The 227687-nt window shown below is 39.9% G+C and overlaps 8 protein-coding genes across 21 annotated transcripts; 4 read left to right on the forward strand and 4 right to left on the reverse strand.

The window, feature by feature from the left end:
• The first annotated feature begins 16398 nt into the window (after nucleotides 1–16398).
• Nucleotides 16399–51302, forward strand: cacnb2a (calcium channel, voltage-dependent, beta 2a). Of its 2 annotated transcripts, none has more exons than XM_030756246.1 (13): nucleotides 16399–16698; nucleotides 27264–27383; nucleotides 34441–34563; nucleotides 34689–34825; nucleotides 34942–35018; nucleotides 35294–35427; nucleotides 38954–39034; nucleotides 39146–39204; nucleotides 41540–41649; nucleotides 44040–44191; nucleotides 46051–46146; nucleotides 46639–46821; nucleotides 47963–51302. In XM_030756246.1, the coding sequence occupies exons 1-13, from the start codon at nucleotides 16666–16668 to the stop codon at nucleotides 48689–48691; spliced, it is 2034 nt and encodes a 677-aa protein (XP_030612106.1). In that variant the 5' UTR covers nucleotides 16399–16665; the 3' UTR covers nucleotides 48692–51302. The 2 variants fall into 2 exon arrangements, with proteins under 2 accessions (XP_030612106.1, XP_030612105.1); XM_030756245.1 differs by lacking the exon at nucleotides 16399–16698 and adding an exon at nucleotides 24052–24581.
• A 1731-nt stretch (nucleotides 51303–53033) lies between these two features.
• nsun6 (NOP2/Sun RNA methyltransferase 6) lies at nucleotides 53034–64410 on the reverse strand. 10 transcript variants are annotated; one of them, XM_030756892.1, is made up of 12 exons: nucleotides 63129–63147; nucleotides 61451–61567; nucleotides 60887–61042; nucleotides 60675–60772; nucleotides 60276–60382; nucleotides 59921–60074; nucleotides 59737–59818; nucleotides 58344–58463; nucleotides 56103–56247; nucleotides 55879–56024; nucleotides 53470–53595; nucleotides 53034–53396 (listed from the first exon to the last, which is right to left on the reverse strand). In XM_030756892.1, the coding sequence occupies exons 2-12, from the start codon at nucleotides 61523–61525 to the stop codon at nucleotides 53217–53219; spliced, it is 1389 nt and encodes a 462-aa protein (XP_030612752.1). In that variant the 5' UTR covers nucleotides 61526–61567; nucleotides 63129–63147; the 3' UTR covers nucleotides 53034–53216. The 10 variants fall into 10 exon arrangements, with proteins under 10 accessions (XP_030612752.1, XP_030612755.1, XP_030612754.1 ...); XM_030756895.1 differs by lacking the exon at nucleotides 63129–63147 and adding an exon at nucleotides 61851–61897 and having other exon boundaries at nucleotides 60675–60766; XM_030756894.1 differs by lacking the exon at nucleotides 63129–63147 and adding an exon at nucleotides 61851–61897 and having other exon boundaries at nucleotides 60675–60769.
• Nucleotides 64411–64861: 451 nt separating this feature from the next.
• On the forward strand, nucleotides 64862–71471 carry arl8 (ADP-ribosylation factor-like 8). The gene is made up of 6 exons (XM_030756087.1): nucleotides 64862–65293; nucleotides 67360–67420; nucleotides 67508–67655; nucleotides 69050–69133; nucleotides 69296–69447; nucleotides 71106–71471. The coding sequence occupies exons 1-6, from the start codon at nucleotides 65248–65250 to the stop codon at nucleotides 71152–71154; spliced, it is 540 nt and encodes a 179-aa protein (XP_030611947.1). The 5' UTR covers nucleotides 64862–65247; the 3' UTR covers nucleotides 71155–71471.
• Nucleotides 71472–72793: 1322 nt separating this feature from the next.
• On the reverse strand, nucleotides 72794–78942 carry maf1b (MAF1 homolog, negative regulator of RNA polymerase III b). Of its 2 annotated transcripts, XM_030756084.1 has the most exons (8): nucleotides 78381–78942; nucleotides 77930–78018; nucleotides 75361–75492; nucleotides 75111–75273; nucleotides 74869–74990; nucleotides 74670–74789; nucleotides 74034–74126; nucleotides 72794–73811 (listed from the first exon to the last, which is right to left on the reverse strand). In XM_030756084.1, the coding sequence occupies exons 2-8, from the start codon at nucleotides 78010–78012 to the stop codon at nucleotides 73787–73789; spliced, it is 738 nt and encodes a 245-aa protein (XP_030611944.1). In that variant the 5' UTR covers nucleotides 78013–78018; nucleotides 78381–78942; the 3' UTR covers nucleotides 72794–73786. The 2 variants fall into 2 exon arrangements, with proteins under 2 accessions (XP_030611944.1, XP_030611945.1); XM_030756085.1 differs by lacking the exon at nucleotides 74034–74126 and having other exon boundaries at nucleotides 72794–73446; nucleotides 74709–74789.
• Nucleotides 78943–82998: 4056 nt separating this feature from the next.
• zfand1 (zinc finger, AN1-type domain 1) lies at nucleotides 82999–88007 on the reverse strand. Of its 2 annotated transcripts, none has more exons than XM_030756543.1 (8): nucleotides 87788–88007; nucleotides 86468–86510; nucleotides 85122–85161; nucleotides 84881–85008; nucleotides 84624–84715; nucleotides 84333–84451; nucleotides 84061–84195; nucleotides 82999–83257 (listed from the first exon to the last, which is right to left on the reverse strand). In XM_030756543.1, the coding sequence occupies exons 1-8, from the start codon at nucleotides 87840–87842 to the stop codon at nucleotides 83081–83083; spliced, it is 789 nt and encodes a 262-aa protein (XP_030612403.1). In that variant the 5' UTR covers nucleotides 87843–88007; the 3' UTR covers nucleotides 82999–83080. The 2 variants fall into 2 exon arrangements, with proteins under 2 accessions (XP_030612403.1, XP_030612402.1); XM_030756542.1 differs by having other exon boundaries at nucleotides 84061–84216; nucleotides 87788–88002.
• Nucleotides 88008–89034: 1027 nt separating this feature from the next.
• chmp4c (charged multivesicular body protein 4C) lies at nucleotides 89035–93857 on the forward strand. The gene is made up of 5 exons (XM_030756822.1): nucleotides 89035–89536; nucleotides 90352–90529; nucleotides 90900–91008; nucleotides 91105–91231; nucleotides 93338–93857. The coding sequence occupies exons 1-5, from the start codon at nucleotides 89341–89343 to the stop codon at nucleotides 93397–93399; spliced, it is 672 nt and encodes a 223-aa protein (XP_030612682.1). The 5' UTR covers nucleotides 89035–89340; the 3' UTR covers nucleotides 93400–93857.
• Nucleotides 93858–94031: 174 nt separating this feature from the next.
• gimap4 (GTPase IMAP family member 4) lies at nucleotides 94032–100624 on the forward strand. Of its 2 annotated transcripts, XM_030756989.1 has the most exons (3): nucleotides 94032–94171; nucleotides 95881–96648; nucleotides 97937–100624. In XM_030756989.1, exons 1-3 carry the CDS (start codon nucleotides 94141–94143, stop codon nucleotides 97939–97941), a joined length of 804 nt encoding a protein of 267 aa, XP_030612849.1. In that variant the 5' UTR covers nucleotides 94032–94140; the 3' UTR covers nucleotides 97942–100624. The 2 variants fall into 2 exon arrangements, with proteins under 2 accessions (XP_030612849.1, XP_030612848.1); XM_030756988.1 differs by lacking the exon at nucleotides 97937–100624 and having other exon boundaries at nucleotides 95881–96656.
• Nucleotides 100625–107900: 7276 nt separating this feature from the next.
• Nucleotides 107901–217894, reverse strand: plxdc2b (plexin domain containing 2b). Its single transcript, XM_030756794.1, is given in 15 exon segments — nucleotides 107901–108126; nucleotides 108129–108150; nucleotides 109563–109729; nucleotides 115560–115598; nucleotides 121393–121546; nucleotides 121677–121737; nucleotides 128707–128788; nucleotides 128946–129041; nucleotides 137224–137323; nucleotides 138965–139083; nucleotides 144602–144724; nucleotides 150995–151064; nucleotides 154801–154947; nucleotides 172335–172558; nucleotides 217463–217894. Coding segments are annotated over 15 exon segments (1593 nt in total). The 5' UTR covers nucleotides 217557–217894; the 3' UTR covers nucleotides 107901–108031.
• Between the last annotated feature and the right edge of the window lie 9793 nt (nucleotides 217895–227687).

The raw sequence follows: 227687 nt of genomic DNA on the forward strand, positions 1-227687 counted from the left end.
CACGAAAGTGTTTACTGAGGTAACAGAGAAAGTGAGCCACGGGCTATGTTTTCTTTTTCTTTATTCTTCTTTCCTTTTCTACCCACACACGTCTATACAGTCTGAAGGTTTTTGAGTCGCCCCCTGCTGGACATAAATAGCATGGTACATCCATCTTTTACACTGTGTGTGCATAAAAACTACCAATTTTTAGGGCTTCAGCTTTAACAGGGATGTCAGTAGCCCTCAGCTCATATCCATCATCTGCCAGAAGAAGTTGGATAATGTAACATGGAAGGTAGGCACTTGGAAAACTAGACATGCCTTCCAAGAATAACTTGGCCTGTTTCAAAAGAGTGCTGGTTTTGGGCCAAAGGCTGCAAGATCATTTGATGGATTATGTGAAAGTGTCTGGGGAAGGAGGCAAAGTATATGCTTGCAGAGTGGGGACATATTGCATTAAAAAATTGCAGGATATGTCTATATACCACAAATGGGCTGTTAAAAGTACCTTTGTCTGACAGTATAGTCAAGAGAAAAAAGTGACCACATGTCATATGACAGCGAGGCTGCTTTGCAAAGGTATGCGTGCAGGTGTAATTTGAAATTTTGGCCCTTTGTTGTGGCTTGGACACAAAATATAGACAGTGGACACTGACCTAATTATTATTGACAGCTCTGTGAGGCTAAACAGCTGGGCTCTGAGCTACCTGCTAACTTTAGCGTGCTACCAAGTTCACAGAAACATTGCTATTAAGGTGGTGTTTCTCATGCTTAATGTCTTAAGTGAGCATATTAAAACCATCATGTTATCATTTGCTTTTAGCACAAAACAGAAATTGTAAATCAGGCTGATGTGATTGTCATATGTTATTGTCATAAGACATACAGATGTTTGGACATAAACAACAAATTAAATGGTGATGAAAATGAATGATAATTCATCCTTCTGGGACATGAATGTCTGTTGTTCATTGAATAGTCGTTGAGACATTTAAATAAAAACAGAAACATGGACCTCATGGTGGGAGAAGAGGAAACGTCAGGAATCATAAAATTCAGTATCCGTGCTTTTAACATTTCGTCCTGGCTTATTTCAGACTTGTAGATAGGTAGTAAATAAGTGAAAACTTTAGCCTGTTAGGTGCACTAAAGAAACCACACAGAGAATGAGAGAATGCTGGAATATTCTTAGACAACTATAACCTTTTCCCAGAAACAATTGTGTTTCTGTGTGCTTGTGGTGAGTGAGCTGAGCTCCCATGATAAAAGGGTGACCTGGAATTCCCAATTTTCCAGGCATCGGGATGGACGCCCAGAGAAGAGAGCCAAGCCAGCGCAGAGTAAACTGGAGCAGGGTTTCCTTGGCAGCAGTCATGCGTTCTTGTGCTTATCCAAAAAATATGGAAATGTCCGGAAACTGAGCAGCTAATTGGCCACAGAGGCTCTGAGGAATGTCTTGGATTTAGGTGGATTTTTACTGTGTTTACATAATCTATCACGTCACTGCTAGACTGGAAAGTGTGATCTATACAGTATCAGTGGAAGCCTATGTAGAGTGTAGCTCCAGCCCAGAGACACTGATGTCAGTGACACAGTGTACATTGACCCCGTTACGGCTGGCAGTCTGAATTTTAAAACTCTCAGTGGTCTGGAAACAGTGAAGTCATGGGTGGGACATGCATCTCACATCCTAGAAAAAATATACGGCACTCATATGAGGACAATTAATGAGGAATGTCTACAATAAATCATTATCACCATCACAACCTGGTTCAAAAGTGAGAGGGAGGCCAACTATAGTCTTTAAATGATGCCAAATGTTTAATTAGCAAAATGAATAAGCAATACAATAGTGTGGATCAGTCAGCAGGTCAGTACATTTGCAGTATCAATGGTGAATCAGTGAGCATGTGTGAATTTGAAACCTTAAAGTACAAACAAGAAGCTCTGTCAGTCAGCCAGCCAGGGGAAGATGAAGAGCAGGTTCTGCAGGGCTGCTTTATATCCTCCTGTGCTCAGCCCACTCAGGTGTGTTGGATCAGTAAACTGGAGCTGCATTCACACACAACAAAACAAAAACATTAATAAAACATTTTTTTAATGGCATTACACCTATGGCAGCTCATTCCCTGTGTGCACTGCATTTTTAATATGATGGGGTTTGTATACACATCCCTGTCAGTGAAACACATTGATCAGACCAGAAACCAGCAAAGTGTAGCTGCACACCGTTTATAGGTTTGCATGTGCCCCTGGTCAGCTCCGCACATCAGTTTCCTGGAAGAAAAGAAAGCCAGAGCCAACAAGGAAAGGACAACAAAGCATACATGCAGCATGAGACCATCAAACTGCAGAGTGGGTTTGTTTGTCAGCTTGCCTTACTCAAGGCATTGTGATGTGTTAAGAACTTGAGACAAATACTGCATAACTATAAGATCTGTGGTTCTGTCTTGTGAAAAAAGCCACATAAAAAGCTGTGGGGAAAATGCTTAGGCTGTCACCAAAGTCACAATTTATCCTGAGGAAAGCATGAAGACAAATTTCATAGCAATCCCTCCAGTAAGTGCTGAGCATAGAGTGCATATAAAATGTAACATAATATCTCTAGGAAAGAGATCTCATTATTTAAAAAAGGGGGACATTTTACAGGGACAGAGATATAAGATATGGTTTCTGAGAGTCAGAGAAACACTGCTGATTTTGGTTGGTTAATGCTGTCTAACCAACTGAGGTAATAATCAAAAACAAATATACATATATTCTATGTTAAAATCTTTCCCACCAGTACAACATTTGGGTATTTCAATAAAACTGAGGAACTGCAGTATGTCTTTGTTACTGGAGTGTCATTCTTTATCACCTAAATTATACCCGAAGTATTTCTAAAACATCAGGGAAAATAAAGTCTGCCATTCTGCTAATGCCACAGGCATTAGCAGAATGGCACAGGTATATTTTGACTGTGGCTTTGCATCCTGCTGCATGAGATCTGTATGGAGTCTTTTTGGTTAATTTTGCCTTATCCCTCTCTAATATGTCCCAATGGCTGCTTTCAGTGGAAAGCAGCTGCTTTGAGGGCTGAAGCGCAGTCATCAATTTTTTGCAAGACTTGCCATTTCTAGGACACATTTAAGAAGAAATATATCTAATATCTGCTGTAGGCAGAGCTCTGGTAGTTATTTGATTTAAAACACAAGGTTTGGTTTAGGACTCTTTTTAGTTCACTTTGCTATCATACATGCCTTTCTTCCACTAACAGTCCACAGATATTATGAAATCTGCACATCGTGCTGACATAAGAGTGCTAGCAGAGTCGTTTGCTCAGCTCACACCCATTAAATTGGCACCTCTGATAGAAAGGGCACCCAGACCAAACTGAGCATCACTTAAAACAGGAGCAGATGTTCTTTGAGGCCAATTAACAGCAGAGAGATGCAGACAACCTTGTGCACCAGAGGAGGGCTGCTGGCCCATATGGATACTAGAGACAGTTAATTAGATTGGCAGATGTTAAAAATGGACCAGGAGCTGAGTAAAGCAGGAGTTTTCTCTATATGTTTGTAATTTTGTGGTTGGCATTGATTATTTTAATGAGCTGGTCTCACCGGTAGCCAAGATTTTCCACAGTAAAGTAACTAGATAGTACAAATGAAAAAAGATGGCTTCAAATATCATGCAAAGGGTTCGTCTATACAGGTGTTAGAATTAGTCAATTAATTGTTCTGTCAATCAAAGGAAAATTAACTGACATTGTCGTTTGCCAAAGATCCTTCGGCTCCAGCTTCTCAGCAGTTTTTCCTAGCCATAAATAATAGTAGCAGAGAAATAAAGCAAAGGAAAAATGTCTAGAAACCTCTGAAAGCATCTTCCATCAAACTATAACTGAACACATGGCACATCTCAGATATATTTTGAAGAGTTTTAAGAAAAGACTTGCAAAACACTCTTTCCTTATAAAAGCTGCAAGCTGTTTTGGCACCTTTTAAATTCCTTTTCAAACACTAGTTGTTCTGCTTGTTTATGTGCGGTCTGTAGCCTTTTCTGCCACTGCTGATCCAGAGATCCGCCACTGCTCTGTGGCTCAGTTTCACCTTAATGCAGCCACTCAAATCAGCATTTATAGCCTCAGAACTCTTCACTGATCTTTTATTAGTCCGGATCAACTTAAACAAACAGACTGTAAGAAGTGTGGAGAGGAGATGTTGGTGAGCTCTTGCAGAGGAAACTGCAACAAAAGTGAGTTAAGCTGCAAAAGTCAACATAACATTTAGAGGTTTGATCAGAGAGAAGATCAACCGCTGACTGAAAAAAGATCATATAGAGAGGCACAGAGCATTTTCTTAGTGCCTGTGCTATTTATCTCTTAGCAAAGTGGTACCATGACAACAGGTACCAGCTGGGTGAAAAGATGTACCCCAGAGAGGGAGGGAGAGATGGAGGATGCTAGGGAGCGAGGAAAGAGTGTAGAGGAAGGAAAATGACTTTAAGTAGGTGGAAGAAAGGAAGAGAGCAGAGATAAAACAAAAAAGAAAGGAAGATAATAAGTGAAGAGGCACCTACAGCAGATGAAGATGAGGTCAATCACTTTAAGTTTTGCTCTGATGCTCCATCTTATTTACTGTCTGATATCTGTACATGTCAGTGACCTGCCAGTGAGGGCTCTCCTCCAGAGACTCAGTATGTTCATCCTAATACTTCTATAAGCTCACCCTGGGGAGCTGGCCACAAAGATCTGATTGGGCGCATGCTGTGGCTCAGCAGGGCGGGGTTAAACCTGCTGGGATGTTTCATATTCATACTCAGCTCGAATACATAATCAGTCCATCAGGTCACTGCGTGCTGTCAGGAGGAAGAGATTCTTGAGTTTTGCCGGATATTTCGGGACTTTTCTGGTCTTGTAACGGAGCTTGAAAAAAAACTTGAAAACTCTGTGCGTAGTGTTCTCTGATCCCCTGACAGATGCTGGATTCAGTCAGACCAAGCGCTTTGGGCTCACAGGTTCGCAGGGCACATGATGACCAATAGCTGTGCGCAACATGCCCCGGGCCATCACCCCTGATCCAGCATAGACCTCCCCATGCAACAGGGTGCGGTGCTAAAATCTGCTGAGGAGGGGGCTCCTCTTGCTACGTTTTTGGCCTTCCTCTCGTTGCCATGATCAAACAAACCAAGAATAAAAATGTCTCGTGGGTAAGTGAGGTGTGTTCCTGTAGAGTGTGCTCAGCTTCTCTTTAAGTGCTCTGCCGTGTGTTTTTTACTGTGTATTTTGTGGCAAATGCAGAACACCTGAAAGCTATGTAAAATTTTGCATGACTATTGATAAGATTTTCTGGTTTAACAGATTATGTAGAGACTATTACAGTGTGTTTTCATTGATTTTTGATGCTCCTGTACTCAGTGGCTATTCCAAAGAGAGGCTTAGAGATTTAAGTATTATATAACTACAAGCTACTACATACCTACTTTATGAAATCTGGTTATCAGTCTGCCAACTCTGCCTCTGCCAGAAAATATCCCAGATGTTGATGGGTTGAAACAGTAGTTGAAAGCAATTCAAGCTGAAATCTCCATGAATAGTGCATTCTTCTTGTTTTTAATTTAAAAAAAGAAAAAGAGGAGGTAAACTGGTACCTTTTGTTAAGATGTCACAGGGTTTTTTGCTTTTTTTTTTTAACGTGTGTGAGTTTGATATCTGATTCTTTGCCAGTGCAGACGGATCAGGGCAGATTAGAGTGAGAGTGGCTTTGCGAGGATGAAATCAGCTACTTGGGGAAAAGGGGGGTGGGGCAGGGAGGAGGGAGTAGAGGATGGAGTTATGTTTACTACCAAATCCACTTTCTGTCTGTGTGTGGACATTTTTCTCTTTCTCATTCTGCAGACATACGACCTGCCAGACTCTCAGCTCAGCCTCTTTTTTATGCATTTTATGATCTCTCTTGCTGCTGAAGTTATTGTAAGTCAGGTGCAAGTGACACCATAATGGTGTGAGGAGCCTGGGGCTTATTTCTTCTCCTTATACACCATATGTTGTACTCTCCTAAATAAGGCTTCATGTTTTACTCTGTGACTATTTTGCTTTTCTAGCCATTATATCGTACATGTGCACATGTGCATGAATCGAGATGTGCTTATGTGTTTTCCTCCGGAGGGAAACACTGTTCTACTTTCCCTCAACCAACCCATATGGCGAATATGTCATGCTGCTGCTTTCTGCAGCCCTTCTTCACACTGAGTGAACCTGACTTCTTCTGCACAGACAAAGACAGTTGAGTACCTTTTTAAAGCACTTTAACAAAGAATGTTGCAAATGAAAAGTGCTTATCTTTTGATGACCATGTATGTATTTAGTATGTTTCATGGAAGTCAGGCTGCTAGAATTGAATCATTCCTGCATTTAAGTGCATAGTTTAATCTGATAGTGGTAGAAAAGATGAAGGTCAAGGCCAGGCCTTCATATACATATGAGATGGAATTGCATCCATTTCTTTTCAGACCATGATTGTTTTATGTCGGGATAAATTTTTACCCAATGCTGACATCAGATGAAAAGTCAGCAATCTGAGATCATGACAAGAACTTGAAGCTAAGAGATGTTTTCTATAGTTTTTTTTTTCAAAATTACAACATTAACATTCTTGCCCAAATGCTGGATCAACAGACAGAACAGTGCACATTTACCATTTAACTGTCAATAAACCAAGCTTACTTACAGACAGGTTTAGTTTGCTATTTTTTACTCAAAAATTCTTGACCTCCCTTATGCATGTGCAGCACCTCTGCAGTGCGCTGATCACAAGTTTCTCCTTGTCTATCCAATAAGCCTAATGACTTTGAGGTCCACATTCATAATCACAGGGGTGGGCAGTGTCAGGCGGATTAGGACTCCAGATGGTGCTGTTACTGCCTGACTGTCTGTCTGGCAACGAATGTACAGCTGCAGGAGGTCACATGTTTTTACTATGGCGGTCAGCTCTGCCTCTGCAGCCCAGACACGCAGCATCACACACTCCACAGTGGCGCTAAGGCTGACTGTCACCTCTAACGGCCGATACAGTGTTTCTGGGGTTTTAAGGTATGCATGTGTGTGCAGTTGGTGTGTTTCAGTCTGCCTTTTACAGCACTGCAAAATTAAGTGGACCATGCAACAGTTGTCACACTATCAAATTAAAGCTTAATGCACGGCCTCCTAAAGAAAAACGCTTCAGAGCTAACCATGAAACCACACTATATTGTGCGTGTCTGTCCACTCATGCCCATGTCACTGTGTGGGTGTGATCTGCCTCAGAGAGACTCTCCAGCCAGCTTCATTCCACATGAGACATGACACTTGCTGTTGGAAGAGCTCTCGAGTGTATACATCTCATTTCCTCTCCTCTAGATATCACCTCAGCGGTGACACCGGTTGTATTTAAGAGCAACTTCCCAGGAAGCACAGCAGTCAGTGTTATCCTTTTTGACTGAAGCAGAGAGGTTGGCTTTTTTTTTCATGCCAGGCGTCATCTGCTTGCACCCCTGGGTCATGGTACTCTGAACAAAAACCAGGGGATTTGCATAATTCATTACAGTCGCTGTGGAGCGGAGAGGCGACACAGGTGTCCCGGGCATTGTGGGAGAACGAGCATGTCTAAGAAGCCAAAGGTAAAAAAAAAAAAAAGAAAAATTACACACAACCTGTTCTTGTTTCTGTGTAATCAGCAGCTTACTTCTCTCTCCAGAGCTTGTACTATTAGTTGTAGCAGTGGATTGTTTCTCAAAGCTTTCTTTTTTTTTCTTTTTGTATTGCTAGTGCTGTTTGTAGAGTGTTTGCTTGCATCCAGGTTTGTTTGTGATGACCTCGAGAGTCTCCTATACTGTATATCCCATCTGTGAGGTCTGCTAACATGGGCCTATACTGCCAGAATTGCATATAATATACATTAAATGCAGCTTAGTCTTTAATCATGGATTGTTGCGGGACAGTGTCTTGTATAAAGCCAACGATGCTCAGAAAGCTTTGCTGCAGGTGAAAGACAAGCTGCAGGGTCATCTTTCTCTTCATATGTGCAGATAACTCAAGCAGGACCAATGAAAGAGTCATGCAGCTAAATATTTTGTGGCAGATGCAGACATAGTGCAGGATCATTTACTCTGTTATTTTACACAGCATACAGCAGTGTCTCCAAACCTTTTGACTTGTGATTCCTCTTAATTTCCCATCTGCTTGTAACAGATTTCTTTTTTGTTTTGCTTGTTTTAGTTCAAGAGTTTTTAGAAACAGTAAAGGAAGGTGTGCTACGCTGTTGGATTACATGATTTCTTTTTTCTTTTATCTGTTTATATCATTGTAAAATGACTAAGTGAATGTCTCTGAGAAACTTTAGTTTAAACAAAACTAAATGAAAATGGTCACCACATAGCCGATACCACATTTGTTATAAAGGTGATGTACTTAAGCATGCATGAGTGGGAAATCACTCATAAAAACATTGCAAGAAGCAAAAACAATAGAGGGAAGTCTGTCAAATTAAACAGCAAAATGTTTTATTTTCTGCTCTGGTAATCATCTATGGACCTTATTGATTTATAGTAGGGTAGTGACTCATGTAGTCTTCCCCTTTTCCACATTGACTCAAGCTACCAGATCTTCACAGCTTCTAACCATGTTTCATGTCATTTCTTCTACTCTAAATCCTGGATTGGTTGAAAGGCCAAAGCAGATTTAAATCTCCTTACCGAGAGAAGCAATCATTACAAAGTGAGTCAGGGGATCAAGGGGACACGAGCAATAACCCCTGTGGGTGTTATTGTGTGGAAGGTGGATTGTCATCTCCCTATAGTAAGGATGCACACATTGGATGACAAAGGGGATGATCGCCTCACATGAAACTACTCATAGAGTTTGACTGTGCTCAAGGCAGAGGTATCTCAGCAATGCGTGCACATAAAGGAAGAAAATATGCACAAATAGATGAGACTACACTGTACACTTGTGCTGTGTGAGAGAAAACTGAATTCATCATGGTGTGCTCAAACACATGGGTCTGAAGGGGGAACTCTTTGTATACTCTTGAATTTTCCCTCAGCTCTGTGGAGCTTTTTAGTGTCTTTGAGCTCTTTTTGATTCATAGTGTGAGATCGTGCTTTTTCCAGTTGTTCAGAGGGGAGGAAACTGCCAGAAACTAACGACAGACAGTGTTAATGACTAGAGATTTTTCTTCCAACTAATTTACTAGTCATTTAAAAAAGGCAAGTCAGCTAGTCTCAAAGGCAGAAAACGTTCAGAAAACATTCACCAGTGATCGCACTCTAATGGATAAAATTAACCACTGGCCAAACAAATATTTTGTGTGTATTTTAGGAACTATATGAAACCATTAATCACATTCCACATTAATCAAATAACATTTTAATTGTTGCTGCACATAGTGGCGTGTATAAACTTGCAAAAACAGATTTGTTTGCAGAGTTTAGTTAACCTTAGCAGTGCTGGCAGCAGTAGCCTTGGTTTCTTCCAGGCTAATGTCCACACCCCGGTGCAGAATGTGGTTACACCTTCATTTGCTTGGTTTTGCCAGACAACATTAATTTACTTTCCCTCTCACATGTTTACAACTTCCCCACACAGAGAGAAGGACTGGGGGACGCAGCCATCTGTCAGGGGTGCAGCACTGGTTAGTGGCAGGTGGCATTGTAACACCTTTTGAACAGTAACTGCCATTGTTCGTCAATAAAATAAGAATTCCACATTTACCCAACTTGCATTTCCAGTGCCAACTAGCAAGGCCAGCAATGTTTAAACATCTAATTGTGCACATTCCTATTCATGACTAGCTGATGTGCTGAGATAAAAGACATTTAATCTTAAAGCGCTTTATTAAACACATTGTGTAGACCGAAAAACAGCTTCAAATGAATGATTGTTTTCCTTCATCTCTGGTGAATATATACAAATATCTAACAACTCTATGCCAGGGTTGTCCCTACTTTTTGTTTCAAGTGTGTCTCCATATGGCCAAACACTTAAGGTTATTAAAAAAATGAATATAAGTCAGTGCAGTGTCTTAAGTGAGCTTGTATATGAACTGAATTACCAGCTATCATGCCATACATTTAACTGATTAAAAACGACTGTTCCCAGGCTCTGTGCCAGAACCATTTGGAGTGATGCAAGTGTTTCTCTCCCTTTGTCCATCTGGTGCCATCAGTGGATCATACAACTACTACATTCAATACTTGCAAAGGCATGTTTGCATACACAGTGTGAGTGCATCACCCTCTGCTTGTGTTTTCCTGACCTATGCGTGACTCTATTGGTCACAACGCTACCAATTTGATGGCTGAAGAGTTTTTCCTGTGACTCCATGTGGAACAACCGATGTGTTGATGTGTTCAGCGAGCGTGAAGTGAGTCAGTTTAGCACCACACACTGCACTGCAGCTGCCAAACGCCGTACATTGTTGTGGAGTACAGTTATACATGCCAGCGCTTCAGACTTCATCAAGTGTTTGCTTCCTTTAGATGATCACAAACTCTGAGCTCATGATCTTCATTCCCTTTGGAGTGCTTGACAAGCTTCCTTTGTCTCCACAGACTAAACACATCTTGGGAAGGGTAAGCTTGAGTCAACTTTTCAGTCGAGGCACCGGGATTTCTTTGCTTCAGATGTAAATTTCCTGTTCTATTTTCCGATTGACAGGATTATTTTATTTTAAGAGCAGATGAAAAGTGTATTCTCATTCATGGTGTGGGCACAGGTTCAGTATTATTCTTAGGTTTGGTACACATGCTAGTGGGATGCCCTCTGGTGATGTGGGGGAAGCAGCAGTCAAACTCTCAAGATGCTCCGAGAGGCAACAGGAAGCAGAACAGCTGTGGCTTCTAGCTCTCTTTCTCCTCCATCTCTTTCTTACTCCATGATTTCTCCCTGTATGTCTGTCTCGTTTCCCCTCCTTTTCTTTTTCTCACCATCTGTAATTAGAGATGGTCCCGGGGCTCAAGTGGCCCTGCATGTACTGTAGCTAGGTAACCTCAGTCAGATGTTGGCTGCCCGCCCTGGGGGTTTCATTAGTTGTGAATCATTGTCACACCAGGCCCAGGATGGATTCTCTAGCCTGATCTGGAAAATTAGCATCAAGATACAATTCCACTTTTTAACTATGTTTGCTCATTTTGTTCTGGTGTAAACAGTAAGTTTTGTTATAAAACTGATTCAGTGCTTTACATTTTCTCAAAAACCTGTCTTTCATTTTATTAAAATAAGCAAATCTATGTCATAATAGAATACATTTGTAAACATGTTCAGCCACCTTCATATCAAATGTTATTCTAGAAGATTTATCTTGTATCCCTACAATAAATGTAAAGCTACAGCCAGTACAAATGATCTATGCTCGATTTATGTCCAAAGATAACAAAATTCACCAACCAGCATTTCTGTAGTTTAGTAATTAATGTGAAGTTGCAACGTGGTATATGGTACTTTAATAAACACATCCCTGTGATTGTTTTGGTCACTAGCAGATTACCATGGTTGCCCATAGTTTGCATGGAAAATGTCAGCTTGTCTGCAAACACTTGCCAACTGCTCTCCGAGCAGGAGAAAAACTATGAAAAGTGTGATACAAACAAAAGACAACTTGCAGCTTTTGAAATGTGTTGGCTGTAGAGGTGAACTACAACAAACTATGGGCAACCACAGCAGTCTGCAAGCAACCAAAGGAGGCTTTGAGAGTAATTTCACATAGCAACAGCTAGCAACCACTCTCCAACGTCTCTAGCAACCGGAGGTTGCCAGATGGTCGCAACCAGTCTCTAGGCCTGCGTAACTGAAGCTTAAGCTAACCCTCCTCTGATTGTTTTGATTTCTGTCTAATACAATAGCTAAAAAATAAGTTTATAACTTATTACGAATTTATGGCTTTAAGTGAATATACCTGATCAAAGATAGACAAAGAGCATATAGTGGGAGTTTTAACTATAGGGACATTACTGTAGGTCCACAAATGTAAGGAATTTGGATCCAAAACTCTATAAAGCTTTAAAATTCAAACATTTGACTACCTTTGAATTTATGTGATAACAGTTGATTGTTTCAAGAAGTTTTGATCCCAAACAGTTACAGGATCATCTGAACACATTAAATATGTTCTTGTGAAAGTAGGGTAAGATAATCTGTTTAAATTAAATGGTAGAACGGTAGATTTATACAGGGTTTTTTTTTCTTTTTTTCTTTTTTTTTTTGTAGACAAAATCAAAGATTCATTTAGCAGCTCTTGAAAGCCTCTTGGAGACTTTCATTTGTATAATGGCATTCTTGGCAAGGCAGTCCCCCTTTGGAGGGGCCTGTCTGACATTTCCTCAGTGATCTAATTGTAGTGTATTTTAGCCCATTAGTGGTCTATTTAAGTTTGCTAAACATCATTTGTATGCCTTGTTATGATAGCACTTTTGACAGAAAACAAAACACTGTTCATGTTGTTAGTGATTGTCTTCATCTCTGGCGATATGGCTCAGTCAAAATTAATCAATTATCATCAGTATCTGCTATTGCTTTGTCTCCTGTTTATGATGTCTTCAGTGTTATGATGTCGTATTGATATAAGGCGGATTAACTCATGATCCCAAGTGCTTCATCACTCGCAAATGCGTGCAGCAGTGCTGAGAGTTTTTGTTTTGGGTTGTTTACTTTCATGGAGAGTGGTGGCCAATGTGGAGTCACACTAGCATGAAAACTGACACCTGTGTCCACTTCTGGTTTGACGGTCTGGTTCCTCGAGAGACTGTCCTGTTACTGAGTGTACACAAGTGTGATCCCTGCAATGAACTGCAAAACTTAATCTCCATCTGCTCTCATCCTGTGAAGATGCTTCGAGCTGAGGGTGGACTGATCTAAAATTAGTGAGATGTAAAGATCACACTTAGTAATGAATTATGTATAATCACTAAGCTACAATAAAATTTTCTAATAGCTTCCTAGAAAACATTTCAAGAAACTACATCCCATGATTTTCACTGTAGTGGGTATATAGTATATTTGGTCTACCAGATTTAAATGATTAAATGATCTCACCACAGTGTTTAGCCTTCAAGATTTTTGACGGCTTTGTCTGCTGTCATTGTTCACTAATTGCAAGTCCCCATCACCTTCAGATGCCAGTGTCATTGGGTAGTTCTCTGCCATCTGTGCGTGCATGCGTGCGTGCGTGTGTGCGTGCGTACATGTGTGTGAGACACACCTGACTAAGGCACTATATACTTTATAGTAAGTTCAGAACATTTATTACTTTTTTAGGTGATTTTTACATTTAAAAACAAACCTAATCTTTCTGAATACAAATTATTTTTAAATTATTTTGCTCAGCCTTTTATGAACATTTTTTGCATTTCTGCGATAGTCTAAAGGCCCACCCAGGCACATTGAAAGGAAATACACATCAGATGGCACATTTTAAAGAAAACATACTCAAATTAGATGTCTTTTTTTTTTTTATTATTATCCTCCAGGCTTAATTTTAAATCACCACACTCTGTAAAAGTGCAGCACAGAGTCAGATAAGCCAAAATAAATGGTTTAGAGGAATATTAATATGTATGACAAATCAGTCATAAATTCCTTATGTACGCTGCTATTTAAGTGTCTTAAAATGTTAAAGCAGGCAGTTTCATCAAATCAGGTCAGCCTCCACAAGGTGACTCTTTTGTAACTATGGAAGGAAACAGCTGTTGGCATTGTCTTTTTTTTTTTTTTTCAAAGTGAAACACATTGGGATGTTATATTGATTCCCACCCATGGTCCAATTACTGTATGCTGGTTTTGTAAGCTATCCTTGTTGGCCTTTATGTGCTTGTCAGCATGAGGGGCTGCTGACGTCATTATGTGCATATATACTGATCAATAAGCCAAAGGCAGTGCTGGCGCTCATTTCTCTGGCAGAAGTAGAAGAGATTGATCTGTCAAATGCCATTCGGAGAACACATTCAAGGGGAACTGATAATCATAGTGATGAATGTTGGCAGTGAAGAATGATATTATATTGTGCTATATTTACTTTACAGCAAAATAAAGCAACTAATCTGAACTATAACTTTCTTAATTTGACATCCATTACACATTTAAATAAACTTCACTGACCTAAGCATAAAATCTTGGCAGGGGTAGCTGGAGCCACGTAGATTGATAAACATGCTGTCATTTTTCTGCATTATTTTAATTTAGTAAGACCTTAAAAAATCTCTGTTTGTTTTGAATTTACAAAATATGCCCTCATCATTTTGAATTTTTGGCAGTGTATGTGGCAGATTTTACATGCAGAACTCTTTTTTAGTGTATGTTCAGACACCAGATCACACATTCTGATCAAATGTCATCACGCTCAGCATGTTGAGGTTTTTGCCTCTAGCATTCAACTTAATTAGTCTGCCTTTCACCTTCTCACCTTGACCTCATGTTGCCACTACAGGGTTTTGGTTAGACCTGATAATATGACACATTAATGTGAAAAAGTTTGAGCTAATTTAGATTCTTATCTGTCACACAGTACCACCAGGAAGGCATCTGGTCTCTTCCTAATTCATCCTGCATGATACAGGATACAGCACAACCATCGAGGAACATTATAAATGACAAGAAGAATAAGAAGTCCTACAACAGTGCAAAATATGGGCCAAAGCCTTAAAGGTTGTATACAAATGAAGCAAAGAAGCATCAGAGATCAAAGGAAAAAAATCAAAACCAGCGCTCAATATTGAGTTCATATTTCCAGATGAATGAAGCCTACATGCAAGCCATCCTGTGTTTGATGGCTTTGTACTTAAATTTGGCTCAACAGCAGTGCCGACCCATGTTCTTCACATTGAATGAAGGCATTTCCAAAAAAAAACCCCAAAACAAAAACGCAAACCAACATAAATAAATGTTTTATTTTACATATAAGCTTTTTTTTCTGCAAAGATATATTCAGATGTAATCCCCTTCTAATCACAAACATTTCAATGTAACTGTAATTTCATTTTCTTTGAAGCTGCAACAATTATTTTTTTTTAATTCTTTTACTCTAATTTTGTAACTAAAGACATCTGTTCAGTGAGGCAACCCAGAGTCATTGCGATAACAGTATGCAAACCAATCATGCTCATATGCTTAGTCACCCCCCCACCCCCACCCCCCCAACACCCATTAGCCCATTTTGAGCCAGGGAAAAAGATGATACATACTATTTCATAAAGAATGACAGAATATAAAGAGTCTGGTCACATTTTTAAAATGATTTTATTCTGCACAACAGTAGAGTTCCAATAAAAGCACCGGGGCTTAAAACCATTGTTATAGTAGCATGAGGATGACTATACCACGGTGTGTCACGTGCCAGGCAAACGCCCTGAATGATAATCCTCAGAAAGGAGTTAACCCTGATCAAACACAATATACACAATATAATCTAGGATTTAGGCTAGGCTGCCCAAATAAACATTTTCTCCCTACCAAAAAGAAAAAAAAACACAAATCTGGGTTTTACCAGAATGTCAAATGAAGCTCAGAGCTTGTATAATCATCCAGGTTGGACATTAAATGACACAACTGTTTACTCACTTGCTCTGTGCTTTTCAGTTTGTATTTTTCCACTAAATTTACTGCATTCCCCTGTTGTTGCTCCCATTTTATAACCAGAAAATTAAGATTAGTTTAGGGTTTATTTTGCAAACTAATGACTAAGCTTTTAAGTCATGTTTTGACTCATGTTTTACCACTGTTAGATTACTGAACATCTCAGCTCTGATGTAACAGCACTATGATTACAAAGCACACATCGCAGCTTCGTCACTGCTCTGTTCATAAAGAGATGGATCTTCTGTGAGTTTCTTTAAAGTAACCGCTACAGTTTTAGATGCACACCAGCTGCAATTCTGCACTTAACCAGTTTTTACATGGCTTTAATGTTAGAGATGTAAGAGTTGTGAAAAATTTTTCTTACTTTTATCTTAAAGTTGAAGACAAGCATGTGCCATTAAAAGACCAAATGAAAAGTGTGAACAGCTTTTTCCCGTTCATGAAAGCAAATATAGCATTTTGTCGTGAAGGTAATCACTTCCTGACATTTTCTAAGCAACATGTGTTCAGACTATACAGTGAGTTCAAGTCCTTTAAGTCTTTGTCTCTGCCGAGTGTAACCTCTTGAAGCCAAAGTGGAACACATGTAAACTTCCCAGATCACACGCTCACTCACAGACATAAAAAGCTTCTGCAGCTGCTTTTGGTGCTTTCTGGAATTTTCAGGCCGGCCCTTTCAGCCGGAGATCTTACTTCCTAACTAGCTGTGTGTGTGTGTATGTGTGTGTGTGTGTGTGTGTGTGTGTGTGTGTGTGTGGGAGGGGAGAGGGGCACGGGGGCTTGTTTTTGGGGCTGGAGGACGGCCGCAGTGCTCCAAAGGAGTGCTCTCACGGCGTGGGAACGACGCTTGTCTTTTCTCTGCCTCTCAGGGACTAAAGTAGGCCAAAGAAGGGCTGAGGGGAGCCAGCTTTCTCCTCCAGATCCAACTTTCTCTGCTCAGGCTACAGAAGCAAAGCTTTGGAGCCGGGACAAGGGGATTTGTAGGAGTGAAGCAATCAGGCTGGTAGGAGTTCCTGTGCTGCGTGAGAAGATGGGCAGCAGCTGAGGAGATTTTCTCCCAGCCCGGTTGAACAGCAATAGGAGTCAACTGGGCAGAAATGTATCACTCTGGCAGTGAGGAGTCAGATCTGGTAAGTTTGTATAAACATGCTTTCTGCTGTGTCCTTTTCTGTGCCTAACTCCTCTTTACGTTGAACAAAGAGGGAGGGCTTGCTGGAGAATGGAGGTTATCAATGTGATATTTAAAGGGATATGATCACACACGACTCATATTTTACTCCACTGGTGCTTTAACAGAAAGTTGGTGAGAATCTTTCTTAAGTTGCACATGCTAACTCTCATGCAGAGAGCTCTTTTAAGACAAAGAGACTCATGTGAGGAACCAGTGTGATTTTGCGAGCACCGCTGCACAACCACTGCTAGCCTGTAGTGAGGAAATGAGAGGGTGTTTAACAAATAGGGAGAGGGAAAGAAAGTCAACAGCCAGGAAAAGTAAGTTTTTCATATACAGAGACCGGTAGAGAGCACATAACAAGGCTCAGCCTTAAAGTTTTGTCTCAAAAAGAAGCTCTCTGTAGTTTTTTTTTTTTTTTGTATAAACCTTTGTATAAACTTTAAAGAATTTAAGCACAGTGAGTATAAATCAGTAAATGTCATATCCATGGAACTTTATAGTTAGTATTTCAAATATTTCCTGTTCTGGTTGAGTGTGCTTCGTGTCTGTGGGTGAATGAATGATTGTGAAAACCTTTAAATATTTTCCTTTGACAGTAATTGTCATCACTATTTATGACTAATCAGAAATAAAATGCTGGTTTAATGGCACACATCCTAACAAACAGGATTCAGACCTCAGGAACTTTATTTCAAGTTCTGGTGAAGATGCCAAATTCATCAACAGCACCTAATGTAATAGGTTGAATTTTAAAGAAAATCCTTCCATTTGATGTAATACTTAAAGCAGAAAGGTTTGATGTCCAGTTTGAATATTTCACACAATCTAAACATCATTCCATTTTAAAGTTGGAACATGTTCTATAGATTATATTTTGCATGGATGATACTGTGAGCATTGCAACAACATGCAGAAAACTGAGGGGATTTTATTTTTGTTATTAATTATTAAGTGTGCCATACCAGACTAATTAAAGCAAATAAATCATAGCTGCAACATTAAAATCACTGTCAAGTCAGCTCTGCTCTTCTGAGGCACTGATACAGGACCTGTGGGGGTGTCTTGTAGTGTGTGGCACTAGGACATCTAGTATGTAGTCCTTTGGGGCTTGTAGCCAGTGGGGTGGGTACGATTTGGATCAGGATTGTTCTAGCACATTCATGGATGCTCACTCAGGTCGGGATCTGAAGAAGTTTGACTCCAGTGTCAGCATGTTGAGCTTTTGGTCATCTTCCTTGAGCAGTTTTTGTGGTGTGGCATCCTGGAAGGAACATGTTCCCATCCATATGCATTCCAGGACCAACGCTTTCCCAGCAGAGCGTTGCAGCAACTTTAATGATGTGGCTGACGGGTGTTTATTATTCATCTTTACACTGTACATGTGTTTGTTGGGTGCATGTTCTGACTTTGTAGATGATTTGTATTTTTATGGCTATATCATAAACTACCTGATTAGCAAGTTGGTTGTCTTCATTTAGGTCTTGGTTACTCACACACATACACAACTCTGTGAAGCATTTGCTTGATTACGTGGTGTTTGTTCATGAGTTGTGGCATAAACTGCCCTTGTGACTGACTGAACCCACTCTCTACAACTGCCTCGACTGGACTCGGCTCATCAAGCAACACCTTCTTTATCTTTTCCAAGTGTGTAAGTGTTACTGTGTGATTTTCTGTATGCCACTGAGAGCTGTGGATAGGTGAGTTTACAGGCCTGATTATGAAGAGCTGCTTGGAAGATAAGAGGGTTAGGACATGTGAATTTGAAGGACAAAGTACAACACTGTGTTTAACGTGTAAAGGTAAATATTGTAAAATAACAATTAGCCAGCTGTTCCAGTGCACACCAACTTTAATGAAAAACTGTATACAGAGTCAAGGTTTAGATATGATAAATTAGACCTTTAGCTTTTCACTAATCCTGTGTGTCCTTTGTGGGCTTTTTTTCCTCAGAAAATTAGAACATATAGCAGGCTATAGTATCCCATTTTTAAGGGAGTTTTTTGTTGTATTTAGCGCAGAAATAGTTGGGAAATCCCAATTTATTCCCAACAGTTCAGTTTTTCAGAATTTGGTCCAGAGTACATTTGTCAGTGCGCAGCATAAAATAAATGAGGCTGAACTATTTTACTTGTGCACAGTCTCAGTTGTAGTATGGTTTGTTTTACACCACTGAAGATGGTTAGTAGCTCTTTCTACTCTCTGAGCCAGTTCCCATCAATCGTCTGTCTGCTTTCTACACCAGGAAGCTGCCAGAATATTGATGACGCAAGTACAAAATAGCAGTACAGAGCAGCCACCAGTCCTTTTTCACTGTATCCCCTTTATTAGATATTTCATACAGTGAAGTGTGAAGCAGGAGGAATAAACTAGATCTTGCTGTGAGGGGATTCACTGCTAATGAGAGCAATGCCTCTCAAAGGACTTTTGCTGCTGGTTGCAGGTAAAAATTTACTGGAGGAAAAGGATTAGCACATAATCTGCAGTTTAAGGGGACCCGTTACTTTGCATTTGCCTTGCTGTAGTGTTACAGGAATGGTGGAGCAGAATTGGAGCAAACATCCCAACAGTAATTGTTCATTTGTAAGTCATGTAGTCATAACAGCTGAGCAAAGAACAGCACCTAATAAGGATGAATGAGTATATGTTTATGGGGAGCCGTTGGCCTGTTATCAGACAGAAATGTCTAGTCGTTATACTCCACTTCCATCTTGAGTCTGACACTGTCTACTCTGACCAGGTGGGCATTTTTCTCCAACCAGTCTAGAGACTCTTGAATTTAAGATCAGTCTAGCCAAGTAGTGCTTTAGGTCAGTGTGTTTGCTCTTAAAGTTGTACTGCAGTTTGTTAGAAATCGTATCTGCTTTGGCTTTGATTTATTTGTAGTGTCTGATTGTTTTATTTGTATGACTGTGATTATAATTCCAACAATTTCTGCTGTTGTTCTTTAATTTCACTGAGGCTTTTCACCTGGTTTCTATAAATTATGCTGTGTATTCATAAAAATAATTTTTAAAATGCTGACATCCAGAGTTTGCTGGGTTTCTAAGAGAAGTAAAAACATTTGGCATTTACTAACCAAAAGCAAGGTGCCCAAACCTTTCTAATGCTGACCGTTTAAAATATCTGTTTTGTTGGTTTTTATTTGATGGTGTTAATCTCACCCATTGTGCTGAGTCTTCCTTCTAACATTCATTGAGACCAGTGGTTTTTTCTTTTGTTTTCTTTTTAAAATCAAAAATAGCTGTTTCATATCACAAGTCTGTAACAAGCAAAGAGAACTGTTCTAATAGTACAAATACTCAAATAATAAAGTCATTTGAGAAGGTATAGCTACAGGAGGAGGTAGAGCAGGTTACCTATTAATCAGAAGGTTGGTGGTTCGATCCCTGGCTTCTCCAAAAGTATCTTTGGGCAAGATACTGAACCCCAAGCTGCTCTCCAATGTGTGCATTGTTGTGTCAATTTTAGATAGAAAGTAACCCAGCCAGCTGCAGCAGATGGCTGCCCTTCACTGACCCTGCTTCAGTCTGAGGTCTCTATTAAAAGGAAGAGACCTCAGACCTCCTCACTGTGGCCAAGGGCTTGCTCATAGGAATCATCATATTTATGGTGTTCCCTATCTAATATTGTAGGTCTTTTAACTTAAAAAAATTACCTATAAATGAATGTTCTTGTAAGCTGAAGCTATAGAGTAAACTGCTATAAACTCTTGTCTTGTTTTCAAGTAACTAATCATTAAACATAATCAGGAATCATTTGGAATGTGCTTGAATTAAAAATGCATGTTGATTCTTACGACTTTATAGTTATCTTCTTCAACAGCTTTTGATATTATGACAGTCAAATAAAAGTTTCCCTTTTTTATCATTTCCTTTCCATACTGTAAATTTTGTCAATATTTTGTTCTTACTTTACGTGAGCAGTAATGAAAGTTTGGCCTGTAAATACAGGCATCACTGCTTTCAAGGCTTCCTGCCATGCAAGTTTCTAACTAGCCTTTAATCATGGTGCACTCTGGGATCCTGTCATGTAATCGACAGCCAGTGGGTCCATCACCTCGATGGGATGATGCACTTATCTAATGCACTGGCACATGGAATGCTGGGTAAACACTTTTTTCAGAGGCCTGTCAGTGTCACCTTGACGTCCATGCAGCCAATCCCTCTTTTGCCACGCCAGAGAGCTCATTACTCCTCCCCCATTTCTATCTCTCTCCTTATTTCTTTGATGCACACTTTTCTGTTAAAATGTAACAGCAGCCTGTTTGTTTAACTTTCTTGCTCACTTTCTATTCATTCCGGTCTTCTGCATTAAAAAATTAGTAACCATTCCTTGTAGCGGTCACACATCTCTCACACTTGGCTGTCATGTCTGCTCCCATTGTCTCCGTTTGATGAAGGAGACGCTGTTTGCGGAACGATGATTTAATTGACTTTGTGTAGTGGCTTTGAGTGAAGTGGCAGTGATGGACAGATGGCTGGGAAAAGAAGCTTTGGTTCCAGCCAAGAATGAGTCATGCCAAGCCTGAAACTGCTAGCACACTCGCTCAGCCCATTGTCAGCCCGCTGCAGTCAACTACAGTCCGTCTGCCAGAGCTGTAGATGGCTTGGCTCATGCAGGAATCTTCATTCTTCAGCAGGATGTGAGGTACAGTATGGTATACTGACCACAGTACCTCAGTTTTAAGATGATTTTTGCTTTTTAGGACCAGCAACGTTTGCTCTCTCATAATTCCTAAATACCCACTCGCCCACTGCTTTTTAACAGAGCTGTGATTCCCAGTCTGCTGGGTGAGCCCAAATAGAGTACTTCCCCTTATGGATCAGAGTGACATCATAGTGCTGTTAGATTATTATTATTATTAGCGTCCTGTGTGTGGTGACACAGTGCTTTCAGTACCAGAGGTCAGACGTGTCAGGCAGCCAGAGGCTTGTTCTGTCGCTGTGAGTTTCCATCAGAGCGCAGCCTTCACAACTCCACCAGCCTTCTCTCCGGGCTCCACAGCTCCACGTTCAGAGCATCTGTGCCCTGCCCTTAGAGCTCTGCAGGCCAGTGTCAACCCACCGGAACGAAACATATGTCACCCTTGCATGATTTAATAGTGCTATGGATGGATCTACTTAAATGCTGCATTTAAGAACATAACATGTTATAAAGGTTTTCATGAACCCTTTTCTTTTAAGTCAAATTTTGATTGTCCAGTGGCTTTTCTTTTGTCCACTATTTCCATCCATCTGGTTTCAAAATATGATCTGCCTCATTAGGATAATTGGCCTTAACAGTATAAAATGACATTATTCAACCCCCCCCCCCCCCCCCCCCCCCCCCCCCCCCCCCCCCCCCCCCCCCCCCCCCCCCAGCCTAAGGTGTGTCACGAAATCCCTGCATTGTATTGGAAAGACCTCAAGTAAATGGATTCCTGTCATTTATTGCTCATGATAAGCACCAGTGATTAGCATGTCACCCTTTGATCTACAGTCACTGCTCCTCAGGGAGTCATTGCCGGTCACAAGCCAGCAAGCCTGTTTAAACCGCTGGTCCCACGGTTTGACCCCTGACTCAGATGACCTCACACAACCCCGTGACAGGTCACACTGACACACATCATGTGTCAACAGTGCAAGAAAAAAAGGGGGAACCATTCTGAATAATCCTTCTGCAGGGTTTAACTTCAGCTACTCCTATATGAGGATGGGAAATTTTTAATTAACGCTTTAATTATTCTCATCTGTCCTTTGTGGCTTTGCAATGCTCCACTCACATGTAATGAATCAGCACTGATCTGACAGGAGAGGATTTAGAGCAGCTTTCACCTCACAATCCCTGCTGCTGAGACCAGAGTGAAGAGGACATGATTAAAAAAGATACAGTATATTTATCGTATTTCCACACAATGTGTACAATGCAATGTTAATTATTCATAACATTTTTTCCTATATAATGTCCAAGGTGGGCAGCTGTTAAATCCACAGATATTGACCTTTATGTATATGCCAGGGAGTGTGTACAAAACCACTAACCTCAAAGGAGAGGTTATACAAAGAAAAACATGCTGCATTTGTGTTTCATTAATGTTGATAACACTGCTTTCTTTTATTTTTTGTTTTTGTAGAATCACAGGAAATAATATGAAAATCGATACGTTCAACATGATTATCTACAAGCCTTTTCCTTAATTAATTTCTTACATAAAAAGCCAAGTGGTTCAAAGGCAAAGCTTCTTTTAGGGACTCCCTGAGCAGCTGACCTTGACGTGACAATGATGCGGAAAATACCCACAATTAAAAAGCTGATAGCAACAAATTTCTGGCATTTTTGCTTTGAACTGGAAATGATGAATTTAATCCCAGAGCAGTTTATTTTCTGTCAGTTGATCATTTGATAACTTCCAGCTCTACCAACAGTTTGTTTGTTTGTTTGCTTGTTTTGGGGTTTTTTATTTTTGTTTGTTTGCTTACTTGTTGGAGTTTGAACACAAGCAATGTTTGTTATATTGTGCACTGAAACACTAGACTGGTAAATGTGTAAAATTAGCTGTTTCCAATTTCTTAGATGTGAAAGTTTGTTTCTTTTCTCTTTTTATTACATCATTGTGAAATATGGACCTTGGGTTTTTGGGCACTGCAGTCAAAACCAGCAACACTTTTTTTTTCCAGAGGAGAGAGTAAAAGTTTGAGAAATAATGCAATAATAGATCTGAAAGTAATAAAAATTACAGGATTAACGATGCATTTGCATTTTGACTTGGACTTTGGATTCTTGAAAAAATTGAAGTGACATCAATTTCAGCAGCTGTAAACAGCTCATATCACAGTATTAATGTAGCGCATTTGTACATAAAAGACAGCACAGCACACAGTTGGCACATAAACAGTATCCATATAGCGCATGCACTGTCCAGCACTGTTTACTGCAGAGACACAAGGAGCAGATGGACTGACTGTGAGGGGTAGCTGAAGGAAAAAAAAAAGAGGGGAGTGACGGAGGAGGAGGAGGAGAAGGGGTGGGTAGAGACAGAGATAGAGAGGCAGAATCACTGAAGTAGTATAGGAGGGCTTGTGAAAGGGAGTGAGCAAGACAAATACTGACAGGCAGAGATAGAATGAAAAAGGGAGAGCTTCCAGCACCTTAAAGGCAGCAGCAGCAGCAGCTTCATTAGCATCAGGAGGAGAGTCGGTCACATGCAGCCACACCGGGACTCATGTAGATAAACTGCTTTTACCCATCGCTTATGGAGCAGCAGCACTGGGAGTCTACAGCAAAGCAGGACAACAAGGCTGGAGCCAAAGCTTGAAGGAGAGGATGAGAAGCATCACTGCAACCTGACTCACACCAGGAGTCAGCCTCAGCACCTGCAGCAGCAGTCTGAGCACTCCGGCTATCAAGGAGACTGGGGCAGACAGACTGGGAGAGAGCTGCTGAGATTATGCGCGGGGCAGAGAGCTCCTGTGGATTCCCCATCTTCGGCAACAGCAGCAGCAGCAGAGGGGGCAGGAGCTGTGGCTCTAAAGACAGCAGCCGAGCTATCTGGAGCTGCAGACAAACAAGGAGCTCTGCCTCTAAAGCTATTCATTTATCCAGAGATGAAGGTAGCACTTACAGCAAAGGTGTAACAGGAACCAGCTGTCCATGTAGCCACAGTGTTGAATGTACCTGTAGCCAGAGCAGTGACAGTAGCTGCAAGGTGACCACAGCAGTGCAGTTAGGTGTAATTGTAGTAGTACCAGGGGGGCAGTGGCTCAGGACCCTGAATGACCAGTGTGGCTGATGAAGGCCACCTGGATCCGCTTGCTGAAACGAGCCAAAGGAGGTCGTGTCAAGAGCTCCGATGCCTGTGTAAGGGGACTTTTGAGTCTGTTTACATGAAAATCAGTGTCTTTTGTGTGCGTGCACTTGTGTTTTGTACATCTGTGCTTCCTTTGTGCATCCATCCATCAGTCAGTAGTGCTGGGGTCACTGTGGCATGGTTATGTATTGCCTGGTGATGATGAGAAATTGGGTGGTGTTATCAGTTATGGCTGTCAGATTCTGGGCAGAGCTCCATATCACCTCCCTCTGACCTACTGGGACGGTGTTCTCGATCACGCCTCATCTTTAACAGAGTAATCATATCAGCCCAGGTATACTCACCTGCACTTTTGAAGTGAAAAAAAGCTGTAAATAATGTGCAGTAAATAATTACTATAGGACATCTATACCCTCATGAGAAGCACCTTTTCCCAAAGAAGTAATGCATAGGTAAAGATGTTTTGAAAACCACAGGAGGCTGATTGAGAGCAAATGAATCCAATACATAGTTAATTAACTTGATGTAAAATGAGCTATTTATCTCAGGTACCAGAGGCGACTGATGACAAGCAGGGCTTTGTCTTGATGGAGGACATAAATCTGAATAACCTTGTGTTATTGACAGCCAAAACAGTCATGTCATTTCTATACATCAGTGAGGTAACATAAATGGAGAGGAGGTATGAGCCCCCTTCGTATGTATGCGATGGCTGGATAATTCTAATCAGGCACAGAGTGAGGGAGGCTATTTTTAGCTCAGACAGAAACATGGTGCAGTGAGATGAATGAAAGACCTTGTGTGGGTGTCATAGTAGCGTTCAGGTAAGGATAAGACTCATGCTGTCTTCCCTTAGTTAAAAACCCCCTGATTTATTCTTATATCCTCATAATTAAATGAAAATGAAGCAGATTGTCGATCTGCAAGTACTGATATTGACACCCACGAATAAAACCCTAAAAACGTTTTATCTCATATTTACATGCTTTTCACACATATTTCTCTATTTATTTCAGTCACAAAGCCAAAATGTGGCTAATTGCATATTTAGTCCAAATATATCTACAGTCAAATTCAACACGTTATTTAGTCATTATTTAATAAACTGGGCCACAGAAGAGTCATTTCAAAGAAAAAACTGAAACATTCTAACATCTCTGTAATTTTTTTTTTAACTACATAAATAATAAAACTAAAGCTGAAGGGAATAAAACAGGTGAAGTTGTCGTGCTAAGAGTTATGTGAAATATTTTAATCGTTTTTGATTAGGCATTCTCTCTCTCGATGGCACCCTTTCCAAATGTAACCTACAACTGATGTTAGTTGCATGGCTAAAACAAAATTAAATTTGCACATGTATTTCAGAAACGATGTATCCCAGCTTGTTGCGGTTTTCACTATCAGGTTGCTGTTGCTGGAAATTTTCTGCAGCTCTGTTTGATGTCGGACTTCAAAATAGAGAATGCTCTAAAGTGGGTTGTAGTGCGTTGCTTCAAAGAAAGGTGTTCTAGAACAGCTGAAATAGTTCAATAAATAGTGAAAATGGAGCTCTGTGTGTTGTTCTAAATGCTAATTTTGGGGACTGAGGCTCCGGTGGCCCCATCTATTTGTGACTGTATTGCAGGCTATGAAGCATAGGGAGAGTGGAAAACCTCCCTGCTGGTACCACCTCAGCTCATGATTTGGTGTGGTTAATCTACTTTTGAAATGCATACATTCCAAAAATAATGTTATATTCATATAAAGGTAATTTGTCGCAAATGGTTGAGCTAACAAAATATTTCATGTGTTTGCTTGTTTCGTTTTGTTTTTCTTCCTCTCATGCTTGTAATAGCTTTCCCAAATGGCAGAGACCAGTTTTTTTCATGGTTGTATCTATGAAGATTTTTTTAACTGTAGAAAAAGACTTGTCCATCTGTTAGATAGTTTACCCAGTAAGCCTGAAAACTTTCCTTTTTTCTTTTTAACTTCAGCTTTTTTGAAGTTAGTGGGCAGAGTGTTATTGCTGTATATTAAAGCACACCAGCATTACTTTATCTTCAGTAATTATTGTATGTGTGTGCTTTCATTCAGCATCTAACAGCCTGCTATATGTGAGTTTTGGTGTAATGTATGCACTCAATGCACTGTGCTCAGGGGTGTATGCAAGGTAGTCTTGTGTGTATGTGTGAGTCTGCATGTTTATGAGTAGATTTGTGGCAACCACATATCACACAGACATACCGGGATCTGGTGTTCCTCAACATTTCCCCCAGTGTTTGACACAGAAAGATGACAACAAATCTACAGGCAAGCAGCTAAGCGAGAGCTAAGAATAGACAAAGAGCTGCTATGATGTGATTGTAAGAAAGACAGTTTGTGTCCTTTGGCACTTTTTCCTCAGAAAAAGAAGAGGTGTCAATGATTTGTGGTGATTAGACCAGCATAGCCTTTGTGCTCAGGATCTGATGAAATCAGCTGAGATTCCTTTGATGATAAGAGTTTAACACGTCAGTCTGTGTGGGGGTGTTCGCACATTTGTAAGTTGCACAACCTCCAAAGTTTAACATTTCTTCAAAGCACGAGGGCACTGAAAAGCAAATAAAGTTTTCCTCAGTGTGCTCAAGATGCTTAGAATCCTAGCACATCTTGGCTGATAACACCTGTCATTTTTAAAGTGTGAAACCAAATGGACAAGCTCGTGTTTCTGTGCCATTGTGTCACTGAGTTATTGCTGCTTGTGTCTTCTGCAGGGTTCGGCCGACTCCTACACCAGCCGTCCATCAGACTCCGATGTGTCCCTGGAGGAAGATAAGGAGGCAGTGCGCAGAGAGGCAGAGCGACAGGCTCAGGCACAGCTTGACAAGGCCAAGGTTGGTATCCTAAACCCAGCAGCGCTAAGGTCACTCTTTGTCCAGTGATGACCTACTAGCCTCTTTGTCTAGAGGAACATTTTATAAGTTACAACAAGTGAGGTTTCAGAATGTAAGAAGAGCATCTGTGTCTCTTCATGATGTCTGTGTAGGTTCTCAGTCATCTAGGTCTATTCTAAAGTGTTTAATTTGAAGGCAGCTGGAGGTACCTCTCATTGGAAAGGCTTAGTCTCTTCTAAAAGCAGATGGGAATCCCAGGTATTTATCTTCTCGTGTGGTTGTCACGGTAGAGTTAGGCCCGACACACCAAGACATGTCCAAAATGTGAACATTTGTATCCTCAAAAGAGTATCCCTTCTTCTTTAAGTGTAAATATACAGCTGAGTCCTGTCCTTAAGAGCTGGCTCTTCTGTCTTGTGCCATGCACCTGTGGAGTGGCTGTTTGGTTTCTCCTATGCATCAGTCCAAGCACTCTTCACAACATTGCTCAGCTTGTAGGTGTTGGGATGAACTAGTATTTGTCTGAGGGTATTCCTGGGTCTGAAGTGCACTGGGGTGTTATGCTTGGAAAAAATTCTTCTACATTTCTCAGAACATCCAACCACATACAAGACGACAGCGTTCTTCCAACTGTTGTTCTTTTCCTCACTGGTTGATGTCTGAGGTTCTTTTCTACATCTCTTGGCTGACTTGATGAAGGGCCAGTTTGGATAGCCACATGTTTTAAGAGCTCTTTTGATGTGTGTTTGTTCCTTTTCTTTTCTCTCTGCCTTGAAGGGAACATTCTCTGCCTAGTGGTGTTTGTGTTCCAGTGGGTGGTGGGATTCAAAGAGCAGGTACTGGTCTGTGTGTGTGTGTGTGTGTGGGTTACCAGCAACCATCAGTGTTGAGGCTTCTGTCCTCCTCAGTGAGCACAGTCTGGGAATGGTAACCTGTTTTCATTGGTATCCTCTGCAGTGAATTTATTTGTGTCTACTGAGTTGGTATGTTCAGTAAAAGCGTCTGCATCTTGGGTTTTGATTTTGACTCAGGTGTTATCTACTTACTTAAACCAGTAGCTAGGTGTAGTTCCTAAAAGAGCTCAGAATTCTGCTTTCCATTTTTCTCCAGGGACAGGTTGACTGCAGTTGTTTCCTCATTAAATAACTGAGAGTGAAAAACCTTCTGAAAAAGTAAGACCACCTTGGCTGTTTGAAGTTGACAAGGACCATTAATGTAGTACATGTTTTCTAATGTAAAAAAAATAAAAAAATAAATAAAAAAGCTTATGAAATGTTTTATGAAGACAATTTAGAATGTTGATCTGTTTACAATAAAACTTTACATTTGAGACTTTAGATGTAAGGTTAGACATTTAATTGCCATTGTTAAGATTAGGAGTAAGGGACTGAGGTCCCCAGAAATATAGAAATGCGACTGTGTGTTATACAGAGAAAAATTGGTTTATTATGTTTGAATGAATGATGGCAGGCATCTCTCAGATTGAAACATAAACTTTACACTGGTCTGTTTGTTGTTGAAAAGTTTAGTCTGCTTCCTTTTTGGCTTCTTTTCTTAGTTTCCCTAAAAAAAAAAAAAAAAATCACATTAACAAGTAAGCAGCTACCTTTTTCTAAATGATAGGGGGCCATAAGTCAGATTTCAGTGGGGGGCAGGACCAAGTGAAGGAAATAGTTTGCTAGTAGTTTTAGCGCTTATATGCACACCATGGTCAAAGCTTCTCTGCAAAGTTGGTGTAACCTAACTTGCCTTCTTTAGATCACTGACTGAGACCTTCTCATAATATAAAGATCTTATTTTAAATTATATCATGTTTTAGTAATCCTAGGGTAAATCTGTAGACGGTCCTCCTGGACTGGCTCTGAGAGAAGCAGGATATCAGAGCTGATTTCAGTTGGTTTCTCACATGAAGAAAGCGCTGTCAGGGGCCAGTGATGTGAGAGGTTAGGGGCCTCGGAGGGCTCAGCTTCACTGTTTATCAGAGCTTCTCCTGCTCTGCTCTGCTCTGAGCCACAATTAGCAGCATATAAACAAACACACACACGGCAGAGCAGGCTCTCCTCTGTGCGACAGGAATTGCAATCAGAGCTCTCTTCCACTGAATCACTTAAATTGCTGGCACTGTTAAGATTCATGCCTTTGATCTGTGAAATAATTCTCCTATCTTCAATGCACATTGTGTTCTCTTCCTGCTTTACAGCACACTGGATACCTCATGGTGCTCTATTTTTACATATTAATTCAAGCAAATGTCTGAAAAATTAGTTTATCATCTTTCACTGGTGTTTAGTGTCTATAACAGCTAGTTTGCTCATTAGCTGTAAGCCTCATGCTTTTGGCTATCTATCCATTTGAGCAGAGATTTTCCTTGTATGCTGTGTCTCAGTCAGGGTAGCTCATACTGTAGCTGGCAAAGACAGATCATTCCAGCAGATCTATGTTGTTATTTTCCAGAGTCACCCTCTCCGGCTCACTAATTAAAAAGATAAGTTGGCTTTACAGATAACCTGGCATAGATTACCCCCGCTGGCATTTTACATGACAGATGACTAGTAAAAAATAGCTTCTCAGTGGTCTGGCCACCAGAGCAAGAGCAGGCTGGGGTCAGAGGAAGTGCAGACTCTCCGGCTGTGAGCCTTTATGGGCAGTAATTCATAATCACTTCCCCTACAAGCTACTGATATTTCTAAGTAAGATCGGGTTGATGCCTCTAATGCTAATTTCTCATCAACTTAGAATATTATTTCAAATACATTCACAGATACACGCATACTCTCACCTCCTGCCTGTCTCTAAATAGCCTTAAATGGGCACATCAAAATCAAACCAATCACTGAGAGCAGTTAGCTTGTAAAAAAGGATGGTTTAATATTTCTAAAAGCAGCCAAGAAAATAGTCAAATGATGACTTGATGGGTTGTCTTGGCTTTGGCTTGGAGACTTAAAGTATAGGAACCAGGATTTTTGGATGACCCATAGTAAAAAGTGTGATATCGTCTGCTGTTTTCTTCAGCTTGTTTTATTGCCGTATTAAATTGTTGCATTACTTACAAATCCAGGGAACAGCCATATCTATAGTTCTGTTTTGGACAGTCCTGTGAGCTCCAGGACTGTCCAAAAGTCTTGAGCCACCCTTCATTTTTTTTACATTTTGCTTCCAAGGAGCCAGAATTTCTTGTCATTTTTAAAAGTAGTCTTGAGGAATAGTTCTCCAGGCTCTCTGGTTTTACTTTGGACATTGGCTGCTTTTTTACTCATTTTCAGAATAACCATTTTCAGAGGAAAATGCACCTAACTCAAGGCATGAACCAGTGTTTGACATCTTGGCAAAGAACTAATTTTAAATTGTATCTTTAGGCACTTTGTTAGTAGCAGCATGCCACTAAAAACACATAATTTGTTCCCATTACTTTAGCTGAATCTATAAAGGCCAAAAGTATCACAATTCCACAGGCATTTCCACACCAACAAGGTGATTCACACTTTAGCCAAAAACTTGTCATATCTCTGCAAGGTGTGCAAGTGGAGGGCAAAAGAAGTGGCAAGAATAAAAACTAACTACAGCAGATGAACACTACCTGAAAGTCATGTCCTTCCATGTCCCTCCAAGTGAAGGACCTGAGAGATGCATCGGGCCCTTCACTTGATCCATCTACTGATCACCGAAACCTCATCAGAAATGGTCTCAGTGGAAGTGTGGCTGTCAAGAAGCCATTCTTAAGAAAGGGAAACAGAGAGAAAAGGCTGAGGTATGCCAAATTACACAAGAACTGGAATGAAAATCAGTGGCAACAGGTCTTGATGAATCCAAATTTGAAATTTGAAACTGTCACTCAAGAAGGTTTAACATAACAACAGTGGGTGCAAAAAGCAATTTGACTATGTGGATGAAGGCTTGATTTATGAAAACAAAAGCATAATCTCACTGCAACTATAAACTCCAGGCATAATAGGACTGGCAGCTGTAATGGTCAAGTCAATATACAAGTATACACCAAAGCAGCCTTTGATAATTAGAGAAATATCTTCCCACACACTAGATTAATGACAGTTATGGTTCGCTTCATGTCATATATAATACATTTTACCAGCTCTCAGTACAGCCCAAGGCTGGCACGCAGAACAGAGAAGAATTTATTTCAAATTGATCCACCACATTCAAGGTGAAACAATGTGGGCATCTTAATTTATAGCCCAAGATCCTTTGCATGTTGCTAATGGAAAGGCTGTAGCATGTTAGAAAGCAAATCAGCAACATCAAGGGCAGGTTGGTATAAGCACAGAGAGGACTGGGAGGTATTACCTAATGAAATATGCATGGGGTGATGTGATATTGTGACAACTTCATGGGTTGTTAATTGGCTGTGGTCCATAGTGCTGCCTCATAGGGTTCCCAGTTATAGACAGGGTTTCTCTTGTGTTGCTTATCTTCTGTTGTATTCTTAGTCCTTCTCCCTCTTTCATCCCTCTCTTTTTTAACACTAAATCTTGCTATCCTATGTCCTCTATTTTGGCCGCCTCCTCTCTTTATTCTTACCCCTTCCATAACCCTCTGCCACTGTCCTTCTCCCTTACTCGCTGCAGTATGGCATCCATAATGAAGGCCTGTGTTGCATAAGAAGCAACAGAGCCATATGGGCTCAGTCAGGAGATGAGGAGATACTGCAGAGCAGTGTAAAGGTGCCATTATGAATAGATGCCACAGTCACCTGTAAGACAAAAAGGTACATCAAGAGATGTATGTGTGTGTATTTGCTACGGTCTGTAAAATGCCATTAAGACTATAGAAAGCTCCACCTGACAGCCAGCCATGATGGATAAAAGCTAGCAGAGCAGCTGGGAGGGAGGAAAGAGGCAGCAGTCCAGAAGACAACTGAGAGAGCACACATATGTATACTAATGGACCTCATACCTTCATTCAGCCATGTGACTCACTGCATGCAAACGCCAAGGACTCTCTGTCCTCAAAGGGTCCTGGCAGTGCACACACTGGATTGGACAAACTCCTCAATGGAGACGTCTCTCACACACACACACACACACCAGCTTACAGCCATCACTCCATAAAGTATTTACATTGCTGCCTGCATGTGGAAAATGATCCCAGGAGGATTTCACTAATGTATTATTTACATAATCATTCATAGTTTATTGTGATTTCACACTAGTTGTATTTCTCAGAGGCATTCATCTGATTGTCTTGGAACTTGGAATAAATGTTTTGGCCACTGGTCATGAACACAATAATGACAGATTTCACTTTTTAAAGTTTATACAAGGGACTTGTTAGCAATATTGTCACCACACATAAAGTCACGTTATCATTCATTTGGAGTCATGAAAGTGCTCTCGGTCATCTGTTTTTGGTCTCCCTACAGTGTGTGTGTGATTTTTTTTTTTGCTGAGAGGGTAGCCTTTTAACTAGGGAAAAAACTGCCTACAGCAACAGAAAACTTCCCTCCAAGAGCAGTGAAATTGAATCAGAACAATAAAGCTGAAGGCCTGAAAAACAAAACGCTGTAAAAATGAGTCAGATGAAATTAGCAACGAGTAAATGAACATAGTAGAGCATTTATTAGATGAAAAGTCAATGGTGGAGACCAAAACAGAGTTGAAAGAAAAAGTTTGAAAATAAAAACAACTCCACAAAAATAATCTGTTTTAGTACTAATGTTAACATATAAACAATCCATCAACAACTGAAAAGTTTCTAGTTGTTGTTGAGTTCATCCTCCCCCATGACAATAAAATCTGATAATACAACTTTAAAAGATAGCATAGATCTACTTCTATTTACTAGGTTTTGTGCACTTTATGCTAAACTCAGTTGTAATATCTTTTTGTGCACTTTTTATGCAGAAATCAAAATGTAGTGGAATATACCTCAGTCTGTTGCTACACTACATTTTTAAGAGTAAATCAGATTTAAAACCAGCTATTTTGTGGACTTTGAAAGCATTTTTAAGAATCTGTATGATATCCAACTCAGTTATAGCATCTGCCTCTCTGATCTAGTGGGCTCAGTTTGGCTTCCAGCTAAATATTGCACACCCTCTCTCTCATCTTGCTCCCTTTCACCTGCAGGTAAATGTTTAGCGTGCGAGTCTGGGCTGGGAGATTACTCTAAGCTACAGCCCTGTGCATTTATTTTGGCTTTCAGTTGACTTCTGTCATGCTTGTCTCTCTGTCAGAGGCAGAGCAAATGTAATCTGGTTGAGGGCATGACCGTGTTGCCAACTGTTGAGGCTACTGCCGCCAGACTGGCTCCAAGATTATGTCCGAAAGCATTTTATGTAATTCTTAAAGGGATATGTGTCTTAAGTGGATATTCTGGGCTTGCAAAACAAATCCAGAAACTAGTTTAGTGGTTGTGTGTGAGCATATGATGTTATCCTTAATCTTTTGTAGAAATGTAATGTGTCACTGTGGGCAGAGGAGATTTTATTGAACTGTGCAGATACATTAATACCGTTTCATGCAGTGTGTGGACAGTCAGCAGTGTTACATTGTTATATCCCTGCCTAGAAACATTTTATTAGCTTTATGCATTATCTCAATGACTTTTTGTCCTGAAGTGGAAGGTTAACAGTGATCGTATAGGGAGGTCAGTATTGATTCCGCCTTTGTAAAGAGTGCTGGATTGATTTATGTACCATTCACACAAGTGCTGATTTTGCTACTCACAAGTGAGTGCACTCACAACTGGTGCTGCAGATGCTAACATGTTGCATCATTTTAACTTGTAGCATGTAGCAGAGAGACAGTGCAGCAGGCAGATCATTTGTTGAGAAAAGGCTAAACTAAGCCTGGATGCGTCAGAGGCTGCAGATATCTCTCACCCAGGGTTATTTTTACATCTCGCACAAAGATGAGGATCACAGCTCGGCAGTAGTGCACAAAAAAGATTAAAATATAAACTTTTAGCAACTGTCTCCCCACTCGTGTTAGTATTTGTGTTTGATTTCCTCCAGTTATGATGAAATTACTTTTTGAAAGTGATTTACCTTTTTTAAAATCTGACACTTTCTTTTATTTCCTTCCTTTGTTCCTTCTGCTAGACCAAACCAGTTGCATTTGCTGTCCGCACAAATGTCAGCTACAGCCCGAGTCACGATGATGATGTACCTGTGCCAGGCATGGCCGTCTCCTTTGAGGCTAAAGACTTCCTCCATGTCAAAGAGGTGAGCGTCTAACTTTGCAGCTAGAGGTGACCTTCAGTACGGTGATGCCGTGTGGAAATAAAGATGAGAGACAGCAGAAAAGGGAGGACGCTTTAGATGACTGTCTTGAATTTTTTTGTATGTAGAAGTACAACAATGACTGGTGGATAGGACGCCTGGTGAAAGAAGGCTGTGAAATCGGTTTCATCCCCAGTCCAGTGAAGCTTGAAAACACTCGTATCCTCCAGGAGCAGAGAGCCAAGCAGGGCAAGTTCCACTCCAGGTAAACAGACTTGTCTGCACCAAAGTCCTTTCCTTTGTCTTTGAGGTTATTTATTATTAATACACACTTGTTCAGTTTTGTTGACCTCATGACAAAAACCTTTTTGATTGTTTCAGTAAATTGGGAGCAAACTCATCATCTAGTTTAGGTGAAGTTGTTCCTAACTCACGGAAATCTACTCCTCCTTCATCTGGTAAGTAGCTTCATAGGTAAAACTCCAACTTTGTATTTAATAAATTCTTTAGTAAAACAACGTTTAATCACTGAAATCCAGCAGGCAGGTAAGATGCACTTGTTCCAGACCTCAGTAAAACAGACATTTCTGCCATGACTGTAATTTCACGTTTCGTTTACTTTCTGTGTAGTATCTACATTGTGTGCTACTGTCGATGTGAATCATACCCCGTTACCTGTGACCTCCTGTCTTCACCTCCGTGTGATGATGCTCTTGTCTGTCTGTGTGGGTAGCCATTGACATAGACGCCACAGGCTTAGACCCCGAGGACAATGAGCTTCCAGTCAACCTGCGCTCCCCTAAAGCCAGTCCAAACACTGTCATGTCACCCCTAGCAAAAGAAAAACGAATGCCCTTCTTTAAGAAGGTAAACTCTACCTGGACTACCCCACCCTCCCTTCTCTGTCCATCCGCACGGCTCTGAATAAAAATGCCTATGGCTGCTCGGCTACACTCAGCGTCCCCTTCTGTTTGTCTACACCATTTGTCCTTGTCCCTCGGCGTGCACGCCGCTATTAGCATGCATGCCTTTTCTTAACCTCTTTCTCTTTCCTCTTCCGTCTCACCACAGCTAAGCAGAAGCAGAAGTCGGTAAGTCTTTGTGTGCAGTGCAACAGCACAGCAGGGTCTGGGGATGACCTCCGTGGTCCAAGATGTAAAAACTCTCCATGCATTTCTGAGCTTAGACTCACTTCTGCACTCAATTCACTCACCGCTCGTGCAAACCTCTGTGCTGTGATTGTTTTGTGTGTAAATTTGGAATTCTAATTCAGTGAGACCTCAGTATGAACAGCTTGTGATTAAGATGTGATTTACAGTTTAGTTTCATTGGTGAGTCTTACAGTTGATGAGGAAAACAATGCCAAGGTCCTATCTTTCATTAATATGAAGCTAGAGTAAAAAAAGAGAATAAAAAAAAATGTGGAAAGCCAGGAAATACAAGCAAGTGATAAATTAAAGGAAAAACTTTAATTTTGAGATCTGGCGGTTCTGTTATACTGCGAAGACTTTTTGCTGACATTATCATGAAATACTTCGTCTTTTCCACAATTCCAATGCTCTCATCCTCAGGAAGAGAGGGGGGGTCACCGAATCCTTTTATGAGGATGAAAATGATGCAAATTGTATGCACCATCATCCCAAGTCCAAATAATCAAATGCTCGCCTTAGGCTGGTTTTGTTGACACATTTGACCAAATTGAGAAAGATTAAAGAAATTCTTCTTGCATTTTATTTTTGTAAGTAAACAATATATTTAGTTAGTTCTGGGTTTTATTTTTGAATTAATTAAAATGTTCTTTTACACCAAGTTTTGGTTTAGTTTTACTTACTCACTATAACGTCCTCAGTTGCATCCTACAAGTAGACTAACAGTTGTAAGAGTTGTATCGTTCTTTCCATGAAGCACTCAGTGTGATGTGACTTTACCCGTAGTTCTGCTTAACTACTCATATTTTTTTAGAAGTAACAGCAGAAACAAATGCTGTTTGCTGTAGGATTTGATAATAAAGTAGAGCTTGTTTCCCATGATCACAGTGACCATGTAATCTAGGGGTTAAATATGCTACTGAAAGAATTTAAATCGAGCCACATTGTTCGTTAATGTCATATTAGTCAGTAGTATTGTGCATCGGTTCCCATAGCGTCCCTGGGGAAGCTCACTGACGACAGCAAATGTTAGAAAGAAAATGTTTAGAACTGAAGAGATGAGTAAGAGGGAGCAACAGTCTGCAACAAGAAAGTCTAAATAAATCTTCTGAAACACTTATCAAAAACATAACACAGATTGAAAGAGCCGCCTGAACATGAGAACAAATAAGGGATGACTGAGAAAATAAAAGCATGGTGAATATGAAAGTCAGCAGTCCTTTAAGTAGCCAGAGAAAGTAGAAGTAAACCCTCTCTCTGTTTCCCAGCTCAAACACACTGTTCTCCCAGACACCTGAGACACACAGAAGCATGAGGGTCACTGGCTCGTTGCCACATGCAGACTGAAAAGCATTTCCTCTCTGAAGCGTGCAAACATTTTCAAGAATGAAGAGGATAGTCTTTCAAAAATTACACCAAAACAAAGACTGTTTAAGTATTTTATAATTGCTTTGGAAAAATATTTCAAATACGGTTGCATCTAAGAAATTCTTATTGGTATTTTTATATGAATCAACTAGTTTTCTTTTTTGGGTTGACTAAGCAATGCAAATTTACAATAAATTGTAAAAATACAACAAAGTTTAATTTGTGTTTGATATGAGCAGACCAGTTTTCAATGAAATATCCAAAATCTTTGAATATGGATTATTTTTTTCAATTTGGGTTTATATTGCAGCAATGAAAATGTATCTTACATATCTAAATGCTTACAAACTGGTTGTCACAACCTAATGAATAAAAATACATAATAAAATAAGCTTTAAGATGTACACAAAGACCAACTTTGTCCCCCTCAGCAAAAAAAAAAAAAAGGGCTTCTAGTGTCAAATTCCACGCATACATTAGTCTCTACCAGTGTAGCTTAAACCAGCAGTTTGAATCCTACACATACTTGATTAGCTGTCACTGACAAGGAAATCTCAGTCAATTTTTGTTTTCCTAAATTTTTTTAAAATTATTATTCTAATAGCTGATATGATGCCAAAGCTCACTTTTACCCCAATTTGGGCTGACTTAGATTTTTAACTTAAAAACAACAGTCCAACAGTCAGCCACTGATTGCTACCTTAAATCCATGATATAGTATCATAAACATAAGATATTACATTCTCAAATGGAGAATCTCGCACTCAGACAACTATATTGTGAAGGTTTAAATATATACAGTGCTTAGCAAAGTCATGAAACCACCAACAAAAATTTTACCCTAAACTAACTGCATTAATAACCAAAATAATTTTTTCTCATTCTCTAATGGTTAATGCATCCGTATATGCAAGCTCTTTAATCCAAACTATATTTTTAATGTTAAATTTGAAATAAATTTTCAAATTTACTGTTTTACAAAAAAGCTGAAGAAAAATAGTCATTTTTTGATTGAGATGCCATATTACAGTTATTTGCCTGCATATCTGAACAGAAAATTTTGTCTTATTGGTTGAATTTCTGACCTGAGAATACTCAGAACGCCAGTGTGCCAGCTCAAATTTGGGTGTAAAGTGTGTTATTTACCTTATAAATAACAATCTAATTATTAGTTTTAAACAGGTTTTTGACAGATTTCTAAAATATGTGTTTTCTTGTTTTTTTGACAGGTGGTCTAATAAACTTGTTAAGCGCTGTATAAATACTAAGTATTTATAAGTGTAATTAAAGACAGTATTAGAAGGCATTTTTTACATTTAAAAAAAATAACTTAATAGTATGTGTCACAGTCACATCATGGACCATGGTGATCTCATAATAAGGTCAGTCTAAATGTTGATTAAAAACAGGCTGTTCCATAAACTGAGCCCCCACTTTGTCCCAACAGCGGTGAGCGAGTTTTTCTAACTGTGTCCTAATTTTCTGTTTTCAGTTGTAGCTTCTGTTGCTCTACTCTGGCCTCTTTCCTCTCTCTGACTAACCTTTCCTGTAATTTAGTTTCCCTTTTATTCAGTGGCATCAGAACCATGACACGAGAGACTCGATCTGACATACATAAATATTTTCGTTTACGGTAACCTGCTTTGAAATGTCATCATTAAAGTTTTTGAAGCAAGCTGCCAAATCGGTTATAAATCAAAGCTTGTTTGTGTTTTGTCGAGCCAACTCAGACATCCCGTTTCATGGTTCATAATGTTTCGGTGCTTTTAAAATGTCTAGTTCATTGTTTTTCCACCCCCTCAAGTGATTTGTGATGGCGAGTGTTTACTTTGTCTCCATACATGTGTAACTGTTTTTCTTCTTCTCTCCCTCTGAAGACGGAACACATTCCTCCGTACGACGTTGTGCCTTCCATGCGGCCCGTGGTTCTGGTTGGACCGTCACTGAAGGGCTACGAGGTGCATCAAGGCAAACTTTGACATTTTAAACACAACACTGATTTTTCTTTATCATCACAAAACCAGAGTCACCAACTCTTTTTCTCTCTCTCCTGAATCTCCTGTCTACAGGTGACAGACATGATGCAAAAAGCACTGTTTGACTTTTTGAAACACAGATTTGAGGGAAGGTAAGTTCCCCGTGACCTTTTAAAAAGCTTCCTTCCTCACTCTTCCTCTCTAAGTCTATAGGCTGGTATTTATCTCTCCCTTGAGGTTAGCTGAGGGAGTGTGTAACAAGTTTGTTTGGCCTGGAGATGTGTGCCGCTGCTTTAAATAGCCCCTCTCCATGTCCTTAATAGGCCATAATGGGCCCTAGAACAGAGCAAGATTCTCCTTACTCAATGTTGAGTCCATCCTCCCACCCAGAGCAGAGAGGTTTTTCGGTTTAGAAGTTGCACAATACGAAGATCCACTCAGGCCATCAGCAGCTGCAGAGAATACCGTTTGCTCTGTTGATTTGTTCTAAACAAATTTACGCCTGTAAGTAATTCTCTGGTGTGGCTCTCTGGCATTTGCCTTTGATTTGGTGTTAGTTTTTCTTAGTTGGTTTGGCACAGTTTTCACATGGCAATCAGGATTTCTAAAACACTGTGTGCAATTCTCAAATGCACAGCCCATATTAACGTATGCGTCTCTTGTTGCTTTTTATACAGAATCCTCGGTTATATGCTGCATAAGACACATTTTACATAAGCATGCCCATAATATAAATCCTCATGAGTAAAATATAGCAGCTAAATGTGGAATTTTTTTCAAAAATAAATTGATTTACCATTTATTTTTGAGCGCGTTACTGACTACTGAAGTTAGTAACATGTCCGAACTCTAATATAAACTGAGTAATACATTTCATAGCACTGTTGTTACAGTTTTGCAGAGTTGTTACAGGTTTCTATTTTCTTCAAGTTATTATTTATACTTTATATTTTTGATTTGTATCCAGTGTAGTTTCAGCTAGCTTCTAGAGTGGGTGTCCTCATTTCAGTTAAGTTTTTCTTTTTTTAACTGTTTCAGTCTTAGTTTTAGTTTTTGTTATTATGTTACGGGTTGTATTTGTCATGGTTTCAGAACAAGATGTAACACAGTACAACAAAGCAAACAACTATAGACAACCACAGTGACACAGACATCCCAATCCCAGTAAACACATTCACCAAAGCCGCCTCAGGCTGGTTTCGTTGACACATTTGACCAAGGAGACAAAGACTAAAACTAAAGGCATTTCTTGTATATATTTTTTATTTAGTTTCTTGAGGATAAATATTGTTTTAGTTAGTTTTATTTCAGTTAATGTTTTTCCACACTTAGTTTTTAGTTTAGTTTCAGTTGCCTATAATAACTTTGGTGAAGAAGAAGCAAATACAGATCAGAGACTGACAACCTCCAGCCAGTTTTTATGTGGGATATTTTTCCTTTATTTATACAACACAGTACATAGACAGGATATGTGGAGAAAGAGAGCAGAGGAATGACATGTAGCAGAGCTCTGGCCCCTCTGGAGTTCAACCATTGACTGAGCTGATAAGGCTATTTAGCTTGTGTATCTAAAAAAAGAATAAGAAAATTTTAAAGTTAAAATCATGCACAGCCTTCCCTAAACCACCTCCCAATGTGTGCAGGGAAGGGTGGTCCTATTCAACCACCAGATGAGCAGTTCTGATATAGTATGAATATTGGCAAACAAGACAACATAGACTTTTTCCTGAAATTTGTGTTTGCATTTGATAAATATGATTAATGAAGAGAAAATAAAGGATATTTTCTTTGCAGTTACCCATGACAAAACGCTTTTTCTCGTGTTAGGATGTAAACAGTAATGGTGTCCCATCTGGCTGAGCTGCAATGTTGACCAGCCACATAATTAGGTTAGCAGAAAACAGTTCCTACATGAAACTGCCCACAAAACTCACTGGTTTGTGATTTTATTTATTTATTTTTAGTAACTAGGTCATGATTTCTCAAAAGAATTGCTGCTGAGTTCTTCAGATGTATTTTGGGGGCACTGAGCATCACAAAGCAAGTGCCATTCAGCTCCAATATATTCAGTGGAGTAGCAGACACTTCTACAACCAGTATCTCCAAGTCTGGAAACCAAACATCAACAAAAACAAGCAGCACTGCAGGTCAGAGATTAATTTAGGCTGAACTGTCCCTTTATCCTGGAGTTTCTGCATGTAATGATAAATTAAAAGAGAGAGAGAGAGAGTTTATGACATGAGAGTCTCTTTATTCAAAGGAACAATGAAGGGAAGTCTCATTTTTTTGACTATAGGTTGAATGTTTAAAGTGGGTGCACCGCAGGGCTTCGCTGCATAAAATGACGCGATGATTGTTCTTAATGCTTTGAGAACTGTAGCAGTGTTTTAGAAAATGTGCTCATGCAACGGATAAAAACCGCTGCCCTCAGCAACATCTCACTTCAAGTCTAGATCTACTAATTACTTCTCCCGTTTCTTCTGACAGAATATCAATCACTCGCGTCACGGCGGACATCTCTCTTGCCAAACGCTCAGTCCTGAACAATCCCAGCAAGCACGCCATCATTGAACGCTCCAACACACGCTCAAACTTGGGTAAGTTTGTTAGAAATCTCCATGCCTGGGAGCATCTGGTGTTTTGATTCATAATGTTTTCAAGGAGACCGGCTTACGTAGTAAAAAGGAAGGAAACGATTAAAGAAACTCTTGACAATGGGTAACGATAACTCTAGACGGCCCTGAATGGCTTTGGCTGGTTTCTTTTGTTTGGGATGAAAGATGGAGCACAAACATGCGATAATAAGTTCAAGAGCTGCACTGATTTGACTGAGGTTGATTGGGGTTTAGATGTGATTAGAATGAAACAGATTCCGGAGTCAAACAGAGGTGACAGGGCTAATCTCTGCTATGTATCACCAGAAGCATCAGTCAGCAGCCACAGCAGAGGAAGGAGTCATTGGAGAAGCATAAAATAGAAGCAAATCATGTATTATAAGTACATTTTTAGTGATTACAGACACTGTAACTTTGACCTTCTTCAAAAAATAATCTCTTTGTAAAGCCTACTGTTTCATTTTAATAAACTATACCTAAAGCCTTTTAAATTAAGGACCGCATGGGGGTTTGTTTTGTCGTTTAGCTGCTAAAAGCCATTCTTTTGTTCTTTTGTGTCTAAAAGTCTTTGTTTTCCTGCTGAAAGAACAAGAATTTTGCATTTGCTTTCAATGTCATTTCAGGCTCTTTAATAGAATTTCTATAATCAAAAGTGACATTGGCTTGAAGCTGTGCTCGTTTAAGATAGGTGAAATAATTTCAGGAAAACTTGGAAACAAGCGAAACTTGAGACCCTCTGTGGCATTTTTAAGTTGGAAAATTAGATTTCGAATGAGCTGTTAGGTTGGAATGTTTTCATGTTATCTTCAGACTGCCGGGACTGGAAGTCATGAAGCTCGGTCGTGATTTCTCTCGGACTGGGACTCATGCCTTCCTGAGATATTTGTAGGATTGTTTTTGCAGTCACGCCGTCATCTGTTGGAGTGGGAGTTGTGTGATCTAAGAGTCGGTATCTGTTAGAGGTAACATAATGTGGCTCCTCACTCACTCAGAGCTATTAGTCGCCAAGCCGTGTCTCTGAAGTCATGATGTCTTTTGAATATTTAAGTCTCTATGAAGCAGAAAGATAGGAGCTGAGCATTAAATCAGTGATGCACATTCAGATTTTTAAAGACATACTGTATGACTGATGGACTCTGAGCAGTCATAAAATTTAATGTTTAATAATAACTAATAATAATTTTTTAGCCACGCTGGCAGTGTGGCTCTAGAGATGACATTAAGATGGGATGTCTCAACAGCTATGGATGGATTGTTGTAAAATTTTGTACAGATATTCGAAATAAATTGAAATGACTCTCATGATCCTTTTTCATCTCGCACCATCATCGGGTATAAATGTGTCAAATATGTACTTGTACAATGTTGAATGGTCATATTAAAAATGTCCATAGTTTCCAATAATGAGGTACAAGTAATCCTTATGAGCACTTAGTTTCCTTTTTGAAAATATATGTTCTTGGATTTGTATGATGTCACAGGGAGCAGATATCCCTAATATGGTCATCTCAGCCACAAAACTCCTATTCACCTGCTGTTCAAACCTTGTGTTTATGCAGGACAGCCAATCAGAGGAAAGTTATCTTTTAAAAAGGGTGGTGGTGCTAAAACATTTCTTTTCAAAATAGATGAATAGGGCTGCCTCCTGGCCTGGTAAATATGGAAATTATTTTGAACATTAAATTGTACACAGTTATGGATTTAGGAGTGTCTTTAGTCTTATAGATATTTTGGAATAAATTAAGCATCTTAAATGGGACTCATTTCCAGTCACCCCAGCTGTATTCTTAGAGTGCTTAGAGATGATCTACGATAACGAACCCAGTTATTAAAAGACATGATCATGTGCATTTTTCTCTTTTTTTTTGTTTTATTAGTGATTATGAAGTATTCTTTGGATTAAAATAACTTTTAGAATAACTTTTTTTTTTTTTTAATGTATACAGGTATGATCTGGAGGGGTAAGAAGTAAACGTTGTTGTTATTAATTTCAATTAATTGCAGTTGTGAATGTAAACGGGGAACCCATGGACTTCAGCCTCTTAGTCATAAACTTCCATAAAGGTAGATAAACTTGGTTATGCTAATAAAGATAAGGGTGACTTAAACTTGATTACCAGGACTGCCACCAGATGTGAAGGTGAAAAAAAGAGCGAGTGAAAGGAAGTGCAGACTTTTAATAAGGGGTGAAATTAAGGTCATTTCAATCAAGTGACAAAGAAAGAAAAGAGGAAGTGTGCCACTGATAAACAAAATGCAAAACAAACCACTGTTTACACAAAATACTAGCACAGTAAACCTGCCTGAGGACTGATTAAAAATTATTTCCTGCCCTAAAAAGAATAAGTCAGGACCTGTGTGTCTCCCTTCAGCTGAAGTGCAGAGTGAGATTGAGCGGATTTTCGAATTGGCGCGGACGTTACAGCTGGTGGTTCTGGACGCCGATACTATCAACCACCCGTCACAGCTGGGGAAGACTTCTCTCGCCCCCATCATTGTCTATGTCAAGATCACCTCACCCAAGGTAAGAAAAATGATGTTTGAAGGAAGGGAGAGAAACAGATCCACTTGCCAGTGTACATATGCTACGGTGGAAAATAAGGACAAGACGACAGATGAAAACTGCTCAGCAGATGTTCCCTGTACTCTCATGAAAGTATTAGTCAGATCCACCGATTTATGTGTGTCTGTCTTCGCGTTGTCCTGTCTCGTCACCCCTTGTATTGTCTCTCTGTAACTGCTCCCTGGCTTTAAATTCAGCATGTCAGACGTGACTGCTACTTTGAGAGCGAGAAAATGCGTGAGAGGGCTGATTCATCACTTTGACCTTCAGCAAGTGTACAAAAGGCTCATGAGTCAGTGATCAATAAAAAGCACATCTCAGAAAATGAGAGAAAGTATAGCTGATGAAGAGACATGAGATGCAAGCTTTAAATCAAAGTGGCAGCAGAGTAAATGACACTCAAAGTGGGGTAGATTAAATTTTTCTTTATCACCTGACTTCTCAGTTACACCCTATTGTTACACTAAGAGTAACTTTTAATGTGCTGTAGTTGTATATATGGTGAAATGAGTAGAAGTACTCAACCTCATTTAAAAACTCTGCCTAAATAAATCTAATCGCACTTTTAAACTAAAATTACTTGTTATGCAGATAAACCACTCCTTTCACTGATATGCAGAAAACCTTTATCAGTATTAGATTTTAGGGGTCAAACATTAGTTTTCAGTAAGTAAAAAATTCCAATATTGATTGATAAAAAGAAAACAAATTAAAATGTACATTTCAAGTTCATTTTTGTTTTTGTTTTTGTTTTGTTTTTTTTGTATAGTATATTTACTGTATACGCACAGTGGCACAGTGATGCAATTAGTACTGGTTAGCATTGTCACTTCACAGCAAGAACATCCTGGTTTTGAAGCCGGCTGGTGAAGTTTGTATGTTCCCTCTGTGTCTGCATGGGTCCTCTCTGGGTATTCTGGTTTTATCCCAGTCCAGACGAATGCATGTTAGGTTAACTGGTGATTTTAAATTGGCGGTAGCTGTGAATGTGAACATGAATGGTCTGTTTGTCTGTGATAGACTAGCAACTTGTCTAGGGTGTACCCCGCCTTTTACCATATGGCAGCTGAGATGCCTCCACCATCTTCATGCCCCTGAATTGGATCAGTGGTTAAGAAAATTAGTTGGATGGATAAACAGTATACACACACCGTACATACAGTATGTTCGGGTTACAGTTAACAGGGTCATTGTTTATTATCTATTCCAGCGAAATGTCTCACAAACTAGTTAGCAACTTACCGATAACCACAGTGACAGCTTGATTGTGCACCAACTTATGCTCTGTGATGCTACTCTGCTACATGTGCTGCTGACAGTGCCACAAGTGTCTTTACACAGTGGAGTAAGAGCTGCTCTGCCAAGCAAACTATGCCATGGCCCCATTTCTGGGGGAGGGATGCCATCTTTTTCTGCATTGTAAACAAAACAAAAAAATCCCACATGTTGTCTTTTGTAGAAACTCACAGCAGGGTCTCAGCAAAAAATAGTTTTTTAAATGGGTTCTGATCCAAAAGGAAAGTAAATACTTTAAATTCTAATGTTACATTATGTAACCTTATTAATGTTTTTATTTAAAACATTATTAAACATATAGCTTTCAGACAGAAGTAGTGGAGTAAAATGTATCCTTCTAAGATGTGGAAATACAAACGCCTCAAAATGTAACTCAAGTAATGACTGGAATTGTCTGCCTCCAAAAGAAGCTACCGTCTAAAAATGATGTTCACAGATTTAAATGTTGCCCACACAAATCCTTAATTTAGGTTTGTCAAAAACAGCCGTGACCTTTTTTGCCTTCTATCCTCATTTGCCTGCAGGTGTTGCAGCGGCTCATCAAGTCCAGAGGAAAATCTCAGGCCAAACACCTCAACGTCCAGATGGTGGCTGCTGACAAGCTGGCTCAGTGCCCTTCTGTACGTCTCCACAGAGGACCTAAATTACTGCTAATTTTAATCCAGTGTGTGAAATAACTTGGAGTTTTGTTCTTTTTGGCTCTGGGTTTTAGTTTGTGCATATCTGAAGTCAGGTTTTGTTTATTCCTTTATATTTTCTGCCAGTTCTATTTCCATTCCTCTCTAATCTGCTTACTTATTATTTTAGAAAATGAGGCAAGCACTCCAGTCTTGTGAAAGTGCAGGCTTAATTAAATTTAAATAGCAGTCAATATCTTTAGGGATTTACAGTTTAAGATTTTCTGCAAAATGAATACTTAATGTTATTTAGTGTTTAATTCTGTGGGTTGTTTCAAACATGCCCTGACATTTTTATCAGTTTTCTTTTCCTTAAAGATTATTTCAAGTCTTTTACTGTGAAATTCCTCATCAGCACTGGCTGGTTTTCTTGACCTTGTCATGTCTCCGTTTCATTTCCTTCAACTCTGAATGCGCCCGTCTCAACTTTCGCAGGAAATGTTTGACATCATTCTTGATGAGAACCAGCTGGAGGACGCATGTGAGCATATGGCCGATTACCTGGAGGCCTACTGGAAAAGCACTCACCCCACCAGCTGCAGCCCCCCTGACCCAGTGTTAGCAAAGCTACCCACAGCCTCCCTGCCTTCCAGCACGGCTCCGGTCTCCAGTGTGCAGGTACAAGTGCTGAGCAGACTATGGGCCAATGGAGGCCATAGATGGGGAGGGGATCTGTGGATAAACAGTAGAGGACAAGAAGTGTGGGAGGCAGCATTAGAAAGGAAGAAATGAAGGAAATCAGAGCTTATATTTGTCAAACTTTGAATAATTACACTCTGCTCAGAGCAGGAAAAACAATCAGAGAAAAGGATTTAGCTACCATCTACCATATCTTCTAGGAGTCCTTACTTTTACTTAATGTTGTTCTTTATAATGTATATGCTATGAGTAATGTTTAAATTAAGAACAATCCATTTTATTTAGGATAAGCACACAGGTATGAAATAATAAGATAAAAGCTGAATGTATAACAGTCAGGGAGAGATTTCTGCTGCTTAGAGAGGAACTTAGAGAGGAAGAGAAAAGATCAAAAATAAAATGACAAACAGGAGCATGGGAGCTGACAGCAAGAACAGAGAATTTATCTTTATTTGTAGTTTGGAGAGTGGAACAAAACTCAATTTAACAGGTCAAACCGATGCTGTTATCACGTTCATGTGACTAATCACGGCTGATGTTGATGATGCAGAAAACCCTGAAGTTTAATTTAAAAAAGTGTAAAACTCAGTTTAACAACTTTATTTCACTTCTAAATTTAGTTTCTTTTCAGCATTTGCCAGCTCAGCAGTAAATGATCATTGTTGCTGATTTATTAAGTGACTTATATAACAAGCATCACTCTTATGGGCCATTTGAGTAATTTGTAAATGTTGCATAATCCCCTTATCTCTGCCCTTTCTCCATCCACTGCCATCACAATGTAAGACTGAAAGTGAAGAAAACGCTGATATTGATGAGGAGCAGGAGTGAGCTTGACATGTATTTGCTAGTGTGGTAAGTGTGGTGAGGCCAAGTGATGAAAGCTGAAACTGAGGAGTGCACCTTGCTTTTTTGAGTTCTTACTCCAGGGTCAGAGTCAACTATGAATGGATTTGACAAGAAAGCGTGTGTGTTCAAGTGTGACATCTTATTCTTTGTCGTTTTGTGTGAATTTAAGTGAAGCTACAAGGGTGATGTGAGTTTTAGTGTGTGTTTGCGGTGATTTCTTTTTTTTTTTTCTTTGTCTGTCATCATACTGACTGTGTGTCGCTAATCTCAGGGCAACAGTACAGAGCAGAAGGGAGATAAAATGGAAAGGAAAGGCTCCAGAGAGGATTACCAGCACCATCATCACCATCACCACCACCATCACCACCACCAGAGCCTGGACCAGGGTGATGCCGATGCAGAGCCTGAAGGGGAGGACAATGAGGAGGAGAGGCCCCTTAGGACAGAATCGTCCAGGAGATCCCAGCATGTCCACCACCGGTCATCTTCGACCAGGACTGAGCACCACAACCACCATCACCACCACCATCATCACAGCAGTAAAGCCAGGGGCCTCTCCCGGCAAGAGACTTTGGACTCTGAGACCCCCGAGAGCAGGGAGAGCCGAGAGAGCAAGGACTCGGCTTGTACCGAGCCACGCACTCAGCATCTCCAGCAGGAAGAGGAGGACGACGAGGATCTTGGGGAGGGGCACCCCCAGCAGCAACAGCGTTATGAGCCACTGCCCCACCGGGACCACAACCACCATCACCACCACCACCATCACCGCAGCGGTGCGGACGAGGCCGGTCACAGCATGGGACACCACCGCTCCAAAGAGCGAGAACAGGACCACAACGAGCGGAACAAGCAGCGCTCTCACCACCATCACCGGCCGGTACGTGACCACCACCATCACTACTATGACCGGGACAGAGAGAGGGACAGAGAGGGGGAGGTGGCTCCCAAAAAGAGGGGTGAGGCAGGGGAATGGGCCAGAGACTCATACATCCAACAGTGACCAGACCCGTCCTGAGGCCCCTGTGGACTCTGTTCTGTTCACCCATCGTGCTGCTATACCCTGAAAAACCACAGCATCCTATTTATGTACACTAATTTGTAAATGCTGTTGCATCTTTTTCAATGGCAGGATTTTGATTACATAGATACAAATATAAATATATAAATATATGTATGTGTGTATCTATGCATAGACGTTGTTTATGTGTGGATATGCATGAATATTCTCAAATATGCATATTTTAAACCTGTGTTTGATAAAGCATGACACAAAAGCAGAATTTTTTTCTGTACTGAGCTGTGCTTTCTGTGACTAGCATTATAATTTTTATTGTTTCTAATATTATTGTTATTATTATTATTAAGTTTTATTGCTTGCTACCACTTGAATATTTTGTTCCTTCAGACTACTACGAGGGTTGACCAGTCATCATACTTTGATGTTGTAGTTGCAGAAGAGTTTGACACTTTGGGAAATAACAGTCACTTGCTTGTGCAGACTTACGTGTGGTTGCCACTCTATTAGGTACACCTAATAAGTGTTGCATTAATTTTTCTCCATGAAGGTGATAGTGTTCAGTTTTTGTTGAAGCTCTTTTATTTACTGTATGTATTGATTTAGTTGTTGGAAAATGGTGAACTGTATTGCACTGATACCTGTTGTTTTGGTCACGCTTCAAAGTAGCCTGCTTGTGCACATCTGGACCACTTTGCTGCTGTTGTTAGGTCACTTGACCACTTGCACATGTGCATCTTTAACCATGAACCTCAAAAGCGAGACAGTGTCAGTTTGTCAGCTTCTTTGACAAACTGACTTAACTTTCATGTTCATTATGTAACTTATGGGAGTTGGACAATCCAAGCCCAGTGGTAGCATGTTAGGTTAGGAGCATGAAAGGAGCATGCTCATTACTTCATAAAACAAAACAACCTCACTGATAGCCTGTACCACCTTGAAAAAGAAGCGCTTTTTTGGCTAGTTGGACACATCAGGACCTGCCACACTCTGCAAATTTGGCACCCCTCTTCCTTAAAAATGAAACTCAAGGTCAAGTGTCACTACTTTGACACAGTGGCGGAGATCCACTGCATATCACACTTCATAAATGTCCTACTGTAAGTAGTCACAAAAGGACTTCTATGCAGCAGTTCTGGAAGTGATCATGGTGTGCACAAGGAGACTACTTTAACATTTGTCCATTCTATCTATCAAACATGTTTTTTTCCCAAAACACCAGACATAAATCCATTCGGGTTTGCGTCTGGAAGGGCATCTTGTTTAAAGAATAAAATAAATGTGCCAAATCAAGCACGCCGAGCTACCCGCTGTGGCAGCCCCTTGTGAATAAGGGAGCAGCGGAAAGTAGCGTCCTTCTCTTCTTTTTATGACAAAAGAGCCTAAACAGGCTTAGAAACAGATGCAGTTTCCAGTGTGATCTAAGAGCTCAACAGTACCACAAAGTTGAATAATGACTGTTTGATTTTTTTTTTTTTAAATCACTGAACACTACAGTCTTTATAACTGCAGCACTGTTATATTAGACTGCATTGATTTTTAGCAGATGAGAAACTTGATACCACTCTCATATCTGTACATTACAAGTGCAGAGCCAGCAGCAGGTTAGCTTAGCTTAGCACAAATAAACAGGAGAAAAGCGCTCATGTGAATAGCTTTTCTGACAGTCTGTCACCTACCAGCACCTCTAAAAGCTCAATAACTACTTGGTTTCATTTGGTGAAATCTGTACAAACCTTACAGATAACAGGTTCTGGTGTTACGTGGGGGTGGGGGGGATTCATATTTAAAAGAAATCTATGAGTGGTATTGCTCTATCTTTAATGGTGTATTTCCCAAAGTGTCAGACCACTCATTTTAATTTTATGTTCATCACTTACTGCTTAGTTTCTTTTTTTAATTCAACATTTTTAGGTGTTAAGTTTTAACATATTGCCTTCTTGCAGGCGCACCTTAGTCTTGCCTTACAAGACAAACAAAGAGTTCTACAGTAACTTCCTCTCAACACATGTAGTACTGTTCTTTGTATGGGTCCAGAAACATTTTATAACATTGGTACAGCCTTTATTCACATTGGTTTCAATTGAAGGGGATTTGATATGAAATTGCCACCAATCATCATCAGGTCTCATTATCAAAACTCCATAATAATTAATCTTATATTAAATCTGACCCCTTTTTTAATGAATACTTTGATTTCTCAGTTTGAACAATGTTAATTTTAGGATATGTTGTTCATTATGTTGGTTATTACTGAAATTTCAGAGAGACAAAACAAATAATTCCAAATGTTTACAGATAAATACAGATATTGTCTTTCTGTTTTTGCTATCTGGTCCTCTGACTGAAATACAGGATCTATTTATTGGGATATTTTATCTGCTCTTTATGCCTAAAAGTCAGTGAAATCATCAAAGTCCATGCACTCTGGCCCTCTGTTTACACACCATCTCCTCACCTTTTGTTTTTTGCCTGACAATTGTAATTATAAAAAAAAACTCCATTTCTATGCTACATTGGTAGCACTACAGATTTTATAACAGTGTACATGTGTACATATTGCATAAATATGAAGAATAAAGTTGGAAACAAACGATTGACGCAGCAGGAGGCTATTTTGATGTTTGTGTCAGCAGAAGACCCAGACAGAGGAGGGAAGCGGTGTGTCTATAAATAGGCATCTGAAACTCCACTGAAAAATTGAGGTAGACTCACCGGCCTGCCTCCCGAGTCGTCATGACAACCTCGACATGAATGACAATGCTGAGGGGATGCATCTAAAATAGGAAGCTGCCTCCACACGCGCACAGCTGCCGTCGGAACAGACAAACTCAAAGATGCGGCATATTTGATCTCAGAATTTTAATGTGAAATCAGGGAGAAATAAAACAAATCCTCGGTCTTCGATGCTGCGGCGAGTTGAGTGAGTCTGCCCTCACATGCAGTTCGGATGCAGGGAGGTGAAGTGCAGCGCAGACAGATGTGTGCATGGACTGATAAGAGTCTGATGTTATTCCCAGGAAAGGGGATTGAGCTGAGGTCATAGTGAAGGTCCTGAAAATGCTGCACTTCAGAAGAACAAGCCAGATGTCTGTGCACTGCAGGCACAGATCTATAAAGTGCACACAGGGTGCAGATTTATTGGACGTGCATTTTAAATTTGCACTGAATAAATTAGTTCCTATATTTAGCATCCATAAGCACATATGAACATGTAGCAATATATAGCACACTATAATGTAATCTGACTGTGAGCAGATATGAACTGGAAGTGGAGAATCAATTATTTTTACTAAGCATTTGGTTGTGGAAACATCAGAAAGCTTTGAAAAATTGAAGATCATAACATCCCACAGAGAAATATGATATCATTAAATGTTCTATCATCCCACCAACTATTAAGACCCTAAAATATTCAAATTGGTATGAAAAAGAAAAAAAAATGTAACCAATTCTCATGCAGCCACCGTCAACTCACAACCGACAATATGGTAAAAAGCTGTTAAATTTACAATATAAACTACTTCTCCATACAAATACTATGTGATAATAAATGTAATGTCCTTTCCCTTTATTAAGTATTTGTACTAGTGCTTACGGTACTGTGCAAAAATCTTGAGTCACCCCTAATTTCTTCATATTTTGCATCCAAGGAGCCAGACCTTTTTGTCATCTTTCAAAGTGGTCTTGAACAGTAGTTTTCCAGGCTTTCTGAAGGTTTATCAAAGTTTTTCATTGGACACTGGCTGCTTTTTCACTCATTTCACTCCAGTCCTTGTGCCTTATTTCTTTGACCCATGAAAAATGTGAACATAGAAAGGCACCTAACTCAAGGGATGTATAGTAGGAACACCAGTCAAACCTGGCAAAAAACAGAAACAAAAATAAGGTATAAAAATGTTTTTTCTCCCTGGAAGTTACACTTGTACCACCATCTTTTCTCTCTCTTATGTCTGTGATGTAGCTGCATCCAAAAAAAAGGCTTCCTTTAAATGTGCTTTTATTCTGAAAAACTGAGCACATTCCCTTCTGATGAATGCAGTGATTCAGGCAAACACTAGCATCTCCTCTTTCTAGAAGGCTTCAGAAGTCCTAATTAAATATCCCAGTTGTCTCCAGCGCTGGAAAGACACTAAATTGTTAATTCCTCTCATGGCCTCTTTCTACACCTACTTCCTGATCCCTTCTCCAGCGAATCCACCGTCACCATGGCAGCTGTGTCGTCACTGTTGTTATGGCAACCCTAGTGCTGCTGCATTTGCCAATACTCATCCAGTCTCCATCCCCACGTGCCCCCCACCCCCCACTCAATCCCTCCCTCCCCTGGTGTTTATAAAGCTTATCCCTATATGGCCCATGGTTTTAGAGAGCAGCTGTTAAGAGGCAGATGCTGTAAACAGCGCAGGGAGCTCTCTGTCAACACTGGCCTGTCAAAGCACACAGAGTGTTGTAATATAAACACTATTGTTTCCATTTTGCTGTCTCATGTGAAACAAAAGAAGCCCTCAGGTTAGTTTTTCAGGAACTTGGCGATAAAGAAGCCGATAGTGTCGCTGTCGGCTCCGCGGCAGAACGGGGTTGTAGTTTCTGTCTGTTCCCAGCTCAGCTCGGGACTGAACCTCTGGAGGAGGCGCAGATGCTCAGGTGGCAGGCCGGCTCCGGGCATACCTTCAGCACCGATATGAGGCTCCTGAAAAAAAGAGCGTAAACCTGTGATGTATCTACTGGTAAATTTGTATGTCCATGCGGCTGAAGTGCTTTACCTGTGGCTCAAGTGAAATGCAGGGGAAGGTATCAAGGGCCCAAGCTACCTGCTCCTCATTCTCTGCTAGAGTCACTGTGCAGGTGCTGTACACCAATACCCCGCCTTTCTTCAGCAGCCGCACTGCCTGCAGCAAAACACACAGGTATGCATTCATGCGCTCACTTTAAAGTTAAGTTTAAAGTTATTAAACTTTTTAGAGAGTTTTTTTTTTTTTAAGGACTGGACCAAATCTTTATTGTTTTGGTTCACTTTTTGCTGGCCTTTTCCCCAGTAACCTCCAAGCCTTAAAAATAATTGCCAAAAAAAAAAAAATTTTAAAAACCTACAGTTCCTCTTGTGGCCACTTGAGGCTGGCTCGAAAAGTTGCACTTCAGTTTTGGGGAGTGAAATTCTAGTATTTTACTTGTCTTTTAGTTAGCATCAGTTAGGAGGTATCTGTGTTTATGCATGCTCTTGTACAGTTTGAATGCAGCTTGCTAACCAAATTTGCAAGCATCAGCTGAAAACACACTGAAAACACACTTTTCATCCAAACATGGTCATTTCTGGCTCCAAAAAACATACATGTTGGTGGCCCAAATGCAAACATACACTTTTGAGGGAAGGAAAAACAGCCATTAACTATAATTCTCATCATTTATCACATTCATCCCACTGACTGTGCCCACTCCTCTGGGGGGCAGTAATGAGCCAGTATCAACCAAAACCATTGACCGACGTCATTTAAATTTTTATATATATATATATATATATATATATATATATATATATATATATATATATATATATATACACATAGCAAGTGCATAAAGCATTTGAAATATTTAAAGTGAGAAATTTGACTATTTCATGAAAAATATTAGCTCGTTTAGAATTTGCTGGCAGTATCACGTACTGGTCAAAAAAGGCTGGAAAAGTAGTGGTGCTATAAAGAAACAATTGGAGGAACATTTTACAACTAATTAGGTTAACTGGCAGCAGGTGAGTAATATGAGTGGGTATAGGCCGAGTTTCTCAGAAGTAAAGATGGACAGAAGGTCACCAAACTGCAAACACCACAAATTCTGGAACAATTTCAGAATAATCTTCCTCAACATAAAACTGCAAAGACATCATCTACAGTACATGATATCCTCACCAGATTCTCAATCTGGAGAAATTTGTGCACAAGGGACAAGGGACAAATGAATATCGAATGCCCGTGATTTTCGGGCATTAAAAACAGGCAGGATCCTGCTATGGAAATCACTGTTATGGGGTCAAGAACACTTCCAGAAATCGTTGTCTGGGAACACAGTTCTCTGTGCCACCCATAAATGCAGGTTAAAGCTCTTTCATACAAAAAAGAAGCCAAATGTGAACATGATCCAGAAACACCACATATTCTCTGGGCCAACGCTCATTTAAAATGGACTGAGGCAAAGTGGAAAAACTGCGCTGTGGTCAGAAGAGTCAAAATTTTAAATTCTTTTTGGAAAACATGGATGCTACGTCCTCTGGACTAAAGAGGAGAGGGCCCATCCAGCTTGTTATAAGCACTCAGTTCAAAAGCCTGCATCTGTGGTGGTATGGGGGTGCATTAGTGTCTGTGGAATTGACAGTTTGCACATCTGGAAAGGCACCAACAATCCTGAAAGGTATAAACAGGTTTCAAAGCAACATATGATCCCATCCAGATGACATCTTTTTCAGGAAAGTCCTTGCATATTTCAGCAAGAAAATACTAAACTGCTTACTGCATCTATTACAACAGCTTTTGAACCACCTGGATTCTTCTACTCTTCATAGTAGAAGAATCCAGGTGCTGGAGTGGCCTGCTTGCAGTCCAGGTATTTCACTAAAACTGAGCAGCTAAAAATCTTATATCAGATAATAATGGGACTTCATTACTCTCCCAAAAAGTCCAGCAACTGGTCTCCTCAGTTCCCAGATGTTTCAATACTGTTATTAAAAGAAGCTGGGACGCTACACAGCAGTAAACATGACCCTGCCCCAACTTTATTGAGACAAGTTGTTCCCATCAAATTCAAAATGAGCTCGTGTTTTTCTTAAAATGGTACATTTTTATAGTTTAAATATTTGGTAAAATATGGGTTTATGAGGACTGCAAATCATTGCATTCAGTTTTTATTTACATTTTACACAGCGTCCGATCTTTTACAGAACCAGGGTTGCGTTCAAGTGCTCAGTCAACTGTCTGCTTAGAAGTTTGCCATACTGGCAAGTCAGTGATCAGTGTAGTACCTTCAAGTGAAGTGAGAAAAGTGAGATTTAAGAAGTAAATTGAGCTGTGATCACGCTGCGGTGTAATTTCTATCCAATGCTGCCACCTACAGGTTAAAATAAGCTATTACTGATGTGACATTAAACGATAAAATGTGGTTTATGTGTGTGAAATTAAACCTACAGCATGAAATAACTTGCGCTGCAGTGGCTGGTAGGAACAGATCTCTTTGAGGCTCCAGCTGTTGGCCATGTTGGGTCTCTGTCCGAGGCCGCTGCAGGGAGCATCAAGAAGAACCCGGTCAAAGCTCTCAGGAGCGAAGGGAGGTCCTGGGAAATGAACAGAACTGAGCTACTGACTATTCATTATGACCCCAGTTAGGATGCAATATGATACATAAACTGCACCTTCAGTTTCCTGTGCTGGGTCACTGCTCACAGCCTGAGTGCTGTTAAAGCAGTAAGCTTTCACGCTTTGCAAATGCAACATTTGTGCATTTTGACAAATACGGTCGATCTTATTTCGGATCCTGTCCAAGGCTATGACCTCTCCCTGTGTCAGAGAGAAAAAAATATCAGAAACAAGTTAAAGCGGAAAGAAAATTTCACAAATCTGTATCACAATGTAATATCTAGTATGTAATATCTCAACCTTTGTGGACAGGACAATGTGACCACTAATTTGATTATATTAAACTTAAAATGTGTTTGCCTGCCCAGTCTTCCAAGAAGGACACAGATCAGATCCCATGGATTTCAAATTGCACAGCAGGCTCCTCTGGAGAGGCACAGATACACTGCAGATGTGATGTGGATGACCAATGGGAAAAAATATATTAAGAATATATATAGCTTTTCCTTTTCAATGAAAAATGAATGAACAAGAGTTTACTGATGTTATCATGCCGACATTAAATGTACTTAAATTCCACTTGGGTCCTTTTCTATTGTTAACAATGAATGAAAGCTTTTTCAGCTTCTCAAGTTGGACATGCCAGCAAATGTTTGAGATCTAGCTCTAAATCAGGTGTATCAAACTCATTCTAGTTCATGGGCCACATACCATGCACGTGGCCCAGTCAAATTACTGCATTAATAAAACACCGTTCAACATTTTTTGCCTTTCTTTAAGGGTAAAGAACTATATTCACATGGACCATAATCCATCCCACTCTGGGCTTCAACTCTTCACTCACATACTTCAGTACAGAAATGATTGAATTCCATTCATGTTTATTTATATTACACCAAAATTACAACAACACTCATCTCAAAGTGCTTTATACTTTGAGATGAGTATTCTGGAGAAAACCCCAGCAATCAAGCAAACCCCTATGAAGACTTTGTTATTTTCTCAGCAGCAGGACTCAGAGAGGGGCAGCCATATACCGCAACTGGCTGGGGGTTGAGGGAAAGGAAAGGAAAGGAAAGGAAAGGAAAAAGAAAAGAGAAAAGAAAAGAAAAAGAGAGTACAAAGAGACAGGACAAAACACAGACTAAGGGAGACAGAAGACAAAATTTTAATGACAGGGTCACCTGATCTAGCCCTAACTATAAGTTTGATCAAAAAACAAAGTTCTGAGTCTAAACTTAAAAGTAAAGGGTATCTGTCTGCTGAATCCAAACTGGGAGCTGGCTGCACAGGAGATGGTCCTGATAGCTGAAGGCTCTGCCTCTCATTCTCCTTTTACAAACCCCAGGAATGACAAGCAGTCTGAGAGCAAAGAGCTCTGCTGGGATTATAAGTTTCTATGAGCTCTTTAAGATAAGATGGGGCCTGATTATTCAGGCCCTTGGAGAAGGACTTTAAATTCAATTCTTGATTTAACAGCAAGCCAATGAAGAGAAGCCAACATGGGGGAAATATCTTCTTGCTTTCTCGTCCCTGCCAGTACTCTTGCTGCAGAGTTGTGCATTAACTTTAGGCTTTTCAGGGAGCTTTTAGAACCTGATAACATTGAATTACAACAGCCCAGCCTAGAAGTAATGAATGGATGAACTAGTTTTTCAGCATCACTCCCAAACAGGATGTTTCTAATTTTAGGGATATTGTGCCGATGAAACAAAGCAGTCCTACATATTTGTTGAATGTGCTGAAGGACCTATCCTGATCACAAATGACTCACAGATTTCTCAGTGTTGCTGGAGGCCAAGGTAATGCCATCCAGAGTAAGTACCTGGTTAGACATCATGTTTCAATGATTTAAATATAATAACCCCAGTTTTGTCAGAATTTAGGAGAATAAAATTACAGCACATTCAGGCCTTTATGTCTTTAAACATTCCTGTAGTTTAACTAATGGATTTGTGCCATCTGGAGTCATTGCTCCATAAAAAGCCTAAATTAAAAAGTTGTGTCTCTTTTTCCTCATCTTTGTTGTCTTTTTCTCACAAATTACTGGCTTCTGTTTATCAACTTTTAAATGAAACTATGAACAGTGACTAATTTAGTGCTATCTTTGTTATTTTCTTTTGCACATACAGGTCAGTTCAAGACAATTACAGGTTCCCCCTGAAACCTTATATCAGTCACATTCAAACTAGCTAGTTTCCACTGAGCATAGCCTCAGATCTGAATGTTGTTGTAACACAGTGTAAATGTAAGCCCGAATATTAATTATGATCAAATCTTTACATGAGAAGAGGTACCTGATCCCCCATGAGTGCAGCAATGTGGCAGGTCTTCCCTCCAGGTGCAGCACACATATCCAGGATCCGCTCTCCGGGGAGAGGCCCAAGCACGTGTCCCACAACCACAGAGGGGAGGTTCTGCACAGGATGGATGCACTTCAGTGGTGTTTGCACAGCACATACACAGTGAACAGTTCCTGGTTGATTCAGACTGAAAGCTCACTGTTTCTCTTTTTAAAGTGGACCTTTTACATTATTTCTTATTTTCTGTCATAGACATTATATTGCCGAAAGTCTTTGCTAGTCTGCCTTCACACACACATATGAACTTGAGTGACATCATTCTTAATCTACAGGGTTTAATATGATGCCAGCCCACCCTTTGCATCAACTCTTCTGGGAAGGCTGGAAGGCTCCACAATGTTTAAGAGTGTGTTTATGGGAATTTTTGACCATTCTTTCATTTGTGAGGTCACACACTGATGTTGGACAAGAAGGCCTGCCTCACAGTCTCCACTCTAATTCATCCCAAAGGTGTTCTATCAGGTTGAGGTCAGGACTCTGTGAAGGCCAGTCAAGTTCTTCCACACCAAACGCACTCATCTATGTCTTTATGGATCTTGCTTTGTGCACTGCTGTGCAGTCATATTGGAACAGGAAGGGGCCATCCCCAAACTGTTCCCACAAAGTTGGGAGCATGAAATTGTCCAAAATATTTTGGTATGCTGAAGCATTAAGAGTTCCTTTCACTGGAACTAAAGGGTCGAACTCAGCTCCTGAAAAACCACTCCACAAGATAAGGCCCCCTCCACCAAACTTTACACTTGGCACAATATAGTCACACAAGTACCATTCTCCTGGCAACTGCCAAACCCAGACTCATCCATCGGATTGCCAGATGAAGAAGTGTGATTCATCACTCCAGAAAACATGTCTCCACTGCTCCAGAGTCCAGTGGCAGCGTGCGTTACACCACTGCATCTGATGCTTTGCATGCAAGGCTTGGATGCAGCCATGAAAATCCATTCTATGAAGCTCTCTGTTCTAGAGCTAATCTGAAGGCCCCATGAAGTTTAAAGTTCTGTAGCGGTTCACTCTGCAGAAAGTTGGTGACCTCTGAACATATGATCAGCTGGAACATATGATCTCAGGTACACAGTTCAGACTATGAGCGCAGTGGCCCCCATCCATCTGTTTGCAAAGTTCAGCCATTCTTAAGAAAGTTAAAGGAAGAGGAGTTAAAACAGTTTATCTGAGACATAGGATGAACCAATAGGGTGCACCAAGGCCCAGTATAAGAGAAAACATGGATTACTCTGAACTGGAAATCAGCATCATAGCTCCACTTCAATAAAGGTCCAATTTGGTCTCATCTTAGCAGTCAAAATTTATAGCATTGTGGCTCTAATACCTGCAGGAACACTAGGCTAGGCAGAACACCATCAAAGGAAGGACTTCTGTAAAGTGGCTCCACCATTCGGACACCAATACCTCTGGAAAAAATTAAAGATAGTAACTAATCAATTAACCAGACACTCAGTTGTAGCTACTTTACAAAGTCATGCAAGTATTTAAAAAAGACAATGTTTACTTACCTGACAGGCTCATTTGTGCAGAAGATAGTGGAGCGATCCATTTCAGCAACTCCATTACCCACAAACACCTTCTTCCCCTGGAAGCCCGTGGCTCCTCGAGTGCACCGGCCCTCCAAGTCAGAGAAGACAGACACTACATCCCCCGCCTTCATGTCTGACAGCAAAAAAAAAAAGGGAGGGTTTAAGGAAGATCATCAGCACTCAGCTCAAACACAGATTCTTTGGCAAAAAGGAAAATGTAATTTCTAGTCATAAAGCACTGGGATTACATTAAAAAAAACAAAAAAAACAAAGACACTGATGCTGCTCTAACTGTTCATGGCCTCACTTTACTTCTATGGTCTTCGAGTCTTACATTTGGGGCTGGCAAGGATCCCTGGGGCAAAGACGTGAGCACCTCTCAGTACAGCGCTGCCACACTGAGCACCCACCACCACCTCTGAGCTGAGCTGCTTCACAGGCCTGAGAATAGAGGACACACTGTGACAGAGGATGTATGAATGATCTTTTTCTTTGGCCGAGAGTTTATTTGCGGATATCTCAGGATGTGTGTTGTTTCTTTGTTATGGGTCTGTGTCTACATGTTCAAAACATAGTTAAAATTAGTGGTTACCACCATGTACTTGAATTTGATACATATTTCTTGTGCTTTTACTGTTACACTTGGCTTTTAGAGATAGAAGCTCAGAGGTTGGTGCTGAGTGGTGTCCTCCACAGAGCAGATTAAGATTTATCTGACGCATTCATCACATACCTCGGGCCGTCAACAGGAAGAAGCAGCACATCTGTAATTCGTGGGTGTGGAAGAATCTGGACAGAGACATCCTCTGCAGACAAGCTGCACATCTGCTGCTTCAACAACAACGGCAAACTGAGTTACCATGACTCCAATATGCTGCAACCAAATATTGCAGCACATAATATGGACTCCCTTACTACCTCTTCACTCTGCTACAAGACACTCACCTTCCTCAGCTCTTCTCCCAGCTGCTGCTTGATCTCCTCCAGGGGAGCGAGGTGGATGCTTGCTCGGACACAGGTATATAAAGGTGGGTGAGACAGACATGTGAGCAGCTTGTGGAAACGATGCTCTGCCTCCTGATGACCCACCGCTGCCAAAACCTGAACAATAAATAAAGAATAATAATAAATAAATAAATAAAAAGCATGCAGCATGCATTTATGTCTATGAAATATCACCAAAAAGTGTTTGTAGATTGTAAATGAACTGGTACTTATAAAGCACTTGTCTACTACTACTAACTGAGCACTCAAAGCATTCACGTGCACACTCAGACTCCAATGGATGTATCAAGGGCGACTCAAGGTTCAGTATCTTGCTCAAGGATACCTCAGCACACAGACTGAAGTACCTGGGGATCGAACCACTGATTGGAAGACGACCTGTTCTACCCCATGAGCCACGGAATTTTGAAGGCAGACGAGTGAATACTTTTGACAATATAGTGCATCTTTTCATTTGAAAGTGAAAACCGAGTTTCCAAGAACTGCATATGCGGTCTTTCTTACCTCCTTGTTTAAGAAGACACTCTTAAGATATTCAGTCACTTCAGGCTTCAGCGAAATTCGTGGGAAAATCGACATTTCTTCTGTTTTTTGTTTGTTTTTTTTAAACAAGGCTTCAGACTGTGCAAAGGAAACACAACCCGTGTCAGACGGACATCATAACTGTCATAGTCTCCGGATTAATATAAAAGCCTAAAAAGGCCAACAATTCAGCAATACTTGGCATACAGAACAAAATTTTATTGATAGATCGTCCAATTTCCACAAAAGTATAAGAGCTCGTATTACTTAACTGAGTCTGTAATATTCGACAAGTACGATTCTTAAATTGAATGAAATGTTAAATTAAATTCCTACTGTGATTTAATTGTAAACATCGTTTAAATTCTCTTCTGAAACTCACGTCTGTGCAGTATGAAGTCGACCGGTTTGTTTTGGCATGCTTTATGCGAGTACTTCCGCATTCATCATAAGTCACGTGACGCAAGTTGAATTCATTTTTAAAAAGTCGTTTATTAATATTTCTCTTTATCTAAAACTAACAGATATATATATATATATATATATATATATATATATATGTATTCATTAATATATTATTTAGTTTATATATATATATATATATATATATATATATATATATATATATATATATATATATATATATATATATATATATATATATATATATATATAAAATAAATAATATATTAATGAATACATATACACACAATACAATGTAAACAGTTCAAGCAGTACAGTTTGTTTTGAAATACTTTCATAAAACTACTATAAATTCTGTACAACAAATGTTCAGACATTTGTGCATTCATATATATATATATATATATATATATATATCATTACATGATCATTACATAAATAAACACTGGTAAATCAGCTTATAAAATGCAAATGCCCTGCAGGTAAAAATAAATAGAAAAATAAAGGGAACCATTTTTGGGAAGAACGTAATCATCAATAAAACAACAAAAAACCCCACAGCATTTTCAAATAAATGAATTAATTTAAAAAAATAAATAAAATAAAAGTTAACCCCATTTATTTTTTCATACCAATGTGTGTGTGTGTGTGTGTGTGTGTGTGAGAGTGTGTGTGTGTGTGTACATACTTTATACTTATATTTACATATCTGTATATCTGTATTTAGAGACAGCCATTGACAAATAAACAAAAGGTTGCATTATGATGAAATAGAAAAAGTATGGGTCCTTGTTTTTGCTACTTGTTTTGTTTTTTGTTTTGTTTTCAGGCAGAGCTAAGTCAAAATTTCATGTTATTGGCTTTATTCCATAAAGCAGGTTTAGCTAAAAACTCTGAGTTTTTTAATCTTCTAATGAGTGAAACTGTTTCAGAAAGAGAGCTAACTTCAACTCTGAGTCAGTTATTGGGGTAACAGACTCTGTGAACCTAACCTGCTCGCTGGCAGGTTTTATCCAACAAACTCAGAGTTTCTCTCTGACTCCTCCCCTTCTGCTGCACCTGAACCACCTGTCTGACACTGCGATTCATTTCCTCATTCATAAAGTTGCTGTCAGAACGATCAGAGGAGCCAATTCATTTGCAGATTTATAATCAGCACAGCTGTCAGACTGTCAGTCAGTTCCTCTGAAACATTTACTGTACCTTACTGTAGCATCACTGTTTAAATCACACTGACCTGTATAAAACTTTAGTCGCAGAACACACCGATCATTGATCAATCATTTGTCCTGTTGTAAAAGGTGATGTGAATGTTTGAGTGAAGATGGGGTTCAATTATTTTAGGACTTAAAAATGGAAATAAATGTGTTTAAAGTGGTTTAAATTGTGTCTGAAATACAGAGTATGGATCTCACCAAATTTTCCAATGAAAATCACTTAAATCGGTGATCATAGGCTCTATAACGGATCAGCAAACTGTGTCTGAGTCCACTTGCACAGCAGGAGGATCCAAATGGATCAGGATCACGGATTCAGACCAGATAAGCTCCAGATCCAGGTCAGGCTCCAGTCATTTCCTCATCCTGTCCGGAACTGTTCATAATGGCTTCATTTTTCCCAACACAATCTACATTCTTTAATTAAAATGGCTCATCCTACCAAAACTGTACTGAAATATTTAAAATCTATAAAAGCTGAGACATTTCTGATAACATGTTCTGATAACATGTATTGATAAAGCTTTACATTCATTACAGACTTGGAGAACTGCCCTGTATGGTTTCAGTTAAATGTGAAACTATGACTGAACTCTGACCTTTAACAGAAACTCAGTGAAACATCTCTGCTGTAGCTATCAGGGAGCCATCATTTATCAGTGAAGCTGAGATTAGATAACCTTAGAAGCAGTTACACTGGGAACATTAAAGCAGCTTTTCTCTAAATGTAATTACTCATTTTTATCCAGTAACGTCAGAAATAATTAAATTCTCCATTAAAAAAAAACGTGAGGTTGCTATTCCATCAAGAATTACATTTTTACTAAATAATTATCTAAACACTTAAATGGTCATAAACTGAACTGTCATAAACTGTAGCAAAAAATATTTTTTATTAAATCAAAAACTGATCTGTTGCTATCTCAGTAACTAATACACAGGTTTGTTAGTGAACTCAGTCTGAGCTGTTTCTCAGCATTTTTATCTTAACTTTCTGTCTCCTGCATTCTGTCCATCAGGTTGCAGCTGAATTAGATTTTATAATTCAAACGTAAAATTGGGATTCAGCTTCATCTGATGAAAATTCAAGTTGGGTAAATACAGCTCATAGTATAAAAGAAGTCATATATTTCATAACAAACTTTTCATTCTGTCTATGATGATAACAAAGTGGACCAAGTTCGTGCTCACCACTGACGTACGAAAGTCGATCCACTGGATTCAAATGGAGGCTTTGGTGTTTATTTACCCGTTGCCATGGTGAGTCGTGGTATCAGAGCTCCATTGATGGCTTTCTTTCTTTACTCACGTAAGCGATAACTCAGAGTGAACATACTCGTTTACACAAGAACGTTTTCAGGTGAAAACGGTACAGTTTCGATGCGTTTGGGCCTCCCGTTTACACGAGAACGGCGTTCCAGTCCCTGAAAACGATACTTTTTTTGAAAATGGAGCGTCTACATCAAAGGGTGCATAATCATTAATGTATAAAACCATAACAAGAAAAAAAAACTTCATCAGATAAAACATTAAATTTTAGCTAAACCTTTTTTTCTGCTTGATTTTTTTGGGGGTTAGGGGTTATAAGCAGTATCAGAAACAAATAAATGCGGGATTGAATTGACAGTTTTGGCCTTATGGATATAAAATATTCCTAATAAAACAAAAAAGTTAACAATGGCAGAATTCAACAACAAACAACGACACAAACATGCCACGACGCGTATACGTCATCGCGTAAACGGAAGATAACTGAGCAGTCGGGGTTGCTTTTTTCACCGGACAACTGGCAGCTAATGGGCAGAAGAAGAGGAGATAGTGGGAGAGATCTCATAGTGTTGCTCTGTACAGTCGGGTTTTATTTGTACCCCTTGTGGAGGCTTTAGTGGAACCTATTTAATAATAAGTCGTCACGGTTCAGCTTTAGCTCTCGCTTTAGCTTCGCAGCATAGATGTTTTAGATGGAGTTCGCGCTGGAAAGGTCGCTGAGGTGTTTTGTGGACCAGAGCTCTTTGAGCTAGTGTTAGCTAGCCGCAGCCAGCCGTACACACTGCACAGTGCGGACCAGAGAGTGGAGCAGCGCGGTGCTGGCGGCCGCTCTACTCACAGAGGGACGGACATCGGTATTTACCTCTGACAATGGGTCTCATATTCGCCAAACTGTGGAGCTTCTTTTGTAACCAAGGTGGGTGTCGGTGATATTGTTATAGCTCACTAACCTCCCGCCGGCTGCTCAACCGGGGATAATGCGAACTATTAGCCTGTTAGCATGGAGCGAGCAGCCTATGAGCATTAATAACAAACGGGAGAATTATTTCGCTATATCGCCTTTCTTTCTTTTTTTTTTTTTTTTCTTCAGTCCTGCCAACGACCAGTCTTTGTTTAACTTGTAAATCAAGGCAGCCATTTAAAGTACTCTATCGGCATGACACCACCCACCAATATAATAGTTAATCTGTTTATCAGCCGACATGGATTACCTTAAGAGCCTGCAGGAGCGTATTCACCGAGTTGTCAATCAGCTTTGATTCACTGGCCAGGAGGACACGTCGACCTTACATAACTTTTCCTTGACTTTCTGAAAAGATGTTTACTGTAAATGTAATGTAATCATTCAGTTGTGGCTTCCAGTGCTCACTTAAAACAATGGAACAAGTCTAACTAGTCTTTTACTCCTGTGTTTGTGATAAATTACAATGCTGGAAAAACTATATTATGCTTTAATTTTTAGTCATAAAGTATGGAGGACTGAAGCTGCCAAAAATTTAACTCAAATGTATACCAGTAGCAGGCAAAAGGTTTATACATGACTACATTGTCACTTGCATACTGGAACAGGAAAGAATTATAGAAAGTAATACAGAAATAAAAAGGTTTAGATGAAGAAAAATAAACAAATTTTAATTCTTGATTTTTGGTCATCCAATGTAAAGTGTTTATTAACTGTAGACGTGTAACATGCGCTTTTTTGTTAAGAGGTGTTTTTTTTTTTTTTTTTTTAACTATAAGCGTTATTTTGTTGGTAAAAAGTACTGAGAAGTGAAGATGATTAATGATGGATGTGGTTTTGCTTGCATATAGAATTTTCATTTTCTGTTTAATTCCAGTGGTCATCATTTATCATCTGATGGGGAATTAATTTTGGTGTTTTTGTCTGTGTCCTATTGCTTACTGCCTGGCCCTGAGGATGGCAGGCACCTACTTTCATCATACCCTAATTCTGGATTAAACTGTTCCCAGTGTCAAGTTTTGCTTAGTGAAGGGGATTGCGGTGTGGTCATGGTGAAATTGTTGGGACACCGAGTTGCAGTTAAATGCATGTAATAAGCACTGTGTAATAATATTGGCAGAAATGTGACTGAAGACACAAGAAATGCTGTATCCTACAGTTTTTCTTTGTTTAAATGTTTCCTGGTGTTACTTTTACTGACTATTATAACTGCACAAGGAATACATTTCTCTTTTAGTGTGCTTATGTTTTATATATGTTGTACTTCATAAGCATATTTGTAGTGTAGCGTAGTGACCTCTGTCTGATAAAGCACCTACAGTTTCATGATGATTGTTTGATAGTTCATTTGACCCTTTTTCTGCCCCAAAATGGACCTTTGGGATATGACTGCGCACACAAGCACAACTTCCACAAGCAGTAAAAGCAAAGAGTCTGTGTTACCAAACTTAACAGATGTTTAAGCATTTTCCTGTCTTCTTCTTCTTCTTTGATAAACAATTTTTTTCTCTCTCTGATTGTGCTGTCAGGTTTGTCCCTACATTGCCTCTTTTTAAGGAAGCAATACACATGTAAAACCTTCTGAAAGTCAGGATAGTTCATCAAAAGCCTCAGAGGTGTGATGCCCTCTGGCCAGATTTCCTTCCTCCTTGGCAGCCGGAGGCCTCACAAGGGCAGGAAAGTTAAAACATTGGCCTCAGATATTTTAGCGTCTACATGTTGCCTCTGATTCTGCATTTAGCCCGTCATATTTGCCTAGCTCATACCCACCTCAAAACCCTCACTGGTGTTCTAGCTGGTTATGTGAATAACCAGAACTTACTGTAGGTCCGAGTTTGTTTGTTTGTTTGGGGAAAAGTATGTCAGGAAGAAGCGAGGGAGGGAGGAAGTACATTGAGTTTTAAATGTCACGAATACTTTTTGTGGACTGAATCCAGTCTGTTTTTTATTTCTCACTGTATAATGTCAAATTAATTTGTTGTTTAAAAAAATGTTTTGTTTTTTTATGTTTTGTTACGCAGAGCACAAGGTGATCATTGTGGGACTAGACAATGCAGGGAAAACCACTATTCTCTACCAATTGTAAGTACTTTTATTGCCATTTTTCACATCATTCTCATATGTGTTTAAAGTTGGAAAGACACAAACTCAATCTTCTGTTTCATTAAGTCTAATGAACGAGGTGGTCCATACATCTCCCACCATCGGAAGCAATGTGGAAGAAATAGTTGTCAAGAACACCCACTTCTTGATGTGGGACATAGGAGGGCAGGAATCTCTCAGGTCCTCCTGGAACACCTACTACTCCAATACAGAGGTGAGAAACGTATTTCAAAGTCTTTCACACTCTCCGTAGCCATGCATTGTCCAGCAACGGTTTTCTCCCCGAGCGTGGCAGCTGGTGTTTGTTCGAAGCGCAGACGGCAGCAGGGGCCGCCCAAGTCAAAGGTCGCCCCTTTCACAAAGGGGCCCATCTGAAAAGCAAAGCTTAGGGTCAGCTACCACAGTGAAAAGAACAGCAGCTGAGGCAGATGTGTATGAGAACTTAAAGATTGCTCTGTACAATATTCAGTACAAGTTTAAGTTAAATTTGACTGTTTAGAATTTAAATATAGAACCTGATTCCTCATCCTTTGTTCCCTGAAATATTTGGTGCTATAATTGTTTACAAATTTAAGTATTGTAAAAAATTGTGTAGATGTTCTGTATTTCCATGGCAGCCTTCCCATACTAAAATGTCTCCTTGCGTATTTATTTGCATCTCCTCATAGCACATCTTCATTGCGAGGTTGTGTTAGAGATTCTAAAAAGACGTGTGAGGATGGAGGAGGTAAATCTGTCAAAGCCTTAGCTCCTCCTTCTCCTGTGATGGTTTGCTTTGTGTGGAGGTGCAGCATTAATACATCGTACCACTTGATTAATGACGTGATTACACACCTGTATGTCCTTGCTCTTAACTGGTCCACAAACCAACTTTTTCCTCACTCCTCAAGTTGTATTTAAGGTGATGGTGATGGCTGATTGGGAACAATTCCCAGGTCATAGGAGAAGAGGAAGTTAGTAATATGTAAATTTTCTGATGGTTAGTTCCGTGCTATATATGTTAGTAAACTCGATGTGTTTACATGAAAAACATTTTCAGATGGAAGAACCAGTTTTTCACTTTCACATGAATATAAAGTGAATATTGACAGGACTTAAAAAGTAATTGAAATATGTGAACTTGGCTTCTAAGGAAACAGAGGAAAAGCCTATAAGATTATGTGATTATTATGGAAAGGTGAGTTAAACTACTGTAACATTCAAGTGTTTTTGCATCGAACAAATGATGATTTTTGTTGCTAAACTGTTAGAGTAGATTTTCCATTTACTGCAGGGCTAGAGTAATAACTTGTATTCATACTTTCATTGCAAATTTAAGTGGTCATGTAACACCCCGATTGTGCTCTGAGTCACTCTCATGTTGATCCATGTCTTCTTCTGGGGGTCGTTGGTTTTGATGGTGTGTCTCACATCTCTTTCAGATTAACATGCCTCTGGCCTTTTATCATACAGACAGACTTTTTCTTATTCTGATTGGGGTATTAGCATAGCAGTCACCACTTCTCATTGTGATGGGTTTGGCCCGGAAAAGCACACCCTCTGTGTTGCATTTCATTACTATGCCTTTGAAAAGAGGTCACTCAGTGTGGTTTCCCTTCTGCTCTGCAGTTCATCATTCTGGTGGTGGACAGCACAGACCGAGAAAGGCTGGCTATCTCTAAAGAGGAGCTCTACAGGATGCTGGCCCATGAGGTAAAATAAATACTCATCTTAACTACTAGTACGACTATAAGGAGGCAGACAACATAGAACTATGTCCAGTCTTTTCCCCCACCAGCATTGTTTAGAGCTTGTGGTTTAAAAGGTGGCAGTGAGGAAGGTTGTGCTTTCATTGTTCTCTGTTCTCTCCCTCAGGACCTGCGGAAAGCAGCTGTGTTGATATTTGCCAATAAGCAGGATATGAAGGACTGTATGTCTGCAGCAGAGATCTCCAAATACCTCACCCTGAGCTCCATCAAAGACCACCCCTGGCACATACAGTCCTGCTGTGCACTTACAGGAGAAGGGTAGGAGATTCTTATTCTTCACAAGCAGGCTATACAGACTGGTAGGGTGTGTGGGCTTTTAATTAATTCAGGGATTAGATGACGAAATCCCTTTAAGATCTCACTCCCATCCAGCTGCAACACAGACCCTGGGTCTCAGTGAATATACAGATGTTTCTAATTGGTCTTATTAGTTTCTTATAAATGTGAAAGCAGTGAATAGTAATAAAAGAATGCAGACATTTTCTGTCTTTTTGAGTTTGAATTTTTCCTAATACACTGCTGTGGCACATTTTTTTAAAATCTGAAACTCTGTAGATCATCATATGACCCTTTGTGCTTTCGTGGATTCATTTTGATCTTCAAAGACTGACTATTCTCCATTAAGAGCTTTACCTCCAACACCTAATAGCCATTACTCCAGTTTTAGTTCTCGCCTACTGTTGAAAAGATCAATACAAGATCAAAAATATCAGAAAATTAAGAATGTAGATAGATTTAATTTTTAAATCACTAGGCTTTGCTGTTTTGCACATTTGATTAACGTAAAAGTTTAGTGGGATTTTTTTTTTTTTTGTAGTTCTTTAAAAATGGTTTATTCCTCCTAAATGAGTTTACGCCCCACACTGGGAATCCCTGTACTAATATACTTTAGTATAAAGCATATGGAAGTCCCAAAGTGTGTTTAGTTTTTTAATTTGCTTTTTTAGTTGTCTGTATCAAATGAAAACCAGTGATATCTGCAGCTTTCAGTGCTTCAGAAAACTTTCCAAGTTTTGCAGTTACAGCACAAATGACACTAACAGCACATTCCTGTGAGGACACTTCTGGAGCAATACTGCTTTAATGTCTACTTGAAACTGTTAAATTGCCCTGCAGTGAGGTGTGTGAACCACCAGATGTCACTGCAGCTGCCTGTTTAAGCCCTGAGGCCTCAGGAGGCTTCACGTGGCTAACAGTAGTACACTTCTGTTTTAAAAATAAATGACCCACTGCTGTTTGTGTATCAGGGTAAAAACAGGGACCCATTAAATGCAGTAAGACAACAAGGGAAGTTAGTGAGAACACAAATGTGCAGTGCAGTCCCCCCAAACATTATCTAGCCTTTAACCCATCTGCTTCCTATCACAAAGTCTGTGTGATGCCCGGTGGTGCCGATGTGCAAGTAATAGTCCGGTATGCTTACCACTAGAAGCTGCCTGGATGCAGCCATTGTCACCTAAACAGCAGGGTATTTCCAGTTGTGTGAAAACATCTGAAGCAAACCATTTCCTGCTGTGGAAAACATCCCAGCTGGATTCTCCTAAAATGAACTTAAGTTGTCTAAAGCTGTGAAAACAGATGAATACATTTAACACCTACTAACTTAAAGTGTTAAGTACAGGAGGTCTATTTTAGTATAAAAGCAGCATGTTGCTTACATGTCTGAAAAGTGAAACCAGTGCTGAACCTCAAACCTGCAAGTGACATTAACTTTCAAAAATAGTCACAACTGCTAAAATGCTCAAGTTTCATAACATGGCTTCACAAACCAGAGGGTGACATCATGGCAGCTACGCCTGTCTTTTATACAGTCTGGCTTTGGCCATATGGTGCATCCTGGTTTCTCATGATACTTGAAGCAGAACTTGATGTTTTTACAACTGATTCTCATATTTTTTTTTTTTCTTCTTCTTCAGGTTATGCCAAGGCCTTGAGTGGATGACCTCCAGAGCCGGAGTCAGATAGCCCCCTTCCTTCGCCAGTCATGGCCTGACTACTTGCACCACTGCTCGGATGGAACAACATTGTTACTTTTTTTTCTTTTAAAGACAAACTTGGAGAGGAGCAGTAGCACACTTCCACAGAACTGTCACAGTGGAGCTGGTGCTTCTCCTGAAAAGTGACCAGAAATAATGAAGAGACTAGCTAAGAGTTTTTTGGAGTACTGCACCAGACTATCATCGACATGAAATACATATGTTGGATTACATCGTCTCTTAAATGCCACAAAGTTGTCCATACTTGGTGCAGCTGTTTTTTGTTTCTTTATTTTATTTTTTTTGGGGTGGGGTGGGGGGGTACAAGCTTGTCTGTATTCAGATAAAAAGGGTTTCCAAGCAGTGTTGTTAAAGTGGTAAGCTGTTACTGTATAATGTTCTCGTGGTCAGCATATCTTTTTGTATCAGTTACATATAATTTCAGTTTCATAAGCTACACTGTTGGTATTTTTCACTAAAACCTAATGGTGCAGTACTAAAATGTGGTATGAAATCCTATTTTTTAATGACCGTGAGCCTGTACTTGTATATTGTTGAGCCAAATGGTGTTCCTACACTAAAATTTTCCTTACTTTAACTTCTGGAAAATTAACCCTGCAGCATTCTTGCAAGTACACAGCTCAGTTTTATTAACAGTATTTTAAACTCATGTTGTTTGATTTTTGCTTATAGACCCATTTTGTATTAATACATGGTCACTGCTATTGCAACCCCATCAACTTTTTTTTTTTTTTTGCAGCCTTTCTGGCATCTTAGTCCTCTGAAATAAACCAAACAGGTGCCACACATTTATAGGAATTACTCTCTCTCAACACCTGGCCTGGAGTGGGCAGTATTTGAGTAACACAGATGATCACAACTCTGTATTTTGGCTGTTTAGTTAAAATACTTCTTCATCCTCCGCCTTAACCAAGCTGTTCTGGGCATCTGGAGGTCTGCTCATGTTTCAATATGACAGTCACCCTGTGATTCTTACCTTCTTAACTCCTTGAACTTGCTAACAGATCTATGCACGTGTCACTTTGAAAACTTGTACACCTTTTACAAGTTCTGCAAGTGGCCAAAAAAAAAAAAAAAGGGGGGGGGGGGGGGTGTACTTGAATCTGTCTTTAAATCATCGTAGTTTGAGAGTGCCTCTGGAATATGTCCTAGTGCAGGAGTGGGCAACTCCCGGTGTCCTGCAGGATTTAGATGTGTCCCTGATCCAACACACCTGAATCAAATGGCTGAATTACCTCCTGAGTATGCAGTCAAGTTCTCCAGAGTCCTGCTAATGACTTCTATATTTGACTCAGGTGTTAGATCAGGAAAACATCTAAAACCTGCAGGACACCAGCCCTCGAGGCCTGGAGTTGCCCACCCCTGTCCTAGTGTAAGGTCCTTTTTACACAAACAGGAAGTGGATGACGCGTGCAGCCACCGGACACTCTGCAGGACTGAGGTTTACAGCTTTTACCTTAAACTCATAAAACAAGGGAACTGATCATATACTGTGTGGTGATGTCTGTACTGTATCAGTTTTATTTTCAATAAAGGTTTGTTTTAAACTTTAAACTATTTCAGCGGCAAAACGACTAATTATTTCACTGCTTTCAAAGACAAGCAACCAAAACTAAACACCAGTTTATTCACACCTGTAATATATTGGCTGATCAAATGAAGCACAGAGCAGTCATTAAAAGACACAAAACTCTTACGCACTTTTCAGCAACATAAAGAGGAGCTTCTCAATTTCTAAAAAGAATTTTCTGCCAAGTATTGTTTTCCTCTAAAATGTACTATACATTCACTTTTCAATGAAGCCTTTGCACTGAGGTAATGGGCAAAGAAAAACACTGTCAAGACACACATTCAGGAATGCACAGGGATTAACTGGGGACAATTAAAAAATATATAAGTGGATTTAGACAACACAGTGAAACTGATAAAAGCTGATATGTTTTCTAAGCTGCAACTCGGATGCCAGGAGTACTTTCCGTAGCCATGGAGATTTAAGAGTACAAGTCAGTAATAAATGCAACATCTTTAGATTTCAAAGTTCTCACAGTAACGTCACTGTCACATGTAAAAAGCAACAACAGTAGCAAACGAGGAACGGGAGAGCTCTCAGCTGATCAGTTAGGCAGCCTGGACTTTTATGAACCCAGCTCTGTTTTATGTTTTGTCTGCTTTCATTGACGCTGGTGTTTCTGGACTCTGACATCTGCAAGAAGCTAAACTTGCTTTTACTCTTTTTCAGCCACTTGTCCATAACAAGACCTTCTTCTCCTCAAGTGTCCATGAAGTGGTCTCTTTGGAAATGTGGCAGGAGTGGAGAAGTCAATATGTGCTGTTTGGGCTCAGAGCTCAGGATCCAAAAAAAAAAAAAAAAAAACACAACACCCTCACACTGGAGAATGAAATGAAAGAACTTGATGGTAATATGGGAATCTCTACACAACGCCCACCGCCTCACAGCACAAAGTTTACCGCCGGCAAGAGAAGGCATCAAACATGCATTAGTCTTTGAAAATGGCTTTGGATGAAGCAGCAAATGAAGTGGTAGATGGAGCTAGGATGAGGGGATGAGGAAAAGCTTGGATACTCTTTGGCCAAGGCGGTTACACACACAGAGCTCTGGGGCAGCTGGGGGGAAGAAAAGAACAAACGGCAAATTCATTTATAGAAAGAAAAAAAAAAATAAGTAAATAATAATAATTTATTTTTTTTATATATATATATATATATATATATATATATATATATATATATATATATATATATATATATATATATATATATATATATATATATATATATATATATATATATATATATATAAACTTGCTGTTCAGTAAACAGTCCAACCTGTCCTCAGTGAAGCCATCCATTTCCTCTTCATCATCCAGTTCCATGTCCAGCTCATTGTCGAGACTGCCACGGCCATAGCCACTCAAAACGCTGCAGAAAGATGATCATGATCAGACCTGTGTCACCACATACATGAGAGCTGGGATATTAAAGTGTTTATGAACCTCAACTGGAATGGATGAAGGTGGTAAATATTTAAAGATCTGACTGTTACTCAATAATGAAATTTACTTTTAGCTGGCTGCACAAGTGTTTAGCCCCCCATTTTTGTATTTTTCCTTTACTTCCTTTTTCCACCTGAAAAATAGATACCATAAGGGATCAACAGTCAGATGTACTCCAACTCTGCAGGTGGAAACAGTAGGCCTGTTGCTCTGTAGCTCTGCAGAGTGCTGACCAGAACTTGCAACAGGTGGAGAGCTGGTTCATATGTCACAACACTAAGCTCAAGGAGTATAACAACTACTGTTTGCAGCTGCAGCACTAGATGGTGTAGTTGTAGTATGCCCAAAGGATAGAGAGTTGGAATCTTATTAATGCTGTTATTTAATAATTCATTTGGCTACACACAGATCTGTGGGAAACAGTTATTTAGAGTCTGTAGAGGTGAGCAGTAGGCTTATATTTGCTGACCTGACGGAGCGGCATGTGAAGAATACAATCCTCTTCAATTTCTTGTTGTAGAAGAAGTAGTTGAACGACCAGAGGCTCCCCTCTTCACCAAAAGGGTCAGAGTCCAGATCTGGGTTGTAGCTAGAAGCAAATATTTAATCTTAATACAGATTTCACACTGCATGGCTCACTCTACACCATTAATGATCTCAGCACCTACCTGTAAATGTCACAGCTCGGCAGGTTGATCTCCTGGTCAATGGCGTTCCACAGCTCGGGCCCCAGAGAGTTGAACTCTTCTCCCACAGCTGAGAACAGACTGCTGTTCACAGCATTAGCCACCTGGAGGTGGGGGGGAGACAAAACAAAACAAAACAAAAAAAAAAAAACAAAAGTCAGAATCTTTGAAGCACATTTGGTTTTCTTATTCACAGAGCAAGCTTCACTTCAGAACATACTGACCCAGTTGAGGCTGGGCTCTCGGCTGAACTCGTGAGCCCGTGCCGCACTGAAGTCATAGTCCGGCCTGAAGGACTCATTGAGCGTGGTGATGAGGTAGAAAAGAGTCTTCCTGCAACACTTGTCGCTCAGAGGGTTTTCTCCATCCTCACTGCTTTTCCCCAGCCTGAACAGAAATACAAATACTTTTAAACACCAACAGTATTTATTTGCCCATCATTTAAATATGCTGAACTGTGCCTGCAGTACTCACTGTGAAGGGCTGGTGGCACTGGTGGACTGAGGAGGAGAGAGGGCCTCCAGGACATGCGGCTCCCCCTCTTGGCAGAACTGCTTGAACATGTGTTTATCGTCTCCTGCCATCTTGCAGGAGTAGCTCTCAATCCTGCAGGGTAGAAAGCACAGGGAAAAAAAAAAAAAAAAAAAATTATGGGCTGGATGTTGTAAACATGATGATGGGAGGGTGCAGCTGAGAGAAAATGTTGGCCCAATCACTGGAAATTACTTTAATATCCCAACAGGTTTAAACACACAATTATGTAACAGATGGACCACCGCAGAGCATTTTAATGAAATTCATTTTAAAACCATGTCGTCGCTCTCTTCTCTGAAATTAAATAAATATACAAACAAACATTATGGTTAAAACAAACTGTTACTTTAATAACAAGTTTTTCCTCCCACATAGAAAAAATTATCGGCACCCACCAAAAATGTTTTAGCCAGACCCATCACCCGACCACCACCATTATAATAAAAAAAGCTGTTTTGTTGATTGGAGTTTCATTTAACTATGTGTAATATGCATTTTTTTAAATGATAAAATAGGCAAAAACAAATAATTCAAGGGCATCTATAAGCCGCTATTTGTTTGACAAGACAGTTTGTTCTTTCCACTGGAGGCCTCATCTTCACAACTGCCTGAAAGGTTGCAGATAAGATTTCCTGCATGCTCTTTCATGTTTCTAGGTCACACGCTGGTGATACATATACGAGAGCAGAGCAGCAGACTGCTGTGCAGTTGTTTATTTTGCACCCTCCCACCGAGAGGTTATTTAAGACCAAAGGTTGTGCAACTTAGAGGATAGACTTGAGCGCTAAGACCCTCACCAAGGCTGACAGGCTAATTATAGGGGCATCAGGATATCACAGTGAAAATAACTGCCCTGGTATTGCAGACACACGCGCACACACACACACCGCTGCCAACAAAACACAGAGGTTATCCACATAACAGTTAACTAAAGCTGAACTTAAAGCTAGGCATGAAGTAGTATTTTAGTTTACTGAAAAATAAAAAATAAAAAGTAAAAAAAAGCACACTGTGGAAACTTAAGTAAAACTAACTTGAATTAAAGTGAAAATTTGTGAAAAATACACACCTATTATAACTGGAGCACAGAGATCATTATGAAAACAGTTCAAACCACAGCTTGTATTTGTTACTGGATTAGGCACATATGCCTACTTATTTATCACCTTGCTTAAGTAGCAAACACATAACCTTCACACAGAACATCACCTGTGTTCTTTCAGGTACTTTTTGGACTATCCAAATACCTACTTTTTTTTGGCCTGCATAAAATACCATAAACCCACTGGAAGTCTGTTGGGTATATTCTCAGCTAAAGTCTACGACAAGCTGCCTCTCTAAATCCACTAAGCAGCCTTGGCAGCTGCTTCACCAACACTCAGCTACCGTGTCCTATTACTACATGCTGTATGTGTGCATGTATACATGTGCTAAAAAAACACTTCACAACAGTCCCAGAAATAACTACAGAGTGCTGCGAGAGGACATCGTGATCTGCGTCACTCGAGGTCACAACCAACGCCCACACTCCCTAGAAAAAAAAAAAAAAAAAAAAAATGGCAGACTCGGATACATAATTCCACAGCCCACTGCTCTTTATGTAACAACACTGTCACTGTATCCCCAGGTCCAGCTGAAGGCTTTGCATAATCAACAACACACCAATATATCTTCGTTTGCCAAGTCAAAAGCAAGCACTGTCAGTTATAAATTAACTTTCACTACAGACTCTGAATTTAGGCTGTCAGAGGCAAACTGTTATCATGACATTGCATAACATGTTGGCTGTTTGCTCTACTACCCCGCTTACGAGGTGTGTAGGTGAACTGTGAACTAGCTGCACCTCTGGCACCATTTGCCACTCCTTTTTATGTAATCACACCAGTCGAGATTCTTCCTGTATAAAGAAATCTTCCGCCAACTTTGCAAGCCTGCAAAGTTTAGTGGCTTCACTTTGAGGTGCAAGCCTGTAAAGTGTGAACTTCTGTAACAGAAGCAGCAAAACCATTAGATGCATCTCGGGAGGTAAACTTTGCGTGCAACACAACAGCAGGATGCAAGATCACAAGAGCTCAGGCTGAAGTTTATGTGCCATTCAAGACACCCAAAACAATCTCAGGGAACTCATCTGTTTGAAATGTTGCCTACTGGTCTATGAACAGACTCAGTGCCAGTTTTTACCCCTGAGCCAACATCATACTTACCTCTGCCAAATCATGTGACACAAATGTCACAATCACTGACACCTAGTACATTTTTATACAGAGGACATTATATTTTGTTTTTCTCTGCAAATTATACACATGTGTATACGTGTTTGTATACACACAAACAAGTGTCATATGTGTGTATGTAATTCATGTAGTTTTCTCTTTCTCTTTCTTCGGGTCTTATTATGTCCTTATTATGTCCTGGTTTCATTCTACATCCTGCAGTGATCATTGATTCATTCAAAGAAAGAAAGAAAGAAAGAGAAAAAAAAAAAAAAAAGTACAAATAGATGCTTTACCTGCCAAGGATGCGAGACTCCCCTGTTTCCACACACAGTCGGGAGCTGAGAGCTTCAAAGCTGGAGTTTTCCAACAGCTTCATTGTAGTCTGTAAAAACCATAAAGACAAACATACACATACCGTTTAGCCTGCATTCACAACAGGCCTTTAGTGCAGGTCTCTGAAGGAGGCCGGGTGGGGAAACAGCTTTAATTGCACCAGAGGAAAAGATATCTTGGCGTTTAAACATATCTGCAGAGCGCAGCCTTATACAATCATTACACAGGGAGTTTAAAAAAAAAAAAAATCACAGAGAGCAAGCAGATAAACAATGGTGTTATTTAGTGCAGAGGGGCTGCAGCGCCCCCTGAGGTCAAATTACAGATCAAAACAGAAACCGCTGCCCCTCCCCCACATTGGGCTACATAAGTTGACAACCCGTCTTCCTGGTTCCCATATAAATCACTTACCAGGGAGTATTTTCGACACTGGCGGAAAAGAGCCGGTTCAAAACTCGAGCAGTAGACTGTATCAGTAGATACTCGCCCCTCTTTGCTTAACAGGGTGTCGAAGATATCCGAACCGCGCTCTGTGGGTGACCAGCTAACGGTAGCTAAGTTAGCTTACTGATAATTACGGTCCTGTCTCCACTTCACAGATCAGCTTTTAGTTCGCACTCGAGCTCAAGCATCTTACACAAGCACTCGGTCGAGAATGAGTTATTCTGAGACTTTTTAAGTTTATAGAAAAGCTGCTCTTGCCGATTAAGTGCGATGAGATTACATCCAAAGACTGCTGGCGTCCGTCGTTGTCTGTCTGCAGCGGCATCCCTTCCGACCTAAATTACAAAGCGACCTTTGTTAGCGAGATCAAGCCGCCTTTTTCAGAGCGACTCGATCAGAAAAGCAGCAACGAGCTACCTAGATTAATAATAGTATATATATATGTATATATTCTGGTTACGGTGGCTACAAATCGTCGACTACCTCACCGATACCTAGTCGCATCAAAACAGCGGAATTTACTGTACTGTTAATGCCCAGCCCCTTTTGTTTTATATGCCTTGCTGAAGGAGCCCGCCCACGCTTGCTTGTGTTCTCTTATGATTGGCTGACTGAACCCATCGATATAAATTGACTAATGTGATTGGTTAGTACTAACTCGGGGGGGTCTCCGGGCTACAGTTGTACATTAAGAAACAAAGCGGTTGTTTGGGTGTTTTTTAAGACGCTTTTATTCGCTGTTCTTCTCTTCTGGTAACTGAGGCAATCACTTAACGCCTTAAAATACTTAAGTATTATACATATATCAATTATAAATAATTATGAATTCATCCATTAGTCTGGCTGTTACAAGAGATATTCACTTTTACTTTGCATTACTTTCGTTCTGCACACTCCACGGTTTCTTGTACCGCGTTTGTGGTTTCATCAGCTGTTAAAAATAGGGTGACTAAATTCGTTTAGTCATAAGTCTTTATTGTCATCAAACACAGGTGCTTGACCTGTGTTTGGGTCCAGGGTACCTGTTTATAACTACATTTAAGGTGTTACTGGTTGCTTTTAAAGCAAGTCTAGCCCCAAGCTATACGGCAGAAATGTCGATCATATATATATATGTGCCAGTCAGGTGGGACTTTTCAGGGTGTTACCATCAGCGCCCCTTAGCTTTGGACAGACCTGGCTTTGGTGAAAAGTCTCACAGAAACTGCTTTTAAACTTCCGCTTTAAAACCACTTAGACTTGCTTTCATGTGTTGCAGTCTGTTACTTGTATTGTTTCATTTGTTATATCTACACTTGAAATTTTGCATTTTTAAAAAATAACATATTTATGTTTTAATGCAATCAATCAATCAGGTACTACCCGTCAAAGACAAACAAAGTGAAAAACAAACTGCTGCTCGCATCCCACATGTAGCAGCTCACATCCCAATCAACAAAAGTCACAGATTCGAAAAAGAAAAAGAATCTTTTCTGTTTACACTACATGGTCCACAACAAACAGTTTATTCAGAGACACGTGCCCAAATCAAATCACATTAACTTAAGCTGAATTTGGTCTTGCTTTTGACCTTAATGTGACTGACTCTCTGTACATATATTCTCTTTTCAGAATGTGGATTTAGCACAATGTTTTCAAATAAGTTAAGATAAAAAGGTCTTATTGTGCATTTCTACTTTCATGAAACAATTCCTTTTATAGCTGTGCGCCAGTGGCCTGATGGCTAAGGCATCAGCCTCTGGAGCTGGTGATTGTGCTTTCAAGAGTGAGGTGTTTCATGATGAGAATTAATAATATGAAACTTACAATACTGTGCTGACCCTCAAAGTTATAACTCTTATGATATAATCAGGCTCGTGCATTGACGTCTGCTTTTCTTATTACTAAAATCATCAGGAATCACTAAAATCCGTTTCCCTTGGTGTTATGGTCCTGATATTTTTTTCTAGTGACTCGTTGTCACTCTCAGGGGTGCAGCTATATGCTTTCTGAGGTGTATGGGACACATAAGTAGGGAGGCCCTACTTAGGCTTTTATTTGACATGAACTTTGTGTTCAGTATGTTTTAAAAATACAGAAGTCAAACCACATATAAAAACACATGGAATTTTAACTTTAGATGATATCCTTTTGGATAACAGTTACTGAAAGGATGCTGCATCTGATCAGATTTATCAGATATATCACAACAGCACTGTAGTGTTATACTGAATGAAGACATTTAAACTCAAGTGTATCACTGCCAAGTTCTATCATTTATCTGTTTTATGATTCACCATCTACATAAACAAATTAATACAAGGTCCTTTATTTTTCTTGTTATGATCGGTTATATTTTAACCACAGGACACAGTTACAGAACAGTGACCTGTTATTTTACTAGTAGTAACTTAAACTAACCTGAGTATTTAAAAGCCTCCTCTTGATACACTAACATAGCTTACTGCCTGTCTGTAATAAACCACTTCAAAAAGCTTTTTTTCATCTCAACATTTTTATCCTGAAAACAGTCGCGATCAAGCTCGTTCCCAAAGGAGCGCGCTGGAACACCTTTTTGTGTGTGTGTGTGTGTGTGTGTGTGTGTGTATGTGTAAAGGGGAAAGACAGGAGGAGTGAAGGCGAAGGAGCACAGGGGCGCCTAATCAGCGCCATACCTGTTATTGATCATATCAAATGCCAACTAGAGAAATAATTTCCCCACCTGATGTCTTCTTGTGGGCCTTCTGCTCATTGCCTGACACCATAGAGCCCAACAGAATACCCAAGTTGGTAGGTCCACCACTGGCACCTTGTGCTTTTCACAGATGAGAACAGGTTCATCCTGAGCACATGTAACAGATGTGAAATGGTCTGGAGAAGCGGTAGAGAAGAGTATGCTGCCTGTTACATCATTCAGCATGTCCGATTTTCAGAGGTGGGAAGTAACAAAGTACAAATACTTCGTTACTGTACTTTTTACGACTACTTTTTACTTTTACTCCTGTCACAGCCTGGCTCAAGGGAAGGATAAATTGGAGGAGGCCACACATGATAATAAATAAGAAAATTTATTTAAAGTAACATAAATACATAACCCAAACTGTGTAAGTCAGTAGTTTGTGCTATGTCTGAACGCATGACAGGACCAATCAAAAGAAAGCAAAACCCCAACGAGAGAATCAACCCTGATGCTGGCAGCTTAAATACTGGAGGCCAGTCAGCCAGCACAGCTGCAACCCGTTCCCCTCATTACCTCACAAAGCAGCCCAGCTCTCATAGGGTGTCACACTCCCTACATTTTTACACAAATATCTGTACTTTCTACTCCTTACATTTTTAAAACAGACTCATCACTTTAGGTTTAACATCTGAGAGAAGTTTGCATTTCTGGTCACTGCGCCGTCAAGCATCAATCTGAGTAACAAATATCAGCAAACACACAACGTGTTTGCTGTATTTCCAAGTAGAGAAAAGAATGAGTGATAACTTCACTCAGAGATGGAGAAAGGTGTAACAAAGAGCACAGGAGAGGAAGGAGAGAGGTTAGATTTAAAGGTAAGGACTGCAAAACAGGTATGCCAACTTTGTGTAATTCAAAGGTTGTATGAAATAATCTGCAGTTTATGATAAACAGGTTAGCTTGTTGTACTGTACAATAAATCTGTGTTGGACTGGTGCAGAGAGGCTGTTAATGGTCAGAGTTACAGGTTACATGAAGTGTAGCAGAGATGAGCTGTTTTTAAATTACTTTTCACAGCTTGTGTCCTACATAACAGATTCAAGCTGAGTACATTCATTAGAATTCAAATTTAGATTGGAATAAAATTTGTATTTTTGTGTAATATTACAATAATATATATAATGAGGTTCAGTTAGCTTTACACAAAAATAGCTAGTAGAAACATCCCCCAAAGAACTACTTTAACCTTCTTACTTTGCACACATTTCAGAACCTGTACTTTTTTGCTTTTACTTGAGTAAAGAAGCTGAACCAGTACTTCAACTTTTACCAGAGTAGTTTTTAACACAAGTAGCTGTACTTCTACTTAAGTACAGAATGTCTGTACTTTTGCCACCTGTCAATTTGGTGATGGGTCAGTGATGGTCTGGGGAGGCATATCCATGGAGAGAGGCACAGACCTCAACAGGCCAGGCAACGGCACCCTGACTGCCATTAGGTATCAAGATGAAATCCTTGGATCCACTGGTACAGTGGGTCCTGGGTTCCACCTGGTGCACAACAATGCCAGGTCTCATGTGGTGAGAGTGTGCAGGCAGTTTTCAAAACCTGCATGTTATTTAGCCTTAATAGTATATTCACAAAGGTTTAAGCCACATGCACCTGTACATAATTAAGTCTGCTTTTGGCATGTATTGATATTGATCATTTCCATTTTTTGGCATCTTGTGTTAACTTCTTAGTACACAGGCTTCCTTTTGTGTGCACCATTATTATAAAAGGGGATTAAATAAAAGCTTAGCAAGGCCCAGAGTCATCACTCATCAACCCCAATATTGTTCTGATTGTGCACACAACTGATTGAATCATGCTCTTGAGCAGGTTCTTTTTTTTCCTTCCAGCTTGCAAGTAAAACCCAAGCCAACATTTTGAAAAATGAGCATTTATTTGCATAAAACAAACTGCACACAGAACTTATTTACATGGTAGGTGAATTTGATCTGATTGCTCAGGTCTGCGTGATGTAGTCAGAAACATCATCCAGGCCTGTGCACTCATTGTCCAGGTACTCTAGGATCACATTGCCCCCATTATGCAGAGGAGTTCCTGGGTGAGCCAGCAGAAGGAACAGGGTGTCATCCATTCGAAGAGCCTCGCCTGTCTGAGGATGACATAACCTCAGCTTCTGCAATTAAAGAGGATACTCTTAAGTGATGTACATGATGCTATACAGCCTTTTCTAGGTCCATTTAAAATAAAACTATTTATATTTTGGTGCAAAGTGGAACACCTCAATGCATTTAGGCACACCCCAATCAAATAGAGCACCTTTGGGAGATTCACATCATGGATGTGCAGCTGACAAATCTACAGCAGCTGTTTGATGCTATCATTTCAATATGGACCAAAATCTCTGAGGACTGTTTCCATCACCTTGATGAAATAAATAAAAATTATACACTTGTTACACTTAAGACTAGCCTAATGAAGGAGACATGGAAATCAATTTAGACTGTTGCCAGATCAAAGCAACATTAATTTCAGTGATTTAATATTCTCAGTGATAAATGGCTTACCAATAGACCAATCAATTTTCTAATCTGGGTTCTATTAGCTACAATTGCAGCAGCTGTAAAACAGACTTAGCAGTGGATACAATGTTTATGGTAAAATCCTGTCACTATGCAGCACATTTGTATTGCTGTAATTTTACTGCAGGGCTATAAGTGGTGTTACTAAGGTATCGTTCAATAAGGTTTCATAATGTATTCCTTCAGCAGGGAGTGTATACCTCATTTAGAGCTTATTGAAAAGTTATTCTCTCGTGTGCGTATAGACAAAAAGCATTTATATACACATTACAGTATTACTGCAACTATTATACGACAGTAAAAAGAGCCACTTTCCTGACACAGACAATGCTGATTTAAATTCGACATACCTCACTAGCGCATTAATATTGCTATTCATAGTACACACATCTGTTACCTTAGCTGTCAGCACATTATTGTTGTTGTTGAGGCCAGCCAAAGAGGCTGCATAATCCACCACTTTCCCCACGCTCCATTTGGAACAGAAGAACATGGGCTGGCTGGAGTCTTTAGATTCTTTAGGAAGATACACCTGAAAATAGGTTCTCTCTGTCTTGAAAGTAAAAATACAACAAACAAAATAATGTGCAACATGCAGTAATGTATACATAAGAAGCTATACAGACAGCAAAGTTTCGAAATAAGAGTGCCAACAGGTAGGATTTTTACCTGTGGCAGCCCCTTGTCTCCTGCAGCATGCAGCTTCAGCTTCATCAGTGCCACCTTTGCTGCAGTTGCACTGTTCTTTGCTCCTCTGCGCCCTTTACTTTTGGATCCATCTTTTGAGTCTGAGCAGCCACATACACAAACATAATCCAGGTTAGCAGGTCAAAGTGCACAGGCATACATGAGTAATGGCGAAGATGATGGCAATTTGTTTAATACTGATCCCATGTGGACAAAAGAGGAATTACAGAAGAAACTGGCAAACTAAACAAAATACCGACTACTTTAACTGACCTACAATCTTCTGCACCAGCTCTTTGGTGGCTGCCATTCGAGGCTTTTGAACTTCCAGCTTCTCACACTTGTGATCATCTTGATGACGATGGCTATAAGGACAAAGCATTCAATTTATTAATTATTTTGACTGATTTAAAAATTGTGATCAGAGGCACAAACTTTTTTCCTGCTTTTGAATGGGATCAGAAAAAGTTTGAGAACCACTGCCTTATAATAGAAGTTAATGAAAACTTGATTTAAAAATGGTAACCTACGCCAAACAGAAATGTTTTTCACACTGTGGACATATAACTGGTAACAGTTCTTTTCCCTTGCATTCTTCAAACGAGCACAGATAACTTGTAGTCCCACCAGCTGTCCGGGATTCCCTTTTTACTGATTCCTAAAAAGAAAAGTAAAATGAGATACTGAAGCTTCAGTTATGAGGTAAAGTATATCTGTTGTCCTGTTCTTAACAGAGAAAGACAGTAAGCAAATTTTAACAGCACAGGATACCTCTGAACATGAGTGGGTGTCTCTGCTTCTGTGCTCGAGACTGAAAGAAACAAAAATGTGTTTATCTGAAGAAAAAATTTAACAAACTACACTTAAAGCCTGTATTACAAAGCAGGATTTTTATGTTCCAGGTAATTTTAAGGAAAAGGGCAGGGTTTTTTGTACTATGAAGCTGGTTCACTTCTTACTGGGGTATATTGCCATGGTAACCTAGCTGTAAACCTGACCTGTTCATAATAGATTAGATGTTAGATTCAACTCATTGTCATTGTGCACACAACAAAATGATTGTTCCAGATCACTCACCCAGAGACGAGCATCTGCGGTCATGCAGCCAGAGACCAGCGCTACCGTTAGGCAATGTGGTTTAAGAGACTTGCCCAAGGACACAACGCAGCACAGGGGCTCGAACCTGCAACCTTCCGGCTGCAAGTGCCTACTCACTGCGCCACTACCACTAATAATAGAACCTTAGGTTCCAGATTGGAGATCAATACCCAACTATAATCCATTAGATTCTTCCATGTCCTAATGACAGAGCTGTTATATTGAGTCTGTTAACTGACACTGTTGGCATTTTCACCAACTTTCTTTCCTGGTTTCAAATAGGCAAAATCTTCATATTCTCCCCATAATATAGTTTCATCTTCCTTTGTAAAATCAGCTGCTCTACTGCAGATAAACTTATTCATACTTGTGGTTAGTCAGATGCTGCCTTTCATGTCAACGTGCAATGAAAACCCACGGTTAATTTAGTGAGTTGATAACTGGCTTCATATGACCACTTAGCCTGATTGCCAGTGTCAGGGTAAGTGAATCCAGATAACCAAAATAAACCTGGGCAAGGTGAACTTGCTTTGCAATGCAGGCCTCTGAGGTGCTTTTCAGGAGTGTTTCTTATTTATCTAACTTAAAAGGCAAAGAAGTATTTCAGACTTTGCTCCACTTCAGTACAAAAGAAGAAAAAGTAAAGAAACAAATCAAAACAAAACAGCAACAGGACAACACAAAAATGTTAACACTGATTAGAACACAAGAAGAGTGTTCAATTCGCTGCACGGTTACTGAGATACTTAAAACACGACGAACAAACAGATGGAAAAGTAATTCCTAAGTGTCTCCCTGCCTCTCTGCAGGTGACACAAAGAAAATTGCCACTTAGAGTGGAGTCAATTAAAGCTATAAGTACACTCTTATAATCAATTAATTGACACACAGTTATATATATTTTTCCTTGAACTGTTTATTTTATAAAAGTGAGAATTCCTCTTACAGTATTTGTAATCCCACCCTAACACAGGCACATAAGAGACATACACCTGCCAAATCCTGATTTTACGTCTTACCAGAAAACACCACCGCAGGCATCACAGACAAAGGGCAGAAAGTCTGTCAGAGGAACACGGAGAACATATTAAATGTGGTTTGAACAGGATCATTTAGACACATGTCTTCAGAGGTTTGGAAGTAACAAAGTACAAATACTTCATTACTGTACTTTTTCAGGTATCTGTACTTTATTTGAGTATTTATTTTTCTGACTTTTTACTTTTACTCCCTACATTTTTACACAAGTACCTGTACTTTCTACTTCTTACATTTTCAAAACAAGCTTGTTACTTTTTAACACATCAGAGAGAATTTTGCATTTCCGGTCAGTGCGCTGTCAAACATCAAACAATCTGAGCCTAAAGGGAGGAATAATAACACAGAGACAATCGTACTGGTGGATTAAATACGCAAACCCGTATAATTAATGTATCATTTTTAGTTCTATAATCAGGGGTTACAGTGGGCCGGACCGAGTCCGTAAGTTGTGCTCGCTGGACATAAACAGCAGCAGGTCAGCTGATCACAGCCTGCACACCAACATCATTTACTGGAGCTCACAATAGAAAGTTGTGATTCTTCTCCCCATGCAGAGCCACTAAAGCTGATCTTAGGGTTCCTCCACCTGCTAAATCCCACTGTAACCCCTGAGTATCCTCATGTTTGTGTTTAGGTGGAGGCACAGTCACCCTCTACTATGTAGAACTCAGAGAATGTGTTTAAATTCCCTTTAACAGTTTGTGTCCTGCATAACAGATATATAATGATATATAATATATAATGAGGTTCAGTTAGCTTTACACAAAAATCGCAGGTAGAAACGTCCTCCAAAGAACTACTTTTACTTTCTTACTTTGAGTACATTTCCGAGCCTGTACTTTTTACTTTTACTTAAGTAAAGAAGCTGAATCAGTACTTTGCCTTCTACCAAAGTATTTTTTAACACTAGTAGTTGTACTTCTACTTAAGTAGAGAATGTCAATACTTTTGCCACCTCTGCTTGTCTTGTTCAAACCGTTTACTGTAAACTGTTACATCAGGCTCATGAAACTAGTTCACACTTTAAATGAGCTTCATTCACGTCACTTATATTTGCATAACATTAAGAGTCCAGCTATCGCAACTAATCTAAAGGCCGAGCTGAATTTCTTTTACTTCAGAGAAGACAAGTTGATAATAAACTGACCTTTATCCGAGGGAGCCAATGCTAAAAAGCTAGCTCACAGGCCGAGCATGCTAAAGACACGCTCGGTGTTTTTCATGATAATAAAAACGACAGAACAGAGTCGCACCTCAGTATTTTTATTTACTTTACATCAGACAAAAGTGCAACGTACCTTTCAGGTGGCAGGAATCGACCTGACAATGTCTCCCGATGTCTAATTCAGCCATTAGCTAACCGGGAGTAAAGTTGCTGCTGAACGTTGCTATTGGGCCATTGTTCTTCTTCGGTGGTTGAGAGACGCACTGGACGGTCGTGATGTGTACTTTTCATTCACTGCTACCTCTCTCGGGAATATACTGTCACTACTCCAGTGCGTGTTCGTTTCTGTCAGAAAATCTACACTTTTCTGATGGCTCGTAGGCCTTGGTCTATGGAAGCTCGTTTCCGCCACTAAAAAAAAAAAATCGCCATCCGTAACTCAAAATTTTGAGTTAGTAACTGAAGGAAGGAGTGTAAATAAGCTGCACACTAGACATACCATTAAATATAACAATTCAAATAGAAATATAGCATCAAGTTGCTTATTGCAGCATTAATCTTCACAACAAGGTGAAAGTGTTGAAATAACTCTGTACAGGAGACAGAAATAAGACTGCATAGTAGAGAGACAACAAAATCACATGCCGATGATGTACTGGAAAAGAATGTGTGTTTTGGTCTGATGTTTTGTGTCTACAGAAGCCAGATGAGGTCGTTAACAGGCGACAGTGAAGGGCACAGAAGAAGGAACTGATAAGCTGCTACATGCTTGCATATGTCAATAACTGTGTAACTGTGTCTAAGTATGTGTATAAAAGTTGAACTAAGATAGAGAGCAGTGTCAGACTTGTGTGAAGCTGCACTGACTGCATCAGACAGCTCCGACAACTCTGAACCAGATTAATCTGCAAACTGTTTGAAAATGGCTTTATTAAATTTAATAATTGGACTCCTTATTCATGTTTGTTTTGTGTCCATTCCTGTTCGATAAAACGAACACGCAGAAACCTAAAGGCTTAAACAGCAACAGCAATACACGTAACTCGAAATTTCGAGTTACGGATGGCGATTTTTTTTTTTAGTGGCGGGAACGAGCTTCCATACATATCGGTTCAATACGGGACGCAACATTTAATTGACAAATACAGGACGATTCCGTATTTTACGGGACGGGTGGCAACCCTACTTCAATGTCTGAACCAACATTCTCCCCGAAGTTACAGCTAAACATTTCCTTAGGCGACGCTGGCCAGCATTAACCCTAACTTCACAGTGCTGAGTTTATCAACACGAACTTTGACCGCCAATTTATTTATTCAACTCCCGTCTGTTTTTAATCAGCTTCATCAACACATCTATTTGAACAACTAAATAAAAACGTGATCACAATATATCGCAGGATTTGATGTATTATCCAGTTTGGAAAGAAACAGTAAACAAAGAAAAGAGAAGCCCGGGTGGAAACGGGAGGGAAGGCGTGAGGTTTCAAGACGTCACACAGGTATTGGAGAAAGGAGTGGCGAGGGGTGCGTTCACTGGCTCGTTTGAATTGAAAACAGACAAAGCCGTCCAGCTGGAATATCTGCCCGCAACACACCCGACTTTAGAGACGAGAAGCTTGAACGACTGTTCAGGCTGTTTTTACTTTTTAGTTACCTACACAGTTTACTCCCTAAAGCAGCCAAAATGAGCAAAATCTCCAATTTTTTCAAGGGGGGCTCCGGCTCAAAACACCGGTCGAAGGGAGGCCCTTCACCACAGGAGGCCATCCACAGGCTCCGGGAAACAGAAGAAATGCTTACAAAGAAGCAGGACTACCTGGAGAAGAGGATAGAGCAAGAAATTGCGATAGCCAGGAAGCACGGCACCAAAAACAAGAGGGGTATGTTTTTCACAGTGGTCTGAAAGCTGTGTGCACCTGTCCCTGCAGCTCTACGCTTCGACACAGTATACTCCAGGAAGTCTTGGACACGGGAGCATTTCAAACTTTTCCAAGGAAATAATAAAGTAAAACTCCTTAGCTGTATTAGAGGGAGTTTAAAAGAGATCTTTATATCTCTTATTTTTTCTCTGATTTTTTCTTAATAACTTGATATGTGGTGGAAACAGCTAATGGGTTGAAGAGAAAACAAAATGTCAGAAATGGAATTTACAAAGCCTGACATTTTATTTATCACAACTCCCTTTTGTTTTACAGCGAACAGACAAAAACACGCAAGATAAGTCTTTTCATATTTACATTTTCAGACTCCTGGCGACTACAAATGTACCAGAATTCAGAAATTCTAATTCAGATGTAATAAAATTAAAGGTGGATGATACTTTTGTTAATTACAAAACTGTGCAGAAATGAAGTAAACAAGTTAAAAGATGCCATTGTACAGCAAGGCACTTGTGAACAATTCCTTGCAGTGATTGTCTTCAATGTGTCACTGACAACAGCAGAAAGTATAACAGGTTTCTAAAGAGTGAAACAACAAAAGCATTTTATTAAACCTGAACGGTTCCTTCCCTCAGAATGACACCTACAGCACTACGTGGAATGGACTGTTGTCTTAGTTGCATTGCTTGTTGACTATAAATAAATGTGGCCCTGTGAGGGAGAAACCCTGTGTCTGTTTTTTTTTTTTTGTGGACATATGACAATTGTTGAAATGTAACTGTACGCAAGTGACTTCTGCGGCCTTTCTTTGTCAGCTGCCCTGCAGGCTCTGAAGAGGAAGAAGCGCTTGGAGCAGCAGCTCACCCAGATTGACGGCACGCTCTCCACCATTGAATTTCAGAGGGAAGCTCTGGAGAACTCGCACACCAACACTGAGGTCCTGAAGAACATGGGCATGGCTGCCAAGGCCATGAAGAAGGTCCATGAGAACATGTAAGAAGCTGCTCATACATAGAGAAACCAGAATTTACGTTCCCTAAATAGTTATGGCTTTGTTGTGTTTATATGCTGACATATTTTCCTTTTGAACTTGGAAACATGATGAGGCCATAACTTGGACATAAATTCATTTATAAGCCTCATTTCTGCAACACTTATTCAAATGTATATGTAGATGATTAATAAATCCTAATAATCTCTTACTGCAGATGTAACACCGGTGAATGTTATACTTGTAGCATTTAAAGAGAAAATATGTTCATGTTTTTGTCTGGGTTTTTTTTAATTACCCCAAAATTAAGAAAGTAAATGAAGTATTTTAGGTGAGAAGAAGCTTTTGACCTCCTCTCTCTCTAACTTTTAGGGATGTCGGCAAGATCGATGATCTAATGGCAGATATCACGGAGCAGCAGGACGTAGCTCAGGAAATCAGTGATGCCATTTCCAGACCTTCTGGGGAGACATTTGATGAGGTTGACATTGTCTTTGCTTTTTTTTTTGGGGGGGGGGGGGTTGAAATATGCTATTATGTAGTGTGGCACTTGCTCAGGACTTTCTTCTTATGTTAGGATGAGTTGCTGGCTGAGCTGGAGGAGCTGGAGCAGGAGGAGCTTGAGGAAAACATGAAGAGTATGGGTGGGCTGCCCAGCGTTCCCAGCTCCAAACTGCCTTCATCACGGCCCAGTCAGCGTGCAAGTAGGTTTCTTGCAATTGGCAGGTCCTAAGCATTATTGCCACTTTCACACGCTTGCCTGCAAATGATTACTATTTAGAGATGTTTAAAGCAGGTTAATACTGCCACAACTTTAAGCAAGAATGCAGCATTTAAAAAAAAAAAAAAAGAAAACTTTTAAAAATGGGCACACAAAGCTAGTTATCAACTTGTTAAGTTAACCCAGGGTTTCCCCCTGCACGTTCACATTAAAGGGGTGGTGCTGGCTGCATGTAACCAGTGTGACAGGGCCCTTTCATGGGTCATATGACTCTTATTCCACAGAAAATGATCCCTTTGAGTGGCTCTAACTCCAGAGATGTCATCAAATGATGATTAAAAATCTGTAATGAACATAGAAAATATACCAGTAAAATACAACACTGTTGTAATGTCACAGCATTTTATTAATCTTGAGATTTTGCACACAGAGTGGTAAAATAAAACATTTAATTCTAGTTAATTATATTGCTGTGTGTGCTCTCAGTGCTGCTGTTTATTTCTGGCTGCACATTAGAGCTCTGAAACTTTAACCTGGCTCCATTTAAACATTAAAGCTTTTACTGTCCCACAGCCTGATAAAGAAGACGAGGAAATCCCTTTAGTTTCTCAGCAGATCAAAGTGAAATTAATTTAACTGATTGAACAGGTATTCTTGGTGTGTGTTCTAGTAGCTGGAATTCCAGCAGTGTTAAAGAGACTCAGAAGCAGATTAGAATCAATTGTAACAACATTCATACATTTTCTGCATCACCAAATTAATGCACACACATTACTATGACAATGCCACACACCGTTTGTGCTTCATTCAGTGGTTTTAGTATAGTATGGCTTAACAAGCCGCACATATAAAATGTATCCCCCGGCAGATAATCTGCATTGCACTGAAAATGTGAAACTTCCAGCCAATTTCAATCCAATACTCAGAACGTTACCTCCTCCTGACAGTTTTAATTTTTATTCTCTCAGCTGCAGACTCCGAGCTGTTTGGAGGTTAGAGAGTAAAGCTTGAATACAAAAACAATTAAAACATAGGCTTAGTCTATGTACAAATTTGATAATTCAGCAATTACAATGTAGGGCAGTGCTTCTCGAATAGTGGGACGGGCGCGGTGCGCTACCGGGGGGGGCACGTCTGACCCCGGGGAACATGTTTTTTTTTTTGCCGTACTAGAATTAAGTATAACTGCACACCCACTACAGTAGGTGGCAGTGGCGCTCTCATTGTCAGAGTAAGTAATAGCTCTATGGTGGTTTTTTTTTTTTTTTTTTTTTTTTTTTTTTGCCCACACGCAGCGTGACTATTGATAGTCGCGGCAGAGAGTGGGGGGCGCAAAAGGTTTTCTTCTTCCTAGGGGGGAATAACAAAAGATAATTGAGAAGCACTGGCGTAGGGGTACTGTTTTAGGATCATATACCAATGCTTATAGAACAATAAAACTGTTTGCTGTCAACAGGGGAAAAAAAAAAAATCAAGGAATAAAGTTGTGTGTGTGTGTGTGTGTGTGTGTGTGTGTGTGTGTGTGTGTGTGTGTGTGTGTGTGTGTGTGTGTGTGTATATATATATATATATATATATATATATATATATATATATATATATATAAAATAATAAAAAATTACAGATGCTCATCAGGGAAACACAAAGACTTTAGACATGACTTTATAACGTTTGACCCTCCTGCTCTCCCTGCAGAAGTCTGAGGGATCTTGCAGGAATGGTGACACTTGATTTGTCAGTAGGTGGTGATTTTCTACATGCTGATCAATAAACTGGGACTTAACCTGCTCCAGAACTGGTTAGGTTTATAACATAAGTAACCAGAGATTTACCCCAGTAAGACATGAACCTTTGTAGTACAGAAAAACCCAGGGTTAACTCTGAAGTTACCTGGATAAGCCAAAATCCTGCTTTGTCACACAGCCCTTAGATTTTAAGGTTTATTTTAAATCCTTTAAAGGAGAAAATTATTTCTGTCATCAATAATTCAGAATAATAGGATTAGTCACTAGCTGCAGCCTTAACCCTGATAAATCTTCCATAATTAGTTGACAGCAATAATTGTTAACTGTTTCCACCTGTTTTACAGCAACCAGGAGAAAGGTTGAAGAGGAAGAGGATATGCGTATGTTGGCATCATGGGGAACTTAAGTGCACTAAGACAGCTTCTGCCATAAAGGAAGTACACACAGAATTATATAAATATATTTTTCTTGTTTGTTTTTTTTTTTTTAATATTATTGTTGATGGCATTTAGGGAAAATAAAGAGCAATATATAATTTTTTTTTTAAAAACTGAACTTCCTGCTTATCTGCTTCTCACCACAGTACTAGTAATATTTATCAAGAAATTAAAATTAAAAAGTGAAGGAATTATTTTAATTTTTTGTTCCCATTCTGTCTTTCTTTCCATACATTTCTTTAAATAGAAATGTATGGAAACTTGTTTCTACCACTGAAAACAAAAAAACATAAGACAGTATTTTTGGCGGTCCATAAGTCAAAATCTTGGGATACTGTATTTCATTCAGCTGTAAATAACTTCTGATTTTGCATTAATGTTGTAAATATAGGCTATTACTTTATCCCTGTTCAGCAATAAAAGTCTCATGCATGTCTCACAATGTTTATGTGCGCTTCTTTTTCTAATAATTAGTCTTATAGTTTGTGCTGTCTTTGTGTTTTTATAGTTGTATGTTCTTTGTGAGTTTTTAGTAACGTAGCTTTTCAATTGTGAACATCCGGTTTTTATGCCGTGCTTTTATTTTTAAAATCTGGGACCGGAAATGGCGTATTTGCATTCAGGTTATCCTGTAACTTCTGTCATCAAGTATTCCGGCGAACTAGCCGCCCAAAGACGAATTAAGACCACGATCAGGAATTAAACAGAGCATGGAAGCGAATAAACCACTTCGGACTTCAGGTGAGAGTCTAACTTCATCACAGATTATAAAAAAAAAAAAAAAGTTTGAGTTAATAAATACATGAAGGGCGTTTCCGGGACTGTCAAATTTAGCATCAACTTAGCAGTTTCGAAGCTAAACGTCCGAACCGGATTTTGACACGTTTCACTATAACTGCAAAACACAACTGACACGTATTTAAGAATATAGTAAATTCTTTTAAAACACAAAAGCTACGGGCCATGTAACTTCAACTAGATGTTATCGATAACTGGAAGCTCAGTTTCCGCCTTCGTTTAATATTTGAAACATTTCTTTTTCACACTAATGCGTTCAACACACCACGGCTTTAGTACATCAAATAAATAAATAAAATAAAAATAGGCCTGAAGGTTATTATAATTAAACTAAAACTGATACGGAAAGATATTTTAGATAACGAAAAAAAATTAAGCTAAGGAGGAATGACCTAAACATTATTGTGTACCTACAAGAAAATAAAATACAGGAAGTGTATCTTTGTAAAGTTGTTAATTGGGTCAAATTTGTTCGACGCAGCCAGCCTTAGGATGCATTGCTGGATCTGTCGGGAGGTCTACGTGACTGTGAGTCAGTTCCTTTCACAGGATGGTGTGAAGGGAATCGACTTCTCTAAACCGCTCACATTTTTTCGTCACAAATACCCCTCAGTATTTCTTAATTTAAAAAGCAAATCTATTAAAAATAAACTAAAACGAATAATTTTAAATAACAAAGCAATTACACCATGTGTAGGAGCTTTATGTATCATCAGGTACACGTCCGCCATAAATGTTTCAGTCGACCAGTCAGAGCATACTGGCCAATAAACACGCATCTGCGTATACTAAACAAACATCCGTTTGTCATCAATTATCATAAGTGACATCCATGCAACCTGTATGTTTTTTCTTTTACAAAAACAAATTATATTATGAACTATAGCTTTCATTCAACTACTTACATACAGTCAACTACATACATTTCTCCGGAAATAATATAACTATATATAGATAACTACACTAACTTACCACTTAGCTTCACCTTGCTAGTCCGGGTTGGATCCCCTTTTGCCTTCAGGACTTAATTCCTTGTGGCATATATTCAACAAGATGCTGGAAACATTCCTCAGAGATTTTGCCACTCACTAGATATTTTTTTCTTTTTAAACATTAGAGATGGTTGTGTGGGAAAATCTCAGTAGATCAGCATTTTCTGAAATACTCTGACCAGCCTGTCCAGCACCAGCAAACATGCCACGTTCACAGTCACGTGAATCACCTTTCTTCTTCATTCTCATGTTCAATTTTGAACTTTAGCAGGTCGTGTCTACATGTCGAAATGCATTAAGTTGCTGCTACGCGATTTGATAATGTTTGGTTTAAAGTTGAACAGGAGTAGCTAAAACAGTATCTGATAAATGGAAGTGTGTACAACATGCTCTGAATGAGGCCTAAAATTAGGTATATTTTGAAATCTTTAAATGTACTACTGTCCAGTGGTGTTCCTAATGGGAGCCAGAGCCTATAAGTAGATTTTGCCTAATAAATAAAATAAATTAAAAAGCTTTAAAACATTTTTTTCTTTTTTGTTAGAAATAAATATAATAACCAATCAAGCCAGTAATACTACTACTACTACTACTACTACTAATAAGAATTAACACTCTACTACATACTGACACTGGCTTTTATGATTTTACGGACCGTAGCTGCCGAGGCATCTGGACCAGACGATGAGGCAAGAAAGGCAGCAGCCAAAGCCAAGGAGGCCAACCGCCTTGCTGAAGTTCGTCTGGTGGTGTTGGGATGGAGGTGGCCAGGGAAGAGCTTGACAGGCAACACCATCTTAGGCAGAGAGGAGTTTCACCTGGAGCGAGCTGCTGAGTTCTGTGTCACGAGGCAGACGGAGGTGCAGGGGCGGCAGGTGACTGTGGTGGACACGCCAGGCTGGTTCTCTTCCCAGGATACCCCGCCTTCCTATAAACAGGAGTTAGTCAGGGGAGCCTCTCTTTGCCCTCCAGGTCCACATGCCTTCCTGCTCGTCATCCCTGTTGGCATGTTCACCGAGGTGGACCGTGCTCGCATTCAGGAGCATGTGAGCCTCTTTGGGGAGGATGTGTGGAGGCATACGATTGTAGTGTTCACCTGGGGGGAGGTGTTGAAAACTATCTCCATCGAGAGGTACATTCGTAGGGAGGGCAAAGAGCTGCAGTGGGTGTTGGAGAAATGCAAGCGGAGGTACTTTATTATTAACAACTGCATATTTGGGGAGCATCCTCAGGTAGGACACTTGATAGAGAAGGTGGAGAAGATAGTGGCAGATGAGGGTGGGCACTACAATCCAGAGGAGGCGAAGGAGAAGAAACCTTTAGATGAGAACCAGAATCCTGCCAGGGAGGCGGAAGAGCTGGGAGCCCGACCCAAACAAAACTCTGGATTGGGTTTGTCAAAAGCCAGAGAGGTGGAGGCACATTCAAGTGAGTAATGAGTTCATGAGTTTGGCTCATTACAGTTCTGTGAATTGAAGATTTCATGAAGTTCATTTGAGACATTCTTCTGCCTTCTATAAATATTTTTCCCATTATATTGGCTCATCTAACTGCTTGAATGTAAAAAGGGTGAACCTGCTCCTAACTATCACCTGACTACACAGTTCGCTTCAACTCTGTAGAGCTTTATAGTTTTTATGGTTTGTGTTTTTTTTGTTTTTTTTTATGGCAAGGAGTTGTTGTCGTGACCAACATTGTTTTGGGGCACAGCAAGTGACTTTTTAAGCAAAAAGCTCTGAAAACCAGCCAGTTTATCTGCTGATTGTAGGTCTTGGGTGTGTTTACTGGCAGATGTTGCATAGGAGTTGCTTATCTTGCATTGACTAAAATTCAAATATAGTGTGATGAGCAGCTAAAATAATAAATTCTTTCCCCGGCACAAAAGGGGGACTAAAAGTATCAACAAAAACAGAATAAAATTTTAAAGTGAACTCAGTTCTGCTCAATATGAATTTAATCTCATTATAAGCTTATTGTTATAAATGATAAATAGACTGGTTCTTATATAGTGCTTTTCTACTCTACCTGAGCACTCAGAGTGCTTTATGTTTCTTATTTGTTGCTGAGCAGGCAGTGTTTTTAGAAGTTTTCACTGTTACCACAGAGCTCTATATGCACCTTTGAGGGGCGACTAAGTATGCAAACATGGTTGGTCCGTGCAACTAAGGCAGTGTGTGTGTTCAGTTAACAGAATCAGTGCATTTTCTCATTATTTCTGACCATTTGATAAACAAAAATATACTTTAAGCTCAAGTAAGTTTAACCCCACTTAGAAAAACTTTTGAAAAATCAGTTTCTGCACCTGTGTTCAGACACAAGCAAGACTGAACCTCAACAATAGTGGTGTGGGCTGTAAAACCAAACATGGAGCTAAAACATGTAGTCAGGTGATAATTCTGTGAGGGTTCATCACTATGAAGAGCTTAGTGTTTTGTTCATTTGTTTTACATTGATTGTCACTGCTTTAAGGGACATATAACTCCACAGGGCCTTTAAAAGTAGTCTTGTTTGCCTTGTTTCTTCTTATCACTGCTTTGTGGTGTGTGGTTTAGATTCAGTTGTAATCCCTCCTGCTGTTTCAGCAGCAAACCTAGGAATATTCTTTTTTTTTTTTTTTTTTTAAATGCCCTTGTCATAACAGTGCTATTGTAATACTGCTTGAAAATTAAGCTTGTAAACTGGAGTCTTGTTATAAACACTGTGTGTTTGGTTCTAGATTAACGAGACACTCATGGCTGATGGAGCCTCTAACCTACAACTAATGGAGCCTCTCCCTTACTGATCTGATGGCAAAGCTGCTTGTGTGTTGAGAGGAAAAAAATGGTAAAAAAAAAAACAAACAAACCCTGAAATGTTACTGTATGTAAAAATCAATGTGATATATTTATTCTCTTTTTTTTAATCAGTCATTGACATTCTTGATGAGCTCACTTTGATATAGGAGGCTTTTTAAACCCTTTATTTCATGTTGTTCAAAGATTTATTGTCCCATTTTTACCTGAAATGAAACTGATTGATGTTACTAGGTTTGCAATACTGTGTTGAGGGCTGTGTGATGAGACTTCAAACAGAGAAGCATGAGTTGCTACATACATATTGCTAAACCTAGTGTGTACACTCCTTACCGGATACCAGTGGCAGAACTGCACTACTAAATGGTCCCTGTAATATCCTGTTGATGATTGCTGAGGGAATTGCTTTTCAAATGATTCCCATTTGTTGTGACCAAACTGTAAATGCTTTTCTAATGTGGCATTGTTTATTACATACAAGTGTACAGTTTCAAAGCACTTGAGCAGTTACTGATGTTTGTGTTTTTGTGTGTCACCTTAAAGCAGTGATCTTGTTTGTTTTAAATCAATTTTATATGTGATTACCTTATGGCAGAGGGATGTATTTTAGAAAAGAATGACTATTGGTCAATAAAAAAAATTGAGGGGATGGTTTTAAATCATTTTCCAGTAAAAAAAAAAAAAAAAAATGCTAGATAGTTACCAATTCAAGATTCTCAGTTGTTAATTATCTGCTAGCAAATTAAATATCTTTGGGTTTTGGAAAATTGAATTTCAAGGTGTTTTCTTTGACTTTTATAGACTTTTATGTTTCCTGTAATCTGAGAGGAAAGAAGAAGGTCAAATGTTAACATTTAAAAAAAGTAGAAAGGTGAGTATTAACAGTACAGTCACACTAGGAAAAAACAGTGGTTGGAAAGTGCAGCATGACTAAAATTATTCAGACCGTGTTTAATGAACTTGTGATTTTTGTTGCCTTTGAAATGGTTGCTTCGAAGACAGTGACCAGGTCTGCGACCACTCACGGTCACTTGCTGTCCTTAAAGCAGCTTCTCTCCATTTTTCTAACTGCTTATCCGGTTCAGGGTTGTGGAGAAGGCTGGGGTCCATCTCTGCATACATCCAACTGTGGGATGAAAGTCATGCAGGAACATGCAACATGCAAACTCATGTAAAGAAAGGCCCCAGCCAAACAGTGCCACCCACTACACCATGTTGCTCATTGAAAGAAAATGCTGAATTGTTTCCGCAGATGTTTTTTGTGCCTTAAGGATATAAACAGTGATTTGGTGAGAAGTTCAGACTTTAAACATAACTTCTGTGGTTTACAAGAAAACTCCACAGGGCACAGTTGTTCTTTTTTGTTTGCAGAAAAAACACGACCTGGTGTAGTTTTTGGTTTCTAGCAGGCAGTACAAGCATGATGAAAGATTCACAACTCTGTTTGCTGTGACTATCAGATGAGCAGGAGTTAGATGAAAGGGTATCATATTGTGCAGGTGGGCCACTTTATTAAATGATCTTCTGAGACTCATTTAGTGCCTATTCAAGGTGACCTTAACAGGAAAGGGTTAGCGGTTCTTATAGAGACACTTAAATCTTTCCTCTGTGAGCTTTACAAACTTTACCTTAGTCCTCCGTGTTTTTGACCTCAAAGCTGCCAGCGTGCCTGTGTTTATTGAGCCCTGATAGCAACAGCAGAGCTGCACACAGCATGAATATTGGCGTTCAATATGCCCCTCGCTACCACAGGTCTATATCTGCCAATATTACAGAGTTTTATTCCTTAAGATGTTGATGGATTTACTTTGGATTAACCTTCATGCTTTTAGGTACTTTAGGAGAAGCTGGCCTTCAGTCTTTAGTTTTCTGTAAATGTCACAGGTCCGTCCTCATTTTTGGCTATCGCAGGCTTGAGTTCGAGCTGGATAGAAAATGGCTTGATAGAAAACCATCAAGGCCGCCATATTAACCAACTGAAATAAAGCCATTTTTCGTGGGAACGCTGCGTATAAACTGCAAGTCTTTTGTATGGATTTATAGTCAGTAATGAGTACAACAAAACTCATTGCTGTGCTCTCGGGTACACACTATACTTGTTTAACCCAGTTTGGGACAATGCTGACATGGTGGCTGACATTTCATGCTGAAACCTGAGATGTATAACTGATCTGCAGGTGACCAACTGTACAAAAGCATGTGAGGAAGAGAGATTACTGATAGCTCATGCTGGCTCTGAACAGTTATTTACAAACACTGCTACAGATGTGAGCCAGTCTTGGATTAATGTCTCTTATGTAAAGAAGAAGAAGAAAAAAGTAAAAACATGGCTATACCAATGAGCACACTGATTTAAAGAAACAAGACTGGCGACAAGTATTTGCTAATTATGAATGCGTAGGATGCTGTCAAAAGCTCCCGAGGCTTCAATCCTGCTTTATCTCTGATGCATTTCTTGGTCCAGCATGTGAATCCAGTTACTCCTAAGTAATTCATGAATGAAGGGTCACCTCTCTGTCACTTCTTTGCACTCCTGTTACACTGTATGGAATTAGCTGTAACTAAACTAACTTTACACTGTCCTTTTTTTTCTGTCAAATAAATATATATCTATTGCAATCTACTCTGTCTGCAGACTGTTTCTTGAATGTGCCACAAATTAACTAATTTTCCTGACAGTTTATTTTTCAATTGTGCTTAAGTAATTTGTGAAATTAGATGTTTTACTGGGTGATTTTTACCTACCAGGGTAACTGTGGAGGGCTAGAACCAGAACCAGAGAATAATAATTACACACTAACTGATTATGCCATTATGAGGATATTAGGTGAATAGCCAACTGCTTTACAATGTTGCATCAGTTCACTGATGTTTGCAGGCATTCATTTATGCACAGCTCTGTTAAGCTCCTACTACAGCCTTTTCAGTCATGTTGAGGTCTGGACTTTGGACCATTGCAACACCTCAATTCTTATCTTTTCAGCCATTCTGTTGCAGATTTGCAGCTGTGATTGGGATCATTGTCCTTTTGATGCTGTGATTCAGCCAAGCTTTAGCTGTCAGACGGATGGCCTCACATCTGACTCTAAATACTTTGGTATACAGAGGAGTTCATGGTTGGCTCAGTGACTGCAAGGTGCCCAGGTCCTGTGGCTGCAAAAGCCCAAACCATCGCCCTCCACCACCGTGCTTGACAGTTGGTGTGCTGTGTTTGTGCTGATTTGCTGTGTTTGATTTTCAGCAACATGTCACTGTGCATTATGGCAAGCATCTCAATTTTGGTCTTTTCTGTCCAAAGACATTGTTCCATGAGTTTTGTGGCTTTTTCACATGCAACTTTGCCAAGCTAAGCAGTGCTGCCATGTTCTTTTTTGAGAGAAGAAGCTTTCTCCTGGCAAACCTGCCAAACAAGCCATACTTGTTTGGTCTTTTTTCTAATTGTACTGTCATGAACTTTAACATGTAACGTACTACAGTAACTGAGGCCTGTAAAGTCTGAGATGTAGCTGTTGGGTTTTTTTTTTTTGCAGTTTTTCTGAGCACTGCATGGCCCGATCTTGGAGTGAATTTGCAGGGACATCCACTCCTGGGAAGATTGTGTTAACACACCTTCTGCACTTATTTTTTATTAAATAAATAATGGTGGAAAAGTGCAATATTCATCTGAGGTTGCATTTACCCAATTTTAAGACCTGCTAACAAGCAGATGATTTATTTTGTTACCTCTTGATATGTAAAACTGTAGAACTGAAAGAGGGTCTACTTTCTATCAGGCAGCAGCAGTGGGATTCATCTTCCTTTGTGGGCAGCAGTTTTATTCCCTAGTTTGCCCACTAGATGGAAGTAAATCAACACAGAGGGGAGGTTTACAACAGCAGCAGCATGAATCATAGCTGTGGTGTGACCTTGGCCACAATAGAGCCATTAAGTTTATTTGATGAATGTAATTGCTGGCTGTCTAGCTATTAACACCCACTGATTACTGTTTATAGGTACAACATGCAGGGCTTGTGTTTGTGTAGCACACTCCACTGATTCCTCAGTCTCTCTTTGAGTCACACACAGCACTGCTTGTATTTGATCATTTTAATTCTCTTATTGTCCTTTGAGCTACTGAACCAGTCTCTGTAACAAACAGCTTAAGCCTGACACCTCCGCCTTGCTCGGTCACTAATATTTCACCCCTTCCTCAAATCTCCTTCATGCCCCTTTTTTTTTTTTCTTTTTTGCTTCTAGCTTGGTGAGCTTGTCTCTATCTCCCCTCTGCTGTCTTGTTTACTCAGCTTCTCTCTGTCCTGCTGTAGAGCTCCATCTTCTCAATCTGCAGTAAGCATTTCAAAAACCTACCCAATCAAGGATTTCACATAAACCGAGCATGCAGCAATTTTCACCGTCACGCTCTCTTTCAGGGATGACACAATTTAAACACAGGTGTCAGAAAACAGAAGACTTCATGGGCAAACAAGATCTTTAATGTTTGGATCACAACATTGTTTGTATGTGTGCGTGTGTGTGTGTGTGTGTGTGTGTGTGGGGGGGGGGGGGGGGATCTTTGGGATCTAAATGTGTTAGTCATGTGATATTAGGGTGGCTGGTTCCACTTTACATCTATCACAGTGGGGTTGCATGTCTGGTCTAAATTTAGCCAGTTTTACCTTAGACCAATGGGATCTATGAACCACTTTAAATTGAATCACCTGGTTGTCTTAGACAAATTGAAGAAGAATTAATATTTTTTAATGCAGATTGCCATATGTGCTCAGAGAATTCAACAGCTAGTTTCTCTAGTTGTCTTTTCATGTGAGCCAGAGGTCCCATACTATGAGAATTAATTACCTGATAAATTTTACCAGACATTTCGGACCCAGGTGGAAACATGCCTAGAAGATGAGCCTGATGTCAAAATGTAGGTGAAAAGGAGAGCCACCTATCACGTTTTCATAATATTTTTGCATGTCTTCATTAAATATAGTAAAGCTACCGTAGTAAAAATCATCTGATTCTGAGGGGGTTAGGTGGGAACTTCTTTCAGATTTAGTTGACTTTACACGGAATGCATAACTAAATGCTGATTAATGGAACTAAAAAAAAACATGGTTATTTGAAAGAAATTTGCTTGCAGAATCCAAAAGAAGTTGGACATGCATGTTTAGACAAAAGAAATATATAATTTGGTGTACCATGCAAAGAAACAGAAGTGTGAATATTTTTACCAACATTCTTTATTATTTCAAATGTAATCAAAATGACAGGAGTTACAGAAATTACAGACAGCTATGATAATTTGTGATTTTGAGTCTTATTGTGTGCTATGAAAGTATCATGATAAGATAAAACAACGTCACAGCTGGAAGTAAACTCTAATTCTCATTTCCTTATGTTGAGATCCTGCAACATTTGCTGAATCTGTGACTCAGTGTCCTTTAATCCAACTCATAAGAGAACAAAGAAGACAGCAGTAACCTATCTCAACAACACAACTATGTTGCTTTTGTTAATAAAAGTGGGAGTGAAAGCCATTAGTGGAGTCCAGTTGAAGCAAGTGAAGGCTTTGCTGCTAGAAAACCACCTGTTTCCGCCATTACAACGCTGCCAGAGTATGGTATTTATTGTACTTGTGTGGCAAAAGTCCCATAATGTTTGATAATCTGATCATTTTATAACACTTAGTAGTTTGAATCAGCCTAGGCTGTCTTATTTTAGGACAGTGAAATATGGCTTACATGTGTGTCTATGCATATCTCCTCTCACAACGTCTTTCCAGCTTATCTGACTTGTGTACAACAGTGCTCTTCAAAATAAAATAATTGTAAGCCTCTGGTATAACATTGTTCTCATCTGGCAATACTGTATAATTGAAGTGTTTTTAGTCAATGCAAACAAGCCAAATTCTCAGACTGCATTTACACAGTGGTTGGGGAGTCCCCTGATTGCAACACAAACAAACAAACAAAAAAAACAACTTCTGGTTGTATAGACGTCTATGGTAAAACCACCGTCACTCATTTTTTTTTCCATCACCAAATGCCCTTCCTGGTACAACCCCAAAGTGATTTGTGTCTCTTCCCAGTATCTTACACTATGGAGCCACTTCAGTAAGCACTTTATTAATGACTTTATTCACTCAATTGCTAGTTTCAGGTAATCATGGGTTGGACATTAATTCTATATTGTAAATTATGCTCATTCTAAAACAAGGAAGGATTATTTAGGATGTCCTCACTGGCTAACAACATAAGTAAGTTCCCAACTCTTGAATTTTTAAACTTTTATGTGTCCCAGAGAAAGCATTTGCTAACAAGTGTCTAAATTAGAGAGCAGTGAAATCACCGAACGTGGACAGGAGAGTCTCTTCATTCTTTACTTACATGGGACCATTGTGTTCGTGTGGCCTTTTTTCAGCTTGAGTAATTAGTCCCTTGATTGTCTTCCCCAAACTCCTGCATACATTAGCCATTATCTTGGAGAAAAGACTTGCTTCCATATGAGTGTGTGACTTGAACTACCCACTCTGTGCATGTGTTTGCAACTGAGAGCTTAACTAAACTGAGCAAGAATGATTGTTTAGGAAGGGATTCAGTTCACTTCATTTGCCTAAAGGGACTTTAGCGCACTCCAACGTGTTCTTTCCAAGGACAGAGTGTGAAGTGGTGGCAATCTTACCACCTGAAACTTTAGTATTGTTAAAAAATACCATCTCGATTTCAGAATGACAATAAAATCTGACTTTTGTTGGCCAAAATGTAAACTGTTGTTAGCCAGTAGTAACTAGGACTAACATAAGTTCAGTGAGTGAAAATTTTACTGTTTGTGGTTGATTTTTTTTAATGTTCCCAACATACTGTTTTAAAGTGAAAATTTTTCATTAAAGGCTTTAAATATATGTACATGCTATACAACTGAGGGAAAAGCTGACAGGTATTGGCGAATGAGGGTGAATTGATTAACTGAACACACACCTATGCCTTTCATGTGTATTATTGTGTATTTTAGCTTAATGGGCAAAGCACTGGTTCCTCTAAAAAGAGCAAAGTAACCAAACCCAGAGGTTGGTCGGTTAAGTACACTTACTATTGTTCTCATTGTATGTCTAGTTGTCTACCAGCTTACAGGTTATGACTATCCTTGTACTAGTGGGCTGCCACATTTATTTGGCTGAACATTGTTAAATGTCTAATGATCTTTTGGAGACATTCAATCTGCTCACCTCAGTGAGTTATATATAACACTATCTCAGGTATCACTGTGTTGCCACAGGTTGACAATTCTAGAACTGGCTTCCTCATCTTGTAATAACATTTTTTTTTAATGCAAAAGCAATCCAGGACTTGTTTGTTAGCTGATGATGCAAACTTGAAATTGTTGGTGACTATTATTAGTAGTGCATTAGAAAGGCATGCTGATACTTGCTAATGGCGGACATGTTTTACCTTTCATAATTCTGGTTATTCAGAGAAAGGCTTCAAAGAGACATTGCCAGTAGGACTCTATAAATGTACTGATAATCCAAAATGCACTGCTTTGCTGACCCTGGAATTGTAAGCTGTTATTGGACAGTCACTGTTAGGGGGAAGAATTTAGCAAATGCTAATTGCAGTTATCTAATTTGTATGACATCAAAAATGGCTGCAAAATGTCACTTTAATCCATAGACTGTGCATAAAAGATGCCTCTACATGGACGTGAAATGACACCAGTTCAGAGCAAAAACCTGCAGTCTTTCTGATGTCCAGCAGGGGATGACTCCTTTGGTTGGGAAAATAAGCAAAGAAACTTCAGGTGTACAGCCCTTAGGCACCCTGATCTATGACCTCATGAAACCCTTTTCTGATCACTTAGCAAGTTTTGGACCAGCACATGGAGTACACTAGCTTGTGACCACCGCAGATTGGGTTTATGTCTCCTCCCACTGTTGAACTGGTTCATCTCACACATGTAAGGTGAATGTGTTAATTACTACACCATGGAACCACTTGAATACAGTACAACATAATAACTGTTTAAATTGAGGCTTGAGACATCTTAACAGGACTTTGCTAACAAATGAGTGATGTTACTGTGGCTACATCCATCTTTTATGTACAGTCTGTGCTTTAACCTGTATATCCTGGCTAATGAGGAGAGCGGTTATAGAAGCTGTGTGTGTGTGTGTGTGGGTGGGGGGGGGGGGGGGGGGGGGAATTTGAAAATACATGTGACTCAAATTCTGATTAGTCTTTGGTCTCAATGTCAACAAAGTGTAAATAAAAATCATTTAGATGATTGTGATTTTTATGCATTTTCACCATAGAACTGAACGGATGCAATATTGCACATTTTATTATTCAGTAAAACTCCAGGATATTGATCTCTAGTGTGTTTAAATGAATCTACAATCATTGGTGTAAAACATGATTTTGTCTTGAAATGAGCGAAATGTTGTGACAGCAATGACTAGAACAATATTCACATTTAAGTAAAAAAGTAGAGAAAAAAGGCCACTCATAAAAAATAAAAAAGAAGTTTTTCATCACTGCTATACTACAAATGTTTGACATGAGTTACCTGAATCTGCAAATGTTTTGGCCTTGGTATGTACATTATTACGATGACATGACAGCCGTTAAATGTGGACACACAGAACTGGTTACGCTTGGCAATAACTGGAAAAGAAATCCACACTGTAAAAATTAATAAAATCTCCAATCAGACCAGTGTGTTTTCCGGCTCAAACCATATCCAGATACCTCTAAGTAAAATCAATAAGAATCAAATGTGCAGAGCCAGCTCAAATATATGCACCCATACAGCAGGCGGATATCCAATCACTACTGTAAACGGTCTTCTGTATTCACACACATGAGAATCACTTACACTTCAGAAAATATATTCAAACTCACAAGCGCCTGTCTTGTAATTTTGCATTAGTACCACATGTCGAATGAAAAAAAAAAAAGTGCAAACTCTACTCTGGGATGAAATAGCATGGCAGTAATTAAATCAATGCAAAAATAATCTAGAGAAGGATAGAGAGTGCCCATACCCCACCCACCCCATCCCCCCCAAAAGGAAAGAAAAGACAAGAAAAATGCAGAGATATTCTCAGTGAACACCCCCCCCCCCCCCCCCAAAAAAACAAACAAAAAAAAACAAAAAACCCCCCACATTACACTTCATTTTTCAGAAAATGAAACCAGCCCCAAAATCTCAAACCAATTCACACAATCAATGCAGAATGTTCAGAGCTTTACTCCCAGCTGGGATTGGTTGAGTTCAGCTCGCGTTCATATCACACAGCCCACAGCCTCTCTGTGCAGAGTGGATTATGGAAAAGTCAATTAAGCCTTGCAATGGTATTGAAAGCAATACCAACAGTCTGTACAGATAAATGCACTACCCCCTGTGAAACATAGAGACAGAAAGGAAACAAAGGAAAACCTGATGGATATACAAAGGCCTATAATGTATAACCCCAAGAACAATAAAGTGGACATTTCTGCTCCAAACACTCTGTATTGATTCTGAAAATATATATTGTATAATCACCCTACCCCCCCCCCCCCCACCCCCCCCCCCCCCCCCCCCCCCCCCCCCCCCCCCCCCCCCCCCCCCCCCCCCCCCCCCCCCCCCCCCCCCCCCCCCCACCCAACACACGGATATCAGTCAGGCTTTGTACAGTCCCACCATGGCAATGCGATAGCCACATAAAACTCTTAACGAATGCAGAGTCAATGACCTCATCGCTTGTCCCCTCCCTCTGCCCCAGCAGCTCAGCTCCTTGCTATCGGGAGCTGGGAATAGTTTTCAGTGGTTTCTCACTTTCTTATGTCAGCAGCTACTGCATCCAGTCTCATCTAGCGCTCAATGGACCGATTCCACAGTCTTAACGAGTCATTGTGTACACTGAGGTCCTCCCCCGATAAGCACATCCAGGAGGTTCCAAGTTAGAACTCTCTGTGGAGCAGGAGGGATGAGGGCTAGCACAGGAGGGAGGCTGCAGGGTGCGGGGGAGGGAGGGATGTGGGACACCCCCTCCTCCCTCAGCACTGCTCGGACTCGATGAAGCCCTCCTTCTCCTGGCCCACAGGCTCCACCTCCGCGTAGGCTGGGTGACCCGACCCCCGGCGAAACTCATGGCTGGCCACCTGCTCGGGCGTCTCTGCACGAGATGAGTTGAGGATTAAAGATCAGAGGCTACAGTGTGCTAAAGGTTAAAGGTTAGGATATGTGAGTGTACTGCATTCACCTAGAGCCCTCTGAGTTGAGTGTCTAACTTGATACTTACGCAGTGCATGGTACCCTGAAATATTCCCACAACAGAAAGAAAGACTGATAACTGTCCCAAATTTTAAAAGTCTACTCACCATAAAGGAAAATACTGAGTGTGTTATAGTACAGTTGTATAAATCTACTGCGATAGAGTCCCAGAATAAAAATATGGAGATGGAAAATGAGTCACCATTTGTTGCTGGGTTCATCATTTGTGAAAAGTGATGCCAATTTTTCATACAGATTAATTACTTTCTTAGCAGACCAAGTTTTATCACAACAGTCTGAACATCATATTTATGTGTCAACTACTAAGGAATAAAATACACCAAGGTGAATATGTTTTAATAGAACTGTCCCTACATCCATACATCTATCCATACATAAAACAAAAACAAAATAAATAAAAAAACACAACACAAACCTGAAATGGAGAATGTTCCCTTTTAAAGTAAAAGCTGTGCTTGCCACTTGTAAGCACCACATTTCAAAAGGTACAACTTTTATTTGAAGCCAAATGTTTCTGATTTGCATCGCACTTCTTTACAGTTTCAGTCGTAACGGCGAGTACTTTTTTAGTGTCTGCAGCCAAATCTGTGTCTTCCATGCAAACTATGGTCAACCACGGGAACCTGCTAGCAACCAAAGCAATTGCAAAAAGGTTTTCGGTGCAGCACCATTTACCTCTTTGAGACCAACATCACCAGAACAGTAACCTCCCAAAGCCACTTGTTGCTGAATACACACTTTCCCTAGCAACCCGGCAGTTGCCAGGAGGACACTGACCAGTTTCTAGGCCTGCATGGCTGGGGTCTGAAGGTTTTTATCCCCTTCAGCCTGTGGTTTGTACACATTCCTAACTTGATAATCACATTAAATGATGACTGTCCGCATTTTGCAGAAATGAGACCTTAGGGTTTTTGAGAACGCCTCTGAATGTTAACTGGTTTGATTCTCATTAAAAAAAAAAAAGAGTATACTTCTCCCTCACAAAGACAAAAGATACTGAGGATAATACAGGAAATATCATAAATAATTTAGCATTAATTTTAGTTTTTAAAAAAAAGCTTTCTCATAAGATATTTTGTCATGTGGAATATTGTAGGTATTTAAAATTTTTCCTAAGCATTTTGTGGACTTCTTGTCAGATCTGGTTCAAATATGCAAAAGACTGACACTATGCACATAATAAACATTCTACCTTCAGATCTAAATGCACTGTGTTATGAAATATTTTTGTCAACTAATCTTGTAAACCAAGGTCAAGAATGAGCTTTCCTTCCCACTGGTGTTGCTGCTCACCTCGATAAGGAAGAGGCTGGCTGCAGAGGTCGGGTGATGGTAGATGTAGACGGTGATCAGCACGCCCGCTATCATGATGAGCATCACCAGCAAGATGCCCAGGATCAGACCAGTGTGAAGAGGATGAGTGCCTGGCACCCTGTCTACAGCACTGTCAGCTGGCATCACTGGAAAACAAAAAACATTACACTGTCACATATGCATTCAGTTTGCTATTTCAGATTGTTCAGCACTGCTGGTTTATAATACATTATCACTTTGTGCCGCATGCTTAAACTGGTGTGACACGGACAAAAACATCCACAATGTGAGGGTTTTTTTGCTGTTGCAGTTTTTGTTGTCGACCAGCAGGGGACACTCATTACTCATCAACACGCTCCTTTCCTGCTTGGACCAAAATGCCTTAAAGTTCAGATTTTGCTCCATGGCACCACACTGGAAAAAAAAAAGGTATTTTATTTTAAAACTTAACAACCGCACCAGTCTCATTCAGCCCTGCACGCCTGATTCATTTATGCACATCAGGTTTTTGTTGAATGGTTAAAAGGACATTTCTTTCACTTTTCAGAAAAAATTCAAGGTTCATCATAAAGTGGCTCTTTAGTAGTCTCTGGTATGATTGTTCTGAAATCTTTTTATGCATTTGTGAGCAGTTCTTCTCTCTGTATGAGTAATCCAACACCGGTGTTTGGTCCTGAAGGAAGTAAGTTAGGAGGAGGAAGAAGGTCTATAGCCCTACAATAGGACTATAGCCAAGGTCTATAGTCCTATTGTAGCCTCCAGTCATGGCAACTGAAAACTGAAGAAGCTGTAAGTACATAACAATTCTGTCCTTTAGCTGGTCTTGGAAGTCAGCTCTGTAAAGCACTTCATCAGATTTATATTTGAACCTCAAAGTCAACCAGCAGGTGTTTTGAGAGTTCTTTTGAAGATGATAATAGCAGTCTGTAAACCTACTGGGAATCTCAGTTTCATCTTTGGGGGCACAATTTCAGGAAACACCACAGACACACACACAGAGAAAAAAAAAACAAGAGAATTTCACCTGCAATTTGTCAGAGAGAAGAATACACAGAATAACAACAAACAAATGCAAACAGTGTTCAGCAGAGAATGTAAACCTGCAAAGAGTCTGCCTTCAAACTGTACCTCATCTCACGCAGATTTATAGCAGGTTCAGACCACATGTACTCACAAGGCTGTGGATTTTTTTCCCCTCCTTCTGTGCCACCCTGGCAACCTCTTCGGAGCTCCACCCTGGCTTTAATTAGCAGAAATACCCACCACTCTGCTTGTCAGCCAACCAGTCTCTCCCCTGCATCATTGATTTCCAGCAGTAATCAAATCTGTGCAATGTGTGTGGGAATTCAGTGTAAATGTGTTTGTCAGTGTAGCCATATGTGCCCACCATAACTGGGAATGAAAATAAAAACAATGAATGAATAATTTCCTGTGCTGAAACAAAACAACTGATGACCGGCAATCCAACTGTTTTCATCATTGTCAATCAGCTATGAGACAGTGAGTCAGGAGCCCTACTTTTTTTTTTTTTTTTCTTAGAGAAAACAGCATAATGACATCCTCACTTTTGAGCTTAATAATAAATACACAGTCTGAGTGAGCTCTGCTTTTCTCAGAAAGACATTTTCCCCTGTGTTTATTCTGCTGGAGCTGCACAGTCCAAGAGCCATCTTCTGCTACAGCTGGAAGCCCAAATGATGCGACAGGCTGTTAGTCAGGGGTGTTGGAAGGTTAGCAGGGGGGTTGTGGCTGAGCGGAGATGTAGACACAATAAAAAAATCTAAAGCCCAGCAGCTAAATAACCAGCAGAATGGAAGCAGAGACAAGCCGACCCCTGGAGGAGCCCAGTGCTCTGGCACAGAGAGTTTCATCTGGACTCTTCTGAGTCTAAGCCAATAAGGCAGCAGCTTCAAAATATCACATACACCTGGGTCATAGTGGGTTTGTCAAACTAAAGACATACTTTTGAATCTGTTTTCTTTTTTTAATCACTTGCTTTTTTGTCCTCAACATAGGCGAAACAGTGAAAAAGCAGCTTTTAAGTGCACTGCATTCCAAAACAAAAAACATGATAGCAAAACACTGATGAGACAAAATAGAGTCTACAGCCATGATAATGATCAGCGGGTATAATGTTTACCATCTTAGTAGCATTACTTAAGTTTCACTACAGTCTGAAAACAGGTCGAGATGAAAATCAGGCAATTACAAAGGTGACTGCTCATCCTGGCTAGTAATGGTAATAAATCCAACAATTATTAGAAATTTCTATTGCATATACGAAATAACTGTAATCTAGTGTATCACACCAGAGGAACAAGGGCCTACATCTCTAGTAGTGTAACTAATCTGAAAAAAAGAGAGGAAATTTTTCATTTAATTAAGATTTGAGTGGATCTGAGGTTTGCGCAGAAACGTAACTTCATTAAAGCCAGTGGGTAAGCTATCGTGTAATGACTAAAGAGAGGATAGAGATGCAGGGCTCTGAGGCAGGATGAGTGCATAGGAGTAAAAACTAAAGGGAAAGATGAGCAGACTGATTACACAAAATACACATGCACATATAAAACCAAAGCACCCAAAGTAACTCTACTCATGGTATTTTATAGAATTATCGATGAAAACATTTGGGTCAGTTCATGTGTATATCACTTTAATCTTGCAGCTTTTGATGAGTTTAATTACTTCTGTATTCCTGGGCACCTTCATCTATACCTGCCTTTGAAACTGTTCACCAAGAGGATGCATATACAAATTATTGCCTAACCTACCAGGCAAACAACTGAAATAAGTAGGTAAAACTGTGAATAAAGAGTTGGAAATTATTAGCTGCCAGTATTGCTAGCTGCTGAAATAATTATATAGCTATATGGCTAAATAGTTTATATTAGTCTCTAATATATGGAGGGTATGGTGTTATGAAATGGGAACTAACAGAGAGAAAATTATTGAAAGTCAGGGATAACCATAACTGATAATGATAAGCTGAAGGTTGCACTGATCCAGTCTCAAATGAGCATCTTTAAAGATAAGAGGTGGTGCTGATGGAGGAGTTATTAAGTCTGGCTGGACTTCAGGGGTACTTTGGTGGGTGTATCAAGAGAAGGCTTGGAACCAGTGTAGTCTATAAAACAACAAAATATAGAGCTTTCAAAAGGTTGAAGCTGAACTCTTTAATGTCCTTATTTTTACCACAAAAACAGCTTATACTGGTGTAGCTTTAGTTATTGAGGTACTTCAGTCTAGACCACTGACACTGGAGCCAGCATGGCTTAAATATTCTTAAGCATACAAATACTGTAATGGTGGGAATATTTATTGCTGCAGCACAATATAGTTGGACTTGGACAAAGTGGCAGGTATACAGCACATTGAATTCATTCTTCATTAGCTTTGTCCTTTGTGACTACTGGAACCTGAGCACTAATGGACAGCAGAGCTCTTAGATAGCAATAAAATACATTAGAGATTTTGAGAGAGGACAAATGAGACCAAAGGAAGCCAAGCCAATATGTTCATTTTCAGCTCCACATTAGTGCCACAGTTGGCGCAGGGGAGTACAACTGTTCTCTCACTTGGCTAATGGGTTTCAGGAAACAAACAACACAAACTGAGCAGACCTATAATTCAGCCTCTTTGTAAATAGGAACTGAGGAGTGGTGGGGCTGAGAAGCAGCTCCTGTTGTTTCTTATCTGAGGGCTTATTGAAGATGTAATAACCTCAGCATTTCCTGTCACAGTCAAGGTCAGACAAAACCTGGCTGTGCCGAGAGTTTAACACGCTGGATCATCTAGATACAAACTGACAGGAATCAGACTGATTAAATACAACTTTATAAACATTCACTAGTTATAATAGCAATAAAATCAATGCAGAGGCAAAGCCAATATAATTTCCCGCTTTATATGTTTTGGTCCTTTCTTTGCAATTTAGCTTCACCTTGACTGACACCATTGCCAGGTGTGCGTTGATAAAGGGTAGATGCATGAAAAAAATATGCAAAGAGATATCATCACAGCACCAGGCGCCAGCACAAGAGTGCTCAAGTGATGGGAAACATGCAGTGTTTGTGTAATGAAAGTGTGATAGAAGCCGTGGATTTCCAATTCCTCTCAAGCAGGAAATGAAACATTTGCGAGGCTATCTCCGAAAACTGATGGAGTTCAAAGTAATTTCAAGAGTTTGGATGTTTTTCCTCCACCACATATTATCAACTAAAGCACAATAAAAGAAAAACTGTAGACTGGACAGTCAGTGTCAAATTTGATCTGATATTTTGGTGTAAAAAAGACCACAGCTTGAATGTTTTTCTTCTTTTTTCAATGCACTTATTATTTGTACCACCTTAAATGCTCATTGTAGCTACATTTTATACTGAAAGGGCTTTTTTCACATGCTTTTATTTTGTATGATTACAAAAATTTACACAGCATCAGAAAATTCTGCTAAAGCAATCAGTAGCCATCACTGTTCACAAACAAACAATTAAACTTATGTCTCATAATACTGTGGTTAAATGTCAATAATGACAATGAATTAACTTTAACATTGTAGCTACTCATCTGATACACCAAGCAGCTGGAAGCTGCAATTAATTGGTTTTTGTCAGTGTTTATGAGATAATTCTGTAATCAGCCAATCAGTAGCCAAACTGGGAAACATGTGAGCCAATTGTGTTGTTGTGTGTGCAGAGCAGCAGTGAAAAACAGTCATAACTGTGAAATTGCATGCATATCTGCTAGTTATTGTATAAAAGACTCAGTGAAGTGCCATGAGTATGGCATTTGTTGCTCATGCCTGCACACTGGACTGATGGATTGAGCTGTTAACAATCTTTCATCGTTGTTTAACTTTTACTTTTGCCAGCTAATTGGATTTAAATGAGTTTCTTTTGTAACATGATAAACACGATATTGTGCTAAAAACTGGGAGCATCATCATCAGATGATAGCATTATAGTGCATTATACTGTATAAACTTGCGTGGTGTGCTGTAATATAACTAACATAACTCTGGGTGGATATCCATTAAAAAAACAACCTGTTTGTAGTTTGTGTTTCTTACTTTTCTTCCTAAAAGTCTCTCAATTCTAGAAAAGAGACGTTTTCCAAACCAAGTAAAAATCTGGGACTGTAGCTCTGAACTTGACGCAGTCCTGAATTAGTTTTTGAACAGGCAGCTAACCAGCTAGTCAGGACATGTTTGTTTTGTTTTTTTTTAATCGCATTTTCATTTTGGTTTTGCCTTTTTCAAGTCCTAAAATTAAGATTCCACTCTATAAATTGTACATGACTGCTGATGTCCTTTCTCCTTGACATTGTGTTAACATACACCTGACCAGCAAACCACTGAAACCTCTGCTTTTATAGAGGTGCTCACACTTGCTGATGATCAATTAGTGCAAAGTGCATTTGGCAGCACCTGGCTGCTACTTACCCTCTTAATTCCTGTGGAAGCAGTATGGGTATATCAAATTTTTCACACACTGCTTCTGCATTCTGGCTTAGTTTTTGTTAACTAAATAATGACAGTGTAATATGTCCCGTGTTATCATTTATCTGAAGCTTATCTGAATATTTATCTAATTTTAAAATCTCCTGATAAGTAAAACCTTAGAATAAACAGAGGGTCAACTTTCTTTTTCATGTAATGGTATCTAAATCCAACAACCAGGCCTATAGGCTTACAGCCTCTATTCACTGTTGTTTTTACTCGCATTGGTCTAGACACTATAATTGATTGCTGGGACCCACAGAGGACAGTAAGCATTATAGTTGACTGCTGGATAAAGTTTATCAACTGACTGAGCCACATGTCCCCCAGAAGATAAAAAAAAGCAATCAGGGACAGATGCCTCAGCAGAAAAATCAAACCATGAGACAGACAGAGAAATAATCAACCATAAAAACAACAGGGAGCAGCAGCTTAGCTTCAACAGTTACTGGATGACACAGCAGTGAAAGTCGGGGACCTACCCTGGTTGTCTCTGAGAGGCAGAGCGAGCTTGGTGTCATCTGTGAGGAGACAAAGAGAGAAAGAACCACAAACATCAGACATGATGATCAATATTTCTCTTTATAGTTTGTATTTGACAACATAAATAACTCACTAATGGTCCCAAATGAGACCAAGCTACTTTCATTAGTGAACCATCTTCCTTTACTACATTTAACATCCTATTAAAAATGAATGCTTGGAATATAATGGTTCCGCATTCATAATTCAACACATAAAAGCAGTCTGGGGTTAACTATACATGTGAAATATGGAAATGTAGCATGACCCACTTCTCCTCAAAGGGTAGCAGACATTTATACACATCATAGGATTCACATTATGCAAATTTGACCCACACATCACCAGATACATTTCACTGGATGATTTAATCCACAATGATTTCAATTTTTTCTTTTTTTTTTAAAAAAAAGAGCAATACGGGTGCATTTTAGTGACTGAAATGAATCATTAAAAGATATCGTTCTCAAAGTGACCGCACAAAATTTAACCTCGAGTCGATCCTGCACCAGGGGTGTGAATTTGATTTTACTATCTCTGTGCTTTTGTTTCACAAAAATATCTGTTTAGGTAGGTGTATGTATTAGAAATGAAGTAAAATGTATTAGAAAAGGTTTTTTTTTTTAAATAATATATTCTCATATGTACACTTTGCATAGTTGTCCACAAAATATTAAAATTCTTTGATGTATGTGTCCAACCCAAATCTAGAAGTTAAAATCAAATCAAATATGTGGCTCAAAACCGTTTTTCATATTTGAAGTAGCTTCTGGTTATATGTAGATCTTTATATCCACGCACATGTATTTCATGTCCCAAGACTCCCCACTGAATATTCCAACTGGAATATTCTCCCTTTCTCTGGGATCTATGAACTCTTCCAGCTGCTTCAGATCACCCTAATTTGTCACCTGTTTATGCTTTTTTTTTGTGCAGATTTACTTTCAATTTATATTTTATTTCCTTCAAATATTCTGAGTACACATTGCTTAAATTACTGTGTATGCTAATGTAATTAGTCTATTATTTGGGTCTCTGGAACTACTTTTCCTGTAAAATAGCTGAAGCAAGTTGTGTGTATTTGTACACTTGAATTGTATATATGCTCTTGAATTTGCCTAGGCTGCTGGGGGGTTTCCCATGATTACTGTTTCTCCTTCACTCACCTCTTTCCACTATCTATGTGTCAAAACTTGAAGCAGATGGGCTACAGCAGGAGAAGAGCACATTGGGTGCCACTCCTGTCAGCTCAGAATGGGAAAGTGACACACAGGCTCACCAAAGCTGGACAACAGAAGATTGGAAAAACATTGCTTAGTCCAATGACTCTAGATTTCTGCTGTGATATTTGGATGGTAGGGTCAGAATTAGGCCTAAAAACATAAAGGTATGGATCCAATCTGCCATTTATTAACAGTTCATGCTGCTGGTATTGGTGTAATGGTGTGGGGAACATTTTGCTTGGCACACTTTGGGCCCCTTAGTACTAGCTGTCACCAGAGTGATGGCTGCTTCCAGCAGGATAATGAGCCATGTTACAAAGCTCAAATCACCTCAAATTGGTTTCTTGAACATCACAATGAGTTCACTGTACTCAATCCAACAGAGCACACTTGTAACAAGATAAGTATTATATGTCTTTTTCTACTGCAATAGTTTTTTTATACCCTGATTAGTTTCACCTTTATTATAAGTCATTTTGAAATGAGAAAAAGGAGAAAGATACTGGCAAAAATCTGAACAGCTGTATTTTGAGAGGGTTCCTAATTACTGCCAATATCTTTTTATAGAATAGGGGACAGACTACATTAATGTTAAATAGGTATGAAGTGTGTAAGATAAATATTGACAAATAACCTGACCTGGTAAGGCATAAAGCCTTTTTTTATTACTTGAATATTACTGGAGGTTGTACATGAAGTAGAAGATGGGAAATAAATCACTTTTACAACCAGCCCCAGTGCCGTGTAGCTTTCATTGCTTAACATGCATATAAATGCAAAAATTCCATTTACTTTATAAGTGACTAGTTTCTTAGAAGGAGGCATATTAAGTACAGCTGAACATGAGCAAAGTGAGAGACTAGATGTTTCCATCACACCCAAACAAACCTCCGCCCACACACACATTCATCCTCTCTGGATGGTTTTTTTCCCTCCCTCGCTCTCTTATCCACTGTGCATGTGCATGAACCACCCAGCCTGCGATCTAACCTGACCCTTGACCCCTGCAGCTGACGAGTGAGGGGCTAGTCGGTGAGGCTGATCTGCTGTCAGAATATCAGCGATAACAAATGTAAATACCGCAGCACAACCTCCTGAACTCACGGACACTAAGACACACACAGGCCGCGAATTGTACTCCTCAAGTCCTCTGGTAGGCCTCTCACTACGCCCTGGTTTGATCTGTGGGACAGCTCTTTGTGTTTCGCCTCACAGCAGGACAGTTTTCACATTCCTCCCTGAACTCACTGCATCTATCCTCATCACAGCAGTCCGTCGAGCGCCCGACTGCGATGGCCTGGCCATTTAAACTCAGCCTCCACATGATGATTAATGGGTGTGCCACGGAAAAGGTCGGCCTCTGCCTGAGTTAGCCTAGCCATGAAAGTAAATGCCTTTTTTAAAAATACAAACTAAAAGATAACCCAGACTTGGATGCACAGTAGAATGACTAAAAAAAAAAAAAAGAAAAGAAAAAAAAGAAAAAAGTAATTTCAGTGGAGGACAAATGACATTGAGATGTAGAGTAGAGTAACACTGCTGACATGCTTCTGCACTGAAAAGTTTTTTTAGACTCAAAAAAACTACATTTCTGGGGCACATTTTAAAGCTTTAGATGTTTGAAAATAATAGCCAAAGATCAAACAAGTTATAAAGCTCTCCAGAAGCACCAGATAGAAGAGGTGAACGGGACGAGAACAACACACACAAAAAGTAATCAACCTGAATTTGCTACAGGAAGCCGGTTTAATTGTCAAGGAGTAATAACCCACAAGAGCATGATTAGCTTTAATTTTTGACTTTAAAGTTAGAACATCCGAGGTCAAACAACGCCCCGACCTTGCATGAGCTAAAGGAAAGGATTGGGAAAGATTGTTTGCAGTGTTTCCTGAGCCACAACATTAACTAAAAAAAAAAAAAAAAACTTCCTGTGAGCCCTAATTACACCTTTTACCATCACCCCTCTGGTGAGGTATTGCAAAATCCTTCATTTGAACTTGGCCAGGAGTACTGTTTATAATCATATTTCTCTGTGTCACAGAACTCAATTTCTTGCTAAAAACTACTAAAAATAATACAAAAAAACATGCACACTAGCTTATCATGAGTCTGTGAGCCACACACCATCCCACTGACTTAAATTCCTCAAAATAGCCACAAAAATGCGTTTTGTACAGCACACTGAGTAGTGTTTACTAAAACCTACGATTCCCAGCTATTTGAGTAAATTATTGAGCCACTTGAAGAAGTAAACTTCTAATTTTTTGGCCTGGTTTTACACATTTTAGGTCTTAAGCAGAGACAAATTAGCCTGAGTTCTGGCAGCCATACATACATTACACATGTTGTTAGTTACTACGCCGGCATATTTATCAGTTTTCTTACCCACATGATTTAATTGATGAATACAGGGTACTTTTTTAATTCAATAAACTTAAAGCTCCCAAATATATCACACGGAAGCAACACAAGTGAGAAAACACAACATAATGTACCACCTGTGTGATTTTAGAGTTGATTATAAACACAGTGTTTTCATATGGTGACATACAAAGAGACAGGAGCAGATGGGTGGGCCCTTCCTATCATTTTGACTCACTCACAACCACATCTGGAGCTGATTAAGATAAATTGCCTATTTACTGAAATAAAATGTTCAAAGGCCATATAAAGGGAAATGAACTCAAAATTGGCACGATAAATTCGACCAACTCGTGGTAACTCTGGCATCTTTGGAGGCAAAGAAATGGAAGTAAACAAACTCCAGAGGACACCTTGGCCATTTTCCTATCATCAGCAAAAGACGACTGTCTGCTGCCTCCAAACAGATTTGCATTAGATAACTCAGAGATTATGCAGCAGTGTGGTTCAGGTTGGTCTCCCGCTGGGGTGCAGTGAATCATGTGCTAAAATACTTTACGGTGCAAAATCAAAGGAACACAGCCTTATTTGACCTTTGCTGTTCTCACACAACTCGAGAAAATTTGTGTCTTGTCAAGTATTGCAAAGTACTGCAATGATGGTACTTCGGGTGCGTAGATATGTTCTTATTTCAAGCCCTCCAACTAAACAGTCATATCAGCTGTTTATTCATACTGCCTGATGCAACCCATGTAAGCAAAAGCATTTTCACAAAAGGAGGCACAACACACCTGACTTTTGACTAGAGGGGTGTGCTAAGAAGCAAGATTAACAGGTTAGCAATCTATAGTATGTTGATCATAAAGTCAGAGTTTCAGTGACATGAAGGTGGCTCTCTTTCTACCAGGTTAAATCACTGCGGTACCCTATGGTGAACACATAGCCTGATCTAGAACAGGCTTTCTTCAGAGTTTTGGTTTAAAATCATCTGTGACATTTTCACGGATTCTTTCATTTACAGTCTGCTTTATGTGCAATATGGACTGTCTGCAGAAGGAGTACGTTTTTTGCACTCTACACAACTTGTAGAGCTCAACGCCACCAAAACGAACCCCAGCTGTAAAGTTACAACACAACAAATTGTAAGCATGGGTTTGCCACTGGTATTCTGCAGCATATGCCTCTAGAAACTGCAGCTTAGTTTTCACTTGCTGTTTGCTTTAAAAAAAGTTCCAAATTTTCTAGGTTACCAAAGTGCTACCAGAGTGCTCATGATGTACTTATTTAACTGCTAAGTCTCACATTTCTTTGCTGTTATGAAGCCTTCGAGGAATCATTCAGTATAATGTGAGAAAGTGTCCTTTCTCTGTTTTTTGACCATATAATTTCACTTGGACTGCCAGACACAGTACCAAACTAGAGCGAGTTGGTTACTGCTCCCTTTAGGGGTCGCCACAGTGGATCATTTGCCTCTCACCCTATCCATATCACCCTCTTGTGTCACACCAACCCACCAACCATGTCGTCCTCCACTCCATCCATGAGTCTTCTACATGGTCTTCCTCTTTTCCTCCTCTCTGGCAGCTCCATATTCAATATCTTTTGTCCATTACATCCACTAGCTCTCCTCCGCACATGTCCAAACCATCTCAACCTTGCCTCTCAACCTGAGCTGTCCCTCTGATATACTCATGTTTAGACTTAAAAAAGGAAAATTAGTCTTCACAGTCAAATAGCAAAATGCCTCATAAATAACCTGAAAAATGCCTACAAAGAACAACAGAGGGATGGGAATATTTTTCAAATGTTAACAGATCTGTCACATTCTTAGACATGAAAGACTGAGAGTGAGCTAGCAGAATGAGATCATCCCAGTTCTGCGGGGTGCTTCCATTTTTGACTGGTGAGATTTGTCCTGATTCAATCTGCATTCTTTAAAAGTTGGTACAAACACAGCTGCTGCACTGTACTCCACTGATTGTCATCTAGAATATATGTTTTTCTTTTTTATATATAAGTGGAGAGCTGCAGCACATATTTATGTATTTTCCAAACACAAAGAGTGTCTCGTTGTAAAACAGGAAATGCATCAAAAACAATAAAGAACAGCTCCAGCACATGAACTTCATTTAACATCTTGCAAGAACAGAGCATCCATCACTGCACAATATGCTTTGGAGCCTTGATCCAGCTCTGTTTTCTACTTTACCTTCAGTGGGGACGCTATTGGGAGGGTGTAAGGTGGAGGGTATGTCCCTGCCTGAAGTGGTCTCCTTCCTCTTGGCTGTTGTTTTGGCAGCAACCGTTGTAGTCAAAGGGTAAAGGTACGTAGTGTCTATGATGTCACACATCTTGTCCTTGGTCTAAAAAATTAGGCATTTTGTTATGCTTCTGATGCAGCTTTAGATGTTTTTCCATCATGAACCATCTAAATCACAATCAAACATGATCATGTCATGGCTGCTTAGTGTATGATTTGTCTTGGATACTCACCTCATCTGGGCAGCTGCTGTCCATCCAGTCCTGGTGATGGCGGTCAAAGCCGGTGGAACATCTAAGAACAGAGAAAAAAATACAAATGTCAGTCTAATAAAAAGTGGAAGTAGAGTGGGAACAGTTTTTTTTTTTTTAAATAAAACATAAAGCAGAAAAAAGATTTAGAATTTAGAGAGGCATCATCACAGTTTAGTTTATCCAGCAGAGGGTTTATATTAACTCAAGCACTGGCTCCAGCACAACTGCTGTAGGGTACCCATCACAACGAGGCAGGATGCATAACCTGTAACACCAGAAAGTCAGCATCTAGGATTTGTCCTCCTTGGAAGCAAGGCTGAATTTCAACAGCCTTGATGTTGCCTGCAAGTCTGCTTTAAATCCAAACCCACACTATGCATGACCAAGCATGAGTCTGCAAACCAGTGATTAGTATTGTTCATAACTCCAAGGTGCAAGGACACAGAATTAAAATAAATTTTAATATTGCCATTTGTACAACTACTAGCATGTCTCTTATTAGTCAAAAATAAAGCAGCAGAGAGCTTTACTGAATAATGTGGGTCTGACAGAAACAATATCATCTTTTGGTTATACTCTCTTTCCTGGCTAAAATAATTTTAAAATGTTTAATTTACAATAAACCTTTAATGCTGATTTACTTTTTCTAAAACACTCGTTTGATGGTTGAGGAATTGAGGAGTACTAGAAAACAAAGGAAAAAAGAAAGAAAGAGAGAGGGAAACAAAACAAAATTCTCACTGTAATTAAAATCAGGATGCAGCTGTCGCAAACAGGGCATCCCCATCAGTGTATCCCCAAATTTCACATTTCAAGCCTAAGAAGAGATTTTCTCAAATTTTAGAAAGCTTGTCGAGAGCCATAAAGAATGTCAAACAATTATTTTTGAAGCTGAGTACACTAGCATTCGCTCATCTGTCTTCACACGCATATTCTTAATCTTTAGGGTTTAATATGATGTTGGCCCACCCTTTGCAGCCATAATGGTTTCAACTCTACTGGGAAGGCTTTCCACAAGGTTTAGGTGTATGTTTATGGGAATTTTTGACCATTATTCCAGAAATGCATTTGTGAGGTCAGACACTGATGTTGGACGAGAAGGCCTGGTGTTGGTGTGATTCCAGAGAACCCATCTCCACTGCTCTAGATCCAGTAGTGGCACCACTGCATCCAACGCTTTGCATTGCACTTAGTGATGTAAGGTTTGGATGCAGCTGTTCAGCCATGGAAACCCATCCATGAAGCTATCTATGCACTGTTCTTCAGCTAATCTGAAGGCCGTGTGAGTTTTGAGGTCTTAAGTGATTGACTGTGGAGAAGGTTGGTGACCTCTGTTTACTATGCGCCTCAGCATCCTACCCCCCTCTATCATTTTATGTGGTCTGCCACTTCGTGGCTGAGTTGCTGTCATTCTCAATCACAAAATAGCTGATTGTGGAATATTTAGTAGCGAGGAAATTTCACAACTGCACTTGTTGCACAGGTGGCATCCTATCACGGTACCACGCTGGAATTCACTGAGCTCCTGAGAGCGACTCATTCTTTCACAAATGTTTGTAGAAGCAGTCTGCATGCCTACATGCTTGGTTTATACACCCATGGCCATGGAAGTGATTGTAACACCTGAATTCAATGATTTGGATGAGTGAGTGAATACTTTTGGCAATAGCGTAGCATTCCTCATGGTGATAAGTACACTGAGATTGAGTGCTCCCTCTAAAAAATCTGTAGTTAATTTAAACAAAGCTCGATAATACTGTTAGGTTTTTCTACTTTGAAGCAAGCTGGGAAGGAAATACCTCCCACTCTCTGCCACCCTCTGAGCTTTGGATTCAAGGAGCTTAAGAAGGAAAGTACGAAGGTCTGTGAGTGGGAAGTTCAATGGGTCATGAAGCCTTGGGATAAGGGTGCTGCTGAGTCAACTTTATATGACCGTGTGATTTGTCTAACAACCTGAAAAGGTAGACAGCAATAGAGGTGGCAGCTATTAATCTATGGAGAGAAATATGCCTCAAAAATGTTACAAATGCATATGATCCAAATGCTAAATAAGATTTACAGATGTGTACAGTATTTGTGTTTGCCTGGTGTAAAGGGATAGAAATTATAACTCGCCCGCTGGTGAGCTTGTCATCATTCTGTCTGTCTACGCCCTCAAAGAGTTTCCTGTGTGGAAGAAGAAGTCAGTATGCAAAGCAGGAAATTTACTCGCTCTGAAATACACACATAAAAACAACCTACGACCAGATTGCAAGGCAGGAACGCAGCGGTTCAGAGCATCATAGCAGTAGTATCTGTACTTTGTGCTGCAAGGACACTGAGTCCAGTAGTGTCTTACAGATCCCCAGCTGGCCCCATTTCTCTAGAGAACATATTGTTATGGTAATGACTTTATCAGAAGGAGTCCATTCTCATCTTTCTACCTCTCTAATGATCCCATTTCTTTTACCCCCATCCAAAAAAAAGAAAAAAAAAAAAAAAAAGAGAAAAAAGTCAGTCCATCTGTTCAATCAGGCGAGACAGATTCCTCTGCTTAATCCCCCATTTCCCCCTGGCTGCTTTTCCCCCTGAGAGGGCAGCAAAGGAAGCAGAATGAGGCGCAATATTACTGAGCAGGTCTGGTCTAACCTGTCTCTAAAGGGAGCTCATGGCTTTGTTTCTTCTCAATGGCATCCATCTCAGCTAGCAGCCATCTAAGGCAGCGAGCCCACAGAGCTTTAATTAGAAATGGGCTGAGGTGCTCCATTTGAATATAAATAAACCCACGAGGTTGAATATTTCTGCTCAGTTTTTACTAATCACAGCAGGATGGATTTTTTTTTTTTCAGACAATTTTCTTTAAACCCCAAAGATGGTTGTGTGAGAAAATCCCAGAAGATCAGCAACCTCTGAAACACTCAGACCAGCCCGTTTGGCATCAACAACCATGCTGCGTTCAAAGTCACTTAAATCACCTTTCTGCGCCTGAATACACTGAGTTGCTGCCATATGATTATTTGATTAGATATTTGCATTAACGAGCAGTTGAACATGTGCACCTAATGAAGTGTCTGGTGAGTGTATGCTGCTCACACATTAACGCATCAGTGATAACACACCTATAGTTTATTAACTTTTACTTTTGTTACATCAGTCAATTTTGCTCATAATACATATGACTTTACTTACAATACACATTTACTCTTGCTTAAGGCAGACATTTGAGCCTGTGTACCATTTAAAACAAAAACTACAGTATGCAGGAACAATTTGCTGTCAGGCTGCCACATATTAAAATTCAAGATTTGTCTGCTTAACACCCATTTGTGATGCACACCAGCTGTCCTTTTTAGGTAAACAAATCCCTGCACTTCTAGGCACATCAGCATTCAGAGGATCTGGCACATCACGGCGCCACTGTGAGTCCACTGCAATGTCTGTCATGCTTTTATTAACCCACTTTAGTCCACATCAGGCCACAGCAAACTGATTCACCTTGTAACTCGGCATGAAAGAGGCACCACGCTCTCACCTTCACAGCACTTCAACTGTGGAGAAGTTTGTTAGGGACGTTCTGTTTAAATTTCAGCTCCTTTCATTAACCCCTGGAGCCAGCAAGGCTGCCATAGTTTTTAATTAGTGCGTGTTTAAAAGCATGTTTGCCTTTTTCAAAGGAAGTGGCTGAAGGATACAAAGGGCAGAGTGAGGCGAACAGTCAGATATTAACACAGGAGGAAATCTAATTAAAATGCAGCTTAATGAGATCTCTGCTAAAGGCGTACAGTGTCTCTCCACTGCATCCATAAACTGCTGAACAGAAAAAGCAGTTTTTCATAAAACCGAACTGTAAATTAGTTTGTCTCTGTCAAAGGCGAGAATTTTCAAAATGCAAACAGAGGGGAAGTCACCACTCCCACTCCCCTTGTAAGTCCAAAATAACAATCCCAGCAGACAGAGCAGAAGTGCTGCACATTTCTCCAGTCAAATTAATTAGTCTGAATAAATGATGAGTTTCAAGAGAAAAGAGTGACCGATAAATGTTCACTAATCAAGGAGTTTAAAATGTAGCAGCACAAGAAAGAAGTGACTGTGGCTCCACAAACTGAAAAACAAACAACACCAAAAAAAAAAAAAAAAAAACAGAAAAAAACTGACCTACTTCCAAAAGCATTTTCAGCTAAATAAATCCGGACATCAACAGCTATCGACATTCAAGTCCAAGCGTCCTTAACTTATAGGGAAGATAAACTCCACCACCATCTCTCTCTTTGTGTCTGTTTAACTCAGACTCTTCAATTTGACAAAATAAACCCACCACACAGCTCACATTCAGCTGTCAGGAAAGTCTGGGGGAGGAACGCCAACACTTCCTTTAGCAGCTTCAAATATTTACCTTTGTTTGAAGTGCAGGGAGACGGGAAGATTAAGATAAAAAGTGGAGCAGAGGTTGGCAGAACAGGTGTGAACTGGATGAATGTTAGAGCGAGTTTGCCTTTTCTTCTAAAGACCTACACAACCTGCTGCATAGGATAAATGTGAAGTAAAAGTGAAGCTGCCTGATTAAAGTAAAACCTGGTGCATAATTTTACAAAATTATTATTGTTATTACTCTATATAAATCCATGACCAGAATCTTAACCGCTTGTTTTTGATAAAGTCCTCTAGACCAGTGATTTCCCATGAAGGGTACCCCTGAGGGATTCTGCAGAAGCCAGAGATTATGTGGAAAGATGAACTAAACTACTACTTACTCTGAGCCAACCAGATCTGAGTAGAACAGTTTACTGTAATTGATGAACAGACTGCCAAAACATTGTACAAGTTATTAAAATGGAAATGGTCAGTGGAAGTGAAAAAACTGTTGAAATAATTAGCTAAAGTGCAAAATGTCTGACAGTTGTATTTGATAATAGTGCAGATAAACAAAATGTGTCCATCATCTATACTTCCATTTTTTGCTGTTTATCCAGGCCACGGTCATGGGAGCAGCAGTCTAACCAGAGACTCCCAGACTTCCTTCTCCCTGGCCCCAGCCTCCAGCTCTTCCTGGGGGAAACCAGTGCATTCCCAAACCATGTGTCCTGATCCCATGCCCAAAACACCTCGCCAAGAAGGCATCCTAGCCAGACACCCCGAACCCAATCAACTGTCTCCTTTCATGTGAAGGAAACAAGTTATTATAGTTATCTATAACTCAACTAAAAACTAAAACTAGATGAGCAAAAAACATTTTAGTTCACTAAAATAAAAACTAGACTTCTGAAAAAAAAAAAAGCAAACAAATGATTCTGTGACCTTGGAAAAGTACTACAATTAAATTAGAATCTAATTGAAATATACTTAATTTTAGTATTTGTTAGTCTGGTAAAAAATTTGTTTTCCCAACTTGCCTGATGAGGGTGTTGTCGACATGTTGGTTGACACTTTGGATGTCTTCAAGACTGTGAGTCAGCTGCTTTGAAAACATTACTGTAATGCCCATAGTCTGTTTCCTAATTCTTGAGTCTGGCACATAAATCTTTAGTCTGGCGCATAGCCTCCACACAATAATAATTAAAAAGACTAAAAGTAACACAGAAACTAAACTTTTCAAACATTAAAAAACTAAAATGAAATGAGCAAACCCAATCTGGAAACTAAATGAAACTAAACTGAGTTAAAAAAAAACAAAAGAAAAATAAAAAATAATTAGAAAACACAGAACTATTATAACAATGACTGAAAATCCCAGGGATTTGCAATTTAAACACATTTCTTCTGGAAAATTTCAGCAATTTGGACATATTTACAATGAATTTGAGGAAACTAAAATAACATGCTGGCTTTTTTTGTCTATTAGCAGATGTAACTAAATCATTTAGCTCCATTCACTCCTATTAATCCTTCTGCTGCACTTCCAGCTGAACTGGAGCCAATTTTTGGACAAGCGGTATCCTTAACCGGCTCTGATATGGTTAACTACTTAAGCTGTTAAATAACACAATGGATTAAATATTGTCTAGCACTGGATAAACAGACAAATTATGCCAAATCAAATATGTGGAGCAACCTGCTGTGGCGACCCCTTGTGAATAAGAGAACAGCTGTAAGTAGCATTAGCTGTTATGGAGTAGTAGTAAAAAAATATAGAGAACAAATAGTTTATTGATACGAGAGGACTTGGAAGGCATGTCAGATGAAAAAGGTTGGGAATCACTGCTCTAGATCAACATTTAAAGATGCCATCTCCTCTGATGATGTTATTAATCTGCTCCTTTCAAAATAATGACATAAAATGTATTATGTGATGAACTGCATGGTTAGGCTGTTTTCCAGTCAAATATGAAGTAAACAGACTAACAGTATACAATAAATGGAGAAAAAAATAAATAAATAAAATGAAAACTCCAGAAAGGCAAGTCTTAAAAGATGCATGGGTCTGCTGCTTTTTAAAGGTATCCAGAGTGTCCACAGATTTTTAGATTAACAAGCGAGAGCTCCAGTTTAGAAGCCAACAAAGGCACAGCTAAAGGCACATTCTGCCTTTAGTTTGAGTCTGGAGGGAGGAACAACCTCATAAATTTGCAGTGCATTTTTAATGTGGCCAGGTGCAGGGTCATGTGGACTCCTAAAAATGATCTTGTCTAGCTTAAAACTGCTGAAGCAAACATAAAGAGTCACAATATCACGAGACTTCTTTGAAGACCTTGTGAGAAAATTAGCTGCTGCATTCTCACTTATTTACTGGAATATAAGCAACAAGTGCAACAGTTTAGATGGAAGAAAACAAAAGCGTGAATAAAGATCTCCATTCATAGCATATGTGCATCTTGGTAAAAGCTAGGATAGTGTTAATGCTTTAATTCAATTTAATTCAATTTCAACTCAATTTATTTATATAGCACCAATTCACATCAACAGTTGCCTCAAGATGCTTATGTTGTAGGTAAGGGCCCTACAATAATGATTGTAAGAAAATACTAGAAAGGAAACGTGAAAAGGAAAATTAAATATGTCTTTTGTGAGAAGTACAAGTGCTCTGATGTCCAACCTGTTGAGCCGATGGCACCAGCTACAGTTGAAGCTGATCTGTGAGGAGATGCAGGCGCTACAGCTGGTGAACTGCAGACAGGCTGCAGAGGAGAAAGGTCAAAACAGATGAAACAGTTTACACAATCAATAGCCAATTAGACGCACTGCCAAGGAAAAGGTCTACATCCTATATAAAGATAAGGAATTCATTCAGGAGACTATATTAAGCCAAAAGCTGTGACTATAAATTCTTCTTACTGGGTAAAGGCATCATTTCCACAGCTGTAGAATTGGTGATCTTTGTCTTCGTCAGCTCCACGCGGTGGTACTCATAGATCGTCCTCCGCCTCACATCTAGTTTTTGAGAGAAAAAAAAAAAAGAAAAGAAAGGAGATGGAGTGAGAAAGCAGGAAAGCCACCACCACAAATCTTCCATCCCGAGATAAAAACTGGGACAAGTTATCCCTATAGAAAGAGGAAAGAGAGTGGGAGGCAGAATCAGGTCATGTGGGATGCTACCACAGCACTTTATTTCTCCCCGCTCGTTGTGCCCAAAGTGTCAGACCACGACTTGGCAATGGACGGTAGCAATTTCCCCCGGGAGCTGATATCAATCAGATCCTGTTGAAAGGCTGCCTTCCCAGTCATCTGTAACAGCGAGTCATCAGCCGGGGTATGATGGAGCAATTGATTAGATACATCATTGACTCTCATTGCATTCTGGCCCTTATAACTCATATGGGCCAGAGTACAATGGGCTGTCTGCCTCTGCTAGCCATGCATCTTCACTACCATAAGTGAAAAAAAAAGACCAGAGCAGCAGCTTAAAAAATATAATGATTGTGCCTTCCTGCTGTTAATGCATGGATTATTTCAAACTCTAATTGGATTTTTATATGACTTTCTGTCGAGGTGCTCCAGGAATAAATCTGTACTAGATTCCACTGAAGTACACTGCAGTGTGTACAGAGACACTGCACAATGCATGACATTTCTTATAGCACTAGTATTTGCCCTGGGGATGAGCTACAAAATGAAATTCAATACACAAGACTGTGGTTGTGTAATGTATATAGCAAGTGAAGCCTTTAAAGTCTCATTTATCAGATAATATTTCCAACTGGTAAAATTGTGTTAAGGTTAAAGCTATAGTAAGCTTATACCGTTATTAAGATGTTAAGATTAATGCTGCTCTTATGTCTGCCTATTCAACATAGACAGATTGCAGTTTGCCAAGCTCAGCTCATCTTAGTTTAGCTTAGCATAAAACTGAAAGCAGGGATAATCAGCTAGCCCGGCTATCACACACTGCTGCTTAGTACCAGCACCTCTACAGCTCACTTACTCACATAGTAACTTGTTTGTTTAACCCTTACAAAAAGGTGTGGTATTAAATTGTTATGTGCTGGGCTTTTGCTAAACTAAGCTAACCAATTAGGTACAAATACTCATCTTGCTGGTTTTGCCCAACCTATTTGTTATATTAAATACAGCATTAACACAGCCTACTGCACACCAGAAAGAAGGAATGAGGGAATGGGAAAAAGCAACTTAAATAAAAAGTGAATAAATTATATGACATTGATTATCTATATAACAAAGATCTTCGCATTTTTTCACTGTTATGACTGTGTCCAGAAAAACCTGATTTGTATTACACAGAAATACATGAACCCTCCATAACCTAGATGCCCCCTTTGATTACGTTATATAGATAGATAGCACCTCTAAGCTCCTTCAACTTGGGTTAGGGTTAGAAATGTTTGAATAATTTCTCTCTTTTTTTAACAACACCTTTGCATTGGACACATTTGAATAATTTCTCTGACTAGGTTCCTTTTTTCCACTTGACTGAGTGCCTCTTGCTGTGGGAACTGTCGATGCAACAGCGTTGTTCCCCTCATGTGGCACCACATCGTTTCCCTGCAGACCTGCTTGATTTGATTACAGACAAGATGACTGATCAAAGCAGCAAATGTGAGCCAGCCCAGCTCAACCTGAGAATACGACCACCATTCCTTTCCCTCCTCTGCTCCCCTGGTGACTGACTTCTTTTTGCCTTCAACAAAAGGATTATCAGGTGCCTAATGGCATGGTGGGGGCCAGAGAGAGGTCACTTCCACAGCCTGAGGCGGCTTCACCGGCCTGTGGTTTAAGGTGAAGGGAAGGTACAAATTAAATCAATTATAGGTTGGTCCCATCCACAGCATAAACAATGCGTAATGAGAAGTTAGCTACCTTCAGACCAATTTGCACAAGTGTGTCATCAATTAAGTAAAAGAGGTCTGGTAAACACATCTTCAAACACCTTGACAAGATAGCAGAAAGTATCACTAACCTAGGCTATAAAATGAATCAAAAGTACAGTCACATTCTTTTATGTTTCTTATTAACTCGAGGCTCATATTAGAAGAATTTTAATTACTTTAACAGAAAAACGGTAGATAATTAAAAAGCACAGTCTTGGCATCTTTTGGTATATTATAAAGATTCAGTCATCCAGGTTCAGGCACAAAGATCTGAAAATGGCAGTGGTTTTGGCCTCATTTTAAGAGTGACTGTTAATGATAAAATGTAACCTAGCATTAAAAGTATATTACAGCCTGGGTCTTAATAAGTGCTCGCACCTGACCTGTTAATTACACAGCCTGACCACAGGACACCCACAAATCTATTCGGTCATCCCTGCCTTTACTGGACGGGCTCTGGTCTGGTCTGCCTGTGGGTAAAATTTTATTGGGTTTTTAAGCCAAATTGAATCTAAAGAAGGTTAAAAAAAATGTAATACTGTTGTATAATCTAACTGGCTGCAGGCACACTTGAAGCAGCACACACACTTCTTTGTGGTTTTGGGTTTCCTGTGTATTTTCCCCCTGTTATGATTATAGTTTCATGTACTTCATGGAGCATTAATTCGAATGTGTTTGTTTATTTGGCATGACAAGGTTGTGAAAATGTGTCAAAATGTTTATTACATTATTATAATTTAATACCCCCCCCCGCCTTAAGAGTTATATCTGAACTGTGTGCGGCTGAACTGGAAATTGTGTGCTGTGAAATTTGATAGACATTCATCATACTTTTTTAAGAATTCTTAAAATATACAAATTGAAATTTTATTTCCATCCATCCATCCATCCATCCATCCATCCATCCATCCATCCATCCATCAATCCATTTTCTTCCGCTTTATCCGGAGCCGGGTTGCGGTGGCAGCAGCCTAAGCAGAGAAGCCCAGACATCCCTCTCCCAAGCCACCTCCACCAGCTCATCCGGGGGGACCCCAAGGCATTCCCAAGCCAGCCAAGAGATATAGTCTCTCCACTGTGTCCTTGGTCTGCCACAGGGTCTCCTTGCAGTAGGACGTGCCCGGAACACCTCACCCAAGAGGTGCCCAGGAAGCATCTTAGTAAGATGCCCGAACCACCTCATCTAACTCCGTTCAGTGTGGAGGAGCAGCAACTCTACTTTGAGCCCCTCCGAAATGGCTGCTCTCCTCACCTTATCTCTAAGGGAGAGGCCAGCCACCCTTCGGAGGAAGCTTGTTTCTGCTGCTTGTATTCGCGATCTCATTATTTTGGTGACCACCCAAAGCTCATGACCATAGGTGAGGGTAGGGACGTAGATTAACTGGTAAATCGACAATTTCGCTTTCACACTCAGCTTCCCCTTTACCATGACAGACCGGTGCAGCCCCAATCTGTCTGTCAATCTCCCGTTCCCTTCTCCCATTATTTGTGAACAAGACCCCAAGACACTTAAACTACTCCACCTGGGGAAGCAACTCATCCCTGAGCTGGAGTGGGCGCTCCACCATGGCCTCAGACTTAGAGGTGCTAATTCTCATGCCAGCCGCTTCACACTCAGCTGTGTCCATAAAAATTATGAACAGAATCAGTGACAAACGGCAGCCCTGGCGAAGTCCATCACCCACAGGAAACGAGTTCGACTTATTGCCGGCAATGCAGACCAAGCTCTCGCTGCGGTTGTACAGGAACTGAATGACCCACAACAACTGGTGGGACACCCCATACTCCCGCAACACCTGCTACAGGATACAGGCTGTTCCAGCGCTCCTACTTTTTGACTTTATCGTAGAAACATCATTGCTCTGAAAAAATTGCTTTCTGCTTGTTTCATGCCCAAAACTTTTGCTAGATTAAAGGAATGAAAAACTGTTCTTTCAGTAATATATTTTGTAGCCTGCACTTCTATTGTATATGTGTGAACAAAGGGAGACTTGATGTAACATATTAACTGTACCCATATGCCATCATATTTTTTTCATGACTACTGCTGAATTGCTCTTTTTCTAAAGGTTAGTCCCTGTGAATATATTACAACTTCTCCTTTTCTCCATTAAAGTTCCTTTTTTCTGTAGTTTTCTTCATCATTGTGAAAAACCTCTGATTGTACAAACAACATCCTTCATTTTCTCCACAGACTCCTGTCATGCATTTTAGGAAGCACGTCAGGCTCTTTGGACTGACAGGTGCAGGATGCAAATACTGCCCTTTTCCTTCAAACATGGACATGAGTCAGTACACTCTGCAAATACCATCTGCGAGAAAACAAAGCCTTGTTTGTTTCAGCTAATGCAAGAGTTTGATTTTGTTTACAGTGACTGAAGACAGTTGATGTTCACTAAAACTGTCCTTCTATGGTTATTCAGTTATCTATGGTTGAGGTATGTTAGGACCATAATTTGTTCTACAAAGACATGTTTTTGTAGTTTTGCCTCTGTATGCCACCACCACACATTTGAAATTAACAGATATTTTATTGTATTAAATTGAGACGCAGAGTTTCAGCTTTAATTAAAGGAGATTACAATTTTTTTTAAATAGTTTAGGAATTATAGCCAGTCCTCCATTCTGAAATGCTCAAAAATAATGAATCTGAGCGAGTATAGCCCTGTACACACCACAATTCATCCTGCTACATTTATCAGCAGGCCAGTTCCACTGGCAGACATACATGCCATTGCCAACATATTGCCTCCACCGTGTATGATCGCTCATGAGGTGTCTTATTTTTCTTCCCATCATTCTGGTAGAAGTTAATCTTGGTTTAATCTGTCCAAAGATCTTTTTTCAAAATTGTGCAGATTCTTCAAGATGTTTTCTGGCAAAGTCTAATCTCGCTTTCCTGTTTTTGATTGTAACCAGTGGTGTGCAATCCTCTGTGAAGTTGCTTTTCTTATCCATGGAAATAATTCTGTGGTTATCCACTTTAGTTGTGTTCTGTGGTCTTTCAGGGCTTTTGGTGTTGCTGAGCTGGCCAGTGCATTCCTTATTTTTTTATGAATGAATCAGTTTGGTCAATCCCTAAGTTTTGTTATCTTACTATTAGTTGGCCTCCCTCTCATGCCTCATACTTAAAATCACAATGAAAAGCTATAAAATACAAATTCCAACATTTTGAATCAACTTCAGATCTTTGATCTGCTTCATTTGACATGAAAAAAAGGGAACAGGTCTCACCCAAGGGCTTACTATCTAACATTCACACATTTATACTCCGACGGTTGCGTCGGAGAGCAACTTGGCATTCAATATCTTGCCCAAGGATACTTTGGCATCAGTGACGTGCGGTGAGGGTCGTGACTGGTGAGGCACTGACGTCATCACATCAGATTTACAAACATATAGCTTATTCACCATTTGATTGGCAACAGTTGTTTTGTTTAACATTAACATAGTCTGAAGCAAACCTTTTAGCTCCGGTGTTGGTCTTCCTTTAATTATTATCTTCTGCTTCGATTGAAAGTCCAGTTTAGAAAATTCTTTCAGTTGAGTTATGTAATCTTCCATGTTGAACATAAGGCCAAGCAACAGGAAAAACTAACTGGCCTTGCTAACTGTTTATGGTAGCTTGCCGCCGAGGAGTCGTAGAGTCCCTGGGATCACCAGCGCCCCCTACCATGAGGCACGAGAACTGCGTGCCTCACCTAGTGTCTCTTCGCAGCAGTTTCATGATCGCTCAACACAAGAATGCATTACACACACATACAGTTGTTAATGAAAAAAACAAAAAATAAACTGTGCATTATATACACCAGCTAAAATATGGAAATTTAGTTCATATAGTAAAAGTGCAGTGAGACCGGAAAGTAATCCGGTCTCACTGCATAGCATGCCAGCACAGTTAGTAGTCATTGGCAATGACTATACTGAGCCGCACCACGGATTGCGCAATCCGTGGTGCGGCTCGCCGGGCTGGTGCCTCACCGTTCGTCTCTTAGTATTTGACCGGCAAATGCGAAAATTCAGCGATTTTGAAAAAACTAATCTAAAAATGGTGTAGTTAAATGGAAAAGAACTTTAAAATACAAATCACTGAATGAATATAACCATTTAATTTATTTTTTAATTTTATATTTCCACGATGACAGGTGAGGCCGTGCCTCACCTGCCTCCCCTGACTGCACGTCACTGTTTGGCATGCAGCCTGGAGCAGTCAGGAATCAAACCACCAACCTTCCAATTAGTAGATGACCCGCTCTACCTCCTGAGCCACAGCCACCCAAAAATGAAAGTTAATTTAAACAGTGTTTCAAAATAACTACCTACAGGAAAAAATGTTAGCTGAATTGCAAAAAGTTGTTTAAAGAACGACTTTATAACATCAGCAGGTAAGTCCTGCTCTTTATTATCTAAAATACCATAAGGTGCGTAGTCCAGTCCTTACCTTATTGTACTACAGTGGTATGAAAAACTTCAAAATTTAGACTCACTTTGTTGTGCAAATTTCACAACCCTTTAGCAGGTTAGTTTTAAAATAACATTATGAAGTCAGTCAGGAATGAATTTAATGACAGCTGATCAAATCTGTCAGGGATAGCTGTGGTTTTGGCTAGTTTATTGCTAAAAACAGGAATTGGTTTTGTATCTGTTCTTAAAAACAGATGCAAAGTTTGAAAAATAATGAATAATTTTAAGTAGTCAATCTACATATTGTTAGCCTAATAGCATAATTACCTAAGTCATATTTTGGCATATTTTGAGATACTTACCTAATTCTACTCTGCTAACAGTGTAGATTCATTTAGATAGATATCTCAATTTTGGCCAAAATATGACTTAGACCATTATGCTATTATGCTAATGATATTGTGTGCAATAATATCAAGCATTGTGTGATTTAAATATGAGCAGAAAACCATAGGTTTGCATCAAAAGAAGTGCAGTTTCATCATTTTGTCATCCTAGAAATAGTTTTAACATTCTTGTTTTCTTTATAGAGATGACGTATCTGCCATCAAGACAAGAACACACACTCCTCAGAGATATCAGTTATGTTCAACACAACACCTCAGTCCCAATATGCTTCCATTCAAGATTTCATCACTCCACAGCCCAGCAGTTGCACACATTGGTTTCATCATACTGTGTCAGGCGCATCAAAGACAGCTTGGCTTAAAAAGTCTAGGAGGACTGTGCTAACTGGTTTGATATTCAAATCTCTCAGTGCCAACCACAGCCTTCTGGAAAGAGATCCTATATGAAAGACCCTGGGACATGCCAGAAAACAAAGTAGAAGTTGGAAACTCTTGCCACGCCAAGGGAATGTTTTTCATGAGATTTGTTTTACTCAAACTAAACTTACAAAACAACCACTCTCACTACATACTGCAGAAAACATAAAGGTGCCATGGAAAGGATGAAAAAAGCCCTGAGATATTAGCTCTGACAAATAAATGCCATCCAAGTTTCTCAAATGTAATCACAACACAGTTTAAATGACTGAATAAATCACATTTGACAACTCATTATTGCAGCAGACTTTGAATCAGAACTGGTGAGACTTGACTGAATAAAAAGGTTTGAAGTGTCTCATTTTTGCTTGCATTTGCTTTAAATGTGATGGGCTTCAATTACAGTAACTGAAAATAAAAAAAAATAAAAAAATAAAGCAGAGTTGGAGTCATGCCCACTGCTGCTGAAGAGAGAGAGAGAGAGGGGGGGGGTGACAGTTGGAGCTAAAGCCAAACATTCAAGGCTGAACTGAGAGCTGTGACACAAAGTTTTAATGGAAAATAAAAAAACTCTCTTATTATACTAACTGAAATGTAACCTTTAGATAAGCTCCTATTTTTCATTATAGTTTTATTTATGCTTTGTAGTTTGTTTCTCTCACTTTTCCTCAAGAAAGACTTTGAGCACTAAGAAAAAGAGGCGTAAATAAGAAATAAAGCGCAATAATGAGCCGCCACAGTAACCCTGAAATCTGATATAATACCATTTTGGCTGCCACAAGTGCTACACAGAAATCGATGCAGTCCTGAAGTGTTTTTTAATTTTTTTTAAACCTCTAGGTAGCTAATGAACGAGTCAGAAGGGCACTCTGTCTATCGTCTATCATCTGTTTCATCCATTTTCTACTTTGTATTTCATTTTCAGAGCCTAAACTAAAGACTCCACTCAGCAAATGCTGAGTGGAGTCAAACACAAACAGGGTGCAAAGATGTGAATTAATTCAGACATTTTAATGTGTACAAGAAATTTTAGGGCAGTCAATCATGTTTGAGACTCACTGGGTATCTGCTGGATCTTGTGGACCAACACAAAGGCATCAGACAGGCCAACCTTCACGGGATGATTGACAGAGCTGATCTGTGACACCTCGACGGGGATCTGAAATAGAAAAGGGGAATTCACTACCATGACCACAAAGATCTCGCTGAGATATGCTGCAAAATGTAAACGGGCCACAGCAGCCTAAAAAGTGCTGACATTCTCTTTTAGGACTCTGCTGAGGCAATATGCAACTTCAATAAGCACATGGCTATCTTTGGAGCATAGAACAAACATTTCAGGCACAGATGGGGCAAAAATGAGCAACAGCTTTGGGAAGACTGACTTATCTATACAAGGTAAAAGCTACTATTTCGATTGTACACACCACTTTGGGAAAAAACTAAACACAACAAAAGTAATGTGTGTATGGTGAAGGAATTTGAAGTGACATACGGTATACAGTATCTCAGCTGTACTCAACAAAACTTGTAATACTCCAGGTTATGTTCAGCCAGATCATGTCTGAGTACGTTGCTCTTTTCAGACCCATAATAATTCAATTACATTTTATTTGTATAGCGCCAAATCACAGCAAACAGTTGCCTCAAGGTGCTTTCCTAATAATGAAACACATGAGAAAAAACAGTTCAGTAGCTTTCAGATCAAATCCTATAACACATAAAAATAACTAATTACATAAGCAGGCCTCAAACATACGACTGCAATTATCTTAGCTCATGACCTACTGAAATTTCACACTCGAACAGCAAGCTCTGCTGGATAATGTTTTTCATCACCTTTCCTTTCCCTCTGGTCAATTAAGTTGTTTTTCAAGGCACTTTTGAAATGTGGATATTAACAGACACCGTTAGGACACGCAGTGACCCAGAACTTGTAACATTAGTGAAGATTATGCCAAAACCTAATCAAGCATATGGAACAAAAAAACTAGTAGGGCGTTAACTGATATTTTCTTGAAAAGCTGCCATAAAACTCATGGAACTCATTTTGTCACTCCTGCTGGCATTGCTCCTTTAGTGAAAACACATCAACACTGGGCATTTTGTCACTGAACTAAAATAACATGGCAGGGCCAAAAGCTAGAAATGAGTGATACTAGCCAAGTGTTGAAAAAAACAGTGGGGAAAAAGATTGTGTGTGTTTAAAGGAGACCTGCTGTGGTCATTTCCAGCTCCATAGTTTTATTCTTAGACTTTACTAAAGGGTTTACATGATTCACACTTCAAAATAATCCATATGTATCTTAAACTGGGTCTTGGTGCAGACACTCGGTTCATCCTCAGTCTGAAACAACTTGTTTCAGCTTCTTTGGTGCCGTTAAGCAAACTATCCTAACACTGGCGGCTCCTCGCAAGCAGGCGGTTTGAACAGCAGTGGGTTGGGGCTGCTATTCAGTATCAAAACTATAAACTGAATGTGAAGAAATAACAGGTGTGATGCTTTAACGTGACTGAAGAAGAGAACTGAAAATCAGGTCCAGATATGGGGTACATAAAAAACTGAATGCTGTTTTTTTAATATTTAGTTTTGTCTCTGGAAACGGTGAGCTAAACCATTTAGTGCGTTATAAACCAAAAGTCAACGCTTTCTTACAGGAAGGCAGTGTATCAGTGAAGATTTGAGTAAGTGTGACACCATAATAAAAACATAATTTCATCCGCCATAACAGATGCTGTTGGAAACAGAAATGAACACGGTAAGAAATGCAGAATCTCAGTGAAATCTCGCTGTCCCCACCTCCTTGTATGCGAAGACGATCCGACCAGTCTTGTGCAATGTGGCCTGGAAGGTGAAACTACCCAGGCTGTAGTTGTCCTGCAGGTGCACGTGATCCCACTGCACAACCAGAGCAGTACCTTCAAGAAGAAAGAACCAGAGTGAAAACATTTTCACAGAAAGACTACACAGAATCAGCTAGATTGAAGTAGAACACAGTACCAATGAATGCAACTGTCTGCATACAGCATGCACTTGTGTTCCGCGGTTGGTTTCTCAGATCTAGCGTGAAATGAACTGCTGACTGGGCAAAGACTGAGAATAGAAAGATAGCAATGCAACAACGGTGCATGTAAAGAGATATGAGTTTGAGACATATCTCAAACTCATATCACAGCCCCCTCCTGCACAGGGGGTGGGGGGCTGTGAGGTGACTGACACTAAAGCAGTGATGTGAAAACACTTCACTTGAGAAGAATGAAACGTCAATAAAGCTGAATGTGTGGCTGTTACTGTGATAGATTGTGTGAGCTGGGCAGTTTTTTTTTTATCCAAATGAGTTTCTTTTTGTAAATGACTCTTTTTTTTTTAAATCAGGGGATTTATCAGAGCGTAGTAGTACTGTAAAATTAGATGTAGGGAATGAAACAGCAACAAGAGGACTGCTGCACTGATCCTGGTGCAGTTTTTAGTGTATAAGCACTGCCAAACATCACTAACACCTCTACTGGCAAACTAAATGTAAAGTGTATGAACAAATGCATAAATAAGGGCATACATGTAAGCAACTTATTATAGCTTAATTTTATGACTTCAAATCTCACTTCACCACCAGGAGTCATCACGAGGCGTCGATTTAATTTGGGGAAGTACTAAATTAGCACCAGACTCAGAGCTCTGCCCTCCAGAAAGCCAGCCTCACATTACTTTTAGCGCTATTTTGATTTACTGTGGACTTTGGAGAACCTATTGATGCGTAAACCATTCGTCCCCTCAGAGTTAGTCATTTGGCTGGACGCCAGGGCAATAAAGGTTTGTTAAGCAATCAATTTTTCCGTCACACAGCCAGAGCATGTCCCTCCAAAGTAAAGACGAGATTCAGCTTCTCTGATGACAGTTTGGAGAGCAGCGGCGACTGGTCAGAAAGGAAACCCCGTAATAAATTACATGTGGTCTGTGGAGGGCCTCTGGCACGGGACACGGATGTTTCTTGTGTGGAAGGGGTTAGACAACAACATGTGACTAATATTTCCACAACCTCATGTTAAAGGCACAGAGAAAACAGGGATGCAATAAAAAGAAAGGCATTGAATATAAGCAGCCAGCGCACTAAATTGCTATTAACTTTCGGCACAGCGGGGTGACTCAGTCAGCACAAGTTAACCTTAATATAAGTCTGTTTAAAATGCATTGAGTTCAGGAGGGGAGGCTGCCATGCTATCTGGGGCTGCCTGGCTAAAAATACAGAGTGGGTGAGGAGGTGTGGAGGGAGCACACACTGGCCTTTTTTCTATTTTTACTTAGAAGTTTAGCATGCTGTATGAGCAAAAGACAAACAAAACAAATCCAGCCTATGAGACCAGCACAATGAAGTAATTTTTGGCTTAACCCTTTATAGGGCAAGTGACTATTTCTGGTCATTTCCACACACTTTATATATGACACCCATCCCACACCTCAGTGAGATTAGGAAGCATGTGGTCTTGAAGAATGTGGTCATGAAGAAATGACCAAGTGTTGTATAAAGCCGTAAACTGTATGTTGCAATGTTCTAAAAAGTGATTTTTTAATGAATCTGTTGTAATGTTCTAAAATACATGCACTTTTCACCATATATGTGTTTTTCTTGTACACTTCTTAGATGTTTTTTTGCTAGTTACAGGCAAGGAACCAAATACAGTAACTTCACTGACCTTGATTTTCTACATGAAAATGAAACATTTTGAAAAGTGTCACAAAATAACTAATAATAATAATAATAATAATAATTCAGTACTAATTTAAAACACATTTTTTAGGGTTTTGCATCACCTTAAATTTCTAGGAAACTCAGTTTTTACTTACGTAACACAATGATTGGCGGCCCTGAACCTCCCTTAAGTGACTGATTCAGAATTAGTCAAGGTAAACATTTGAAGAAGCAGTTTCCAGAGTCTACTATCTAACTTATGATGGTTTATACACTTTTGTTTGCACAAAGCCACATATACCATGTGCCCCTACTGATCAAATCACAAATGTAACGCAATCGGTCTTAGTTTGATAGGGATGCAGAGTAAGCATGACCACTGCTCAGTGGGAGAAATGATGTAGAGAAGATTCTTGATAGCTAATAAAACCATAAAATCTTGATGAAGATCTCTACTTAAGCAGTTTATCTAGCCTGTAATACACTCTTGAGTTTATCCAGTTAGATAATACCAATAAAGACCTCTTCAGGTGATGTCACTCAGGGCCACTTCATTATCCATATGTTAATACTCTTTCAGCTGCAGCTCACAGAGTGTTTGCTTCATCTACATTCTACACTCACTGTGTAGAAAAATCCACATGGGTTTTCTCATCAATATGCTGACTTTTCTACACAGTGAGTGTAGTTTGATGTGCTACAGTAAGAAGAGCAGCAGTAAGAAGAAATGCGAGGGGACTGCACTAACTGTGATTGAAAGATGGCGTATTCTTGGACATGTTGCTGCGAAGGAACGTTTCTGTGATCTGAGTGCTAAACTGCTGTTATATTGTATAGAATACACTGCTATATTGTATTTATTTAGGTAAGGTAAGCTGTTTTTCATCTTTTGGCTGTTGAAATGCAGCATTTTTCCAATAAAGTATTCATCTTATTTTATACAGTCATGTACAGAACTTATACAAGACTCTGAAGTCCTGTGAAAAACTAAGCACTGTAGCAAAATAGGTGAAATCTTTTTCAGAGGATTGTACATAATTTAGTTACAGTTTGAAGGAATAAAGATCACACATTTATATATTTTCAACACCTGGCTACAATTCAGATGAATTTTCTTTCTTTGCATTTAGATCTACTTTGTTGAGACTGGACAGCCATATCATCCACCCGAAACACGAGAGGCGTACTGGATTCTGTTCATTCAAGATTATTCCACAAAGCAGCCACAGGGAACTGTCCTCTTATTAGTGTAATGTCATTATTTATGCCTGTGCTTTTCCTACTTTGGTATGCTAAAATGCCTAACATCATACATCAGGACTCTTTATGTTTGATCACTAATAATAATAGTAATAATAAAAAAATGTAGACAGTAGCTGATGGTGCTGCGAAGCTTAAAATTAATCACTGAATAATGGATTAATAAGTACTTGTCTGTTAAGTACCAGACAAAGAGCTCCACAGCTGCATCAAACAGCCTGGAGGTTATATTTTGTCACAGTGCTGTCATGATGGTCCCGCTGGATACAAGAGTTGACTCAGGTGCTGAAACACTAAACTCTTCTGTAAATAAACTTCAGGGTACTTTCAGAGAGGGACTTGAAAGATATCACTAAGCCAATCATGTGCATTCTTTATTTAGAAGATTTTAATTAACAACTACAAGTTGTTTTTGTGAAACTTGAATATTTGGAAGCAAAGTTTCACACTCCCCCCACAGTGTAGTTCATGTGGAACAAGCAATATGTTTCTGTGGTGAACGGCTCATCAAACACTTCCCAAACTTGTTTTATCATTTTGTAATGGAAGCACTGACTCCTCCACGGCACAGCAGACCGTGCAGTTCTTTTGTTGTATTGGCAGGACATTGACTGATGGACGGAGCGTTGAGAAGCAGGCAGGCTGAGAATCGATCGGCTGCCAGTTTGGTTAAAATCTGATGAGCTCCACTGCAGAAGGTCAAACAGTTGGTCAGTCACACTGCTGCACATGGATCAGAGAGCAATGACAGACAGGATGGATAACAACCATCACAGATAGCAAAGGAAAGATATAGAGTGAGGAAGGACATCAGTTTAGTTTAAAGTGAGTAAGTAGAATTTAGGGAGGCGTTAAGATGGTCCTTGGGGGATTTTATGAAACACATTTTAACGATAAAGACATAAAAATAACCCATGCAGTGTTAGCCATAAACTATTTTCTTTAATTTTAAGATCAGTTTTCTTTATATAATAAACATTTGTTAACTTAGCTGGTAAGCATAATTTCATATTGCAGAATTTGCAAGCATTTTGTATTTTGACATATATATTAAAATTTCATGAGGGATAAAACGACATTTTTAACAGATAAAAAGCTTAAAAAAAAATGAAGGTACAGTACTTATTACATGTGAACAAAACTCGTACTCAGGCTTGCCATCAACAACTGCTGCTCATTATTTGGTGACATTTTGTTGAAGTATTTTCGAAGCATACTTCTTATTACTTGCCATTATTATTGTAAAATTACACATTAGTCCTGCTATATTTAATATTATACTATTTAAGACTTTTTCTGCACTGATGAGGAGTGGTGTGTTATATGCAAGCGGCAACCTCAGAAATTGAAAGCTGATACGAAGGCAATGACTAAGTGCAAACATGGTTCCAGTATCAGCTGCAGTTCCTTTAGTGGCCATTTGAGACTGTAGGTTACTTATGCTACAGTCACATTAGGGAAAACAGTGATGGGACTTGCAATCTTGTTGCCATTGAAATGGTTGCTTTGAAGACGTGGCCTAGGTCTGCAACCACTCACAGTCAGCTGCCGTCTTCAAGGCACCTTTGGGTGCAATAAGATGATGATAAAATGGCAATAAGACAGGGTCAGTCTGCTATCTGTTCCTGTTTATGTACACAGAAATTCACATTAACTACTTACATTTAGAGTCCAGCCAGGAACAGAGATTTGAAACATAAATTCAGAGATCATTCCAAAAATAATGACGCAGTTGCTGCAGTACTGCGATTTAACTAAAACAAAAATGGCTTAGATGCTTGGCAATTTTGCTTTTATATTCAATTTATTCAATTTTATTTATATAGCACCAATTCACAGCAACAGTCACCGTTTTTATTGTAGGATAAAACTGTACAATATTAGAAAGAAAACCCCAACAATCAGATAACCCCCTGTGAGAATTCACTTGGCAACAGTGGGAAGGAAAAACTCCCTCTTAAGAGTAAGACACATCCAGCAGAATCAGGAATATGTAGGAATATAACCAGAATAAAAGCAGCTGTCAACCATCTGAGTCGAGTCTCCTATTTGCAAACAGATATGGTGCTCACTGATGACTGACTCAGGTTAATTGCAATGTATTTGCAATTAAACCTTTACCAATCTCTCTGAGAGTGCCTGCAGTCAGTCCAAGTTAAAAAAGTTATTGTTTGGAGACCGGCTGCCTACCACCATGTGACCTGTGAAATTGCCATCAAAAGTGGTCACCTACACGTTTATGGTATTGCAAGCCGACCGAATGTGGAAAAATTCATTGCAAACACAGGGCAACCAGCGATTATCCTTCCTTGTTCCCTGCAGCAAAATTGACCTCAAAGTTTGCTGCAGGAAAGTTAAATCAAATCTGCTGTTTCTTCATGCAATAGTTTATTGAAATGCTGTTTTGTGATTCATTTATTTTGCAGTGCACAACAATATGTAGACAACTGTTACACAGTTCTGCAGAAATAAGATCCTAATGTTGTTACCATTGTCAGAGTAGATGACAGTAGAGTTTCTGGAGAGACTTGGGTCAAAGTTGGCCATTAGTGGAGCGATGTACTGTGTAGCTGTTAGCATCCGGTGGACCACATCCCCAGTGTAGATGAACCCTGAAGGAGAACAGAGACAACACACTACATATGACTCTTTGTTGAATGCTGAATTCTAATTTAAAATATAATTACTTGGAAATCTCTCAGACATTAAATTATGACTATGTGAGTGTCACTTATAATGCAGATGTATCCATCTTCTCTCCCCCATTTCTACCTTTCCTCCCTCAATAAAGCTGTAATCTGATACACTATCTATCTGGAAGACATCACTGCCCTCTAGTCCACAGTTAACAACTTCTCATTAACAGACAACCATCTCTTCTCTCAGTCTCTGGCCTTGTGCTGCAGGTAGCTTCACCAAGCAATAACGATTAATTAGTACTATTATCTCTTATCAAAAACAGAAGGGCAAATCAGGGGGACTTTAAGGGAGGATATGCTCCTGTTCCTCTACCGCTGCACTTTCTCCTCTCTTGTCATTATCAATCATGAATGTTAATGACGAGTCAATGACAATGAAAAAGGGATTTATTAACTTTTCCAATTTATGTGCCTCTTCAACTTCCGGGGAGAGCGAGAGCGAGAGAGAGAGAGAGAGAGAGAGAGAGAGAGAGAGAGAGAGAGAGAGAGAGAGAGAGAGAGAGAGAGAGAGAGAGATGTGACCAAGCAACACAAACTAGAGCTGGATCATTTAGCAGCCCATAAACATGGTTATTAATGGACTACAGAAAAAGGGGGAAAACGCCCACTATTCATCACAAGGGAGCAGTCTTTGCATAAAGAATTTGCACTTATGACAACAGAATCAAACATCACCTTAATTTCCCTGCTGACAACAGTGTTTAGCAAAGTCAGCTTCTATTTCAAGATTTATTCAAGGTAAAAGCTTTTGTTCTCACTCTGACTTTGCCTGGATTGCAAAAATATCAAGAAAAAAAAAATCCTACACAGCTTTAGATATCATCTTTTACTGACTACAAAAGGAAAAAAATGGCATTTGGGTGAAACTGTGTTACACATTCAAAGTATTTCACCTTTGAAGAATAGTTTGAAAAATGAATAATAAACTCACAGTGACAGTATCGTTAGATAACTACATGGTTTCAACAACTTCTTGTCAAATGATTCTTCTCCTTTTCGAGACATTTAAGTTTTTAAAACCTTACCACTTTTGTCCTGTTGAACACAGAGAAACTGCATTTTCTGTTATTATATTGGAGACCGAGCCATCTATTTTCTATGACCAGGTCACTTTAGCAGCAGGTTAAGGTGCTCCAGATATCCCTCCCACGAAAAACATTTACAAAGTTCTCCAAAGAGACCCTGAGGTCTTCGTCAGTAAAGTGAAAAATTTACTCAGCAGCAGGAGCACTTTATCAGTAACACCATATTAATACCAGTTATGACCTCCTTTTGCTCTCAAATCTTCAGTTCTTTCCAATTCCCTAAGATGTTGAAAACAACATTTGAGATTCTGATTTATGCTGGCATAATTGTGTTTCATAATTGCTACTGATTTGTCAGCTCCACATTCATGCTATTTCCTATTCAACAGCATCCCAAAGGTGTTGAGTTGGATTGAGAGCTGAGGAGACAAAACCAGTTAAGAGTCTGTGGCATTCATGATATTTTCACACATTCTCTCTCTCTGTCTCTCTCTCTCTCTCTCTCACACACACACACACACACGCGCACGCACGCGCGCGTGCACACGCACAGTCTTACTCAGAGCAGAGACTGGAAATGGGAACAGACTGTCCAGGTAAATTTCTTTGTTTTTGCTGACACTGAAGACTTGAACACAAGCAACGACTCAGGTCATTAGCCATAAATATTACATCCTTTGGATCTTCCTTGAAATTTTGTCCTGAGTCTGTCACATATTAATCAGACACACATGTAATCGCACACATGTACAGACTGTATATGAAAGATGGACAATATGGAGGTGCCTTAATTCGGCATTCTTTCTAATGACTTTGTCTCAAGTACAAGAGATATACTGTATATAAAGTGGCTGCCTAAGGCATACAGGCATTAAAAAAAAAAAAAAACTCTGCTGAGAAACTGTTTTTGGGAAAAATCTCATTGAGGCCAGGCCTGTAAAACCTTATTTCATGTCACCATATGTCTCATACGGTGGGCGCGCTATAAAAACACATCTATCACTGTGGAAATCACAGGCAGAGCATACCATGAGGGGAATCAATCTTTCCCCAAAGACCTCCATGCTCAGAATTACCACTATATAAAGCGCTGTCAGTATTGAGAGCAGGAGGAGAAAGACAAGATCTGACTATATTTCTTGTGTAAAGTCTTGAGTGTAGAGAACTAAGAGTGAATGACAGAAAAGGCAGAGTCCTGCAGGGCTCAGTAGCAGAGCTGCAGCAGTTATAGTTATATTTATCCCTAACAAAAGAAAAAAAATACCTGTGCCTTAAAATAATATTGATTCTTTCTCTTTGTTTTTTTTTTCCATATGTATGCTATTAGGACAATAAAGGTAAGAGAGAAACTAAAAATATTTAATGTCTAAATTTTTAAGGTTTGTTTGAAAATATAAGCTCAATTTAAGTCTGATACCTGGGAAATTTTTAAAGAAATATTTTAATAAGGATAAGAAAGAATGTAAGCTGTCTAATGGTGGGGGGAAAAAAATGACTGGTTGACTATTTCCAGAATAATCAGGTTAATTAGTAATATGATTTGGTATAGGGCAGCACGGTGGCGCAGTGGTTAGCACTGCTGCCTCACAGATAGAATACCATCTGGAAGGCCTGGGTTCGATTCCACCTTGGCCCAGGCCTCTCCCTCTCTCTGTGTGGAGTTTGCATGTTCTCCCCGTGCTTGCGTGGGTTTCCTCCGGGTACTCCGGTTTCCTCCCACATTCCAAAGACATGCACTTACTGGGGTTAGGTTAATTGGCTATTCTAAATTGCCCATAGGTGTGAATGTGAGTGTGAAAGGTTGTTCGTCTCTCTGTGTTGGCCCTGTGACAGGCTGGCGACCTGTTCAGGGTGTACCCTGCCTCTCGCCCTATGACAGCTGGGATAGGCTCCAGCCCCCCCGCGACCCTGAACAGGATAAGCGGAAGCTTTTAAAGAAAAAGAAAAAAAAAGATTTGGTATAAAAAATGGCAGATGAAAAAGTGGCAGAGGTCCAGACAGCATGGCTCCAGTTTCAACCCTTAAAAGGCTAAATAAATAAATAAACCCCCAACTAAATACACACTTGTCTGAAAACATAAAGCCCAGGGTTGAAAGGTTTTATTTCTGGTGCAGCCTGTGCTTTCTACCATCAGCAACCCCCTGAATACAGAATCGCACTTATTTGACAGTCTAAAGAAAATCAGACAGCCTCTCAATACACTAAAGAGGTGAAAGCTGTGGGGCGCTCAATAGAGAGGCAATTCATTCATTATGGCCATCACTTACAGCAGTAGGACGCTGGACAGAACACGACGGACACCAGAGAGAACAACAGAGAAGGAGAGAGAAATAATGGAAGGAGAGAGTGTTTAGAAAGGAGGAACAGAACAAGACATTTCTTTCTTTGAGAAGCTATGTCTATGTGTGCTGCTTCCCAAAAGTGCTGAACTGTGTGTGTCCAAGAAAAACATGAGCAGGAATTAGAAGTCCCACCAGACCAAAGCTTCACTTTATTGGATGCTGTGTTTAGACAAACTTTGTTCCTTTATACTGAGCTGTGTTTAATTTACAGGCTATCTTCTCTTCATCACAGCTATTTTGAGCAAAGAAGAGGATTCAAACAGACATTTTATGAGTTTTTTTTATGCAAAGTTTGTTTTTTAAAAATAGAAATTTAATGTCTGCTTTTTTGTTTTTATTCAATTTTTTATGTATTTATTTTTCTGTTGAAGCTAGTTTCAGCTGCTCCTTTATTCATAAGGGGTAAGCCGATAGCCAGTCCATTATCACAAAACATAAAGCACTTTATATTTCACAACTGTGTTGCTGCGTCAAAGATCCTTGGTGACCCCACCACCACTTATGGCAACTATCACAGGCATGAGAGGCCGGTAATTCTGGTAAGCTGCTACATGTTATGCTAAGCAGCTGCAGCTGTAGGCACTGATATCTTCCATCTTGTGGAAAAGTTAATTTAGTGCAACAAACAAGATGAATATGTGGATATACCAGAACTTTCTCTAACTCAGGAGGGCCCAAAAAACAAACAAACAAAAAAAAAAAAACAGAGCTAGCAAGGTGGTGGGGGTGGTTTTGAGGGGGAAAAAAATCAGAAAAAGTGTTTTTTAGTCAGGGAGTTGAGATCCTTCACTTTTCAAGGGACATTTTTAACGTAGTATGGCCTAATGTATAAAGAGATTTTGGTGATACCACACTATATATTGTATTATGACTGGGTGTACAGGGATGCCTGCTATACATATAGAGCAGCGTTGCTGTTAGCCCCAGTTGGGGGGGGACTCAGTTTTAATAAAAAAGCTTGGCATTTGCTGTCTGCTTGTTGTCTGCTTTAATAATATTTCATATGAGTTATTGGTCCCAGGAGTTTAAACACGAGAAAGTGTTTGATTTATTTATTATTAGTTTTGAAAGGCCCTTTTTAAGAAATTATTTTTGTTTCACAAAAAACAAAAATGAATGAATGACTTGACATAACTGCCCCTAGCTAACAGCTGGGGGGTGGGGCTTCTATGCTCACAGCCAGAAATGTATCGGTGACGTGATCAACAGAGTGTTTATAGCAGTCTGAAGCTCATTATTTGAAATGTTGGCCATGTCTAATATGGGAATCCACAATGCAACAGTATATAAGTGACAGGAAAATAAGGAAAAGCATAGTAGGTCCATTTTAAGTTCTTAGAATGGGGGCTTTTTGAACTTTAAATCTAGATTCACGGTATCAAAAAGTCTTAAAAGCACACTTGGACCTCAGATGTGTATCAAGGCACATGCCAACCCAGTCTTGTTGCCTGGATCATTAATGTGTTTGAGAATTGGCTGCTTTACTGTTTGGAAAGTAACTAAATCTGAATGTAACTGTGCTGGCGTTCTGTCACCCTCTGTTAAGAAATGTTCTTTTCCAGCAGAGTTTTCAGCATAGGAAGCAAGAAAGAAAAATATCTGCTGAAGTAAAAAGTCTGACCTGCTGACAGAAATGAAAGCAGGCAGCAAAGATGGTACAGTGATGAGAAGAGGGCGAGCTGACTGATAGGCCCCGAAATGGAGGGATATGAGGAGGGCGTTTCAGAGACAAAGGCCCCAAGGCCTGCGAGAGGCAGATAGCTGCCTCCTCGTCCTCTGCTTCCCCTCTCCTCCTCGGCCTCGTCCTTCCATCTCTGTCTGGAGAAATGCTAATTCCTGTTATCACTCCAAGCTAGTAGTGCCTGCGCCCATCCATTCCTCCTCACCATCATCCAGAATGTTTCTAAAGCCTGCTGAACTTTCCCCAGTGATCAAGGATCAAGCAGGGAAATGAGACACTGATGAGAATGATGATAAAAGACACAACAGATTATTTCTTTATTATTCCACCGACAGTTAAACGCAGCACAACATCTCTGAAATAGTTGAGTAAGAGCAGGGCTTTAGTCTTTGATGTGATAATAGCCGGTTGGGGTGTTGCGGTTTTGCCATCAAGACTCAAGTGGAAAATTGCTTTGCACACTCTGGCGAACACATCTGCAGCGTCATGTGTCTCACCCCCACATACACATCCTCTGATACCCCCACCTCTTTATCCATGACTATCAGGGGGTGCTGGGCCACTTGGCAGAGCAACTGCTGTCTCCAGTCCAAACCCACTGGTCTGGTTTCTCCTCCAGTTAAGTCTGGTGTGCAGCGCGTTGGGAGTGGTTTGTTTTTTTATCCCTTGCTCTAGCAGACTATCCCATGGAGGTGAGAGCTGCAAATGTCTTGTATCGTTGTCAGCGGTTTTGTACTGTGGTTTGTGCCAGACGAGTTTTTAAACCCTGAATATTATGATTTTGTTTCCAAGAAGCAACTTCTGAAGAAATAACTCATTGTTTGGTCCTTTTCAGTATTTAGGGGTGAGATCCCTTTGTACAGTAGCCACACCACATCCACAGGTACACCGAGCATCAGAAACACATTCAGACATGCACATATGTATGCACGCAAACTGTGGTTTTCTTCCCCATTTCATAAATGCCTCTGTATTCCAGACTCATTTCATAAATCTCACCACATTCCCCGCTAAACCCCACAGCAATAAAAATCTGTCTGTGTACAGTATAATATACCAAGCAGATACAGCATGTCCAATAATAACACTAATAACTACTATTGAGAGCAAAGGGCAAAAGCAGTGTTCACTTACCGCCAGTCGCCACTGTGATTTCACGCAGGTAATGTCCATAAAAAGGAAAATCGAAGGACAGATTAACTCTCTGTAAAAAAAGAAAAGTACAGATGACCTCAGTCAGGCACATAGAGGTAAGAGACAGAAAATAGAAAATAACATGTCTACTTTGCAGGGTAATCATTGGTCCTTTATGAAAAAAACAAACTAAAGAAAAACAAACAAATAATGAACTCTGTCATAGTTTTGCTGTAAAAACTTAATGTAAAAGTTTAATAAAATGTTTGTCTATGAAATATACAGCATGCCAAGCAATAGTAGCACTTTTTTAAACACTCGTGGAAAAATATTCACATCTCTATCTATATATGTTATCTGATTCGTTATCTGTATGTGTCTATTTAATTGAAGTCCTTTTCCACCTATGAAAGAAAAAAAGAAGAAATATTAGGAATTTGCATCCCTTATTTCCTTATATTTTGCTTGCAAGGTGCCTTTCTTGTCATTTTTAAGTAGTCTTGAGCAATAGTTCCCCAGGCTTTTTGAAGGTCTTTCACAAAAACACACAATTTGTTCCTATTTCTTCAGTTGAATCTGTGATAAATGCCAAATATAATGCAGTTTGACAGGCATAAAATAGCATTTTTGCACCACCAACATGATTCCCAAAGAGCTATTAGCTGAATCCTTGGTATATCTTTGTATAGTGTGTGACATGTCTTTAAAAAATTTGAGGAAACTGGACAAGTGAAGGACAAAAGAAGAACTAAAAATAACTATCTACAGCAGGTGAACAGTATCTGAAAGTCATGTCCTTAAGAAATCAGAATAAAATCCAGCAAAGACCTGACACAGGATCTTAGAGATGTATCTAGCCCTTCAGTTGATCCATCTACTGTTCAAGCCTCATCAGAAATAGTGGCTGTCAAGAAGTCATTTTTAAGGAAGGGAAACAGGAAGAAAGAGCTGAAGTATGTCAAATTACACAAAAAATGGACTGAAAATCAGTGGCAACAGGTCTGATAGAGTGATGAATCCAAATTTGATATTTTTGGTTTGAGTTGTCATCAGTATGGTCAGAGGAAGTCAGGAGAGAGGTGCAACAGTGAGTGTCTACAGCAATCTGTAAAAAAAATCAAGAAGCCTGGAGATCTTTTCTTGAAGACTGCTTAAAGAAATTACAAGAAAGCTGCCTAAGGAAGTTTAGGCTGTGTTGAAGAATAAAGGTGGCCATATTATATAATGACTTTCAAACTCAATACAACCTTTTTTTTTTTGTCTTACACACTGCATTTCCATATGTAGTGGTTTACACATTTACCTAACCAGTGAAAGATCTCAAATGGTCTCAAGTATGTGCTCATGCTAATGTTAGCATTTAGCTCAAAGCACTGCTGAGTGCACCCTCACGGATCTGTGAGCATGGCTGTAGATTCTCGAGGTTTAGAAACTTTATGCTGTTATTGGGGGGTTGTTCTCCACCACTTCTCACAGGATATCCAAATATGTAAACAATATTCTTGAGGCATGCCAAACTTTTATGCAGGGATGGGCTCACACTCTACTTAAAAATATTTTCACATGAACTAACACACAATAAAATGATCTTTAAGAGACTATAGGGTAATCAAACATGTACCCTCATGCAACTCATGGTTTACGTATTTGTTATTTTAGCCCTGGGCTGAAAATTATTCCAATCACTGTAAGAAAGTGTTATGGAGATGGACAGTCCACACTGTTCCTAGATTGTGCCAGAGGGAGAGATCTTGTGGCACACCACGCTGAATCTTACAGACCGTAGAGACAATCCAGAGCTTAACTTTTCTGCACTTCGGTAATGAAGCCAACCTCTGTGGCTCTGTTTTGTTTTATGACCTTATTAGCCAATTTCTTTCAGTGACCGGGCCAAAGTGCTGGCAGGCAGCATAGTCTGGTAGATCCCTCTGAGTATTATGCAGTTTCTCAGGACTTTAACTGTCATCATAATAAAGTCTATTTGTTTAAAATGTTAGTCTGCTGCGGCTGTGCCACAGATCATTTCACCACAGATGGTTTTCACTTCTGTCTTCGCTCCAATCTGAAATCAAATTATTCAGCCAAGAATTCCAATGTCTCCTTTTGACTCCGAATTCCTCAGCTGACCATTGATTTAGGAAATTCACTTACTGATTTTTTTCAGACTAAGACAAAGTCAGAGAACCTTCCCTTGCTACTGTTTACAAGAACGCCTCGCTTCTTAGCCAGGATGTTTGGTGGCTAAAATGAATAGCTTGCCTCTGACTGGATGGCTCAATCCATCATCACATGTCTGAAGGTAAAGGAGCAGAATGCACAATGTGGGACTCGATTCTGTATCCTCAGCAGCTATTGTTCACCCGAGGCACTTTCTCTCTCTCTCTCTCTCTCTATGCTGCCATTCTGCTTTGTTTCTCAGTCTACCGCTGCCTTGTGTGACTCCATCAGTATGCAGCTCACATGGGTCACCTGCTTGCGCTGAGGTGGAAGGAAGGGAGCTTTCCAAGTTCACTGCAGAGATGCTTTTAAATGGTAAAAATGCATAAAGAAGATTTGGCTGTTTTTGGCCTTATGTTCACGTTTTTACCAGGTTGGTAGATGAAACAAAAGTACTGTGGTCCTTCCGGTCATGTTTGTGTAGTGACAAGAAAAACTTCTATTTCCAGACGGGACTTTACAGTTGAAAATATCCATACATCACATATACGCACAACTACTGTGAAAACTGTGACAAACAGAATGATGACTAAGCAAGTTAAGAACACTCTTGAGGAGGTAGGAGTATCATTGTCAAACTCTACAATCAAGAATGTGAATGGAAATACAAAGGGTTTATAACAAGACTTAACAATGGTTAAGTCAGTCACCTGATCTAAATGCAATAGACCATACTTTTCAGTTATTAAATATAAAACTGAATACAGAAAGACCTACAAACTGAAGGTGGCTGAAGTAAATCTGGTTACTTCCACGGGTTCTTGACTTTGGGCATTTATTGACTGCAAATACATTTTATCCAAGTCTCTTCTTTAAAATTATGTTTGTTTGTTCAATTAATTTTGAGCCTCTGAAAATGGGGGACTGTGTATAAAAATGGCTGCAATTTTTCATTAAAGAGCTAAATAAAACCCCTTGAATTAAAGCTGAAAGTCTGCACTTCAATCACATCTTGATTACATGATCTAAAATCCACTGTGGTGTGTACAGAGTCCAACAAATTATGGACCGACCTGTAAGCTATAAAGTAAAATGTATCAGTAATAGGATGATAATAGGATAAAAATCATTCCTCCGTAAGGAAAATTTGTTAGTCTTATTGATATTTCCTAGTGACTTTCACTGTAGACAATTGTAGTGATGTCATAAGAATCAATAAAAATCAGTGCTACAAAGTCAGTGTTTAAATGTCTTAAAATGTTATACAAAAGCAAAGATACTGTAGGTAGCTGATACAGGGCAATATGTGGCAGCAGCAGCTCCAGATGGAGTAAAAGGTCCATTTATGAGAAAACAAACAAATAATAAAAAAATGCCAACATCTGTGTCTAAAGGATCTGTGTCTGTGTTTCCAGGCAGCTCTGTACAAAGAATTCAAGGTGATTAACTTCAGTGATAAACATATGGTTTATATGTTACTAGTATTGTTTGTGAGCTGCAGGTTACCTTGTTCAGGATACTATAGTGATAGTTTATAATAATAATCTGTCATAGTGAAATACACACATTTGATGGATGTTTTTTTTTTTATATCAAATGTCTTTAAATGTGCCAGCATCAAGAAAATCTCCTGATGTGTGTTGACTTACCGCGGCTTGTCTGTGTGTGTTGGACAGAATCCCGTGGATCTTCACTTTGTCCTTGTCCATCTGGTCAATATTTACCCACAAGTTCTTGCTCATTGGATCTGATGGGCCGTATGTTTTTGATGTATAGTAGTTGTGATCTGTGTCCTCCTGAAGAATGAAAAAAAAAACAAACAAAATCCATCCAGTGAGTTGGAAAGACTGTGAAGAGGAATGTAAATAAAGCTCAAAGGAAAGAGTAGATATTGCTGAGCTAATTTGTGAATTGCACTGATTAAGTTTGTGTCCTTATTATACTGTACAAAGAGTAGGGAATATAAACACATTTAAAAATAGACATCTTGCAGCTCACTGTTCCTTTTAGCTGTCTAATGCACAGTTACCGCTAAATAAATTCAGTGACTTTCATTATTTTTAATTTTGCTGCCAACCAAATTACCTGCTAAATTAGATTATAACATTCTCTGTCCTTTCATTCAACCTCCTTCCTTTAAAGCACACTCAGCACATGTGCTGCTTTTAATGTTTCCTAATCAAATTAAATAACAAAAAAAAAAAAAAAAAAAAAATGCAATCAGCTCCTTTGACTCTTAAAAAGCCTGCAAAGTCAGGACTGCCTTTAATAACAGAGACATCCATGAACATTTATAAGCTGTCTGAGACAGGCCTGTCTGCTTTTATTGTTTCCTGTGCAGAATTAGGAAAAATGCTCGTGTTGTCTGTTTCCCGCAGGGTCAAATGAGATACCTTACAGCTGTCTTTTTATTTGAAACACTGTTAAAGTTAATGTTTTGCTGGATGTGGAGTCAGGGAAGTTTACACTACGTCTGACTGTGATCTGACTAATAGGAGCTCACACAGCTCTGCAGATACTTTGATATATGGGTGGTATTATTCAGAGCTACTGTGCTTTGGTTGTCAAAAGGCCACGAGACAAACATTAATTAAAGCAAAATCCTTCCCTGTTCAGTTCGTTTTGCTTCAAGGATTCATATTTCCCCTCAGAGAGTTATAATCTAATACTGCTATTCAATATTCAGCCTGCTATATAAGACGAGGGGAGATAATGTTTCAGGGCTGGCAAAGCCTCTGTGGGACTGATAAATATCTGAATCCCAAATGGAGTTCAGTCATGTAGGTGGTGCTACTTTTGATTAATGTGTACATTTAAACAAACATTGCCAGAAGCCTTTCATCACAGCTTAAAGTGCAGACAGACCAGGGAAGACCAGGGATGAAAGCCCCTCCAGGCAGTCTCATTCAGCACATTACTTCCAGAATAGAAAACAAAGCCACTTGTAAAAGACACAAACGCAGGGCTGTAAAGTTTCCTGCTAATCAGCACAGGATGATTTTGATCTCATGCAGAGGGCTCCAGGAAGATGCAGGCTCCTCAGAGGTGAGAGGGGTCAGCCAGCAAGTTCTTCATCTCAGGAGGAGGGTAAAGGGGACAGTGTGCAGGGCGCCATCCTCCAGCTGGGTGTAGGTGGACATGAAGCTGTAAGGACTTTTCGAGAGCATAACAAACACAGCACAAGGAGCATGACCAGATAAAACAGACTCACACACAAATAGTTTTGGTGGGAGGTTGTGGGAGGAAGGTCCTGTTTCTTTAAACCAGCCACAAAAATTTCCAGCAAGTAAAGTGCAGTACTCGAAATCACTGTGGGAAAATACAAACATGGTGAGAAATCTGCTACCGCTCTGGTCTGCTTTTTGGATGGCTTTTATAGGAAACTCAAACAGGTAGGCGCCAAGACAAAGAACAGACAATATCTCTGCTCAATTAAATTTCAGTTCAGAAAGTCAGTCGAAGAGCCCAGATTCAACTAAGATTCTCTGAGCCGAGCCTTCTTCTGTCTTCATAATAACACCTATGGCGCTCATGGTTAAATTATAACAGAATCTGAAATCAGGAGTGGCAATACCTCTTCTTACTGGCAGTGCCTTTCCCTCTAAGAAACCTGTGTGATAGTAGCTCCTTTGTTGTGGAAAGTTTGCAATGAGTGTGTGGTAGAAGTAGATGCAGCCACAGTGATGTGCATGCCGACAGCCGGGATTAAGTTACTGTAATCAACCATGTAGTGTCTGGATATGTCTCAGTGTAACAGCTATCCAAATGTTCTTTATCATCTCTCTTCATTCTCGTCATCAGGCAGAATTTGTCTCCAAAGTAAAGGTTCCCAGTGAGTCAAGTGAAAGTTAAGACAGCACCAAGTTAAAAGTTAAATTCAGACTCTGAGCAAGAACCAGCATCTCATTTATCACCTAACATGACAAACTACCCCATCTGAAGCCAGCAAGTGATACAGAGATTAGAGATTTCACTTCATGGTTTCATTTATGTATATGCATTTACTTGTTTAAAAAAAAATTTTTTATTTTTTATTTTTTATTTATTTTTTTTTTACTTCCGGCGCCGCGCGAGCAGGCAGCCAGTTTCAGCAGCTCCGCACTAATTCCGTGCTTTTTCTCATTTTGTTTAGTATTAGATGTGTTTTTGTGTTTCTGTATCTTCTGCTCTTTTTCCTCATGATGGAGCAGACTTTTTTTTTTCTGGAAAACTTTGTTTTTATTTACCCTTTTTATGGTGTTTATGTTTGGAGACTGCGAGAGTGGCCACGCTCCTATTGTTTACTCTCGGGACCAGCTGATCTCCATCGGGCGCTCCGCTGTGCCTACTCCTGCTGAACGACTCGATATTCCCCGCGAACTGAGAAGGAAGAGACGCGGGAGACGTGCGGGCATAGGTCGTCGTTGCCAGGGGAGAAGGTACAGGCCCGTCATCCCGTCCATCATCATGGGAAACGTGAGATCTCTTCCCAACAAAGTGGACGAGCTGGCGGCGCTAACGCGACATCAAAGGAGCTACCGGGAGAGCAGCCTCATGTGCCTGACGGAGACGTGGCTAACCGAGCTAACCCCGGACTCACACATAAACATGGACGGCTTTCATTTGATCCATGCCGACAGAACCAAGGAGAGTGGTAAGAAGAGGGGCGGGGGTCTGGCTGTGTTTGTAAACGATAGATGGTGCAACTCCAGACATCTAACCATCAAAGAGACGCTCTGCAGTAAGGACATTGAACTGCTCGCTGTTGGTATGAGACCGCACTATCTTCCTCGGGAGTTTTCACATGTTATTGTGATAACTGTGTATGTGCCACCCTCTGCTAACGCTGCTGCAGCCTGCGATGTCCTCCATGCTACTACCAGCAGACTCCAAACACAGCACCCACAGGCCCTCTTTCTGATCTCAGGGGACTTTAACCACGTCTCCCTGTCCTCCACTCTCCCCACCTTCACCCAGTATGTCACCTGCCACACCAGGAATACCAACACACTGGATCTACTGTATGCCAACATCAAGGAGGCATACAGCTCATCACCTCTGCCTCCCCTGGGGGGCTCAGATCACAACCTGGTTCATCTCCAGCCTGTGTACAAACCCTTGGTACACAGAGAACCAGTTGTGACACACACAGTGAAGAAATGGTCTGAGGAGACTGAAGAAGCTCTGAGAGACTGCTTTAGCTCCACTGTGTGGGAAGAGCTTTGTGCCCCCCATGGGGAGGACATCGACAGCATCACGGACTGCATCACTGATTACATCAATTTCTGCGTGGAAAACACTGTGCCCACCAGGAGGGTACGGTGTTTTTCAAACAACAAACCCTGGATCAACTCTGAAATAAAGGCTCTCCTGAAGGAGAAGAAGAGAGCCTTTAGATCAGGAAATAAGGAGGAGCTGAGAGCCGTGCAGAAGGATCTGAGAAGGAAAATCAGGGATGGAAAAAACATCTACAGGAAGAAGATGGAGGACCAGCTACAGCAGAGCAACATCAGTGGGGTTTGGAGGAGTTTGAACTCAATTTCAGGCCACAAACCAAGCCCTAGGGTTGTGGGAGACTTAGAGTGGGTTAACAACCTGAACCAGTTCTTTAACAGGTTTGACCAGCCACCCACCCCTCCCCCAGCCCAGTCCCCCCCTGCTGTCAGCCCCACCATCTTTAATGACTGCCAACCTTTCTTCTTCTTGGGACCTCACACCTCTCAGCTCTCAGCCATCACCCACCCCCTTCACTTCTGAGGACTCCATCTCACAACCCCCATCCCCCACCTCCATCTTGTCCCTCTCAACTCATCATGTGAGGAAGGAGCTACGTAAGATCAAGGTGCGAAAGGCTGCTGGTCCAGACGGCATCAGCTCCAGGCTCCTGAGGTGCTGCGCAGATCAGCTGTGTGGCATCATGGGATACATGTTCAACCTGAGCTTGAAGCTGGGGAAAGTACCACAACTGTGGAAGACCTCCTGTGTGGTACCGGTACCAAAGACCAAACATCCAAAGGATCTTAGCAGCTACAGGCCGGTAGCCCTGACATCGCATCTAATGAAGACCCTCGAGAGGCTGGTCCTCAACCATCTACGCCTCATGGTGTCGTCTTCGTTGGACCCGCTGCAGTTCGCCTACCGGCCTGGCATCGGGGTGGATGACGCCATCATCTACCTCCTGCACCGAGCTCTGACCCACCTGGAGAAGCCTGGAAGCACTGTGAGGATCATGTTCTTTGATTTCTCCAGTGCTTTTAACACCATCCAGCCAGGACTTCTGAGAGACAAGCTGGAACTGTCAGGAGTGGACCACCACATCTCCGAGTGGATACTGGACTACCTCACTGACCGCCCACAGTACGTGAGGACACAGGGCTGTGTCTCTGACAGGCTGGTCTGCAGTACGGGGGCCCCACAGGGAACTGTGCTGGCACCGTTCCTCTTCACCCTCTACACTGCAGACTTCTCCATCAACTCCCCACGCTGCCATCTGCAGAAGTTCTCTGACGACTCTGCCATAGTTGGCCTCATCACAGGTGAGGATGACTCAGAGTACAGACAGTGGACTCAGGACTTTGTGGACTGGTGCCAGCGGAACCACCTCCTGATCAACGCCGCTAAAACCAAGGAGCTGGTGGTGGATTTCCGCAGGCGCAGACCCACCACACGGACACCGGTGAACATCCAGGGAGTGGACATTGAGATAGTGGACTCTTATAAGTACCTGGGTGTTCACCTAAACAATAAACTGGACTGGACTCATAACACTGATGCGCTCTACAGGAAGGGTCAGAGCAGACTCTACCTGCTGAGAAGGCTGAGGTCTTTTGGAGTGCAGGGGACACTCCTGAAGACCTTCTATGACTCTGTGGTGGCATCAGCCATCTTCTATGCAGCAGTATGTTGGAGCAGCAGCTTGTCTACAGCTGAGAGGAAGAGGATAGACAAGCTCATCAGGAAAGCCAGCTCTGTCCTAGGATGTCCTCTCGACTCAGTGCAGGTGGTGGGAGACAGAAGGACTCTGACCAAAATAACATCACTGATGGACAAGGTCTCCCATCCCATGCATGAAACTGTTGCTGAGCTGGAGAGCTCCTTCAGTGACAGACTGCTGCATCCTAAATGCACAAAGGAGCGTTACCGCAGATCCTTCCTCCCAGCAGCTGTAAGACTTTATAACCATCACTGCTCCCAACAAAAACCACAATAGCCTACACAATGTAGGATAATATATAATATACTGTAAATAGTCCGGCCTGTTAAGGTTCAACACACAGGCACATCATGTACATTGTATATAGTGTTATTATTATTATTAGTAGTATTAAGGTTAATATTGTTTGTTGATTTTATATATATTCTTTTCTTAATAGTGTGAATTATTATATCTTTATTTATATTTATAATAACTGCGGCTGCTGTTACACCCAAATTTCCCCTCTGTGGGACAATAAAGGCTGTTTCTTCTTCTTCTTCTTCTTCTTCTTCAAAAAAATTAGACTTGAAGAGCTTGATTTGAATAGAAATGAATGTATGTTGTCGAGCCATTAGATAATGTGGGCTGGCACTGAGATAGGCAGATCTGCTGGGATGGAGGCTGAGCATCACTTCATTGCCTGCCAGATCTAACGCTATGAGTGATTTAAGGGAAGAAACACAATGCACTTCAAATCTTTTGCAACACTTTGCCCTTTGGTCTACCCAAGTATACAAACAGCCATATTCATGGAAATGTTCACTATCACTCATATACATGACAAAATAACACATCTCATCATGAAAGCTGTCTGCGTGGTGTTAAGTCATGGGCGACATTTTGACAAGTCTAAGCCTAGAGAAATCCCTTTAAGGTAAAGTGACTGCAGAGTCACCTTCATACGCACACTTGCATTTTGAAGCACACACCAGGACATAAAGACAGCTGACATCTTTCATAAAGCAAAATCCAGAGAGGTTGCTAGACGTCCCACTCACTAGAAAGAGAAAGCAGTTCACAAATCACTGGTGACAGTATAAATGTAAAGATGTGGAGCAGAATATCTTGAACATATTATTATTAGAAGCTAGATCTTTATTTTCAGCTTAGGCTATGGTGTACCTGAGTTGACCTCTGTAGTCCAGCTTATTCTACCATTTAACTGTTTAAGTCTGTTTTATACAACGGTTATGCAGTAAGGGATTTTAAAGGAGTCCTATTATGCAAATTTTACAGCACTACATTTTTCATTCTTGGACTTTAGAGTTGCTTTGATTTGCAAGGCAAAAAATGGACCTTGCTGCAACCCCTCAGTCCATTCTCTGTCTGTAAAAAGCTATTTTAGCTCCCCTCCTAAGACGTCCTTCCCTTCAAGTCAACTTTCTTTGGGCATGTTTAACATTAGCATTCACTATTGTAACAGTTTGCACTCACCGGCTACTTTATTAGGTACATCTGTTAAACTCTTTGTTAACAGAACTATCTAATCAGCAAATCACATGGCTGCAACTCAATGCATTTAGGCATGTAGACACGGTCGAGATAACCTGATGAAGTTCAAAATGAACATCCGAATGGGGACAAAAGGTGATTTAAGCAATGCTGAAGGTTGTTGTGGTTTCTGATGCCAGATGAGCTGCTCTGAGTATTTCAGAAACTGCTGATCTATTGGGGAAAAAAGAAAATATTCAGCGAGCACCAGTTTTCCGGAGCAAAAATGTCTTGTTGATGCCAGAGGTCATAGGAGAATTGCCGAACTGCTTTGAGCAGGAAGGCAACAATAACTCAAATAACAACTTGTTACAACCAAGGTATGCAGAAAAGCATTTCTTAACGTCTCTGAACAGGGTACCACTCCTGTAAGCCAGAGGCTACAATTTGCACGGATTCACTAAAATTGGACAATAAAAGGTTGGAAGGGGGGTGATGATGCTTGATTTCTGCTCCAAAAATTGGAAGGTGGGGTCAGAATTTGGCATAAAAATCATGAAATCATGGATCTATCCTGCTTTGGTATGGGGGATATTTTCTTAGCACACATTGGGTCCCTTAGTACCAAATGAGCGGTGTTTAAACACCACAGCCTACCTGAGGACTGTTGCTGACCATGTCCATTTCTTTATGACCACAGTGTACCCATCTTCTGATGGATGCTTCCAGTAGGATAAAGTGCGACGTTACAAAGCTCAAATCATCTCAAACTGGTTTCTTGAACGTGTCAATGAGTTCACGGTATTCAAATGGACTCCAGAGTCACCAGATCTCAATCCAACAGAGCACCTTTGGGATGTGATGGAACAGGAGATTCACATGCAGCCAACAAATCTCCAGCAACTATCATGTCAATATGGACTAAAATCTCTGACGAATGTTTCCAGCACCTTGTGGAATCAACGCCATGAAGGCAAAAGGTAGTCAAACTCAGTATGAACAAGTGTATATAAAAATGCAATTATTAGTTTCAGCAAATTTCCAATGTGTACTCAAACACAATGGTCATGTGTGCATTACTAGTGTAAAAAAAGTTAAATCAGCCCTCCTAAAATAATTTTCAGTAAATACACAAAATGTATTCTGCAATACATTTAGAAACATGCTGCCTTGTAAAAGTATGACAGTTATATTTTTTTATTCACACACACACACGGATCTCACTGGGGATAAGTTCCAACTGACCCTCTCAGAGCTGCAGATGTGGAGAAGCTGCCTTAAAAGCTCACAGGAGGCTGAACAGAAGGCGGTGAGAGGAAGAGAAAGGAAAAGCTAAAAAGGTGTCTCTTAGCTGCAGTATTTAATCTCTCCCTCATAAACTGAAATACTACAAATAGATGGAGATGGGGAAATACAGTAACTGCTGTTGATAATGGACCAATTTGTGGCTCTCGTGTACAAAAACAAACTGCTGTAAAGATTCTTTCAGAATATAAAACTCAACCCTGATTCACTCCCATCTCTGTCTGAGGCAGTTACTCAGGCTGCCCATTACATCAATATTTCATTATACCGAGATCTGAATATCTGGGCCAACATAGTTTCAATGCTGAATGGCTAAATGGTAAAGTAGATCCAAATAAAGCAATTTAGCACTTCGAGATTATTCTGGGTCTTTTACTGAAGTAAAATAAGTTGTTTAAACTGAACTGGCCCTGAGGAGATAGTTTTGGGTGTGATTCAGTTGGGTTTTTCAGAGAATGAGAGGAGAGTACACTAAAAACTGTAATCCCCTCAACTGTGATCATGTCTCTGCTGTAGCAGGACTCGAGCTTTGAATAAATGATTCAATATGCTGGGATTAAGATGCACATCTGCCAGCTTTCTTTTTCCCAAGACAACACTATCGTGCACAGTTAAATCACACTGAAGCGTGTTTGAAAAAGCATTTAAAGGACGCCATCGCTCATGTGTGCAGCTCTTCTTCAGTAGATAATGCCTATCATCCATTATTTATTGCCACAATTCTTCTTCTAGTTTCAGCAGCTTGGTGGTGTTGGTATGGAAACATCAACATACTGGTTTGTGCTGTGCCAGACTATTTCAGACCTGCTGTAACAGTAGAATGGAAACTGAACTAAAGGTTTATGATGAATGCAAAATGTTGGCCTGGGCCTGAATTGTCCCTGAATACTCCAAGCTGGAGTATAACCAAGCTGGAGCCAATGATAGTCAAGAGAACAGCAGCATTGTGATATTCTATTTAGTGGCACAACAAATCTTTAAAAGCAGATATGTGAACATTAATATGCTGAATTTGTAGGCAGGCAACCAGGTCTTGTAGTGATACTGGCTGTTTTCTGGTATCTATTTTTCACAATAATCAATCAAAACACATTTGAGTGAATTTTAGCTACATGCAGGCAAACAGCCTATTTGGACAAGAAAATAGGAACACACTGGCAGATATGCAATCTCAAAACAGCTGGACTTTGTCTCAAGATGATTCAGCTTCAGTTTATCTGCATCTATAGTCAGAATACAAACAATCACCAGAGCAAGGAACCATCATCCCCACAGGTAGACCATTGCTGAAGGGTTTCCAGCTTGATCTACAACTATGAATCAAATAATTGATCAGTTGCACAACATAGAAGACAAAAGAAAATAATGCATACAAATCAGTAGGAAAGAGCAATTATGGATTATAATAACTGAGCATAACATTAGTCCAGTTAAACGGATTCAAGCTTAGCCATAATTCAGGCACATCAGCTGATGGCTCAGCTAACACTCTTCTGCTCATCCTATTGGCAGATATCACATACCTGCACTACTTAAGTAGCTTGTAGCCTGCCCAAAGTTGCTGCTGTCTCTGTAAGCTGCTTTGCAACCCACCACCACCACAGCTCCTTCATTTCACTGTAAATATGACCCTATAAAAGCCACATATGCTATCACTGATGGAAATCCTAAGGTGGGAAAAGCAGCGGCAAGACCCCCTCATGTGTGTTCTTCTAGTGGACAGACAAAGCCGGCCATTTAAATCCACCTGGTTGGCTGACATGTTAATTGACAGACACAAGACCAGTGGCAGCACTCAACCTGATCAGTCTGAGTAGTCAGGCTGCAGAGAACCACATCAACTGCTAAAGACCTCTACTAAATATCACGATTACAGTTTCAAAAAGCAGTGAAACAACTGGAGAATAAATTCAGTAAGCAGACTGAGTTGAATCCAGGCATCTAATGTATAATTCAATGTGTACTCTCATCTGTGGCTTTACAGTAGAATTAAATTCGCAAACTGTCTGATGTGGGTGCTCTTTAAAGCGATTTTCATGGACTCAGATATATACAGAGTGGACTACACACAGTACCGGCTGTCTTTGTTCATCTGAAGAAGTGACTACAAACCAATGTGCTGGCTGACCCACTGAGGAAAGTCTACAACCGTACTGCTGCAAGGTAGAAACTTAAAACTGAATTTAAACAAGTGAGGGTTCATCCGAAGAGCACTTCCGAGCTGCAGCAGCTGCTTGAGATGGTATGGCATTACACAGTTTAAACGCTGTGCAACATAAAGGCAGTAAACATCTCCTTCCAAACACATTATCCCCTGGGAAACCTTTTAACCAACTTGACAAACCAAAACACAAAACAAACAAATTAGGGCAGGTTCTGAATATGGAGTGCGGCAAGGGTAAAAGTGGCACTGGGAATCAAGCAAAGTAATGAAAATTAGCAAACCGAACGACTTGCTGCCTCGCTGTGTGAATTCTCTCCCTTAAGAAACACAAATAAACAGTGAATGTAGTGAAGCATGTAACCGCCAAATGCCTCCTGAGCTGTAAAGTCTCAGACATCCAATAACAAGTCTCTACCATAAACCACACCCCTATTACTACACATCAAATCAAGCTACACAAACACACAAGAAGAAGCTGGAAGGATAAACCCCCCAAAACTGATATATTTTTGCTGGCAATCTGACATGCCTGACACTGGTTAAATGTCAGGATGGGCTGCAGTTCAGCGTCGATCTGAATATCCAGATGTGAACATAAGTGTATATTTTCATCTTAGATAGGCCACAAAGAGTTATATGTCTCTCTTGGCTTCTCTCTGTGTTGTTGCAATATGATAAGGCATTTGAAAAAGAAGCAGTCTGCACAACTTATCATCTCAGCAGCTGCTGCATGCCCTCCGCATGTGTCTTTGCGCAGTCTGTTTTATTCCTCATAAAGATAAGATTTGAAATGTTGCCTCTGACAGCCGGAAACCACGAATAAAGTAAAGCAGAGCTTTTCAAAATGCAAGACTTCTTATCTTTACTTGTTATAATTTTGTCGGCTTGATTGTCTACTCTATGAATCTGTTCCTTTTCAGTAAACACACCATCCGTCCACAGTGTAGCTGTCTAAGAGGGATTAATCCTCAGTTGCTCTCCCTGAGGCGGCGTCTTCCATTTGTCTCACCGAGGGTTTTTTTTCTGGAATTTTTTCCAATTTCACTTCAAACTCTAAGGACAGAGAGTGTTTAATGCTGTACAGACTGTAAAGCCCACTGAGGCAGATTTGTAATCTTAAGTTTTATAAATAAGAATGGCTTCAATTGAGGTCAGGTCTACATATTTGGTATGCTTGATATGCAGACAGGCTCTCGAGGTGATTTCTCAGACTGAGTGGTTGTTGTAGAGGAGTGGAAGTAGAGGAGGTGGAAAGATGTAATGCTTTTTATCTCCTGTCTCTGTGAACAATGAATGTAAACACTGTGTTGCAGAGTAATCAACCAGGAATGTGACGTTATGTATTTCAAAAAAAAGAAATGTGCTGTGCTCTTCTGCATGTTTTTGCCACAAATCAATGTCTGCACTTTAGTTGTGTTAACAGAGTGCTATGCATCTCATTTAAAGGCAGTTTGTGTTTAAACAACAGCGTTTACTAAACTTCTCTACTTCCTTTCAAAGGATTTTTTAATGGCACCTCAACCTGAACATCAATCTGGCAACCCACAGGCTATTGTCTGACGTGTTAAGCTATGTTTACGCTATAAGCGACAAAGTGCGACCAGCTTTGTCACTGCTGTGGAAGTGTCGCTAAAGTTAATATTATTCATGGGCTTGTGCGTGTGTCACTGTATTGTTGGAAAGTTGAAAAAGTTGAGGCCAGCTCCACTTTGATTTTACTCCCATCTCAGAGAAACATGGGTTGAGCATCACGTATCTGCCGACATTTATGTGTCAAAATCAGGTGTTTTTTTTTGTTTTTTTTTTAACGGTTGGAGTGCCTGTTCATCATGTGCGAAGTTATGTTGATGATACAATATAACAGCTATCAGGAGAAATTAGAATGCCCACCAGCAACTGAGCATAAATGGAGAGGAAGTGGAGAAAGTCTCTAGTTTCAGAACACATGGACACACATGGACACACAAAATACACTGTCTCATTAAAAAAAAAAGCACAACACAGACTGTACTTCATGAGATCCCTGAGAAAAATGAATCTCTCTCAAAACCTTCTGGTGTCTCACCCACGGCATCCAGACATGGTACGGCAACAGCTCTGCAGTGAGTAAGAACGTGCTGCAGAGCCTCATAAAAATTGCACAAAAGATCACCAACACACAGCTGCCTGCTGTTGAAGACATATACACATCATGCTGCACGCACAAAGCATGCTGCATCCTAAAGAACTCATCTCACCCTGCCTGTTTGAATTTCTGCCCTCAGAGAAACACTATAGGTCCATCAAAACACGCACTGCATGATTAAAAAACTTAATCACACTCCACTGTGCTTTAAAAATCACTCACACTATAAATCAAATCTATCAGCACCTGGTGCAATACTCTTTATTATTATTCATTATTTACTATTTATACAGAATATTCTTGGACAAGACAAATATTTTTTGCCGCTCATGCAACGATTAACTACTGTGGCCATTTTTACTCTCTTAAGCATACATGAACATCTGAATTTGTGTGTGTGTGTGTGTGTGTGTGTGTGTGTGTGTGTGTGTGTGTGTGTGTGTGTGTGTGTGTGTGTGTGTGTGTGTGTATGTTTTAATAAATGAGTGTGCTGATCTGTCTTTTATAGATACATAGTTTCTCTTTCTAGGTAGTGTGCAGAATGTCATTGTGCATTTTTTACACAATGGCAGGAATGTTGAATCTAAATCCTGCACACTGATGTTGCGTCTTTCCAACCACTGACACTGAATTAGCAGCATTTACAGTAAATGGTTGCAACAGATTGTCTACAGTTGGAAAAATACAGCTATCATGTTTTTGATTCCAGACTCTCAAACTGATTACGATCTTTACAACTACATCAAAGTCAAAAACTCCAGAAGAATTGTGCACACACACACACATATATATATATATATATATATATATATATATATATATATATATATATATATATATATATATATGAAAAACTAATAAAAATCTAAATGCTGCTGGTTTTGATTGAATTTGACCAGCATGTTACGCTTTTTCTATCCACAAAGACTAATCAGCCAAATCCCACTCAAATATGATATGTTAATACTAGACAGACTGCAAAGAGCCTTCAAATTGAAACCAGAAAGCTTCCAGCACTGAAACGTTTGTTTCTTCCTTCCAGATTCATATGGAGATATCAGTTCATAGAGATCATCAGATTACTGAAGATTACTGTATCCACATGCTTAGTTCTGACTACTGGTTGCGGATCTGGTTTTCAGGTGCTCAGCGGATCAAGGAGTCAGATCACACATAGGCGTAGATTCTCTGAAAGAAATGTCTCTCAATTTTTAGAACAAGTGCACCCGAAGATAAAAGTGCAAAAGAATGAATTTTGAAATAATGTTACTCAGAGAAGGAATAATGCCTCTTACAGGAACAGATCCTTTTTCTGTCTCAATGTATTTTTTCACTCTGAAAATATGAACTTTAATTATGAGGCAAGTAAGACCTGACTGTATTATATTCATGAATCAATTTTTCCTGTATGACTGTTAAGCATACTGGTTCCCAAATGTCATCAAAACTTTAAAAACACTTACCATTGTCCATAGTATATACCATGGACAAATAAATTCAGAAATATTTTTACTGAGGTTCCTCCGTGTTCTTGAAAAAATAAAACCTTCACTACATTTTACATAAAGAACCTGCAGCCATAATTACATAAAATGTTGAAAGACAGCCCTTAGATAACAAAGGACAAAAACACAACCGTTAACACTTGGCTGGTTAATATGACCTAAAATCAAACAAAAATTAATTTTTTATACATAAAATCTATTCTCAGGGAAATATTTTTATTTGCTTTCATTTATGGAATAAGCAAAAATGTGGACACCAAAGGTAACAAAACCACATCTATGTGTAAGGCCTATACGTTAGCCTGCTGTTTCTTGATTGCTGGATGTTCCTGTCGGTTTTGTCCAGCGAGGGCAAGACCTCAGGCTCACTGCCATTCTTTATGCTGAGGCTCTGTGGCCTCTGGCTAAGGTAGCGTCATACTGAACAGACTGATTATTAGTGATGCACTTCTTTTTCTTTTGGCTGCTCCCTTTAGGGGTCACCACAGGGGATCATCAGCCATCTAACTTTCTCTCCAAATCGCTCAACCTGAGCTGTCCTCTGATATATTCATTTCTAATCCTGTATCCTGGTCACTCTCAATGAAAATCTTCACATCTTCAGCTCTGCCACCTCCAGCTTAGCCTCCTGTCTTTTTGTTAGTACCACCATCCCCAAACCATACACCATAGCAGGTCTTGAAAACCTTACTTTTCACTCTTGTTGTTCTTCAGTCTCAAATCACCCCCGACACTCATCTCCAGCCACTCCACCCTGCTTACACTCTCTTTTTCACCTCTCTTGTGCACTGTCCATTGCTTTGGATGGTTGACCACAGGTATTTAAAGTCATCCACCTTCACTACATCTACTTCTTGCATGTTCACCTTTCCACCTGTCTCCCTCTCATTCACACATGTATTTTGTCTTGCTTCTACTGACTTTCACTCCTCTTCTCTCCAGCACATACCTCCACCTCTCTACACTCTCTTCCACCTACTCCCTACTTTCACTGCAGATCACAGTGTCATCTGCGAAAATCATAGTCCATGGAAACTCCAGCCAGACTTCATCTGTCAGCCTGTCCATCACCGCTGCAAACAGGAAGGGGCTCAGAGCCAATCCCTGATGCAATCCCACCACCACCTTGAACCCACCTGTCACTTCTATTGCACATCACACCACTGTCTTGCTGTCCTCATACATGTTCTGCACCACCCTATGTGCAGTACCACAGTTCCTCTTTTGGCACCCTATCATTTGATTTCTCTAGATCTACAAATGCACAGTGCAACTTCTTATGACCTTCTCTATGCTTTTCTATCAACACTCCCGAAGCAAACTTCACATCTGCAGTGCTTTCTCAGCATGAAGCCATACTGCTGCTCGCTGATCATCACCTCTCTTCTTACCCTACCTTCAGCAACTCTTTCCTATATCTTCATTGTATGAGATATCAGTAATACACTAAATTGAATTATAACTTACTAGTATTGTGAAAAATCCATATATTGACCATCTGTCTGTCTATTCTTGGCCTTTCTCTGCAACCTTTACCCTGATCCACTTCAAATTTGGCAGGTGTACTGCTACAGTAGACACCAGAGTAAATGCAATACCTAGTTTGAGCTTGTTTGAATATAGATCTTTCATATTTTGAGTAAAAGTTGGGCTCTGTTAACAATGTTTCCCTTAGAGTGACTGGTGTCCGCTCCTGTATAGGAGGAGAGGTTCACATACACACACAGGCACGTTTGTTTGGCTCGTTGTGAGGCTATTCACTGACTTTAATGCATTCCGAAGCCTCTTAAAACAAGTCCCTTACCTTATCTGAAACCTAACTCTAACTTTAAAACCTAACTTTGCATTTCATCACTTATATGATTTAAAACTCTCAAAAAGAGAGCTGGAAATATTTTATTCCATTTTATTTCTTCTTTGTCTTTGGTTTCTTTCTGTGAAAAATGACTTTGACCAGGCAATCGTTGCATGAGCAGCAAACTTCCTGTCAATAAACAAAATGATCTAAAGCATCAGTAATTATCACAACTCTTTGTTGCTCGCTTTTACAAATCCACTGAATAACTGCATCTTTTAAGGCTCACTATTAAGAATCAATGGGCAACACAGCAAGAAATTGATGACATGACAGGCAGTAATTTCAACAGACTGGAGTGTAATGCAGCTATACGACCTTTTTTAGTGCAGGCTTAAATTCACATTTGTTTTGACAGGTAATTTTAGTTGTAAATCACTACTAGAAGAGACAAAAGCAAGTTGATGGCAAGCTGTTGCACAAAAAAAAAAAAAAAAAATGATGGCATAAAATAACCCCTGGAATGTATTTACCAAGGAGGGGTGATATACTGTATGTTTTTGCAGAAGTGTCAAAGAGCAGATTTTTCCACCAAAAGGACAGTTAAAGCTGTTTGAGTGTGGAAGGGACAGACTTTAAATCCATTCAGCTCACTGCCGTGTGGAAGCCTTCAGCTCTGTGTTTACTGTTTCTGCCCTCTGAATATTAAGGCTTTGCTGGTGTCAGGGAAGTGCTGGTGTCAGGTGAGGGAGTGCGTGTGTTGGGTAATGACAGGAGGACTGACGGGGTGTTTGTGCTGTGGACTGTTATTTTCCATTCTGCAACAATAAATGAGGCAGAGAGAGCCAAAAACATCGCTCGCCAACACTATGTCTGAGTGTTGCCGAGCATTTACGTAAGCATAAATGTGTGGATGAGACAAACGAGGTGGTGCACGTGTGCGCGCTGCAGTTCGAGTGTGTGTTGTGTGAGTTGTGCAAAGTTTGAAGTGGTGCGTGTGCTCATACATGGGTGTGTGTGAATGATTACAGCTGACGATCAAAGCTCCCTCTCTTCTCACTGAGAGGGGCTGCGAACCTGAGATGATTAGAGGCCACAGGAAAACTTAACGAGCTGTCTAAACTCAACTGAATGCCCCCCATGCTGTGTGCCATCCAAGGTGCCACAACAAGGTACGCGGGTGATGCTGCTCATTTACTGTACATAGATACGAACACAGATTGCGAGTGGCTATTAATCTCCAGCAGGTCCTCCAGACCATTCTCATTGTAGGAGGCCGGGTTAATTTCCTGTTCTGGTCTTTTCGAGGTCAAATTAAAGAGGATCCAGTCCTACATAGAAGGTAGATGAACACCTGAGGGCTGGGCTTAATTTGATATCAAATATTAATCCTCAAAGGCCCCTCCTCATCTTCTTTTTTATTACTAAACATTCACTCTTGCAAGGAGATTTATAATTGCTCCAGGGAAGTGACCAAATAGTATTTTTGGGTCTAGCTCAAGAGATGACTTTATTGATTCATTAATTTCATAGTAGCTAGATTTTTCTTTTTTCTTTTTCTTTTTTATGGGACAGGACTGTTTACTGTGTGAGCTCATTCAAACACAAGAAATGAATTAAGGCTGCTGAAGGAAACTGTGAACTGCTGGACAAATTTTAACACCTTTCATTATTTTTTAGCATAAAAATTTAGCAGATGAAGATATACATAGTAATACTATGTATACTATGTAAAACAACCATACATACTGTAGTAAAACAAGCTTTACTTTTAAAGCCTTGCTGCTTGACTTTGGGCTTACTGTCCTAGTCTTTTAAACTAAAAAAAAAGAAGAACATCAATAAAAACAACACGTGGTTGTCTCAGGTCAGCTCCATAGCTTATATGAGGATCCTTGCTTACCTCTATCTGGGAGCTGTTGTCTGCTTCTTCTGCTGACAACAGGCCCGGGAAGCCTTCAGGCTCCTCCTGTTCAGGCTCCTGGTCCTGCTCTTGACTGGCTCTGTTACTGTCCATGTTACGAGGTTTTGGGGGCAACCATCTCCTCCACCGGTGGCTGTGGAGCTTCACGTCGACTGCTGTATCCTCATCTCTCGCCTGCCCCTGCACATATGTGTATGGAACCCCTAAGGACACAGAGTAGGAAAGTGTGAGTAATAAACAACACTGGTAAAAGAGTATTTTTACATAGATAAATGTATAAAAACCCACCACAAATATGCTCCGATTGATATTCTAGTAAACCTAAACCATTAAGTCCTCTCAGTCAAACTAAGAGGAAAAAAAATCTGTTACTGTATAATAAAAACTGTCAGTTTGCACAGCTAGGATAATCACATACCACCAAAATATTTTTGCTTTCAATAAGCCGACAGAAAAATTATAGACGTGGGAACTGTTCAAGCCATTAATCTAATAACTAACGGTGTCAAATGACTTTTCTCATTTCTCCATCTGCCTGAAACACATGAGGAATGATTCAGCAGCTTTCACACAGATCAGTGGGCCACAGGCATAGTCAGTCATCCCTGTCCCTCAGTCTGAAATGAGACGCTGGTGACAGGTGAGAAATGGTACTGTGTTACTGTAAACACTGACTTGATTATCTGAGCCAGAGCCGGACAGGTGGATTGGACATGAAATGTGCTGTGTCACTATAAGAAACCTGATTTCCCTTATTCTGTCCTTTTTCTTTCAGAGAGCCATAATGAAGAGCTTTGCTGATTTGAATCACTGCCTTAATTCAAGCATTTACAGCCGCTGACTGTGCAGTTTGTATTTTATATAAATAATCCAGTATATCTCGTTTAGGTGGAAATCGCTGAGTTTGACATGAACAGATGGCTGCAAAGATGCATTTTTCTACATTTTGCTTATAGTTTAAAAGGTTCACCATAAAGTTTTTACCCTTTGTTAGCACTGCGGAGATGCCTTTATGGAGATTATACATGTCTTGAGGATGCACACACAATCACCAATAGGTGACAGTAACATGCAAAGGTGTGCAGAAATGGGTTAAAAGAGAGAGAAGAAGGAGAAGACCCATTCACAGTACAGGATGCTGTTAACAAATCTACTTTGCAAGCTTTATGAGGAAGGACAATTTAATACTTTTCAGTTTTCACATTCAGATGCTCGCACTCCAACAGTCCCTGCCTGCACACAGACTTGCTGTACTCTGCACTTACAGTAGATGTATCACTGCTTGCCCCAATTAATCCATGCTCCTTACACTCACAAAACTTCTCCTGAATTTCTGCTTTTGTTTTATGGACATTTTTTTTGTTTTTAAGCAGGATATTTCCAAATTTGGTACTGACCTTTAGGATGGGTACTCAGTCCTTATTTTACTTTTTACTCTTTACTCTGTACTACTGTACCTTTGAGGACTCTTAATATATTGTCCCAGTATGACAAATGACAACAGTTAATATATGGGACTGCAGGAGCCAGATTCATGCCAGAAGCTGGGGTGGGCAGCAGATCTGCTTTACCATCTAATAGGGAATTTAAGAGAGTGCCACCAGGGTGATCTTACTCATCAGTATTGACAATTTAAGGTTTTCACTTCACAGTGGGGAGAGAATAGTGTGAGAAGTCAAAAGTTGTGTTTCAGGTTGATTAATGATAGAAAAACAATATTTCTTTTCTTTTTTGTTTTGGTTTACTTTGGTTTGGTTTGTTTGATTTAACTGTTAGCTGTTTCATATTTTCTGTGTCATTGTCTCCCTCTATTTTGTCCTTTGGTCAGGTTTCTCATCTTCCTTGTGTGTCTCTTGTGTCTGATTTGTGACTGCCTACCCCACCCTGTGTGGTGAGTCTTCCCACCTGTGTCTCTTTTCCAATAAACCACAAGTGTGTATGTATAGTCAAGGTTTTTCCCCCTTGACTGTTAGTCATTTTGTTTTCTGTTAGTTCACCTTTTGTCTCTTTTTTATGGGGTCTTGTTTTGCTTTATTCCTTGGATTTTTTCATTTTTATTTTTTGAACTGTTTCTATGGGCCATCAAAGTTTGGTCTTTTGTTTATTTTGTTTGTCTTTGTATGCAATGGGGTCCTCTCAGCAGCAAACTAAAAAGAATTACGGAGAAAGACTATGCAACAAGAGTAAAAATGGCCTGTAATTGGTCTCTATTTGTTCACGTTGACCGTGCATTTCAAGAGACTGAGCTTTTAATAGACTACTGAATTTTAGGGACAATGGTAGTAGGCTGAACATTAGTTGCAGAGTTGGAGCAAGACAAGAGAAACCATACATGTAGGCAGGGAGTGTGATGGCAGAGTTTTGAGGGAAAGCATTATAATATCTCAACACAATAGCCTCTCAGTTTGAAAAACAGTAAGTTACTCATATATTTTAATAGGTTACTTTGTTGCACCTTTAGGTATTTTCTGGGTTCAAACTGTTTCTTCCAGTTTGAACATTAGGCCACCCTGAGAACTTTAATAAGGTCAGCAGCCGTTTATGCTTCCAAGTTATAATCTTTTATGGGCTTATGGTTTTACAAACATCATGTAATACTACGGCTTAAATGACGACATGCCTATTTATTCCTTACTTTCCATATTAGAGCAAAATATATGGTAAAAGTAAAACCTGAGAGAGGATGCATGTTTTCCACACATTAGATTCATAACAAAAGGTAAAGAATGTCTGTTTATCTGTTAGTCCTGCTCTAGACTTCAGGCTTGTTTCCCTTCAGCCTTATATGCTCAGCATGCCTGGATAAGCTCCTGCCCCCCATGACCTGACTAGGATTAGGCCGTTAGAGAAAATTTGTAACAAACTTAATTTTCATCACACTCATCCATACATAAAATGTATAAAGCACTTGCATGCTGTGTAAGCTTATGGCAGATTGTTTTGGCTTTGGAACAAGAGGATCTGCTGATTCTTCTACTCTTACTCTATGTTGCTTCTCTTTTATGAGACAGAGGTCACTGGGTTTAACTAGCAAGGAGCATTTTCCACTTGTTTCCCCTCTACCTCTGCTCTCACTCTTGCATTTCATTCTTGCTGCCATCCTCCTCTCCTCTCCTCCCTCTGGGCCCCCCGACCAGTGGCTCTAGAGAGGGGAGGAGAGAGGCGGCGAGAGCGAGTGGAGAGCCTTAAGATGCTAATTCGCTCTAAGAGGAGGCTGACAGATTCACTTTATAATGAGCGTTGGCAAAGCAAAAAGCAAAGAGACCACTCTGCTCTTACAGAGGGTGTGCTGTTGCACTTTGGAAGAATTTATTGTGGCCAGAGGAAGAGTATGAAGTGGCTCTGGGATGACTGCCTCACCATTTGAACGTAACTATTTTAGAAGAACAATAAAAAGTCACCTTCAGTCTCTGAAGTTAAAGACCACAAACTGAGCCAGGAATCTTAGTATATGATCTTGGACCCAGACATAAATTTTAACTTCCATATTAAGAAAGAAAATTTATTACAATCATTGAGATAAATACTTCTTAAAAAAAAAAAAGGAAAGGAAAAAAAAACATTGGGATTTGGATGATATATGTAAAAGGATACATTTATAAAATACTTTTTATGACATAACTATGACTTTCAGTGTCATATACTGGATATATAATTGTTTCATGCAATTCCAGATAAAAAGAAAGAGCCCTAATGGCAGTGATCCAAAACTCCCAAATCTCTCTTCCAGTGTGCATAATCTCACTCTTGTTTGGTCTCCGTGGCCACCTATTCACTCTCTGTCTCATTCTCAGCATACCTCTAATGCTTCCTGACACTCACTCTATTTCTAATAGTCATTAATCAGATCAAATCCATGTGGACAAAGCAGCCCAGGCTACTTCCTGACAACAGCAGTTAAATACGCTAATCCAAGAGGCACCTACGCATACCGTTCCACTGATGCATAAACATCTATTTTCCTTTAAAGGATCCTTAATATACGACGGAAAGCTGGCGAACAGAGGATGCTTTAAAGCACACATGAACACAACACAGGGTCCTTGATAAATGGCTGCTCTTTTCCCAGCATGTCCCTCTGTGAACAACCACAATGAGTCACCCTTTACGGGAGCCGTGCACCTGCATTTCTCTTGTAAACATACTGTGATGCAGGGATGGCAGTATATCTGATTGTCCAGGGGACAGCCAGGGTCTTTTGTCAAGCATTTGGGAGGATAGTGAGGGCAGACCACCAAAGGACACCTAAAATAACCCCCCAGCATGATGGGGCTTCTCCTCAGAGTGAGACTGTTTCTCAGCTTACGTGTGAAAGGAAATCTTTCCCCTCTGCACCTCTTTCAGTGCCTCTCAAAGCTCCTGCATACCTTCACAATGACTCTGTCAAGCACCCTTGTTGGCTGGGCTCACGTCTGTCAACGTCCCTAATTCACAAACACCAGAGGGACTGTAATTTGGTTCCACCTAAACCCTTTCAAGGACACTGAGGCAGTAAAACCACAGCATGAAGCTTCTGTCCGCACCTCTTCTTTCATTCAGTTTGGGCTTGTTTTACTCTCTTTTCTCTCGGTTCCCCCCTGATGCAGTGATGCTGAACGGAGACTTACAAAGTTGACAAGCAGATGATTTGGAATGCCTCACTGTGTTTGTACATAATTTCAGCAAGAAAGGTAGAAAAAGTCACATCCATAAATGATTCCTTGGGCTTTCTATCTCTGGGTGTCAGAGTGCTTAATTTAGTGCCCACTGAAAGCTGCTTTATCAGTGTACCAGCAGACCCTGCCAAGCACTTTGGAAGACCTTCTGTATTTCGTGCCGGAACTGTGCTGACTCACATCAGCTCACCAGGATCAACATGGATTAAGTTGATGTAACTATTGCGGAAGCCTCCCACTTTTTTCAACTATTATTATCTTTGAAATTAAAAAATAAAAATAAAAATAAGAATAAAATAAGGATCTGCTGTTGAAACAGCACAAAACTAATTCTCACAAAAAGAACAACGTGATCAAAATCTTTCTGCATTGTGAAGCAAAACAATCCAATTTTTCCTCCATTCACTTTGTCTTTGTCGCTTCATTAGCAACAGCTGATTAGGAACATCTGTCAGAAGACGTGCTCTCAACTATGTATGCAAAAATGTGGTCGTGGCAGCAAATACTGAAGTGTTTGGAAAAACTGGACCGTCAAAATAGAAAATCTTTTAGTACCTGAAAATCAAGAAGCAGGGTTCAAAATCACACAAACTGTAAAAGATAGATTTCTAAAACCCAAGTTTTTAGAGGTCAGTTTATGAGATTTTTCAGCCTCCACCTCAAAACAACAGCAAAATTTTACTGACTTTCATCACATGACTGTTGCTGATCTCCTAAAACAAACAAACAAACAAACAAACAAAAACACCATCTGAGTCAGTGTGACAAGGACAGAGACAATGAGCATTTTCATTCAGTCAGGTGTATTTTGAAAAAATTTGTCATCTTAAAATGTGTAAAAAAAAGTCATCAAATTGCTTGGTTTATATGATAAACAGGCATTTAATTCAAATTGACATAAAGCAGAGAAAATCTTCAAATCCTTATATTTGAGAAACCAAGAATAGCAGGTCTTAAAATTAGGTAAATAACATGACACACGCTGTTATTGTTTATTTAGTAATATGTAAGCCCAAATGCAGTAGCAGTGTGTGGAAAAATTAAGCACACCTTTACAGCTTCCAAAGGAATTAAAAGGGTAATTAGCAGTCAGGTGCTCCAATGCACTTGATTAATTGATCATCAGCAAGTGTGAGCACCTCTATAACATTTTGGCTGCTTGCTGGTCTGGAGCATTCAGGAGTTTGTTAACACAATGCCAAGGAGCAATGCCAAGTGGTTGTCTTAGAGAAGCAACTGTTGTTGCCCACCAGTCTGGGAAGGGTTACAAAATCCCCAAACAATTTGAATTCTACAGTGAAAAAGATTCTTCACAAGTGGAAAACATTCAAGAAAGTTGCCAATCTTTGTAGGATTTTGGTCAGACCGTGCAATGTGCAGAGAAACTGCAAAAAACCCCAAGAGCTACATGTCAGACTCTACAGGCCTCAGTTAGCATGTTCAATGTTAAGATTCATCTCAGTACAATTAGAAAATGACTGAACAAGTATGACTTGTTCGGAAGGGTTTCCAGGAGAAAGCCTCTTCTCTCTAAAAAGAACATGGCAGATGCCATGTGCTTAGGCTTAAGCTGCATCCACACAGGACGTGATTTGCTTGCTGCACACCGCTTTGCAGCTGACAGCCGGTCACTTGTGGACATTTCAGACACCAGTTGCCTAGGTAACCCTATAATGTATTTACTACCACGTCATACTGGATGTCAAGCGACCATGTCTTTTCACTGGCAGTCGCTTCCATTGCTCGCCTGGAAGTGGGGAAAAGTTTATCTTGGGTCCCGTGCATCACGGCAAAGTGGACATCATTTACTTTCTATGGTCTCTGGTTGCCATGTTGATTCCAGTGTGGATGCATCTGAATAAACCATAAGACTTCTGTTTTTTGGACAGATGAGACAGATTTGGACAGATTTTTGGCCATAATGCACAGTACCATGTTTGATGAAAACCAAACTCAGCATTTCAGCACAAACACCTCATACCAACTGTCAATCATGGTGGTGGAGGGGTGATGATTTGGGCTTGTTTTGCAGACACAAGACCTGGGCACATTGCAGTCACTGAGTTGACCATGAGCTCCTCTGTATACCAAAGTATTCTAGAGTCAAATATGAGGCCATCAGTCTGGCACCTAAAGCTTGGGTGTACTGCATCTGCATTTTGGCTTAGTTTTTGTTAAATAAATAATGAAACAATGCAATATTTCATGTGTTATTGTTCATCTGAGGTTGTATTTACCTAATTTTAAGACCTGTTAAGGACCAGATTGTTTCTTTATTATATCCTGATAAGTAAAATCTTAGAATTGACAGAGGGTGTATTTTCTTACACTGCTGCTTCTGCAAAAGTTCCAGATTTACAACCGTCTGAAATTATTATGCAGAGCAAAGTGTGCTTTTCTGACCTGTGGTGTCTCAGATTTTACGCACCCCCCTCTTAAAAATGCAACCTGTCATTAAGCAAACACATAAAAGTCATAAAGCTGACTGCGAGTGAAAGTTAAACACAGGTAGAGGGAGAGGGAGCACTAGCAAAACAGATCGAGTTTCACTGAGCTCCTAGAGCATGAGCGTACATCTGAATATCGCACACCTAAATCTGAGATTTAATTTTAATTTAATTTTATTTATTTGGGACAATGCACATTAATAAAACAATCAATACTTAGTACAGATTGTAAATGATAATCGGAGCGTGAGACAAGTCAGGACATCAATTCAAGTAGTGCAGCAGATGAACAAAAGAACAAACACTGGTTCTCTAAAAGCCTCTAAAATTAATTCATAAACAAGTTTTCTAAAAGGATTTCTGAAGTCTTTCCCCCTGGAGAGAAACATCAAGTCAGCGTCCTGGCTGTCATGAACGCTTCGTTTCACCACAGATTTGTTTTGCCAACAATTAGTCACATCTTTCCAAGTCAGGGCACTGCAGCACAAACATCCCCTGAGGTTCAGATTAGGTCCGCAGATAAAAAATGATTTTTTTTTTCTGCAACATAATAACCTCCTTGTTAAAGATATCACATTGTACCCATTATACTGAATTTTTTATGTCTCACTTCAGTAATAGTCAGAGCCCATGACCCTTTTTGAAGAGAAACAGTGTGCAATGATATGCTTCAGAATTTGAATAAAAATGCTAAAGGGCACACTCATATCACATAAACAGTGACTTGTTCTGACTTTTGCTGATATGCTTGTTGTGCAGGACACAATGAACTTTATCAGAATGGCTCCTGGCAACACCGGCATCAGGAAACATGCATGTTGTGAGCAAGCACTCCTTTATGTCGCTCCAAAATGAGAAAGCAGGCAGGGAGGGCTATAAATAAAAGCCAATTTTTGAACTCAGAAAGTGTTAATTACAATCTGTGGAGAAGGGAGGTGGAGGGAATGAATTAGAAGGTGACTAATATTGCATTCACACTGCCCGGGGAAACACGGCGTCTGTGAAGAGGACAGGTGTCAGGACTGCGTGTTAGACAAAGGAATGAAGCCAAAGGAAAAGAAAATGAGGCGGAATTAGGAGGCAGCCCTGCTTCAGGTCCAGTGATTTTTAATCAAGGCTTTAACCTTGAGGAACATAAGATTTTTTTTTTTTTACGACAGCTTTGTGGTGAACTGCTAATTTTCTTTCTGAGTAAAAACAGTGGACACAAAATCCCAAGCAGGCTAAGCCACAAAGCACCCAGAAACATGCTGGAGCACACTGTGTAAAACCCCAAAACACAGGGTTTAAAGTGCTGGAGTCAGCCATCAGGCAGTCTGCTGTCACTGCTGTGGATTTCTTTATGTAATTGTTGGTTTTCTTGGCTCTGGAATTGGTCAGTGCAGGAAGTGTACACAAAAATTCCTTGGCAAAGAGACAGACAGACAGGCAGCATCATCACAGTGCTTCCTGAGTGACACAAACCTCAAGAAATTTCAGATTCTAGTCAGGCACAGTGACTGTCTCATATTCCAGGAGATTGAGTGATAGACTGCAGGACGATGAAGCGCTGCTGTTTGCTCTCATTCCACTTTTCAACTTTGCACATGAGCAGTACTGCTCAGGGGCCCCGAGGCCGTGATTCACTCCACCATGAGAGAACCTGGACCTGGCAGGCAATGTATCACCGGACACTGGACATCCTGCAACGGATTATTTCTCCTCCCTCCAGTGCAGACCATTACCTGTGGTAATACGACTGTATCCTTACAGGTCACCGGCTCAAATCCCCACTGAGAAAAAAACCTTACCATCTCTCACTTTGCCTAAATCTCAGCATGAAAACACTAAAGAGGTCCTTTCACTGTTCCCACAGTCCTCTTGGTACCTGTCTAACATAGCTTAAAATTGGAAATGCTCACATCTGTACTGGTGAATAGGCAGGACCAAAGAATGCGCTTTCATTCACAAACAATAACCTCGCCTTCATCCTGAAGTCCTGAAGGTTCACACTCTCTTCAGCTGCATTTCTAAGGAACAGGAACACATCAACAAATCTAACATCTGGGACGTACTCAACACTATAATCACTCTTTTTGTCTCCCCAAGCTTCTTCCAAGAGCTGATCTCTCAATCGCTTTAGCCTCAGAGATGGTTTCAGGTCACAAACTCGCTGACTCATTTCTGTCTTGTATATTTTAGGCCAACTACACATATGCTAACATAGTGTGTAAAAATGGTATATCTAAATATTTCTGACACAGTGCAGACAGTTTGGGTGGAACTGTCTGCTCTCTGTCACTGCAGTTTCAGTAAAGTTTAACAACTCGATCAAATATTGCCACAAAGGTGATGCAGAAAATTGAGGTCCTTTATAATTTTCACAGAAGACTCTAGTTTTTTAGAGCGAGAGAGAGAGCTGATATCTCCAGCACACTCTCCCCTCCCACATACTGTTCAAACCTTTTGTTTGTTAAGACCAGCCATTAGGAAGAAAGTCAAGTTAAAGGAAGAGGAAATAAAACAGCTAGTTTCAGACAGATGATCTGAGTGGCTGCATCAAAGGCCAACATAAGATAAATACGGATTATTTTAAACTACAATCTAGAAGAGTCAAAGAATGAAAATGAGCACAATAAGTCCCCTTTAATTGTGAGGGTTCTGTACAAGTATCCTAATAACAGTGAATAATACCAGTACCTAAAACTGAAACAGCTAAACAGCTGAATTCAGTCATTGTCAATCTCATTATGTAGAGCTGCACCTTTCTGCCTTAGACATATCACTGATTCAGTATTCAGCTGCTGAAGTGCTTCAGTTAGACACTAAAAACAAAATATAATTTACATAAACCAATAATGGGAATTGATCATTGCCTTTCATTAGTTGTCTGACAGCTGATCAATAGAGTCAGATGAGCACTGGATGACAGAAGGTCAGGGATACTCAGCTTCGCCTGGGGGTCATTTCTGCAAATCGGCAGGTGGCCACAGGCCAGTTAATAAGCAAACACCACCAATCAGATAAAATGAATGAACACTAAAAGGCCCATAACTCATTTTTCTTTAAATAAGGTGTCGTTAACTTGGTGCAAGGATTGAGAGACAATATAATTTATTGCTTTCAAAAACTACAGCTGCATTTTAGTTGCATATGTTTTGGATATATTTTTTGAAAGAACTAGTTCCTTTAATGAATTTTATTTAGTGAATTAGATGGCAGACCTGATTCAGATGATAGACTGTAAGTTGCTGTTGTCAGTACTAGAGTTACTGTATATGTGTGATGGCAGCAGCCACCACAGGAATTGGAGTTTTTGTAAAGTCAGTCAGACGAAATAATCTCCACAGTGTAACTGGCATTTTTCAATAATTTGAAGTGAACAATACTTTTACTATAATTAGAGGTTTGTCTGTGTCTCACTACTTTTTCACATCACTCCAGTCCCCTCCAAACTCTTCCCAGCCTTTGCATATGTTTTTTTATGGGTGTATGCTGTCACATTGTTATTGTTAAATTCAATATGGCATAAATGTTTGGCTATGCACCTTGTACTTCAGAATCTTTTATTTCCAAACCCAAAACTTTTTCCCCCCAAAAGCCAGAGCAGCTGTCATGCAGTAAAATGATGTCTGCTGAAGGAGAAGCCTTGGATTCAAATTGGATAAGCTGGAGGAATTCTATATTCTTCTGCTATGGCTTGTTTCACTAGCAAGCAACTGTGTGTGCTTTCCAAATGGTTGTACAGCAGCTGTTTACAGAAATGGTCTGCAAAGCATATACTTAGTTATATTAAAGGTAACTGCATTAATAGACCAGATGATTGCACGATTAAGAAATTAATCAGTATATTCACTGGCTACAGTCATGTGCACCTGGAGTTGTGATTAATTTGATATTCTGCTGCTGTCTTGATTCAGGTTCAGTCAAAAAATGAAATAAAGTGCAGACAGCTGTTCATGGAACATAGAACATACTGTGTAAGTTGTCACAGCAGTGAAGGTAAAGCAAAGAAACGATTGCATGCTATTCTTATCTTATCACAGTATTTTTGTCAGGAGGTCACGAGCTGCCCAAGATGCTGCAGTTTTTTTTCTTTATATTACCTGGAAGAAAACAAGCTCCTGCAACAAAAGCAGTTTTTATTTTACATCTTATGATTTGTACCATTATCCGGCTCACGTAGCTTGACACTTGCCAAATTTGTTTTCATCGCATTAGCACAATAAAATGCTATAGTGCACTACCACAGTAGCATCTAGGGTTGCTGTGGTAGTGCTGTAAATTATGATCATTTTAGCCACATTGATTAACATGGGAGCTTCAGGCTAATTGAGAACTGTAAACTCTGAAAACAATCGATCTGAAAGGTCGCTCAGAGACAAACAATGTGCACGTGTTAGAAATATCAGACCTGGTGGTGGGTGGCACCTCTTTAACTGAAGATTGATTTCCTTTTGCGTGGAAAAGGTTCTGAGAGTGTGTAGGCGTATGTGTTGATGTGTATGTCTGCAGGTGGAGACTGATTGAGTGCCAGTTTGGGTGTATTAACCATGCTTTTTTTACCCCACTTTCTCTCTGAGCTGGAGACTCCAGGCGAGACCAGACAGGGGCCCTTGGGCCTGTCCTCATCCCTCCTGCTAATCCATCAGCATCACCAAGCCTCTCACCCCTCCACCCTGCCAAACCTCTCCACACTCCAATGTTCTCTGAGCTGAGTGCTGTGTAAACACATGCAGACGGGTCCAGCTCTCCCAGTGGACCTGTTATTTCCCACAGTTAAAAGAGCCCAGCTGTCCGAGGAAGAGTGTGAGGGGGGGCAAGAATATCATATTTTCAAATATAAGACAGGCTGATACTCACCAACTGTAACATAACAGATATATTTGTAATAAGAAAATCCACTGCATGGCAGAAAATCAATGGTGCTCAAAACAGTGTGGACTTGTTTTAACCAAAGGAAAAATATGACTAGTGAAAAAAAGAGAAAATCTAATCCCAACAACCTCTGGCAATGTTCGGTTGTAGGGAAAAATGTGTATTTACCAACCAGTTGGCGAGAGATTCCTGGAGGTTGCCGGCAGTTGCTGTGAAATCGGTCGCAAAGAGGCTACTGCATCAAAAACCTCCTTCTGATTGTTTGGGTTTCTAGCAGACTGTCTCATGCATTTAACATGGAAGAAGCTGACTTATCTGCAAACACTCGCTATCTGCTGACCAGAAGGTAGAAAAACCAGAAATGTTTGCATTCAAAGTCAAAGTTGTGCCTCCTGGCTGAAGTCAACACATTTCAAAAGGCAAACGGACTTTTTACAATTTTACTACCACTCAGAGAGTAGTTGGCAAGAGTTTGCAGACAAGTTGAAATCTTGCTACTGAAGTAATCACAAGGTGATTATGCAACCAATTTCTACCAGCAGCTTCAAGCAACCATTCGCCAACTAGTCAGGGAATATACATTTTTCCCTTGCAACCGGCAGATGGTTGCTGATCAGTCTCTTTAGCTCTGTGTTACTGAGGCCTCATACTGTACATAAGCCCATATTTCCAACAGAGGTCAGTGTTAAAATTAAGTTGCTAAAAAATAGTTAAATGGTGAATATTTTACCTCTAAAATTACTGTAGGGGTAAATGAACACAGGAACATGAATTAATTTAATAAAAAATTAATTGTGCCAACAATTTGTTTCCTTTTTTAAGTTTAGAATTTTCTCTTCTAAGTTTATTAGCAGCAATTTTTCACATATTTGACATCTTTATTTTTATCTAAACATCAGTACAGTATACTTTGTTGTTGACTTAAATGTCCCTCCAAGTAAAAATATATATGTTGACTATTTCTACTTGAAACACTAAAGACTATCAGCTATTATTGTTACCAGCTTTCTAAAAAATATTGAAGTTATATGATTTACTCTCTGAGTACAGTGTCTAATCTGTCATGATGACAAATTCAACCAACAACACGTACTGTGGTTGTCACAGCTGCTCAATTTTCCAGCCCTGAAAGCAGCCCTCATACCCACTTCTGAAACCCCCTATAATCAAGCCAATTTGATGAAGCCATAAATACTTAAAATGTGAGTAACAAAAAAAATCCCTTAAATAAAAACATGCATTACACATGTTTTTCTCTGAGATCTGGATAATTTCCCTGTGAGCTGTTGTAAACATACGACCAAGATTTTTTTAATGTTCTCCAAAAATATGTGGAAAATATATAACAAACTCCTTTAAAACTTGCCAAATTCCATAATATCCTCCCACCTACAGCCTCCAGGCACCCACACCCACAAGCCAGCAAACAAGAGAAAGAATGAATACACCAAAAATTCACAGCATCCCGCAGAAGCACAACAGGAAATATATATTTTCAGACTCTCTTCTCCTGTAGTACATACCGAGCAGAGACAAAGAGAAACAGAGGGCCATTCCCCAGGCTGATCATTGCCAAACCTATCCCAGCATATCTTTCATACATCTGTTGACAAACTGGGAGCCACATCCAGGTCACAGACTGTAATTGCCCCCATTTCTTGCCATTCAGCAGTGACAACTTCAGCCACACATAGGAAATCAATGTTAAATATTGTTTACAGTACAAAACAACATCCTTGCAGAAAATGAGACCTACGCAGCAGCATGTCGCAGAACAGATGGCTGATTCCCTCCAAAAAAATCCAATCATAAGTGGGGATTTAGTGGATGTAGTGCTTCCCGTTTATGTAATTTCCAATCAATCAGAGCTCAACAATGGCAAATATTTGCAATGCATTGTACTGATTTCTTTTTACCTAATGTGTAAATTTTTAATTATGCAGATTTAGCAGAGGAAATATTGAATCTGTGCTCCTCGTCATTTCTTTTCTGACAGGACAATGAGAGGCTCAAAGGTTTCTCTCCTTTTCAAACTGTACAAGTTAAATTAAACTTGTTAATTCTGCAATTCATTAGTTTTCCAATTTATTTCACTTTATACACTCTTTCTGGTGATTGAAATGGCACTGAAATGACACTGACAAGTGCAAAAAAAAAATTAGCGTCCGTCTCGAACAATCGAATAAGGGCTGCAACTTTTTAATTCTCCAGGCAGACGTCAGAGATGATTTCCTAAGAAATTACGCTCTTCACTTGGATTTAAATTGGTTTCTTGGTGATAAACTGTCAAACTGTCTCATTCTGTTCAGCAGATTTTCAGAAATATTAGTAAAGACAGAGCATGAGAGGAAAAGACAGATCATCTTGTAATGTGGGAGGCGAGTTTATTGGTAAGGTCACCTGGGTTGAAATGAAAAAGTGACAGAGAGAGCCGGTCTTGGGTTATCACTCCCAAATCCAAATCCCTGACAGCTGTGTGTGCAGCTGCGAGCTATTCACATGTATAAGCAGTACTTTTCACAAGAACATGCCAGCCAGTGGGAACAACTAGACAAATTTTGTCCCAAATTTGGTGGCCTATGGCACATTCATTTCTGTCTTGTATATTTTTGGCCAACTACACATCTGCTAACAGAGTGTGAAAAATGCCTCTACTGTGCACACTGATCACAGTTAATGTCATTTTTAGCCCACACAGTGACTGGGTTCAAAATTACCAGTTACTTTGCCATTTTGGAGTGATGCCTCAGTGTATAGGGAGTATTACCTTACATGTCCAGCCATGTATTCCATGAACATCCGATTCTGATTTAGCTGTTGAGCTTTGGACACCATCCCTTTTGCTGTGCCACTTTCAGAGTTCTGGGCGAGACAAGGCAGCGTGCTCCTGCTTGCCTCCTGCTCCTCGTGCTCGAACACTCACAGCGCAGTCCCTCATATTGTTCACCTCAGCAGCCCTGATGCTGCCATGTCACACTGCTGCATGTTCTGACATGCATATTTGTGGTTAAAAAGTCCTATTGGTGTTAATGGAGGATGAATTTTGACAGCCAAGAAGTTCCTGCCTCTGTCTGTGGTTTGCACCATCGATCCTTCAAACATGCCTATTGATCCAAACCAAACATATTTGTGACCTCTGTGGAGGACACGTAAGTAATTGTTCACTTCAGGACTGTTGGCGCCATTTGTCTTGTACAGCTGAGCCTGGCTGCACAGGGTCTTTAATAGAAACAGACAGTTCAGTGCCCTTTGACAAAAAAGTCAGGAAGTGTCTGGGTTTGAATACCAATTGGATACACTTGTTCTCAAATATCTTCCAGCATTCTCTTCTGTTTGTCCCTTGCAGTCTTATGCAGCCACTGTGGATTATGGTTAGTTTGCTGCCTCTGAGGTGATGATGAAGTGGGGAAGAGGCATAAGAATGGCTGTGTTATTTGGGTAAAGAGATGGATGTACCTTGGCAGTCTCAACCCACACTTGCACACCGTCACAATTTTCCCAGGAGAACAATGAACGATACCTTTGTTTTGGCTCACAGTCAGCGAGAGAGGCTCCTAATCAGTCAGTGAGAGATTCTATTCACACCTATTTGGGCCCCAGGCTCTCTCGATTTAGAGATGAAAACGATGCACTGTTGACTTATTTGTAAGAGTAGAGTGTGATTCTTAAGTCCAGGGAAGGAAAAACAGTGTTATTTAGCAGATGCTTCTATTTATCACAACGTTAAACCAATATCTGTGACAAATTTATATGCTGAAAAGAAAATGATGCATAACTTGTAAAATGTTCATTAGGTTTTTGGTCCTATAGATTCCAGATGTGCAAGACCTTTGTAAAAATATATACTTATTTTAAAAGCTTTGTAGTAGACTGTGCTGTAAGCGAGTTGCATTTTGGTTGCTATATGTTGACATTTTAAGGGGAAGCTAAGCCCAGAATCCACTCTGGCTGAAAATCTCCCTACTTTCCCTACTAGGACTTTCAAGTGTGACAAGTATGCTTCAACCCCCCTACTCTCCATGCCATGCCTCTGGGCACACTGCCATCAGCACTTGGGGCCCATGGTCTGCCTCTCCTGGCTTCACTGATCAAACTTAACCCAGACCGCCACACCCACCCCAGCACTGACAGAGCCTTGGATAGCTTCCCCCTCTTTTCTGGAGAAAAAAAAAAGTATTTAAAGCCTTTTAGTGTAAAAGTGACACTATAGTAATATGAAAATCCTGAATTGCAACTAAAAATCCTCAATTTAAAATGCAAGCAAATTATTAACTAAAATGTTTCTTATGGCTGATAAGAAAGAACAGCTTTTCCTCGTTTTAGTTTCCCAAATCATTTTGAAAAATGTTTGAAAAAGTCAAATAGTTACTTAAATAAAACCATGTAGAAGAAAGTCTAAAGGCCTAAATGTGCATTGCAATATACAGATATCTAAAATGTAAAATATGCTTTGACGAACTGGCAAACAGTCCAGGATGTATCCTGTCTCCTGTCCAGTGTCAGCTGGGATAGGTGCCAGACACCCCTCCACCATATTTTGACAGATGGTTAAGTAAATAGATGGATGGATGGGTGGATAAACACATCTATCCACATTTATCCATATATATATATATACATATATATATATATATATATATATATATATATATATATATACATACACATATATATACATATATATATATATATATATAATATACATATAATATAAATATATATATATATATATATACATATACATATATATATAACATATATATATAACATATACATATATAATATACATAATATATATATATATATATATATATATATATATATATATATATATATACATATATAATAATATATATTATATATATATATATATATATATATATATATATATATATATATATATATACATATATATATATATATATATATATATACATATATACATATATATATATATATATATATAAATATATACATATAGTATATATATATATATATATATAATATATATATATATATATATATATATATATATATATATTATATATATATATTATATGTATGTATGTATATATACATATGTATGTATATATATGTGTTGTCTGCAAGAGCTGTGCTGCTTTCAGCCAGTATTATGTGTTTAACCTCTTCATATTTTTCCCATAGTACACTTTTATTTTCTTTGTAAAATCAGCCACTGTGCTGCCAGCACAATTATCCATATTGTGACTGATTAAAGTCACCCCTTTTCACATGTAAAGTGGAACTTAGCGAGTTGATAACCAGCTTCGTGTGACCGCTTATCCTGATTACAAGTAATGGAAAGCAGGGTATGTTGCGCTCGCTTCAGAATACAAGGCCCAGGTATATCAGGTGATGTACATATTAGATGTGAAACCTGGCTATGCTAAAATCCAAGGGTATACCATCAAAGCATGGACAGTGCTAAACACCTGCTTTGATCTCATGCTGAAATTAAATGTAGATGATGATGCAAGAGCGCTTGGATATGAAACATTAATGTGGACGGTGGAAGTTGGAAGTGGGAAAATCACACTGGGGCACAATAATGATCAATCACACCTAATCTAAGAGGCTGCCTTGTTTTGCTTTATTTCTCTTGCATCTTTTTTAGAGGTAAACTTGAGCATTTTTAGACGAGTTACAATAAAACCAGTGTTTACTGACTCATTGTACGAATGGTATTAACTTTTTAAATGTCTCTGCAGTCTGGTCCAAGAGGACAAAGATGTTATATTTCAAAATACAACCCAAGGTTGTTCAGTTTGGCCTTATAGTTATGGAACTGGTCTTCTAATCACAGTACTCAAGTAAATGTACTCTTCATGGCTGCTTTTTCTAAAACTTGTGCTGCTGCACCAAGGCCATACCTTGAGGCGAATGCTTACAGCAAACAACACGAAGGGGTAACACATGAATAAAACATGTAAATCTCCCTGCAGTGATAACCTAAAAGCTTTCAGCTTTTTCCAAACACATCAGATGGAATATGGACAGCTTTGCTCAGACACAGGTGAGAAACTCAAATTCTGCTTTATACTTTTGCAGATTTCATGTCAAGATAGGGTGGAAAAGCAGGATCCCAAAAACAAATAGTGTCAAAAGGGGTTTTTAAAAGCAGCCACAGTTCAATGGGATGACGCCAGGTTATGATGAAGGAGGGGAAACAGCGGGAGTGGAGCTGTCAGAGCCACTGTGCAGCGTGGAGAAAAGCCCTGAGGGGGCTGAAAGGTGGGCTGAGTCATTCTGTTACACTATCCTCCAACTTCAAACCACCTGTCTCCAAGGATTCGGCCACAGGAGCGAGCCTGCCGGAGGCTTTACAGGCAGAAAATACAGACTCTATTACCCTGAGACACACAGGGAGCCTGTGCAGTACTCTACCTGGCAGAGATGAGACTCCTGATGCTGCTGTTCACATTTTCTTAAATAATTTGAGAGCCCAAATTTGTCAAGAGAAGGTGATTATTATAATGTTACGATGGCCATTTGAGCCGCAATTTTTAGCAATCCATCTATTTCTAAGACATCCGAAGTGTAGCTCTGCCCTTGCATACAAAAACAAAGTTTGTTGTTTGACAAGGAAAATAATTGCAGCATTAGCATATCATTACTGGCTGGCAGGAAGACAACAGATCAACACAACTTTTCTTTGGTCCTCCTCCAAATGTACCCATAATATTTGGCAGATACCAAGATTATAACCCTTTCTCTAATTGATTTCCCATCATTCTTTCACTGAGCTTCAGAGCCCAATATTAAAAATAACTTTAAAAAATACTGATCAAAGTGAAAAGATACCATTTCACTTCACAGGGAGGATTCAGTGTGAATGTGGCTTCTAACTGTTACATCAGGTTTCATCAAATACAGAGGCAAAGAAAATCTAATAAAACCCACAGCGGGAATGTAGCCACGCAGAAGCCAGATTTGGTGATTTGTCTCGGATGAGAACTCTTCTACATGATACCCTGTAAAGACGTGAGGCCAGATTTTGTACAGACCTGTCCCACAGGACTAGCACTGTGTAAAACTGCCTAACTGATGCTCCCGACTCTTTTATAGAGTATAAACACAGTAGAGTTCTGTGTTGGGCTGTTGTTCCCTCTCATCAATCTACAGCATTGTTTGTGACCCTGTCAGCGGGAGAACTGGGTGACCACCCAGAGACAAACCTGCAGAAACATGCCAGAAACAGATGCATCTCTTGATCTTGGGAAAATGACCTTGACTAACAAGCTTGTCCTTGTACTGAAATATATTTTGAAAACCTGCACTTGGGCTCCTGTCGAAATAAGGAGCTATTTTATGCAAATTATGCTTAATTCAGACTGACTTGAATGTAAGGTCAGGAAGTGACGCACACTTAATTGTGAATGCAACACACCCTCACAGTTTCACTTATTCATGCAGTATTGTGCAAAATTGAACAGACGTGAGGGGTGTCAAACTTCCTATCTTAGTCTCTGGAAGAGCTGCAGTGAATTTGTTCATTTTAGACCAAGTTATCACAAAAATGACACAAAGGAAAATGATTGAAATCTCCCATCTCACAGGACAGACTTTGGTATTTTGCTCAAAGATGCTTAAAAAAAACCTATGTGAGAACTCCTTATCTTTAATGAAACACCTTTCTGTACTATTCAGTAAAAAATAAATGTATTCCTGACCGGAGAGCTGAAACTATCTAGAATTCAGGAATGGATGTTCAGAGACTAACAAAAACTTTCACATCTGCAGGAGAGAGAGAGAGGGGGTGGGGGGGGGGGGGTGGTGAAGAACAAAGGTTGGGTGAAAACAAGACATCTGCAGAAAATTGTATTTCTTTCTTTCTTTTCTTTTTTTTTTTTTTTTTTTTTTTAAAAAGGCCCCAGCCTCACATGACAATACTGTGGAGCGTGGGCTCTTGTTGCCTACAACCATGTGAATTTGACTGTCAACTGAAACTGTTTATTCGAGTGCAAAAACAAGAGATACAGACAAGCAACACCAAAATCCAGGCAGCTGAGAAATATTGCTGACAAAAAACAATAGGGATCTTCATTCTAAGGGTGAACTTTGACCTATAAGATAGCAACACGAACTCCAGAATTGCTGTAATGCAACATTTAGAGTCAAGGCTTTCTGCAGATGACCTTTGGAAAGCTATAGCCATAAAACATTAGTCTCACATCTGTGTCTTGCAGCTGAATGAGCATGATGGCTGAAAGGAAGCTTGTGTGGCTCCAGCTGTTTGGACATACTCAAACCCTGGTATCATTTCTCCACAGCTCTCCCTCTAACTCCATCTCTGAACTCTCTACGTCCTTTTCTGTCTATTTGTCCTCTATACAAAGTCAAAACTTCTTTTCCAAGACAGACGTGAATGTTTTGTTCCTTCTGTGCCTCTGAATGCCAAAACTTTTATAGAAAACACCTAAGAGAAGGAACATAAGGAAAAAAGTGAAAGCATGCTGCTAAATTGGCTTATTACAATATCTGACCAGATTACCTCAAAGCTACTGAATCTTCAACAAAAAGATGGGACATCATCCAAGTTCAAGAATCATAAACACGTACCCTTGACACATTAAGTACATCCACAACCTGAGTAGATAACCTGTGACCACTGAGACAATCAGGTCCTTGTAGTGATGCCACTCCATAAAGAAAGTCGCCCTGACAGACAGGGTCAAATTATCACCGTCAATCACTCCGCAATCCACTCCAGCACAGCACCGAGCGGGACAGCCGGGGCGTCATGGAGACGGGGCCTTTCATTACCTCCCTGTCAACGTGATTGTAGCTTCATATCAAGCCGGATGTGCTGCCTGTCATGTCTCGGCAGGGGCCTGTCACTGCAAATCTGCCACATAACACAAGCACCTCAGGCTGAAACACAGAAGTCCCAGTTGTCACCTGGACCAGAGGAGGTGATTTGTATGGCAGCATCTACGTTGCAGCGATGCGACCTGAGGGGCTGCAGGCACGCACAGGCAATACCAATGCATGAAAAGCAAACTTCAAATAAGATAAACTTTAATGAACCCATGATGGGGAAATTAGCACATTACAACAGCTCAAGTACAGAGAAGAAGGATAAAATAAAATAAAATAGAATAAAATAGAAAACACTATATACATAAAAAATATATCAATAAACATATACATCAAAACACTACATACTATATATAAAAAATTTGAACACAGCATACACAGTATGCATTATGGGTGGGAGTGTAGAGAAATAAAATGTATATGTACTATATATAAATGCACAACATCTAAATGCACAACCAAACCCTACTTTTAAACAGATCTCAAGCAATAAAAATAGAAGTTTTAATCTTATATTTGTTTGGATAATGTATTATCTAAACACTGACCTTGTCATGATCCTGGGTCCTTTCACCCAGTGTTTTTTATTGGATTTTGATTTGAGTGTTTGTTGTTCATTTCCTGCCCTTGTGTCATGTTCATGTGTCCTAGTGCTGGTCTTTGTGTTACTTCCTGTTTTATTTTGGTATGCTTTGGTCCTTGTGCTTTGGGTATAGTTTTGCTTCCTGTGTTTCCCTCCCAGCTGTTTCCCATTTGCCCATTACCTGCTGTGTATATGTTGTCTGTGTTTTCACTTTGTCCTTGTTGTGATGTCAGCATTGATTTTCCCTGCTGTGTGTGCGTCTCTGTCTGAGTCAAGTTATAAAGTGTGTTTCCTAGTTTATGCTGGTAGCTGTCCAGTTCTGTCCTGCGTTCCAGCAATAAAGCTGAGTTCTTTGAGTTTACATCAGTGTCCTGCATTGGGGTCCTCAATCCTGCCTGCCACAGCGTTACATGACAGACCTCTGGTTCAATCAATATTGTGTTTTTGTTTTTAAGGTGATCTATTATACTTTTCCTTATTTTCTGTCATATATATATGTCTACTGGGCAGTACGGTGGTGTGGTGGTTAGCACTGTCGAATACGTGGATGGAAGGATACTGCTACAATCAACATATGCTGTTAAAATCTTCTGTTTGCAAGGGGAGGTCAGTCAGAAGATGGCTTAAACAGCTCAGAAGAAGAAGAAACTGAATCATGCAAAGGTACTCTAGTGAAATCAAAAAATAATAATAGAGTTGCAAATGAGAATAAAAGCTCCCATTTAGATGTCAAATATAATCTGTGCAATGACTGTTTATTATTCAGCAGTCATTATTTGATTGTTAGTTTGAGTTTTGATGTTCAGTTTTTTGCTTTCAGGTTTTCTCTGTATTTTTGATCATACTAATGCTTCTGTGTATTGTCTGTAGCACTTGTCACTTTTATATTCTGGTTTCTGTTGGTGGTTTGTTTTGCTTATTCTAAGTCCTTTCAGTTCCCTCTTGTTGTCATGCCTTCCTGTGTCATGTAATTCCCCACACAGTTACTTCCAGTTTATTTTGGTCTCTTGTGTATTGTGTTTCAATTTTACTTCCCTCGTCTCGTTACCCTGATTTAGTTTAGGTGTATTTAGTTCCCCAGCTGTGTCTCATTCCCCATTCTGTGTCTGTGTGTATTTAAAGCCTCAGTTTGCCTTAGTTATCTGCTGTGTTCTACTGTTTATTGCTGCCTTCTGTTGTTTTACCTTGGCTGTGTCCATGAGTTGGATTGTTTGTTTTTGGACTGCCTTTTGTTCTACCACTAAAAATGATCCTGTCTGAGTCTACATTTGGGTCCTCATTCACCCCAATATGACAACATGATGTTAGTGTGGAAGCGCCTCACTGAGTGAAGTTTGCCAAAATAAACCACAGGGGGACCACCAAGAAAACATTAATTAAAAACAAGCCTATTCCGACACTCGTATCACCCTCAACCAGCTGAATATGGACATTTTACAGAACATAACAAAAACAAAGTGATAAAAGTCATCCAGAGCTCAGAGCCAGCCACAAGCCAGCAGCCTTAGTATGAATATGGGTTCAAAGCAGTTATGAGGAAAAATGTTAGAGATGAGTGAAAAAGAGAAAATGGTCAATGTCCTGATATCTGGTGACTGGAAAATGATGTAAGTATGTAACATTTGTTTTGCTATAGAAATTTGCTGTTTTGTTTGGTGAGGTAAAATGTTCAGGTTAAGGTGTGCGTGTGCATCATCTCATTTTCAATTTGCATGTCCTTCCAGTAGCAGAGCCCTTTATTTTCAGTTGTTCAAGTGAGAGAAGATCCTGTAACTTTGTGCTGTTTTGGGGAAAATAGTAAAATTTTAGGTTCCTCATAAACCTTATTTTCATCATGGACTTCTTTCTACCACTGGAACAAAATCTCCATGGAAAGCAAAAGCTTGAAAACAGAGTTTTGTTTTCCCCGGTAGCCAGTGATAGTTTTTCCAAGGTATCTGAGAAGGTGTACAGCAAAACATGCCAAGTTAACTGTGAAAAAGATCTTCTGTTATCAGAAGAGGGAAAGATTTAAAAAAAAAAAATGAGAGTGGACCTTTAAGGACATTCACTTGATGAAGCCTGTGATTTGAGAAGGTTCAAAAGTAGCATTCAGTTGGTGAAATTTCTATCAGATCAGTGACACAAGCTGCCTCCATATTGCCCTCATACAAGTGGGAGTTTTATCACAGAAAGTGAACCTGCCTTTGTACTGTAACAGCAGTGTGTTTACAGTGGTTAAAAAAATAAATAAATTCTGTACTGGAGGTGTAAATTCTAACTTGAGACTCAAATGATCAGTTTTTGCAATTAAAAATCATATAAAAAGCTGTTTAAAAAAAAATTGTGAAATCTCTTTGGTTCATGCCTTTTAGCTGCCAAGACTCACTGCAAGCACCCGGGTATATTTGTTTGCTTTCTGCAGAAGATGCACGGCCACAAAGGTGTATATCAGCAGAGGCATTGCACAATAGACTGCATACTACAAACAAGGTAGAAAATTCTCTCCACACCATACATGAATTGAAACCCTTCATCCAAAAGGACACCTGGATCCTTATTAGTTAGTGATGTTTTCTTGAAAACATAGATAATATCCAATTTTACTCTACTGTAATGATAAAAAATAAATCCTTCTTAGATCCAGACCCAGATGTGGATCAACTCTACAAATGAATGAAGCTGAGCCAAGTCACATCTTTGCAAAAAAGGAAGAAGTTAAGGACAAATCTGTCCTTAACTTTTTGAGCAGCCCTGCTAACAAATAAATGGAAAAACAAAACATGACAACACAACCAATCATGGAACATATGTAAGGTAATGATAGGCACTAAGTAGCATTAAAGTCAACTGAGCAACTGACATTTGCAGCTTGAGCTATGAGCAGAAAAATCACACCATGTAATTTCAGTTAAACGTTAAACTCCGCAGAGAACGCCCTACCTTTTCAAACATGTACACCCGACCTTAAGAATTACTTTAATGAGGGCAGAGGGGAAAGCATTCACTTATCACATCGTCAAATGCATCTCTTCTGATAAAATGTGGTAGATTAACATTTCTGAGGTTGTAGAGTCCAAACAAACATGAACACAGTGCTTTTATACTATAAAATAAAGGAAAAAAATGACTTCATGAGGCTCCACTGACCTTAACAATCCTTAAAAGCCCCCCAAAGCATTCCCCTGACAGCGGTTTTGTGCTGTAAACAAAGACTTATTGCTGACTGTTCAGAATCTGTGCCCTGCAAATGAAATTTTCTTATAAAAACTGCTACACAATAGGTTAAATTATTGCCAGTTTTATTTATTTTTATATACTTTAGTATTTCTTTCGACACCCAACAGGAGCACACATGCAGCAGAAATGTTTATTGTTTGCTTTTTTTGACAAGAAATCTTAAATCATGCAAAGCTTTAAAGCCGTCCCATTAAATTTGCAGGCAATCTAATTACACAGGACACATTTAAAGGATTAAAATGCTTAATTCTGAAAAGCCTCCTACAAATCAGTTTTCTCCTCAAAGAAATTAGACTCTAGCCCTCTGAGCCCTGACTGAAAGCCTTTACTGAAGCTATAAAAACATCGATGGGGTTATCGGCCTGTTCGGTCTCGTATTTGCTGATCGATTAGAAACCTTTCCAAGTGTCTACACTCAAATTTGTCTAGGAGTAGCATGTTTGTCCAAGCTCTGTTGGTGGGACCACAGTGTTAATGTGTTTGCCTCCTTCTCACCCAGACATGGGGATGAATTTAGCCAGCAGGCTGCTGAGTCAGCCACATAGAGGTCTTTTCTTGCTGAGAACCAAAGATCAAGGGTCAAGTTGAGGCACATGTGATCATACTGGCTGTCTCTCTGGTTTATCATCTGACTCATCTATATTTAACTAGTGTCTGCACAACATGCTTGAACTGAATTTGTCCTGGGGCTGTTTAATACTACAAAACTCAATGCATGTAGGGCTGAATTTGACCAACGAAAATCTTGGCTTACTACACCTTACTACACCTTTCAGGTGAGTTGGGAAGGTGAGGGGGAACTGTACATTATTGCTAGATTACTCAACCTACACCTTACCCGCTAGGCTTTCTAGCCTAAAAACATTTTTTTTAAAGGCAGTATTATAAACACACAGACTGAGGCATTTTTCTGTTTAGAAGAAAGAGTAGGCTTCACATGCAACTTGGTCTGGCTTCTACTGACAGATGCTGTGTGTACTTGCAGAGCTATTAATAACATAATTAAATATGTTTCATTTATTAATCTAATTAAATATATCAATTCTGATATGTTTGCACATAAAGTCTAAACTGTTAAACATAAAAGTTGGCAGACAATCCTAACACAGACAACCTTGCGGGAAGTTGAGCTGTGATATGCAAACTGCTGCCAAAGTTCCACTTGTTTCAACCAAATGCAGCTGCACTGCCAACTTCTTTGTTTCAGAACATCCTTAAGTCTTCGTGTCACTGATTCAACAAGGTGTTTGAAACATTCCTCAGAGATTTTGGTCCATATTGACGTGATGGCATCACATCACACACACACACATGCTGCAGATTTGTCAGCTGCACATCCATGAAGGGAAGCTCCTATTCTACCACATCCCAAAGGTGCTCTGTTAGATTGACAGTGCAGTAAATTTATTTTCATGTTCAAGAAACCAGTTTGAGATGATTTGAACTTTGTGAGATGGTGGGTACACTGATCATAATGTTCTTCCAGTCTTTTATTTCCCAATTTTGGAAATTGTAGCCTCAATTTCCTGTTCTTAGCTGACAGGAGTGGCAGGCGGTGTGGTCTTCTGCTGCTCATCTGCTTCAAAGTTTGACCAGTTGGGCATTCAGAGATTCTGCATATCTTGCTTGTAACAACTTGTTATTTGAGCTACTGCTTCCTTCCTGTCAGCAGTTCAGCCATTCTCCAGAGAACTGCTGCTCACTGGATATTTTCTCTGTTTCTTGCACCATTGTCTGTAAACCCTAGAGACTGTTGTTGGGAAAATCCCAGCAGATCAGCAGTTTCGGAAATGCTCAAGCATAATTTATGGTGTGGGGGGGTGTCACCCAACCCAGTCGCGCTACCGTGCAGTCCCCCAAGATCCCCCAAGATCCCGACTGCACATTGCTGGTAGCGAATGATGTAAACATCTACTGAATGTTGATAGGTTGGCAAGTGGGCTGGAACAGAGAAGGGAGCGACAGAGGAGTTCACCGGGAACAGGAGAACCATTAACAAAAAAATACAGTGTGAACAGCACAAACAGTGGTTGCATTGGACACTTCTCATTGTTTTTAACACTCGGTTTTACTTCAGGTTTTTTGTATGTTATAACTTTTCTCTTCTTTTCAGCTGGTTGACAGACCAACAACAGCACAAGCAAGAGTGGCCCACAGACCAGTTGCACCACATGCTTTGTACATTGCCTCCATCTAGCAACAGAGCTCACTGCAGGCACAGGCAGCCCTTGGACTGGAGCGGGCTGTGAACGTGTTACCACTGCTGGATCAGAAATTCTGCTTCAGGGCAGCCTGTCTGAACCCTGCCATGTTCAAAGCCACTTAAAACACCTTTCTTCCCCATTCTGATGCTCAGTTTCTCTTAGCCATGTCTACATGCCTAAATGCATTTGGTTGCTGCCATGTGATTGGGTGATTTATATAAGCATGCCTTTGAACAGATGAACCTAATAAAGTGGCCAGTGAATGTGGTTTGCTGCTGATTCAAAATAAAAAATAAAGATTAAATCCCTAAATGCAACAGTAACACAAGATCCTGTTCTGTTCAATATGACAGTGTTCCAGTCTGCACAGAGCTCTGCTTTCAAGCCCAGCCATCACCTCTGGGATAAACCAGAACACAGCTGGCCAGGACTTAAACCACATCCAAAGGAGGTCCCAAAAGCAAAAATCAAGCAAAGGGTTAGCCCAGGCAGGTCACAAAGTCAAGCTCAGCTGCAATCCCACCAGATCAGCTGATTACAGTTCAGCCCACATCAGCTGATGGCTCAGTTAATAGCGTTTATGAATCATACTGGCAAATCTCATTAGGGTATGCTATTACGTTACTTTAGTCTGCCCACAGTTATGTCCAAGCCATCACACCTCCACCTCAGGTTTTCCTTTCGTGCTGCTTCTGACTTAATAAATGTCTGTCATTACAGTCTCCTCTGTTCTTGCTTGGGTCTTGCTGCTGTTCTCCCAGCTCTATGTATGCACATAAAAACAGCGGAGAGGACACTTAGTGGGGAGGCCCCAGAACAAACCCATTCCACCAAATATAAATTACTGCAGATGAGCAGAACAATTTTCCTTTGGATATAGTAATAGTAATAATAACTTTAATTAGTTAATCCTGACTCAACTCATGACAGGTTTTATGGTATCAGGAAGAGGGTTTATATTTCCCCTATTTAGCTTATCTTTTCAAAAAATAATAACTGGAAATTCACATTCACTTCATGGCTGGATATTTGTGAACGTTACAACCGAATGAAACACTCTCAGTATATCAGCTGTTTCCAAACGTGCACAGTTATCCCATTTCTCAAATATCACTGATCAGTTCAGTGCCACCATAAACACTTTTGATTTCCAGCAAGCCGATCGTACAAACTGGTTCTGTGAGATTTATAATCAGCAACTCAGCCTCCTGCGTTTCTCTTCCCCAACAAAGGATAAAAGATAGAAGATAATAATGGCTGCAGTCTGAAATATAATATCATATATCAAAGCACTTTAACACTGATGTGGGTGTTTTTCCATCTATTAAAACTTCAAACAGTCCTTATGGATCCTTTTTTAAAATTCCATGATGATACAAGGACTTTTACTGTTGTTCAGCTGTTCTCAGTCCTAGCATCGGTGGACTCTAAGCAGCTGCACGAGCCATGATGTAAATTCAACAGACCTCTGCCACTTTAATCAACTCAGGGCCATACAGAAAGTTAAAATCATCTTCACGGACTCCCAGCATCCTTGGCAGAATGAGTTTGCATCCTTCAGGAGTACTATCAGATATAAAGTGTGATTTATTCCCTTTTTTTGGCTTTTTAGAGAAAATTTATTTTGGCTTCTTGCTTGCTGGATATAGGAACATAAGCTGTTCATGTTTCTGGCTTCTTCTCAATGCTTTTTCTTGATGCTTTATTGACTTTGTGCACTGCCATACATTTCAGTACTATAATGTAGTACATTCAGTACTACATATCAGTACTGAATGTATCAGCAGGGGGCTACTGTATTTTTTTGTTGCTATTATTACTCACAGTAATTTCAGTATCAATTCATATCTTTTTTCTTCAGAGTGCTATTTTTGTGTTATTGATTTCAACACTCTTCATCAGCTCAGGGCGGTAGTCTTTAAAACCAAACTTGGATGACGCAGCTGAAAAAAAACTAAGACAGCTACTCCACTCACATGTATGGAAAAGTGGGGCAGTAAGAGAATTGAGAATAAAGGTGGGAGGGGAAATGAGAGACGGGGAGATTGTGGAAAACAGATTATAGGGCAGAACATGAGATAAGGCATTCAGGAAGTGTGAATGCCTGCAGCTGTACTTTGTTCTCCACCACCATGTACACCAGGAAGGGATGCGACAAGAGGCAAAGTGGCCTCTGTTCTCAGCAGCAGGTTACCACGACCTCCAACTTATTAAAAACACATCGCTCAGGGTCATTCTGGGCTGACTCATAGCAGCACAGGCAGCAGCCAAGCTATCAATAAAGCTCAATAGCTAATCACATGTGACACAGCAACTTTAATAAGAAGGCAGAAAATCAGCAGCAGGAGCCCCTGAGCCCCTTTGAGGTAGAAAGTCTAAAAGAGTCTAAATTATATGCTGGCATTTTATGGTTCTGTTTGCATAGTATGAATCTAAGATTAAAGATTCTTGTGATTTTGCTTCTGAGGTTCTTTCCAATGATACTACAGCTGGTGTGACAATATTTCATAAATAATTTTAGGTATATCTGTGCAACAGCATGTAGTTTAAGATGCACGTCATCTTCCATGGTGTACTGATAACTAAAGCAATGCCTAGTCTGCCTTGAAGTCACTCCCCATTTTCAATTTTGGAGTGAAATGCATCTAATACATAGCGCACTATAACAGTGGGCTGAAATAGTTCACATATATAAGTATAGTGCAAAATTTGAAAATGTAAAATAAAGTTTTGTGCAGAATTAAAACTTTGTAAATGTTGGATTGGTGCGGCATCACCTGTTGTAGTGAAGAGAGGGCTGAGTGTGAAAACGAGGCTGTCAATTTACCAGCCAGTTCCGACCCTCACCTATTGTCACCAACTGATGGGTAGTGACCAAGAGATTGAGATTTCACATACAAGTAGTGGAAGAGATTCCTCCGAAGGGTGTCTGGACTCTCCATTACAGATAGAGTGAGGAGCTCGGACATTCAGGACAGCCACTACTCCTCCATATCAAAAGGAGACAAGTGAGGTGATTTGGGCATCTGACTAGGATGCCTCTGGGTAAGGCATTTTTGGGATGTCCTGCTGGAAGAGGTCCTAGGCCAGAGCCAGGACCAGATGAGCTGAATGAGGTGGTCGGGGAGAGGGAGGTCTGGGCTTATCTGCTTAGATTGCAGCCCCATGACCTGGTCCCAGATAAGGAGCAGAAAATGGATGGATGAATAGACAGAGGGGTCTAAACATGTCTACAAATTCCCAGGTATGAGTACAGTAGTGGTGTTGCACATCCAGATATTCATTTGTCTATCTTATCTTGAGATATGTGTAAATATTTTTTTGCACCATTTTCACTTCATAGATGTGCCCTCAACGATTTCAGCAGTGATGATTCATAAGGTTCAAACCTCCATTAATTGCTCACTTTAGTTTAAACTACTGTGTTTTTCTCAGGGTATAGAGAACATGGGCGTCATTTTTAAGCTTTTAAGCTTGCCCACATAGAACTGGCTACCCACTGTTAGTGACTGAAGCTTTCTGGCTTTTAAAATATTCAAGATCTTGGAGGATGCACCAGACATGTATTAAAGTTTCTATTCCACTGGGATGCTGGCAAGCTAAGCTAAAAAGATTAAACTCACAAACTGGAAGCTAGTCAGCTAAACTTGCTAATGATGATAATGTCATCAGCTCCTGCAGACTGTGTTGTTAGAAGACACGAGACAAGGGGGAAAAGACCAACTAATGTGCTTTATTTTCTGTTACCTTGTGATCCAAATCAAGACCACTGATTTTAGGCTCGCCCACACAAGTCAACTTACAATGATATGATGAATTGTTACATCCCAAAGATGATTTTTTTTTTTTTTTTATTAAAAAGAGGACCTCAACTCCTGCTAAGGATGTTCCCATTAACCCATACAATGTTCCACACACTTTCACATAAAATACAATCAATCAGTGACAGCTGCAACTACATTAGCTCAACAGCTTTGAACAGAGGCTGGACTCACATACAGCGTGCACACAGAGGCACATGTGCCAGCAAGCAGATCAAGTATGTATTGGTTCTGACCTTTCAATAAACCCTCCAATTCCCATTCAGTCCTAATTGCTTGCAGAAATGATGTGCAAACAATAAAACACAGAATTAGCTTCAGCGTATGATCCAATGGACCGATCATCTTCTCTGATCTGAGCTGATCCTCTGAAACCACAGAGGAAAACACTCCCACAAACTCTCAGCATGTGGCTCTACATCCGTTTAGACAAAAGAAGCCCTGAAGCAGGAAGTTTTTCCACACACAACATATAAACATGTGCTTCACAGCTGGCTTGTTTCTTCCATAATAGCTTCCATAATAGTCTTTGTACAAGAGTTAAACAAATTTGTACAAAAAAAACAATGTGGCATTTAATGATATATTAAAAAATATGTAATGCTACAAATACCAGGCCAAGTTTCGCAGCAGAGAAATGATAGATTATTGTAGAGCTAATGAGTAAGAGGCCTTCAAGAGAAAACCAGCATGTCTGCCAGTCATTCGGGGCAGGCTTGTGGCAAAAAGGGCATCAAATAACTCATTTGTATTCATATCGCTACCCTTCATTTTCAATTTTGGCTCCTCGTAGATTGATGGGATTTTCAGGGCATATATCAGTGGTTTGGCAGCTCCCCGGAGAAAGTTCATATTTGACCCCCATTCAATATGTGCTCGGAAGCAGGTCTTTCATTTCATCAAGTCAAAGACAAAACAGAAATATTTATTGCAGACAGACATCACGGACATCAAATTACATCCCCACAATTCTTTATTTATGACTTAAATAAATGGTTTTAGATGAAGTTGGGTTGGCAGCGAGCAGGTTTCAGTTGCGATGGTGCACAGTCAGTTGGCAACTTGACCATGTCCAGTGTTTGCGATACTAGAGGCCTTCAGGTGAATAAGGAACCAGCCAGACATTTAAATAATAACTGGACCTCCTGAAGCAGAGTCATCCTCAACACTCAACACTGCCACTGTCTTAGACAGTAACACCAAAAAGAGATCAGGCATTGAAAAACACAGTTTTTTTGTCCATTTTACCTTTAACGCAGTGGCCCTGAGGTACAAAACACATAAAAAAAAACAATAAAAATAATACACAGATTTGCAAATTGTTTTTGTTTTGTGTTTTATAAAACACAAATTCTAAAATCCTGCTGAATTGCATTTCATTAAAAGGTTTGCTCTCTGTTTTGTCCCTGTGATTTCGGTTTCCTACAATTTAGCTGTTTTTTTGTTAACCAATTTCCTAAAATATGGTTTGAAAAATATGTTTGCCTTTCATAAATTTGTGTCTTGCCTTTTGTGTGCAATTTCTAAAGTGCTGTGCCTTGTTGCAAATGTTGTGTAAACCATGTGCATTTTGCAAAATCTTTTTAAAATGCTGTGTATTATGTTCAATTGCTGTGCTTTCTTAAGTGTTGCACTGTCTGTTTTGAATGGTGTTTTCTGAAAAGATGTTTTGGTTGTTACGTGTTCCCTAAGCTGTTGCTTTCTAATCATTTTATTTTATTCTGTACAGTGTTGTGTTGTGCATCCCAGGACTTCTCTACTTGTATACACCTGTCAATATGCAAATCCTTTACTGTCACTCATACTGATTTCATGGTGTCACAGCCTCCCAACCTGTTTGGAACAAGGGCACATTTATTACCTTTGTGCATTGGTATGAATAACATATTCATAATTAAACTGCTCACACTAATTTCTTTGCCATTTAATTAGTCAATTCCAGGGCATGGGAGACAAAGGCCTTTAAATGAGAGTCAATTACCTCTTTATGATGCAGTTAGAGCTCCTCTCTAAGAATCCCTCCATAATAACTGTTGTTTATCACATTCTTTGGAGAAGACTAGCTGCCTAAAATAAATAATTTTTAGTATCATGATGCACATTTTGCTGCTGAAAATTGGTAATACATTTTGAACGTATAGCAGCTCAATAGTCCTCGAGAGGTGACAGGGTACTTCAGCAGGATTGTCTCAGATCTGAAGAGCATTCATTCTCAGTGACATTTAGTGAGAAAATACTGAGCGTTCAAAGACAGGACAAAAGACCCATCAGCCTAAAGGAAGGAAATTACTGAGTCACCCCTTCACTTTCTCATCTTCTCTCTTTTTTGTCAAAGAAAAAAAGGACAGCAAAGAGAAAGGCTAAATATTCTCAGAACTATTCAAACCCAGTTATACAAATACCTGTTTTTAATAGAGCAGTCAGACTGAGGATTGTAGACTAGCCAAACTGGTTCTCACAAAGCCAAACCACAGACTTTGAGGTATAATGGCCATTATAATGATATGCTGTTGCTTTTTGCTTCACCACACCTGCACCAGTCTGTACAATAAACTCCCACAGTCAGAGCAGGACAGACCTCTGGATTAAGACCTGTGAGTTTCTAGTTACTGGGGAAAAAAACACAAGAACTGCTACTAGCCTCACGCACACACACACACACACACACACACACACACACACACACACACACACACACACACACACACACACACACACACACACACACACACACACACACACACAAAGGTAGCTTGAACACCTTGCAATTCATCACCACAAAGACTCAAAGAAAGCTTTTGTTCCAGGCTCTGTGCACAGCTCTGCCAGTAAATCTCTGCTAGTCCACACTGGCAAAGGGACAGAAACCTGAACACCTGGCACAAACTAAACCATTTACCAAAATCACTTGTTGATGTGTTTCCTATTTTAATTCCTCTTTTTTTTTTTTTTTTTCCATTTTTGCTTAACCACATCTTTGAACATGTTGGATCAGGTCAGAGGAAGAAAAAGAAGTGTTTACTTAATCAAATTTTCTTTAATATTTGGATGTTTACATTGATTCCCTGAAACAGAGTTATGTTTGGTACTGTAGCCTTGGAGCTCCATGACCTTTATACATGTATGCATATTTGGAGGGGTTCTGGACACTATCTGGCATGTTTCCCTAGGAAAATATGGGCATGTTGCCATTGTTTGCAAGAACTTTGCCAGATGAAGGTCTGAAGTTCAAGTGATGGACAGTTTTCCTATGCCCATTTCAAATACATGTGCTCCAAGAACTTCTTTAAAAAAATAAAAGGACACAGATGGAAATGTGCTGCAGCTCCCACTAGGACCAGCCTCCTGTTTACAGCTTCAGTATGAGCTCAGTCCAAAGTTAGGAGGTCAGACAGCTGTGACACACTGGAACAAGCGTGTCCAAACAAAAATCACCCTGACCTCCAGAAACCTCCACTGGCCTGTGAGAAGAATCCTTTATCCTCCTATTCCTGGCAGTCTTGATTCTTGGGGGGTCAATTGATGAACACCACAGCCAGAAGAAAGCCTTACTCACGGTTATAAAAGTTTAGTCTTGACTCACTTGATGGGGGAATCAGCAAAAACAAGTTGTAGAACAATGCTGACTTCTCTCTTCCAAGCACAGTGGCAGATGATAATGTCCTATTTTAATTCCCTGAGGCTATAAGGCTCAAAGATCTGTATCAGTTTCAGTGTCGTTGGTGTTCAGTGTTATGAGTCAAGTAATGGCATTCAGCCCACCAAGAAAAGCCTCTAAGCATGCAGAACAATGATGCATTCACTAAAAAAAGTACAGCCAGCCAGATCCTAAAGAGCTGTTCTGTCCATAGACGTTACGAACGCAAGGTGGAAGACAAAAAACATTGTCAACAAAGTCACCATCTATTTTCAGAAATACGCCGGTGGCTGTGAACCTTTTCATTCCTCTCCAGTATGCTGCGACCTGTCAGAGCTTTGCAGTCTGTGTTGTCCTGTGAAAAGCACTTGCTGCAGGGCATACTTTGCTTTTTCAGAATGAGTTTGGTGGGGAAAGAGGAACTTCTGGATAGGGGATGCTGAGACCCTTTCTGGGCAGAGTAACAAAGGCAGGGTTGTTGGATCTACAGCAAGGAAAAGACAAAATCAGTGTCTGCGAGGATCCACAGTTCAAATCGTTGTTTGAACACACTCGAGTGTGTGCAGCATTAGCAGAGTAATAATTGCAAAAGATACATGTTACATCAGATAGCTATAAATTAGAACAGGGAGTAGCCAACTGCACATTGTAAATCTGTAATGGATGGCATTTGGTACGAGTGTGCTAACACAATAAACAGAACAATAAACAGAACAATCAAATCTTGGGTTAGAAGTCATGTTTAATGAGATTACGCTCACTGAAAAAACTGATGTATTTTGGGGGTTTTTTTGTTTTGTTTTTTTGCAACACAAATTACCTCAGCAAAGGCAGGAAATGTAGCAACTCACAGCCAGACTTTCATAGTTGACTGCCAGTTTAACATAACCACCTTTAATTGATATCTTTCAGGCAATAATATTAACACTAACCCTTCAAACCGAGCTTTAGAATGTGGATTTAAATGTGGTATGGTTGTTGATGCTAGATGGGCTGGTCTGAGTATCTTAAAAATTGCTGTTCTACTGGGATTTTCCCCACACAACCATCTCAAGAGTTTACAGTCAATGGTCTAAAAAAAGAAAATAATACACACTGAATTGCAGTTCCCTGGGTAAAAATGCCTTGTTGATGCCAGAGGTCAAATGAGAATGGCCAGACTGCTTCGAGCTGATATGAAGGCTACAGAAACTCAAGCAACCACTTGTTACAACCAAGATATGCAGAAGAGCATCTCTAAAAGGACAACATGTCAGACCTTGAGGCAAATGGACTATCGCAGCAGAAAACCACACTGGGTGTCACTCCTGTCAGCTAAGAACAGGAAATTGTGGCTACAATTTCCAGAATTGGACTTTTGAATGGCAGGGTCAGAATTTGGCATAAACAACATGAAAGCATGGATCCATCAGGCTGCTGATGGTGGTGCAGTGAGAGAGATATTTTCATGGCATATTTGCTCAGTTTAAATAATGCTCAGTATCAAATGGATTTGGCTGGTGGTGTCAAGAATGACTAAAATCCAACACAGAGCAGAACATAAATACTAGCATTACCTTAAACACTGATATGATGTATTACACAGAGGATGTGCTGTTGTGAATGGGTTAAAATAAAATAATTACCAGAGTTGGTGTTGTTGGGCCATTCCATTTAAACATGTTAAAAAGAGAAAAAGAAAGAAAATAAACTAACTAACAAGACTAACAAGAGGAGCCTACAACAAAGCAACAAAGCAATAGAGCAAGCAAAGGTGTTTGGCATGACAGAGCATGCAGACATTAAATTTGCTTGCTTAAGCTGCTGGACAAGACAGGTTAAATTAATTAATAAAATAAAATAAAATTAAATTAAATTAAATTAAATAAAATGAAAATAATTACCAGACCCAATTGAAGCTAGTTTTTATTTTAACAAAATAAAATAAAATACTGGAAAGTTTCCACCGGTCCTTGAAACCTCACTAAGTTCACAAGATTAATCAAGCCAACAATACTAAAAACTACTGCTTAGGGGCTGACAGACATATGCACACTGTGAGAGGCGACAGCATGCAGCAGCATGCCATAAACCCCGTGAGTGACACTTTCTTGAGTGGGACAAAGGCAAACCGCCGATCCTGCTGGGCGAAGGATATGAAGCCTGCTGCAGGGTGGTGTGACAGGCTGCTCGGCTGGGCCGACACCTTATCTTCTTTCAGCATGCCTGGACTGCCAGAAACATCACACTCTCTTCTCGCCTTCATGATACCAATGCATGTAATGCTTTGTCCCCTTCTGCAGAGCTGCTTCTTTCAACCTTCTTCAGAGAATGCATCATATCTTTGGATTCTGTTCATTATTTCGGTGCAGCCACTGCACAAAAACAGCAGGATTCGTACACAATTTTCTTATTTGACAAAGCTGGTTTATGTGATGGGCACCATTAGGGGTTTGTGTATTAGAAAAAAGACTCAAATAGAGGTCACAACGCTACAGTGTATATACGTCTATATTAATTAGATTTCATTATTCTGTTACACGTGCAATTAATTTCTGCTACTACCCTTATTAGACACAAATAAAAGGACATAATGCCTCTCCAACAGATCCAACTACCAAGCATGAAATCACTCCATCTGTGTTTCCCATCATTACATCTTCAAGATGTTACAGCAGGTTTTAGTTAACAGGACTCCTGGTGCAGACCCCACAGCTGAATGACAACCATTTGAATTCAGCCAGCACTCTAAACCCAACTTGCATGCAGAGATGTACGCTTGAAAAATATGTTCCATTTGCTGTTTTTTGGTATTCACTCAGGATAGCTGTTAGGTACACTGGCATTTTCTGTCGCAATCTACTTCATAAGAAGAAAGTGAGTCTACAGAGAAGAGGAGAATAGCATTTTGGAGACCGTCCATCTCATCTAATTAATCAGAAGCATCAGTGTAGTTTCAATAGGTGGGTTGTGTGGCTGGATGCCAGGTGTGAGCAGTCCTGGAAGACAACTGCTGCTCGTGTGCATGAATCAAGAACACACGCCTCCAAGATGGAAACAAATTCAGCTTTTCAAGTAGCTTCAAAGTAGCTGGCAAAAGAGGGGAAAATTAAATTTTTGCATTTGGAGTTTGACAGTCCACTCATGTATAATTTACAGGGACATAAACCAGAAGGTGATCAAGGTAAGGCTTTGAGCCTTACCTAGGACAACACAAACATAACAAAACTTTTATACCTTGTGTGACTGACCTCGTTTCATTTTTTTGGATGGTCACTTTGGATGAAAAGGCATAGTAAAATCCCAACGGTCCTACTCCGGTCACAGACTTCACTCAGAAAAATATTTATACCAAAATGCTGACTTTAAGTAATTTGATTACATGCAATTTTTCCATGTAGTTTTATTACATAAATACAGTGTAAAACTTTAAATTTAATGCAATCTGCTCAAATAAAATTTACTTGATTAGTATACATTCATTCAAAATTATTGCTTTGTTTATTAAGGGAAATAATAATTTTTAAGTGTATAGGATTGATCGATCCATCCATCCATCCTCTGCTGGTCACCCAGGTCCAGGTCAAGGGGGCATCAGTCTAAGCAGAGATGCCCAGCCCTCCCTCTCCCCGGCCACCTCCTCCATCTCATCTGGGGTGACACAGAGGCATTCCCAAGCCAACCAAGAGACCTAATCTCTCCAGCATATCCTGGGTCTTCCTCGGGGTTTCCTGAGGTAGGAGCTAGGAGGTGCCCAAGAGGCATCCTGGTCAGATGCCAGAACCACCTTAACTAGCTTCTTTCAGTCTGGAAGAGCAACTCTACTCTGATCTCCTCCCAAATGACTAAGTTCCTTACCCTATTTCTGAGGCTGAGCCTGGACACCCTCTGGAGGAAGCTCATTTTTGTTGCTTGCAATCTCATTCTTTCGGTCACTATCACAGCTCATGTCTATAGGTGAGGGTGGGACTATTGATCAACCAGTAAATCAGCAGCTTCAATTTCATTCTCAGCTCTCTCTTCAACACAACAGGCCAGTACAATGTCTGCAACACTGCCAACTCTGCACCAATCCAATTTGTCAAAACTGCAGTTTTTTTCCTTTACTCACTCATGAACAAGACCCAAAAATACTTAAAGTCCATAACTTGGGGCGACAACTCATTCCAAACCCTCAGTGGACACAGCATCTAGCTAAGAACCATGGCCCCAGAATTGGAGGTGCTAATTCTGATTACAGCCACTTCACACTCAGCTGCCAGCCTAGTGCAAATTGGAAGTCGTCATTTGTTTAGTCCAAAAGAACCACATCTGCATTTTGTCAGCAATGCAAACCAAACTCACACTATATACCGGGACCGAAGAGCCCGAAACAACAGGCCCAATACTCCACACTCCTAAGCGCTCCCTATAGGACACCTTGAGGGACACACCAAGGGACGTGGTCAAATTTCTTCTCCAAGTCCACAAAAGAGATATATATTAGTTGGGCTATATTATCAGTATATATATATATATCACTGTAAATGCTTCAAGAAACAGAGTAGAACCAAATGCGTGATGTTGTTACTTCTACACTCCAATGCTGCTGTGATCCAATATTAACAAGTTAGCTGTCAGCAGTAAGGAACAGACAGATTTCACCTGTCTCTAAAATGTTGCATATATAAAGTTGCTTTTTTTGCTTGGATAGTTTTCATTACTTCATATTTCAAGTGGAAAACACGTTGTCATGTTTGTCTTTTACCTACTGGGGTGTGGGAAGAAAGCGGTGCTCACTTCCTGTTTGAAAGTGCTTTAAAGCTTGGAACATATCTGCTAATAAAACAGTTGTTGAAACACACAGCAGCAGACACTTTAGTCACAGACACTCAGGAAGGCACATACACCTACATCAGACACTAAACCACCCAGCAAATCTTGCACGGACGCCTGTTTTCACATGGTCTACTACCAAAATAAACATGGACTAAAACCGACAGCTTGAGTACTGCTTATAAGGCAGGCATTTTGTCCTGAAAAGGCCAAAAACCAAAGAAATCAACTCAGAGTTTGGCTGAGATCCTGGATGGAGCGAAGTGTAGGACTGTGGAGCCTAGAGAGGAAATTGGAGGACAGTCAACTGTTGTAAATGGTACTCGTCCTCGCCTCAACTGACAAATGACATCATTGGTTGCTATAATGTCAGTCAAAAGCTCAAACCCTAAATAAAATAAAATAAATGCTATGAGAATAAGAGATGATTAGAGTCTTTATATATACCCAATAAATACTATTATTTGTAGACTGTTGATACAAACTTGGTCCTATCGTTTCTCTTAGCTCAGCACTTACAGTATGTTTGATCTCTAGTCAAATTTGCAACAAAATTTCTGGAAAATCTGCAAAGTGAATGCAAATTGACACACACTTCCCTCCATGATCATTATACAAATGTCAGGAGTCATTGATGAGGTTAATTTTCCAATCTGGAGTCAATTAAATGCAGCAGAAAAGCCAGATGAAAACAGCACCAGTCAAACCTCAAACAATGGAAAAATTTGCACAATACAGTTTGTGAAAGATTGCAGCCTCCTCATCACTCCACATGTGACATTTCCCTCTGTATTTTATTGTTCTGTTCATTTCCACTGTTTTTTTGTTTTTTTGAGGAGGTATGAAATCAGTGTAAAACAAAGATGGTTTTAGTTTATTCATTTTCTCTGTCAACAGTAGTATTCCTAAAACACCAGGTGTTGCGTATACTTAGCCAAAAAAAAAAAAAAAAAAAAACTGCCACGCCCTCTCCCCCAACCCTCCCACCCGCTGCACTGCATATTTATTTGGATGGTGAAACAACAAAACCAAAGACAGTGCTTGGTAACAGCATACTGTTCCTATTAGAGGCATATGACATCCTGCTTCTTTATATGTCACCAAATTAGATCTGCTGCATGGGCCTCAGTAAGCTTAAGTTACAGGTTTCTGAGCTAGAAGACGGGCCCATGTCTCGCTAGGCGCTTTGCACTTTATTTATGTTTTTACTCACTCTTAGTTTTCACCTTAACTAGCTGCTTGTTTAGGCTTAAATACCCAAAACTTCAGAGTTAAGGCTGGAAAGGATTTGGGTTTGAGATTATTATAAATGTACTATATAAATACAAATATTCCTCATCACAACATTCACCCAGCATGTTAAAAATTGACGTTTAGGTGTACCAAGTGTGTTTAAATGTGATGCCTTTAAGAAAACACCAATATTTTATACCCTGTGAATAAGAAAGGGTTCCTTTGTCACAATTTTTTATCTCTAAAATTTCCATTTCACGTACGATGTGATTTGTTCTGTTCCCACTGCACTTTGTTTTTATCGATACCCCAACTTCTCCCCCTCAGCCAAGGGGGAGAAGTTGCAGTCCGACTGCAACATATTTAGATTTGGGGAAAACTGATGCAGAAGCAAATGAGGCATGCGAACACTTTTTCACTTCGAAAATTATTCTTGGATCTCTGAGCAGAACATTAGTTTGACAATATGTAACTGCAGAAGAGTGCCAGGGGGAACCGTTTCCCTTTATTACTACCATTTATTTTTCCTCCTATAATCTCAGTTGTTAATCATCACTTACTACACTTCGGTGTGTCATATTTTGATATTATTCTGCTATAATCTCCTCTTTCACTGTGAAGGTCAGAAAAGATGGGTAGGTGCCTGTTTTCTAAGCCTCCACCCTTTCTTCATCATCCTCTCAAATGTTCCAACTGAGGCAAAACAAATCGCAACTCCACCCAAATCAAAACTATTGTACTCGCGCCACCCCTCGGCTTATGATCTAGCATCTCTTGCATGGCAGCGTCCCTCAACTGAGTCAAAGGGAGGAGTAGATAACAGCCTGACTGTGCTCTACTGGCAGCAATCATCTGTCGAGAGGGAATGTTTCTCATGAATGGAAAATGCTTGTCATCTCTCACTGACAGCCAGATTGGATAGCTTCAACCATTAAAAGTCTCCTGCTCCTCAATCTGACCTTTTCAAACATACTTTATGGAGGTGATTCTTGCCTAGAAGTAATCATTCAAACTATGTGATACCTCAGGCAATGAGTTTTAACAACTGGACGTGAAGAAGCTTTCGAACCATCATGAAAGACAATGAGAAAAAGCTTAAGGGGTAGCTTAACTGCACTGGGCTTCATTAACTAGTGGCCTCTTTGCTTTTTGTTTCTGAGCCTATTGAACTCTGTGTGGCTCTCCAGCCCTCTCAAGCCATCAGCCTGAGCTTCTCTCTGGCCCGCTGTTGCCACATAGAGGGAAGTACAATAAACCCAGCCGCCATCACCGCCCCTCCCTGTCTGTCATCCCCTCAGACCACCCCACCCCCTTCATCCATTCATGGCAACTCCTTTCAGCAGGTTATTCAGTGGGACCAATAAAGAAGCTAGCTCATTCTGTCTGTTCTAAAATGTGCAATGTCAGAAAAAGGGAGAGATGGGGGGGGGAATTCCAAGAAGGCTTAAAGAAGGAGGACAACTAAAGAAGACCGTGCTGGAATCTCCTATTTTGTATCAGCAGGCAGCTTGTGTTGGGAATCACCTCCAAAGCATGACAAGAAGAAAGAAATGTAGCAGCATGCCGCATTTGTCATCTATAAGTAAAGGACGTACAAATGCAAGAGAATTCTAGATAATCAGCAAAGGAAAAGGAATCTACATTCCCATCGGCTACTCTTCTAAGACTCACCTTAGCTGAAAACTTCTTGGCTAGGTTCAGGAAAAAATTCGGATGCTTGTTAAATAAATTGTAAATAAGAATGTTCATCCTTCTCAACATTAAGGCCACTTATTAAAAAAATAAATAAACAGATTGTCTTTACAGCCGAATTAGACGTGCGGTGAATCTTTGCAGAGCCTTCAATGTAACGTGCATAAGTGGCTGATGTTGCCAGCATTCATGCTTGTGCGTGATGTTAATTACCTTGTGGTCTTATCCCAGTGTTTTAATGCAATGCCAGCCACAACAGAAATAAATAAATCCCTCAGACTTTTCCCCTCTTGGGCCCTCACTCTTTGTCGTGGTCATTTTTTTTCAGACACAAATATATCTATCTCTTAAGTTTTTCCACATCTTTGTACATTTCCTCACATCCATTCGGATGTTTTGGCAATCTCCCTGCAGGAATCTGCTGACATATGTGAGTCCTTATATTGAGGGTATGACTGTTGTTGCTTATCTCAACGCAATGTTTCTTATTTTCTCACTGATAAATTCAAAACCTGCAGCAAAAAGTAGCTGGAAATGCACAGGAGGACTCAACAGTACTGAGCAGGCCAATCACGGTAGTTGCTTGAGGTGCGCATCAGGATACGGTGCAGGTTACATGGTAAGGTTTCAGAGGGGTTTTTGGTTACAAGGTACTTACAGCATAGATTTAACACAGTAGTATAAATCCCCTGTGTAGCAAGTGCATTTAAATGTTATGCCACAGGGTCCTGAAAAAGTATCCTTATGTGACGAGTTGGAGGTGAGACCTGCTATAACCCAGAGTGTCCTGACACCAAGGAGTGTTCTGTGTACCTCTGATGACTTTGACCAAAATCCAATATTTGATGGCACATGAATAAGAGAAAAGGTGACTGGACTTCTCTAAGTTTCAAGAAACTTAAAGAAACACAGATTGTTAATGAAAGCTTTGAAATGTGGTTTGTTGGCTAGGAACATCAATTAATGCAAGTATTTTACAGTACCAATATGAATGGCTTGGAAACTCTTTGAGGGTCAGTTTGCATGTTTTTGCACAGCTCTCATTTCATTGTCCCTCTGAGTGTGTGTTTGCAAGACTGCAGAGGCAGCTACTGGCAGCATGATGGATGAGGAGCGGCACGTTGGAGCTGGAAACGTCCACAATCGCTGCAGCCTGCGAGCACTTTAACCCTCTATCAACCTCCTCCAGCCTGTAAAGAAACCCCACTCCCAGCATCCACAACGAAATGAAATTCCACACACAACCGCAATCTTAGCACATTAACAGCCTTCAGCACAGGCTTTTAAATCAGACCACATCATTACATGAGTCAAGACTCTCTCTCACGCTCTCCTTCTTATTCCCCTATCGCATATGCAGACACTCTCCAGGCTCTAGTGGAACATCTCTTTTTCCACTCGGAGAAAAGCAGCGGAGTGAAAATTAACCCCCCCAAATCAGCCTCAATTTTGTGAGAGTGCCCCTGCTGAGTGTATCTCTGGGTGAACATCCAACATACATGGCTACAGAGTGAAAGCTTTTGAAATAAAAGCCAATGCACTCACAGGATGTTGTGTAATTTCACCCAGATGTGTTCCACAGCTCATCTAACTAATAAATGCAAGGAGAAAATGTTACAACCATTCATCACATCTCATCTTCGAGTGGAGCTGCTGAGAGACTTTCAAAGGTTCTGGGAGCTTTTCTACAAGTGAATGGTGCATTATATCATCCTGGTGGATCTCCAGAGAAAGGAGGAGTCCACCTGCACTCTTGAAATACAGACCTATCTAAGGGAGGACAGGGGTTGCTCCTTCCAGCAAATTTGAGGTCAGTCCACAGCAAGGGAAGCACCTCACCCAGATGTCTAAAAATACTGTCCTACATACAGTTTAACTGTGCCCAGCTCAAGCAGGAGATGGATTGATGAAGGACTCTGAGGCAAGTGTTGGTGTTGTGGGCATTCCTGTAATCTGTTTGCCTCTAAAATGAGTTTTAATACCAGGCGAAGGAAGTGAGCCATGTCATGTTAATCAAAGCGCTGAGCCTGGAGCCTGGCTGAATTCGTAAATGAGACTGTGTGAGAGTGTAAAAAACATGAGCAGCATGTGTGTATGTGTGTGTGTGTGTGTGTGTGTGTGCCCCTGTGCAAACCATCACACACAGCCGATAGCATCTCTCTCCTAAACTGCCATACATTCCCGTAGCTCTGTGGTCTGCACTCACACACACATGCAAGTTGAATTTACAGTCACTGTCAGCAGTTGAACATTTCTCTAACCACTATCTGATACGTGATGAAAATCTGATGCCAGCAATGAAAAAGAAAAAAAAAGCCCTGGGAAACAAGAGCTGGCTCGAACAGGACCGATGTTGGCATGAACTTATTCCACTGACTGTCTGAGGGTAAGTTGATGTGGGATGGGCTGAGATTGGAGATTGGGGGGGGGGGGGGGGGGGGGGGGGGGGTGCTTTAGGTGCTGTCACAGTAGGGATATTGTTTGCAGGGGAATCCTGATTCTCCAGTATGGACTGTGACTTACAATCAAGGGCATCAAGACATATCCAACCTTAAATAACAGTCAGAGCTGTGAAAAGTTGCAGATGCTTGACACTTCCACTTTACATCTTAGAAAAGGAAGAACACTGAGAAGAAACTCTAAAGAGGCATCTTCTAAGAGCTTGCACAAGCTGAATTAGTATATAAACACGAATATAGGAATATAGGAAAAGAAAAGCAATTAAGTGCAATTAAGCAATTAAGTTACTCTTGCAGTAGTTGTGAAATTATGATAATTAGAATTCAAGTCTTTGGTCTACGCGAAAGGGAGTAAGTTAGTAGGTCATGACAGCTTTCTTTAGTCTAATGAATTCTTAAAATAAAAACTAGACAGCCTCAGGAAGTCTGTCCACTCTTTTTTAAGAACACACGAGAGCATAATGGGTAGCAACAAACAATATATTCTGCGCGTAAAACAAAGTCAGTCTCATGCAGAGGCAAACCAGCGGTCCACCTGTGTCTGCATCATTTCCTCCTGCACGCTGTGCAGACAAGACTTATGCACGAACTTGCCTCTTTAAGGCACTGACCACAACTCGCTCCTAACAGGTCTGATTAATGCCTGATGGTTAATACCGTTTTCTTACCGTTACTGGCTGTGATCTCGGCTTGCACATTCCACACACACTGCAAAACTAAAACAACTCCAACGAAAAGGTCGAACGTCTTCACAGTCGCCATATTCAAGTTCCCGCTGCCGATTTCTCCTCAGTATCCCGAAAATTTGTTTTTTGTTTGTTTGTTTTTTAAGAGTCCGTCTGTCATGCGCCGACACCGCTTCCCGGAGAGGACTCCGTAACTCTCCTGCTTGTTCTGCTGCTTTTAAAAGGGAAACCTGCCTGCGCTGCACTGAGCTGTTTTTGTTCCAGCGTGTGCCACGCTGCGCGCTCCTGGACAGTAAACGCGCTCTCCGCCTTCAAATGAAACAAAATAAATATCAGAATTGCAAAGAAGGTGAATGCATAAATGCGAATCTCAGTCCGTGCACTGTAATCTCATCCCAGAGGATGGAGATGCACAGTGTTTGTGAGAAAATTAGTTTAATATGCGCTCCTGGAGAAGAGTGTGCTCTCGCCGTCATCAGCTCCTCGGAGCCAATGACCATTCTTCTTCTGTTTGATGCCAGGCGTGTGCAGGGGAACCTGAGGAGGCAAACACATCGAGCTGTCGGGAAACAGGCGGCTTTTGCTTTGGGGATTTATATGCAGTTTTTCTGACAAGCATCATTTGAGTGATGTGGGGAAAATATTGCGAGCAGACAGACTTTGGAGCTTCAGGATGACGCATTTGTGGACTGAAGGCTCCCCGGTAGACAAAAGGAACTTTCACTCAGAGGGGCTTGTTTTCTATGAAAGGTACAGCCTATTAAGACATACAAAACAGGCTTAGGCTGTATAGTTAGATACTGGCTCTATTTTTAGTGTCCGTTTTACTTCCAATCTTCCTCTTGCCTTTCTTTCAACGAAGAAGGAGACTCCAGTTGGGTCCCATCACTCACCTTTCCCCATTTGAATACACATTATGTCTTTGACATTGTTTAACCTGAATATACAGAAAACTGTTGAAATCCTAATTGGTTAATAATAAGAGCTATGCATGAACACATATTAAAGTGGGACTCAGGCATATGATGAGGGGCTCAGTTATTTGGGAGAAGCTCAGAGTAGAGCCACTATTCCTACACATTAAAAGGAGTGAGATTAGGTGGCTCCTTTCCATAGGATGCCTCCTAGGTGAGGTGTTTTGGGCATATTCTACTGAGAAGAGGCCCAGGACATGCTGGAGAAATTAAACAATGAAGGTGGCGCATCTGTGTTGGACAGCTATATCAGCTGATAACATCTGCCACTGGTCAGGCTCTATAATTTTGTCTCTATATGTCAACAAGCAGTTCTAATGTAATTAGTAAAAATTATAAAAGCACCAAGATGTTAAAAACACATTAAATATGTTTCCAGAACTGTTTAACCGCAGGCTCTTCAGTACCCAAAACATATGATTTGTGGTAATAGCTAAATATGATTCATAGAAAAATATTCTAATTTTCACAGCATTTGAATCCAGACATGTAAAACCAGAATGTTGATGATGATCCCTCTCTTGGCTGTGTGATTTTGCTTTTCCCAGAAACAGACATTTGAGGGCAAGAACTTGGAAACCTTTCATGAGCGGGAAGGTTTCGTTTCTTTTTTCCAAAACACCTTTCTTTGCTCTCAGGACCACTCACTATACTTGTTCTTTCTCATTGCTTAGTTGGCACTCCTCTTGCACAGGAAGGATAACTTGGACCACATGCTTGTTCCAATTAAGACACTTGCTGTGGGAATTCAGGAGCTGCCCTAGAGTCACGGAAAAGCTTAATATAAAGAAGAAACTTTTGCACAAAGGACCCCATTATAATGCATTTGGCTGCTTTATGCATTCACTTTGAACATTTAAAGTATAGTTCTTCTGTGCTAAACAGACCTCAGTGGATAAAAGATGATTAAAGTTGCACAAATATTTTGGGAATGCCTCACAGTGCATAACTCAGGGCCCTTAAATGAGATCAATACAGATCAATAAATACCAATTACCTCTATAGCTTTGTCAGTAATTAGTCATTATCTTGATTATCCTCCCTGTCCACTCAGATTCATCTGTCTCATTGTCTTTACAGAGCCGTGTTTGCCAACAAAGGGAGAACAACAGTGATGAGATAGGGATTTGTTCTTGCACTAAATAAATTTGACAGCGTCAGTGATGCTGCATAACTCCAGATCTCCTGATATCTATGTTTTAAGCTTTCTTTAGTACCAAAGTAACCCGGTGACAGTTGTATAGCCATCATTATATGAAAAAAGAGGAACTGCTAATTGCTAAGTGAGCATATTTAATGATGCCAAATTGGTGAAGTGTCCAAAAGCTTACCACCCCAAAGCATTATGAGAACGTTAGTTACAAAACCAATTCCAAAACCGTGAGTGATAATATTTCTGTTGCATCTGTTGCATATTTTTAACAATGATAAAGCCTCAAACACAGATTCATTTCAGAATCAAGGAAAAAAAAAAAAAAGGAGACACTACCTGGAAATATTAAGACCAGGAGGCGAAATACTGTCTAAGCCACTGCAGTCAGTAAAGTTTTTTCATTCAGTGTTAGTAACTTAGGGAGGTATTACTTTTAACAATGGGGATGAAACAGTATTAAATTATGTGAAAAGCTTACAATGCATTGACATTAGATATGAAATGTCCTTAAAAGTAGTGTGTGATGAATATGGTGTAGAAAGAAACTGCTTTGGGTGAGGCATTTGAAGAACTTTAGTTTGGAAATTAAGACAAAGTTACTTTGATTAGTAACTTTGAACACTAACTATAGTTAATATTTGTCTGTTTTTATTCACCAGATGTCTTACAGTGAATGGGAATTATTGAGATGGAGATGCAGGCTGTGTTTGGACCTAATCTGGGCTAGTTTTGGTACTCACGGCTAAGTTACAGCAATGACACGTTATGCGGGTGAGACATGGCCCAAAGGTCATGAGCCAGCCAGGCTGGATATGGGTTGTGGCAAGTGTTGTGTGAGCCTGAAGTTCGGTGGACCTGTGACTGACTTGCAGAAGCCAGACTCACCCTGAATCAGCACCCTATGTCAAGGCCAAATGTTGCCCATAAATTGCAGATGTGGACCATGTTTGGGCCAAAAATTCATTGTGATCTGGGTGCCATGATCTTAAAAGCTATATGCTATATACCAGTGACTGTTATATCCACACACATAGAGATGAAAACTGTCCTTTTTGGGGGATTTCAAATCTAAAAACCCTAAATTGTAGGTAGGCCCATCAAAAAAAGTATCTTTGGAATCACAACCATATAAAGGTTCTTCAGACAGTTCGTTTTGTTATTTGTCTGAACACTTCACTTTTAGGGATGTGCAAAATGTCGTGAAAACCCGCAATTAAGAAATAGAGGAAGTGTGCGAGCGGCTGTTTTGACATGTATTTTCTTTACTTCCCTCTAAAATAGCTCTGGGAGACATTGTTATGATCATAAGACTCAAATAAATATCTGCTGACAGCACATGTCCACTATCATGGCACACTCATTTTCTCACATAAATCCCAGTCACCCTCAGCATGATTCGATTAACACACACCTCTTCTGCAGCTACACAGGCTTACATCAAGTGACTGCAGAGCAAACACAAACAATCCCACCCAAATAGGGATATATATACAACATGCTGCTCTGTGATGTATTCCCTCATAAAAGGAGATTATTACTGACACGTGCAGTGTGGCCATTTAAGCCGTAAAACATCTCTTAATCAGATGCAGTCCAGTGTTACGATGCCATGTGATTTAGCTTCTGAGGCTCCACACACGCTCTGTAGCTCTAATCATCACAGTAGTCAGCCACTGCTCTGCTGCTGTAATCACCTCTTTCCCCAACTTCTGCAGAAAGAAGCTGACCACTCTGAAAATCTCCCACAACATCCTCCTTCAGTATCTCTCTGAGCCTTTTTTCTTTCCTCCAAGCCCTTCCAGTGTGACATAAAGCAGGATCAGACACAGTCACTCTGTGAACTTTTGCTTGGCTGCACACCACACCGCACCGTGCCTAACCAGGGTGACTTTAAAGAGCATCAAAATGTTTGTGACAAAATCAGTGAAGTGAACTGGGAGGCATCAAGACCTGTTGGTCTGAGGTTGGTGGAAATTGTGAATTTTCCAGCGAGTGTTTATGCCTAGAGACGGTCCCCCACATGTTGAGCGGCAGCGTCACTGCAGCATTTATGATGTTTGGCCACTTAAAAAGCAGAGAACAAAAAGGCCGTGTGGCAGTCAGACACCAACAAACTGAGAAGAACAAGCTCCGCTCTGTCTTGGTCTTTCCATTAAAGCATTGCTTATTATTACCTTTTCCGTCTCGCTGCAATATTAAGGAGACCCGAAAGCACGCAATAATTCCGCTTTGGTTTGAGTGGAAACTTGAAAACGGTTTGCTCTATTGCACAGTTTTATTTAGCAGTGGTGAGTCTGGATAACAAGAAACTCATAATCACATGAATCAGAAAGACAGCCTTGCCTGTGGCACAAACAAACCTGAAAATACACACAAAGGTAATTTAAAAGTTCAATAAAGAAACCGTTTACGCTTGTTTTTCTTCTTCTTGTGACGTCCCTCCATTTCTAACAGAGCAAAGAAGGACACCACAAAACAACCTACACCTGAGCAGCTGAGGCTTTGAGCCACGTTTATGTCATGTGATTAGGTCATTTGTAATTTCCCCTTTGTAAACAGGGCCCACGCCAACATCCAAGCTGTAAAAATAAATTGGTGAATTTGTACTTTTTAGCACTTAATAATAAGAAAGCGTCAAACAAACATGAATACCTCAGTTCAGCCAAAACAATCATTCAACAAGACCAACTCTACAGTCACACAGCCGTCTGTGTTAAGTTAAGCATGATAACCATGGTGATCACACCCAAAAACAACATTTTCAGGTAATTTTCCTGAGCAATATCCAGCAGGTTAACAAAAAATTTAATCAAAATTCATGTGCACAGTCATTTTTTTTGACACTCCTCACTAACAGGGCTGAAACTACACAGTATCACAGGGGTCCCTGTAAAGCACCACATTACGCAGAAACTATGGAAAGTCATACTTGGAAACTGTTTGGAAAAAAATAAAATACTGTGGCATGTGATTGGATCTATCACTCTACCATGGACTAACTTCAACCAATCAGACTGATACATCAGAAAGTAGAGAGTCCTGCAGCGGAAACAAGCTGAGGTGTGAATGGCTTTAAGTTGCCATTAGCATGTCATTAGAAAATTATTGCAATCTTTATAAGAACATTTGCTTTGAAGATAAATGCAAGCAGTCACTTTCAAAAAAGATCAGATGAATCACTTGTATACTGCCACACAGCTTAGCTGCAGACTTACTAAAGGCCAACCTTACTGACCTTTAGTTCCTCATACGAAGCTGATTTGACCAGCCCTGGCAGGATGGATTTTCTTGTGACTGTGATCTTGTGAGATCACCCTCCAGGGGCCTCACAAGGCAATCATAAAGTCTGAACTGTGACTCACTAGACTTGACAAACTGTAAGGCTCATCAGGAGCAAGATGTCAGGGGCAGACTATCTGAAGCCACAACATGTCTGAACAGTGGTATTTGGAGTGCTGCATATTGCACTGAAAAGAAAGAAAAATGTTGGTCCTTTAGCATTTCTTCTCTTCACCATGTTCTGTACAGGAGAGGGCTTTTATTAGTCACTGTCAAGGCCACATTGTGGACGCTAACACAAGGAAAAGTTTTCTTCTTTGTCTTTTCATATGATACCGGTTAAAACCTCAACTATCAACTGTTATGTCTGTGTTTCATGGATCAGCTGGTTGTTGAAGTCTGCCTTTGAAAGCAGCTATAATCTCTGCAATAGGAGTCACTATCACCTAAATCTGCAGCTCTCCTTATCGCTATAAGAACTGAGTATCTTTAGGTCATTGTTTTTATTCTACATACTTCTGTTTGTTTTTATATACCAGAAATGTTTACTGTCAACTGCAGCGGGTAGCTGTGATAAGCAAAAACACAGTGGCGCCAAATCAAAAGAGAACAGAATAAATAACGGAGTTACAGTTCTGTGCAAAAGTCTTGACTCAACCTTCATTTTTTATGTTTTGCTAGGAAAATGGGAAATAGGGGCAGAGATTTATTGAAATGTGCAAACGTGTGTGTGGAAATACAGGATATAAGGCAAAAACAGTTTGTACAGTTCTAACAAGCTTGAAAGTCAGTATTTGGTATGCCCACCTTTATTCTTCCACACAACCTGAACTCTCTTAGGCAGCTTTCCTGTAATTTCTTTAACTATTCTACAGGAATAGCTCTCAGGAATAGCTGTTGCCAATCAGATGCTTTCCAGATGATATTACATGGGGGATCAAAATCTGATGGTACTTTTCTGCATTCATAACTTCATCAATTTTAACAAGATCCCCAACACCACTGGCTAAAATGCAGCCCCAAATCATGACAGAACCCCCCACCACATTTTACAGATGGCTGTAGATACTCACTGTTGTACCTCTCCTGACCTCCTCTGTACATATTGACTATGATTTAAACCAAAAAAAAAGTCAAATTTGGATTCATCACTATAAAAACTGTTGCCACTGATTTTCAGACCAGTTTGTGTGTAATCTGGGATACCTCAGCATTTTCTCCCTGTTTCCCTTCTTTAAGAATGACTTCTTAACAGCCACCCTTCCACTGAGACCATTTCTGATGGAGCTTTGGTGAACAGTAGATAGATCAACTGAAGGGCCAGATGTATCTCTCGGGTCCTGTGTTTGGTCTTTATTGGATTTTTTGACTTTCAAAAGCTGTTCCTCTGCTGTTGATAATTTTTTTTTTAGGTCTGCCATTTCTGCAGTTTCTCCTCTACTTGTCCACTTTACTCAATTGTTTTAAGGACAGCATGCTGAGATATGCCAGGTTTGGGAATCACCTTGCTGGTGCATAAATACTATTTTATGGCCATCAAACTGTGCTATCTTTGGCATTTTTCATAGATTCAATTAAATAAAAGCGAAGAAATGTGTTTTGCAACACATTGCTAGTAACAAAGTGCCTAAACATACTATTTAAAATGGGTTCTTTGCTAAGCTGTCTGTTATGTGCTGACACAACACTGATTCAATCCTTGAGTTTGGTGTTTTTTACGCTTGAATGATTCATAGGTCAGAGTTAAGTGGCTTACAAATTTATAAAAATATTCCTCTGAAACTTGTCAAGTTCAAAGACTGGACTATGAATGAGGAAAACAGCAGCCAATGTCCAAAAGAAGTTTGAAAGGTGTCCAGAAAGCTGGAGAACTATTATTCAAGATGAAAATTACAAGAACGTCTGGGTCTTTGGAAGCAAAATATAAATGAGGAGTGACTCAGGAGTTTTGCACAGAACTGCACATTCAGCAGGTAGCCAGTATGTATGGTAGTGTTGCTCAATGACAATAAATGTGCAAATATTTAAACAATAACTTTTTGCTACTCAGTTTTCCATTAGGTAATAATAAAATGACAATTTTCTGTTTAGAGCTTAAATTACTTAAATTACTTTTTGATCCTGTTACTGTATTTGTTGAATGGTCCATCACCTCCCACCATAATAACCACCATGAGGATCAGATTGCTCAGACTGACATTTAGAAAAATATCTTTGCTATCTCAGTCAAACAGAAATCTGTGGCTAGTTAGATGCTCCCCAGAGTAGCAGATGGATTACACATATGATAAATAGGATGCAGGGTATTTATATAACATGCTTTCCGAAGAAGCTGCTGCAGGAAGTATGTAATCACTGGTCATATATTGATCAGCTTTTCTGTCCACTGTTGAAACTATGTGCTCAAGTCATTTATCTAAACTATTCTGGAAATCCTTATCTGTACATCTCTTAAGGCAACAATAAATAATAAACCAAAATATCTGCCAGTATTTGGCAATATTTTGAATTCTCTGTCTTGCATACAAAAAGCTAATTATGTAAGCAGTCATGCAGCAGCGCATGAGACAGCTCAACATTTACTGCACATAAGAATAATGGTGTAACTGGTTGTACGAGATGCATAAAACTCCTATTTTCAAGACATAATGAAACTTTACTATACAACGCAGGAGGCAGTTAAAGTGTAGATTTAACTGTTTTAGTGCTCCCAAACCACAAGAGATCCAATCAAAAGCAGCCCAGCAGTGTCTCCTCTCCTCAGCCCTCTGTGGACGCAGACCTGGAGGTTTTTCTGGAAACTCAATGATGAATGGTCAGGACGGCCCCCTGGGCTCATCGCCATCCACTCTTACTGAATACAGAGGAAAGAAACAGACAATTTCCTCTGCACTCAGCCAGAGAGGATGAGAGAACCAATTCTGAGCCATTTTTACAAGGGAAGGAGGTAAATTTCACCTTGACCTGACTAGGCTAGTTGGTACCCCCAGCCCTCAGTTGCAGTGAGAGAGAAAATTGGGCAAACAGCCCAGAGTGAGTGAGCTCAAAAATGTCTGAATAGGTATGCAAATGATGCACAAGTCAACTGTTATTTTGACAGAAAGAGTCCTCCAAGCCTATCACAGCTGAACTCTGCAGGAGCATTTTCATTACGGGGCCCTCTCAGAGCAGAGAGGTACACAAACAAAATGGTGACCTTTAGATGGACTCTGCTTGGTGATTAGCAAAACGGTGACAACAATGGCCCCGGTGAGAAAAGCTGACTAACGTTGCTTCAGCAACAACACAAGGACAAAGGCTGGTGGCGTGTAGCAGCTCTCCCGTGTGCTATTCAACAGCACAAATGACGAAACTACCAGAGAGATGTTTGTCCTGGACAAAAAAAAGTGATAGCTGCACATTCTCAGTCAGCAGGCCCTCATGTGAGAGTGCTAGGCAAGGCAAGTAGGAGGCAGCATTGTTTGTGCGAGCATGTGGTGGCATGTTAGTGGGAAAGGTTTTTGTGCAGAGCATTGATTGTTTTTATGTTAGGTTAGAAGTCAGCAGGGTGAGACAAATAAACATGGATGGAGAGGCCACAAAAGGGCTGAGCTGGTGATTTCTATGATTCAGAGGGAGATGAAGAGGTGTTAGTTTGTGTGGCTTGTTGGGCCAAGCAAGTAATATAAATGTCAATAATGATATAGCTGATGCATAACTTTAACAGTTAAATTCTTCTTTGGAGCCGTGTAGTGTTAACTCTGCTAAGTTAGTAATAAAACTATATACTTTTAATACTCTTTGAATTATGAAGCAATTACAGCTAGAGACAAATCAATCTTACTATAATGACCGTAGCAGCCTACCTCCTCCTTACCAAGTGGGCCAATCTGAACAAAACTACACGAACATCGTCACACATACAGCAACAATTAACATCTAAATGTTTGAAAAAAAAAAAACAAAAACAAAAAAAGAGCTATAAATCATCAACCCCCTGTGAATGCAATATTATGTTCTTCGTTTGCATTTGTCACATTCACATTCAACATATCCCACAAGTATTAATATTGATATTGGTATTGATATATATTGATAAATATTTGATGTATATAGTGTTTTCTATTTTATTTTATTTAGTGTTTTCGATTTTATTTTATTTCATCCTTCTTCTCTGTACTTGAACTGCTGTAATATACAAATTTCCCCGTCGTGGGAACATTAAAGTTTTATCTTATCTTAAGTATGTTGCTTGACGGTCACCAAAATTTCTATCTGTGACAGAATTTGCTTCGAGTCACCACTAAATATGAAAGGATGTGTGTACTATTTCCTACTACAACTACTACTACTCCTCATAGTATTAACAATATGTTTAATTCTCTAACCAAATCTTGCATCATTTCTACTATTTAGTCCCAGTCTGGTGGTTAGAGTGACTCTAAACTCTAATTAATTTAGCTACTGCCTCATTAAGTCAAGGATCAATAAACTGAAATATCTGCTGGTTCTAAAGAAATATTTTTCAATTAGAGAACGCAATTTGGAAAAAAAAAATGAGCCAATATGTTTTGCTTTAGCTATTCTGCTTTTCTCTTGGACATATCTACTATTTAATTTTTATGACATAACATTATCCCACACACAGCAAAAAAGTCCAGTCTTTACTCATTTGGGATCAAATACCTTTTGTGCTTTTTTGGCTATGAAGGGCAGAACAGTGTGCTGTAGTAAAGGCAGTGAGCCATCTAAAGCGAAGGCACAAATAATAAAAATAGAGGAGCAGCTCAAAGACTGAAATTGATCCTCTGGCCTTCTGATA

The sequence above is a fragment of the Archocentrus centrarchus genome, chromosome 20 (genome assembly GCF_007364275.1).
Source record: "Archocentrus centrarchus isolate MPI-CPG fArcCen1 chromosome 20, fArcCen1, whole genome shotgun sequence".
Taxonomy (NCBI): domain Eukaryota; kingdom Metazoa; phylum Chordata; class Actinopteri; order Cichliformes; family Cichlidae; genus Archocentrus; species Archocentrus centrarchus.

Coding starts and splice junctions, on each gene's coding strand:
- cacnb2a (XM_030756245.1), top strand. CDS start 24,513: ATGAAGGCCACCTGGATCCGCTTGCTGAAACGAGCCAAAGGAGGTCGT. Junction 35,019..35,293: donor ATCTACTCCTCCTTCATCTG/GTAAGTAGCTTC, acceptor CTGTGTGGGTAG/CCATTGACATAGACGCCACA. Junction 39,205..41,539: donor AAACACAGATTTGAGGGAAG/GTAAGTTCCCCG, acceptor TTCTTCTGACAG/AATATCAATCACTCGCGTCA.
- zfand1 (XM_030756542.1), bottom strand. CDS start 87,842: ATGGCTGAATTAGACATCGGGAGACATTGTCAGGTCGATTCCTGCCAC. Junction 84,452..84,623: donor GCTGGTGCAGAAGATTGTAG/GTCAGTTAAAGT, acceptor GTGGCTGCTCAG/ACTCAAAAGATGGATCCAAA. Junction 84,217..84,332: donor GAGACAAGGGGCTGCCACAG/GTAAAAATCCTA, acceptor TTTACTTTCAAG/ACAGAGAGAACCTATTTTCA.
- arl8 (XM_030756087.1), top strand. CDS start 65,248: ATGGGTCTCATATTCGCCAAACTGTGGAGCTTCTTTTGTAACCAAG. Junction 65,294..67,359: donor GAGCTTCTTTTGTAACCAAG/GTGGGTGTCGGT, acceptor TTTGTTACGCAG/AGCACAAGGTGATCATTGTG. Junction 67,421..67,507: donor ACCACTATTCTCTACCAATT/GTAAGTACTTTT, acceptor TGTTTCATTAAG/TCTAATGAACGAGGTGGTCC.
- gimap4 (XM_030756988.1), top strand. CDS start 94,141: ATGGAAGCGAATAAACCACTTCGGACTTCAG. Junction 94,172..95,880: donor TAAACCACTTCGGACTTCAG/GTGAGAGTCTAA, acceptor TACGGACCGTAG/CTGCCGAGGCATCTGGACCA.
- maf1b (XM_030756084.1), bottom strand. CDS start 78,012: ATGAAGCTGTTGGAAAACTCCAGCTTTGAAGCTCTCAGCTCCCGACTG. Junction 75,493..77,929: donor GAGTCTCGCATCCTTGGCAG/GTAAAGCATCTA, acceptor TCTACCCTGCAG/GATTGAGAGCTACTCCTGCA. Junction 74,991..75,110: donor GAGAGCCCAGCCTCAACTGG/GTCAGTATGTTC, acceptor CCCCACCTCCAG/GTGGCTAATGCTGTGAACAG.
- chmp4c (XM_030756822.1), top strand. CDS start 89,341: ATGAGCAAAATCTCCAATTTTTTCAAGGGGGGCTCCGGCTCAAAACAC. Junction 89,537..90,351: donor CGGCACCAAAAACAAGAGGG/GTATGTTTTTCA, acceptor TTTCTTTGTCAG/CTGCCCTGCAGGCTCTGAAG. Junction 90,530..90,899: donor AAGAAGGTCCATGAGAACAT/GTAAGAAGCTGC, acceptor TCTAACTTTTAG/GGATGTCGGCAAGATCGATG.
- nsun6 (XM_030756892.1), bottom strand. CDS start 61,525: ATGTCGATTTTCCCACGAATTTCGCTGAAGCCTGAAGTGACTGAATAT. Junction 56,025..56,102: donor CCCAGCACAGGAAACTGAAG/GTGCAGTTTATG, acceptor TTCATTTCCCAG/GACCTCCCTTCGCTCCTGAG. Junction 53,397..53,469: donor GCATTTCACTTGAGCCACAG/GTAAAGCACTTC, acceptor TCTTTTTTTCAG/GAGCCTCATATCGGTGCTGA.